This window comes from Acipenser ruthenus, chromosome 1 (assembly GCF_902713425.1).
Source record: "Acipenser ruthenus chromosome 1, fAciRut3.2 maternal haplotype, whole genome shotgun sequence".
NCBI lineage: Eukaryota > Metazoa > Chordata > Actinopteri > Acipenseriformes > Acipenseridae > Acipenser > Acipenser ruthenus.
Window position 1 is genome coordinate 43,156,827 of NC_081189.1, and position 252,372 is coordinate 43,409,198.

The 252,372-nt window shown below is 38.6% G+C and overlaps 3 protein-coding genes and 3 long non-coding RNA genes across 17 annotated transcripts; 3 read left to right on the forward strand and 3 right to left on the reverse strand.

The window, feature by feature from the left end:
* Window positions 1-776: 776 nt before the first annotated feature.
* On the forward strand, window positions 777-138,228 carry LOC117421070 (uncharacterized). 12 transcript variants are annotated; one of them, XM_034922324.2, is made up of 20 exons: window positions 777-909; window positions 28,814-28,918; window positions 30,871-31,073; window positions 32,163-32,329; window positions 43,470-43,628; window positions 46,367-46,461; window positions 87,173-87,331; window positions 89,168-94,947; window positions 96,419-96,523; window positions 117,325-117,404; window positions 117,856-118,080; window positions 124,997-125,173; window positions 125,618-125,720; window positions 129,380-129,511; window positions 129,970-130,056; window positions 130,410-130,508; window positions 132,038-132,079; window positions 132,865-132,903; window positions 133,666-133,707; window positions 136,901-138,228. In XM_034922324.2, exons 1-20 carry the CDS (start codon window positions 874-876, stop codon window positions 136,932-136,934), a joined length of 7,869 nt encoding a protein of 2,622 aa, XP_034778215.2. In that variant the 5' UTR covers window positions 777-873; the 3' UTR covers window positions 136,935-138,228. The 12 variants fall into 12 exon arrangements, 11 of the variants coding, with proteins under 11 accessions (XP_034778215.2, XP_058881446.1, XP_034778221.2 ...); XM_059025463.1 differs by having other exon boundaries at window positions 133,669-133,707; XM_034922330.2 differs by having other exon boundaries at window positions 117,859-118,080.
* Window positions 138,229-162,609: 24,381 nt separating this feature from the next.
* On the forward strand, window positions 162,610-168,676 carry LOC117420839 (beta-1,3-galactosyl-O-glycosyl-glycoprotein beta-1,6-N-acetylglucosaminyltransferase-like). The gene is made up of 2 exons (XM_034034522.3): window positions 162,610-162,844; window positions 165,079-168,676. The coding sequence occupies exons 1-2, from the start codon at window positions 162,824-162,826 to the stop codon at window positions 166,390-166,392; spliced, it is 1,335 nt and encodes a 444-aa protein (XP_033890413.3). The 5' UTR covers window positions 162,610-162,823; the 3' UTR covers window positions 166,393-168,676.
* LOC131737300 (uncharacterized) lies at window positions 168,677-171,803 on the reverse strand. Its single transcript, XR_009328911.1, has 3 exons — window positions 171,238-171,803; window positions 171,001-171,151; window positions 168,677-170,488 (listed from the first exon to the last, which is right to left on the reverse strand). It is a non-coding gene; the product is annotated as an uncharacterized LOC131737300 (long non-coding RNA).
* An 8,560-nt stretch (window positions 171,804-180,363) lies between these two features.
* On the reverse strand, window positions 180,364-181,708 carry LOC131696865 (uncharacterized). Its single transcript, XR_009306751.1, has 3 exons — window positions 181,566-181,708; window positions 181,329-181,479; window positions 180,364-180,821 (listed from the first exon to the last, which is right to left on the reverse strand). It is a non-coding gene; the product is annotated as an uncharacterized LOC131696865 (long non-coding RNA).
* Window positions 181,709-205,542: 23,834 nt separating this feature from the next.
* On the forward strand, window positions 205,543-206,805 carry LOC131696866 (uncharacterized). The gene is made up of 3 exons (XR_009306752.1): window positions 205,543-205,677; window positions 205,764-205,914; window positions 206,424-206,805. It is a non-coding gene; the product is annotated as an uncharacterized LOC131696866 (long non-coding RNA).
* A 1,434-nt stretch (window positions 206,806-208,239) lies between these two features.
* LOC117420920 (beta-1,3-galactosyl-O-glycosyl-glycoprotein beta-1,6-N-acetylglucosaminyltransferase-like) lies at window positions 208,240-211,905 on the reverse strand. Its single transcript, XM_059025503.1, has one exon. It carries the CDS (start codon window positions 211,837-211,839, stop codon window positions 210,559-210,561), a length of 1,281 nt encoding a protein of 426 aa, XP_058881486.1. The 5' UTR covers window positions 211,840-211,905; the 3' UTR covers window positions 208,240-210,558.
* Window positions 211,906-252,372: the final 40,467 nt, after the last annotated feature.

Sequence of the window (252,372 nt, forward strand, 5' to 3'; positions counted from 1 at the left end):
TAAATGCTTAATTTTCAGCTGAATAGTATATATCTTGAAAATAAGTTGTTTGGATTGATATGGAAAGCAATCATGGAATGGGCTTGATCTGAGACTTGGGACCAACCAATGTGACTGCATACAGCTGGGCTCATTACATTGAAGGTGGTCTAAAGCAAGGGTTTATTACAGCATTCCTTAGCTGGGTCATTAGGTATGCAAATTATTTACAGATTATTAATGCACAAAATAAATGCAACCTTACTGTTTATAATTTGCAGACACTGCAATAGAGTACTATGAATGCAGATGGAGGACAATCTCATTCATTATTTAACTGAATCCTTCAACCTCAACCTGGATTTATATGACAACGACACGTGTGAACTGGACAAAGGGGAGACAACATTCATTGAACCTAACCTAGAAGATCCAAGTCTATGGAATATTTCTGTTTGGATTCTTACATCGAATTCATCTGCGCCATATAAAATAACACGTTGTCTTACTGCGTTCATTGATCACTTCCATTGCGGCCCACTTTACTTTAACTGCAACCTCAGTTCAGTAACATGCAGGTTTCCAAGTCGGTGCTGCAGAGTTCTGCATCACTACAAGGCTCACTTTTGGGCGTTGTCCATGGTTGCAGTGGTTGTGGAGCCGGTGTCATCATCATCTACCTAGATACATTTTTCTGATTGGATGTGACTGCGGAACGGGAGCGTGCAGGAGTGAGCGCGTCACCGTTCAATTGCTTTCAGGCACACCCACTTCCATATTAGGAGGACAGTTAGTAACAGGCTACTGCAGAACTCACAGCAGGAGCAGGCAGAGAAAAATAAACATACAACTTGCCATGTAGAGAGTTGTATCTACTTTATAGTAAATGAGAATATGGATGAGTTTTTACAGCGCACCAAATCCAGGCTGGTAAGTGCAAACTAACTCAATGTGTTAATTAAGTTAATAACCCCTGGTTTTCTGGGTAAATACAGTGTCAGATGTAATTATATAGTAACGTTTTTTTTTTTTTTTAATTACAAGTTTGAATAATGAATACAAAAACATGCGTGCCAGGTAACATGGGGATACATGTTTTACTTTGGACTGGAGGACAGGTCAACAAGTTTTGTAAATGATACATGAAACCTAACGTACAGTATACAGTACAGTCTCTGTATATGAACCATGTCGTCGCAATGTATACTATGGGAAACCCTTCCACTATTACAATCATGTAGAGTTTTTACATGGTTCAGACAGAAATCTAGAGCAAGTAGAACGCTTTCAGTGCCGTGCAGCAGGACAATGGGATCTAAGGCCTCTCTTTAACACCTGTCAAAGTCTAAAATAAACGTGACAAAAGTGTAAACTAAGGAGGAAGTGCAGAACTGTTCTTTGAAAAAGTGGAATACTGGAACCAATAATAACTAAATAAACTCTAAGTGGGTATTCTAAAAACAGAATCTACTAACTCAGCAAGCAATCATCTTTAAAATAAGTTTACTTTAAACCCGAGACAGAGAAGCGAGGCGCGGCACCGCTGGGCATTTTCAGGGTGCGATACTAGTCTGCAGTAGACTCACAGGAGCGGTATGCGGTATGCGACTGACTGTTACAATATAGAAATTGAATGGTACACACAGCAGTTGTCAGTACCACACCGTAGGCTGTGTACTCGAATATAATTTACGTTATGGCCAAAAGTTTAGCATCACCTAGTAGAATATTAGGATGCAGACATAATAAAAACAAAACAAAACAAAAAAAAACTATATGAACATAATTTCGATATTTTATTTAACATCAAGCAATCTAAGAAACTACAAAATGGTATCTCAAAAGTCTACTGGAAACTACAATAGCAATACAGTATTTTGAAATGTCACTTTTTCAAATTTTGGAAAACTACAAAGCGATATGGTATTTCAATATGCCATCGTAACATTATTAAATCTATAGGGGGTGATGCAAAACTTTTTGGCCATAGCTGTAATGCCCCTCCCCCATAATCTATTAAATAAAAACACTGGTTTGTTTTTCAAAGTTGTTTTTCTGTCATCTGTGTTGTAGCGTGCACGGGGAAAGGCAGCAGCAGGGCTGATAGGTGACGTAATCACACACGAAGACATAAACCCGATATATGCTCCTTGCAATACGTTGCTGACAGCATTTTTTTTAACCAAAAGCCCAGTTTTTTTCATCAGAGCCTCTGTTATAAACTCCTATTAACCACATTGCTAGCAATGGCAGATGACTAAACTCATCCCTGGTTTTAATTGGATCAACTCCCCCCCCCCCCCCCCCCCCCCGTTATAACAGAAGAGCGTTATAAACAGGGGAGGGGGTGCCGCGGGACACATAGCAACACACATCTGACAAAAATACAAAATAAAATAACTCCCTCTCTATAATGCATATATAGTGAAGCAAAAATGTAACTTTCCCTGAATTAACCATGCATAAAGCACCATGTAATCACTATATTTTTTACAAAAAAAAAAAAGGTAACATTCGTGGATCATTTTAATTAGCAGTTTTTAAACTATAAATAGCCTGACTAAATGGCGGTCGGCAGTTCAGTTCGAAGCGACAGACGAGCAAACCAAGTGCGAGAATGAGAGCGGATTGGAAGAGGGGAAGAGGGAATGGGCTCGCCCCAGGTTTGGCTGCCGGAGCGGGGCTGAAGCGAAGTTGAAGCGTCTTGTCTCCCAGAGAAAGCCGCAGCTTCTCTCGCAGCAAAAAAGTAAATACATTAGGAAAGATAACCACGTAATAGGCCTAATATTTATTTAGTTATAAAACGAATGCTGAATAAAATGTCTGTGTTATAAAGTGCCAGCGCAGCTTTACTTCAGTTCAGACACTGTTTCAAAAGGGAGAGACAGAAACGGAAGTTAGTCTGAGAAGTTGTTTACAGTTTGATTAACACCGGTACTGTATTTACTGTAGAAATATTGCATGAATCACTAGTATAGGGAATTGGGGGACATGCTGTAGGAGTGTTATAGCCGAGGTGCGTTATAACCGAGAGCCTTATAGCGAGGGAGCACTGTACACATGTTTTCAAACATTAATTTAATTAACATTTAACATTTTAGTTGATGTACAGTGACTAGTAAATTCAAATAGTTCGCATTTGAAACTCCCCTGGGTCCTGACTCCTAGCGCCGCTGTTATTACGGTCCTAAAATCTGTTGTCTCAATGCAGTTATGTCGCCTATCTATCTATCTATCTATCTATCTATCTATCTATCTATCTATCTATCTATCTATCTATCTATCTATCTTTTTAGAATGTTCTGAATGAGAAACATTTTAAAAAGCTGTAAGGAGAGTCTCACCACAGCTAGTCTGTATTGACATTTATTCTATTTATTAATTTTCAGATGCTCAATTACTGGTACTGTAGTAAAACTTAAGGCACAGCTCCATTTAGAAATGGGTTTAACCCAATAATAGTGTGGCTATTGGATTTGGGAATAAGACATTTTGAACATCCTTAAATCAGACTAACAATTATGACAAAGCCAAACTAATCGGGTAAAAACAAAACAAACCATTTTGCCCCCTCCTCCCCTCCCCTTCAATTTGAAGGTTTATAATGTTGTAAAACACATTTTAGCTTAATAAATAGTTAACATATAAAATCTGTAAGAATATATATTTTTTTAGGTCTTTGTAAAATATCGTGCTGTATCGCAGTTATCGTGATAATACCCCATAGAATAATCGTCTGAGGAAATTGTCATATCTTGACATCCCTATCTGGGCCCATTCTGTCTTTCATATTTCCTTTAGCTCTGACAGATTGGATATATGATGCTTGGCTACAGCTTTTTTAGAGCAGTCCCAAGCATTTCTATTGGATTGAGATCTAGTGATTGCAAAGGCCATTCCAGAACCTTTATCTTTGTTTTCGTCAAGACATCCAGAGTTGACAGCTGTATGCTTTGGGTCGTTGTCGTGTTGGAAGATAAACTGTCAACCAGCCAATGAGCAGATGGTATCATTGTACTTTGTAGAATGTTTTGATATATGGCTGCATTCTTTGGATCATCAATCGCATGAATGTCTTCAGTCCCTGAACTTCTAAAACACCCCCATATCATGATCGAGCCACCTCCATGTTTAACTGTAGGTACAAGGTTTTCTTCATTGAAGACGTTCCCTTTTTTTCTCCAAACATATTGTGGTCTGTTTTGGGGGAAAAGTTATATTTTACTCTCATTGGACCAGAGAATTTTGCTGAAGAATGTTTTAGATTCCTGTTCATATTTCTTGGAAAATTTTAGGTGGTTTGCTTTATGAATTTTCTTTAAATGAGGTTTACAGCAAGGTCTACATGCATACTACTCTTCTGTGTTCAGGGGCCTTTGTACAGTTTTTTTGTGCAATATTACATGTATGCCTGATACGTCTACATCTTTCTTTAAATCATAGGCTGTTAATCTTTGATTTTTTTCAAGATGCTCAAATGATTCTCCTACCTGCTGTGCCTGTAATGTTCTCTGGGAGTCCCACTTCTTTCAAGCGTTTCAGTTGAATTTGTTCTGTGTTACTTCTTGATTTATTACTCTGATTGTTGATTTTGGTATTTCATATTTCTTTTGTACTGTTCTGTAGCCATTTCCTTTGTTGTACTTTGCTGCGGGTGCTTTTCTCAGATGTGAATCCAACTCCTTTGTCTTGACCGTAACCTGCTGTGTTGCCCAAACGTTCTTCTTCAACATATGTTGAAAATAATGACCTATTTTTCTGTCTATTGACTTTATCATAGTGCTGTGATGAACACAGGATTTTCATGTTCGGATATTCGCTCATAATTTAAATATTAGTTCATTTTCAAAAAGTAATAAAAGCCATTATATTGCTCAGAACGCAGGCTGAGACTGCATTGCAGCAGGGGCAGGGGGGTGTGGCCTTTGTGTGTGCCTGTGTTTTACAGCAAGATGTTACAGTAACAGGTCAAAGTAGGAAAATATCACAGGAGTAAAGACTACATCGTGTAGGCCTTGCTTTACCCCAGTGAATTAACTACAAAACAAAGGAGCCAAATAGCAGTTCAAGTTAAACGTTGTTTTGTTTATTCCCGAAATAAATAGTACATAAAGTTGACACCACATTTCAGAGGTCACATTTATAATTCTGTGTTATATACGCAGGACATTTTAATAAAATGCAAAAAAAAAAAAAATAACAGCAGTGCGTTTCTTAAAACACAGATGGAAAAGACAACAGATCCCCTTTTCATCCCTATCCAATAATTTAGTTTATATTACAAAGTAGTTTTATGCAGTGCAACATATGAAAATGGTTCCACTGCTCCCCTGCATCCTCTTTTAAAAAAAAAAAAAAAAAAACAGCAGAGATCTCAGTATCCAATGTAGCACTGCACACGTCCCTGGTATTAGAGCGACTCAGTAATCAGTATCAGAGCATCTTACCTGTTGACTCTCAGCCAAGAATTTGGACAAGTAAAACACATGCTCAAAAATCATGGTTTTAAGACCATGGATGAGGCCTGCAGGGTTTTTACTGAGAACTATTCAGACGTCTTTCCTGCTTTCGCAAAACTTGCAACAATTGCAAGTATGATACCTGTATCCAGTGTACCAGCAGAACAGAGTTTTAGCTGTCAGAACGGAGTGCAGACCAGCAAACACTCTTGTTTACATGAGGATCATCTAAAACATGACAATTTCAATGGAAGCTCCTGAGAATTATTAAGACTTTGATTTGGAAAGAGCATGAGTCAAAATTGAAAGAACTTTTAAACAGCAAAACTGTAAATAGTTATGATGTTGACAGCTACCCGCAGAGACATTGGTACATGTTCTACAACACTGAATTTTACATTGTGAATGGGGGGATTTTCAAAAGAAAACGTTTCATGGTAAGCTTGTCTTTATGTCTATTTCTACCATTATTTCTACCATGTACTGTTTTGCATGTTAACTTTGTTAATCTGAAATAGTTACATTGGAAAATAATATAACTATGTTGATGCAATATGCAGATGTTTTAGTTGAAAACACAGATTTTGAGATGGTATGCTTTTTACAAATGCCCATTTTTAAAGGCTAGCGCAAGCTCTGCCACATTTTATTTATTTTTTTAAACTTTTTTTCATTCCTTGCCATTGCCGTTTCTTCACAGTAAACAGTGGCCATAGACACGTTTTCATAAAGTAATAACATGAGGTGTACTTGTGCCTTATTGTAGCTGAACAAAACCAATCAAAAACTGAAATTTAACTTTAAACATTTCAAATAAAACAAACGTAGAAATGGCGTTGTAAAACGAAGGGGAAAAGACTCACCGTTTTGGTTCTCCTTTATTACATCCCACTTAACAAAGTCGCAACAAAAAATATATAATATATACAATCTGTTTAAGCAAGGCATTTCAGAATGACGTGATTGCCTTTTTTCTGTCATGAGATTCTCATTTGCGCTAAGGCAGCACAATGCTTTTTGACCCGGATAGCTTTCCATAGAGAGCACTATGCTTGCATGCACATAATCTGGCTTGTTTACTTTTTGCTGTCTAAAACTTTTAAATAGAAGCTCAAGAGCTACAATGTAGATCCTGTGTTTTTTTTAAAAATATGTATTAACGGGTGGCCAATTCGTATAGTCCGTCGGACAAGAAGTTTTTATTTATTTATTTTTCCTATGTTCGCTCTTTTGCTAGAAGGGCACTCCGGGTATATTTGTAGAGCCACGCAAGTTTCTGAGATCTGAATTGCGGAAGTCTAGCACACACACAAACCTTTTAAAAAGTGTTTACGTCCCACCCCTATTACTTCTGAATGGCTAGCTGTGGAAGAAGCTGATCTTCTGTTGGTTACAAAGAAACCCAGAAATGACTGAGAGTGTCTGAGAGTGAGAGCCTCTGTCAAGACACATGCTAATCTTTTAAATTTAAGGTATTATTTAAGTTTTTTGTAAATGAGCAATTAAGTTATACTGCTTTTTTTAATACATGAACCTGACATTTAAATGCAGCAACCTAGTTAAGTTACAAAATAATAATAATAAAGAAATACACCATAGTCACTAAGGTATTAGCGGATTTTAAAAATTTGTGTTGTGTAATTTATAACACTTCGTGGTCAAGCGTGTACTTGTTGGGAATATGTTTTAAAAAAGCTAAAGTTTACTGTTTAGAAGCATTTCAAGACAAACCTTCCCTGGCAAAAAATGTAATGATTTTTTTTCTTTCGATTTTAGTGTTGCTAACCTTGCTCTTTACCATATTTACATATTTTTTTTAATATTTAAGCTTATATATATTCTGTGCTTTCTTTTTATTAAAGCGTGTATAAAAGCTGCATAAATGGATTGCTTGTCTCTCAGTTCACTTTCTTGTTTTAGTTTAATGTGTCACTTATTTTGTTCTTTTATTGTCAGTGCGAACATGTACCTCAATGCATTTTATTTGCAGGGCTATGCATCCTCTGCCTCATCTGACCCACTTCTGCTATTTCTGCTGTTTGTATATTCGAAACATTCATTTTCTTTTGAATATACATACACCTGCTTTATGTTTTCTCCCCATTCCTCATCAACTAAAAATATTATATTTTTGTGCAAGTATTTCAATTTAGTTTTTGATCAAGCTAGTAGTTATATGCCCAATAATTTGGCCAACATAATCAGGTGATAATGTGTTTGTGAAGTGACAGAGAACCACGTTTGAATGTTATTTGATCCTCTGACGTCTAAACGTCTGCTGTGTACTAGGGTACAGTGTGGGTCTGTTATTACAATGTCAGAGTCAAAATAAAACAGCATTTTAATCAAAATATTGTATTTCCTAGAAAATAGTACCGGGAAAATATTGAATAATAGACAAAAATCGGGTATAAATCAGTAGAAACTGACGTCCAGTTTAAAAAAAATCCTGTAATTTTTCGGTAAAATTAGGAATAAAACGCAAATGCGGAACACTATTTATTGGACATGCACAATCCATCGATTTGTGAAACCTGCATATTCTATGTAACATTGTTGCTAGGTAATTCACTCCCACTGGCTCTAACAGCACAAGAGTTTAAGATGCTTTGTTGGGATGAAGATGATTAATTATTAAGTAATTAATTTAAAGTCAAATTATATATATATTTTTTCAGAAAGCCAGTCATTTAAGCATTTAACTGCCCAATTTATGTGGTATTAATTTCATTTCGATTTTATTTTTGTATCTGTGTGCATTAACAAATATTTGAAATTGCTTAAGTGCTTTTGTTTGTTAAACTACCAGAAATTGTGAGTGTTGGTCTTTGTCATATTCATAGTGGCTCATTTTCACTAAAGGCATGTATTTAACAAGTTTTCTTGAATTATCATATATTACCATAAAAATAGTTATATAGGTCGCACTGGCATAAATGTCGCTCCCCCCTTTTTGAGAAATTTTATTTGAGCTTATCAAGTACCCAGACACTTCAAGAACTATCTTTGTGTTACTGAACATTTCTTTCCAAAACCAGACTTAAGCTGGGACCAAATCAAAACTTAGAAAACCTGCTAATCGCACTTAACAAAACTGTATTTAATAGCGTTTTCTTTTTATGAGTAGAAGAAATAAGATTCTTACACAAAAAAAATAAAATGCTATTAAATACAGTTTTGTTAAGTGCGATTAGCGGGTTGTCAAAGTTTTGATTTGGTCCCAGCCTTAGACAATATAGTTCCAGCTGTATTGGCTTTGACAAATTCATTGTATTAATTAACATTTTAAAGAAAAGTATTAAACAGTGCTGCTTAATTAAAAAAAGCAAAAAACAAAACAATAAACTAAACAGTGCACCATCTAATAACCAGTAAACAAAACATCTTAGTATTGCATACGGTGCAGTACAACTGCATTAAACGTCTAGCTGTACAATGATACATTCATTTTGTTTTGTTAATCAGAACCATAACCATACACATATTCTGCAAGTGTACCACTGTGTTGCACTGACATGAAGAGGTGTTTTCTACATCGGGACAAAAACACTCTCCTCCTCTATCAGCTCATTTAAATTTATCTTTGTTTTGTCTCCAGTCACATACTTTTTTTCATTAATTCCAAACTCTCTTTAAGCAGTGCGATTGTCATGCTTTTTGGCAAAGTGAACAACGTCCAATTTCAAACTGGTTGTGTAGATTTTTTGTCTGACTGTCCTACTTTATCCAGTTCATTGATTACATATCTTTAAAGACACCTGCATTATAATATTTTATTGCAGTGCAGTTACAACGAACGCAAGACTTCATAAGTTTCCTCAGCTTTCTAACCAATAGCTGTTTACTATGGATCCCAGGGACGGGTTCAGTCTGAATGTTGACAAATCAATGTCTCAGGAGGGTGGGAATAAGGAAATTCCTAGGGATGGACAGCTATTGTGTTAACAGTGAAGTAGTATAGCTGTGACGTGTTCATATTCTGAAAATTGATTACTTTAACCACAATTTTATTTTCTCCACTATATTTTTTCTCCACTTACATGCGTCTGGGTCGAGAGGAAGTCAGTCAAGAGTCTTAAAGCTTGCGTTTAACATTCAAAATGACTAATGGTAGAGATAACTAATTAAAACTTTTAATTAGAACAGTGGTTTTGTGTTTCCACCTAGCAACAGACCTGAATGTCGTAGATCCTGAAAAAAATAATCGGGTTGTTGACAAGCTTGTGTGAGCCGTAACCGTGGCTGTAGTAATCCCATTGGTATATCATTGTTTGTGGCACTGGTGCAGTAGTTTAATAAACACACCAGCGCATACGTTGCACCACTGTATTTGTTGCTCCCCCCTTTTTAGGGTCTCTCAAACATGCCAAGAAAATAGACTTATACAACGTTTTTTACGGTAAATGTAGGGTGCCAATACTTTTGTCTGTGACTGTATAATTCAAAGAGCCAAAGATTGTGACTTTTTTCAGTATTGTTTAACCATAAACGTGTTTGCGTATACTACATAGTTTACAATACTAGAACTTAACAACTAAGTAATATAATCTGATGTCTATTAGGGTGTGTGACGGGGTACACCCCGTCCCTGTGTGTATTTTGTATTATTATTATTTAAAATATATGGTTTAGTGTGTAAAAACACAATGCTTTATTGTTCATTATTTTACAGCATGGATGGGGTTAAAATTCCCCATTCATGCTAAACTCGTGAGAATCTCCAGATTGATTAATTTATTACTAATCTGGAGACGGTCACATTTATAAAAACCTGCAGCTTTGGCTGAATGGGGTTAGTGTGTTAGAGGTGGAACGAGAGACGTGAGTAAAGAGAACTGAAAGAGAGAAAACAATTGCTACTCATGCTGGTTTTACACCAGCATGATACTTGTTTGTACCGTTTTGTCTGTTTATTTTGGCCACTTTGTTTGTGTTTAGTGTTTTGGTTCCTGTTTTGTTCAAACCTTTTATTTAATTAATAAACTCACGCACCAGTGCATGCAACTCCAGTACTGTGTCCGGCCTCTTTCTGGTCTGACGTCACCACAAACCTATCCGTGACAGGGTGTTAGAGCTTTTTGCTGCCGTTAATATAATCAGAAAAGCTGTCTGTGTTATAATCTTCTCAAAATTAGGAGTAAATTACAAACAGAAGTTTACCTCTCCATATTAGTAGAACAACCAGTTGTACTAAATGAAAACAATAATATTTAATGGCTTATACGTGAAAACTCTGTTAAAGCAAAAACCTTAAACGCGTATTTATGTCTGCATTTTGAATAACAACCATTACCATGTCAGCTTGAACCTCTTTTCAATACATTGTTTCTAATACCGCCACTGTGTCCGTGTGCATCAGACGTTGTCTGTTTCCAACTCCCTAATGTAAACCAATCTATACTTAACTAGACTTGCAGGAATCTCCGCTGGCTGCTGATAATATTTGTTGGTTCCTGTGGCAGTGTGGTGGTGATGTGATTATGAAATAGAATACAGACAACAAAGTTCACGATCCAAACGCGTTTTATTTTTATAATCCTGGTCTGGTGACCACAAAGAGTAATCCCATTGCACTGTTCCAAAACAATGGGTTGCAGTCCCGAAATAATAAGACACAGTTCGTAAATAATAAAAACAGTAAAACACACACAAAGACACACACATTCACAAGTCCAGAGTGAGTGCTATAGTGCTTGTGGTGAAATACAATTTATCCGTGTACAATGGTGCAATGTTGTCCGGGTTTAGTGCTGGCCTTAAGTGATAGCTCCGGATCGTGTTAGCCATCTAACAATACGAGTAGATTTTTAGACATGACAAAACAAACAAAACACTCAATGGTTCAGCTTAACCATAAACAAAAGGAACAGATCACCTTGCTACGTCCCCTTATATACCATCAGTCATATGGGGTTTGGGGGTGGAGGGGGTGGTGGGGGGTGTTGCAGCTTATTTTTCATGGCTTGGAGAAAAAAACCTGATAATCATATTCGGAAACTGGAAGTGAGTAAACCTCTAGGCTGTATTTCAAACAAACACTCACGTCTTTGATATTTAACAAATTTGATTTGCCCTACATTGACACTTCATCACACAAACCTTAATTCGTGCAAGCGAACTGAAAACTGATCATTGGAGGAAGTGTCAAAATAAGTGAAAATACTCTCCCATATGGATTATTAACAGCATTATACTTCATTGGTAATTTACACTATTCACATTGTATAATCGTTAGTTACACGAAGCATTTCCTTTAGAGTTACAAATCAGTCAACCTATTATTCATTTTTTAAAGGTTTTAAACATACCATGGTCAGTGTTGTACCTGGGGTCCTTTACCCATTTATCTGGTCCAATATATTTATATATTTTTTCATGATGGTTTTTATTTTCAGTATGTTTCTAACTGTGTATGGTAACCAAAGAGAGCCCCCGTCTCAAAAGAAAGTGACTAAACGAAGCCTTTCAATATCTGTTACTTCAGCCATTTAACATGCACAGATTTGTGTATTTGTCGGAAAATGAAAATACTGTATTCAAGATTTGAAAATGTATGTGTACAAATGATACTCTTTTTCACAAGCAAACATGCAACCGAGCCGATACCATATGGTCGCAGCAGCGATAAAACTGAATTATAATAATCCTAATTAGGGATGGGTCAGTGTAGTCGATTACACGAAAAAACAAACAAAAAAAAAACTATTCCAATAGCATATTACATATTCGAGCACACAGAAAAACCTTATACATTAGCTACTAGTAGAAGCAAACACGACTTTCTTTTATTTTTTTTAATGCTGACGCTTAACACCCGTTGTTATTTGCATATTAAATGTAAGGACCCTAATTAATTATGCAATGCTTGTAATAGCAACATTCTACATTCTACAGGAATCGTATTCTGTTTGAAAATGTTGCCAATTTTATTGCCTTGTTTTTAGCTAATGTTAACAGATCCCTGCATGAGTTCCGCTGTAATGACTGTACACAGCAGCTTGTGCAGCTGTTGCTAGCCAGTCGTGAAACAGCTTCTGGGAGCATGGCACCGGCGAACTTTGAATGTGTGAACTGAAATAAAATAATGTGTATAGCAAGTGCTAAAAGAAGTAATCCAAACTTGGGTAACATTGAAATTAGAAAGGTAATTTAACGTTATGATGAATATAAAGACATACTAAATGTTAAGCAGAACAACACAGTGACTAATAAGAAAAGGCAAGATACTTTGGAAAGAAAAGGAGTTATTTTTAACTCTGGACTGCAGTTCAATGTAAAACATCTACTGTTGACATTCTGTGAATGGATGGAGTAACGTCAGCATTTGCACTGACCATTAAAAGTACAACCAGGTATCCTTGTTTTGAATTATTTACAGGTTATTAAATAAACAAAGTAACTTGAATTAGATTCATCTGATGTCAGTACTTGATGGCTAGTTGTAATTAGTAATGTTAAACTATTGTAATGTTGGAATGTATTTTCTATTGTTTTCGCCAGGTTACAATATTTACACTATTAAGATTATTTTATAAATATTATTTGTTAGAATTAAACAGATGTAGAATATTTAGGTTGCTATATGATAGGTGTTATTCTGAATACACAACAGCAGAAAATTATTATTTGATGGTTTGCGCAATATTATGCTACTGTTGCTTTAATTGGAAGAGAGACGCGCTGTGACGTTGCTGCTCATTGAGTTCTGTATTTGAATTCAGTAAACAAAAGGAAAAACTTGTGCCTAAGGAAATAGGGTATTGAACGAAGAAATCTCGTCTTGGACATTGTTGTACACTTTGTGAACCCGGCTAAACTTTACCAGCTTACACTGTTGTTGTCTGCTTGTACACACGCATTTGCCTTTTATTCTTGGGAGCATAAGGGACCAGAGTTTGGGTAATCGAATACACAAAAATGTTGCACCCTGTGTATTCTAATAGAAAACTATTTGAAATTCCTATTCCTAATCCTAATAATAAACACTGTTAAAACAATATTCATAATACAAAATAATAACAATCCTTCTCAGAGCGTTGTCGCTTGTGTAGCCTCTCCCATGTCAGCGCTAATCTTGCTGAGTGATACCAATGAGTCCTGGAAAGATTGTGAATGACATTTTTGACCTGAACACATCGGATCCCAAATCAGTCGGATCCCATAGACAATTTGATCGCATATTTGGGTATCCATCGGGACACCTTACTGTGACACTGGATATGATGTAAACGAAATGTTGAATTCACAACAAATAAAGCTGCTGTTTTATCTGCAAGTCTGGGAAACTGACGCCAAACAAGGCAGAACGTTACTTTTTTTTCACTATCATAATGAAGCCAGATGAAGTGTCCACTCTAAATGTTCGTCTTCATTTTTTTCCCCATAATTAGTTTCTTTATGATTTATTGATTTCAGCGCTTTCCTTTTGGCTTATTGGTTGCTTAGTTGTAGAAAACCCGATTTGTAAAAGTACAACAAATATGACGTGCGGTGGGAAAGTTAGGATTAGTTCGTAGTTATGTTTTTAAAAAATGGTTTGTAAATTAATTTTCAGCTTTTTGGCACACTGGCCCATTTTCCTGGATTTGTGAAACAGAAGCCATGTTCACTATATATATATATATATATATTATACTAGTTAAATGTAACCAGCCCTGAATGCAAAGGGTATGAAAGCAAGACGAGCATTAATTACTTTCAGACCGTCGGACCTAATTCCGATTAAATGTCAGTATGTAATAATTTTCGATAAAATTGAATCATTTATCTCAGTGTATGTGATGTAGCTTCAACATTTCCCCAAATATTAGTAACTTAGTTAGCTAGCTACCTATCAGTGATGATGGTAATAACATGATCCAACCAACATTTTATACTAATTCGCTCACGATATTCATGTCCTCATTAAAGTTACACTGTAGATGATGCAAACGTTAAAATATTAATAAACAACAAATTATATTTTGTAATGTAATTACTTGATCTGGAATCAAACTAATTTAGGCTACTTGCTAGTTATGTATATATTGTTTTAAAATTTAACTATGTTGGTGAGAGAAAAAATCGTTATGAAACTTACCCGAGTGCCTGTAAATGATAATCCATCTCTTGCGTTGTGTATCTTTTCTCACCCAATCATATTTCGATGCGATATTTGGCCACTTCTTGCATTGGCCGTAATTTCACAGTCAATCATGTTTCAGTTCAACCACAGGGTGTAAACACCAAATGCATCACGTTACGTAGGGGGGTGTGGAGGCGAGGCAAGGCGAGGCAAGGCGAGGCAGCGCAGGAGTCTGTTCCGCTAAAACAAACCTGAAAACTAACTTCACATGCGCAATTATTAATTTTTTATTTCCAATTTTGTAGGCCCGTCTGCTGCCTTTTTTGACCCAGCGGACTGCCGGGCCTGTAGAATGGTAGGGGAACCACTGCCATAGCTCCACCCCCTTTTTAGATGGCCAACTTCCACCTAACCCTGGTAATGAATTGTCAGGCCATCCAGTCCAGGGCACTCTGTTCCCTTTACACAGCGCCCTCACAGGTCGGGATGGAGATTTATAACAAAGATTTATTCTTTCTCTGTCACAGTTACATAAAACCAACTATGACAAACATAATTGGAGGTTAATGATATATATTCCCTAAAGTGACCTGTGTTCTGTTGTCAGCAACCTTGAATTCCCATACATTCACGTCAACAGCTGGGTTATATTGAGAGTCTAAAGGTATTTGCACCTGTTTACTGGTTTTGAGGATTTTAACAATAAAACTATTCATTACCTTTGAATGAAGTCTAAATTGTATCTGTCAGCTTAAACAAAAACTGAGAACCGTGAAAGGAAGTTACATGCTTTACATGCTTGTAGGTTTCAGATGTTTATGCAGAATCTTTATGACTTGATATGGCTGTATATTTGTTGCATTTGTCCTTGTACTAATGAGGCAGTTCATGTAGTGCATTGTCAGTATTTGTATGCATCAAAATGGATGCATGATATTGATTCCCTTCTTCTGTATCTTTACATTAATAAGGTCAAACAACAATGCTAATAACCTGCTTTCTGTAATTGCACCTGTTTATTTTTGCATTTTAAATAACACTTATTTTCATATTGCATGTCAATTATATTGAGATATAAAACTTAACAAAGGAAAGTGAAATATAGGCTATGGTAACCATAAGCATTACAATGTTTTAGATGAAAAATATCACATTCATGACTTCAGTATGTTTTGGTGGGAAGCATTTTTATTTATATAGGGGCTTGAAAAACATTTTTGCAAAGTGAAAATAAAACATTAGTTAAACCATTAAAACCGCACAGATGAATACATCATACTTTAAAAGAATCCTGCATACAGCTTTGAGGGCATCCTGATATAGGTACAACCTTTTTACAAGTTCTTCAGAACTGGTTAAAAAATATAGGCAGTGTAGGACCACCTTTTCAACTTTCATGCAACTATGTAAAGGCATTTGCTATGATATGTTAGTCATGGTGACTTTTTCTTACACCTGTAATGTTTTATTTATATTAACGTGCTATTAAATATTTCTAAGTGTTATGGTTGTGGCACACATTTCCCCATAGTTCTTTTTAAGAATATAAACAAAATGGAAGTATTGTTTCTTGTATCAGTCAAATTGTTTGCATGCTGTATATGAAAGGTTTGAAAGACAAGCATTGTTTTGTTCTGAACTTCCCCTTTCCTTGGTCTTTCAGTGCATACTAGTTTAGTGAGACGTACTGATAGCTAAGTTCCACGTCAGGATTTGATCCTTCACTAAAAGGGTCACAATGAAATGCAATGAAATATAAGGTTGTAATACAGTAAACGTACAAAAAAGATTTGCATCTATGAGCAGCTCCATTAGATGTCAGCAGTGAAGAGCACATTAAACTGAATTTCACAAATCATACAATTGTAACATGATTGAGAACCCAAAGGAAGTCGTTATATAACTGATTTCTGCCGTTTTCAATCCAGAAATGCATTCACTTAAACTTAACTTAAAGAGTAGCGGGGTTCCGAAAAATAGAGTGCTACGCGTCCCCACTACAGCTGTTTAAAGAACGTACCTGTAATTTTTCTTCTCATTGTTAAAATCATTTTAAAATTGGCATAGAAAACTTACCAGTGTACGGGTGGCTGCAAGTAAAACACATAGCCTACCTGCTGCTTTTGTTTTCTGTTGGTATGAATCAAACTTTTCTTTGCATCAGTATTTCTGAAAGCTTCTAGCCCTTTGGATCATTGGATCATACAATTCAAAGTGACCCAGCGTCACACTAAATTGGCATATCAGAATGTACTGCATAACAGTGTCTGTATTGGCGAGGGACTACTATACTAAAAAAGTGCTGGATGTGAGTGAGAGGTTAAGAAAACCGACATTCACTATCCAGGAACTCACAGTATTAAAGAAGAAGTAACTGCCAACACAGATCAGCTGTTTGGAAATACAATGGGTTCTGTGGATGTTGGCAAGCGCTGGCAAGATGAATGGCAGATTGTAAAAAAAAGAAATCTGCAGGCTCTTCTCACTTCTAGGAGGATTATCTTCCAACAAGATATCCCCCTCCTCCTGAACAGTTCATACAAGCACACCAAACCCTGCCATTTCTCCACTTAGAGCAATGAATAGGCTACAAACCTGGTTTATGTTTTCCAACCAGTAAGTAGCCTGTCCTGTTCAGATGAGTTAACAATGCAATTTAATGTATGTGTTACAAATAACAAAATAATTAAATGACCTAGTTACTGAATAATTAAACATTTCAGTTTTTTTATTATTACTATTGGCTTAAATACTTGTTCCTAAACACATAAATTATGCTAGGAAATTAGACCGTTAAGAGACATCTTATTCTCCGCTTGGTCTGAGGCACGTGGTAATTATGATGCCTGCAAGGGTCAATTAAGGGCTTGTGAACGAGTGGTTTGCAGTGCGCAGGTGTAGATGATGCAGTGCTCCAGAACAAACACAGCTCCCTGTTCGTGTTAGCCGTCTAGCGAAACAAACAATGACAATTAGCTGACAAATAAACAAAACACAAAACACTCACGGTAGTTTTAATTCTCCTGTGCGTTACTGTCCTTATAGTTTAACCATCAAAACCAAGGAACAGATCGCTGGGGCCACACCCTAAATATCCAGCTTCCGACTGACCCCGGAATGAACTTCCAAACCATTCATTCCAGGCTACTCTGTTCCGGTTATATAGTGCCCTCACAGATTGGGAAGGAGATTGTTGACGAGGATTCATTTGCTGTCTGTCACAGGGAACCATACAGCTTATGAATCAGACGAATAATATGTTAATTAGAAAATTGGTCTCCAATGGCACGCTATTCTAGCGCCGCGATGACTGATGTTTTTTGACGGTAAATTACTATTATGAATCACCAATGAAATACTGTCATGTTAAACACTACTCCAGCCACGATAAAGGAGACGGAAAGTTGTATGTATATGGGCCACTGGCTACTGATGACCTGCCATTTGAAAATTTGAATTACAGGGGTCTTGTTTATGATAGTCTTTTGGAAGAGGGGACCATTATCTAGTCAGAGAATCTAAGATATTTAGTAAACTAGGGGATGGAAAGGGGCCAATAAACACAGTCATACAGTATTTCTAGAAAATAGATATCTGCATATTTCAAAAAGGACAAAATACTTGAAGTAATGCATGGGCTACTTCCGATCGGAATGCTAGTAGGGTCTTGTGATTTACTCCTAGCTGCTTGCAATGCTGTTGGTACAGAAGCCATCAACTGACTACACATGTCAACGATGTGAAATAAGATGCCTAAGTACAGTAGTACATTTTTGACCTGAACTTAATCCTGTACAGATCTATAAGCATGTCATGCAGATCAATACCTCCCACATGCTTATTGTATATCATCACAGTTGCTGGTCGTGGAGCCTGGACATGCTGACCTTTAGCAACAAACCAATGCTTCACATTCTCAACTGGTGTGCACCTGATGAACTGGTGTCACTATCACTCCTTTCCCTTTCATCTATTTCTATCTGAAGGCCATTATCGGGAAATTCAAATACACTTTCAGTCCCTGCTTTTCCCTTTTCCTAATTATTATTTGTTTATTTAGCAGACGCCTTTATCCAAGGCGACTTACAGAGACTAGGGTGTGTGAACTATGCGTCAGATGCAGAGTCACTTACAACTATGTCCCCCCCTGAAAGACAGAGCACAGGGAGGTTAAGTGAATTGCTCAGGATCACACAATGAGTCAGTGAGTGAGCTGTGATTTGAACCTGGGAACCTCCTGGTTACAAGCTCTTTTCTTTAACCTAATCCGTCTCAATGCTTGCATCTGACTGATCTACTGGTATGGCTGTATATATTTTGTCTGCTTTTTGTAGAACATACTTGTAGGTATTGCTGTCATCTAAACAATAAAACATTAGAAATGAGTATATGTTTTGACAATTTCTGCTTGCAGAATCTGTAAGTAAGGGTCTACCTAAATCGCGATTTCGCGGAAATCAGGAAATTGAGGGGTCACTGTGAAATTCACCTCTTTTAGGGGCCAATGCATACTGGACAAGTACAGAGAGAGAAAAAAAATAAACCTTGTTTAAATGACACAAACTATCTTCCTTCTGTAGATAGGCTTTTTTTTAATTCCTTCCCGGTCCTGTGTGCATTGCACTTAGGCAAAAAAAAAAAAAAAGAAAAAAAAAAAAGACATTTACAAAAAAATACTCCGAAGCGGAAAACATTCTTGTTTACTGTTCAGATGACAACAATGTTTTAATCAGCCTATCAGTGCGTCTGTACTGGCTTTTCTGTGACCTGTACTGTACAGTAGGGGATGGGACAAAGTCAGTGCTGCATTGTTTTGATTTAGGTTACTAAAGGCTAGTTTTCAGCATTGGAGGTAAAATACCAGAAATGGATGACAAAGCAAAAAAAGCAAAGTATATTTCGGCTGATGATCGTGTCAAGATATTTCTCAAAGAAACTGTATGTGTAGATTGAGGTAATTGTTTTGCAGATATTGTAATGTGTCTACTAATAAAATCAATAATTGGATGGGACAAATAACATGACAACGAACGTGCTGCATACATTGACTTTATTAAAGTATGCTAGATGCCCGCCCTTGTGTAACCGAGTTTTGGGGCTGTTTCTAATCGATTTCCACATCTGTATAACTTGGCAAAGCTTTGCCTTACACTTCCAACCAATTCAGTGGATGCAGACGTGCAGTCTCAATGTATGGGCAAGTCCACACCAGACAGAGAATGTCGGCAGCAACTGCTGGGGGATGTTGCATGCTTGCCTTTATTATTATTATTTGTTTATTTAGCAGATGCCTTTATCCAAGGCGACTTACAAAGTCTAGGGTGTGTGAACTATGCATCAGCTGCAGAGTCACTTACAATTATGTCTCACCCGAAAGACGGAGCACAAGGAGGTTAAGTGACTTGCTCAGGGTCACACAATGAGTCAGTGGCTGAGCTGGGATTTGAACTGGGGACCTCCTGGTTACAAGCCCTTTTCTTTAACCACTGGACCACACAGCCACCCTTGACAATTGGCAGCACTCTGTTTTAGTATGGAAGCATCACTATTTGTAGGCTTTTATAGTGCTCTGAAATATTGTCTACTTAGGTTTATTTAATGTTTAAACAGGTCCGTGAAATGTCTGCGAAATCCTAATTTTATTCCATAACCTACCTACTTACCTGGTAAGAATGTGAAATTAGGTAGAAGTAATTACTGCTCTTGAAAAATAAATACAGGAAAAAGTGTCAAAGTGTGTGAGCATTTTTACAGTAAGCTATTTCTTTCGGTATGAATTTATATTCAGTTATAGTTATATAACATTTCTTTTTTCACAATTGTGGGCTGTTTTAACATCATTAGTTTTGTTTCCATAATGCATTTTGATGTGAGTAGCAGTGGGATATTATTGGGCCAGCGAAGGAAAACAACATCTTATATCAGTGGCCTTAAGCAGCTGTAAATGTTTTTCCTCCTAGGGTAAATCAGGGAAATTGATTACTAATTACAAAATCATATGCAGTGAACAAGTCTCAGTTGTTTGTTCACTGTCACTAATACTGCAGACATTAAGAAGCTGATAAAATATGTAACAGTAAGCATCCCTTTAGTGCAGAAATATTCAGAAAGGATTTCTGGTTCAGCTCCCTTATCAACGTACTGAGCAAGCACTGCAGTGACAAGACGAGTTGCCTTTTTTCTTCAATATGGAATGGTTCCAAAATTCCCATACTTTTAATTGGTTCCCTCCAGAATAACATAGCAAACATATGGTAAAAAATATGCTGAGTTTACCGTTTTGTAGTTCAAGCAATTTAGCAATTTTAGTAAGTGTGTGGCACCATACAAGCTCTTAAATTTGTTTTCCATAGTGTCCTTCAAAGCTGGCACAGATGTAGAATCTGATGGTGTTAAGTAAGTTTGTAAATAATAATAATAATAATCTTTATTTTTAATATAGCACCTTTCACAATAAAAATTGCCACAGAGCGCTTCACATGAATAAAAACATTGACAGATATTAATAAAAGAATGCAAGAAAAGCAATAAAAACAAATGAAATACATATAACAGTAAAACAAGGCAGAGAATAAAAGGAACATCATTTTAGCTTAAAAATGCTTCATTATAAAGTGTGTTTTTAATCTTGTTTTAAAAGCAGTGACACTTGGTGCTTCCCTTACGAGAGCTAGGCAGATAATTCCAGAGTTTTGGGGCTCTAGAATGCTCTACCACCTGTTTTTTTTTTTGTTTTGTTTTTTTAATTTGTGGGACAGTAAGCAACCTGGCATTTTGTGATCTGAGTGAGCGTCTAGGAATATATGGTATTAAAAGATAATTTAAATACGAAGGTGACGAGTAATGTGATCTTGTCTGTTAGTCCCAGTTAAAATTCTAGCTGCAGCATTTTGTATAAGTTGCAGTCGAGATATAACATGACTATGAGTACCAGAGAATAGGGCATTACAAGAATCAATTCTATAAGATACAAAAGCATGCATCAATCTCTCAGTATCTGCGTGGGAAAGAATACTTCTCAATTTGCCGATATTTCTTAGATGATAAAAATACATTTTAGTAATATTACTGATGTTTGTCTCAAAAGAAAGATTTGGGTCGAAGATCACACCCAAATTTCTCATTTTGTCTGCAAGTTCATAAGAGAAGCCACCAAGGAGTAAATCAGATATATTACTTTGTTGCTTCTGAGATCCCAGAATCATCACTTCTGTTTTATCTGAGTTTAGCATAAAAACGTTTTTCAAGTATCCATTTTTTTATTTCAGCAGGACAGGTGCTCAAAATGTGTCACCCTGTTTCAGGGATAAGTAAAGCTGTGTATCATCAGTGTAACAATGAAAATTAACCCCATAGCTATGCACAATACTGCCCATAGGCAGCATATACAAAGAAAAGCGTGAGTGTTTATAACACATGCATTACATGAAGAATTATGCTATATTTTCGGAGCTTGGAACAGCAGAGTACTTTTTGAGACAGTGAATGAATACAACTTCATATCCTGTTCTATATAATACAGCAATGGTAAAACCACACAATGTTCTGAAACTATTTAAGTCAACTGAAGAGATTTATAAAGACTTTTATCAAAACAGATTTTACTTTAGTGAGGAGTTGGAAACCTATCCAATGTATAAAACACCAACACTAAACAGATTAACTCCCAGTAGACTCCACATTTAAGAACTGACCGGTCAACCAAACGCACAACTTGAAACCAGAAATGGGGCTCCTGGCTACTGTAACAGATAAGAAAATCAGACACTTGGAGTTTTACTAGTTAAACAGAAATCTTTTTATCATTATTCCACAGGTTAATGGATATCAATATAGTACCCATGCATTAAACCACTGAAAATAATTCCAGTTTCAGAGTTACAGATATTTCAGTCTTATGTACATCCTGCATTCCACAGCACAGATGTGTTTGTAACTTGAAGGTTCTAGTGCAGTAGGCAAGTGTGGCTTCCAATGACTTGCTTGGACAAAATAGTTTTGTTGTAAATAATATTTTCTTTTTTATAGAGCTTGAATTTCAATTTTTATATACTTGTACATACAAGTTGCTAGGGTGTAACTTCTTCAAGTTATTTGGTTTGTGGTTTGTAAAATTAACTGATGATTTTGTTCTTTAAAAAAGTTAATTAAAGACTAGAGTAAATGCTTTGAAAACATGCTCCTTGGTTTCTTAAAGTTAAAGTTAAACTTCGCCTATGGTTAATCTATGACAGATCACATCTTGGCGAAACGATCAAAGTACAAAGGATAAACCTTTAAATGATCCATGTGATGCCATCATGCAACCAGTATAAACATGAGAGACTAGCTTGTGCACAGCCTTAAAGAGCCAATATCACGTTCACGTGACAATACCTGTAAGATGTATTAGACCTTGCTGTGCTGTTTCCTATTTTCCCAGATAGTGTTATTCAATGACAAGGCTCAGAAACACTGATTTGTTTCCCCCACGGCTTATCTTTGCCGCGTGACATCTCGGAAGAGAGAACGCGCCATTGGTGTTTAAGCACCGAAATTAGAATGGCTCGGCGCCAAAGGGTTAAGTGTATTTCGGGGGGCTGGAGCCGGGACTCCTCCCCTATGTCATCCTGTGTAAAATATCTGTCAGTCAACCTTTAATTAGCTGTCAGTCACCCTATTTAAACCATAGCCTAATTCTCATATTGCTTTTCAGTTCAGGGTTAGCACGCAGACTTGCAGAATCAACCTTAAAACAAACCTTTGTTTTAATCAAGAAAAAATGACTACTCACCACAGATGAAGAATGTTTCTCTCTTTCTTCACTCAACAAATAATCCACTGAAAAAACTTTCAAACAAATCCGCCTGTCTCACTTCTCCTCCTGCTGACAATGCTGCTGCTTCAACCCCTGCTTATCCAGCAATCCTGCTGCCATTCCTCTTTGTTGCTCTAAACGGATCAGACCTCAGGACGATTCTCCAGTGCAACTTTTTTACAAGGATTGGCCCATCAACAAACTCCTAAAAGCTCTGTTTAAAAAAGGATTACCCATTGAAGCAGGAAGTGATTGGGCTGCTTTATTTATTTCATACTGCAATTCCATATCAACCAAGCCTGTTTTCCCCCCTCAAAAGGCACAGCAGAGATCCAAACTTGTCAGTTTGTGCTCTGCCTCTGCAGTACAGGCTCCACTCGCTTCTGATTCAGCTACCACAACCCCTCAGTTCTCAATTTCATCTGGTCCTTCCTCTGATTTACACTTTCAGATTTTTAACAATGTCAAGCAACTCATTCATCCTCTTTCTACCTCCATTGCTACCGTATCTGATGTCCTTGATGCGCTTGATAACAGAATCACTCGCTTGGAACCAGCAGCCATTTCATCCTCATCAGGGACACCAGCAGCAGCGCTCGCAGCTCCCAATGCTTCAGCCACACCCACACCTGCTCTCACGTTGCCAATTTTCACTCAAGCGACTGCCTCTGGTTTAGGAACCTCTGCTTCAGTTGGTCATCGCCACTTTCTGTCTCCTCAACTGAGACACAATATTATTGAAGGCAAAGACGTTAATTTGGTCTCTATTCTCATTGCAACCTCAGCATTTGTGGATCACAGTGTAGTTGACTGTGGAGATCTGTCTGTTACTCTAATATCTCGGGTTCCTCGACCTCGAAAAAAACTCACTCTTGGAGAATTTGTGCTTGCATTTTCTGTTTTTCGCGATGTCCTTTTTGAAGTTTATGCTCTGACTACAAGAACTGGACTCATATTTATTTAATATTGTTAATCTCTAGGTCAGATATGGCGGTACCATTTTTTATGAGTATCATAAAGCTTTTTCAGCCAAAGTAGCTTCTCGGTTAGCATTGAACAATACACTGATTGACTGGTCTCAACCCGATCATACTCTCTTTAATAGATTCTTCAGTGATCTCTGTGCTAACGCTTGCAGTGTTTGTGCTTCCACTGCCCATTCTACCTCTCTGAGCCCAAATGCAGCCTCCTCTTCAGTCTCATCAGCCTTAAATTATTCTTCCCCTACTCTCGACAACACTTATTTTTTTAGGAATCATGCGTCTGCTGTTCCTCCGATCCATTCTTCAGCCATCAAATATTCTGGTGGCAGTCAGCTGTGCAATAAATTTCAATTCCAGTTTTTTTTGTTTTTTTTACATATGTGCAGTGTCTGTGGCAATGCTCATTCATGTTCCATCTGCCCTCTTTCTTTTAAATGCCATTCATCATTACTAACCGCCTCTACCCCATCAACATCCTGGCTCTATCAGATGCTCTTCAATATCACCCCAATCGTTTTTTTCTTAATTATTTCATTTCTGGCTTTACTAATGGTTTTTCTATTGGTTTAAAATCCACCTCTTCTTCTTCTATTATTTGTAAAAACCTCTAATCTGCTATAAGAGAACCAGAAGTGGTTGATTCTCTCATCAATTCCGAGATCTCAAAGGGATTCACGGAGCGCCCTTTTTTAGCCCCTCCCTTTCCTCAATTTCGCATTAATCCTATTGGAGTAGCTCCAAGGAAAATATCAGGCAAGAAGCGCCTCATCATTGACCTCTGCCTCTCGCATCTCTTCTATCAGCAGCATTAATTATTTCATTCTCTCGGATCAGTTTACTCTTCATTACATCACTAGATCTGTTGCTTTCTATTCCATAAAAATATTAGGAGGGGGTTCCTGGTTAGCTAAAGCAGACATTTCCGACACCTTCAAAGTCATGCCTATACTCCCTTCTCTACGTCATCTTTTTGGTATCTAACTAACTAACTTTCGGATGCTGCAGCAGCCCTAAGATCTTTAATTCACTCTCCGAAGCCCTCTGCTGGATTCTACTCAATATTAATTGCATCCTCTTTTTGCTACACTTATTGGACGACTTTCTCCTTATATCTCCTCCATCAGCCCCGCCAGCTGAAGCACTCTTAGAACTCAGGTCTCTCTTCTCAGCAGTCGGCATCTCACTCTCAGAGGAGAAAACTATCAGTCCAGTTCACTCTCTTGAGTTCCTAGGAATAACTTTGGACACTATCCGATTTGAAGCTTGACTGCCTCCCGATAAACTGGAACGCATTCGCTCTCTCATTCAGTCCTTTGAGATCAACCATTCAATTTCTAAACGGAACCTTCTTTCACTCCTGGGACATTTCAATTTTGCAATTTGCATCATTTCTCAAGGTAGGACATTTATTTCTCATTTTCTCGCTCTTTCTACAACAGCTAAAAATCTCAACTCTCACATTAATATTACAGCTGAAGCCAGGAAATACATTAGGATGTGGTCCTTTCTCCTACAGCCCTGGAACGGCCTTTCTCTGTTTTACGATTATTTCATTTCTGCCCCCCACGACCTCTCACTCCATACGGATGCTTCTTCTATTGGTTTTGGCAGAATTAATCAATGGTTCTCAGATGTCTGGCCTCCAGAAATCAACAATCTTCCTCCTCAGCTTAAATCCACAGCCTTACTCGAAGTATTCCCTGTTGTCTTTGCAGCCTATCTTTGTGGCCCATTTTGGCAGAACAAAATCTATCTTAATCTTTTGTGATAATCAATCTACTGTTCATATTATTAATAATGGACGTTCCTCTTCCCCTCTAATTATGCAACTTCTCTACCAGCTAGTCTGGACACTGCTGATACTCTTTTTTGTTTACAGATCGCTCAATACAGACGTTTGGCTCCCTCAGCTCAACCTTTCCCTCTACCCATTTCTCTATTTAGTGAACTGGTTTTCAACTAAATCCATACATTTGCAATTTTTGTCTTCAGTTCATTTTAAGCTGTTCTTCCTTCACAATCGCATTTTCCCTTTAGTTCTGTAAAATCAACTAGTCCTTCCCCAGGAGTGAAATCTTACATTCGCTCTTCTCTCCTTGATATTATTCCCGCTCAGCAAAGTATTGCTAGCATGCCCGGAGTGGGGGCCATCTCTCCGCCAGGACCACCAGAAGTTCCCTTCCGAGCGGGGGGGAGGTTGGGTGGGTTCCTCTCCGCCAAGGTTACAGGTGGGGGGGGGGGGGGGGGGGGCTGGACCTCTTGGACACAGTGCCTGCCTGTGTGATTTGACTTTTCAGCTCTGTTTTTTTTTTTTTTTTGTTTTATTTTTAAAGGAGCAGTGCTCTGTAGGCTACTGTGGCAGGGCAGAAGCCCTGTGTGTGTAATATGTGTAAACATAAAATGTGTAATCATGAAAAAGTGTGTGTTAGATATGGCAGGGATTTCAGCCCTGGTTGTTTTGGGTGTGTTTGTGGTGGTGGTTGACAGGGATAGGTTTACATGTGCAGAATGTGGCCAGGTGTTGACTGAATTATTAGTTCTTAATCAACCCTGACCACATGGTATTTAAGGGAGCTGAAGAGCGCCATTTTGGGGAGAGCCTGGGAGAGAGATACATGCGCCTGAATGTTTGTTTGAAAACCTCAGCATGACAGCACTGCTTGGGTGAGAGTTCTTTTGTTTATTCACTTTTGTGGTACGTGATTGTTTTGTTACAACCTTTATTTTGCTCTGTGAGTTGTCTTTTGAAACCAGCGCTTGAAACCTGCAAGTACTGTTTCCGAGTCTCTATCCACCCAGCCATCCTGTCACAGCTATTCAGAAACAACCAATTTAAACATCTTGTTCTAATTATTGAAAAAAAAAATATATATATATTGATGGTTTATTACTATTACCAGAGGAGGCAAGGGAGACAGAGCCTCCTCAACTTTTCAAAGAATTGTGTGTGTGTGTGTGTGTGTGTGTGTATATATAATTAGGGATGGGACAAATACATTTTCCTTTAAGGTTTCACTGAACTGACACATTTCAATTGAAAGCCGGTTGAAGTTTTTAGTTAACAAAGTTACTGGTGAAATTATGGTTTTAATTGTAATCCAAAGTCACTTGACAACAGTAAATAATAATGATAGCTGGCAGTACACAACAATGTGTGGGAACCAGGCAAGCTACAAGGCTAGATCAGCCCCTGTTAATCACTGATTGATTAACTGTTAAATGAAACCAGAATCCTACAAGTTATTCTTATTTTTTGTGTGTGTTTTGTGTGATAGGGAGGGGGCAAATAGATTTTTAAGAAGGACAAGTAGATTTTTCTGGCATTTCCCTTGGACAGCAAGTTATTTAAAAAAAAAAACTGCACACCCCTGATCCATCTGTCCATATGTGTGGTTTTGTGGTATGTCAGTTTACATTTTTATGAGCATCCTTTCAAAGAAAGCTTATATCTACTTGTTAATCTGTGTCTCTACTCTTTCAACTGACAATAAATCATAAACCGTTTGTAATGCCAACTTCATATTTTCAGTGTTATGGATACTTCTCTGGTGATATGTAATGGTCCCTTCACTGTGACATGTGACCAAGAGTGGCTGTAATATTGTGTTCATGTAATTTATTTATTTATTTTTTCTGGATGGTAAACACCTAACATTTTGAGATACTAGTTGCATACCCAGTACCTGACTGTTGTTTAGTGAAAATTAACAAAGTGACTGACACATTCGGCCATATTATACAGCTCTTGTCACGTTTCATCAGAGATACCTGTAGTATGCCCCTCACGTTTTGCTGCTAGGTAAGCTTTGTTTTTGTTCACAAAAACACAGCTATTTTTATTGAATGTCAGTCATCACCTTGTGATTAAATACAATTCCATGGACATTTTTTACAAGACAAAAAGGAAGGCTGATGGTTCATGATACTGTTTCCCTGGTTTTAACCAATTAAGTACCAAATACATTTCTTTGAAAAAATCAGAACACCCACTGTATTAATGTAATATGATACATTTAAAAGTAACTTTTGCCATTAATAACATTAGAGTAAGTTATCATAACAATATAGTTAAAGAGGGATGAAAATAACATGTAGATGCCAGTTAAAAATGTATATGTTTTGTAAAAAATCTTACATCTTCTAGATGTGGGTTGACTAAATGCACAAATACCAGTTAAGCTTTTTTTGTTTGTTTTAAAAGCATAGTTTTTTTTTTAAGCATAGTAAAACCAAGAATGCAAGGTAAAACAAACAAACAAAAAAGGTTAACAATTTTAAAAGCACAGTACAGTCTGTGCCCACTTGCTATGGCAGACCAACCATTTGTGTTGTTGTTACAGGTTTCTGAATAATCTAGCATATTGTAACTGTACTCAGACATTGCAATTTGCAAGACTGAACTCCATGTTTCACAATAGCTAGGCAAGCATCTTACAGTATTTGTAAGACAATAGGGGATTGTTGTTTGCAGTGAGTTAACACAGAAACGTAAAGTACTGTATATACACGTTTTATTGGTTATCTGTTTCAGGTGCCTGGATCTAAGCTGCCCAAAGTTCATGCTGTTCTGGGAAGTAAAACTTGCGATCTTGACTGTGTAGCTTCAGTACTAAGCTATGCCTTCTTCCTCGATAAGGTATTGTTCTATTGATTTTTTCATGAGTAAAATGCTTTGTTCTATATTCCCTTTTGAGTTTTGTCAGTGATACTAGTACTAGTGCTATTCATTTGTTTGCAACAGATTTCTTAAATATAACACCATTACATCATGTAAGAATAAATCATGTATTTGAATAGAAATAACAAGTAGTTGTCATGCCGTTAAATCTATAAATACCTCCAATGTTTTGATTCAAGCACATGCTCCCTTGAGAAAGATATGTACAACATATTGAAATGTTGGGCAGCTGGCTCTTTGAGCTAAAATATAATATAATATAATTAGGCTTGCTACTTTTTGATTTTAATTGGTAAAGCTCGTTAAACGTCGAATTCCCCAAAAATATGAGTTCGACTGAAATAAATTTATATAGGATAGATGTCTGTAAAACCACTCGCTAGTTTTTATACTTGCTGTCTGTCCCATCTCCATTCCGCTCCGAATGGCTAGGGGTTGCTGTCAGTCAACTCAGTGGTCCCTTAAAAGGCTACTGTAGTTTCACCGTCAGTCATTTCATCCTGTTCTGACAGATTTCATTGGCTGTAGCAGTGCTAGAATGCTCTCATTCTTTTAAATGACTGTCAGTCATCAAGACCGACTGTGCACTTTCGTTTGCCAGCTACAGCACCTGTCATTCAAAGCACCTACTTTGAAATTAGCGGGTTAAGGTGTAGGTAAGCTTTTGCTATAGGTATATACGGTGACTGTTACTAGTTTGATTTGAAAATGGGGCGCAAGAGGAAAACACTTAATGAGTATTGTGCACAATACCCTGACCGACGGCTGAAGTCTCCGTGACAGGATGAAGCGGGCCCGTCTGCCTTGCTTCCAGTGATGCTGAGTCCAGCTGTGCGAGAGGGGTACTGCTGCAGAATGCAGACTCGCACAGCGTAGCTCTCACAGGCAGCTCACACAGGGTAGCGTTTTGTGCACAACTCATAATAGACATCATCATTATACAGCCCGATCACATGATAAAGGTGATGAATTTAGGTACTTACATTAAGTTTATTTCATAACAATAACCTAACCCTAAACCTAAGGTTCGTGGGGTATTGGCCGTATCTTTAAATACACACAATAATCTAAACCTAAACCTAAACCTAAGATCTGTGGGGTATTGGCACATTCATTCTCACAGGGTAATTACTATGTTCAGTGTTCTCCCCCTCCCATACCTTGTTTATGGTCACGTGGTAGGGGTGTTGAGGGTGAATGAAGCACGATGTAAATTACGCGTTGAGCACTCAGCACTACCCTGTGTGAGCCTTCGTTACACTCTTGAGCTGTGCTGAAGCAGGAGGGGTGGAGCTCAGAATAATAAGTGCAAGTTAGTTCTGTTCAACCATCTAATGTTTCGTTCTCTGCGTGTTATTTTTACTTGTAAATGTATGCTATAAAAGTTTATGTAATACCTGTATATGTTGCGTTTTCTGCGGTTTATTTGAGACAATGTTTTTATTTGTGTAGAAACTTTAGTTTTACGAGGTATAGCTTTGCTGTGACCAAACGTTATTTCAATTAGGATGTTGGTAACCATGGTTTTGTTGCATGTTGAATATGATAAAGAGACTCAATGGCATAAAAATATATATGTATTATAAAACTAAATGAAGGCAACAACAGTGGCCAAATGGTTTTATAGTTTAGTTTCAGGGTTTGTGGTATACATTGTAAAATTGTGGAGGATATAAAAAAAACATAAAGTAGATTTCGGAACAAAACCACAAAATAAAGAGCAAATTTTTCACAGCAGTGAATGCTTAGTGAGTGTGACCCAGTGTCTTATATTTTCCCCAATTGGCAAATTGCCCCCTCCATAGTAAATGTATTATATGGACAATTTGCCCATTGTGTAAAACTGGACCCAGTGTGCTTTACTGTAGAATAATTTGAATGCTAGAACATTTTGAATGCTATACTTGCAGAATAAGCCATTGGATGCTGTGTGTGTGCCAGTCCTTATCAGCCAAAGGTCCGAGCTGCACCTTGCAAATGAAACCAGGATCTTTCTGGAACAGATAAGCGTCTCGGAATCCTGTCTGATATGCTGGGATGAGATTGATCTGCATCAGCTGAATACCTCAGGAAAACTCTCCTTAACTCTTCTGAGCAATAATGTGCTTACAAGGTAAACTTCGCTCAGGATGTAAATTCATAAACGGTCCAACAACAATACATGTGCGCAATAAACATGTCACAGTTGGGGGCAGATTGTGTTTTGAAAGTGTTGCAGATTCAAATAGGACCTGCCACTTTTCATTACAGCATAATGAAATCCTCTCAAGCATACTTAACCATAGGTGTACTCTAGAAAATATGTTTACAGATCTTACCAGACATAGAATTAACCCTCCGTGTGCACCATGTACACTTAGTAAGCCAGTTTTTGTTGTACTGTAAAAAGACTCATATGCACTGTTAGAAATGCTGGTTTTCTTTGGGACACAGATGAGGCTGTTTTAATCATTTTAATGCTGGATGTATTAAAGTACTGCTATGGTTGAAACATAGTACATCATGATTTGAAAAGCAACAATAGAATAGGTCAGTCAATTGTAAAGTTAAATGCAGTAATACTGAATACCCACATGTTAAAAATAATAATAATAATAAAAAAATCACTTAAAAAAACTGGTTTGCCAGTTAAGTCATGGAGTACATTTACCAGGCCAGTTGAATGGATGGTCATTGTGGATAGTCCAGCCAGTCTGACTAAAAATGCTGCACTGCCTTCCATTTCATTTTTTGTTTTAAATTTAAAATTTAAAATGTAAATTATGATGATTTTATATCATATTTTTAAATTGGTTTATTGATAGATAGATAGTAGTATTTTCAAATATGGGAAAAAACATCTGCTTGGTCAGGATTAGTCAGGATATCTATCCATTTTGGTCAGGTGAGTCATTTTTCCAACTCTTCTTTTTAGTCTTCATGAAATACACAGGCATTGTGGCCTAGTAATGTTAGGAGACCCTTGGGGACGGGGGGAGGGGGGCAAGAAACTTGACCTCCTTGTGGGTCAGTCAACTCAGCTGGAAAACTAGGTCCGGTACAAACAGGCTCCCACTGGAAGCAAGATATGGCATCTCAGCTGGGCAGCTCTCGGTTAAATAAGTTACAAGAATAAATGTTTCTTGACAGCTTTGTTGCCATGGGCTATAATGCTGTCTTATATGTAGATAAGCAATTTGCAGCCTCATTTTTGCATTTCCAGTGAGGACTGTGCTTTGGAATCGGCCGTTGTCAGAGTAATCAATCCCTGTGAGCGATGGGAAAGCAGTGAGGAGTTGCAGGAGTCGTCATCCACCACCCTGGTAGCAAGAGAGATTCTCCAAGAGGCACCAGAGCTGCTCACACTGCAACTGGCTCTTCTACTCCGAGGTGAGGGACTCCTCTAATGCTAATCGCCCGAGGATTTAATGGAGTGTTACTGAAGCTCCTCATGCAGATCCATGTTTTTGTTAACAATCTCTTTTAAAGGCCTCGGGAGGCTTTAATAGAAGAAACGGGGAGTCAAGAGTGTGTTAAAGAGTAACAATTCATTGAATTTTAAAGAGTGCATTTGAAAGCAAAGTGTAAGAAAAATAAGTTTGCTGTGTCATCACTCATCAGGGATTAGTAAGGGAGCTTGCTTTCTTAACCGGAACCAGGAGAGAAAAAAAAAGACAGTAATGACTTTCTGTTAGGATGGTTTAAGGTAAATGAGCTGTAATAGCATTAACTTGTTTTGGTGCTGCTCAGCTGGTGGACCTAAGTAAGCAATGTGTTTTTCGAAGTAAGTGTTAATGACTTGATTATCATTTAAAATAGATAGTGATGTTCCATATGTATCAGTGAATAACTGATTCGTCAAACACATCTGTTTTCATGCAATCATTATTTATATCCAGTAACATTTTAATGAAGAATTTAAGCAACTGTAACTGTATGTTTGTATTTGTTTCAACATAGTGATCCATGGGCTTGTATCAGTCTCCCACAATAAGTAGCTAGGTAATTGAGTCTTGTTAATAAGAGTCCAGTCACTAATACCGTTTTCACACTGGCACTTTAGAGCGGTGTTGTGCACTGAAGTGACACTCGTAACCTGACTGATCACCTGGGGTAGCTTCAGGTTCACATTAATTACTACCAGAGTCATTTTACTCCACATTAGAGTTAAAAAGAATGCACCTTTTTTTGATTGAGTATGTGTCGTGCACGTAAAGATGTTTTTTACACATGCACAGATCAGAGAACTGCACGGCAGAGTTAACTCCAGCTTTACACTGCAGAAAAACAAGTGTGAACAGAATCGGGAGCAGAGCCGCATTAACTACCCCTGGATTTGACTACCAGATTCAACACCTGGATTGATTAAGTCTGTTTTGATGACTGAATGCAGCTTTTAATTAGAATCCAACAGATGTTAAAGAATGTCTTTCAATAACTCATGAGTTATGTTCCACTGAACTGTTGTTCAGATTGTTGTTGTTCAGATTGCAGTACTGTCATTCAATGACGTATAGAAAACTGAAATTTCAAAGGTCTGAAACCTTAACTTGGGGACAGCTGGGTAGATGGTAATATCTATACAGAGTTAACAGTGCAAAGCCCCATATAAATCTGAATCCATTTTAAAATCTCTTGTGCCTGTTTTAGTAACACAATTTCATAATTTCTCTAGAAATAGTTTTAAAGTCATAATTATGCGTTCCCTCTTTATGGTATTTCAGGCTGTATTATTGGTCTAATGCTGAATTTATTTATTTTTTTTAACTAGATTTGAAGAGCAAATCTTCTGGTTAAGTATTTAAAATGTGCAGGTTCCACTTTGTGGGGCAGTAAATAGCAGTTTGTAGTGCATAGGAGCTCATATAATGTCCCTGGGGTAAATGTTTTATGTATTTTTGTTTTTGCCACAACACTAAATAAAAAAAAAAAAACTATGTATGTTCCCTTTTGAACTGAAACCACAAAACAGCTGTTGCATCTTTGCATTCCAGTGAGGTTCACTTTTTGGTTCCTTTACCAGATATTGCAGTTTAAAAAAATCCTTTTAAAGAATCCAACACTAATTTATGAGGTAGCAGCAGTGTGTAGGCTAGACATTGTGTGCAAAAAAAAAATTATTCACTCTTTCTGAAATAGCCCTAGTGCTCCAAATAAACAATGTAATTCACAAGTTATGTTTGGAAATACTAAAAGTAAAAAATAAATTCAATGCAAATGTTTCGGCTGTAAGTCTTCAATGTTTGGGTATTCGCTGCTACAAATCAGGTCATGGTCTTTCTTAGCCCCATAGAGGATGGTCTTTTCATGGCATGGTTGAGGTATATTTAGGGTTTCTGATTTTTCGGTTTTAACAGATAAAAAAACGATACAACACCCCTCATACAAAAAAATTAAAAATCAGTGTATAGCCAATAAACACTGGGAAAATGTTAAAATAGTTACTCAATTCATGTTGACTTCACCTCTTTCCCATTAAAAAAAAAAACAACCTACAAGTAAAACAAAGACAAACTACCTTTCCTAGTCTCCCCTTCCTGACATGTATCTATCATTGATTCATTCTGAATACTTTAAAACCACCCCAACTACTGAGTGGCAGCAAATTACTACATTTCTATTGGCGACTCCGCTTGTGAGATTTAAAACAAGATTACAATTAGGAACGGACACTTTTACGCAGGATTTAAAACTACTCCTACTTCTAAGGGCCTACACTGACAGAAAGCTTATGCTGTCTACTTTTAATTTATTACACAAACATGAATCAAAGTCGACAAGAACTCATCAACCGTGAGTTTGAAAAAGTGTAAAAAAATAAAACTCTGTGCCGCGGACCCGCTGGAAACAGGTTTGGCCGTGATTTGAGATCACTACGAGAAAGTACTTCAAGCAAAAATAAATTACATTGCACATGTTATGTCTTCAATTACTATACTATACTTAAATGTGTAATTTTAGATTTTAATTTAATATTTTTATTCATTTTCTACCAGTTTGAATATACTTGAGACAGTGTTTTGTTTTTTTCAGAAATGGCAGTTTTTAAAGGGAAATAAAACAAAACCTGTCAAATTATGAGTATTGTGATTGTTATTTATATTTACCGGAGTATTTATACTTCTACAAAATTATACAATGAGTTGAAAACTGCAAAGTTCATGAGTACCAGAGAGCACTCTGAGCTGGGTTCTCCATGGAGGAAAAATTGCCAGATGCCTGCTTTACCCACTCTAGTTTTATGTTTAATTAAAAATATGAATGCGAAAGGATTTTTTCTATGTGTATGTGTAGAGTGGGTATAACCGGTTCATTTTGTGTGGTGACCGGTAAAATATTTTGTAACAGATCACCATGACAAGCTGCTTTTTTTCCTAGCGGAAACGCTGTATTATTATTATTATTATTATTATTATTATTATTCTTTTCTAAAACAAAATATAAAATAACGAAAGCAGAGAAATATTTTTGAAACTTTATTGTCCAAGCTCCTTTTGTGTTCATTGTATTTCTAATTGCTCGTAACAAATGTGTTAACTCTCTTTTAAATGTTGATTTTAGGTGTAGTTTTTGAAAATTTGCATTTATGTATATGATACTTTCCAGATAATATGAAGTTATTGCAAGTCCCCGCAGCTGATGTCCCCACCTACAACGTGACAACAGCAGCCCTCAACGTTCCACAGCAAGCTCTTGTTGTCAGAAATCACACTCTTGCTCCTCATCTCAGGTGTTAGAAGGCAAGGACATAAATCTAGTTTCAATTCTCATTGCTAATTCTGAATGTCTAGATCACCGTACTGCGTGGACCTCACTGTCACACTCAAGTCCAGCGACCTCCGGCTGCTCAAAAATCTTACCCTGGGGGAATTTGTGCTGGCTTTCTCTGTGTATCGGGACATATTATGCACTGCCTACCCTCATTGCCGCATAAAGCTTGATCACTATCTATTTTCTATTACAGATCTAGCAGTCAGATACGGAGGTACGATGTTTTACAAATACCACAAAGCTTTTGCAGCAAAAGCAGCTTCCATATTAGCGTCAGACAACATCATCAACTGGGCTGCCTCTGAGTCTTTGGGGGGTTAAGGGCAAACACATGCACAGTCTGCGCTTCTACAGCAAATTCTACTTCCTTGTGCCCTAAGACTGCCTTAGCATCAACCTCCCACAGAGCGGCCCCTTCCACTCTGCCCCGCTTCAGGGACAGGATAGCAGCTCCTTTTACAGCTCCACATGCAAGCCATGCATCAGCTTCGCCGCCTTCTTTCAGCAACACAGAAGAAATACGGTCATAACATCAGATTTGGTTCCAAGCAAATCGGTAATAATTTCAATTTCTCTGTTTGCTCATCCAAGTTTTGCAGGAATCTTCATATATGCAACTACTGTGATGACAGCCACTCTCAATCAATCAGTTTGCCCAGCCATCCCCAAGAAATGACATTCAAAACAGCTCACGGTTTCGAACCCAATAATCCAGCTCTGAACATCACCCAGACCAGTTTTCACAAACTACCTTATCAACAGTTTGTAGCATGGATTTTCTACTGGTCTGTCAAGAATCCCAGTATCATTGCATACTTAGTGGTGGAAATTTTCAAGGTCTGTTTCAAGGAGCCTGCAGAATCATACCTTACCAGACTGTTCTTATTAAAATATTAGCACTGTGTCGAGTTATTGAAGCACCTGCCAACCAAGCACCTGCTGTCACACTAGTGTCGCAGCAGGGAGATGCTCTCCAGAAAGAGCCTGCAGAGTTGTAGCTTCCCAGACTATTCTTCTTAAAACATCAGCGCTGTGCAGAGTTTAGGATATGGAAGCACCTGCCAACTGAACACCTGGTGTCACACTGCTGTCACAGCAGGGACATGCTTCATCCCTCAGGATCACCAGATTCCGCCAGCTGATCCCAGCACCAGCTCCAGTAACATTGCAGGCCCGCAATTCCAGCACCTGGTCTTCAATTAAACTTAACTATCCAAGCTCATTCAATCTGCTAGAAACTACATGGCTTCAGCTCTTGCTTCATCCACAAGGTCATCTTACACCACAGGCTGGAACTGCTATTCAGCCTTCTGTGCTCAAAATCGGAGTCTTCCTATTCTGTTCAGTCAAGACTGGATCCTTGCTTTATTCGCACATGCAAGGGATTCTCTCCATCTGGCCCCAGGCACAATTAAATCATGCATCAGTAGGATACAGTATCACTATCGCTCATTGGCATTTCCTTCCCCCAGTTTAACCACTGTCTTTGGATTCCTCAGGTGCGCAGAATTCACAGTTCTATCAATTGTCAGCTTTCCGTCCATCGGCATCTGTTCCTGCGACCTCTCACTGGTTCCCGGATCCCACTTTGTCCACCTACTACGCACTTCCAAGACAGATCAGCTCTGTCAAGGTCAGTTCTTTCAGCTGTCAAAGATCTCCTGTCTGCCATTACAGCTCCATGTCTAGATACCTCGTCTGCAGGAAACCCTTCCTCCCATCAAACCCGTTATCCGTGGATACTTCCGGCTCAGTCATACCGAGACATTGGTTATCTTCCCACTGGGGCTCCCTGATCTCTAAAGCAGGCCTCCTGCCCAGTTCTACACCCCTTACTCCTTCAGGATTGGGGCAGCAACATCGGCAGCCAAGGCGAGAATCAACCAGCATCTCATTAACCCTTTGCAGTCCATTTATTAAATGTGTGTCCGGTCCAATTTATTTTCACACGTGCAGTTAATTTTAGACGCGCTGTTTAAAAGTATTTTTTTTCCACAGTCAAACGGGTTTAAAAGGCCCTGCATATCAACAAAGCACTCACTAGGCATCTACAGCCCCGCCCCACCCTTTCGATTGCTATTGTTTTCACATATGCCAAGAAATAAATAATAATAATAATAATAGTCGTACATACCGATCGATTATCTCCTGATCACTCGTTTTATCACCAAACTCCTCAATAATGCGATCCAAGTCGTTATTTTATTACTATAACGTCTCAAAAAAGCTCTGCAAATGTCCGTGTTATTCTCTGTGCGCTGATTCAGTAACAGGCAGCTTGTTTCCTTATGGCCGCCCCTGTCTGATGCCAAGGGCAAGTATGACTATTCAAGAGATAAGCCCTTGGGTTTTTTTTTTTTTTTTTTTTTCCGGCTTGTCTCGGCTCCTGTCGCTCCCACTCGGCCATTGAATGGTTTTCTCGGCTTTTTCCGTAGAAAAAAATGTCGGACAGGGTTCGACATTGGACCCGATAGGAATAATTGCAATGACCGCAAAGGGTGAAAAGTCTGGGGCACTGGTCTTCAGCAGTTGATTTTTACATTCGCTCTTCCATTTCTGACATTTGCACAGCCCAACAAAGTATCGCTAGCTTGCCCGGATCTCTTTGTCGGGACCAGAGGTTTCCTCCCATGAGGGGGGTTTTCCTCTCCACTGAAAGAGATATAGGTAGTCATACATACACATAATCTATACATCATGGCATGTGGTCTTTTCTTGTTTGTCACACGGTTTTGGGGAACTTCTATGAGCCGGAGATTCTTCTTCTGGGGGGCAAGTGATCTCACTGCCCCAACCTTGGGTCAGGCTAAACCACCTCTGCCGTCAGATAAGGGGGGTTCTCACGAATCAGCAGGGACCCCCGGCCACACTTATCCTTTCACAGCTCATGCGCTATTACTTACCTGAAATCAGAGGCTCAGTTCTCTTTTCCTATTTCTGCTCAGGCCTTAGCCTGCTATGTGTTTGGTGCTTAATGTCCTAACTAACCTACTTTCCACCTGTTTTCAAATTCCGTGTAGGAGGCCGTCCGCTCTCACTGCGAGTGGCTCTCCAATAGCCAGGGAAACTACTTTTCTGTCCTTTCATTTTCAGGTTTGCATCGGTTGCCTATTCCATCCTCTAGGGATTCAGGTTTGCATCCACTACCTATTCTATCCTTGAAGGATGCTATGCAGTCTTGGCGGCCATGCCTCTCCTCATACAGCAAGACAACCTCTTTTATATGATTTCTCTAGAGGTCTCTCCTCTACCAACCCAATCTACGATCTAACAAACTATTCTAATAGCTCCCGCCCCGTGAACTCTAATATAAATCTCTTCCCTACATCCCTATACAAATATATCGGTCCAGAATACTTTAGCCATGTCACAGTAAAAAAATAAATGTTCTGTGGTTTCTGGATCCCTCTCAGAACTTTGGTTCGTAATAAAGGCTTTCTGCTTCACTGTCAGAATCTGTACCGCCCTGTTGATCTCGCAGAGTCAATTTCGTGGAGTCAGCCCTCTTTTCTTGTTTCCATAGTAACACCACCAGCCAGTCAAGTTAGGGTAGAACAGTGGAAATTATCATTCCAAATTCTGCTTTGTCTGCAGTTCGTAAGAGACGGCTACAATTATCCGTGTGCAGGAGTGCTGCAGCACTGCAGGTCATTGAGATTCCCTGACTTGCTCGGTTAATCAGCTTAGATGGCATGGGAAATAAAAATAATTCTCAAAATATCTCTTACTTACCCTAAATAAAATGTCAAATAAACTGAAGCAACAGTCAAATCTATCTGCATTTGTATTTGGAAAATCCACATCTGGCCAACTCCATGAAAATGAGTATAACTGAAGATGAGGAGGAAGAGTTAACAGAGTATTTTAGCCAGCTTGTCTATGACAGTAACTGAAAAATAAAGAAATGTGTTCACTTCCCTGGAATTTTTATATAGTTGTCTTCCCTGGTATTTGATTAATATAGTTGTATGTCCCTGCATGTAATGTATATACTTACTGCCATTTTATGCACACAGAAAATAGTTCCCTGGCATTTAATGTAAATAGTTCCCTTGCATTTAATGCACAGAAGACAGTTACCTGGAATTGTATGTAGTTAGTACAGTTGTAGTCAGAAGTTTACATATCCCACTGGAAAACTAGAATTTGAGTATCCCAATTTCAACTATTGTTTCTATTATCAAGCAGTACAAGACTCATGGTACTGTCACAACGCTCTCTCAATCTGGAAGAAAGAAGGTTCTTTCACCAAGAACAAGTAGTAGAATTGTGAGGAAGGTTAATAACTATCTGAGATTGACTGCCAAAAATATTCAAAGTGAATTGGCTGCAAGTGAGACTGGGGTTTCCATTTCAACCATAGCTCGAGTATTGCATGGTGAATGTCTCAATGGTCGCAGGCCAAGGAAAAAGCCAGTTTTAGGAAAACGTCACAAGAACAATCGCTTAAAGTTTGCAAAACAACATTTGGATGATGGATATAAGTTCTGGTCAAAGGTTTTGTGGAGTGATGAAACAAAAATCAAGCTATTTGGTCACACTTATAGTCGTTACGTTTGGAGAAAGTCTGGTGAGGCGTACAAAGAAAAGAACACCATACCTACTGTCAAGCATGGAGGTGGTAATATCTTTCTGTGGGCTGTTTTTCTTGTAATGGCACAGGAAATTTTGTTCCAATACATGGTAAAATGGATTCCATAGTATACCAAAAGATATTGGCCAAATCATCTGAAACCCTCCGCTACAAAACTTGGTTTAAAGCGCAACTGGATGTTCCAACACAACGACGACCCAAAGCACACATCAAAATCTACTTCAGAATAGTTGAAGAATAAAATAAAGGTTCTGGAATGGCCTAGTCAAAATCCCAATCTAAATCTGATTTAGAATCTATGGTTGAAGAAGGCTGTGCACAAGAGAAATCCTCAGAATTTGAATGAACTGGAACAATATTGCGTTGAAGAATGGTCAAAAATAACTAAAGAAACAGCAAACCAGCAAAAGGACATCCTTTTGGCATAGCGACTTTAAGGGTAGGGTCAATCGCTTTCTCACGATAAAAATAGCTGTAAAAACCCATGTAAACCAGAGCAGGAATCGCGCTTGTGGCTCTCGAGATTTCAGCAGTCAAGATCTCGCTCTGACTTAATCTCACATAATCTCCAGCAGAAAGGCCGTACAAAACACACACACACACACACACAAAATGTACATTTATGGACTACTTTAACACTAGAACCGCCATGGTTATACTCATACCTAAAACCGACGGTACATTTTAAACATCATCAATATTAAAATGAAATTCAAACTATCGGATACAACTCCAAAAGTTTTATTCAAGCACATCATAATCAAACATCTGCATAGCCAAAACGCTGTATTTAACTGAACAATTAAACATAAAAGGGGTTATTTCCTAATTTACCACATATAAAGCACTACTTTTTATCTTCATGGCAAAGCATGAAGCTCTCCTCATGATATTCAGAGTCATTCATTTCCACTTAGTAAGCAGACATGGACATTTAAATGTCCCCTAAATGACTATGAATTGAGTAATCTGCATTGGTATGGACGATTTTTTTTTTCCCTAAATCAGAACTGCATAGCAACGCATTTCCTGAAAAGTACAGCAAACACAACACGAGGAAAACTGTCATGACTTGTGCATGTAAACGCTGCCATTGACAAATATCCTAATCGTTTAAAAGAGGTTATTATTGCTAAAGGTGCCTCAACTAGCTATTAATTTCATTTTCCTTGTCAGGGTATGAATACTTTTGAATTAGAATTTTTGGAGTTTTGCAAATACATTGATGAAATAAATAATTGTAGACATCCATTTCTTGTAACTTTTTTTCCCTCATCCACAAAAGCAAAACTTTTGCTAATAAAGATTTTTCCTATAATTTTTTTTGGAGAAATTTCTTGAAATCCATTGGGGTATGTAAACTTTTGACTACAACTGTAGTTCCCCTCCCACAATTTAAAGATAATAAAACAACACCCATTACATGAAAACAAAGCATTCAAAAACAATGTGTGTGCAAAATCCTCATATTGTCCGCATTTGAAAATGTTGGCCACCATGGTTTTGAAAGCTAGTGGTCAAATCGCCATCAGCATACAATGATTTGTCCCACCCTACCTAGGTATATTGCTGTTTGAGTTTTTCCTCTCCTTTTAAATGCACTGCTGATCAACAATATTTGTTATTAAAACAAAGCAAGGTTTGGTAATAGGTCATTTTGCACTGAAAGATGTATTTCCTTATTCTCCATCTTTTTGTTTCTCACCCTCACCAAACATGTATTTATCTGTATCTTTCTTCCCATCTACAGATACCTAATGCATCTTTGTATGTACATTTTAGTATATATTGCTGTGTCATCAATCCAGCACCTTCCATAATTTAAAATGTGTAAAAAAATAATGTGATATCTTGTAACAATTCTAAGTCGCCCTGGATAAGGGCGTCTGCTTAGAAATAAATAATAATAATAATAAATAAATCACTGATACACAGAAGTCGCTTCAAGTGTAATTTAAATTTGTATTTATTTATTGTTTCCGTTCTGAGAGTCTGTTTTGTTACGTGTTGTCTCTAAATCTGCCTAGCTTTGAGCTTATGTGGTGAATCCTAAGTGATTTAGAGAAAAATGATAATAGTATTTGAGCCAAAGATGCCAAACCACTAAGGCCTTGTACACACACAGCCTAAATGCGGTTGGGAGTTCTCCTTTTGTTCTTAATATGATTTAAATACATACATAGTTTGGTTACAAAAGGCAGCGACAACCGCACTAGTTAATCCTGTTTGGAACAAGTAGCGAGTTCGGTTATTAATTCAGTATGGTTAGTTGATGCGTAGCAACTGTGTGTGCGTATTAAAACTGCAGTAAAACAACTGCAGTAAGTGCTTGGTGGATTTCTGCGCACGTAATGATGTCATTGTTTATCAGACATTTCCGTGTGAAAACAATATGGGACAATTCGTGTCCCCAAACGTCACAGTGCGACCGCAACTCGTTTTTCCACCGATACCGAACGTGTGTTTTGCAACTCCAGGAAAGGTAAATGACAAAGATGCATCTATGACTCCTTAGACATGCATATATTTTTTATCCACTCATATAGAGACCACTCAAGTCATTCCCATCAGCCTTCTGGTCAGAAGATCGCCTAAATGTTTCGATCTACCGTCATGGTACTGCAGATCATCACCACTGTATTTATCAGTGCAGAAAAAACAAAACGGCATCTCCGCTGGTTTTGCAGAAAAGAGCACAGCTGTGCTTGACGAGCTCTCGATCGATTACGTACAGTACTTTCTTCCAAAAAACACAGCTTCCATGCTGCCGCCACACAAACCTAAATAAGCTACCATTTGAAGCAACTTACTCTTAAAAATGGGATAACCTGCTGGAGAATAAAAAATGCTGGTGGGTGATATATTAAATTACATCTGTTTAAATCAACATTAAAGCAGGGAGTTGTTCAAGAAGTAAGAGTGAGTTAGTGGCACATTGAGCTTATTCACTAGCTTTGAATTCCTTTCCTCTTGTCCTGGCTTTAAATAAATCTCAGGTCACAAGTTAAATAAGTTTTGTGGTCTCCATATAGCCACAAATCTACATAATAAAACCACCCTGCAATTTGACACGATTGGCAGCATCTGCTTGAGGCCTACAACTGAATAGGACTGATCGAGGTACACTTGCAAAGATTTGAGTAACCAGTATTTGTTTTTTTTTAGGAGCCATACTTTTTGAATCTATTAGTGCACCTTCCAAAGATCGCAAGTTGACCAACGACCAAGAAGAATTGCTCTGTTTTATGGAGAAGAAGTTTGGGGAGCTTCCTCTGAGGGAGGATGTCATCACAGTTTTAAAGTCAGCCAGGCCAAAATTTCAAGGTAATAATCCACAGTCAATTATAAACCAACCAAAACACTATCCCAAGATTTTTACTCCAAATTGTCAATTTTTTTATGAAATAATAAATACACCTAATAAAGAGACAAACCAAATTAAACAACTCAGATTTCCGTGCTGTATTTAATGTATTAATGAATTAATTTATTTGTGTTTATCCACACAAATGAAGAAGACAACCAGACCAACACAGAAATTAGTTTTTTCAGGTAGTTTTGTCAGCAGACAAATACTGCCCCAACATTTTGCTGAGTCTCATGCTTGTCACTGGTTAATTAGTCTTTCACTTTGTTTCAGCAGAACAGTTAATCTCATATTTTATCTGACTTTCAATTACTTGGTTCAAGGGTTTCTGTTTTACCAATGTAAACATGAGTATACTAAGCTGTTCCATTACCAGTGAAAATTAACCTTTCACTGCTGCATTGCTTTAAACTCAGGACATATCAATGTTACAGACCACATTCTTTGACATAGTGTCATATTTCAGTTTTACTTCATATTTAGAAACCATTTTATTTAATATGACGTACCTCTTAGATTATATCCGGTGTGTATTGATACACTAAAGTCATAATACAATATATATATCACGATATGGAGGTTGCAATACAATATGTGATACATGGGATGGTCCTGGTAGTCCTGATGCATAATAAGATCAAATGATAATTGAATGACAGACTGTTTTAAAAGACAAAAATGAAATAGGGCAGGGAGAGTATGTATTCATACCAACTGTAATGGTGTTCTTCTGGTCTTGTATTACAATACAAATAATACACACCTCTATTACGATACATTATACAATGGCAAGAAAAATTCCTAAGCTCTGATTGGTCAGCCTTGCACTAGACCCTTGATGTTATCCCAGCATCGGATCTAGAACCGGCAACCTCCTCACTGAAAATCTAGACAGATTTATCAATCCACTACAACTGTCAATAACACAGAATAAATTACATAATTCCTGAAGTGAATTTTACCCTAAACAACATGACAATTGTGGCAGCCTTGTTTGGCAAAGAGCCTTCAAACACAGAGCAGCCAGGAGACCAGGCAGCAACTCTCAATGAGAGAAAAAACATAAAAAAGACACCTGGAGATCGACTGAGAGACTAGACAAGATAGAGTCTGACAGTATTGAAGCATCCACGAAACGACAAACCAACTGGGCAGTAGGTTTTTTTATGACTAGGTGAGTGAGAGTAGCACAAATATAGACTTGTAAACTGTCACAATAGAACACCTTAACACAGTTCTACAACAATTTTATGCCTCTGTCAGAAATAACTCCGGAGAGCCGTATGGCATTACAAGGGGTTCAGAGCGGGCTTAAACGAACCACCTTAACATTAATATACTGTCAAATGCAGAGTTCAACTCTGCTAACAAAGTGTTCACGGCATACATAAAAACTTGAAGTGCTAAAAACACACTTTTATAAAATGGCTTATCTTAGTGTGTTTTGATGTAACTTTTAAAGTGCTGCTTTTGTATTATTATTATGGGTATACTGTGATTTAAATCTGTTATTTAAATGGTCCGATTTGTGGCAGTTGTAACATCACTTCTCAGGTGTGATGTTATCCCAGCACAACACACGCCCTGTTGTGCATTATTCCTTTAATATATGATGTAAAGAAAGTATCACTATTCATCGATACACGTTTAAGCATTACAATCATAGTGGGGATGCTTTATTTTTGTTAAAAAAAAAATAATAAAAAAAAAAAATTAAGAAATTCCTATTTCTACGTAAAACCATTGATTTGTGGAGCCTATGAATTTAATGAATTATATGTAGCACTTCTTATTTTTGGTTTTAACTGATAAAACACTGACTGATACAAAAAAATAATAGTCAGTGCATATCCAATAAACACCGGAAAAACACTGGAAATGGTTACTTAATTCGTTGACTTGACCCCTTTCCCCTTGAAAAATAAAAAAATAAAATACAGTAACCTACAAAGAAAGTTGGGCATTGTCCCGCCTTCCTGACTTGTATCTTGCATTGATTTGTTCTGAATACTTTAAACCCACCCAACTGCTGTGGCAGCAGATTCCTACATATGTATTGGAGGATTGTAACATGAGTGCAAGATTTAAACCAATATTACAATTACTAGGTGCAGGATTGTTTGCTAGTAAGATTTAAAGCTATATTACAGTTCCATAGGGAGTATTTACACACTTAAAACAGAATTGTAATTTGTGGTGAAATGTAAAAAATTATTAAACACACAGAAACCCCAGAAGAATATGTCTGTGACAGTAAGGATTTAGTTGTGGAAGACAGCAAAGGAAAGAAGGTACAATTGAAGTGTGCAAGTACTGTCGTGTTAATACATATTGTGACGGAAGAAAAAAAACGCCCACGAATGTTGGAAAGTAACCGAAAACAATCATTTTCATACAGTATATAAATAGCAAAAGCCACAAAAAAAACAATTTACATAATACTGGAAAATAGCTAAAAATAAGCACAGAAAAATGTTTAAAAAATGAAAAACAGAAGCCCTAATTATATGCTATTGATTTGACAATGTGGACATTTGTTTTGGATGGCGGTTCTGTTTTACAAGTAAACCACAGCTGTGGAGACTCTCAAGTGCAGTACTTTAGTATTACAGGCACATTTGGTAAGATATACACTCTTAATGCTCCTTTGACCTCTAACAAATGTTCTGAAATATTTTATTTATTTTAAATACAGGAGCAAACATTGAAGAGTTGCTGCTAAAGGAAGTGAAAGAGCTGTCAGATGGAGATATTAAAGTTGCAATTAGCACTGTGCACATGAACCTTGAGGTAAGTGAATCACAACCACAGTTACTGATAGACGCAAAACATGGGGTGGTCCATTCAAGGTATGTGATTGGCACTGCCACCTCACTAATTCATTACAGATATTCTGGTTATAAGTAGACTTATTTGCATAATAATCCATACTTATATATATATTTTTTGTTGAGGAGTGATTCATCACAGTGTTTTAAAACATCACTTATGAAAAATTTGCAGCTGTCTTTCCTTAGCATTGTTATCCCTCAATAGGGATTTGCTTACTTGGAAGCCAGTCTTAATGGTGGCTTGGAACAATTTTTCAGTATAATGTTTTGTAGGAACATATATATATGTTTTGCTGTTTTAATATTTAGTTTTGAAAAGTAATGAAGCAATACTTTTTATTTTTAAGTCATTATGAGTAGTTATGTAAAGGTTGTCTAGTTTTTCTATTTCAATGCTGAAATATTCATCACAGACATATTCATATAGAGTAAACCTTGTGGACTGGTGATCTTCGTAGTCTTAATTTAATCACCTGTTGTTTTGAAAGATGTGCCATATATAGGTTGTATTTTTCTGCAGTCTGTACATTTTAATGCCACATGACCACAGACTCCTTTCATACAGAATGCCTTTCTTTTGCTTCAAGTGTATCACAGGATTCACTCACGTTCGTTGCTCCTATAAATATGGACCCAGGACAGAAATGGATTTTTCAAAGCTAAATAAACACCTAGCTCCCTTTTGAGCACTAACTAAACATAAACAGGAACCTAATTCACACAGGACAGCTAAGCTGTTTACCTGTTTAAAAAAAAAAAAAAAACTCACAGGTTTACACAAAACACAATTGACAAAAAGGCTTTACACAGTACAGGCTTCTTCACACACAGCAGCCCAAAACAGACTGGCTGCACGCTTTATAAACCCTGCACCTGGCACTAATTTACAATCATTACCAGGTGCAGGTGATAATTAACAATTAAACAATAATCAAAAACAATTATCAAATTAGGGCTTTTCAGCCGGTGTCTGGGAGGTGTAGTCCTGTTCTCTCTCTCCCCCAGGACTATACTTTCTCACAATATATATATATATATATATATATATATATATATATATATATATATATATATATATATATATAAATCATTTTGCTGCTGTCTTTCAGGATAATGTCCAGGTGGTGGGTAGTAGCTAATAATAATTCCAAGGAAAACAGTACTTAGAATGAAACATGCTGGGACGTGGCTTTATTTGAAAACAAAAGAAAAGCCTAAACTAAACAGTTAAATCGTCCCTCTAAACAGGGACTGGCTACTCCTGTTTACCCCAATTTACACTCGCAGGTAACTTATTTAGTTTTCCTTACTTTAGTTTATTTCTGCACAAGCAACTCCTCTTCACATTCCACCCCTTCCTTTTCAACCTTACCCCCCTTTTAACTCCCAGACAATTACACAATTAAACAATTAACCTATATTGGAGAGAATCCTGACATCAGTATCATCCTCAGGGTCTTAATGCCTCCATATACCATTTCCGATATAATAACATACCTTTTCCAACCCAACATAACATTGATTCTTTTTAAACCCAAGTTTGTGGTTGAACCTTTCTTAATCAACCTGTGATAACCATTTTACGTTCCTTTGTTAACTCTCTGATTTTACTTTACCTTTTACCTTATCGCCACACTTTGTTTACCATCGAGTTGGTTTATGTTGTCTTTTCACACTTTATTATTTTTGTTTGTTTTATCTTAAACACTTCCTCAAAGATTTATTCAAGCCTTTACCCAGATGGAGTGTGCATTCTTTACACCCACGGCCCCACAGCTGCCCAAGTTTGATCTGGAATGTACACTCCCTCACAATATATGTTCTAAACGTATTAGCCTTTTTTTTTTTTTCAAATAGTCTTGTCCACTTCAATAACACATTTTTCAATAAGACTAACAATATAAGACCCAGAATAACAACAACACATTTTTATGATGCAAATCATTTATGATCCAAAAGTACATTTAGAAATCATCAAAAGGCATATCCCATAGTTTTCTACAAGGCTAAATCTCCACTTAGACTGAAAGTAAATATGGTCACAAATTAAAATCAAGCACAGTAAATGTGCAACATTGACAATGGATAATTGCAAAGCATTAAAGCTTTTGACAAAGTCCCACATAAAAGACTCTCAAACTGAACACAGTAGGGATTCAAGAAAATGCATGCACATGGATTAGGGAGTGGTTAACATGTAGAAAACAGAAAGTATTGATTAGAGGAGAAACCTCAAAATGGAGCGAGGTAACCAGAGGTGTACCACAGGGATCAGAATTAGGTCCTCTGCTATTCCTAATCTACATTAATGATTTAGATTCTGGTATAGTAAGCAAACTTGCATACGACACAAAAATAGGAGGAGTGGCAAACACTGTTGCAGCAGCAAAGGTCATTCAAAATGATCTAGACAGCATTCAGAACTGGGCAGACACATGGCAAATGACATTTAATAGAGAAAAGTGTAAAGTTTTGCATGCAGGCAATAAATATGTGCATTATAAATATCATATGGGAGATAATGAAATTGAAGAAGGGAACTGTGAAAAAGACAAAGGAGTTTATGTTGACTCAGAAATGTCTTCATCTAGACAATGTGGGGAAGCTATAAAAAAAGGCCAACAAGATGCTCGGCTATATTGTGAAGAGTGTTGAATTTAAATCAAGGGAAGTAATGTTGAAACTTTACAATGCATTAGTAATACCTCACCTAGAATATTGTGTTCAGTTCTGGTCACCTCGTTACAAAAAGGATATTACTGCAAAGAAGAGCAACCAGAATTATCCCGGGTTTAAAAGGCATGTCATATGCAGACAGGCTAAAAGAACTTAATCTATTTAGTCTTGAACAAAGAAGACTATGCGGCGATCTGATTCAAACATCCAAAATCCTAAAAGGTATAGACAATGTCGACCCAGGGGACTTTTTTGACCTGAAAAAAGAAACAAGGACCAGGGGTCACAAATGGAGATTAGATAAAGGGGCATTCAGAACAGAAAATAGGAGGCACTTTTTTACACAGAGAATTGTGAGGGTCTGGAACCAACTCCCCAGTAATATATATATGTACAGTATATATAATCAAAACATCCTTTTTCCAGTGGCGACAACTAAACAAAATGTACTGAAATTCTTAAACAGTAGACTTGATTCTAGGCCATTTGACATGGAATTGCCCATGTTCATGTTAATACATAACTTAAATAAGAGCCAAACTTAACTGCAGTAAACTAAACTTGATTTGATTTTTTTTTTGTTGAATCAGCATTTTTAATAATTAATACAAAGTAGGTTCTTGTCAGCTTAAAGTTAATACCCAAGTGCATGGCTCAGAACACTTACTTTAATTAAACAACAGCATTGTAAGATTTTAGACTGACTCCTGGCACTTCAAAATTGCTTGCTATTGTTCTGAAACCAGTGAGGACAGTATAATCCTTAGTTTAATTTTGTAGTTTCAAAGTATTGAAAGAGGAACATGGAAAAGATGAGGAGCCATAATACCCCTTAATTTCCCCATTCCCCTTTGGCTTATTTTATACTCACAGCAAACTTTTTCACTGTGAATGATTTTTTTTTTAATTCATCCACATCCACTAGTTACATTATTTTGTTTTATGTAGGTTTTTAACAGTAACATTTTAATCTAGTACTCACATTTCAAAACAGGATAGTTTGTGTTTAAGACTAGTGGTTCCATCTAGTGGTTGAAAGAGATATTGATAAAGTATAGAAGAATGGTTTTGTATGCATTACAATTACAGCAAAGTAGTGTCCATCTATCATGTAACCCTTCCTAAATGACTATGCACAGTTGTATATATGTCCATTTAAGACAGTTATGTTGTTGTTTTTTTTTTTAATGTACATTTAATGTGCTTGATTTTAATTTGTGACCATATTTAGTTTCAGTCTAAGTGGAGATTTTGCGTTGTAGAAAACTATGGGATATGCCTTTTGATGATTTCTAAATGTACTTTTGGATCATAAATGATTTGCATCATAAAAATGTGTTGTTGTTATTCTGGGTCTTGTATTAGTCTTATTGAAAAATGTGTTATTGAAGTGAACAAGAATATTTGAAAAAAAAGGCTAATACGTTTAGAACATGGGGATCTAGTTTTTGAAAATGTGAATATAGTAATCCTTTGTTGGAGCACATGAGAAATGATGAAAATCAGTGTAATTGCAATAGGTATTATTAGAACATATTTGTATCATTTGTATCTGTATTATTGTAAGCATACGTGTTACGGAGTGATATGTTAAGTTCTTGATAATTGTTCAACATAAATAGAAAGACCCTCAAGAGTCAGTGGTTTAAAGCAGCTCCATGAAAAAGCTTATAGTAAATAAATTCATTTTGTGTGGTCCTGTGGCTGCATTTTTATACAAAAATAGTTTACAACTTATAATGTTTTTTTACAAAGATATTTTGCCTGATGCCTGTTGTGAGATATTAGGATATGTGTAAAATAAATGATGTATGTAGCTGTAGGGATGCGACTTCCCTAGACTACCTTATGTCCAAGGAACATTAAACATGGGGTTCTCGTTTAGTGAATGAATAACCATTCATTTCAATGGCTGCATAGTCTGGACTTTTGTGCATCTTTTACAAAGCTAAGGAGAGAGGCCATTAGAGATTTAATATAAAATGAATCGCCAAGGGGTCTTCCTGCAGTCCCAGCCTTACTACCACATGGTGTGTTACTAATGTGCTTAAATGGGCCTAAATGAATTTGTTATATGCATGTCATTTGCAGTATGTATATATTTATATATTATATTTTAATTGTGTTTGAAAATAACAAGTCATAAATGCATCATTTTATGTTTGCAGAAGATGTATTTTAAACTAAATAAATTAGTTTCAATTAACTTATAATGGGGTGGTGAGGACAAATGTATTGTTTTGTATTTAAATTTGAATACATCGCAAGCCTAAAGGAAGCCTTTATATATTTCAAAGCACATGTAGACTGATTTGCAGGCATTGTAGGCATTGCATTTTAGAGCTATATACTATTAAACTTTAAATAATGAGAAAGAACATATAACTGAATCCAAAAAGAAAAAGCCTGTAAGCTGTAATTCCCTGTCGACTTTTTAGTTTGTTGATTTCTCCATGTTAATTAAGCATCCCTTGAGTATGCAGAATTCTTCTGTTTGCTTGTCCTCTGCTGCAGCTCAATACATTGCTTCCATCTCAGGAACTATTTGTTTCACTAACTCAGATCTTTATAAGCATAAAATACAGTACACCCTTGGAGAGTTGGCTGGCTTTGACCATGGCCTCTGATACAAAATAGGTTCCTCGCAGGTTTTGTTGGTAATATTTGTAGCAGAACTGGATAAAAAAATGTCTGACTGTGGTCTATTTGCTTTTCTTTTTCCTCTACAGTACATTTATATTTAATCCTGCAAACTCAACTGTGAAGATTGATTGGATTTTGTTTAAATTATAGTATATCATTGCACTTCACAATGTGTATATTCTTGCTGACAGGGATATACTATCTGTCTGTGTGTTACTTCGAAATATCAAATCTGGAACGGGGCAGATAATATTATTATTGAGGGTATTATACATTTGGAAAATGTTACTTTTTTTACTATTATCTGATTGGCTAACCAATTTAAGGTTATATCTGCTTCTCTGAATTGAATTGAACAGAATTGGATATCTGTTACAAAAACAATTTTTTTCAAATATTCATGAAATGATTTATTAATAAAAACATAAAGAATTAGAAGCTTTAACTTAACATTTGTAAAATGCTTTATGTTTCTATTTGGGGACTTTTTAAAAAATACTAAAGCGTGTGCTTTGAAAAATAATGAACAAAGCATGTCATGCAGTGTATAAACTGTTTCATTTACCCAATGTCATATTACTGATTGGAGAGAACTCAAACCTAAAATGTGCAGATATGTAAATTACTGTGTAAAAATCATTTTACATTCAATCTAACCTAACCTACCTGACCTTTTGTTCTTTATATATTTGCCTTTTAAAAGTATATGATTCCTGATTTGTCATAGTAATGTTATAAATTGTGCAATTTTACAAAGTAACCATTTTCTTACTATAATATGTGAGTTGAAGTATAATTTTATTCAGAAGTCAGTATGATTTTATACTGAAATCAAGTTTATTAAACAAAGAGACATTTTTTCACTTAAGTCATTGAATCAGTTATTTGCCATATGGAAGACTCAGCCTTACACTCCCTCGCTGCATGCTTAATTAAGAGCATACAAGTTTTAAGCAAAAGTATTTCAACTCCGTTTGATTAATTAAACCAAACAGCACATTCTTTTAGTGACAGTACTGTACACATTGTGTGGGGATCCTGGGCTTCTAAATGTTCTAAAAAAAAAAAAAAATAGAACTGTCCACTTGTTTCTAAGCAAAAAGACTTCGCATCCTGAGATTCCAAAATTGTCCAAGCATACTTTGATTGAAAATCTAAAAGTGTTAATATTGGTGCAAGGGGCGCAACTGCACCCAGGCCCAGCCTTTGGGGTGGCCCAGCCCCGAGTCAATAATTAGTTTTTACCTTTCTAAGCATAATTTAATGACTAGACATAAAAAACAGAGGTGCCATCTAATCTACTGCGATTAGAAAAATAAACAGTCGCAAATCACAGCTGATAGATTGTTTATCTGGAGGCGGGATGCAGCAAACGCTCTGGCAATAGGTCAGATCTACTTTTGTACTGTTTGTGCCTGAAATACACACAAGAAAAATGTACAACTTTAACTACTGTGTGACAGACAATGTAGTCACAACCTATTATGGAATATTACAGTTTTACATATAATTAAATGATATAGCAGCATGGCAAATCGTTATACTTTTGTTAGATTTAGCTGTGATATGGACAGTATGTGATTGGAACAGGAAAGTGAAAGTCATTTTTGTATTTATTTACCTTCAGTAGGTTAGTTATATATATTTTAACTTATATTTAGGGCTTGAAGTTTTCAGTTTAAAGTGATAATAACCGTAAAAACACCCCCCGAAGACCTATTTAGAATTTTTTTTTTTTTTTTTTTAAACCGATAAACCTGGGTTTTGGCAATATATTTTTAATAAAGTCAATCATTCACTACTCTTTCTACATAAAGAAAACATCTTTCAGAAGACGGGCAGTGTGCAAAAACATTGCTATTGACCAATCAGCAATTTTTGTGGACCTATGTATAATAGAATACACTTGTTTGAGTGGGTGGGCTAAAAAAAACAACAACTCGTAGCTGATTGATTAACATAGTTTGACCTGTTGTCAGAGCAATAATAATTAGTTCTGGGACGAACACAGGATTTTCATGTTCGGATATTCGCTCATAATTAAAATATTAGTGTGAATATTCGTTCATTTTTCAAAAAATAATAAAAGCCATTATATTGCTCTGAACGCAGGCGGAGACAGCAGGGGCATCGGGCATGGTCGTGGCCCTGTGTGTGTGCCCACCTTTATTTTACAGCAAGACCTTACAATATAACACGTTAAAATAGAAAAATATCCCAGGAGTAGAGAATTAAGTTGTGTAGGACTTACTTTACCCCAGTGAATTAACTACAAAACAAAGAATGCCAAATAGCTGTTCAAGTTAAACGTTGTTTTGTTTATTCCCGAAATAAATAGTACATAAAGTTGACACCACATTTTATTTATTTCTTTTTTTTCATTACTTGCCATTGCCGTTTCTTCACAGTAAACAGTGGTCATAGACACACGTTTTCATAAGGTAATAACATGAGGTTTAGTTGTGCCTTTTGTAGCTGAACAAGCAAATGAAAACTGAAATTTAACTTTAAACACTTCAAATAAATACCACCGTGGAAATGGCGTTGTAAAGGAGAAAAAACTCACTGTTTTGGTTCTCCTTTATTACATTCCACATAACAGAAAGTCACAACGAAAAATATATAATTAATATATACAATCTCTATATAAAAAATCACTATACAACATTTTCAGGAAGTTGAGTACTGTTTAAGCGAAGCATTTCAGAATGATGTTCTGTCCCATGAGATTATGACTCGCTCTAAAGCAACACAATGCATTTTTGTCCCAGATGGCTTTCCATAGAGATCACTATGCGTGCATGCGCATAACCTGGTTTGTTTACTTTTTACTGTCTAAAACTTTTAAATAGAGACTCAGGAGTTGCTGTGTTGAAAAAATTAAGAGGGACGTTTCTTGTATTACTTTACATATCTGTATAAACCATTTGTTTGTAGTTTTATAATGAGCCACTAGGTGGCAAACGTCATTTCTGTTCCTTCTCATTTGTTGCACTCTTTTATAACCACATTGTCGTTGACTGCGTGGCTGTATGATGGAGGTTAAGCTTGGCGGATTCCACTAGCACAAGCAACAAAGTCGTCATGCCGGTTTTCTTAAAACACGGATTTGACACAGCTCTCATTGATAAATCTGTGAAAAATAAATGCCATTGGCAGTCGTGCGAAGAAAGAGATTCTTTAAATAGGCCGTATGGACAGTGGGTACATAAAATTGACGTTCCTGGGCAGTGTTTTTATATTGTTTGTAACCGCTGTCTGGATTCTGGCAGCAATGGCAAAAAGGCCCTTCGTAATTACCATACGAAAGATGAACGGCATTTCAAATTATTCTCAACACAGCTAAATAACCAAAACCTTACACGTCCCGAGCCGACTACAGGGAGGATAGGCACAACAGATCGAGTAGTAGACCTCAAGTTACTAACGTGTGCGTATGTTAGTGAACACTGTTTGCCATTTGCCATTATTTTGGATCTAATTGATTTCTGCAAGCGAGTTGCAGAGGACAAAGAAGCACTCGGTAAACTGCACATGTCAAGGAAGTATGGGACATACACAAACAAACATGGGCTGGCAAAGGAGTTAAAAACTGAATTGTGCAGCGCTTCACAGAAGACATATTTCTCAAATGTTTTACAATTTTTAACATTCATGAGAAGTCACAAGATGTATTGTACCCAGACTTAGCTATAAGCTAATTTACATTGGGAGTCCCTACGCTCATAAGAAACCAACAAAAATAATATACAGCCAACACATACAAACAGCACATTACAATAAATACAAGATTAATAGATTAGTTCATGTAAAAACCAAAATCCCATATACTGTATTATAATTATAACTATAGCAGCTACCAAATACCAATACTGTTGTCAGCCTAATAGAACTAAAATTCATTCCCTTAATAAATACCCACCCAACCCTTATGATATATTAAAATCGTTATCTTAGAGATATTAAAACGAATCATTTTCATTACAATGCATAATATATTACAAAGCTATAAACATTACCATTGTATTAAAAATAAGAAATACATATTTACAGTTCATGATCACAGACTTGTTTTTGTTTTAACCAAATCTTTAATTTAGTTGTAAAGCTGTTATAGTTATAAGAACCTTTTATATCCTCCGGCAGTAAATTCCAAAACATGGTGCCCTTAATTGAGAGGACGGTCTGAAAACAGTATGTCATCTTGGAATTATGCAATCACCTCTTAGAGTTGCTCAAGTAATTGTATCATTACCATCTGAGCAGAGTTTTATAAACTCCTTTAATGATGGGGGATCTAAATCCTGCAAAGACTTAAAAAACAAACATACATATGAGTAATTTATGTAATTGTCAAAACTTAACATGTTATATTTCTTGAGTATATAACAGTGATGATATGTGGTCGGCTTTTTATCTAGAATTTTTAGACTTTGTTTGTACAAATAATTCAGGTGCTTAATTGCGGTCGTCCCAGCTTGTGACCAGACAGACAAATGAGATAAAATCACAGAATGTAAATACAACTTCGCAGCAATAACAGATAAGTTGTGTCTAATAAACCTAAAGCAAAGTCCAAAATGCCAAGGATAACAACAGTTATGGACTGGATTAAGACTGGCAAATAACATAAGAAAGGTTACAAATGAAAGGAGGCCATTCGGCCCATCTTGCTCATTTGGCTGTTTCTTGAAAGATCACAAGTGACAGCTTCAATAACATGGCTGGGCAGTTTGTTCCAGATACCCAGGACACTCTGTGTAAAGAAGTGCCTTCTATTTCCGGTCCTAAATGTATGGCCTCTGACTTTTTAGTTTTGGTTTGAAGGTAGCAGGAGCAGAATGCTCTTGCGTATAGCATGTTTTCTGTTTAGAGAAATTTTAGCTTGCACTTTTTTTGTAAAATTAAGTTGTTTGCAGTTGTGCATAGTAGTGTGTGTTTGTTTCTGTAGGTTGTATATGCATATTTGTTTTGTATTTGTAGTGTATATGTGCAACTGTTAAAATATAAGCTGCTAAAAAAAAATCAGTCTCGCTACGCTCGGCTGGTTACATTTTCAGTTTGGGTTTTGCTGTACTCCCACCCCTGTATGTATATGTATATATATATATACAGTATATATATATATATATATATATATATATATATATATATATATATACACACACAGGGGTGGGAGTACATATATTTTCATCTCACATATCACACTGAGCTCTTTTTCATTTGCCATTTTTTTTTACTTTCGCACAAATTCTGGTGAGACGGTAAATAAGTGCAAGGTATTTTTGTCATTTGTAGCGAATGCAAGCATCTGGTTTTTGTATCTGAGTATTCAAAAAATATTCGCTACAATATTCGGATATTTGTCCCAGCACTAATAATAATACAAAATAAATCGAGCAAAACACCTGATTTTTGTCTCCAGTTAGAAGGGCCTGGGTATGCCCTGGCTGCTGTATTTTTTTTTAATGAGAAGCACTTTGGCTTTTATTATAAAAATAAAATAAGACATTTTTATTTTTAGGCCACCAGTAAGTGTTGGTGGCCGCACACTGATGCCACCAAAAAAATTGTTTGAGAACCGCTGCTCTAGAACAGGTATGAAAGATAACTATTTATTATTATTTGTTTATTCAGCAGACACCTTTATCCAAGGCAACTTACAGAGACTAGGGTGTGTGAACTATGCATCAGCTGAGTCACTTGCAACAACTTCTCAGCCAAAAGATGGAGCACAAGGAGGTTAAGTGACTTGCTCAGGGTCACATAGTGAGTCAGTGAGTGAGCTGGGATTTGAACTGGGGACCTCCTGGTTAGAAGCCCTTTTCTTTAACCACTGGGCCACACAGCCTCTGATTCTGTGGATATGGGATATGTTTTGTGAGGATACTTCAGTAAATATTGTTGCAAGTGTCCATACTACGTATAATTTACTGTAGTAAAGGTTACAGTAAACAATGAAGTAAAGAGTCAATTATAATTCATAAATAGTGGGTTTTTTTAAATATTTTTTTTATCAATTCCAGTAAGCTATAGTGTATAACCTTTGCTTGTTGCCCTCTAATATTTTTTTGCCATGAGTAATTTTGATTTGTTTGGCATATGTATTTTATATTATGTTTATTTATATAAGTTACTGTGTTCAGTACATTGTCATACATTATTAATAAACGTATAACCTATATTTTATACATTTATTCCAGGGTTGTCCAATAGATTGCTCTTCAGCAGTACAGTATATAGTTCTCTGGGTTGCAAAATATTTCTGTTTTGATTTTGGCAAGAAGTATCCCATTCAAGACTCCTAATGGCTTTGGAAGGGACAAGAGCAATAAGCAGTACAACTGACATGTCTAATGAGCACAAACATACTGAAACTGTGTTTTAGCATGGTTTGGTTGAACCTTAGATGTTTAGTTTTAGTAATCTGAACTTCAGAATTCCCTGGTCATCTGTATGGACATTTGAACAGCTCAAACAGATTTTTGCCTTGGAAGCCCAGGATATGCCATTCTCTCTTTTCATGAAAATCGTGAATTTGAACAAAAGTCTGTGAAATCTTGGAAATGGATGTAAAAACACATTTGGTTAGGCACTTAAATTCAGTATGTCATTAACTGAAAATACAAATCTACATGTAGCTATGTAGATCAGTGAATGAGATTTGTATTTTGTAGCTGAGCGAGCATGTAAATGAACACAGATCGATGTTACTGTAAACTCTCGGTTGAGATTTTCACATACATACAGCGCTTGTTCATTTATTTTTTTAAACTACAAAGTGGGCTTACATCTTCAAAAAAATATTAATTATTTCTTGAAACTTTATTTCATACAATGTAGTATACCCAAGTAGTCTGTAAAAAATAAACACTTTCTCTAAAACTAAACATTGCTAAACAAAATACTTCAGACTGCTGTTGGTTTATCTGTTTTTTAGTCTTTTTTTCTGACCTTTGTGATGCCCCGCTTCTTGGACACAGTGCTTGCCTGTGTAATTTGATTTTTCAACTGTGTTTTTTTGTTTGTTTTTATTTTTAAAGGGGCAGTGCTCTGTAGGCTACTCAGAAACAACCATCTAAATGTCTCATTCTTATTGTTGAAGAAAAAATATATACCGTTTTCATTTTGAACACGTTAATGAAAACAATTATTTGACATGCTGATTTTGTGTGTGTGTGTGTGTGTGTGTGTGTGTGTGTGTGTGTGTGTGTGTGTATATATATATATATATATAATTATATAATTAGGGCTGTGTCCGAAGGTTCGAAGGCTCGTTCGCTAGCCAGGGATTCAAAGATTGTTTTAAACCTTTGAAGGTTCATCAGACGCCATGCACACACTGTATGGTTTTTTTGTTTAAAATCGCAGTAATCTCTAGCAGCACATTTGAGTCAGAAAAATAAAAGAAGGCTATAAGAATTTATTTTTTTTTAAACAATAAAGTAAAATATCCCCGTTCTTATTGGAATCAGTCGATTTGAATGGGACGCTATCAAGGAAAACCATCCCATAGGAATGGGCCAGTAGGTACTACTAGCCTCCCAACAGGTAGAGTAGGTCCGGATCAAGCACTTTAATGCAGTAGCCGTCGGATGCAGTAGCCACTAGTGCAGGGGTGGGCAATCCTGGTCCTGGAGGGCCGGTGTCCCTCCTGGCTTTTGTTCCAACTGTGCTCTAAATTACTTAATTAGACCAATAATTGGTAATAATCAGTACAATTAAGTAATTTAGAGCACAGTTGGAACAAAAGCCAGGAGGGACACCGGCCCTCCAGGACCAGGATTGCCCACCCCTGCACTAGAGGGTGCTAAACAAGCAGTGTTGAAATAATAGTAACAGTTTAATAGTAACACAGTTAGGTTTAGGGGTAGAGATTGGGTTTAGGGGTAGAGATTACATTAGTGGTAGACATTAGGTTTAGGGGTAGAGGGTAGATTTAGGGGTTAGGAGGCTAGTAGGTATCTACTGGCCCATTCCTGTGGGGTGATTTTCCTTGATAGCGTCCCATTCAAATCGACTGATTCCAATAAGATCGGGTGATATATTACTTTTGTTTAAAAAAAAAAAAAAAAAAATCGACTGATTCTAATCAGATTGGCTGAAAATATGTACCAAATAAAGGGTTTTGCAATAGAAAATAAGTGTCCTTGTCAAAAACTGAAACAGTTAAAAAAAATTTTTTAACAGATGCTAACAAAAGCCAATTCCATAATCCTAATCTAAAGACATCATTACTGCTAAAGAGTCTCTGAATTTCACAAATGTATGCTTATCAAGCATTGATTGATCATGTACTGTTACATGTTTGGATCCTTGTGAATAAAACACTGACATGTTTTTACATAACCAGCAGATACCTTTCAGCAGTGCAAGTGTATATTACAATGCATATATTGTGAAAACTACTATATCACTAAATAATGTTTATTTTAGTATACCTGGTCCATGTGGTTGCAAGATGTATGTTATTATTCTAGACCATGGTAAGACAATCTAAATATAATAAAATACAGGGAAATCATGCATGCATAGACTACGGTAGGCTACAGTATGTGCCCATGCTAGTTTAAGATTCTGTACTGTGACAATGAACAATAATGGAAATACTGTCATTTATTTGTTACAGTTAAATATTTATAGGAATATTTTTTTTTATAGTTCATAAAATATACACTTTGTCAATTCACTGTGTATTTATAATAACTTTTGGAAGCATTGATATTTATGTTAGATTTAGAACTTCAGCTGCTGCATCTAGCCTCCTCGTTAGTATGTATTACATGTGCGCAAATATATCTGTACTGGCCCTGAAGTGAAGCATTGGGTATTATTTGGGCATAGATGAGAATTTAACAAGTCTCGCTCCTGCGTGATAAAGTTCATTTAAATCTAATTTGGGGCAGAAACACTTAATCTACATATGGTTACTGCCACTTTTTCATGTGCAACTGTTCATTTGAATATGGCGACGCACACTTTTTCTTTAAGAAATACCTGTTAGGAAATAAATAATTTGCCTGATTGTGAGGTGGAAACTTGCCTAATGATTTTACTCTGCCTTTTTAAAGTTTCCTGCAAAATGCATTGTACTGTACCTATTTTTTTAAAATTTCATTTTTGACTTGTATAGCCCTAAAACAGGTAGAGTATCAATTAATAATTCTAACCTCACAAAGTCTTTCAGGATCTTAGAAAAAGCCCCAAGTATGGTACATTACCCTCTGCAAATTATGTTTTCCTTTCAGTGCTACTTGTGTTGACTTGGTATGCAAGGAAAAGTCATGAATATGAGGTATGTTAACAAACAGCATGTATCTGGTAGGAGGAGTTAGATTTATGCATTTTATAGTTGCTGATTTCCAGCTGCTTTTGTGAGGCCAAACTTTTGTGTTAGCAGAACACATTACTTTTACATTTAGTATAATGGAATAGTCTGGTAATAAATCAAGGATAACATAGAGCGCAGCCATTAAACATGCATGGCCACTATCCTAGAATAGCCGGACCCTATAGTTTTCTATGACTGTATTTTACTGAGTAGGATTGGTAGCTACCACTGTAGTCATGATGGGGCTTGGATACACATCTTTTGGGGGGATATGTGGAAGCAGGGGACTGAACACTGGTATAGAAATGTACTATTTAGAGGGGATATAAAGGACATATTGAGGTGTCTGTCTGTCCAGCAATACTAACTGCACATATGTCCCGTTACATTTTTGTATACAGCTATGGCCAAAAGTTTTGCATCCCCCTATAGAATTAACTAATTTTGCTTCATAAAGTCAAATGAAACCTGCTGAATAATGTTACGTTAACATATTCAATTACAATCTGCTTTTGTAGTTTTCCATATACTAACGAAAAACTGAGAAAAATTGAAAAATGTGACATTTCGAAATCTAACATGAAATACTGTACTACTATTATGGCTTCCGGTAGACTTTTGCTATATCATTTTTTAGTTTATTTGATTACATGATGTTAGATAAAAGATCTAAATTATGTTCATATATATATTTTTCAGTACATTCCAGCCCCACTGTAGAGTAGATTCCACGGATACATTGACCCACCCACCTCAGTGCGTTGAGTCTTAAAATAAAAAAATATATATATATTTTTTTCTCTATACTGTCTGTAGGCTGTGTTCCACACCGCTGTACACTACGCGTTGCCCCGGTTGTGTGACTGCACGCGATCCAGACTATACACCCGGCCCAGTACCCTCCCTGAACCAGTAGCTTCAGAGCGGCGCTTGGTTTCAGGCATGCTGCTGCAGGTGTCAGGCTTCCAAGGGCAAGCCCTGGGCCGAAGCCTGGCATGCATCATCGTGGCACGCAGACAGCTTTGGCTGTCCCAGGCAAGGGTCCCAGATACATTCTGGCCAGCAGTGGAGGAGATCCTGCAGTGCTCCCACTGAGAACGGGAGGCATCCTGAGAGGTAGCCTCGATGCTCCCTTCCCATGCTCCAGTGCGGAAGAGGATGAGACGCTGGCGTCCGCCCGTGACACAAACTGTGACCCTGACGGTTCCGATCCCCACTGCGCCAGGTTGCGACCTGAAGCATCGCCTTCAGGCTTCCGCGGCAGCTAATAACCGGAGCCAACCGCAAGGATGGGGAAACGCCGGATGTAGGGCCCCAGTGCAGTAGCGCTCTGGGAGGCAGTTCCAACGCCCAAGTCACGGCTGCAAAAGACTCGGACTCGACCTGGTGTGACTCGGACTCAAACATTCGGGCTCCGTGACTCGGAGATATTAACGACGAGTCCTTTTTTATTTTCTATTACACAAATAGTATTACAGTTACTAGGAAACCTGTGCACAATAAATACCCACGCAACAAACCATTATCCAATTACTGGTTAGCCCTGTTGTCTTTGCAGCCAATCATAGTAAGAATAAGAAACTGGAAGTGAGTTAGGTTGCAGCGTAAACAGTGCAGTGTTGAGTAGTGGTTAGGGCTCTGGACTCTTGACCGGAGGGTCGTGGGTTCAATCCCAGCTGGGGGACACTGCTGCTGTACCCATGAGCAAGGTACTTTACCTAGATTGCTCCAGTAAAAACCCAACTGTATAAATGGGTAATTGTATGTAAAAATAATGTGTAAAAAATAATGTAATTGTATTTAAAAATAATGTGATACCTTGTAACAATTGTAGGTCGTCCTGGATAAGGGTGTCTGCTAAATTTTAGATTTTCCTGAACTCCCTGAATTATTATTATTATTATTATTTATTTATTCATTAGCAGACACCCTTATCCAGGGCGAGTTACAATTGTTACAAAATATCACATTATACATTATTTCACATTATACAGATATCACATTATTTTACATACAATTACCCATTTATACAGTTGGGTTTTTACTGGAGCAATCTAGGTAAAGTACCTTGCTCAAGGGTACAACAGCAGTGTCCCCCACTGGGGATTGAACCCACAACCCTCCGGTCAAGAGTCCGGAGCCCTAACCACTACTCCACACTGCTGCCCTTGCACTGAAAACAATAGAACGTTGGTCATCTTAATAATTTTGAGTTTACTAAAAACAAAAATGAATGAAAAAAGAATAATCATATAATTTATAATCATACTTTTAGAGCTTCTTAATTCATATCAGAAAGTCTCTGTGTAATTTAATATTCTGTGCTTTGCTTCTAATCTCCACGCGTTCCCAGCACACACCATCACTGTTTGCAAGCAACGTCAATTAATTCACCTGGCAAATTCAGTTCAGTGTATATATATATATATATATATATATATATATATATATATATATATATATATATATATACAGTGGCTCTCAAAAGTATTCACCCCTCTTGGACTTTTCCACATTTTATTGTGTTACAACATGGAATCAAAATGGATTTAATTAGGAGTTTTTGCCACTGATCAACACAAAAGTCCATAATGTCAAAGTGAAAACTAAAATCTACAAATTGTTCTAAATTAATTACAAATATAAAACAGAAAATAATTGATTGCATAAGTATTCACCCCCTTTGCTAGAACAGGCCATCCTCAAAAACTGAGTATCCAGGTGAGAAGGGCACTAGTTAAGGAGGCCACCAGGAGGCTTATGGCAACTAAAGGAGTTACAGTCTTCCACGGCTGAGCTGGGAGACACTGTGCATACGGTAACAATAGCCTGGGTGCTTCACAAAACTGGCCTTTATGGGAGAGTGGCAAAAAGAAAGCCATTGTTGAAAAAAACTCACATCAAATCTCGGCAAGAGTTTGCCAGGAGGCATGTGGGAGACTATGAGACCAAGTGGAAGAAGATTCTATGGTCTGATGAGACCAAATTTGAGCTTTTTGGCCTCAATGCTAAGCGCTATGTTTGGCGCAAGCCTAACACCACACATCCTGAGAACACCATCCCTACCATGAAGTATGGTGGTGGCAGCATCATGCTATGGGGATGCTTCTCTGCGTCAGGGCCTGGAAAACTCGTGAAGATAGAGGGCAAAATGGATGCAACAAAGTACAGAGAAATCCTGGAGGAAAACCTGCTGAAGTCTGTAAGAGACCTGGGACTTGGGAGAAGATTCATCTTCCAGCAGGACAATGACCCCAAACATACAGCCAAAGCCACACTGGAGTAGCTTAAAAAGAAAAAGGTCAATGTCCTGGAGTGGCCCAGTCAAAGCCCGGACCTCAATCCAATTGAGAATATGTGGAAAGAGTTGAAAATTTCTGTTCACCAAAGGTCCCCATCCAACTTGACGGAGGTTGAGCAATTTTGCAAAGAAGAATGGGCAAAAATTGCAGTGTCCAGATGTGCAAAGCTGGTAGAGACTTATCCAAATAGACTCATGGCTGTAATTGCTGCCAAAGGTGCCTCTACCAAATATTGACTCAAGGGGTTGAATACTTATGCAATCAATTATTTTCTGTTTTGTATTTGTAATTAATTTAGAACAATTTGTAGATTTTATTTTTCACTTTGACATTATGGACTTTTTTTGTGTTGATCCATTTTGATTCCATGTTGTAACACAATAAAATGTGGAAAAGTCCAAGGGGGGGTGAATACTTTTGAGAGCCACTGTATATGTATGTATGTAAGTATGTATGTTTGTGTGTGTGTAAGCAAAATGTTTACACAGTAAAACAAACGTTTTATATACATAACAGAAATATTCACTTTTTTATGTAAAATATGTACAAAATTATGCACGCAATATATAAAAAGAATACAAAATACTTTTTTTTTTTGTAAAATACAGTGAAATACTATGTATATACTGTACTTTAGATCACTGATTGTTTGCTGCCAGTGGTGTAGTGGTAAATAAAAAAGTGGGTAAACTCCCCTATTTGGTGTTTGAGGCCATGCAGGAATGGTAGGAACTTATTGACCATTGTTTCCGTTTTTTTTTAATTGGGTTTGGAGGACATAAGGGGCAAAAATTTTAAGTGTTAGAAAAAATTAATCTTAAAAAAATTAATAAAAAAAAATTAACGTGTTATTTGACAGCCTTAAACAGAACATTAACAGAACATAAACAACCAATCACAGAACACTCTCCTGCTTGCACCGCAGTTCTGATTGAGAGCTGTCAGCTGTCAGTCTAGCGCGCAGCAACACAACACAGAGACGCTCACCGTTAACATATCTTGTCTTTAACCCAGGATTTGCATATCACAGGAGAGTAAAAAAGATTAAACTCTGTATCCCTTATGAGAAGTGGGTAAACGCTATATTACCCAAATTAAGAGTGCCGATACCCTCGACTACATCACTGTTTGCTGCGGTATCTCCAACTCTTCTCAGTGTCTTCACAGATAGATAGGGATTTTTGCATGGAATGCATTTTCAAGTTCAATCTCTCCTCCCCGTCTTCAAAACACATATCACATTACTTTTCACAGCCTTAGGGAGAGAAGGGATCTGAGCTGCAAATCTCAGTACAAAGGGGACGCAGTCAGACCGCTGTGTTTTTGTTTTGTTTATTTGTGTAGCAGAGGACTAGCAAGGCAAGAGCTGCAGCCACTGAGCCAGCACAAATAGCACTACAGAGCACAGCACAACCCAGCACAACAGAGCAGCACTGTACCACAACCCAGCACAACAGAGCAGCACTGTACTACAACCCAGTACAACAGAACACCACTGTACTACAACCCAGCACAACAGAGCAGCACTGTACTACAACCCAGCACAACAGAGCAGCACTGTACTACAACCCAGCACAACAGAGCACCACTGTACTACAACCAGAGCACAACAGAGCACAACTGTACTACAACCCAGTACAACAGAGCACCACTGTACTACAACCCAGCACAACAGAGCACCACTGTACTACAACCCTGCACAACAGAGCACCACTGTACTACAACCAGAGCACAACACAGCACAACTGTACTACAACCCAGCACAACAGAGCACCACTGTACTACAACCCAGCACAACAGAGCACCACTGTACTACTACCTTTTAGTTTGTGACTGAAAACCTGCCATTTTACCCCATATAATAGCAATGTTATGGGGCTAAAACGGCAGGTTTTCAGTCCTAAACAAAAAGGTTTCACACTGTGGACATTCACTTTGTCACCCACACCACTCACCTCCTGACAGGCAAGTATACAAAGAAAAAAACATAGAATAGGCAGCATACCTTGACGTGCACAGGCACGGCATGGTACTGCAAGTGCTCTTTCATTTGACGTGCATGTGTACGTCCTGGAGCTGAAGTGGTTAAGAAAATAGTACACAAATATTTATCATATGCAATACATTGGGTATTGTACTTTTTTGTACTTGTGCAACTTTGCAGTGGACTTCTCATGAATTGTTTTTTCTTTTTAGAGAAATTACTTGCCGCTTGTGTGTTACTGTTTTCTGTAAGACAGATATCCAGTCAGTTAAGAAAAGGCTTAATGCAAAGCTTCACGTTGTCTTATGCTGGCCAGAAACCCACGCTTACAACCGCATTGTCATATTTTCTACATTTTCTTTACATTCTCAAATTAATAATCAATATCTGGGTAGTAAAAAGAGCCCCAGGGTCGGGTAATTTAATACCCAAGGGGTACTCGGGTTTCCGGGTACCCATGCCGACCTCTAGCAAATTTCAACTGTTTGACACATAGTGTTGCGTTAACATGTTACGGCTATATAGTACCTTAATAGCTGCAATTTCAAATCTGTATTTTTATGAAGTAAGACAATGAAAAGCCATTTGTTGTATGTCTTATTTTTTGGTGGGGCCTTAATGATGTTCAATATTAACTCAATACATTGTTTTAGCTGGAACACCACGCTTTGCGGCAGCAAATTTATGGGTAATTGTTGTCTGCGCAAAATCCTTGTAGACCTTCGTGAATAGCTCATGGATGTATGGCAGCAGTGTGGAGTAGTGGTTAGGGCTGTGGACTCTTGACCAGAGGGTCTTGGGTTCAATCCCAGGTGGGGGACACTGCTGCTGTACCCTTGAGCATGGTACTTTACCTAGATTGCTCCAGTATAAACCCAACTGTATAAATGGGCAATTGTATGTAAAAAATAATGTAATTGTATGTAAAATAATGTGATATCTTGTAACAATTGTAAGTCGCCCTGGATAAGGGCATCTGCTACGAAAAAAAAAATAATAATAATAATTATCTGTGTTTAACATGCTGCTTTGCATACGTAAACATCATTAATTCAATGCAAATGAGACGGCGACGCTATTATGGCTCTTTCATTTTGCATCCACTAAATCCTTGTTTTCCACATGGAAATGGGAATAGTAAATAGGACGGGGGCAGAACTGCACACGGTAATTATGTTTTGCGTACAGTAAACGCTTGGTAAATGAAGCCCTTAGTGTTTAAAATATATTCCATATTAAGCTTGATTTATGTGTAATATGTGCTTCACTTACAGCATTTCCTGAAATAACAGCACATTAAGGGGTAGATGTAAGTATAGGCACAAATTGCAGTGCGCCCTGGGTAAGCTTAACCCTTTGCAGTCCATTTATTCAGTGCCTGTTAGCCGTGTCAGGTCCAATTTATTATCACACATGCTGTTTATTTTACACACGCTGTTTAAAAGTCATTTTATTCATAGTAAAACGGGTTTAAAAGGCACTGCATATCAACAGGACACTCAGTACTGCATCTCCAGCCCTGCCCACTCCTTGTTCGCTATATTTTTCACATATCTCTTCATAGTAGTGAATACTGATAAATCATCTTGTGATCACTCGTTTTATCACCAAACTCCTCAATAATGCTATCCAAGTCATTATTTTATTACTATAACATCTCAAAAAGCTTGGCAAATGTCTGTGATATTCTTTGAGCACTGGATGCGGAAGCAGCTATCTTGTTTATTTATCTCCGTGTTATGTCTGTGGTGAAGGGACTATGTGTATTGCTCAGATCCGCCTCCTTTTTTTTTCAGCTTCTACTGGTCTCACTCGGCCATTGAAAGGTTTTCTCGACTTTTTCTAGAGAAAAAATGACTACAGACCTGTGCTTGACGTCTTTCTGATTACAATTTTTCCTTTCCGGTCCAGAAAATTGTAATGTCGGACCTGGTCCGACATAGGACCACAAAGTGTTAATTACTCAACACGCACAAATAATGATCCGCAATTATAATAATGAGGGTCTCAATGAGTCTAGAAATCGGCATATTTAGCGGCCGCACTTGCAGCCCAGAAGTGACGGAGTTAGGAGTACAGAGAGCAGTAGGCGCTGTATGACATTTGTGGAGCACGAAAATACAAACCAAAAAAAAAATATGTAGTAAGAAAAGAAAAGTGTTCTGAGAAGGAGCTGAGAGTCCTTACGGCTGAGGTCACTCAGCATAAAACAGAGTTGTTTGGAAAAGCCTCAGCCAACATCAGTTATCCTTAGGAAAGTATATGTATTGGCCTGCCCTTTTCAGCATGACATGACACAGCACTTTCACATGTGCAGGGATAGCGGCCCCTAAATTGACGCTGGGGTCTAGTTCATTCCTCAATTCAGCTGTTAGGTTTAGGATGACCTGCGGAGTGAGACGATAACGTTTTAGCGTCGCATCCTTCGGCATCCCAAACAAAGTGACCCTGGGATTGAATATGCAGGGTCTTCTTCGTCTTGCCCTTCTCCTCCGAACGTGTTCCTGCCTCTCCTCAACAACAGCCAAGTGTCGCCGCATCAGGAAGTGTACTACAGCAGCCACCCTGAAGCCAATGACAGGTCTCTGCAAGTGTGTACTTTTATACAGCTCTTAGTTACTTGCTTCTACAATAGTTTGCACCTTATAAGAAGAGGTGTAAAGTTTTTGGAGGGTCAGCAATTGCTAAGTGCAAGGCACAATTCTTACATCACATTATAATGGTTGTATACTTAGTATCCAGATCCTGCCCAATTCCATGCTCTTTTCTTCATTTGAATGCATTTCAATATAATTTTTATGGATTAATGATGGCAAAATGCAAATTTGATAGCGGTGTGGAGAACTCCAGGTGAACAACATTCTTTACATACGCCTCATTTTTAGCAGCCGCTAAAATCAGACTTTACAGCTGCTAAAATCGATTTACAGCCGCATTATGGGAGTTTTGCTCCCGCAAATCACTTTGCGTGTATCCTTACATATATCCCTAAATATACACTAATTACTTGAGAAACCAAGTCTGAGAATCGTTCTTTATTACAGTATGTTTATGATCAGCTTTAACGTCTGATATTGTATTCCATTATAAATATAATAAGTTAGCATCTCCATGACAAAAACAAATCCATTAATAATGGAGTATGTGTTGTTATGTTGTAACATATTCTCTCTCTGCACTGTTGATTAGATTTTATGTGCACATGAATAAATGCAAAACATTTCAGAATCTATATTTTAAATGTGACTTGACTAGTCACTCCACACATTGGTAGTTATATGACTGTGACAAAGTGGTTTGCAGGGTACAGGTGTAGGAGTGATGCAGTGCGCAATGAAAAGAGAGACAGTGATAATCCAATCAGAAAGTGATTTAAATTGTAATCCAGCCTGGTGACCAAACAATAAATACCAGGCAATACACAGCAATGTGCACTGTTGTAAATAAAGGGTTTGCAGTCCCAAATAATAAACATAGTCAAAGTACACACACAACATACAAACACGGTCACCAGTCCTGAGTGAGTGCTGTAGTGCTCGTGGTGTAAATACAGTTTATTGTGATACAGGTGCAGTGATGTCCGGGTTAGTGCTGGCCTCTGGTGACAGCTCCGGATCGTGTTAGCCATCTACTAATAATAACAAATAGCAACAATTAATGACAAACAAACAAAACACTCAATTCGATAAAAACAATATGGGTCCTTCTGGGTCGTTCCTTAACAATAAACAAAGGAACAGATCCCATCGCTCTGTCCCCTATTTGTACCGTCACTCATGACCCCTTGGTAAACGATTGCAGCCGCTCCTCCAATCCACGGCTGCCACATAGTTTCTCTTCTGGATCGATGAGTTAGTGCTCTGAAGCTCCGCCCCCTTTCTAGATGACCGACTTCCTTTAACCCTAGGAATGAATTGTCAGGCCAACCAGTCCAGGGCACTCTGTTCCCGTTACTTAGCTCCCTCACAGGTCGGGAGGGAGATTTACCACCAAGAATCATTCAATTTCTGTCACAATGACTTACTAATAATAAACATATATTGTTTGTTTCTATGATTTTTTTTTTATTTTATTTTTTTATGTCTCTTCAACTTCAATATTGTCCTTTTTTTGCCCCTTTACATACAAAAGCCTATTTTTGACAGGACATTTAGTTTACTGTACAATACAAATTAATGTCATAGGAGGTTGGAAGAGGATATATATTGTTTTATAATTATGATATTATTTGACTGTTGCCCCTTAATTTCATTACCAACAGAATATATTTGAGACTTGATTTCTCTTTGTTAAAATATGTCATATTTATTAAAGGTTAAGGGGGAAAAAAGTAGACAAGAAATTATTTCAATAGTTGTACGATATATTTCTATTTTAGACACATTCTTATCTTTTACTAACAGACCACACAAAAAAGTTGCATGTTTCTTTTCTTCAAATGTGAATGATTTATTGAAGTTAATTAGAAAAACTGCAGAGCTACAATCCAGTGAATATTCATCTTTTCAAAAATAAGCCGATCTCCATCAGGGAAGTAGTTAAGTGAGACCAAACAGTTAATGATATTTGCCATTTAATTTGAGCCTCCCAGTTTGTTTATGCTAGACCAATTTTAACCATACTCCACACAAATAATTATCTGTGATAATTGCCAGCCTGAAGATACATTTCTAAATGTTTTTCTGATGATAGTGCCTTGGTTAGCAGGTGTTAGAAGTGCCTCCTAGGGACAAAGATTGAAGAGGGTCTTGTTCCTACAAATCCTTAAGGCGAGGATGTTTGGCATTGTACTCTGCCATGCGAAAAAGGAGCCTTGTGTGGTGCCCTGCTAATGAAATGTAATCTACAAAGGTCAAGAATCTGTATGAGAAAGCTAAGGAGATGTTGAGTGATAAATGTGCTTCACAGATATTCAGCCAAGGGTGACCGGTGATAAAATCCATTGCTTAAACATTGACATAGTTCTCCAGGGAAGAGCTTGATTCCAGAACGACAGAATATACATGATAAGCCTTATAAAAATAAATAAATAAATAAATAAAAAAAATAAATGAATAAACTTTTATAAGAAAAGTACCATGGGGTAGATCATTTTGCCAATTTTTTCCCATCCAAAGCTATGTCAGTGAAATACAATTTGCACCAAAATATAAATATATCGTAGGCCTATATGCTTATACACTTTCACCCTTTAAAATAGCTGTAACATAAAGAGGCCTTTCCTTGGAAATAGCTGGTATTTTAATTACATCACAGAGCTGTCAGAAGGTGTCTTGGGCTGCTCTGTAATGTCGTACAGTACGCAGGTGGGTCAAAACTAAAATGAGGAAAAGCTGCACCACACATTACAGTACCTATAGCGGTAAGGTTTCATATATGTCGATCACACCACAATACTTACATACTGTATATCAAATGTATTCATACAGTACCCACATACTGTGGACACAGATAACATGTCCTACTTTTATTTTAAATATCAAAAGATAACAATAGAAAAAACATTTTAGCATTTCAATTAACAAAACAAAGATCTATTCTAAAAATGTATTTTAAAAAAGGCAAGCTTAGAAATCAATAATTTGCTTTATATATATATATATATATATATATATATATATATATATATATATATATATATAGAGAGAGAGAGAGAGAGAGAGAGAGAGAGAGTTCAAAAATGAAAAGGTTTTTTTGGATGTACACAAAAGGTTTAAATGATGTCATGATTAAATAGAAACCTTTTGTGTACATCAAAAAAAAGTTGATATACAGTATGTAAATATTGTGGTGTGTTCGACATATATGAAACCTTACAGCTATAGGTACTGTAATGTGTGGTGCAGCTTTTCCTCATTTTAGTTTTGACCCACCTGCGTACTGTACGACATTACAGAGCAGCCCAAGACACCTTCTGACAGCTCTGTGGTGTAATTAAAATACCAGCTATTAGGGTTGGACGATAATGACATTTTCAGCTATCAATTATCGTCTGTAAATTATTCCGATAATCATGATTTATCGGCCGAATAAATAAAACATTAAAAATGATTGTAATTTGTCAAATTTATACTTGAGCTGTATGCCAGTCTAAGTCACTGAGTTTAGAAGAAAAAAAAAAAAAACTAGACAGAGTTTTAAAATTTCTGGTGGGTGCCCAGAACAAACATGAGTATAAAAATACACCTATTGTAATTTGTATATTAATAAATTATGTAGTTTTCCTATATATATATTTTTTCTTAAACATTTATGTTAATTTGAGAACGCTTACTTTCATAAAAAAGTGCCACCAAATGTATTAATATACAAAACAAAATTGCTAATGTTACCTGGAAGCATTTGTTTTCTACTTGTGTGGTGAATCTGCCATTAAGAGAAACAAACTAGGTTTTAAAGAAAATCTATATGTGTGTGTGTCTCTGTATATATAGATGTATCAGAACATACTGAGTTTTGTATATCGCTGTTTGTATGCAGACCGTTTAATCAACTAAACTGCCTATCCTTCCATTAAAAGTTAACTCTCTTCTATTTATGCAACTACCCTTTTTTACAATAGCAACGTCATGGGAACACACACACACACACATATATATATATATATATATATATATAAGCTTATTTTATATAGCTTGCGGTGCATAGGCTACAGTAGAGTACTCATGTCTTTACTGTAGTTTAAAATAAAGAAGCAACAGAAGCAACACAGTTATTTAGGCTATAAACATATGCCATATGGTTGTGTGTTTTTTTGTTTGTTTGTTTTGTCATTTTCTTTTTGCAATTTCATTCAATTTACATAAAAAAAATGTTTAATAGTCAAAAGTTCCACTTTTCTACAATAATTTTACATTGAGCTAGCGTTTTTTTTCAATTTTACAAACAACATTTGTGTTTTTATGTTAGAAAACCAGTCATGCTTTGCCAACGTATTATTAAAATGAAACCATGACGTAAAGTTAAAAGCCTAAGCATATTGTTTAAAATCAATACTTAACTTCCCCATGTACGCAGTGCTCACACAGATCATGTTTTACGCCTCACTGCAGAGCCGCTTTCTGCTTCATTGGGTCACGAAAGATAGTTGTGGTTATGGATAATTTTTCAACGCACAAAATTTATTGCTGCAAAAAAATTATCATGATTATCGATATTATCGATTATTGTTCCAACCCTACCAACTATGCCCAAGGAAAGGCCTCTTTATATAGTACTGTACATGGATTTAGATTGGTTTATAGTTCTTTAAAACTTTCAAAACTGTTTTATTGTTCTAAAGTTGAAAGGAGTTCATTTAAAAAAAATAATGTTAAATCACTGCAGGTTTTAGCGAAGTTGCCAGTTCATTTGCTGTAGTTGTACTGCTGAGCTAGGAGACAGATCAATAAATCAAGCAGAGCTTGATGGATTCTTCAATTCATTGAAATGAATGCAAAGAAGATAAAGAAATCTCTTAGTATTCCCACTTTGACAAAGGGTATGCAAAGAGCCTAAATGGATGAATGGTTGATTAATTTTTGCCAGAAATGTTCTTGACAGCAAGAAATGTGTTTTTTCATTTACCATGTTTGCATGGGAGTTTTTGCAGGGCATGAGTTATTGCATGTAGGTTTGCACCCAAGGCTATGTTGCATAATGCAAGCAGGTTGTCTTTCTCATTGACGCTGTTGAAGATAGACTACATGTGGTGTTCCAGACAGTCTAGAAGATGCTCTAGACCGCAAGGTAGCCCCTTGGTGTTTATGCATGTTTCCCCTTGTTAAGCTGTCTAAGGAACAACCATAGTCAACCGTGCACATGTCAATATTGATTTTTGGACTATTAGCAAGCTTTAACAGACCAGCAGATACTTCTAATCAGGCATATTATAGAACAATTTGCTTGTCTAACTGGTGTTGCCTTTGTTATACTTGCATATTTATTGGCTGTAATTCTGCACTGCAATATGTATTTTATGTATTTATTATTACATTTTCTATGGATGAGATCTATAAATGATCTGGGAGATTATATTAGTGGTGGGACAAATATCTGAATATTCGAACAAATATTTTTTGACATGTATTTGGATACAATAATCTGATGTTCGTATTCGCTAGAAATGACTAAAAAACCTTGAACTTATTTACCGCCTCAGCAGAAATTGCACGACTGTTTAAAAAATGGCAAATGAAAAAGAGATCTGTGTGATATGTGAGATTAATATATATATATATATATATATATATATATATATATATATATATATATATATATATAATGAAAAAACACAGGATAAACACAGCAGCTCTTGAGCCTGTAAAAGTTTTAGACAGCAAGAAGTAAACAAACCAGATTGTACGCGTGCGCACATAGTGATCTCTATGGAAAGCCATCTGAGTTAAAAATGCATTGTGCTGCTTTAGAGCGAGTCAGAATCTCATGGGACAGAAAAAAGGCAAGCAAGTCATTCTGAAATGCCTCACTTAAACAGTGCCCAACTTGCTGGAAATGTTGTGTAGTAATTTTTATATAGATTGTATATATTATATATTTTTTGTTGCCATTTTTTGTTATGTGGAATGTAATAAAAACGAGAATCACAACTGAGTTTTTTCCCCTTCATTTTACAAGGCCATTTCCAAATTTGTTTTATTTGAAGTGTTTTAAAGTTAAATTTCACTTTTCGTTTGCTTGTTCAGTTACAAAAAGACACAAGTAAACCTCATGTTATTACTTTATAAAAAAACGTGTCTATGAACACTGAAACTGGGGAGGAAATTCACATTTCAGCAGGACAATGACCCAAAGCACAAAGCCACACTGGAGTGGTTGAACAAGAAGAGAATGAATGTTCTTGAGTGGCCCAGTCAAAGTCTTGACTTGAATCCAATCGAAAATTTATGGCAAGATTTGAAGATTGCAGTCCATCACCGATCCCCAACAAACTTATCAGAACTGGAGCAATATTCCCGTGAAGAATTAGCAAAAATGTCACCATCCTACTGTGCAAAGCTAGTAGAGACCTATATGTTATCATCATCATCATCATCATCATCGTCAGCCTTTTTCAATTCACTGCTGGAATACTGACTACATGTAATACGGTACTTGATCAAGTGCAATGACGTATAGCCAATAAAGCTGTTTTGGAATTTGATCACATCTTGCGTGATTAGGCACTAATCAAACGTGAATGCACCACTGCATTGTGCAGGTATGTTTTTTTGTGTTCTCTGTTAGTGAAATCTGTATATAGTATTTAAACTGCTGATGGCACGGTTTTCCTAATTGTAATGTGACAGAGTGGCCGAGGACAGTGTAAATGGTCACGCTGAAGTCTTGATTTACAGTTTTAAGTGAATACACATTCATTGAATACATACCGAGTACAGCAGTGTTATTGTGTGATATGCATATAGAGGGAGTGGGATTGCGGCGCGGCGTGGTGAGATTTGCATCGCAACAGAAAATAAGTAAGCCACAGATGCTCAAATGCAGTGGTAGTCCTGACAGTAAAATACTGTACTGTAATGTGATTTTAATTCAAAAGCCATTACACGTAACACCGCATGGCACTTAAACTAGGCACTCTCACGAGACGATCGCTTCTGAAGTATACTGTAGTAAAATAAAATTCTGCAGCCTTGAGTAAACATAATCGTGATCATATAACAAGCTGCTTACCCAAGAGGACTTGTTTTGATGTATTGTCCTCAGTGATTGAGCACCGTTGGCATCTGTATATAGTATTTAAACTGCTGATGGCACGGTTTTCCTAATTGTAATGTGACAGAGTGGCCGAGGACAGTGTAAATGATCACGCTGGAGTCTTGATTTACAGTTTTAAATCGGTGTTGGTTTTATTTTTCTTACACTGCGGTGGCGAAACAACCGCTAATAAAACAAACAAAATAAACCTAGCTCTCAGTTGGAGTATTAAGTAAACAATACTTTGCGTGGAATAAACACTAGATCTCTTACTCATGTTTTTTTTGTTTTCTTTCTTTCTTTTTCTTTCTTTCTCATCTGTACCCCCATCACAAAGCTGTTGGCTAAGGCCTTTTTATTGAGGTGCCATTAACTTTAACAAGCAGACAGTTAACCAATTGACCATTATCCTTAATTCGTTAAGGAAAAGCAGCTGTGGATTTTTCGACATTTCGTGTTTGAATTGAAAGTGATGGTCTCGAGGAGTCGAATGGGTCAAACTTCAAGTGTATTTTCCTCTAGAGGAATTTTGATGTCACTACTGTGGTATTATGCCTTTTTTTTTTAGAATGGCTCAGGATGTGAATATAGACTTCATCCATGTATTATATACACTGTACAACCATTAATAACAACATGATATATAGTAGATTTTGTTGTTTTGAAGTTAGATTATATTTCAAATTTGACATAACCTGGCACTTTAAATATTTTAAAAATAAAGCTACAAGAAATCACAAAATATTCTACTCTGTACATATATCACTGTACCAGCACAGCTTGGAACTTTTAGAACCATTCTGCCTGATTCACTTGACAATCAGTTAACTTTGGTAGGGGTAGGATAGTGTCGGGGGTAACGCTGTTATTAGTAAAATAAGACACTACAGGGTGTTCAAATATGGAACAAAATCCACAGGCCTAGGCTGTTTAATTGGATTCTATTGACTTTTATGAGAATCAGATATTTAGTACTCATATGGCTCTTGTCATGAAGGTCAGGTCAGTCATTTGGGTCCCCTGCAGTTCTTAGCTAGAATATGGGTACTGTAGCAAACCACCAGGCTTACCTTCTATCATAGACAGTAGCTCGTCTGCATCAGTCCCATAGATGGCAGGAATATGTGAATTTTCCACTGTCCAGTCAGTAGACGACAATTGAATAACCCTTACCCATGTATATCATTGATTCAGCTTTGGACAGTAAACTACATGTTGTTGTATGTGTTAAAGTTCACCAGATATCAGAGTATTGTGGAAACAAAAAACAATACAATTCAAATATGTTTATGGGCTTATTAATAGTTTTATTGATTAGTGTGTTTGTGTTCCCTTTAGTTCTTCTGTGCACGTGATATTAAATAATTAGTTGCATAGCACTTCAGCTAAACCATCCTTAAACTTTTCAAATTTCAGTAATTTGTCAAGCTTCAGTAGGGAAGAGCACTGTTAATTTGCTTGTATTTGCAACAAATGGCAAACAGACTGTTGGCTCCACATGCATTCTAAAAGATTTGTGTCTTTTCGACTATTATATTGTAATTTAAATATGTCATCAGCTGATAACCCAGAAGAAAAACAAATGGCCACATAATAAATATCTGTGAACATGGACCCATTAAAACACAGTTGTCCTTTTATAATATCCTCCTTGCCATTTAAATTATATATATATATATAATGACATAAACGTACAGGGTAATTATCAAAGTATGTTCAATCCCCTCTTTACCTTCTGATTGTTGGGGTATTTTTAGTAAATGAGTTGTCAGCAGAAAGGCTTCATTAGACCCATCAGGATACCGGGCCATGAAAAACGATTCTTTCACTGTAGTGACAGTTTCTTTGAGCCCGAATGATGGAGCATCTCTGACAAAAGCCATATTGCACTCTCCATGTGAACGGATAGAAGAACAAGAGACAGTTAGTTCTTAATTTTATCAGGTTAATATTGACACAGTTTGCTCTGAAGAATCAGGTGCATGTGTAATATACATTTACAGTGATCACTTGGGTAAACTGACTGCTGGATGCCATAAATCACAAAATAACACTAAAGTACTGAGCTAAGTTTTTCACATTAAGCCATGTGTACTGCATACATTTTATTCTGTGGTAACTTCAGGGGTTCTGTTTCCATCCATCAAAATGCGCATTCTGTTGAAGTTATTTTATAGAGGCCTTTTTACCATGTACCATATAAGCTACATATAGTGTGTATGTAGCCAGAAGATATAGAAGGAAAAAATACAGGAGTCAATTCCACTGAACGAAATATGTGTTACTAAGAGAAATTAACTCTCAATGATAAGAATATTACACCAACAAATTCTTACGTTTTTTTTTTTTTTTTTAATGAGCCCATATTTTTCATGAGGTGTCCGTTGATCTCAAATAATTTATAGCTTGAATTCTGATAGAGGCTATATGTACGAGTATGTAATCTTAAGGATAAATATAGAAAAATGCTTATCCAGTTCTAACAAGGCTTACAAATGGCATTCTTTAGTACAAGTTTATTGAGTGTATCAGAATCTGGCATACTTTATACTGAGACGTTCTGTCTGTCATATTTACTTTTTTAAATATATCTAGTGATTTAACTTTAAGCACAGGTTCTGGGGAGATAAGGATACACCCTTTTTCTCTGTCTTCTGTCTGTATGTCATATTTCCATTTTTCTATATATCTAGATAACTGTTTAGAAGTATCTTATTGTGATGGAACTTAATAACGTTATTGGGAATCTTAGGATCTGGGCATATCTGGAGGCATTTGTCCATCTGTATGTCATACTACATTTTGACATGTGCATACAGTCGATGTAGAGCTCTTTCCTCATTTACAACTGTATATACGGACATATTTATTAAAGATGCACACAATAAAGATGACACATTTTGTACCTATATATTCAAGAAAATGAATGTATTCTTGAGAGTGTCCTGAATGTGAATGTATACCGAGCATCAAAAGAAACTTATCACTATTATAACACATTTATTTAGGTATATAAATGGTAGATAAATGATGGACATTGACAAAATGTTTTTGGTTTCTTTTTAATCAGTCGATCATTCATCCTTGACCATGACACGATTGAGTGACTGTGACTGAAGCATATGCACGTAATCACCTAATTAGTGAGACAGTTGATTGGACACTTGATATGGAGTGATTTCAGCTGTTGAATTGCAAGCTTGAATAATAGCAATAAAGAAAATCACAGAAAAAAAAAAAAAAACAATATGCCACGTCTGTCTAGAGAGCAGCGCCTTCGTGCAATCGGCATGTTGGAGGCTGGACTAGGGTAGTGTACTGTGGCTCGCCGTCTTGCATGCTCACAGCCAGCAATTTCAAACCTGGCGAGACGGTATAACCAGACACACTCTGTCAATGACAGGCCACGAACTGGGAGACCAAGAGTCACAACACCTGCCGAAGATCGACAGATCATTTTGCAGCATCTTCGTGATGTCAATTGTTAATCAGCACAATAAAAAGTCACTGCACCTGCTCTAAAACAGTTTGTCATTTTTCCATCACATCTAGTGAATTTTATCCAAATATGATACGTTTTTTTTGATGCTCAAATATAAGTGATATGTTTCTTTTGATACTCAAATATAAGTGATAAGTTTCTTTTGATGGTCAGTATAGATATCTTCAATCTTAATACCGGTACATAAAAAAGGAAGTGGCATATTTCAGTTAATTTCAAATTCAAAACAATAATTAGGCTAATTTGAGTACATTGTCCATGGTTAATGTTTCAAATATGACACATTATGCTATAGCTAAGCTTAATAACAATATAGCTGGATGGGTAATTCAATAAGTAGATTGTTAGCTATTTAAACTCATACCACTTTTTAATTTAATTATATTTTCAGCAATAATTTGACATTTATGAAAAACTAATTATAATTCCAAACTGCTTTAACTAAATTAAAAATGTCATACATTGCTGTTTACTGCTTCTAATTTAAAGAAGATCTCTTAATAAACAAAACCTTTAATTAATGCATTTTTCTCTTCATAAATCATTTGGCTTGTCATAAAATTACCATAATTTATGAATGTTGGATGTCTGAATGCAATCATTTAATTTCTGAAACATAAATCAAATAGCTTCCATTTTCACCACCCAGCATAATATTACATATGTGTACCAATTTCAATAATAGCATTTTTTTTACAAAATAGGACAAATTAATCTTTTTTTAAACATTGTACAATAATAATACAGTATAAATTTACAAAATAATATTTCACTTATTCTTTAAAAACATGTACATTATTAATATATCTGTCTGTACCAGCTTTTCTTTATAAAAAGTACACCCTGTAATTTATTCTGCTAACCAAATCCAATCCAAAACCTAAATTTAACTTTTTTTAAAAAATAATAATATGCAGAAAATATATTATCTTGGTTCCCTGAATAGATAATGGTCCCCTCTTCAAATGTATATGCAAACACAATATATTTTTTTTGTAAAACATTTATATTATTAACTATATGGTTAAAAAAAAAAAACAATAACATACAATAGTTACTACAGAAGTAATTGAATAATAGTTAATAAAAAATAAGATTATAAAATAAGTCATTAATAAAAACAGGAAATATAATTTCAACACTATAGGTAGTAGTCCTTAATTAAAACACTATGTTCAGTTAATAAATAGCCTATAGTTTTTAGCAATATACCTTTCTAAATTAATAATGTCATACATAAACTTGTTCTGCTGTGCTCTAGAAGGGGTATCATATGCAATGATTTTAATGAGCAAGCTTTCTCATAAAATGTCATCCATTAACACGGGTACATTTTTTAATCAACGTACAACAAAAATATAGACACAAACTGCACAGGATATTTGCTATTCTCAGATGAATGCTACATTTATATTTAAAATTGCACTCTCTAAAGTGTTGTACATACTGTATTGGCTTGTAAAGTTATTTTTTTTATTGTCAAATAAAAATGTGTCCACTACTGCTGGGATAACAAATTGTATTTGTAAATGCACAGCAAAATAGTCATTTATCAAGTAGGTGGCAGACGGGAAGAATAAAAATGCCAACCTGTCTGTACAGTTGCATTGAGTTGATGATGAACTGCTGTTTATTCTAGGCAACATAACTTGGCAGCAGCAGAAGTGCCATCACAGCACATGACACTGAGCTTGGCTAGAAGACAAGCATAAATTATTTTAAATACAAACAACTCATATAGGAGTAGTGTATCTGTAATCTACAATCCAACTACAGGCTATTTGTAATAACAGTCCCAAAGGGGACAAGTAAGAGTTAGGAAGGAAATTCTTAATTGTTGTTAGTGTGTATGGAAATACTTTTTAGTCTGTTAGCAATCTACCAAAGATGAGGCCTTAGTGAATCAAGTGATATTGTAAGTGTGATATGTTTGATGGGTCAGTCTGATGGTCTGTGCAACATTCAAGGGTATGTTTATCTTTTCATCAGAGAAACAGCAGCCTAATGCATTGGTATTAATATCACCAAACACTAATTGCAGTCACTATTTTTGTATGGCAGGAAATCAGAATATTTGTAAAATAACTTTTTTTAAAACCCTGTAATTGTTCGGTAGCATGCTTAAACAGTAAGCTGTGACAGGGTCCTACTTATGAGTAATCTTTTCATTCTTAGCTTGTTTTGGTTTTTTACACTTAATGTAGAGTTTATATTTATGTAATCTTTTTTTTTTCTTTTACATGGCACTACGGTATAGGAAGTTATTCCTTATCAGGAAGCAGCATGTTAATGCTAACGAGAGCCAAAAACTGAATTCTTAAACCTTGCTTATTAACTCTAAGTAAGGTATCAAGGCAGAAAGGAATGCCAATTAGGCTGCATTTACTGTACCTTGGGAACCCCACAAACTATTGTAAACAGGATCCCAGTTTTGTAAGCTGGGCTGTGTAACTGCATGCGGGTGAAAAGGCTAATTATTTAATATATGTTAATTGGAAATAGAAACACGTTATTATCTCACCTGGGGAAACATGTGGTGTGTGACTCCTTGAATAGAGCACATTGCTAACCCTTTTATAGCTGATCCTGAGAGAACACCTGGGGCATCAGAGTGCGTTCATTAAGTTGGAATATGTTTAGGTTACATGCTTCTGAAGCAGATTAAAAAGGTAATGAGATGGTACTTCTTTAATTGGTGAGTTAATGTAATTAATGCATTGCCTGTGTTTTCCCAAAGGGAAACATGATTCACAGGGTTAGTGTAAATCACATGTATCATGGCTTTTCTTTAACGCTGTCAGTCATCAGTCATCTGCTTTGGTCATTTATCCATCCACCTGTATCCATTTAAATGGTTATTAGAATGGACATTAAAACAATACTGGTGCTGGTTCTGAGGTGGTTGATTGACTCCATTTAAATGCTTTCGATGTCCCAATTTCAAAACAAACAACATACAGTGCCTATAGAAAGTCTACACCCCCTTTCAAAATGTTCACCTTTTGTTCATTTATCTACACATCCTACCCCACAACTTCCAAGTGAAAAAAATATTCTAGAAAAATATTGTAGAAAATTCATTAAAAATAAAAACTGAAATAGCTTGGTTGGATAAGTGTCCTCCCCCAAGCCTAAATTAGCTCAGATGTAACCAATCGCCTTCAAAATCACACTCCAAGTTAAGTGGCCTCCACGTGTGTTAAATTGTAGTGATTCACATGATAGGATAAATTCAGCAGTTTCTGTAGGTTCCCTCTGCTGGGTAGTGCATTTCAAAGTAAAGACTCAACCATGAGCACCAAGGCGCTTTCAAAAGAACTCTGGGACAAAGTTGTTGAAAGGCACAGATCAGGGAATGGGTATAAAAAAATATCAGTCCTTGAATATCCCTTGGAGCATGGTCAAGACAATTATTAAGAAGTGGAAGGTGTATGGCACCACCAAGACCCTGCCTAGATCAGGCCGTCCCTCCAAACTGGATGACCAAGCAAGAAGGAGACTGATCAGAGAGGCTACCAAAGGGCCAATGGCAACTTTGAAAGAGCTACAGGCTTTTATGGCCAAGACTGATCAAAGTGTGCATGTGACAACAATATCCCAAGCAATCCACAAATCTGGCCTATATGGTAGGATGGCAAGAAGGAAGCCATTACTCAAGAAAGCCCACCTTGAATCCTGTTTTGAAGTATGCAAAAAAACACTTAGGAGATTCTTGTAGCCATGTGGCAAAAGGTTTTGTGGTCTGACGAAACTAAAATGGAACTTTTTAGCCTAAATGCAAAGCGTTATGTTTGGCGCAAACCCAACACATAGCGCATCACCCAAAGAACACCATCCCTACTGTGAAGCATGGTAGTGGCAGCATCGTGTTATGGGGATGTTTCTCATTGGCAGGGACTGGGGCACTTGTCAGGATAGAAAGGAAAATGAATGGAGCAAAGTACATAGAAGTCCTTGAGGAAAACCTGTTGCTCTCTGCAAGAAAGCTGAAACTGGGATGGGAGTTCACCTTTCAGCATGACAACAACCCAAAGTACACAACCAAAGCTACACTGGAGTGGCTAAGGAACAAAAAGGTAAATGTCCTTGAGTGGCCCAGTCAGAGCCCCGACCTAAATCCAATCGAAAATTTGTGGCATGACTTGAAGATTGCTGTCCATCAACGCTCCCCAAGGAAGTTGACAGAGCTTGAACAGTTTTGTAAAGAAGAATGGTCAAATATTGCCAAATCTAGGTGTGCAAAGTTGGTAGAGACCTATCCCAACAGACTCACAGCTGTAATTGCTGCCAAAGGTGCTTCCACCAAGTATTAACACTCTTTTCTTATACCAGCACCATACTAGTATCATTTTAATAGCAACGCTGTATTTATCTTGCATATTTAAATTGTGGGAAAACCTCAACGTTTCTAAAAATATATTAAGGGCAATTCTCATACGTCCCATTAACTTTGCATTATGCCACACTCGCTCTAGCGTTAAGATACAGAGTGCATTTTAACATGACAATTGGAAGGTCTCAAACCTCCGCTGGTAAAAGTATAGATATACTTTTAGAATGATTTTCAGATTTAAGTAAACAATTGGTAAAATCAGTGGTCGAGGCTGTGTGGTCCAGTGGTTAAAGAAAAGGGCTTGTAACCAGGAGGTCCCCGGTTCAAATCCCACTTTAGCCACTGACTCATTGTGTGACCCTGAGCAAGTCACTTAATCTCCTTGTGCTCCGTCTTTCAGGTGAGACGTAGTTGTAAGTGACTCTGCAGCTGATGCATAGTTCACACACCGTAGTCACTGTAAGTCGCCTTGGATAAAGGCATCTGCTAAATAAACAAATAAAAGGATAACGTGATCTGTCAACACATACTAGGTAGCGGTTAGTAAATACATTACATGTCTGGGATTTATTTGTGTATTGGGGGCAACTGAATGAAATAATTCCAGTATATATGTTTGCTGACCAAAAAAAATAAATAAATTAATTAATTAAAAAATTCAAACAAAGCTTCAGAAAATACGGACTCAATTATTTATTTAGAATTTTGACACATAGATGTTTGGCTTGTTTAGCAATCAACCAAACTGATGTTTTTTCTTTTTTTTTATGAAAATTAATATTACAATAGGCCTAATCTGCAACAGGCATGAAAACATAAAGCAGTAAACCTAATTTTGCCGATCACGAAACACACGCTCTCGTGTTACAGTTTACAAATCATTCCTTCATTTTAAAACATTAGATCAAGCTCTTATCCTGCTCTGAAGCAAGATCGAAACAGGATCAGATTTTGAGCCAAATCGGAGCTCAGGATTCACGCTGATCCGTTTAATACAACACAATACGTCACAGGGGCAGGATCGGAGCCTGGATCCAGGATCGGATCCCTTTAGTACAACCGGCCCCTGGGGGCAGAGCCAACGTTTGATGCATATGGGGCTCTTAAAGGAGTAGCTTTGATAAAAGTGCTCAGGTAATTTGGGCTATAAGATATATATATATATAGTGCCTTGCAAAAGTATTCAAACCCCTGACCAATTCTCTCATATTACTGAATTACAAATGGTACATTGAAATTTCGTTCTGTTTGATATTTTATTTTAAAACACTGAAACTCAAAATCAATTACTGTAAGGTCACATTGGTTTTATGTTGGGAAATAATTTTAAGAAAAATAAAAAACTGAAATATCTTGCTTGCATAAGTATTCAACCCCCACACATTAATATTTGGTAGAGCCACCTTTCGCTGCAATAACCGCTTTAAGTCTTTTGGGGTATGTACCAGCTTTGCACACAGTGTCGGAGTGATTTTGGCCCATGCTTCTTGGCAGATCTGCTCCAGGTTGTTCAGGTTGGTTGGACGACACTTGCGGACCGAAAGTTTCAATTAGTGCCACAGATTCTCAATGGGATTGAGATCAGGACTTTGACTGGGCCACTGTAGGACATTCACCTTTTTGTTCTTGAGCCACTCCAATGTTGCTTTGGCCTTGTGCTTGGGATCATTGTCCTGCTGAAAGGTGAATTTCCTCCCAAGCTTCAGTTTTTTAGCGGACTGAAGCATGTTCTCTTGCAGTATTTCCCTGTATTTTTCTCCATCCATTCTTCCTTCAATTTTAATAAGATGCCCAGTCCCTGCTGATGAGAAGCATCCCCACAGCATGATGCTGCCACCACCATACTTCACTGTAGGGATGGTGTGTCTTGAGGCATGGGCAGTGTTAGGTTTGCGCCACACATAGTGCTTTGAGTTTTGGCCAAAAAGCTCTATCTTAGTCTCATCTGACCACAAAACCTTTTCCCACATCGCAGCTGGGTCACTCTCATGCTTTCTGGCAAACTCCAGACGTGCTTTCAGATGGTACTTTTTGAGTAACGGCTTCTTTCTTGCCACCCTCCCATACAGGCCAGTGTTATGCAGAGCTCTTGATATGGTTGACTGGTGCACCATTACTCCACTCACAGCCACTGAACTCTGATTGTTGGCCTCTCTGTGGTTTCTCTCACAAGTCTGCTTCTTGTTTGAGCACTGAGTTTTGAGGGACAGCCTTTTCTTGGCAGTGCCTTGGTGGTGTGATGCAGCTTCCACTTCCTGATTATTGATCCAACTGTGCTCACTGGGATATCCAAACACTTGGATATTATTTTGTACCCTTTCCCTAATCTATGCATTTGTATTACTTTATCTCTAACTTCTGTAGAATGCTCTTTGGTCTTCATTTTCCTTCAGATTCACAGCCTGACCAATGATCCTTCAACAGTGGGGTTTTTATCCAGAAAATGTGACAGCAACTTTAATGGTTCACAGGTGGAGGCCAATGGTAAGGTAATTGTGTCCTCGTTAGGACAATTTCTTTCATCGGTGTAAACTGGGAGCTTCCACAGCACAGGGGTTGAATACTTATGCAAGCAAGATATTTCAGTTTTTTATTTTTCTTAAAAATATTTCCCAACATAAAACCAATGTCACCTTACAATAATTGATTTTGAGTTTCAGTGTTTTAAAATAAAATATCAAACAGAAAGAAATTTCAATGTACCATTTGTAACTCAGTAATATGAGAGAATTGTTCAGGGGTCTGAATACTTTTGCACGGCACTGTGTATCCCATTAGGTAATGGTTACATTTCTAATTTCAGGGAACCAGAGTTATGATAATAACCTACCGTTCTGTTTTCTCCTTATCAACATGGTTGGTGTCAGCTTGTTAGACACCACTCAGAATTCATCCACTTAACGGTATTCTCTTCATCAACCTTTTCCCTCTTTTCAAGGAAACTGACAATGGACTAAATAAAGGTTGGTAATGATTAGAAAACAAATATAGCTGGATTAATTGTTTTCTAATCATTGTTAGTAATAAAGCAGTGTATAGCAGAGTTATAGGATGGTGAATGTATGTGTATGGCTTATATCAACACACTAAAACAGACCTCAGCTTTCAGCCTGGGTTTGTTCACTTCTATTCCACCATACACAGACGTTCACCATCCTATAACCCTATAGTACATTATGTCATATTGATTGTTGTGTTACTTTTAGGACTACAGTAACTGCCCAAGCCTCATTGGGGATTTGAAGGTGTTTAATGATGATCATCATTATGAAGGGCTTGTCCTGGTGTCCACCTCATTCCAAGGAGATTATCAGCAGTGCCAGCAAGTTGCAGTCTACTCTGGGAATTTGGAGCTTCTCAACCAGGTAAGCATAAGACAAGTATATTCCTCTGTATAATATCCAGACACATGCTTCTTAACTACATATATTAATATTATTGATTACAATGGCTTAACACTTTAAGGACTGCGATCACGTATACACAATCATACTGAAGTTTCTTTTTGGGCCGGTGATCGGGTAAACACGATAAACACACTTCATTTTATTGACTGTGCCATCATTCTTTGGCGTACAGGTTGGAAACCCATATCATTGGATAGGGGAGGGATTGAATTTCAAGGGCAGAGAAAGTTTACAGCAGGCACACAGAAAGAAAACATCAGAGGAACTTGTTTAGAGATTAACTGAAAACACGTAAATCCGATGTATTTGACTTAATTATATTAGAACATTTATTCTGTCTCGTGTTTTTAATTATGGTAACTATATATATATAAGGGCTGTCAGTTAATCACAGTTAACTTCTGTGATATTTTTTCTTTTAACGCATGTTAATCACACTCCTGTTTTGTCCGTCTTAGCTTACCGTAATTCATTTCCTGCAGCACCATTTTAGTGCATGCCAGGATTGAATGAGTGCAGTTATCATTGAATATAAAATTAGTCACAGAACCTCATTATGTAGTGAATGTTTTGTGTTATTTTGACAATTACAAGTTATTAATAAAAGGGAATTTAAAAGTATTCTTATTTTTATTCTTATTATTCGTATTATCATTTAAACGGCAGTGAACATCAGTTTATGAGTAAAGGAAACTGTAAAGAAAACTGATAATTGTAAATGCAGTAAGGTGAGTAATAAACTGACTCCATTGTGATTTAGCAGTTGGTTCAAACAATTTAACAACAAATACAGGATTGTAAATAAATATAAAACTATAAAGAGAATCCAGAAATAGGAAAACAGGGTTTTTATGCTGGGTTGTGTTGTGGACAATAATAATAATCATAATAATAATAATAATAATAATAATAATAATAATAATAATAATAATAATAATAATAATAGTGTAGCTCGTTAAAGTTTGTGTTCTCGTCAGAGGAGCCAGCCGGGTTCGTGAAATGTATAAACAATGTCCAAACAAAATTTCTCTGTTCAATATTCTTTATTTCCTTGGCACAGGTTTGTTGCTTTTAGTTACAGCATTAGAATACAGAGCTCAATGAAACTTGTTCAAAGTACCCCGTGGTAACGATCTCTCCCCCTCGTCCCAAGACACCCCCAACTCCCCACAGTTCAACAGCCACGTCACAAGATATAGCATTATAGAGGGCAAGGGCAGTGTTTACTGTAAATAGGTAGTTCATTAACAGTTACCACGTTACCGTTACTGTTGCTAATGAGAAATTATGTTAACTAAATTATTGTTCTGTTCTAGGTCTGTTTGTCAAAATAATAATAAAAAAGGATAATGTTTAATGAAAAATATGTATAAAAAGGATAATGTTTAATGAAAAATATGTATATAGTTAGAACATGATGTATACTTTGTTTTTATTTATATACATCATTTTGAGTTATTTTATTGATGTGTATCTGTAATAAAACTAAATAAAACTATATTTTTAGTGGATAAAACGAAATTTATGAAAATTAAAACAAAATAATAATAAAAAAAATAACTGGGCTTTAGGTATAATGCTGTGTTTTTGTATCCCTCACAACTTTCTCTTTAACCATGTAAGTAACAATGGTTACTGTTAGATAAAACAGCAGGCCCAACTCTGGTCTCAATTTGAATTGTTTTGCAACCTCCAGTAAAATACACAGCATGCAAATCTTGCAAGTCACAGAGCTCGCAGAACATTGGCTATGATGTTGCAACTAATTGTATATTTGTATTCTAAATTTTACAGATTTGTTGTGAGCTGGAAGAAGCCCAGAATTCAAGCTTGGTGCTGGAGCCCATTGAATGTGTGCTGGATCAGATCCAAGTGTATAAGCAAGGAAACCCGTCTGTCGATGTAGAACAAATCATTACGCTTATGAAGGAATTTATTGATAGGAGACAACCTTCCATTGTTTCCAATAGCAGGACGTCCTCAACTGAGGCTGTAGCTGGCAGTGCAACACTTTCTCAAGGATCCTCCGGAATCACGGACATGTATAGCTCTGATGTTGAACCCCAGCCCATGTCTGTGCATTTTATGGAAAATTCCCAAGACTTGAATGAATCTGTGCAAGTTTATGGCGAAGTAAATGCAGATTTAGTAAGTCCAGACAGTGGCTTAGCCACTATTCGAAGCAATCGTTCTTCTAAAGAGAGTTCAGTCTTTCTTAGTGACGACAGCCCTGTTGCAGAAATAGTAAGTTCTTATCTCAACCCTATCCATGGTTTCCCCTCCTTTAATCCTGTATCTGAACGTGAAACTACGCAGGAGCAAAAGCCTCTATCAGGGAGCAAGAATGAGAATTATGATCTGTTCAGCTTTGATCCATTACATAGCAGCAATATCCCCTCTATGACAAGTGATGCTGATTTTTCTTTTGCAAATGATTTCTTAATCTTTCAGCCTTTAGACATACAGGCGCAAACACAACTTGATGACAGAGTAACACAAAGTCAATTGGAAAAGGACATGCCCACCCTTTCGGCAGATGGAGAAGCCAGACTAGTTGAATTCTATGATGGGTCAGTCAATCAGGTGGTAAATGAAGATAAACTTGCATTGGAAGATGAGTTTTCCACAGAATATGCCCATGCAGAACTTATAAGCAACCCTATAGGAGATAACATGGACAAAAAGGTTCCACGGACACCAATGAATAGCCTTGTAGAATGTTCACCTTTGGATGATGGATTGCCAACATTCTTTCCAGAAGATGTCATAGAGAAAATAAGTGAAATGGGTAACAAAGATTATGCTTTAGCAAGTTTTTGTCAACCTAACATGTCGAATGACTTTGAGGGAAATACCAAGCAAACAACTTCAGAAAATGCTGGCATATGGAGTGCACATGAACAAGAATATGTTCTTGAGCAAAGTCCTGATTTGATAATGGAATATAATCAGACCAGCCAAGTTAAAAGTATGTGCCCTGACCAGCCTGAAAACCTTATTAAGGAATGTAACCCCTTTCTGCAAGACAATACAGACATGAAACAAACAGTAATTCCCCCTAACTCAGAAGACGGGTGCCTGTGGCACAGTCCTTTTAGTCAGACTGTATTAAAGAGCACTGATACCACTGACCAACATGCTGTGGAATCATGCAATACGGTACAATATCACAATAAAACCAAACAAATGTTAGATGACCTATGTGAGGGCAAAATGTTGACACAGCAGGATGAAAATACATCTCCATTAGATATGTGGGACAATGCTGTACTCAATAAAAAAGAAAGGACCAAATTACAAGACAATTCTGATAATACAAGCTTAAATGTAAGTGCTAAAGGTCTTGAAAATAATGGCCCAGAGGAATTGGGAATAGAAATCTTGACAGCTATTGAATCTGATATCAGAAATACTTCCTTAAATGATATGCTTTGTACTACAAGCAATGCGGAATTGTTCCCATCTATGGAGAATGTCCAGTCAACTGCAGTTAGACCAGAAGGTGACAATTGGTTCAATAACCAAAATGTTCATTACTGTCAGGAAAAACAAGATGTGGGGTGTTCTAGCATGGATCATAGCACTTTAAAAACAGACCAGCCAACATCTGTAAATACCAAAGTTATTACTACATTATATCAAGGGGAGACTGAGTCAGATGTATCACGGTCTGATTTTATCCCCCTAACCCCAGACATGAAAAATGTGACAACTGTTGAGACACATTTGATTGTGACAGAGAAAGGTAGCAAAGGTGGGCCTGTCATCTCTGAGGAAGACGGAGAGATTTTGTCTAACAGTCCTATTTTGTGTAATGATGGTGTTTTGGTGTCTAAGTCGTTGTTCAGTGAAGACATTTTCCCTGCAGTTGAAAACACCCAGTCTGGATATTCAGAAGCATGGAATTCACCTGTTGAAAGTCCAACAACTATTTTTGAGGATACATTTTCAACAACTGATGTACTAGATATGCAGGTAAGGAAAAGGGATGACAATCCTGCATTTCCAGCTTCACAGTACACCAGCATTATTTTTGATGACAAACAAAAACATCCAATTGAAGAAAATCTTTATAGCTGTAACCCATTCCCTCAAGAAAGTCATCACGCAGAAACATATAACTGGAACTCCAGCCTCTTTTCTTCAGATCTTTGGATCCCAGGCATGCTTGGAGACATCCAGCTTACACCCCCCGAAGAAGAAAAAATGTTTAAACTGGAAACACCAGAGACATCCTACGATAAAGCAAATGTGGAACTAGTGAAAGAGGGTCAACTAACTCCAGAGATTTCAGAGGAAGGCCTTTTACCTACAAAGGAAGGATCTTGTGAAACAGATATGTGGAGCAGTTTGGTTGAAAAAGACCACCAGGAAACAAGCAACTCTGCTATTCCAGAAAACCTACAAATTTGGAATACAACTATAAGGGATGACACACTGTCTTGTGACACAAGTCCAGGGACCGGTGATTCCTCAGAGAGTTCTGAAATGTGGAATGCACTAGGTCAGAGAGGCTCTTTGGTGAGCCCTCTCCAGGTTGTGCAGGAGAGCATGGATATGTGGAATACAACCATACAAGAGGATTCACAGCCTTCTGAAACCAGTCCCGAAGAAAGAGGAAGCACTGGGAATCTGGAACCATGGGGCACATCAACGGAAAATCTATTTCAGAGTGATGTGGATTATTCTGAAAGTTCTGAAATTGGTCCAGCTGAAACCATCTGCTCAGCCAATGAAGATGGAGATTTCAATGAGGTTAATACTCAGACCCCCACAATATTACATGCAGGATACCCTCATTTGTGTGACGGCACAGAAATTAATTCAGCGACTCAAACATCAAATGTTTGGAGTAGAACAGAATCAAACAACAATAAAATAAAGTCTAGTGAGCATGATGAAGAAACCAGTTTGCCAGTTTATTCACAAGTCCCAAGGACAATGGCTGGGGAACTTTCTGTTTGTGACACACTAATTAGTGAAATAGCATCTGATCATTCAGATACACCAGCACATGGTCATAACACACCACCTTTTGCAGAAGAACCCGAGGGTTTACATGCGCTTAAGAGTTCTGACATGTATAATGTATCCCCAAAATGTGACGACCAACCTGATACCAATATTTGGAATGCAGTTAGACCAGATGAGGCCCTGGACCAGCAAAGCTGTGAACAAGAAGAAGTCATTGAAGGCCCTTACCAGCTAAGTTCTGAAAACCAGTATGAAAAATACAAAAATGAGGCTCCCCATGTAAATATAGAGGTTTTTGGAGAAACTACAAAACCATTATCTAATGCATCAGTTGTTGTTTCCAGCATCGAGAATGTAATTACTGAGGTTGTGGAGACAGCTGATATTATCACTAGCGAACAAGGAGGGTCCAGTCAATTGCTGTCATCTGAACAAGCCATTTGGAACAGTTCTGTGGAGACAGTTTCATCACCGGAAGATAATGAAGATCTCAATATTATTAGACAGTGCAGCCAAGAGGTTAACTTACAGATCTCGCAAAGGATTGACAATGTATTAGGATCTACAAAAGCGCAGGGAGAGCAAGCAAAACAAACTGCTATGGGTTCTATTGATAGTATACAAAATTATTTAGCATCTCAAGGAACACAAGCAGCTGAGTCAGAAATCAGTTCTGTAACAACATTTGAGCAGGAAGACAGTGATAAGAAAGTCAACTGCAGTGACATCGATTTGGTTACTCCTCCACCTAGAAAAGACTATTTTTCTCCTGAAGAGGAAGAAAATCATATAAATATCAGTGATGATTTGGAAGTAAAGCAAATATCTACCAATGAACCCCATCAGACCATGGAAGCATTAGAGGCTTTTTCAGATGCATCTTCATCTGATGCAGCTTCACCAGTAGATTTCACTGGTTTTGAAACAACAGAAGATGAAATTACAATCATTCAGGAGTCACCTTACATGGGGGAGAAGGGACCAGAGAAGTTTTCTTTTGATATCAAGGGTGTGAACACCACTCAGAAAATGGGCAGTAGCACAGAATCTTGTTTTAAAAAAGAAAACCCTTGCACCATGGAAGCTTCTAAGCAAGAAACAGAAAACAATAATCCCTTGATCCCAGCAGGTGGAGCAATGGCACCAGCTAAATACACATTTACAACACCAGATGGAGCATCGTTCAGTCAAGTAGAGCAGGAGGTTTTTATGGCTAAGAATGCAGAAAGTATGTGTACTTCAGTACAAAATGCAAGGTACCCATCTGATAGCAAAGTGGCATATTGTAGAATGTCGACTGAAGTCCAGCACATTGATGTTTGGGAGGATCTGTCTCCAGAAGAAAATGAACCAGCAACACAGTGTTCATTTGCACAAAACATAAATATCCATGACGAATATGAAGAACATGTAATTGACTCAAGTGAAAGTGGTAGTAACAGCTTTTTGGAAGTGTGCTACGACCGACAAGACCACCATTTGGTGGTAGATGTTGCATCAAATGCATCTTCAGTATCCTTTACAGAGGTAGGCCATGGCTTACTGGACATTGAGTCCATGGATGGATATAAGACCAGCCCTGAGCTACTTGAAATGGGGAGCGGTGAGGATGTTGGGGTGAATTCAGACGAAGAATCATTTGGATTGGAAATGGATTACATCATTGTTTCAGGCAGGGAAAGTGCATTGCTTAAAGAGGACATTGCCGAACACAGACAAGAAGATCAGGTTTCTGAAGAAGTCAGCACACAGATGATAACAACAGTCTCGCAAGAGTCTGTTTCTACAAGTTCACCAGAAACATTAAAGCAGAGTTTGGCCAACCCAGAGAAATATAGTTCCCTTGATTCTGACAGTGTTTCTTTTCACACAATTGGTGATGGTACTGCTGCTAGGGTCAAAGAATCTCTAGACGAGCCAAAGGAGAGCAAGGAACCTCCAGATGAAAGACAGACTTTGATGCTTGAAGAAAGAAGCAACACTCTGGATAGCTCACCTGAAGAATGCTCACGCATGACTGACACTGCTGGGTCAGGTTCAGAAATTTCAGTCAAGGAAGTTTGCTCACCATTTACCAGTAATTGTCTAGATAAAGCTGAGAGTTTCTTTTTACATTATAGTAATGCACCTTGTGATTCTGCAGGCAAGGAACAGGTTAAAGAAACTGAGATGGATGTTTTAGGCTCCTTGGAGATGAATACCTGTCCTGTACCAGCTTTTTTTCCAGAGAGTGGAAAGGAGTTAGAAGACAAAGCTGGGTCCATTTTTGGAAATACAGTCAAGGAAGCCTCCTTCCAAAGTACCACCACTGTTGTAGATGAAGCAGAGAGCTTCTTGTTACATGGTATTGGCACTCCTCATGAATCTACAGGCAAGGAGATGGACCTGCTTGAAGAACAGATTACAGAAACTGTGATAAAAGTGTTCGACTCCTCGGATATGAAAACCAGTCTTATACATGCTGATTTCACAGAGAACAGAACTCGGCTAGAAAACATGCTCCGACTATCTAGTACAATAGGTGGCAGTGTAGTCGAACACCCATTGACGAATATAGAGGTGGACTTTCCAGAAGAACATCTTTCAGCTAAGGATGTTTGGTAAGTAACTAAAAACAACTAAAACTATACATGTTTTTGATTTGTTGTCTTGGGTATTGACTTACTTTGGTGTGGTTAAGTCGTTCTACCTGGGGCTTAAATTAAAGGTACAAATGTGAAAAGGGCCAGTTTTACCGCTTAAATAACATAAGGCAAAGCATTTAACAGACACAGAAACTGAGCGGAATTCGGGACTGCTGAAAAGTATAACCGAACATGTTTATATTATTATAATTATATTAAGGATTCAAAACAGTAAAAATCTGACATGAGAAATGTCTATTCCTCTTGGACAGAAACAAGAAAACAGAGGATTTCTGTGTCTCTCTATGCTTATGCATAAACCTACATGCAGTTTTGGAATATTTCCTCTGGCATAGGGAAGATTTCACAATGAAACCCTGGGTATTAAATGGTAATGGTCCAGATGAAAGGGTAAATGTATTTTTGGCTCCCTTGCTAAGGGAGTCTGTTATTTGAACTCCAGGGGGAATGCACAAGCAGAAGTGTTTATAAAACTGCATATGCCTCATCAATTATGCATTAAATGCATCATTAGTGCACAGTATTTAAAGTATCTAATACAGTTTTTTCTTTAGCTTATTGTATTTTTTGATTTAGAAAACAATAATGCATTGTACTATGTAAACATTCAATTGAAATACATTTAGATTTCTGTCTAATAGTGTGACACTAGATTGGGGACAGGTTAACATTAAGTTTAGCATTGGGATTATCCTCTAGAGGTTTGTATTTGTGGTATAACCCAACAACAACAAATAGTTGCAGGCTGATTGGCACTGTGGTAAAAACAAATGTACCTCACAGGTACTGAATAATCACAGTGTATCTGTTGATCTCTTGGTTTACAACTGTTTAAGTAATATACTTCAATTTTTTTCTTGTCATTGTTAACATACTGACAACTTTTTACTCTTATAACTTTAAAGTATTTTTCAAAGCTCTTTTCAAAATGTCTGCTCTAGTGCACTGATAGTGTAAGGATTGCCCACATTGTCAAACAGGTAACACAGCAATAACGATCCATGATGTGTTATGGAAAAGAAAAGCCAGGGCACTTGTTATGTTATTTTTTTTTTAATTGCTCTTCCTGCAGTGATTTAGAGGACCTCAACCCCAGTGCACCAGAGCAGCTATTTTGAAAAGAGCTTTGAAACTGACTTCAAAGTTGTAAGTGTAAAAAGTTGTCAGGATGTTAACAATGAAAAGAAAAACTGTGGGTACGTTATTTAAACAGTTGTAGCAACACGTGGGGATGTATAATGCTAACTTTTTCAGAACCCTGCTAATCTTACTCTTACTGTTAGTTACCAATACCTTTAATGTCTTAGCCTACAAATACCTTTAATGTCTGTTTACAAACACACACTCCCATAACAAAACATTTGCTAGCTAATGCGTTACTTTAATGCCATGTTAAAACAATATTAAATAGTCTGTTTTCTGGTAGCTATTTAGATGTCACCCATGAACCTCTGTGCAAGGAGCCCAAGGCAAAGATTTGCTTATCAGCCCCAGAGGATGTAGTGAAGGACATCAAAGAAGACTTTTCAAGGTCAGTGATTCATTCAGTGACTGCTTGACTGCTTTAATTTTATTTAAAGATGTTTATTCAAGTAATATAAAGTGATTGATCTAACTGTTTAGATCATTAAAATGGGACCCTTTGAGGTTGTGAAAATCAAACGCATACAGTGGATTTCAGTCTCACTATGTGTTTCCTTATATGAAAATATTGTATGTAAAACACCAGGGAAGGTTCTATGCTTATGATTTAGGTAAGACATTAAAGACAAAGAAACACAGACAGCAGTGAAAACGTTTGTCGTTGAATTAAGAAGTTTCTTTTTAGTACATCTACCACTATTGAGTGTTTTATAGTTGTGGGTGATATTTTTGTGAGCGTATGAGATGAATGTTAAAAACGATTTCCCTTTTGAAAGGACTGTAGAAAAGTGGATACATAAATAACTTCTAACATTTAACCATACGTTATATTCTATTCTTACAGCATAACACTGAGTAGGCATTACTTTACTTTTTTGATTATTTTTAGTTTGACCTCAGATTGTGTAGAAAAGCCATTAGGCTATTGTCATCTGTATACCTTTGTCGGATATTAATGCAGAAAGATATATTTTATGTTGTCTTTGATGAAGACTCTCTAGACAGCTACAATATAGCTGGTAAAAGATTTCTAGAAACATCTAAAGACCACTTTAGTAAAATAGGAAATCTTCAGGAAGTTTTTTTTCTACAGTATTTCTTGTTATTAGAAATGTACTCTAAAGCACAAACTATTTCCTTCTGTTCTGCTATTATTAGGCAGGTCGTTTATATTATGAAGTTTAACCACTAGGTGGCAAAAGTGTATTTTACAAACAGAGATGTAAAATGTGTTTCCTGTGCACAGGAAGTAAAACTTGGATTTAAATGTACACTACCAAAATATTGGGTATTTTGCTGAATCTATTTGTCTTTCAGCATCAGGGTAAATGTTTTATTATTATAGATGTAAGATATTGACCCTAGATATGTCACTGCAACAGAGAATTATAGGGAAAGGACTTTAGACTTTAAACATGCGTCATAGTTTATATTCCCACTTTAACAAAGTGAGCATAGAGCAAATATGCCTTTTAAACTTCCGGGTATGTCAATTGGATACAGATACACAGAGTAAAGGTAAGTAACTCCGTAAATATCAAATCTACTAGTTGTGGGAAAAGCTCCTTCTTGATATAATACATATGCATGTGGTTCTTGTTGATGTATTCTCTAGAAGATGCTAAGAGATATTAGGATATGCACAACATATAATTTAAGTAGAGACCTCTATTAAGAAACTGAAAGTAAAATTAGGGCCTGTTGAGAGATTTGACAGCAAAGATATGCACAAAATAAATCCTGTGAGATATAGTCAGAAAATGTTTCTAACACTAGCTGAAACAGTGAGCTCAATCCTAAAAAAAAAAAAAAACTTCAAGAAAAACATATATATTTTTTTAATCTAACATTAAGTCAAGTTATTGTACTTGAACAAAATATACAGTTTTGGCCTACTTGTCAAATAACATATTGTACACAGTATTATAGCAGATTCTTTAACTACTTTACTGCAAAATGACAGATTGCATCCTCATGAAAAACTCCCCTCAGGCGCTATATTGACAGATGCTGTATGTTAGGAAGAATCACGCTTTTAAAAAACAAAAATGTAGTCCCTATGTGTGCACAAGATCAGCCTTGATGTGTTCAACTAATAAATAACATGCCTGCTCTGCTGTATTGATAGGGCATGACTTCATTAGTTTTAAGGTAAAACATGTATGCTATATTCATGCTTTAGTCACATTATTATCCAGTTACATTTATTACATTCAGAAACTGGAAAATATAACTCAAGTTAAAGATCTTTTTCAACACATTGCTTCTTATAGTTTAAATCACCTTGATAACTATACGATATCAAACATGCTTTTTTCTGTTGAGCCAATTAGGCTCAGCAATAAAATGGTTAATACTACTGTAGATCAATACGAGCATTATGTGTACACAGGTCTATTTAAAGCTAGTTCACAGTGCTTCTCTGCACAGTGTGTTTAATGACAATTCTGTATGTCATTTATTTGACTGTTAGTAAGAATGCCAACTGGAAAATCTATATCTACGAGGTAATGTTTGACCTGTTCTGAAAAAGATATCCCCGGTCCTCCTCCAGTGATAGGATGCCAGCAGTCTGAGCTATCAGGCTGTTAAGAGTAGATACAATTTATTACATTGAACTGGTTGAGTTATACTGTACAACCAATTATACAATCATTAATAAGTCTCAATTACTCAATTAATCAGTGCAGATGAAGATCAAGGTTACCATAAAGGGTTTAGCATAACCTTGTTGCTGGCACCATATCATTCTGCAACACGGTAATTCCGAAACAAACAGGGCATTTAGAATCATTTCCCACTTCTTGGATTGAGTTTTCTCAGAACTAGTCACATATATTGAAGCTAAGGAGCTTTCTGATGTTGGCTATTAACATGAATGTGTCTAAGGTTACATTTCCTCTTCAAAATCAATTTTATTTAAGCTTAAAGGGATTTATACCGTCTGTATTTTTTAAATGTTTAACTTCCCACAGTGATTTAGGGGACAGATCTCAAATCCCAGAGCACTAGAGCGGACATTTTGAAAAGAGCTTTGAAACAGGCTTTAAAGTTATGAGTGTAAAAAGTTGTCAGGATGTTGACAATGAAAAGAAAAATGACAGGTACGTTATTTAAACAGTTGTAGTAAGACGTGTGTATGTGTAACGCTAACGTTTTCGGAACCCTGCTACTCTAACTCTTACTCTTTTAATGTATAGTTACCATGCCATCAGAAGCCTACAAATGCCTTTAATGTCTGTTTACAAACACACACTCCCTTGAGAATGTGAACCGTAACAAAACATTTGCTAGCTAATGCATTATTTTAACACCATGTTAAAACAGCAATCTAATCTTTTGTGTTGCTGATGGTGAATAGGATCTGTTTGGATTTATTTTTCTGTTTTCTGGTAGCTATTTAGATGTCACCCATGAATGCTGAAGAGCTTTTTGGTGTTGGCTAGGAATGTGTCTAAGGTTACATTTCCTCTTCAAATACAATCTTTTTTTTAAGCTTATAGGGATTCTATTACCCCCCCCCCCCCCCCCCCCTCGCAAATGCACTCTCTATATAATCACAGTTCAGAATGGGTAGCAATTACAACTGCACATCCAGGTGGTCAATTTTTAACCCGCATCACTTTAGAAGTTCTGTTTTTTTGTGGTTGAAAAATGATGAATAACAAATGTAAATGGTATAAAGAATCCCTTTAAATACAGTAGAAGTGTCTGTTTTAGAGAAGGATTGTAATTGAAAATACTACCATCAAGGTAATCTATAAAATTGAATAATACATCTGCATAATCTTTAAAAAAAATAAACATTTTGCTAATTGGCAAACTTATTTTTGTGAATGAAATTAAATTTGGTGCACTGTTTGTGATACAGACAGGACCTCTAGTGGCCTTGAACAAAACAACACATTGATAATGCTAGGGAAGCATGTAGACAGATTGTATTTCTGTTAACATAGCTCTGTTGCATCACAATCACAAACACTACTGAGGCAATTCATATATCTGACTTGCTGTCTAGTTCACACTATTATGAAGCTTCATTTTATTTTATGTTTAACTTTATTTCAGATGTTGTGTCAAAATGTATGATTTTAATAGGACTACTGTACATTTAAGTATGTTTTGTCCATCTAGAGTGATTGTATTTTGGCCAGTCAAATTTAACAAAGCATCTGTAATGGGTTATTTATCACATACAGGGAAGACATTTAGATTTGTCTTGTGTATTTCCCAGCAGAAATTCCATGGTAGGAAGAACAGCTGGATATCTTGTTCAAGGTACACAGCACAGCAAAAATAATGAAAAGACAACGGCCATACTAGAAACAACCCAGAACAATTAAATGAATGTATTACTGCCTCTAATTCATTTGGAGCAAAGTCTGTTCTGAAGGGGACAGCGCTTTTGATTCAAAGTCATCAATGTGCTTTTGTGAAATAACAGTCATTTAGGCTGTTCTGGCATCACAATGACCTGCCAACAGAGTGCCTGCTATTAGTCCTCTTTCACATTCTGTTAGATCTGCAGCCTTGCCCATCGTCATTTAAACTTGCAACATGGAGATGCATCTATTATATATTACAGAATAAAGATCAGGGATGCTAATTGTGTAACACGTTGATAAGTTACTTTAGGAACAGATGTGTGTGCTACATATTGGAGGTATTTAAAATGTATCCTCAAACCTCAGTATGTTCTGTTCTAATGAAGTGCAGAAGCAATGCCCTTTTAATTAAGCAGCACAAGAGCTTCAGTATGTGATTAACAGAGAAGCATTCCCCTGATGTTTGGCGTATCCTGTGTGAACTTGATATGCAAGTACTTGAGCTGTGATTACACATTTCATTTAATTTGGGTAACAAATAGAGCACTTGTGCAGTTTGCTTATGAGTATACATATATCTAGAGAACAATCTACATATCTTCGTCATTCTGGAACAATCAGAAGATTTCCATACTTTATCGTTTGGGGATGGTGGAGACTACACCAAACCCTGGGACATGCCAACAATGTGAACCAAAACTTATTTCCACATTGCTCTAGTGGGCTTCTACCAGATGGATTCACCCGTGAATCAAACTTAAAATCAATCCGCACAAGTGCCGGTTTTTTCATTTTGACTTGCCATAATGAAAGCTCAGCTCATATCAAATCCTGAACAAAGACACAATTGGTCCAAATGTATTTTATTATCCACCAAAATCATTTTCTATTAGCGAGTGTCCTCTCGATGAAGGTGCTACTGTGTGGCAGACTGGCAGTTGACATTGCCTTTCACTAACGCCCCCGCCTTTGGCTCGGGATGCATAACTTCTGTCGTGGTCAACTGCCACACAGGCGTGTTTACCGATGGGCAGTAGTCGATGTGTGGGACAAAGGAAACATCCACATATTCTAGCCAAAACCTAAAACCAATAGCCGTAAATAAATAGTAAACTTCAGAGCATGTTTTTTCAAACTGCATAAAACAGTATCTGGCAATTTTCAAGTGAACATTTATTCCAAAAATGACTGATCTATAATTAAAGTTAAAGTTTTTATCAGATTTATTTATGTAATTTACTAAGTTTAAATATGTATGTCCATGAGTGAAATAGTAAATAATGTTAGTATAATTGATATACAGAAATGTTTTATTTAATACACACTTTAATCAATATTTATTATATTTATTAATAAACTGATGCTCATTTATTAAAGTAAAACACTTTTAAACAAATGTTTACTTTTCACTGGAACCATTTTCTTGTGCCTAGTGATATTTACTGTTATTGGAAAGATTTTTTTTTAATTTGCTGTGTTAATTTAAAAGTAAATGAATCATTGAGGTTAAGGGATTTGTTGACCAAATATCTTTTGTGAATTGATGCATTAGATTGGACTAGAAGCTCATATAGTAGCCAAGCATGTGTAAATATATTCATTTTACAAAATGTTGGCAATAACTTTGCTTAGTTACCACTATTTGATTGGATATTCTGTACATAAGGGACTTTCCAAGATTATGGTTTAAAGGCAAAGGGCCAGTTTACATAAGAGGTTGGTATCATTTACCCGTGAGAATCAAGGAAATGCTCGTAAAATCAACGGTCACTTACACATGAAAATGTTAATTAGCTCACCCAAGTGCCTTACCTAAAGCCACATGGGAATATGTAAGTTACCATGGTCCAAAGATGGCAGCAGGAATGTATTTATTTTATTTATTTTTTTGCAGTATTTCCCTTATCAGATTGATGTAGATAACCCTACTTTTTTTCCCCCTGTCTTCCCTAAAACTTTGCATAATGCAAATCATGCATGGATCTAAATGTGTTTGTAAAATAATCATACAGATTGTATTTACTAAGTTTCTGTTTAAAACTAAAAATGTTTGATAAACTGCATCGTGGGTTTGTGAATTCAGGTGGTTACAGCTACTGTACAGTACTTCTTCAGAATATACTAAGTACTATGTTTACATGTGTATAACTATACCCCCATGCAATTTCTCCTAGTTATTCCTGAGTGTAGCACCCTAAATTTAAATGTTACAGTTAATAGCAAAATAGTCACGTTATACGTTATATAAACAGGAAAGCTGTGGAACAAAGTTAATGGAATGACCCAGTTCTGAAAAACCAACTATCTTTTTCTTGTTTTGAGTCATGGTTTAATCCACCGCTGAGTTCAGGGGTCAAGAGCGAGTTATTAATTATACTCGTTCCGGCCTGTGTGTAACGTGTGTCTCCACGCTCTGTTACAGATAATTACTATATTTCATTTAATATTGAGAAGTTATAAAATTACTCAATACTGTTTGATATAGTTACTGTCTGTATAATCGCTGGATAATAATGTTATAAAAAGCATTAGTCATTGTTATAAAACAATGTTATATTTTCTAATAGTAGAATTATAGGTTTGTCACACGGCTGACTGAGTGGTGCCATCAGATCCAGGAAATGAATACACAGAGAGACAGTGGTGATGAGTGAAACTGAGTCTCGGCAGCGCTCAGTGTTTAATAAACAAATAAATAAACAGTTGAACAAAACACAGGACACGGCACATGAGGCCAAATAAGACAGACAAACAAAACGGACTAACACTTAACAAACGGTGGACTAAGACAAACAAACACGGTGAGTTTAAACAACTATCAATTTACTTTATTTTACTTTACTTTCTCCTCTCCACACCCGTTCTCCACTCACCGAACACACAACCCTGAGTGAATGAAACGTGCATCTATATATACTGTTGTGCCGGGATTCAATTACTAATTCATTATTCACTTGAATCCCAGCACGTGAATTAATTATGTGCAACCTCGTGCTCACATATTAAATACTTTAAATGCACGTGAAGTGAAGTGCAATCCCGTGCCTAAATACAATTATACATTTTAAATAACTCGTGCTGCACACACCCATTTATATCCCGTGCAGCCAACTACAATACACCAACATTAACACAGCACACGTAACATATAACACAGAAATGCACACAGGGGCGGGGCACATTGCCACAAGGTTCCATAGTAATTGGCAGATGCTAGAAATGCCTGGTCGTAGCGATCACTGATTAAACATGAGTTTTCTATTCTAGACACTGTTTAGTTTTGCATAATGTTGTACTTTCATGTATAATTTCAATTATATTGTACTCGAAATACTGGCTTGTGATTTCATACAATTGTAAAGTAATCCTACCTTATACTGTTGGAGCCCATGTGGAATGATTCTCTGTGAAGAATGTGCTATATATGTATAAGTAGAAGTGTGAGCTTGAGTTATTAATTATACTCGTTCCGGCCAGTGTGTAACTCGTGTCTCCACACTCTGTTACAGAATAAAAACGAGTCATGTTTTAAACATCAATGCACTCCAGTTTGTGAGTGTAACATTTGGCTATCCAGCAGCAAGGAGCAGGCTACCCGGGAACAGTAGAGCAGCGAGAAAGAGAGAGTGTGGCCCGGAATGTAGAGCCTCCTCCTGAGACGAAGCTAGACAACACGGGAGCAGTGCAGACAGCCATCTTAAGAGCTGGAACAGTGAGTCCCCTGCAGTAGTTCTGAATATATGTAAAGTTGATATTTCAGAAATACCACAGTGAAAGTTAAATAACAGAAAGCGTTCTGCTGGTTAAAAAGGCTAATGGGAAAGAAGTAATGAGACAGTTTCCTTAATTGCAAAGAATACCAGAGAAGCAAGTTGGACTGTTGTTTAATGAAGAGGAGATGTAGATAGAAGTGGGAGGCCTTCTGTACAAGCTACCTGAGAAACATGTTAAAGATGTGTGTGATTATTTGGGATTAACTGGCACAGCTGTTGCAACAGCAATTTAAAAAGCAAATGGAAGCATTAAAAACTAAACTGAAAACTGGTAAGCAAACCCCAACAAATGGATCAGACTCGTCTACAAAGAAAGACTTTAAAATATCTGGACAAACTGGGAACCAAAACCAGAAAGAGAGACTGAGTTTTACCAGTTTAGCCCATCAGATTGAGAGTGGTCTGCAGAAGGGCTACAGTGAGCAGGAAGATTTAGAAGCAGTGGTCAGAGCTGTTAACCCTTCACTAAGCTTGAGGAGTTATTTAGAAGGCAGAGGTGATGTGTCCTTAGCTAAGTTGCAAAGAATTCTAAGATCGTATTATCAGGACAAGGATGAAACTGAGCTTTACCATCAACTGTCCAGTGCATCCCAAGGTCTAAGAGAAACACCTCAGGATTTCTTAGTTAGGAGGTCAAGAGGTTAGGCAGAAGGTTTTGTTTGCTTCACAGGAAGCTGATTCCGGTATGAAGTATGATCCAGTCCTCATACAAAACATGTTTCTCCACTCTGTACTCACGGGACTGCAAAGTGGTAATATTTGTGTCGTGATGCAACCCTATTTGTCTGATACTCAGGTTTCAGGTGAAGTGTTGTTCGAGAGACTGAATACTGCTATGAGTAATGAACTGGAGAAGCAACAAATTTGCAACCAATATTCTAAGACAGTGAAGCTTGGCGAAATCCAACGAAGACGACACTGCAAAGAAGAGACGGAACCCCCCTCAAAAGAAAGAACAAAACAAGAGTAATACCTTACTCAGTGAAATTGCTGAATTGAAAGCTAGCATTGCCGAAGTAAACGAATTAAAGACTGAGTTGGCAACAATCAAAAGTGCCTAAAAATTGTTTTCAGCCCAAGCTTCAGCAAAGGCCAAGACAAGAAAGAAGACGGTGGGAACGGGGTTGTCCTAATTGCAGAACAGCAGGGATAGGTCAGACGTGTAGCCACTGTTGTAGATGTGGGAGTGCTGAGCATTTTCAATCAGGTTGCCGAGCAAGAGAAAACTAGAGGTTGTTCGATAGTTTCGGAAACAAGAGACAGTCACCCTGGGTGGACCAGGAGTGACCGAGCCAGACATAGTCCCACCAGCTACAACAGCAAAACGAGCAGATTGCCAAACAGCCTAAAGCTTTCAAGCAAGTTACATCTAATATACAAGTAAACCACGTACAGTCCAGAAGTAATTAATTTAAATACATATAGCTGCCATTTGTCCCTCAAACAGCTTACGAGAATGACCAGTTTAGTTGGACGCAAATGCACCATTCACTGCTTCATGAATGACGTTAAAACTAAAGTACTTTGGGATACAGGATCACAAGTGTGTATGGTTTCTGATTGTTGGTGGAGGGAAAACCTGCCACATTTACAGATTCATAGACTGGAAGAACTTCTGGAAGTTAGAGAGGGGCTTGACATCAGAGCTGCAAAACAACAATTCCATTCAAGGGTGGATCCCGATTGAGTTCCGTTTAGAAGAAGATGACAGTGCCTTGATTGTGCCTGTCTTGGTGAGTGTACATGAACTTGAAACACCCATTACTGGCTATAATGTTATTGAGGAGATAGTTAAAACTGAAAATAGCAACACACAAAGACCTGTGCACAATCAAAGTTGGAAAGAGAAGTGTGACTGTTCCAAATGGCAAAACAACCTGTGTAAAGTATTGGGCTAATACTGGCATTGGCTCAGAAGGGATGATAACAATCTTCGAACCTGATGAAACTGAGTGCATCCTGGAAGATCTTAATATCCAAGAAGCGATCATTAGACTACCCAAAGGACCAACCTGCTCAATAACTATCCCGGTTCACAACCCAACAAGGCATGATATAACTTTGAAGTCGAACACTGCTTGGGAAATTACAATTGATCAGGTCACAATTCCCCATTGATATGGAGACAATGAGGAATGCCTCTGGTAAGCACACTACTACAGAAAAGCAGTGTAAATTCTCTTCCTGGAACGCAGTCAAAATGAGAGGGCACAAGATTTATGAGCGACACAGAAAACTGGGAGCCGCCTGTCAACCTGGGTCACCTGAATGTGACAGAGAGAGAGACTGTCAAGTGTATGCTGAAGCAAGAGTCAAAAGCTTTCTCTCGAAACCAGGATGATATGGGCAAAATCGACACGTTAAAAATGCAAATAAAGTTAAAGGACTTGCAGCCGGTCCAGGAAGCCTATAATTCAATGCCTAAACCATTGTACAAGGAAGTAAAGGAATATTTGCAGGCCCTAATAGCACGTGGCTGGATAACAAAGTCCAACTCTCCATATTCGTCACCCATTGTCTGTGTCCGCAAAAAGGACGACTGTCTTGAGACTCTGTATTGATTACCGAGAGCGGAATAAGAACTATCCCGGACAGACAGCCGATACCACAGACCCAGGATATCTTGTATAGTCTTTGTGGGAAGTCATGGTTTTCCGTCCTAGATCAGGGTAAGGCTTACCATCAAGTTTTTTTTAAGAGGAAGAAAGCAGACACCTGACAACCTTCATAACACCATGGGGCCTTTATGAATGGACAAGGATACCGTTTGACTTGAGGAATGCTCCTGCAGCATTTCAAAAGGTGTATGCAGGGGTGTCTGGAAGGTTGGAGGGATGAGATTTGTGTACCCTATCTCGATGACGTCTTAGTCTATAGCGAGACATTTGAAGACCATGTTGAAAACGTAAGAAAAGTTCTTCAAAGACTACAGAATTATGGCATCAATGAGGGCTGAGAAATGTGAACTATTTAAAAGAGAAGATAGGTACCTGGGGATGATAATTTCAGAAGAGGGGTACAAGATAGACCCAAATGACACCAAAGCTGTGCATGCTGTCAGAGACAAGACACCTAGAACAGTGGGTGAACTTCGCAAGATTCTCGGATTTCTAAACTAAGACCGAAAGTATATCAGAAACTTTGCTAAAATGGCCAAACCGCTGTATGATATACTTTCTGTTGAACTGCATCATAAAGTCAGTCCTAAGGTTAAAGGAGCAAACCAAAAGCGCATGCATACAAGAGGGAGGGGAGCAGGCCAGGTTCTTTCACACCAGCCCATTGCCTGGTCAACAGTACACCAGACTGTCCTGGACCGATTGGTAGACTGTCTAGTGCAACCAGCAGTGATGGCTTACCCAGATTTTGCACGTCCATTCATATTGCATGTGGACATGTCAAACCATGGACTTGGTGCTGTGCTTTGTCAACGACAGAACAGTAAACTTAAAGTAATTGCTTATGGTTCCAGAACACATACTCTTGCTGAGAAAAATTATCACTTGCGTTCTGGTAAATTGGAGTTTTTTGGCAACAACAACACTTTGACATGCATTCTTTCTTCAGCGAAACTCAATGCTACTGGACACCGATGGGTAGCGGAACTTGCTGATTACAACTTTTCAATTAAGTATCGACCCGACAAACATAACATTGATGCTGATACTCTCTCAAGAATGCCAGTGGACATGGAAGAATATATGTTAGAGTGCACAGAAGAAAGATCCAGCAATGTTATCATTGCTGTTACACGGGCTGTGAGTATACACAACAGTGGAAAAACTGCCTGGATCACAGCTGTTACCTCCAATACTTCTGCACTTTCTCACAATACAACACCGATGTCACTCTCCAACCTCTAAGTTACCAGGAGTTGCAAATAGCTCAGCAAGACGATCTAGCAATCAGTAAGGTTCTTCAATTTAAAAGTCTGGGTCATAGACCAAATAAGAGAGAAAGAAAACAAGAATCTAAGGAGGCCATAGCTTTACTGCGGGAATGGAATCAGTTACATAGAGATGGGTACGGTGTCCTGCGGTGCAAAACTGGAACAAGATTTCAGCTTGTCTTGCCCCAGAAATTCAGGCAGAAGGTTTACCAGGAGCTGCATGAAGAAATGGGACATTTAGGAGCTAAGAGAGTAGTTTCACTTGCGAGAGAAGGGTTCTATTGGCCACATATGCAACAGGACATTGAGCATTACATTTCTAAAGTTTGCAGGTGTGTCAAACACAAAAAGCCTAATCAACCAGTCAAATCACCATTTACCAGTATCATCACAACTGAACCTTTTGAGTTGGTTTCAATTGACTTCTTCCACCTGGAGAAAAGCAGAGGAGGCTATAAGTATATTCTTGTAATCGTGGACCATTTCACCAGGTTTGTGCAAGCCTACCCGATGACTAATAAATCTTGGAAAACTGCTGCCAACAAAAATTAATGATTTTGTCTTGAGGTTTGGGTTCCCCAGAAGGCTTTATTATTAGTTCGAGAACTAACTTTTTCATCGGCTCCAACATTACTGCAAAGTTGCAAGGTCAAGGACAATAGCATACCACCCTGAGGGAAATGGGCAAGTTGAGAGAATGAACAGGACTCTGCTAGCTATGTTGAGGACATTACTGGAGGTCCAAAAATCAAATTGGAAGGAGTCACTTAACAAGGTAATCTATGTCTACAGTTGCACAGGATTTTCGCCTTTCCAGCTACTCTTTGGCAGATCTCCATGGTTACCAATTTTCAGACTTTCTCCTGATCCGGCATCAACTAGAGCAAATCATGCTGATTACGTGGAAAGATGGCAACAACAGATGCAGGAAGCCTATGACCGTGCCTCCCAGTTTGCTAAGAAGTCGGCTGACTGTAGTAAGCGCTACTACGATCGTAAAGTACACGGTACTGTTCTTATGCCAGGGGACAGAGAGTCTTGGTCAAAAACCTTAGTGAGCGTGGAGGGCCTGGAAAACTAAGATCACATTGGGAAGACAAAGTATACATAGTTGTCAATAGAAAAGGTGAAAGCCCCATTTACGAATTAAAACCAAAGGGTGAAAAAGAGTTTTGCACCGGACTCTCCTGCTGCCATGTGATTATTTGCCTGTAGAGATAACTGCGCGGAGGTCAGAGAAACCAAATACCAGAGAAGCCCATGTGAACCCCAGGAATTGTCCCAAACAAAAGGCTGACACTACTGATAGTGAAAGCGATTCTGTATACACGCATTGCTTTGTCCCATTACTATCTACCAGTGAGAATCAAGTAGAACTCAGTGAGATGCAAGGTTTATTCTATCCTAGTGCACATACTCCAGGAGGTGGAAATGGCTACAACATTTCAGAGCCACCCCCTGTGGAATGCAACAGCCAAAGTAGTCCAGAAGAGCAAGAGGGCTTCGGCCATAATGACATCACAGAACCTGCAGTACTTTCAGAAACATCGGATGAAGAGGCCCAAGCATCACAGGACCAAAAAAGAAGTTATCCCACCAGGAACAGGAGAGCAAGGCAACTCTTCACTTATGATCAGCTTGGAAGACCTAGTTACAGACATTGGGACCCAGCTATTCATGTATCAATAGACAGAGTTTCCTGTACCGTACCTCACTCCATATCCTTATCAAACAGTTCCCTACCAACACTTTCACTTAAAGCAGTTCATTAGTTATAGGAAGATTGAGTAGCATTACTAGGAGAGTTGTGCAAGGTTACATTTGCTTTATTCTATTAGTTAAAAGTTACTTACAGTATGGGATTAGTTTTAATAGGTTAGCGTAATAATTAAAAGAAATGTAGGAACATTTTCCTCAGCTCATCCTTACAGTGTATATAGACATTAAGGAGACAATACGGTACAGAGGTGGCCACTCTGTCAGTTCAGGAACCAGCGTTCTCCACACCTTTGTGAAAGGATTATTTCCATAGGATCTGAGAGGCAAATTCTACAGTGTGAAATGGACCAAGTACTGAACTTTTCTGGTGTCTTAAGGACTGTTGTTTAAGAAGACACCAAGTATGGATAGTCAATATTTTAAAAGACAGTGCATACTGTAAAATGTTTTAGGGAAAAGAGGATTTGTTGAGATTGTAAATGTTTGGGACAACATTTATTTTATGGGGGGGAAGAATGTAGAATGTATAGGGTGTATTTAAATATTTTTTACAGTTTAGGTTAACACATGCACAGAGGTGATTTTTATAGGTAATGTAATGCAATTTGCCAAACTATCAATTTCAGTGTAGTTCTGACAAGTTAACAAGGATACAAACTTGTAGGACTGTTCTGACAGTATAAGCCAAATCACTGTTTCTTTAGTAAAAAAAATTGCTCTTTTAATATGCCTTCATTAGGTAGTTTTGTTGGCTAAACTGCATATTCATTTGTTCCTCCTATGTGCATAGATAGATTATGTTTTAACCTGGACAATTGAGTATCTCCCTTACCATGGCCAGGGTGCATGGTTAAGTCTAATCAAGGATCTTTATTGGTTGAGTAACCGTGGTATCACATCATTATTTAATATATGTGCATTACATTACAGTATGAACCCAAATGTACATAGAAGGTTGAGGAAGACACTACCCTAAGTGTTTGTCTGATTGAGTATCTTATAAGTTTTACTTTACATAGAAGTTTACTGTAAGTTTTGGAACAGTGATTATAATTCTATCAGTAAAGCAGCTTGCATACTAGTTTTGGTAATTGGACATGTTTACCAAATTTCTGAAATACTGACATTACATTCTAAAACATATTTTTAGCACTAATACCTGTGGAGTATTACGGGACTAAAGTTTTTACTGCAGCACATTAATGCAAATGTTAATTTGTAAAGCAAAAACAAACTGCATGAGTACAATTAGTAGCAATGGGAGATTATTTTGTTTTCAATAGCTCATTAAGGTTTAAACTCTTAATGATCCCTTTATTTAGAAACAGAAGACTTTAAAGTACTCAGTTCTTATTGTTTATCTAGTCGGGAGTTGATTTGTGTATATGGTTTTGCATTGCTAATTTCTGCCTTTGTGTCTAGGCTACCAAACACAGTTCCCAGCCTTCTCTTGTCAGGCTGTTTTTAACAAAAGCTGAACTGAGTAATCTCTGTCCATCAGCAGCGAGTGAATGTTTATGAGGCTGTTTCAGGAGGACTAACTCAGGCCTCCAGGGCATTGTACAGCCAGCCATTCAGGAGCCTTTTCATCAACACAGGCTGAGCAAACAGCCATACAGCCTTCTAGTACAAGGGCTGTCTGGAGGCAGGTGATCGTCCTTATTTAGATGCAGCAGGAGTCACGTGCCAACAAGATGGTGGAGGAACTGAGTTTCTATTGAGCTGCTACATCAGGAGAGGCTGAAAGTACACAAAAGCATCACATGCACTAACAGGAAAAAGCCTTCTTTAGCCTTAAAAGTGGTAAGTCTGCCTGTTCAGCATTTGCATAACTTGGTTGTGCTTAATTAAGGTCTTTTTCATGGAAGAAAGTGCAGATGCATTTGTTAGATTTGAGCTGCTTTTTCCTGGCAGGATGCAAAGTCTGATTTCTCATTGTTAAAAATCAGACAGCTGTGTTAATTTCATGTTGGTGCCTATTGTATGCAGCTAGACTTGCTTTTGAATCATGGATTAATTTTGATCATGAAAATATGAAAATGACAGATTAGAATATTTTGATACAGAATGACTTTTGAAGATATTAAAAAAGACTGCTATATGTTGCTGCAAATCAAAATTGTTAAGGATTAAGGATTTCCCTAAAGTCACTAGAAAGGGAAAATTGTAGTGCTGACCTTGATTTCTCCTCCCTCTATCAGGGCTTGGATGGTTAATTTAACTCCAGCAATGTCTGAGATCAAATCCAAACATTATTCCGGAAGCAGGAGAAAACACCTGTATTTAAATGCAGAGCATTTGCATGTCTTTTGTGCTTTTACCTTAGTTGTTTGTTTTCAAAATAATAGTAATAGTCACATACAAAAGTAACAAATATTACTAGAATGCTACTATTGCTACTGCATCAGACATACTGCAATATGTTTCATGGAGCCTGTGTGGGGGTGGGGTTCAATTTGTTCTGAAATCAATTAATTGTGTAATTGTGCTTCAATGAAAAATTAAATAAATGACAATAGTTCCTAGTAATTATTATCTTTATTACTTTCTGAAAAGAGGTGCAGAAGCCATGCATTGTCCTGTTTTGATTACTGTATGTCTAAAGTATCCCGTCTTTTGCTGATTTGTTGTTTATTGGCTTTCATAATATTCCTTTTTGCCTGGAGAAACCCAAGAAAAACAAAGTTTTTTGAACAGGATGGCAATACAGTGGTATTCAAAGCCAGCTATGAAAATGTCAAAATATGACATGTTAATCTCAGCGGTAAAACTGTAGTCAATGCGTAATGGATTGTTAACCGCTAGAGGGCCTTATCTAACTAGAAACTGTTTTGTTTCAGATTACTACTGAAACACAGTGTTTTGCCAAAGGATGCCACACGCAAACGCTTGTAAAATAACCAAAAGTGCAAAGCTTACATTGAGTTAAAGTATTTGTTATATTGCACTGCACGATTTGGTAACATCTCAAATTTTGACATAAGTTGAACAACAATCTATTCAGCTAAACGTTCCCTAATAATAATAAAAAAAAGAAAAAGTGTATACACACAACAGTAAGCAGAGCAAATAAATAAATGTCCTGCTCTCATCTCATTTTTTGTCTATTTTCTAGGTATTTTGAGGGGGTCCTAAAAAGGGGGGAGCGACTAATATACCGGTGTGACCTTGTGGCAAAGTGGTTAACAGTGTGCAGGTGATCAATAATCAGACAAACAGTGATAATCCAGTTGCAATGAAGGTTTAATTTTATAATCCAATGCCTGATGGCTAACAGCAGTAAATAATAACAATGTTAATGAAGCAATACAGCGGCGTGTATTGCTTATTTATAATCTGCAGGTTTGCCCCGAAATAATAACAGTCCCGTTTCAGTTCACCCACACGTAACACAAACACAAACACCCGTCCACAGTGCATGCTGTAGTGCTCGTGGTGAATACAGTTCTTTAGTGACAACAAAAGTGCAGTGTTGTTGATCAGGGTTTAGTGCTGACCTTTGGCAATAGCTCCAGATTGTGTTAGCCGTCCAAATAATTACAAACAGTATTATTAATGACAAACAAAAACAAACAAAACTTACGTTTCACAGCACAGGTTCTCCTTCTGGTGATTTAACGTAACCATTCACAAAGGAACAGATCACATCACTACGTCCCCTTTTTATAACATCACCCATGACCCCTTGGTCAACAAGCACATCCGCTCCTCCAATCTGCGGATGCCACGCCATTTCCCCTTCCGGGTCATTGGTTTTGTGTACCGTAGCTCTGCCCCCTTTCTAGATGGCTGACTTCCACCTAACCCTGGGAATAAACTGTTGTGCCATTTAGTCCAGGGTATTCTGTTCCCTTTATGCATCTGCCTCGCAGGGAGTGAGGAAGATCTAAAACAAAGAATCATTAGATCTCAGACCTATAGGCTTTTTCCTGAAATTGTTGTCTCAAAAAGGGGGGGGGGGGCGGGGACGGATGACTTATACACCAGTTTTTACGGTATTTATGCACTCTACAGTAGTTGTAAATACATGTTCATCATTTATTTTCAAAAGTCGACAATGTACAGAAGAATTAAAACTGTACTGAGTGCAGTAATTCATTATATGTTATGTATTATTTTGTTTATCTAGTTTAACTATTGTATGATATTAGTTTTGATGGTTACACAGACATAGCATTGACCCCGCCTCCTTATTAAAGTATGAAATGTAGTGTTCCAAGAGTTATTTTTATAGTGCACTGAATCAGATAGCACATAAACGCAGGTTTCCTCATCTAAATTGTGTAGGAAATACAGAAAACATATCTTGCAAATATTTTGTATACAATATAACTTTTCATGACAAGCATGTGAAGGTATATATATACACACACTACTGGTCAAAATTTTTAGAACACCTCCATTTTTCCAGTTTTTATTGAAATTTACACAGTTTAATGTCTCAATGTACTCTGAAATTAAAGCATAGAACAAATAAACGATTGGAGATAAACCCCTGACCAACTAGGCGTATACCAGAGGGTATTGCATGGCGCTGCAAAATGCTGTGGTAGCAGTTTTGGTTCAGGGTGCAACTCAAGTCGCCAACTCTGGATCCAGCAAAAGAGCCCCAGACCATCACGCTTCCTCCTCCATGTTTGACAGTTGGTGTCACACACCGAGGAACCATCCTTTCGCCTACTCGACGGCGTACAAAAACCCTGCGTGATGAACCGAAGATTTCAAATTTTGATTCATCGGTCCATAAGACCTTCTTCCAGTCTTCAGTAGTCCACTGGCGGTGCTTCATGGCCCAGGCAAGCCTCTTTTTCTTATTTTGCCATCTTAGCAATGGCTTTCTTACTGCCACTCGACCTGTCAAACCTGCAGCTCGAAGTCTTCTCTTCACAGTTGAAACTGAGACTTGCTTACTTCGACCAGTGTTAAGCTGTGCTTGAAGCTGTTGTCCTGTGAGCCGCCTATCACGCAAACTGTTGACTCTCAGAAACTTGTCTTTTGATTCTGTTGTGGCTTTGGGTCTGCCAGACCTCTTCCTGTCAGAGTTTCCTCCAGTTTCCAAGTGCCTTTTGATGGTGTAGGAAACTGTACTCACTGACACCTTGGCTTTCTTTGCAATTTCTCTAAAGGAAAGACCTACACTTTTAAGGGTTATAATGGTCTGTCTGTCTTCCTTTGTTAATTGCCTTTTTCTCGCCATTATGAGAGCAATATACTACCTGCAGTACAATACTTTGGATAGCTATGGCATTCTGGGAAATGATTTAATTTAGTCCGAAAAAACAGGATTGCAAAGCTGTGACATTTTCACATTGTCGCACCGCAACAGTATCACAACATTTAAATAGCTGGCTCAGGGGCTCTGGCTACCACTGTATGTAATTGTGAGGTTTTTGTTTTTTGAATACTCCATTTGAAGTCTCATCTGATTTTATAGATTAAGTACAGTAAAGGGTTACCGTGTCACCTCCCAATGCATCAAACAATCAACTAACTTCAAAAGCACACATTTTTCCAACTTCCAAACTTCTAAATATGAATTGCCGTTTAATAGCCTACTGTCAAAACCACAAACACTGATTTTTTTAGAACCCTTTCAAAGAATGTAGTAGTTTGTTCTTACTGAGCAAACACTGAAGTTGACAACCTGTATAATATCTTTCAATAAAACAAATACATATCCTTTTATATATCTATGTGATGTGTTTTACATTTACTCCAATGTAATTTTCCCCAATGCCTACAGTAGTTTTGGTGATGCATATATATATGCATGCGTGTATGTATAATATGCATTGCTTATTTAGCGGTAGCCATTAGTAACATTGAAAAACCCGAACCAAATTTGAGTAAATTTTCACTAATTTTGTCCCTTTTTACCGACACACAGTCGATAGTGCCGTAGTTTTTAACATATACTAATAACATATGTTAATATTATAAATCAATGCAATTTCTGAGCCTAAGCCCGTTTGTGAGTTCTGCACTAAACACCAAATCCTCCTGTAAGTCACCATTGCAGCAGTAATGTACGTACACAAATAAAAACGGCACAGTCAGCTACATCTGTCGACTTGTCTATTTGAATGGCAAACAACTTGCTCGTTGTCACAAAATTCACAAGTTACTCTTTAATGTCTTTTGAAATGTCTGTTATCCTCCTGTGTACAGTATCATTTGATAGCGGGATAAATTTAAGTTTCCTGGCAGCAAATTCACCAAACATTTCGGTACACATATCCAAAGCAGCTGGTATTATCAACTCTTCGGCTGTCGTGTGGGCTTTCTTACATTTACATATATGCCTGCGAAACTAGAAAGGAAGCTTTCAAAGCACTCTGAGATACAGGAGAAGCGCAGCTAACCGTATTTTTTTGTGTTTGTATCTGCTTCAATTTCCTTTCAAAGGCTTACCCTCATCACCCAGATGTAGCGTTTATTGATGCTTCTTGAATTTTGATGGTTTCATGCTTTCATTGGCAGGCACTTCACAGCAAATGACACACTGCGGTTTGGGTTCAGTTTCGGAACCGATATAAGTGAAACCCAACTGAAGATACAATTTGTTGTATTTATGTTTAGGCCCACTGCTTTTTATTTTATTTTTCGTGATGCCTTCGGTTTCTGCTGGCTCTGTCACTGAATTAGATGGTGATGCAGCTTCTTGGTCAGTCCCAAACTATCCATTTATTTATTTTTTTTAATTCACTAATTAATTCTAAATTATTTGTATTTTCTTTTGTTTTAGATACACTTAATTTAACTTTATTTCTTAACTGTTCCTTACACCTTTAGCTTTTTACTGCTTTTAGTTTTCCAGATCTCAGCGCTCCTCGGGTCTTCACAGTTGCAAAAGCACTCACTTTCTTGCACTCAACGTACTTTCCGGCTGCCTTGTTCTCAGTGTAAATTAAAATTATTTTTGATTGGCGGTACTCATTATTTTGCAAGCACACTATGTTGGTTTACCGGAGTCAAATTACATAAGGTTAAAAAAAAAAAGTGTTAATGTTGATGTTGAGACGGGGAAAAATGCTCAAGTAGTAATATTAATTATTTTGGGAAACTGGGGTTTGCGACCCACTTAGAAGCAGTCTGCGATGCACAAGTGGTTGAGAAGCAAAGAACGAGAGTACACACACACTCTAATTCTTGAGAGGTGTTAGCAGTTTGGAGATTAATTGTCTCACTGATCACCCCGGTGAAATTGTTATAGGATTACTGACTCAAGTTAATGCACAATTAAACAGAGTACAAGAAGATTACCTGAAATGCAATTCCTGAAACAGCAATTCTTGTTTTATTTTCTTTGAACAGAAACCCTTTTTATTCAAATTGAAAATACTCACTTTCAGTTAAAATAATATTTTAAGCGGGAGTGGATAGCCTAGTTGTTACTCAAAAGCATAAACGATCAGGCTAACAGAGAATGAATTGATGGCCACTTTTGGCACAAATGACCTGGTGTCATATCCTTCCTTGACAGATCACTACCAGAGGATGTGGGAATGGACATTTCTTTTGACGAGGACATGCTAGGTCCCGATGGAGCTGACAATAGACCAGGTGGGAACATTACTAGGAAATTATTCTGTAAATAACCATGCTGTTTGCAAGAAGATTTAAATTATTAACTGATAAGAGTTTGCAACAGTTTTGAGACATTATTTTAGCATGAGCAATAAAAAAATAAACTACAATAAAAATGGTACCAAGCGTTGAAATATTAATTACAGAAAGTTCATATACTACACGACATAAGAATAGTTTCAATCCTTTTAGCTGATTTTTCCTAGTACATTGTCAACAATGTAAGAGATCCACATTTTATTTTGTAAATCTTAATATGCTAAATGTTTTTTTTTTTTTAATTTTTTTATAAAGAATAATACAAAAATTAAATCTATAGCAAGTCTGTAATCTGTCACCACTGTGTTTTGTAATTTATCGTGATTACACATCCAATCGTTTTTTCCATCTGTGTGGATTAACCAGTTGTATCTGTCTTGTTTAATAGCAGAACCCCCCAATTCCCTGGACCTAAATGGAGCCCATCCACAGAGGAAAAAACTTTCCGCTCCTGAAATCAACTTGTCTCTGGACCAGAGCGAGGGATCCATTTTATCTGATGATAACCTGGATACCCCAGATGACCTTGACATAAATGTAGATGACTTGGACACACCTGATGAGGCTGATTCTCTGGATTTCACAGGGCATGGCAATGAACTTGAATGGGAAGGTAAATGTGAACAGAATACTTTCTTTTCTTCACTGTTTCTATTGATCATCTGCTTTTATCAGTTTAAATGTTACAGATCATATTATTTACTGACACAGCAAGTATACTGCAAACATTTGATAAGTCAAGTTTACTAAAAAAAAAAAAAATAATTGAGTAGACTCATTGCTTAATATAATTAAGTTTAGCTACTCATTTAGTTTTTGTTGGGAAAATTTCTCTGGGGCTGACTAAACTCATAACATGTATATTCATGTAACTTAATCCGTTTGAGTTAGATGTACTTTTTAATAGGCAAGTTCGTTTGAACATTTTTATTTCATTTCTTATTATTATTATTTGTTTATTTAGCAGATGCCTTTATCCAAGGCGACTTACAGAGACTAGGGTGTGTGAACTATGCATCAGCTGCAGAGTCACTTACAACTACGTCTCACCCGAAAGACAGAGCACAAGGAGGTTAAGTGACTTGCTCAGGGTCACACAATGAGTCAGTGGCTGAGGTGGGATTTGAACCGGGGACCTCCTGGTTACAAGCCCTTTTCTTTAACCACTGGACCACACAGCTAAAAAGTTAGCTGCCTATTTTATTAGCTGCCAGTGCAGCATTTCTGCTAATGTGCTTATGGCAGCATTTACAAGTGCTGGAACCAGGCAGGTGCAGAGATGTAGACAGAGGGAGAAGGGAGGGAGGGAGGTCACATCTGCAGACTGACCACCGAACGGGGGTGGCACCACACAACACAAGGAGAACACATGTAAGGGAGCAGGCGGCGGGCACAAGAGACAAGCAAACACAACACCCTTGTGCAACCACACATACACAAAACAACAACACAATAAACAACAAACAATTCCAGAAATAAATTGTACAAGCCCCGCAAGGGCTGATGGGAATCTAGTGCCCTGATTCAACTTAAACAATTTACGTTTGAACAACTAAAGTACATTTGACTGTTCAGCTAACTTAAAATGGATGAGTGTTATGGAAAAAAAAAAAAAAATTAAGTTAATGTAACTTGATATAATTTATTTAGAATGACTTTGGAGTTTACAGTGTAGTTGACAGTGGTAAACGTTTAGTGTCTGGAGCCAAAGAACAGGTTTCTTAACAAAAGGTATATGATTGTGTGGCTTGTTGCCATTATAAGATTGCACAAACAGTATTTGGCCTATTTAGAAAAAGAAAACAACATACATATTACAAAGCTAGAAAAATGTAGGCGTATATAACGTACTGTTGTTGTTTATTGTTTATTGAACTGCATCAGCAGGTAGCTTTTCATATATGAAACTGAAACAGAAACAAAAACAAAAACTATTTGACAAGCTCTCTATTTATAAACATTTATTGAAGTAATATCTAAACATAATTCAATAATTTTTTTTCTGTGTGCCACTCATAAGCTTACATATGAATGGGTGCTGTTATAATAAAACATTTTTTAAATATACAGCCATCATCCTGACCTGGCACCATACGTAAGCATTCAAATCAGTTTTCAATCAATATTACAAAATGTTTTCCTTAGTATACAGTCAGTAATTTGAACTGCAGGTGCCCTTGGCTCAGACTTGATGTGCAGTAAGCAAGTACATTCTGATGACGTGTTGGGTTGTACTAGTAAAAGGATCAGCGCTGATCCTGAGCTCAGTTTTGGATCAAGACCTGGTCCTGTTCTGATCTTGCTCAAGTGCAGGGTCAGAGTTGGGTCAGAGTTGTATCAGAGCTTGAGCTAATGTTTTTCTTTTTTTTTTATTATTATTATATTGCTATAAAATGAGAGCATGTATTTTGTAATCAGCATTGCGTTGTAGTGTGCTGCAATCCTTTCTTTTGCTTCAAATAAATAAATAAATGCACTGGGTGATATAGACTATAGTAAACTGAAACAGGATAAAACAGAACAGCACAGTATGTTTGCATCACATCCTGTTGCAGATTAGGTCTGTTGTAATATTAATCTATATTTTTAAAAAGTAGTTTCAGCTGCCATCCACGTGGTGTTTCAAAAGATGCAGATGTAGCTTGAACCTCAAACCTCAGTGTAAATGTAAATAACAGCAAGCTACAAGTTCCAAGCGTTAAACGTATTCCTGTTCACAGGAAAGTTTCATTTTATTTTTTTGGCCAAATATTACGATAACGTTCATTATGGTAAGTGTTTATTTATTTGTTTTTGGAACAAACTTTCATGAATGAAATTCAAATAGAAATGTAAGAGTATCAATATATATAGTGTTTATTTAAGCAATATATCATAATTAATTTGGTATAACAATTGTGTAAAAATTGCATTTTATTGATATCTATTTATATGCACAAGATAACATTGTTTTGGTATAAACCTTTTGTATAAAAAACAAGCTAATTTTGCTGTACCGTTTTAAGTGTATTGTTTCAATTTAATATGAAAAGTGAAATTGTTAGGAACCTCTGTGTGATGACATTTGTTTGAAATAGCCCGCTGCAATGCACTGCCACTTCCTAACCTGGACATTAATCCACTGGCATGGTGGAAAGTTCACAGTGACTCGCTTAAAAGTAAAGTCACTTAGTCTGTTTCAAAGCTCTTTTCAAAATGCCTGCTCTAGTCCACTGATAGTGTAAGGATTATTGCCCACATTGTCAAACAGGTAACAGAGCAATAATGACCTGGAAGAAATATATGCATCAACAAGATTATCTTTAATGTGGATACATGGTTAGCTGCGACTGCAAATAAACTACACTTCATGAAAATGTAACAGTGATGACAGGACTTATGATTATTTATGGAACTCAAACCATTTATAGTATGGTTCCTTTTCAAGATTGGTTGTGAACTACCTAGCCCAAGATTCCCTTTCAGGTACGAAATGTAACCATTACCGAATTGGTATTTACCACCTAAAGACTCGAATCCTGAATATTGTGTACCAAAGCAGCCCTTTGAGCCTGTGACACAGTTGTGACCCCTCCCCAAGGGATCAAAAGGACTGCGCTCACAGATCTCAGTGCCATTTTTCCTTTCAAGACTGACCTGATGGAGAGCCTTGTTCAGTACAATTGTTGCTTATTTTGGTATATAGTTAAGTGCTCTGGCAGCAAAGGGTTAAAGTGGCTTTCTTGCTTGCTATCGTCTCCACAAAGTGGGGGTGTGAGATGCAGGCATTCTCTATTGCAAAAGCCTGCTTAATTGTTACAGAAGCCAGGACAAAGGTCACACTCTGCATCAGTCCTGACTTCTTGCCAAAGTCTATCTCAGTGCTCCATGTCAACCAGTCTGTGGAATTGGAGGCTTTCCATCCACCTCCTTTCCAGTCTGACAGAGAGCGACAGCTCCATACACTGTGTCCAGTTCCAGTACAAACTGTTTTTTGTATGCTATGGGGCTAGGTCCCATGGTCAAGCCCTGTCAAAGCAACGGCTGTCTAAGTGAATAGCAGACACGGTCAGGACTGCCTATGAACTGGCCAACTTGCCCCCTCCAGAAAAGCTCACTGCCCATTCCACCAGGGGCCTTCCAACTTTGTGGGAATTTACTCCCCATACCTTCACTAGGTTCTACAGACTGAATGTCGTGGATCCTCAGAAACCTGGTTTTAAGTGTAGGTTTCCCAGTCGACCCTTACAACACAGGCATTGAGGTAAATTATCTGTCAATTTTTTCACCCTAGCTACTTGATGCTGGGGTTCCGAATGTTGGCAGCCTTTTGGCTTAGCCTTGTAGCATTCCGGTCATTCTGCCCATACAAAGGCTTTGGTACACTCACCCATTCAGTAATGGTTACATTTTGTACTTGAAAGGGAATGTTTGCAGGGGTGTAGCATACATTGAGGCAGCCGAGGTGGCCGCCTCGGTAAAAATCAGCTAGGTACATTTAAAAAAAAAAAAAAAAAAGTATAAAAATATATCAAGATTTATTTTTTTTTAGATAATGTGCCCACTTACATTTTTAAGACTGGCATATAAATCGACATGTTTTCATATTATTATTATTATTTTTTATTTGCCATTTCTTCGTAACATTATTGTAATCTTAGGCTGTATATAAATTTGACAGACATGTTCGCTTCTTGTTCTCATTGGTCAGTTTCCCTAGTTACGCAGCATGTAGTTCCAGAATTGGATCCAACATCTGTTTATGATCCGACTCCATTGAACTCAGATCCAATCCTATTTTTTGTTCTCGTTAGTGAAACCAGCCCCTGGAGTAGCGGGTAGTCCCGTATATTATTTAGTGGATGGTTCGGTACTGTACATACTCAAAGATGAAACGAAGAAACCAATCTGTAAAGCATTTCTTTTGGAAGAAGCCAACTCTGGGTATGAATGTTTAGTGTGTGTATTTCTTATATTTGTATTGTTTTTCTGCTGACAGTCCTGTGCAATGTGATGTTTAGCTGCAATACGTTTTCATAAATGGGTGTTTTTCTTGCGCAATGGCAACGCCTTCCCTCTCCCCTGATATAACAATTCATAACTGTAGTACTGTTCATGTATTGTATTTGATGCCATGGGCTAGAAAAATTGGAGGCAATTCTATTTATAAATTCACGGTTTGGCAACAGTAGTTTAAAAAATGTATATATTTTCCTAATGTTTTCGTTAGGGAAAAAAATCCAAGGAAGTACTGTTTTAAGTTGTTTTTAGCATCTTTAAACAGCTTGTTCAGTGGTAACAACGCACTGGATACTGAAGTAAACTGCAGCTACGTTTCAACATGAATGTGACCATGCGCCTCGTTCAACCAGGACCTCTGTGCACCAGAAGCAGTTTAAAGTATATTTACGTAAATTTAAAGCAACATTGTCTGTGTTGATGATTATATATGATAAGTGTATTGGTTTGGTTATCAAACAAACAAAAAGAGGCCTTGTATGTTTTTTGACCCACCCCAAGTGTAAAGCTAAAGATTCTCCAACAGCATAGAAACAATCCGTGTTTTCCGCAGCAGACAGATTCCTCGGGTCCCTGTTCGTGACGAGAAAGAGGTTACCTGAGTTACCTTTCGCTATTTCTGATTGGTCTTGCAGCAGTATGGGTAAAAATAGACTGAATGGCCTTGCCCTGCTATATGTCCACAGAGACATGTCCCAGGAGGAAGTGTTACAGCGTTTCGATAAATCAGACCATAGGATGATTGGCAAACTCTATTTAAATAGTCTGATCAGTCTTAGCAGTAGTATCAGCAGTCTTACCAGTCCTAGCAGTGGCAGCACCAGTCATATCAGTTCCAGCAGTGGCAGCACCAGTCTTACCAGTCCAGCAGTGGCAGCACCAGTCTTACCAGTTCCAGCTGTAGCATCAGTGTCACCAGTCTCAGCATTAACTTCAGTAGCAGTGAACCAAACGCATGTCTCGGTGAAGGTATAAACCCATCTACGTATTCATATATAAGTTCTATTCTTCTTGTCCTTTTAATATCACATATTTCTAACAGTGTGAATAGGGTCATTTTAGGTTGGTGTTGTTTTTGCTGGGAGATTTGTTTAAAAAAATGTGTCAAAATTTCAAACATCATTCAAGGTGGGTCACTGGGTAAAAAGAGTTAGCGACTTATATTGTTGTTTGCAGTTTGCATTAATAGTCTCCAGGCTTCATGAGATGATAACTTTCGCCTTCGTAACATGAAGATATGCAAATTAGATTTTTGCCTCAGTAACAATCTATTCCTAGCTATGCCCCTGGTTAGGTTATTATCATAACCCTGATTCCCTGAAATAAAATAACCATTAACCTTCAAGGTCACGGCATCCATGATTGCAGCAGGCTTAAAGGCAAAATGACACTGAGATCTGTGAGCGCTGTCCTTTTGATCCCTCAGGGGCAGGGTCATAACTGCGTCACAGGCTCAAAGAGCAGCTTTGATACACAATATTAAGAATCCAGGTCTTTAGGAGGTAAGTACACATTCGGTAATGGTTATATTTCTATTTCAGGGATAATAACCTAACGTTATGTCACTTTACCACTGTTCCACATGATTTGTGAAAGTCCTAGGATAAATAATCACTGCTATAATTGGGAGCCATAGTGAAGAGATGCTATTTGCTACATGCGTCTGTGGCAAAGTGGTTAATAGTGTGCAGGTGCAGGTGATTAAAGAACAGACAGACAATTGTAATCCAGGTGCAAAGGTTTGTTTTATTTGTTTTTGTCCTGCGCCTGACGGCGAAACAAACAGTAAATAATAATGCTGGTAAGTAATACAGCGGCGTGTATTACTTACATTTATAATCCCCAAGCTGGTCCCGAAATAGTCCCGTTATTGTATCCCCACATTAAACACAAAACACATACACAAGTCCCTTTAGTGTGTGAATTAGTGATTGTGGTACAATACAAGTTACTGTGAGACAAGTGAAGTACTGTTCTGGGTTTGTACTGGCCTCTGGCGACAACAGGCACAGGTCCTTCCGGGTCACTTTACAATAACCAAAACGAAGAAACAGATAACATTGCTTCGACCCCTATTTATACCGTCACGCATGATCCCTTGGTAAACTATTGCAGCTGCTTTTTATGATCTGCAGCTGCCACATCATTTCCCCTCCGGGTCAATGAGTTAGTGTACCGAAGCTCCATCTCTTTTCTACATAACCGACTTTCTTTTAACCCTCGGAAGAAGTGTCAGGCCACGTAGTCTGTTCCCGTTACTTAGCGTCCTCACAGGTTGGGAGGGAGATTTACCACCAAGAATCATTGTCTTTCTGTCAGTGTTCTACATTAAAACAAAAATGAAAGAGACTGTGGAACGGCATTATGGGGAAAATGGGAGCTAGTAGCAGAACTTAAATGAAATATGTTATTGAATATTTTACTTTTTTTAAAGTTTGTACATATTTAAGAAGTTATTTTACAAACCCATGCTGAAGACACAGTAAAAAACACAATAAAAAGATGAACTCAAAATTAATACATTTTTTCAGAGGAGCAGGCTACAAAAGTGGATGAGCCTAAAGAAGAAGCAGAACCAATTCCAGAATACACTGCTGAAGAAGAACGACAAGATGCCAGATTGTGGAGGACAGTTGTAATTGGAGAACAAGAGCATAGAATTGACATGAAGTCAATTGAACCTTATCAGAAAGTAATTTCTCATGGAGGTAAGGCAGTTGCATGTGTGTCAGAGCCACACAGCAGAAACAAAAACAATTCAAATGATCTGCTTGCTGAAATTAATGTTAAGATTTCAGGGACTTTTTCAAATCCCCTGTCTGTGGTTCTGTTTCTCACTTGTATAATAATGTATTCAGGGCTATATTTTATCAACATTATCTGGAAAATCAGCAGTGGCATGTTATTAAAAAGTTAGAACCATTGTTTTTGTCCATCAGAAAACAGATTCAGTGACCGCAGCTTAATTAATACTAATACAAAAACCTGGTCCCCTCAGATAAAGTAAACATTCCATAAACCAACAGAACTGCACCTATTGGGCTCCAGTTGTGTCAAATAGCAACACTTTTTTTTCCTTTAAGAGTCTAAGTTGCCCTGTTATCACTGTGTACTGTGAAACAAATGCCCTTTTGTTTTTCTTTTTTTCTGAGGATACTATGGAGATGGTCTCAATGCCATCATTGTGTTTGCAGCTTGCTTCCTGCCAGACAGCAGTCGAGCTGATTATCACTATGTCATGGAGAATCTCTTTCTGTGAGTTTTACAACATTTAATAGTCTGACATTCTGTATACAAACCTCTACCATTGGTGCACACCTCAAAATTCCCACACACAGTATTACCTTGAGTTATTTCTGATAGAATCTCTAAACAATAACAGTCAGTTTAAGAATCTGGTTTATAGGCATACAGAAAAGGACCATTAAAAATATTAAATAGGTCCATTCACTAAAAACTGTAGGTCACTGGCTACAGAAATGTGGGACCTTATATTTGATTCAGCCCATTGCAGATAAAAATGTAATAGCTACCTTTAATATGCCGTAAGTTATATTTTTCCACTGTTTCCCACAGAAAGACTTTTTTTTTTTTTGGTGGTGGTGTTGTTGATTTGCTATTCATGGTTAATTGAATTCTGTCTCTTGTATATAACTATGATTTTCTCTTCATAATGCAAAATTATTGTATGTCAGGAAATACACAGTACATTATGTTCATATGCAAAAAATGAAATTTATTTATTGATTTGTTTGCTTTACAGTGGTGGCCACATTTATTGCATTAGCCCAATATAGTTAGGTTTGCTGCTTTGTCGCCAGTTATAGTTCATTTTTCTATAGACTTTTACATTTGTTTATTTACTATTCATGGTTATATTGAATTCTGTAACATTTGTATATAAATATGATTTATCATCATAATCCAAAATTATTGAATAATTTAATAAAAAATAACTGCATTTTTACTGTATTTATTCATATATTTTAAGGTCTTTACACATGATTTTGCAATTTACTTTGTGATATTTTGCTTACTGTGGACTACTTCCATAAAATAGTTGACAGTGCTGAAAATAGGGACGTTTTTATTATTTATTTATTTCTTAGCAGACGCCCTTATCCAGGGCGACTTACAATCGTAAGCAAATACATTTCAAGTGTTACAATACAAGTAATACAATAAGAGCAAGAAATACAATAACTTTTGTTCAAGCAAAGTACAAGTGTGACAAACCACAATTCAATAATACAGCAGATAATAGTGATAGTTACATCAGGATATGATTAAATAGTGATAGTTACATCAGGATATGATTAAATACAAAGTACTACAGGTTAAACACTTGGCAGATTACAGTATTCTGAAGTACAGGATTAAATGCAGTAAAATAGGGGGCAGATAAGAGCAAAATAAAGCACATTTAAATGAAGGGTGAGTGTCCCAGGATACAAACAGAGGAGTTCTACAGGTGCTGTTTGAAGAGGTGAGTCTTAAGGAGGCGCCGGAATGTGGTCAGGGACTGGGCAGTCCTGACATCTGTAGGAAGGTCATTCCACCACTGCGGAGCAAGGGTGGAGAAGGAGCGGGCTCTGGAGGCAGGGGAGCGTAGCAGAGGTAGAGCTAGTCTTCTAGTGCAGGCGGAGCGGAGAGGTCGAGTGGGGGTGTAGGGAGAGATGAGGGTCTGGAGGTAGCTGGGTGTAGTCTGGTCAAGGCATCTGTAGGCTAGTACAAGAGTCTTAAACTGGATGCGAGCGGTGATCGGGAGCCAGTGGAGCGAGCGGAGTAGTGGAGTAGCGTGGGCGAAGCGAGGCAGAGAGAACACCAGGCGGGCAGCAGAGTTCTGGATGAGCTGGAGCGGACGGGTGGCGGACGCAGGGAGGCCAGCCAGGAGGGAGTTGCAGTAGTCTAGGCAGGAGAGTACCAGGGCCTGGACCAGGAGCTGGGTAGCATAGTTGGTGAGGAAGGGTCGGATTCTTCGGATGTTGCTCAGGAAGAATCGGCAAGTGCGTGCCAGAGTGGAGATGTGCTGGGAATAGTTTTTAGGCAGTTTGTCATACAGACCACGGCTCGGACGCTCCTCAACGGTAGAGGAAATTTAAAATCAGATTTTTTATTTGAAATCTGCATAAAATTTCACAACTGTAACATTCCAATATCTTTTCTATATCTAACTTAAAAATAATATTTATTATTATAATTATTAATTTTTTTGGTGGGGTGGCTTATATAAAAAATGTAATACATTCCACAACAAAAGACATTGCATCATTGAAAACAGCTACGCAAGGCCTTTCTTAGTTTCTAATTTGAGGTTGCCAAACTACAAGCGTTAAAACACAAAGTGTTCATAGTCATGCCCGTATATGGTAATTCTATGTTGGCAGGAAAGGGTGAACTGTATATGTCATGTGTAGGGCCCTGTGAAATTCACAGGGGAATTAAAACATCAGGACTAACCTGCAATTGAGTCCTAAACCTCCAGATGGCCATGTAGCCACTCCAGCTAAAACTGATCTAAAGAATAACTAAGGAATCAACACATAACACTCTGGATAATTAGAAAATGCCCCCTAATTACAAGGGACAATTAAGTACTTGTACTAAAATCTCCTAATCCATATTGGTAAATTTCAGTTTTCACTTCTGAGCATCCTCATCCCCATGGCTAGTACCAGGCTGAGGTCTTTGTGTGCCATTCATTTTCTTTTGGAATGTGTAGCCTACACACGCAGGGTTGACCCAAACCCGCTATTTATTGTGAGAGGTGTGTAATTCTCCACCGCTAATTGTGGTGAGGGGTATTTAAATTGGTTGATTGCGGAATCGCCTGCTTCACCTAATTAGTCTTATAAAATAGGTCGTTATTTTGACGATGAGTGCGGCCGTACTGAACACGCACATTACGTGGATTTTTGCGGTCGGATTCTACAATGATCAATGCAGAATAAGCAGCTCACAAGGCAGTAAGGATTTTTTCATAGAGCAACGTCAATCCATGAAAGAAAAATATAATGCAAGAAAAATATAATAAGAACTGACTGGATTTTTTTTGTCTTTCATGCAAACATGAGTAACACTTACGAACATTTTTATATACATTATATTCAAAGAACAAAACAAAACCAATAAAAACAAAACAAATATGATTGAAGTGTTTAAAATCTTAAAAGGAACTGAAATAGTTAACCCAAACTACTTTAAGTTCTGTACAGAAACCAGGAGCAGTTTAAATTGAGTGGCGATAGATTTAGAACAGAAAGAAGGAAACACTTCTTCACACAGAAAGTGGTGAGGGAATGGAATGAGCTGCCGTGTCATGTTGTTGAGGCAGAATCACTTGGACCAACTTGACAAAGTTCTGGGATCAATCAGCTACTAGGAACTGGACAGGCTTGGATGGGCTGAACGGCCTCCTCTTGCTCATACATTTTCTTATGTTCTTATGTTCAATGTGCACCATTTTGGATGATTACCATACAAAAATATTTTGATTTTATAAATGTTAGCCTGTGCGGTTGACTCTGCATTTGTTTGGATATTTTATAATATACAACTTTTCATAAGCATTAAAATGCTTGATGAACATACATTATGCCCAAAATAAAATAAAAAATTAAAAAGTTACAATTTTAGTAAACAGTAAACATAAACGTTGTGTACAAAACGAAACAAAAATTTAGTGAAATGTTGAGGGTTTGTTTTCTCAGGGGTGACAAGTTATATTTTCAGAATCATAAGCTTTGCTTTCTCTGTCAGGGTTGAACACAGACAGCCTTTTTATGTGCTTAGGTCAAACACAAGCACTCATTTCTTTGCAGCGTGCATGCAATCAGTAGTTCTTCATAATTGGCAGTTGCAATTGAAAGGATGTTTGTAAAGCTGTGTAACATTAGCCTGTCCCTCTCCTTTAGGTTTGTGATTAGCACTCTGGAGCTCATGGTGGCTGAAGACTACATGATTGTCTACCTGAATGGAGCAACTCCTCGAAGAAAGATGCCAGGGCTGGGATGGATAAAGAAGTGCTATCAAATGATAGACAGACGGTAACAACTGACTTCAAAGCTTTTTAAATGAGCTCTTGAAAGATTAGTAGCAGCATAATAATAGTAATGCTGCAGTCAGGAGTGATAGTGTTGTGTTTTTATGCTTTATAATGAGAATACAAATGCAATGGGATATTGTATAGAACAGGAGCAGCAAACCACTTTCACGCTGTAAGGGGTCATTTTATAAAGAGGAGACACTGTAATAAGTTCAGTTGTATAGCTTTTAATATAACAAAGCACCTCAAAATGCTTTTTAACAAGTAGCAGTAATGCTAAACAGAATAAATACAGACAGTATAATGAAAGGAAGCTGTAAAGAGTTATACTGTATTACTCATGAAGGAGGGTACATAGGAAGTCATCAATGTCGATTTCTCACAAGACTGTGCAACAGCAGGTTCAATTACCATATATTCAAAGGTGAAAATTGTGTCATTTTTCCCCTTTGCATTCAGGCTGAGGAAGAACTTGAAATCATTTATAATTGTTCACCCCTCCTGGTTCATTAGGACAATCCTGGCTATCACCAGACCTTTTATCAGGTAAAAAGTAGTTTTCAATAATATCAAGTTGTACAATTGCACAGCTATTTTTTTTAAGATGAGGATACAATTAAAATAGTCAATGCAGCTGTGTTAGTGGTTGAGTGCAGTAATTATACAGCCAAATTAACATGTCATTAAATGAATCTGCAGGTATTCTTTTGAAAATGTTTTGTATCTAGTTTTAAGTACATGGACAGTAATACTTTTTTTATAATAATAAAAGGGGTTCCTAGTGGGCTTCAGATGACAGAAGTATTTTATAGATGATGAACTTGTGTGACAGGTGAAGTGTTCTGTATTCACTCATCATTGTATTCTCTAATGAGCCCCTTTTTTCAATTCTATTCTAGTTCTAAATTCAGCAGCAAGATTAAATATGTCAATAGCCTTGCAGAGCTTGGTGAGCTGATCCCCATGGAATATGTTCACATTCCAGAGAGTATAATAAAGTAAGTACTGTGTGAATTACAATTAGAAATCATGTGAACAGTATTATTTAAACCATGTTCTCATTAGCTTTAGCTTTTTTATGGAGTACAGTAGTGGTGTATATTTAACATATACTGTACAATACTGCATGTACTGTATGTATATGAAAAATACAGATAGATAGATAGATAGATTATCAAGAACAGGTAATTGAGAGATAATGAAAAAGAGCTGACAAACGCAATATAAATAAACTAGAGTAAAAGAGAAAAGGATTAAAGAGTACTATTAATAATTACATATTCTAAATTATTACCAAACATCTCAAAATAGTTTGGAAGCATTTACATATATTTCATAATTCTAAAAAAATGAAAATAATATTTCCAAATATACTGGTAGTTGCTTTTAGAAGGGATGCAAATTTAGCTGACATTTTGTTCCACAGTAAACATAAACGGATCGTAGACACATTATTAAAGGACATTAAAACCTGTAAGAGCACATGTAAATATGCAAATATATTTGTAAAGCTAAAAGTGAAATAGAGAAAATAGATATGCAGTCATAAGAAACCCGTCTTGCAAAACTAGCAACCTTGTTTATGGTATATTTTGCCAAAAAATGTAAGAAAATAAAATACGCAGGAGACACAGGTACAGCATTATGTAAAAGAATACAGAATCACCTATCAAACATAAAAAATAAAAAAGTAAATGAACTAATAGTTCAACACTTTACAAATAATTAACATAACATGAGTGACCTACAGTTTATAGTTTCAGTAGAAATAAAATTAGATAATGTACAATACAGAAGAATGAAGATAAATAAATGGATAAACAGACTCTATACCACAATGCCTGGAGGTTTAAATAGAAAGGAATAGTAGATTTTTACATCATTAACTATGTAGTAAATTACATCACAAACACATTAATAGATTTAAATAGAAATAACCAAGGCATCAACAACTTATAAGTACCTCCACATTTTTGGCAATGGTTAAATAGTTACAAATGTGAATCACTCTGTTAATGTTTAAACCATTAGCAACCCATACTTTTAGAATTTAACTTTGTGCTAATTACAAAAATAAGAGATAGGAGATAAATGCTGCCTATTAAAAAGTTACAGGTATATATTTCTTTGGTATTTGTTCTTCTGCTACCTTTTTTTTTTTTAAAGCCGTGGTAGTATTACAATGTAACAAAACAATGTAATACTGATGTAATCAGCCGATACCTAAAGAATCATAGAAAGCACCAGGTTGTTGTATTACACTACTTAATTCCAAGAAAAGAAAAAAAAAAAAAAAAAAAGTATTTTTTGTATGGGCAAAGCTTGTGGATTTGTATACTGTGTCCTTTATATTTTGTCATGTTATCTTAATTTGACATATAGCTGTGATTTTATTTTGGGTTACGATAACACTCTTTTTTCACCTCGATTTATTCCCCAAACTCTCAATTTAACAATAAGTAATATTTGTATTACTCTTGTTTTTACGTCACTACCTAACTGTACCTTACTACCTCTTTCCTGTAAGGTATGAAGACGAGAGCAGTATAAAAAGATATACATGTATGAGGTAAATAAAGGCCTGTTGTGGTGCAGTGAATGTTTGTAAACTGCTACTAATTCTTTCCCCTAGCCTGACCTCAGCAGTACGATATCAGCGGCTGCACCCTCTTTGCATCTTCCTCATAAAAGGTGTTCGATTGCCGAGATGTGTCTTTCTGCTATCATAATGAACAGGCTTTGTTAACCAAAACACAATGCTCCTGCCTAGACTGGGTCATAGGTTGTGAAAGGGCAACATGGCTGCAGTTTCCAGCTTTGTATCACACAAGCATGACTCAAATGGCTCAGGCTCAGTCAGGGTACATAACTGGAACAACTTTGTAAAACACACTGTGTTTCCAGTCCCAGATGGTCCCTTAAAAAAATCTCTACACTAGACTACTGCATCAACCCATTTTCATATCGCAGCCAAGCGTACTGCACTGCTGTCAAATACCATATCAACACACAAGCTCCAATGCCTTCTTGCAACATTGTAACTCATATTTATCCATATAATCAGTTTTTGAATCCCTTAAACTAATCAGTGTAACCCCATGCAGTCATCTGCAATTTCCATTTTGCCAAAAATGTATAAGTGAGTAAAATAATCTAAACAACAACGCAAAAGTACTGTTTCTTGTATAGTTTGTAGTATAAATCCATACAGGAAAATCCTTCAACAAATGGTTGGGAGCCCCTGTGTTAGTAATCACTGCGCAGCATGTAGCTTACCTGGCTTTGCTTTGCTGTTTGTCTCACTCTTTGCCTGCTTCTTGTTTCTTCCTTTTCAAACTAACCTTTGCCCCTCAGACTGGATGAAGAACTGAAGGAAGCAGCTGAATTCAATAAGTAAGAAATAGTCCTAGTCAGTCCTTCATGCTGGGTTAATGTTCTAACTTTCATTAGGATAAGGATTCCCAAAGATTAAAGAACAGTGCATCATTGATTCGGCCAGCTTAGAGCAAGAGGTGTACAAAAGAGTCTTAGATTGCACCTCCAAGTGTGGAATCCTATCTTAATTAGATATCAGCATCTTTATTAGAGGAATGCAAAGTATGGCGTCGATTTTATTTTGTAACGTAATGTAGTATCAGCTGCACTGAGACTGCATTGTTCCGTTAAGTCTCTTTAACACACTTGATCTCATTTGTCCCTGTGACGATTTTAGAGTTATTGCTGCTAAATCTTATTTATTTCCTTTGGAAATAGTTTGCTTCATGCACACCATGTCAGATATAAAGTCTAGTACAGATTTCTGGTAACTTTGTGTGATTTGGAACAGTGTTACACTAAAGAAGAGTTGTTAAAAGTCTAAAAACTTATAAAGTTATAGAAAGAATCAGTCTTCACTGATATGCCAACATACCTATACCATAAACTGTAATGCCTGTGTTTGTGCTAGTGTTGTATTCCATTTGTTGAAACTACATTCTGATTGGCTTGACAAAAAGGCTTTTACTGCCTACTATTATGTGACAGCACATTATATTGAAAGTATCACAATATAGAAACACTTTAATAAAGTATGATGGTTCTATGTACATAATTAATGTCTGTTGCTTTAATTTATATTCTTACCCCTACCATTTAATCTATCTTGTATCTATATAGCAGCTTTCTAAATGGATCTGAATCTACATCTGTGGAACAGGAGTAAGATATATATAGATTATATATATATATATAGATTATATATATATATATATATATATATATATATATATATATATATATATATATATATATATATATATATATATAGTATGTGTGTGTATATATATATATATATATATATATATATATATATATATATATATATATATATATATACACACACACACATACATACATACATATACATACAATATATATTGGCTGTTTCTTTGTTGCTTTTTTATTTGCTTAATTTAGGGTGGGATAAACACATTACATGCACAAAGCATGTTGTATAGAAACATATATCAGGGTTTCGACAATTATTCAGATTTATAGTGCTTTTGTATTCTTAAAGTCAACAGAAAGTAACTTGTTAGCAACATATCTACAATCTACGTATTGCATGGTATTATATAGTTCTGCTTGAAGAAAAAGTTTTGTTTGGATTGAAGGTGGCAATCTATGTGAAATAGTAGTCACAAAGCCTTTTTTTTTTTTTTTTTTTTAAATATATATATATGTTGTTCTGAATGAAATACATTGTGATATTCATATTCTAGACTGGTGTTGTATCCTTTAACACCAGTAGGGAGGCTTCATGAATTTATTAATAAAAAGTCCTAAAGCTTGGTGATTTTTTTTTTTTTTTACTTTTATAGTTCATGTTGTGCAAAGTATCAGACTATTTTTCATCAGTATTAATGGGCAAAATCAAGTACTTATTGATTTTTTTTTTTCAGTTATGGATTTCACGATTTCTGTGGCATGTACCCATTGCCATGTAATATGTACTTCCCTTGAACAAATAGTGTGAATATGCATTTTTTTAAATATAAACAGTAAATGTTTGCCTTATTGATGCAACCTGTTATACTGCATTTAGGAACCTGGCAGCTGGTTTGCTTCCAGGAAATGATTGAACACACTGCATAGCGCTCTACCATTTACTTAAAATGTATTCAGCAAACAAAGACACCAGCTATATCAAATATCTGAAATATTTATGCTAAAGAACACTCTGTCCAGTATAAGAAGGGGACAATTCACGTGTCTGTTGTTATTTTTACATTTATGGATGTTGTTTTATAATTCGATGAAGATGAAAAACGAATGTCTTTAAAAGGCAGAAACAGAATATTCTACAATTTAGCATTACTTTTTTTCAGGTAAGTGTTTAAATATTTAGGAACATTTGTTGTATAACTCTTGAGAAAAGGATCCATTTCGAATGTGACAACACTATTTTTTTCTGCTTTAACAAATATTATGTTTTATTGTGAAATATCTTGAATACCTATTTTTATACCGTGAAAAAAATACAGCCCTACGTATTGATAGCCCAGCCCTCTCATTGTGGTTTCCTCTCAATTTAACTCAATGCCATTCGAATCAAACCATTTAAAAAAAGATGTAGCAAATCCAAACGTATTCTGAAGAAATGCTGTTTTGTATTGACTGAAGTATAGTAAATGGTGAGTTTTGTCATTTAAACAGGTTATGTTATAATTTGTCCATCACCATATTTTCTTTCTATTGACATTTGTGGAGTGGTGTGACATTTAAACTTCCTGTTAGTTGTACAATTCAACTTGGTATCATACATTTAATATATTGCAAATGTATACAAAAATTTCAGTTGTATGAAGTTGTTGCAATATATTGCCAATATATTAATATAAGTACTAGCCAAAAATGGTGAGGGCACTTTAAGAAGGGGTGATCTGATAATTTGTAGAAAAGCTGCTACAGGAAATAACAGTAAAAGTTCACATTGCAAGAACAAGTTGACCTAGTTTTTAGACAGACCATGCCATTAGGTTCTATGGACAGCAACTATAAAAAAAACAGTAAAGTAAAATCAAAACAGGTTGTTAAATTTTCAAAAATACAATCTAAAATGTATTTACTTTTTGAAATGATTTAACTGCACAGTGAAAGTTTTTCAAAGGACACGTTGACTGGTAATACCTGTCAATACAATGGCATGTCTAATTGATCTAAGATCTAGTTGACTTGGATGTGCGTTAATGTTTCTGTATGAAGTCATGTAAAGGTCAACTTGTTATGGGTATTATGTATCCAAGTTAGCTTAACTCATTTCTTGTTTTTATTTAGATTAACTTTGAATCGTTTTTCTGGTTAGTTATCACATACTGTCACTTCCCTTAACACATCGTTAATGTGTTTCATACCCATGTTCTATACTGTGGTGTGTGTGAGAACAACATATGCACAACAAGAAAATGTTCAACATTGTTTTCAGAAATGTGAAACATTTATCACACACCTTTCCTGAGTGAAGTCCTGCTGCTGGGAGGCTAAGCATGTTTTGTATTTCTCTGTAAAACCCATTGCACTGCATAATTTTGAAGATGCTTATTGTTAAGCATTTCAGTGTGGTATGTACAAAAGCGAGTGTTTAATAATTCAAAACAGGAATAGACAAAACTTCGACTTGTATCGCTGTATTGCACAACAACAACAACAACAACAACAACAACAACAACAACAACATGAGTACCCCAATATTCAACCCTGACCGCTGTCTGGGTACAGAGTAAATACAGTTCAACTTTATTCTATTAATTATTACCAGTGGGGTTTTTTTTCCCCCCCAGACTAAATTATTTCTTGTGACTTTAACCAAAAATAATGTTGGTGGTTAAAAGCAAATTCAAAAAGCCAATCTGCTTTACAGTGGTTGTAGCTAACAACCACTTCTATTTACACACCAGTCTGAAATATGCAGTTTTGTAACATTCTGTGCAGGTTTTTTCCAAAACAGTTCCGCCTCCCTGGCTAATCTGAGACTGCTTTGGTTTCAATTTTCAATAGAATGCAGGTACAGCTAAACAGAGTTTTTTACTAAACCGAGGTGTGCACTTTAGTAGTAAAAACAGCACTGTACATTTTACTATTGAAAAAACATTCACTTTTGGTAAAAATACAAAACACATGGGACTCAATTCACGTGTGTCATCATTGTATTTGATGTAAAGTGTATTTATTTAATTTGAGACATATCATTGTCTTCATTAATTATATCCATGTTGTTGGTGTTTCTGATTGAGGATGTATTGTGCTTTCCTACATAAGCTACTTAATTACATAATTACTTAGATAATATTGTAAATGTCAGTACGCAACATGTTGCCCTTACTAATCATATCTCTTTTTTTCTCTTTTTTAGAGTTGATAAGAACGTCCCTCAAAGCAAATCCTAAACTTCCTGTATTCATTATTTTAGAAGATTCAGAAGCTCTGTAATCTGCAAGAATATGTGATGTTTACTTGTACAGATAAACCTGTCATGAGATGTTTTAACTTTATATTCCTGATTATTTCTAGTAGAATAAGAAATTATTGTAAAATGTAGTCCTGTCTTATACCAATAAGTCATTTTCCAGTATTCACAAATATTAGTACACACTTTAAATTACTGTAACTGTTTTGCTTTGTTTATTTTTTTATTATTGTTTTTGGGCTATATTGATAAAGCACTAGAGTACATGTACGTTTGTTGGGCTTCAATGCATTTACTGGAACACTATACTTTTATGAATATGGCCCAGAGTGACTCCGTTGATATGATTTCACACAGCTAGTACAACAGTTGTGTTATGTAATTTGTCCTGTATACAAAGATCCTACACAGTAGTGTCATAAATATTATGTTTCTATTTTTTTCTCATCAGTTTGCAAAACTGAAGATGAACACACTACATATAAGCGATGTTGACTTTAGAAAATCACTTTTTGCTTTCAGGCACCATTTTTCTGGTTTTGTTTCTTTTATTTTCTTTTATTATACAAAAAGTTATTTGATGACTCCTCTGGAAAGGTGTAACTGATTCAATATATAAAAATAGAAAAAATAAAATGCATTGTGTTAATGACAAAAGGTATTAAAGAAAACATCTGTCAAATTCTATATCACTTTACAGTCAGACACTGTCCTTCAGGAGACTAGTGTATTCTTGTCTGGTTTTGCACCTGATTGAGCTCAAGGAAACTCAGGATTGTATACATATTCAAGATCAAAAGCGTTTGAAATTGTGGAATCAACTTCACCTTTCAGGCTACGTAACTATGTGAACCAAGTGAATACACAGATGCACACTAACAAAACAAAATGCTTTTAAGGCTAGGGGGCAATTACATTTAAAACTAAAAGGCTGATGTGCCTTCTGAAAAGCTGCAAAAAAAGGAACAGCTTTTCAGTTTGCAGTTTCTCTTATGCAGCATCAAATCAAACAATTGATGAAATTTAAAGGTGTCACAAAATTGGAGGAGAGGTTAGTTTTTGGGGTGGGTGGGGCAAAAATGTGCCCAATGCAGGTTCTACAACACGTTAATGAATGTTTTCATATAAAATGACACCCCCCACCCACTTTGTGCAGTACACACAGTACACAGAATTTAGATTTAATTCACCCCTAGGTTCTCAAAGCTCAAAATAGTCATTAGTGTATTTTGTTATGAAATGAAAAACTCCCCCAGTAAAGTTGCCAAACCTGTTTTTTTTGTTTGTTTTTTTAATTTATATTTTTTTTACTGAAAAAAGTAGAGTAAAAAGCTTATCTATATCTATCTATTTATATATCTATCGATATATAGATAGATAGATATGATTTTTAATCTGCCACCCCAAGACACAATGAAATAGGTGTAGAATTGCAAATAGGTGGGTGTAAATTGCAAATAGAAAGGATGCAAACACATTAACAAATGTAAAAGACAGACAGGCAGTTAGACATAATTTCATGTCCTAGGGGCAGTTGTTTTGAAAGGCATCTACAAACAGTGTTTTATGACTAGTAATCACAGTATATCCACTGGCTACTACTCTGATTGTACGGAAAAATATATATGTTGGTATTGGCATACATAGTGCTGTAGATTACCAAATTAGCTGTGTTTATGATCCATTTAAAATGGATCATAAGGAGGTTAGGGTTAAAGTACATTGACAACCCAATATTGAATAACTTTACTACCTAGCTTGCAATCTCTTATCAGTCGAGCAGCTTTAACTGTATGCAGTAATACATCATAGTGTATATATAGTAAATACAGACTCTGGAGAGGAGGGCTATAGTGGAAAATGATTGACCCGAGGGAAGACTATTGTTACCGACGGGGCTATAATGCCTGAAGCCGCAGGCACCCTGGAGGTAACAATAGTCTTCCTGAGGGGCATTTAATTTTCCACAATGACTGAGTCTCCAGTACATATTTAATAGATGAATCAGTCAAGAAAGTAGTGAGGCAAGGTTGGATAGTAAATATGACTATATATATGTTGTTTGAATGTAGCTGATACAGCATACATAAATATTGACTAATATATTTTTGTTTAAATATAGCTGATACAGCATAAGTAAATCATTAAATAACTGAAAATGTTTTTGAAGTTCATACCACATAGTTATCAGCTCTCCTTGTGGCTTGCTGAGTAGTTGCGGTATGGGATATCACCATGTTAATCTTTAACCAATGAGAATGCAGCATTTGGTTTTGACATGTGCCCCGTGCCCTTTTTTAACCAATCAGGATCGACCAGAAGTCCTGCCTCCCTTCCGGTCGCAAATGTTTAGTTTTTAAGCAATTGTAGAAGTCCCACCCTCCCATCCTGTAATGTGTTTGTAGTTTTTTGTTAAAAACAAAAATGTACAAAGTGTTGAAAAATAAAATAAACTTGAAAACAAATCATTACAGTAAAGTGGTAAAAACAAGGTTACAGTGCATGTATTTAAATGAAAAACAGTTTAAAAGGGGAGAAATGTGAATTGTTAACACGTGCAGAGTGGACTGTACAGGTCTATACAGGCCTGCTACAGAAGGAAGCAATCCCCCAGTTCTCTTTAACCAGAGATGCCTGCATGTTAAAAAATAATGACAAAGTGTTAACATAAGCCCTGTCTGTTTAAGAAGTACTTCTTAACCCAACAAATAAATAAATAAATAAATACAATAAATAATAATGAGAACCTGTATACATTATTAAGTTAACATTTTAAAACCTTATTGCATTATTTACTTTACTCAGCTGAATGCACAATCGCGTGTAGGGGCCGCACGCACCACTTCTGAAATGTCCGTAGAAATTATCTTTAGTTTAAAACATTAAAACGTCGAAAACATTAAATGAAACAATCCTTGACTATCGGCGGCCATATTTTAGACTTCTTACAATCTATTTACTTATTAAAAAGAAAGAAAAAAACATTTAAAAATAAAATGCTACAAACCTTGTCCGTGTCTGAACAAACTGTGAGACAATTGTGCTTGAACAGGACCCTCGTGGGCTAAGGCCTTAGTAAGGGCGTCGTCGGTACGCTTGGTGGAAGATAAGAAATGGGACGTGTGACAGATCCAATGGGTTAGGTCCCTAAAAGAATGGGGGATGTAAACTTTGGAATAAACACATAAGAAAAAAAAAATACGTTTAGACAGGACTTTCTTGTTTTTGCATTAAAGGCGTGAAAAGCTATGTTTTATTTAGGGGTTTAGTCACCTGTGTCCTGGACTCACGATCCCTATTCAACATGGATGCTTTTGAAGACCCTGATCTGTTTGCTTTGATGGAGACGCCGACATCTGGGCACGGTATGTGTTTTTGCTTTACGTTTCTTATTATTTTTGTCTTATTACACTCACTGTAAAACAGGAACGGTTCAAAAGTTACTGCTTACAGGTCTGGACAACATAGTGACAAATGAACAGGCAGGTCCATGAGTGCATCTAATTTGTAAGACTAAAGCGATTTGCGATGTTCTGTACCTGTAAAAGACATTCTGTTGACTGTTTGAGTCGTATGTTTAACAGCTACATTTAACGTGTCAGGAGATACAGGGAACTGCAAAAAATGTGTTAAGAGGAGCACGGCTTTGAGAATCATGAGCGATTCTGAAGGTGAAATGTTGCAGTCAAATGGGAAACCGAGCGGGGCAGAGATACAGACAGACATGTCGGCCAAAAATGGAAAAAAAGGTCTGTCAAAATATAAAAAAAAAGGTATGTCAAAGTTTAAACGTAATGACAAAGTTTGCAATGTTTTTTCATAGTTTTGTTTTTTGTGCACACGATTAAATATTACAACCACCTTTTGAAGACGCATAGCTTGATGGTTGCAAGGGTCTGATGTCTGAACTGGACAACATAACGAAAGATAAACAGGCAGGCCCATTTGAAATCATGCTTTTATGCTGAAATGCAGATTATAAATGTCTGTGCAAAGTTTCTTTAAAGCTTAAAAACGTCAAAAAAAACCTTGACTGTCGGTGGTCATATTTTAGACATTGTCCAACTTTGTTACAATGTATTTACTTAAAGTGAATAACAGTTTTAAAATAAATTAACAAGCCTTGACTGTCGGCAGTCATATTTTAGACTTGTTACAAGGTATTTACTTAAAAACAAAAAACAGTTTTAAAATAAAAAAAAAATAAAGTTGTGCGAGCATGGCAAACTGAGATACAATTGTACAGGCGACTGGCCCCACTCATGGGCGAAGGGTTGGGGATTACACTGGTCTGTGTTGATAGGCTAGTATAGGCGGTAAGTGTCTCGTTGTGTTTTATTTTGAGACGCTATTCAAGAGCTTGCTGCAATTTATTTAGGTAGGATGAGAATAGTTTCAAAGCAGGGAATGGTGAACAGTTTATAAATTAATTAAAACAAGAATTGGCTGTGTTGGTGTGTGTGTTAAATAAATAAAACCCAGTACTTTATCGTATAAATAGCTCCTCTCAATAATAACATAAAGCCTTTTTCCATCCAACTTAAGCTCAGTAAAACTTATGCGAATAAGAAAATATATGTGACAAACGCTATGGAAAAAGGTTTAAGTCGACTTGTAAGAAGTTTTTACTCGCATGACAAGCTCGCTCGCTAGAGGTGTTTATTTTTTCCTCGCAGCGACATTTTATTCGACACTTGCATGTAAACCGTAACGAGTGTATTTCTGGTCCTAGCGCCCTTGTGCGCCATTACAGACGTCAAATTGTTTAATGCGCATGCTCTGATGATTAAAGCAAGTTGGCAAACGTGGAGCAAATAAGAAACAGTTATTTTTAGTTACTGAACGAATATGATGATGTCTCTGCACTTTTTTTGTTTAAAGTTTCTACCCATTCATTTAAAAAAAACACACAAAAAAAGGTTTATTATAAAAATGCTATTTTGTTTAATAAAATCCTTGCCAAAAAAACAAGCTTATATATATAATTTTTCAATGTAAAAGAAATTGACCTTATTTTATTTTATGTTCGACTACTGATAAATAAAGTGGTAGAAACTTAATTTCCTAGTGTGTGAGTTGTTTGAATGGGTATTATGTTATTAAACTGTACTTTTGAAATCTTGAATTTGTTTTTTTACTTCATGACTATTTAGGGAATCCTTCTGAATCATATTATATGTTAATTCAAATCATGTGATGAGTACTATCCATATATGGACTGTATCGGGGGTTTCCCCAAATATAAACCAATCAGAAGTATTAGTATTTTTTATTATTATTATTATCGTGTCACTGCCAAAAATGCCTGACAATCACACAAGCAAATCTTATTGAATGCGTCACCTTTTTCTAAAGATATTAATTTAAAATAAATTACTCAGTAAACACCCCCTCCCGATTGCAATTTGTAAATGAGAGAACTGTCAGCATTATTTTGTATAATTTCAGATGTGCGCAATAATAACACAAACTGAGAAATAATGTCGGAATTTGCTAATCTTTTTATTCTTTATTCAGTAATTATTTTCTCCCATTTTAAAAGGTGCTACACAGTGTACACTGCTACACAACATTGGAAGACTTCTAACAAAAGAACAGGAATAGAATAAGCAACCTTTAAACTAATGGGAAAATATGTGAAAACAATGCTGTAGGTTTTATACCTTTACCTTTGTAAGCAACCTTTATGCATGCAACACTTACATCATTTTTGACACTCACTGCTGATTCAGTTTTCACATATGGGATGTACATTTTTTAGTTGGTTTTGTGAACTGCATATGTGGTAACAGGGCCAAGGTTCATTGATTTTTTTTTATGGAAAATCATCTACTGAGTATATTTCTTGCGAATAACCTCAGAACGTAGTGACACATGCAAATTAGGCTATGATATCACGAAACATCACATGGATGTTTACTGAGTAACTTATTAACTCGCTCGATAAATGGATGGAAAGCACACTTAGAACATTTCTCGTTACACAGTATGTCACTCCCCGTTAAAACGTTTCTCATACATAGGGCTGCACGAATAGCGGGGTGTCTGTATAGCCTATAGAAAACAAGTGCAGGCCAGTATGCTTGCACAGGGTATAAACCAAACAGAGTGTATTTAAGAGAAAATGATGGTTGCAGGCATTGAGACGCAATGGCAAAATGAACTAGTAGAGATGTGCTGGTATTCAAAACTTCAACAGTGCTTTTAGGTTACATTTTAGCGTGTACAGCTGTGTTGCCTAAGTATGGGCCGTCCCTTTGACAAGGCAAGACAGCTAAAGAAGTGAACAGCACATTACGAAGCCTCCAACCTCGTCATCCTGCACTGATATCTCAGGGTTGTCCAGCAAGTTTCACAAGAGAACCGTTAATGCAATTGCGATAAACATTTGTTGGGGACTTCTTTACCACAAGATACATAGAATGTCATTATCTGACACACACAGATGCTGTCTATGACAGACCACATTTAGGCCTGACAGTTGTTTGGAATATGGATGCTGGTGCACACATGCATTTATAGCAACATCATTGAGAAGGAGCTAGGCTTATCGATTTAAACAAATAGGCTAACAATCTGTTTTGCAGGCAGTGTTTTCGGGGTGTTTACAAGACTGTGGATGTCGTGACTGTGAACTGTTAGAGGGGAATAAGAAAATACATGGAGATCTAGGCTTTTCTAAACTAAAAAATATATGTTTAGCAGATGTCAAAGCATTTGAGTGTTACCAGGAAAGTGCTTTATAATAGAGAGGGGTAACGGAAGTATTTTGCAACAGGTACTTTGCGTATAGTCACAAACTGATCATTGTTGTAAAACAATTGTGTGAAACTTGTTTGGATTTGAAGTGTGTAGCGGTTAAGGGTGAAATACAGAGCGGCCCTGTCTGTGAGATGTTTTGTAGATCTGCCGCTTGTCTTGAAAAGACACGCACAGAAAGCCGTAGCTGACAATATTAGTTGTGAGAAAAAAAAACATCTTTTGTGAAAAATACACAGTGTTTATGCATGTAGATCACATTAGATGTCTGCAACAGACAATACCAATACAATGTATACAGGAAGCAGGGACGCATATACCAAACAAAATTTCTGCATGACATATTGTGAACGAGTGGTTTGCAGTGCGCAGGTGTACAGGTGATGCTAGTGCTCCAAACAACGACGGACAAAAAGTTCATGGTTCAAAATGGTTCTTTCTTTCTTTTTGCAAACGGTTAAATAATAGTACTGGCTGTTGTGTATCGCCAGAATATAAACCACGGGGTTCAGTCCCGAACTAATATAACAAGAATAACACACAACACAGTCACTTCTCCTGATAGTACGTGCTCTTAGTGCAGGTGCGGTGCAAAGCAATTATAGTGACAGTGGTGCAGTGTAGTCCAGGTTAAGTGCTGGCTGGTAGCAACAGCTCCCAGGTTCGTGTTAGCCATCTAACAATGACAAACACAGACAGTTAGCAACAAACAAACAAAACACTTAACACTCACGATACCTTTCTCATGTCTCTGTTTCCATAACAAAGGAACAGCATATTGACATGACATAATTTATCATCATTAGTCAGGGACAGGTTGTAATTATCTGTAATGACAGAGATGAGAGACTACATATATTTGAAAATCACCATTGCTTATGAAACAAAATCTATAAATTCTGTAAGGGCTGTTACAGATAAAATGTGTGGGGGGTGGGAAGCAGAAAGCACTTATTTCTACCTACCCATTTCTACTCTCCCTGATGTGAAAAGTAAATTTTCTTTTCTGGCAGCTGAATGGAAATGATAACGACTGCAGCACAAATAAAAGCTCACTGCTAAACATTTTAGGCATAAGATGTAACAAGAATGTACTTAATAGTCATTCATATGTTGAACAATCACAGAACACTTTTACTGCAACAGAAACCATGATAATTTTGCTACAACCTAGGGTTTCCATTATAAGATGTACCACAGTACATTTTTGTAAGGGTTTGGAAATGCAAACACACCAACCAATACATATAGATATGTTTTTGCAAACTTAAGATTGTCTAAAAAGAACTGACTGTACACAACATCTTTCAGCATCAGGTCTTAAAGGGTTGTTGCCCATTTACACCCTTCCAGTCAATTTTCTGACAGATCATTGGCCACAAGCTTCCCCAGGATCCGCCAGACACTCTCCTGAGTGTCTGACCACCCAATCAAACCAAAGAAAGAAATCTGCAAATATAGTATGAATTCTGAGTAAATATAAGTAATAAGCTGTTGGCAAAACAGAGGTATAGTAATACAACTATGATCATTTTTCATGGTGCATATAGTATGAAGTGCTGGTAGCTTTTAACATGCAATAGTTCCTACTGGATAAGGAGCACAGAGATGCAGCATGATTGAAGCATGACAGTAAATTGATCACAGGCGCACTAGTGAACAATTGGCTATTTTCCTTTGGCTATAAAACTTAAAGAAAAGGTTATAAAACAAAGTAGTAAAAAAAAGTAATATCCGACAGCCTGAAGACGGACGTGCGGTCCATAGCCAAGAAGGGACCAGGCTGTACCTTTTAAATGGTTCATTTTTTAAGTACATGCATTGTAACCTTGTTTTTACCATTTTACTGGTAACGATTCATTTTCAAGCTTATTTTATTTTTCAACACTTACCTCTGTGTTAACATTTTACTGTTCATTTTTTTGAAATAGAATATAATATGTTTAACATTTTCAAGCTTATTTTATTTTTGTAAAAACCTTATTTCTTCTGAAATAACACATCTAACAAAACACTTTGTACCCCTGTTTTTCCCATTTTACGGCTAAAAATGTAATTAAATAAAACCACAAAAAAATATATCTTGTATTATTCACCATTTTATTGTAACAAACTACAAATATGGGCATGTTTCCATAATTGCTTTAAAACTACACACATGACATGAAGGGAGGGTGGGATTTCTGGAATTCCAAAAAAACTTCAAACATGTGACAGGATGGGAGGGTGGGATTTCCACAATTGCTTAAAAACTACAAATTTGGGACTTCTGGTTGATCCTGATTAGTTAAAAAAAAAGTGGCGGGGCACTGGTCAAAACCAAATGCTGCATTCTCATTGGTTAAAATTAGCATGGCGATATCCCATACCACTTATAACTACTTTGCTGACTGCTGCATAATCCCGTTTATATCCCGGACGTCATATTTGTTTACATCATCGAGTCATAAAACAGTGACAGTGATGTTTTAATCACCATTTTAGTGTTTGGAGCATCTTTCTTTTGTAGTACATTTTGGAATTAATTTTCTGTTAAGTCACAAAATCGGTGTTCAGCCATTTTCTCTTGTTGTGAGGTGTGAAGATGAAAGGCATTCCTTTGAAAAGGGGCGGAACTGACAGTGATGTGAACCAATCACAGACTATTGCCCGATGGTGTAGATGTTAGAGCAATAGTTCAATCTATTTTTCCTCCTATGATGAGGTTTTAACCAATCACAGGCTAGAATTTCCAACCACTGATTCATAAAACTGCCATTTGGACTATTATAGTATTTCAGCTGAGAGAAGTTAAAACTATATTCACATGTGCATGTTTGGTCGGGTATTAAGACATTCTGTCCGATTGCTTCCTCTTCCCTGTCAAGATGTTATAACTCTGGCCTTGTGCTTTTTTGCTCCTTGAATGCTACTGTAAGTTTGTCCAATTGTATCTATGTCTTATAATATTCATTGAAACAGATACTATAACCCTAAACAAAAAATAAATAGATAAAATATAGTACACAGTTGGAGGGTTTGATGAGTTAGGCTTTAATCAAATCAAATAAAATGCTGAAATATTAAAGTTCACTGCTAAAAATTGTTGTACAATGTATGATTTTTTGTTTGTTTAGTGGGACTATTAAATGTGTTGATTATTTTGTGTTTACATTTATATGGTACTGCATTTGTATGACTGCTACCTTTTTATTTTTTAATGGCTATTATAAATGTATTACCATGTTTACAGTAGTGGCTGCACATGTACTGGGTCTTCTCACATTTCAGTTCATTATGGGCTTCATGGTAACCTCTTTGATAAAAGAGAAATGCAAGCAATGGGAAACTGCACTGTATCTTCCAGTTTCTAATTACAGTATCTGATTTCTGGACTATTATCATATGATTTTATTAATGGAAATGTTAAAGACATTAGCTTTAATTAAGTATTGTAACATGCCCATTGGGGTTAAAGGGGAAACAGGATTAGGGACCCGCCTGTTCCCAGGGTGGTTCTACATTGACACACACCAGTTGTGTTGCTGACTGCCTACAGCATGTTATGGGGGTTTTGATTGACAATTTGGGGTCCCATGGGTGTTTTTCACAAGTTTAATGTGGGGGTTATGATAGGAGGTTGACTCTCGTGTGGACGGGATAAGGGAATGATTATATAGGGTTAGTCCGGGCAGAGCCGAGTTAATTGCAAGCTTTCCGGTACGCTATTAGAGTGGATCGGTACAGTGTAAATGTTTAAGGGCAATGAATACTTCTTTGTACCTGAGCAATGTGGTCCGGAGTGTCTCTTGGGGGGGGGTCAGCCGATGGGGAGCACTAAAGTATGAATGTGACTGCATTACAATTTTAAGATGAATTGTATCTAAATAAAATGGAGTTTCTCCGACAAATCTTAAGAAATTCAGAGTCCCCCTACACCCTGGGAAAATACAATGAAATACACATTCACAGTAAAATAAACCATTTTTGCATTCATGAAAATAGAATTCAGATGGCTATTCAATGTCACAACTCATTCAGGTGTCCAATGCAGACAAGCAGTGGTCTACCACATTTTCAACATTTTAAATTATAAGGAATTAAATTCGATGTTACAATTCAATTATGGATTGAAGTTTAGGTTTAAGTAGATCATTATTTCTCCAAGGGATAGAGAAGTGACTACAGCAATGGTATTATTCTATACTAATACAAAATACTGTACAATCTTAATAATGTTATCCCAATTATTACACGCTAATTGCAGTACCATAGTACCCTGTATCAGTACAGGCATAACTTTGAATGTTTTGATTCAAATCCATTGTGTTGCTGTTATAGTAATGCTACTGTCATAGCTAACAGTTATACTGGTCTCTTTAGCATAGTACTATTGTAATAGTATTCCAATGACATTTCTTCAACTTTTTATATCAAGACATGCCTGGCTGTTAAGTGAATCGGTTGAAATGACAAGTTAGAATAGACGTGAAGGGTCTTTTTAGGAGTGTTCATATAACCAGTACACAGGAACTTGCAGTTCTGTACACTACTTCATTGTTTATATGTCCAAGATATTTAACCAAAATTTTTAAAAAAATTAGACAGAAATTTAATTAAACCATTACTGATTTTAATTTGACCTAAAAAGCTGATCTTTAGCAAAAGTTGAGTAGTCTTTACTAGATAGGACGTTACTGCCCTACTGTACCTAAATTTTCTTCAAGACTGAAAGCCGGTAGAAAGAGGTAAAAGAATGCATCCTCAGTTTGTTAAGAGCTGTTTTTGGAACTGGTGGTCTATTGATAAAGGGGAGTACCTGCCCGATTTAGCACAAAGGTAAGCAAGGTATATCATTGGTTATGTTTACAACGACTTTTAGCAAGTTAAAACAATAAGTTATCTTCCCACAATGCACTATTTTGTCGAGCACCTAATTAATTTTAAAAAGTGGTAAGAACAAAGGGGGGTTCCTGGCCGTTTTCGCTTGATAAACAGCAAGCAATATGTTTTATTAAAAACATAATAGTACTCACTCACTACAGTGGCTCTCAAAAGTATTCACCCCCCTTGGACTTTTCCACATTTTATTATGTTACAACATGGAATCAAAATGGATTTAATTAGGAGTTTTTGCCACTGATCAACACAAAAAAGTCCATGTCGTCAAAGTTTTGCCAACTTTAAGTAACTGTCCTTGTGACGTTTTCCTAAGAGTGGCTTTTTCCTTGGACTGTGATCATAGAGACCTTCACCATGCAATACTCAACCTATGATTGAAATGGAAACCCCAGTCCCACTTGCAGCCAATTCACTTTGAATATCTTTTGCAGTCAATCTCTGATTGTTATTAACCTTCCTCACAATTCTTCTATTTGTTCTTGGTGAAAGAACCTTCTTTCTTCCAGACCGAGGGAGCGTTGTGACAGTACCATGGGTCTTGTACTTCCTGATAATAGAAACAATAGTTGATATTGGGATACTCAAAGGCTTGGAATTTCTCTTGTATCATTCTCCAGCTTTATGACAATAAATCATTTGCCTAAGGTCTTCAGATAGCTCTTTACTTTTTTCCCCTATATTGACTTATTGGTTATGACAGCAATCATCCTATCCCTAACCCTTTAATACTCTAAGAATGTTCACCTACAATCCAGCATTTTCTAGAATTAGGTTCTGCATTATCATATTGAGCCGCAACCCTCACCAGGAGAAGCAGATCAATAATGGATGGATGGATGGATTATCATATTAAAATTTCTAACACCTTAAAATAGTACTATCATAGCATCAAAGGGTATGAATACTTTTGAATAAGCATTTTGAGTTTCGCAAAAAAAATTGCTGAAATAAATAATTGTAGACCTCTATTGTAACTTTTTTTTCCTCATCCACAAAAACAAAACTTTTGATGCAAAAGATTTTACATAAAAAGAGAAATTTATAGAAATTATAAATTTCCATAGGGTATGTAAACTTTTGACTACAACTGTCTACAATGAGGGGAGACTAATTATCTGCAGATGGAAGACCCACTCTTCTCCTCCACAACTTATTATACTCTCCTGTTGAAGGGTTGATGAAGTGATCTGTATTTGCTTCTCTACCAAACATCACTGAATCATTTTCAACACTCTTGTGCAGTTCTTCGGATGCCAGACGAAGAAGCATTCATAGATGCAGCTATATCTTTCCATGTCTCTTTCACCTTATTTGCCCTGGGTGCTCAAAGCTTTGTGCCATATAATATATATGTTCTCCTTGCTTGTCCCCCTGCAATAATATCTAGTCCTGTGGCATGAAGTGTTACTTTCATTGTCTGCGAGTTGCTCGTGTGCTGCCAAATTCCCCTTCATGCTGCGATAGGGTCTCTTCCATGGTGGATACAGAGAACATTGAGCTAGCACTGCTTATTCTTTCTCAGTTCAAAATTGCTGAGCGTCCTGGCGCCAGCACAAACAGCTTCTTAAAGGGAATGTTGCTGACTCACGATTAGGCATCAGATTTCACCTCCCACTCTGCAGTGACTGGTGTAGCGCAAAGACATTGGTGTCGGATTACACTTGCGCCAGACAAATAATCTGATCACAACCAACTCTCTTGGGACAGACCACTCCCTGCAGTGCTACCGCAATGACTTTGTGCATTGTTCTTGCGCTTGCCCCCGTGTTATCAAAATTGGGCCCTGGATCTTTAATAGAAGTTTGATTGCTTCTGGTTTTATGCTAAGTGTTAAGAATAAAAGCAGTGTCTGAGCTAAGGCTTGGCTCAGAATAGAACAATTAAAAGGTTGGCTAAAACATTATTTAGGTTGAGGGTTTGGTGTTTATTCTCATATACCAACAACAACATTATTTAAATGTAGAATATCTCTAAGGAGTGAATTAGTGAGAAAGAAAAAGAGAGTTAAAGTAGTTTATAAGACCTAGAGTTTAATGTTTTAACATGTAGCCAAAATCACATTTAAAAGGTGCATAACATAATAAACAGAAAAGATTATGGCTCTAGGGAGAATGGGATAACTTGGGCCCACAATCAAAGAAGTGATCACATAGAAGTTATATTTTGTTTCAGACTGGATTTATATCCCACTTCCCTGGTTATGTTTTAGACAGGATCTTGGATTAATGTCCCAGTACAGAGCTTTCTAAAGGACAGTGCCAGTAAGGCAGATTGGATCTTTGTTGACCGAGGTACTATTGAAATGTACCTTGGGTAAATTTAGATACAAAGTGTACCCTGGTTTAGACAAAGCTCTCGTTTGGTACACGGGCATGTTACAAATGTACCCCGCTTTTCAGTTTTCGTGAGAAAAAGCAATTGACGAGAGCCGCTCACTTCTGCTCAGATATGATGTATGCATTATAGCTCCCAACAGAGCTGCCGCTGATCAAACTAGTGTGCCTCATGGTGAATTGTTTAATTCTCATGAGCATTCAGAGACAAAGATAAACCACAATACTCGACTCTGCTTATTATCTACGGGGACTTCTGTCACGCTGCGTGTGAAGAGTTATCAGATATAAAAGAGAGCTCAGGAGCAGAGATGGCACATGTGCAGAAACCAGAGATTAGAACTTCACACAGCAGGCAATTATGATACAATTATTGTTTCTTTCCATTTTTTTGAATTTCACTTCAGTCTACTACCGTAACTTCTCTGTAAATATATAAAAAACTAAATTAATTAAACAAACCCTTATTAATTGATTACTTATTTAGAATGTTTCAAGTGATCTCTGCGACTACATGTAATGAGACGGTGAAAATGAAAATATAAAAATAACTCATCTTCATAGTCGCAGAAATGTACATTTTAAAACCCTTTTCTAATTTGCTCGATGGGGCTTTGCTGCACAGTTTTAGGAGTCTGTGGATGTCATTAACTGTGATCCCTGGAAGGCAACGAGTATAAAACAAAGCCATTGTAAAAAATGTAACCGCTAACTCAAACAAGCGGTAATATAATCAAGCAAGCGGACAATAGCCGTAAGTCACTAATCTGGCATAAGGAAATGCGGAAATAGGAAGTGCAAAGAGGCCTCTGCCCTTGGCACATTTCCACAAAGACTCAAGCTGCAACACAGTATTCTAAGAATGTTTCCTTACATTTTCTGTAAAAAAAAAAAAAAAGTGTAACTAAAAACAGTGCAAACAAGGTTAATATACAAGTCACTTTTACAGTAACACCCCAGTGTGTATGAAATAAAATCACATCTGTACATATGAAAAATGCCAGCCTTGTGTTATTATATAAATATATCGATTGTCATTTAATTTTGTCTGTGAGCTTTGAACTTAATGTTGTATTAATTTTCTGTGACATTCTACAATGTAAAAATAAGTCTATAATACCTGAATCACATGTACACAATGACCATGATGTGTGTGTTGCTACTACAAAGGATAGACAGGGACAGCTAAACATTGAACTAAGATGCTTAATTATTTTCTCTCTCTCTCCCATTCTTCTCTCGAACACACAACCCCGAGTAAGTAAAACGTGTATATACTGTTGTGCCAGGATTCAATTACCAATTCACGGGGCGTGAGCTGGGGTGAAGGATAAGGCAGAAGAAGCAGCAAGGAGCAGTTATTAGGAAAGAAAAGATGGTCGCTGACTGAGGGCGGCAATGCCGACACATCCCAGGGGCAGAGGACCCAGCAACCGAAAACACATATGTGGGTTATGACTCTGAGAGCCACCCCTCGAGAGGAGACGAGAGAGAGAGGTACCCAGCATCTGAGACTTCTGTAAGGGGCGCTCGTAAAAACCCGATTGGCCGAGACGTCACGCTGCCTGGGACCTGAAATAAGGACAAAGCATAGAGGTTAGTATAGGACTCAGCATGAGTGACCACGTCCTGAAAAGAGAGAGGCAGAATAGAACAGAGCCTCGAGTGAGGTAAGATAAGCACAGGAGCTGCGACAGGACAGAGTTTGGCCGGGAGTCCGCTCTGACTCACATGGTGAGAAACCCCCTGAAGGTAAGGGAGGCGGATGCCTAGCCCTGAGGTCGGGGAAGTGAGACTCACTTGCCCCCCAAAGGATGGACCACCGGCACCTCACGAAATCTCCCACACCATGAGACAAACAAAAGACAGCACATGCCAACGCATAACATAAAACAAAAGACCAGAAGGACAAACGGGACAAACAGAGGGATGGTTAGCAATTTGTCAGTAGGATGCGACTGTGTATGCCTGCCGCTCAGTGGAGAGGAAAAAACCCCCTGAGGCTGATTAGGGGAAAACCTCTGGTGGCCCCGGAAAACAGGAAGCCCCCACTCCGGGCATACTAGCAATTTTAAAAATGAGCAGGAACTATACGAGGAGGATGAATGAATGTACGAATCCACCGCGGAAAAGGACCAGCTCCCCACATTCATAATCTGGCTGTGATTGATGTTGGCCTATACAGAATGATGGGGGAGGGGGGTAGAGTCGAGGAGGGAGGCCATGCTCCGGAGGCGAGGGTGGAGAGGTGGGTTGAGATCCAGTGATGAGTGATCCTAGGAGTGAGAGAAATCAATGAACAGAGGGGCCAGGGGGAGTAGAGTCGAGGAGGGAGGCTTGCTCTAGAGGGTAGAGAGGTGGGTTGAGAACCAGTGACGAGTGATAATAGGAGCGAGGAATCAATGAGGTCCGGGGGGATTCTTGCTGGGGAGATACCTTGACTTTGAAAAGAAGGGGCAGATAGAGGACTCTGCTTGACAGCTGAATGAACTGACCACGCTGAAATTGATCTGTCTTGGAGGTACACAACCGAATGATGAAGTAAATTAGCAGCAGAAGATACTATGGATTCTGAACTTCTGAGTAGACCGAACAAGGCTAAGATGCAGATGATCTCCATAGGTAGATCCTTGTATGGGGAGAAGTGGTGTTTCCGAAGAGTAGAATGAGTAAACGAAGAATGTTCATTGATATAGACAGTCAGGAAGGTGAGGCAAAATGGAAAGCTCTTAAGAATCCCACAGAGGGTCAGGTGAACTGCTGGTATGGAGAAAATAGGGGAAGAGAGAGAATCCCTAGCGTGGACGATGAAAGCCAGGATCTGGTTTGATTGAAGGAATAGGATAAATCCGATTCTGGCACAGAACGTTGAAAACACTGACCAAGCTGTAGAATATGAAGCTCTCGAAGAAGGGCGAGGGCTGCAGATAGGACCAGCTGACGGAACTTGCAGGATTCAGGATTCAGTCAAATAGCAGCTGGTGAAGCTGGGGAGTCTGGAGGGGGGGGGGGGGGGCAGCAGATGGGACCAGCTGACGGAACTTGGATACTGAAAGTAGAGGCAGAAGGGGAGCTGGAACTGACAGTTGGGGTAGCAGCTGGAACTGAACGAACATGTGTAAATCGACTGCTGGGGAAGCTCAGCACCCTTTGTGCTCCATTTTCTGGAAACGAGGGAAGAGATGAGATGTCGACCATCCTATGTGTTAGTTAATACGGGATCGATCAGTGGTTTGCTACTATCATGTCTGCTTGAAATGGAAAAGGTGAATTCACATTCAGAGACTGGGTTTCACTACTCCAGTCATTCTCCTAGTAGTGGAACTCCTTAACTCATAGTCAAGACAGATTTCCAGTCTCATACCGCGTCCCTCACCATGTATTAATGCTGTAATATTTGAGAGGATGCGTGGACATATGAATAGATTACGGAGAAAGTCAAGCACCTCGTATTTTGATTAGATGGGGATTAGCATTAGCCTTGAATGCGGAATGCTGCCACGATCTGTATATTGGGGGAAAGCGGGAGCGTTGGAAGTTACAGATTTAGACTAAACTAAAGCAACTTTTGCATGCTATAATAGTGAGTAGATCTGAAGAGGGAGCAGAGATCTGTTGTAGTGAGGAGCAATTAACAGAAGAGGACAGGATCTGCTGAACAGTGCAGAGATCTGAGGAAATAACAATGAAGTGCTGTCAATAATGAGCAGTGACCTGCTGTAGAAAGCAGAGATCTGCAATATTGAATGGTGGACTGCCATTGGAGTGTGGTGGTCTGCTGCAGAGAGCAGAGATCTGCTGAAAGCGGTGGATATTGGACTTTGAGTGTTAAGGTGATTAAGATGAAGCCAGAGATGAGGCAGAGATGAAAATGCATAGATCTGAGGCCGCTGTAGAACCTGAGAGGATGAAGAATGCGTTGCTCTGAGGCTGCTGCAAAATCTATTGATTTGGTCGGGAGCAATCTGAGTGTATTGTCTATTGCAGAATATGAGGACACTTGACTGAAATGTTGATAGTTGTAGGACATGGTTTCCGTATCTGACTAGCAGCTCACGTTAATGAAATGATAACTTTGAAGGTTGAATAAAGTGCCTTGGTGAAATTTGTTGGTTTGGAGGAGAGGAGCCAGATGAGGAAGCACGAATCCGGGAACAGGAAGATGTCGCTGGAATGGAAGCCTGATGCAGGGAAGCTGGAAGTTAATGTGACGGTAGATTCTGAGCATCTCAGAAAGCCGATAAGTGCGTGGCTTCATGACCATGTCCTCAAAGGGGCGGGCGGGGGAGGCAGGTAGAGTTGAAATTGAAGAATGTCAGTTGATATAGGTAGACAAAAAGGTCGAGGCAGGAGGGGAACTCCCAAGAATCCAGAGTGAGAACAATTGCAAGAATGGATAGAAAAGCTGTAGTGCCTGAGCTTGGCAGCGATAGCAAACCGGCTTAACCCTTAGCGGTCCATTTATTTAGCACGTCTCAGGCGCGTCAGGTCCAATTTATTTTCACATGTGCAGTTTATTTTAGATGCGCTGTTTAAAAGTATTTTTTTCACAGTAAAACAGGTTTAAAAGGCACTGCATATCAACAGGACACTCAGTACTGCATCTCCAGCACCGCCCCACCCCTCGTTCACTATTTTTCAAATAACTCTTAATAGTACATACTGATAAATCATCTCTTGATCACTCGTTTGATCACCAAACTCCTCAATAATGCGATCCAAGTCGTTATTTTATTACTAGAACATCTAAAAAAAGCTCTGCAAATGTCTGCGATATTCTCCGAGCGCTGGATGTGGAAGCAGCTGTCTTGTTTGTTTATGTCCGTGTTATCTATGTGATGCCAGGTCTATCAGCATTCATGAGATACGCCCCTTTTTTCAGCTTCTCTCGGTCTCACTCGGCCATTGAATCGTTTTCTCTGCTTTTTCTTGAGAGAAAAATGACTAGAGACCTGTTTTTTGCGTCTTTTTGATGATGTTTGACAGGGTCCGACATTGGACTGGAAAGGGAAAATTGTGATGTCGGACCAGGTCCGACATAGGACCGCAAAGGGTTAAAATAGAGACAGAAATTGTGGCATTATACTGCCATCCAGAGGTTACGATTGGAATTAACCTTTGACTTGAGTGAAGCAGGGTAGAATATATGAGGTTATTACGATTAAAATCCTTGTCTATGTAGAACAACATTTGCTTATTCCCTTAAATTTAAATAAATATTCTAGACATGTTAGGACAGTTGGTCATGTATATAAATAAGTTAACGCAGTATTTAGATGTCATGATTCGGCGCATTGAATTAGTCTCCACCAGTTGTGAAAGCGCATTAACAGGAAGCCAGAAGATTGCAGTACTGAGGCACAGTACACACAGAGCCTAATGAAGCTGCCTGGTCACCATGGCAACTTACCACTCCCCGCAGTCATTCAATGAGGGCGTTGCCGTGGTAACCGTGGTCTGTAAGGCACCGGTGGAAAAGTTGCAGTACAGCACTGTCGGAGCATGTTGTGACCAGTCAAATCACGAGCCGCCACTGGTTGAAATTGAGTTTGTAATGGGCTGGATACGTCTTTAAAAAGGTTGAACGTAGCTGATGGAGGTCCAGGGCAGGATCTTCTGATGGAATGGAATTGTGCTGGCTCTGTGGGATCGGGGGAGGGGCTTCTGATTGCAGGCGAGGAGTAAAGAGAGATTCCACAGACAAAGCTTTGTGGTGGATTTAAATGGAGCTAAAGTAAGGCAATCACTGACAACGGGAATGTCGATGTCTTGTCAAAGGAGCTTGAAAGTTTAGCGGAGAACCAGTCTTTCTGATAAAGTTGCAGACAAGTTGAGTAATGAAGCTGCGCTTTGGACAGCGCTGTTGCTGAGGTGGAGACTGGATGGAACAGGAAAGAGTAACGTTGGCGCTCTTGAAGCCAAAAAGAGAAGCTGAAAGAAAAGAAGGATCACCTGAGCAGGTAGGAAAATGATTGATAATATCTTGACAGCGCTGTGCAGAGAAATGACCTGCAGTGAGCGAGACAATGAAGTTTAGATATTAGCGGTGGAGCACGAAACAACGGCGTCTGAGCGTTTGCTACTAAAACGAAACACTAGAAAAGAAAAGGTGATCAGGGCTTAAATAGAAAATAGATATTAACAGGAAATTAGAAAATTAGAAGATTAGAAGCCCCCCCCAGCTCCACGCCCCCTGAACCACGCAGCTAACATTTAATTATTCACTTGAATCCCAGCACGTGAACCAATTTGTGCAATCCCATGCTCACATACTATTACATACTTTATCTGCACGTGAAGTGAATATGCAATCCCTGTGCCTTAATACAACTATATATTTTAAATCACAGTCGGTGAGTGACTGTTCAACATTCGCTCCTGTCTGTAAATGAATGTGCACATCTGTGTATACGAAATTGGATGAGGCTCTGCTCAAGTGGTTTATCACGAGATGCATCAATACCGTTGAGCAGTCCACTAATGATGGAAAAGGCTGTAACAAACCCAATCCTTAAGCAACGTCCAATAACTAGTATTTTGTGATGGAAATACAAATAAGCTACCCTGAACAATATAAACTCTCCAAAGCAGTAGGATTGCGCGACAGAACCAAGAAAAATTGCTGGGTAAGACAGGATTGTTTACAACACATAGAAAAATAGAAAAAAAAATTAAACCAGAAGGCAACACCAGAATTCAAATAGCAGATGTTATTGAATATGCGTAGAATATTATACTTGTAGACAGATGTATCAAACATTTGATGTACATGGGTTTTCAGACAGCATTTGGACCAGTCAAAATGTTTACCAGAACACACATTAAATACCAGTCATATAGGACAGATCAAGCTTTCAGTAATGTACAGCCTAACATGTCCATGTTGATTAAAGTGTTTACCAAAGAGTTCATCAGGCAGTCCTTATAGAAAAAAAATGTCCATGAAACAACCACAACCAATACTTTAAAAGTCCCAATCTGTTATATCAGGTCCATATTGAGAATGCAGTTGAGCCAGAACAGTTTAAACACAAAACAAAAAAAACAAAATGAGACTTCTGAGCAGGGTGCTCGTTAAACCCTGATAAATAAACAAAATGAGACTTCTGAGGAGGGTGCTCGTTAAACCCTGATAAATAAACAAAATAAGACTTCTGTGTGAGGTGCTTGTTAAACCCCGATAAATAAAACAAAAATGAGACTTCTGTGAGAGGTGCTCGTTAAACCCCGATAAATAAACAAAAATGATAATAATCCCAAACAGTCAGAACAGAACAGATAATCCAGCAGCAAAAAAATAAGATTCCTCCCCATCAGGGGATCTCACCCAGTTCTTCCTTGGTTCTGTAGAGCTTTGAGTTTCCAACCAGGTAAGGAGACAAAAAGTGATGATTTGTATAATAAATTGATTAGTCACCGTTGTTGCTCTTAGGATAAAAATAAACAAATTTGAATGATGTGGATAGTTTCAATTTGGCAGGAGAGTAGATAACTGGTTACTTTCAAACTGGAAAATGGCAGATTAGAAAAAATACACTGTTTCTAAAAACCAACAGATCATTGCTTCCCAATCTCTCTTTTACAGACAGCAACCTTCCTCTTCAAAAAAACCCTGCTCTTTCCTCCAAACACTCTGCATCCACAAAAACCACACCCTCTCCTCCCCCCCCCCCCCCCCCCATGATAAATCAAGCTAATAAGCCCTTTGCCAAGGCAATTAGCAAAACATCTGACTCTCATTAGAACTTCCATGTGGAAATTAAGGAAAAGATCATTCAGTTAAAATAAGAGAGACCAGTGCAGAGATAAACCCCTTACCAAAAACTGACAGTAAATTGATATAGCTTCACCTAAGTTTTACCTTATGAATCTGAAAGGCCCATTTTAGAAACAAGGACAAAATCACTTATTTAGCAATTGAATAGAGAATTAACTTAACCTGGCCAGGTATTCTGATACTCAATTAAGAGCAGCAGGCAGCAAATTACTTATGCTGCATTCATGTAGCTAGTGCTACAAGGCAAACAAACTAACAAGGCTTTTGAACATTCCCGACTTCAGTGCATGAAACGGCTTTCTTGATCACTTCAAATCCCGCCATGGGTTTGCTTTCAAAAGAATTTGCAGGGAGGAAAAATCAGTTGATGATGCAACATGCACTGAGTGGACAGACACAACACTGCCAAACATATTGTTGGCATACTATCCTCGGGATATATTTCACGCAGATGAAAGAGGACTTTTTTTTCAAGATGCTGCCATCACAAACTCTGTGCTTCAAAAGTGAGCACTGTTCAGGGGGAAAAAAAGCAAAAGACAGACGTACTGTTCTTGTGTGCAGTAGTATGGCTGGTGAAAAATTACCCCTGTTGATCATAGGAAAGTCTAAGAACCCCAGATGCTTAAAAAACGTAGGGTCCTTACCCTGCGAATACAAAGCTAACAACAGAGCATGGATGACGGGAGACAAGTTCAAGTACTGGTGCCAGAAATTAAACGCCAGAATGGTCAAAGTTATGTTAATATTGGATAATTGCCCTGCCCATCCAGCCAACATGAATCTATTTAACATTAAAGTTGTGTTTTTGCCACCCAACACAACCAGAAAACTGCAATCCATGGGCCAGAGTGTTATACAGAGTTTTAAATACCACTATCGCAAGATGATTCTCAAACACCTCTTGGAGGTGCAAGCCAGAAAGGAGGAAATGAAACAAAGATGACTTCTTCGCTTCTTGCATGCAGGATTCAAACTCCCCGGTGAGGTGCAGTCTGCAGTGGCTGCTGCAGTCACCACAGAAACAACAGTAAACATGGAAGAGGAAACTGGAGACATTAGCTTCTCTGACTTTGCTAACATGAAGTGTTGTCACTAGTGGGGTTCTGTCTGACCAGCAGATAGTAAAGGATGTTCTAGACATGAGAGCACAGGCGTGAGAGCGCTGTGGATATAGAAGCAGCGGAGTGTGACGATGAGAGCAATGAGTCAATGATGGTGAGTGATGGTAGTCCCTTCTCTCAGCCAATACAAACAGGCCTTTGATATTATTCAATCTTTTGTGATGAGCAAACCAAATGGAGATGAGGGCATGGACTCAGTAGTAAATCTTGAAGAGCTAAAATCAACCTAATCTGAATGAAAGGGCAGGCTTTACATGGTGCGCATAAGTGATGTCATTTTGTTTCGTAGTCCCCCACTCAAACTATCAAAAATAGTGCAATATTGTGCATTTCTTAATATAGCTAAAGTTAGAGATGGAACTCATTGTATATTCACCGTTGCAACTCGCAAGTTCAAGTTATGTAACTACTGTAGAGTGATAAACTGTGGTTCTGTTGGGTGTATGGGGAAACGGGGACGGCAGGGGGTGTGGTAGTCTTGATGGGGAGGGGGTAGATAACAGCGAACCCTCACTTCTAAATATAGCACTACACCCCTGAAAGCAGGGTATGCCACGAGTGGTGAAAGATAGCTCTATTTCAAAAATCTCTGAATAGTTTAAGATATACTGTATATTTTGCATCAATGATTCGTGCAACAGGAGCAGAGGACATTTTTATCTTACTTTGGAGACTTCATACTCTTGCTGTATGACATGTTGTGGAAAGCCCTTTAAATGACACACGGAAAAAGAGGGGTGCGGAAAAAAACAGGTTTTTATTATGTACACGTCACAAAGTGCAACAAAAAGTTAATAAATAAATAAAAACAAATAGTGCACAATGACTTTAAATGCAGTGAACTGTTTACAACATGCAGTTTGGATTCACAGGGATTCCAGGGTGGAAGCGCTTCAGATCGCCAGGAGAACAAACTTCGCTGACAACTTGGCGTGAGGAACTACCGTTCCTCTCATTATTATTATTATTATTATTATTATTATTATTATTAGTTTATTTAGCAGACGCCTTTATCCAAGGCGACTTACAGAGACTAGGGTGTGTGAACTATGCATCAGCTGCAGAGTCACTTACAACTACGTCTCACCCGAAAGACGGAGCACAAGGAGCTTAAGTGGTTTGCTCAGGGTCATACAATGAGTCCATGGCTGAGGTGGGATTTGAACCGGGGACCTCCTGGTTACAAGCCCCTTTCTTTAACCACTTATTTATTTTTGTTTTAAAATGGAACATTTGCCTGCAAAAAAATCTTGTTTTTTATATAATAGAAATATAAAAAAGGACTATCTTGTGGGATTTTAAACTATAACCTTCAGTTTGCAAGCGTGTTGTGTTACTGTCAGTGCTACACGATTAGTTGAGAAAACAAGCAGTATTTTGAAAGATGAAGTCAGCGAGCTGAGAATTATTTTTTACATTTTGGAGATTTTTTTCCGAGTCCTCTCATGATTCTGAGATTCTGATCTTGATCACTGAAAAATGTTGGTTTCCTGTCAGTGTAATGCTCATTGTGGTCCCTATTGGCGCAAGGAAGTACCATTTCCTCTCAATACTGTTGATGAGAGTAACGCTATTTGTGGTCCCCACTGGACAAAAAGGTTAATTTCTGAGAATTAGCTATGCTGAAGGATAGCCTATATATTTGGTAAAAGTAAAACACAAATAAATAAATACAATAATAAATATTGAAATAAATGAATACATAAATCAATACATAGACAATGATTTCTAACTTGACTTGTGTTTTTCAGGCACAATAAAAGCGTTGAACTTGCAGTCAAAAATACAAGCCAAGTTAGTAGAAACAATTGGGGCAACCTTGACCCCCACCGCTTCTACAGTTTCTATTTGCTTTGTGCTGGGCAAGGTTGCCCCAGTGGTTTCTTGAAACTTGGCTTGTGTTTTTGATATCTCCACTTTAAATGGCTGGGCACTTTTGATAACACAGCGTTTTTTCACATTTCCAATGCGGTTTTGTTTCAGATTCAAGTCATGCGTGTCTGATTCAGTTTTTTGTCAAGAGCTCAAACATTTTCCAACTTTTTGCAACGAGAAACACCACCGTGTTTCACGTTTGTTTACATGCCATTTTGCAGCGATGAGGTGCACTCGTGGAAATCAGAATACAAAACGAGGCAATGATAGCGGTTCTGGAAAAATTGAATAAACCAATCAGTGTGCCTCAAGACACACTTGCGATGACAAGTCACGTTTGAAAAGATTGAATAAACCATTTGAATTTAAGTTTGATAATGAGTTATCAGATTACAAAACAGTACTGTATCAGTTGTGAACGAATCACTATCAATGCCAAAAAGTTCTTTTTAGTGAAGTTCCTGTTCCTTTAGGTTGTTCTCTTAGCCAAAGTGTTCTCTTAGGCAAACAGTGTAAAAACCATATCTTATGCGTCAGCGTGGGTCTAGAATAAAAGTTGTTAACCACAACATATAGGGCCTAAATGTTAACTTAGATATCTTCCATTTCCCTGAAGAGGCCCAGTTAAACATAAAAAAAAAAAAAAAGCTAAGAGCGACTACCTGACCATACAGTGACAATAGGAAATTAGATGGAAGACAGCAAAAGGCTATATAAACTAACAAAAATAATAGTTGCTGCTCTTGTCATATCAAGCTTGTATGCTGTTTCGCTTCGATTATCGTGCTTTGACTTTCAGCTTCTGAGCAAAGGAAACTTATGTAACAGTACTGACTCAACCACAAACCTCTAAGCTGCACCGACAGCTATATAGAGACACGGATGACAGGCTGCACAGAGCGGCAACAGGACAAAGTTTGGCAGAGACCGACTGGTTAAACATGTCATAAATCAACCGATCTTGTTCAGCTGAACAAGTTAGAATCAATCGGAGCACAATTGATTCCTAGATCCCATTGGGATTGAAGATTCTATGGACCAAGCACATAGACTTTGTTACTGGATTCCTTTGGGAATTTAAGATTTCATCGTGGAAGAACAGAACGATAGAAAACTTAAAATGACAGTTCTCAACAAGCAGGTTGTTTGCCCAGACATTAAGGATTGTTAAGTATAGCCTTTAATCTGCACTTTTAAACATGAAACCTAATTGCTTTCAACTTACATTAAAACTAATTGAATAACTAATTAAGTTACATTTAAGCTTTGCATAGACATTGATAAAAGAACTAGAAATTAGATTAATTCATGTATTTACATAAAGAGCTTTATGTAATCTTGCTATTTGTATAGATAAGTATATTTAGACTATGATGTTTAAGGTTCATAATCAATAGATTTGTATTCAGTAAACTGCTGCTATTCATTCAACCCTCTTGTTGATTGATTGTATTGTTCATTATAATTCCTCGATCTAAACAAACTTCTTCAATTGGAACTAATCAATGCAAATTTGAATAAAAGTATAATTAAATTAATGTTCCTATAATAATAATAATAATAATAATAATAATAATAATAATAATAATAATAATAACTAGAAGTTGCAGTCAACTTTAAGGCTTCCAGGAGTTTACAGCAGAACAAGATATGGTTTGAGACTTGTGAAAAAGACTTGTGAAATCATACCAACAATTGGATAGCATCATTTTATCGTGTGTGTTTTTTGTAGGATAACGGTTAGTATTTTATAAATGTTGATTTAGTATTCATTTTGATAACTACTTGTGATTCGTTCCACTATTTGCATTACCTATAGTGCTCATATAAACACACCAGTTTTTGTAAAACAACAAAAGTCACATCTAATAAATTACAAACATACAAAACTTTATATTCAATCCACAACAAATCAAAACCAATTTATATCAGCACACATCTTACATTAAATAATAAAACATAAACACTATATAAATAGTGAAGATTTCAAAACTACTATGTGTAAAAATCATACATGCACAGCACACTGAGCTACTTCAGTATAACGTTTACCATGGACAGTATTTAATACAGGGTTTAAGAAAGAGCTGAAGTTAATATTCCAATATAAAAGTAGTATTACTGAACTGCTTTTATGTAACGTTTACCAGGGACAGTATATAATACCAAATTAGTCCTGGGTTTTGAGAAATTATTACAGTTAAATGCTTTAGCTAAAACGTATTCACAAGTCAGTCACATACATATAAAACAAAGAGGAGGGAGAGAGAAATGCGAGATTTGAGAGACAGACTTAATAAACTCTGTAGGTATTGCGCAATCACTTCCAGAATTTGTTTCCAAAGCATGTCTGGGTTTGGTCTGTGGAAAAGGTGGCAACCCTACTTACAGTGTGCATGTCCGTATGTGTAGCCTACAGTTCGGTATATGCCTGCATGCCCACGAGGTTATTTGAAGTAAACAAACAACATTATGGCAGAAAGGCTCTGGAGCCCCATGGACATCAATGCGTCCTGGCCCTGCCTGGCCATGAACATGCGCGCCAGTTTAGGTGTCAATTGATGTTGCGGTTTAAGACAAGAAGATTGTTGAATATTTGGCTGTCCAGCCATAGGCATCTACTTACGTATGGGTTTTCATAACTCTGCGATATTGTTTGTGCGGAATAATAATAATAATAATAATAATAATAATAATAATAATAATAGGCTTCCCCAGCCTTTGGCTTGGAAGCCTAATAATCTCTTGAAGAACAATAGGCTTCCATAATGATAATAATAATAAGATGGGTTACACAGATTTTATTATTTTGTAAAGTTCTTGGCAGGCTAGCTGATGAGTTATGGTTAGAATTCTGAACAGTATACTCAATATTACAAAAACATATAAACATATTTTTGAGCCGAGCATTTAAACACAATAACATTTATTTCGGAGAAATGTGCAGTGACAAACAAATGTAAAACGAATTAAGATACAAGTCAGAAAGTTAGAATTCTGCAATAAATAAACACCATTCCCAAGAATGCTACGTTTTCTTAAATTGAGATAATGAATGCAAAGAATTCCCCATAAACAAGAGAAAGTTTCAAGCACAGCACAGAGACTAGGACTAGAGGAAACAGTATTTGAAGACAGATGTTGACACTTATTTCACAGGGTGGCGAGTGTTGTTGCTGTTGAGTCATTGGGATTCTTTTAAACTGAAAAGGCACACTTTAACTCAATCAGCTACTAGAAACCAGATGAGCCTCCTCTCGTTCTTAACCTTATGTTTTATGTATGTACTGAATGTATGTGTGTATATATACATTTAGCATGATTGTGTGCAGCTCTAAGATATGAAAATATAAAACATGTTTTTCTTCTTTTCAGATTGTCGTTGCTTTAAAAACATATATTCGTTGCAACATGTTGATGAGAAGGTTAACCATGCAAAGGACAATTGGGATAATGGTTTTGGCTGCTATCGTTATTTTAGTCATCTACTTGATTAATAGTCACATAAAAGAGACTATTGAACAGTACAACAGGCTGGAGCTCATGCAGGAGGATGACAATAAAATCAACTGCACAAGAATTATTGAAGGCAATGCTGATGAGATTGAGCAGGCTAAGCTTCAGGTGATCACAGTTAATTATAAAAACAAACATAGACCAAAAATGGATCAATACTATATTGATCTTACCAGAAACTGTGGGAACTTCACAAAGGTCCGCAAGTACTTAACATTTCCTCTCAGTGAAGAAGAAAAAGAATTTCCCATTGCATATTCATTAGTTGTTCATCACAAAATTGATACATTTGAAAGGCTTTTACGGTCCATATACACACCTCAGAATTTTTACTGTGTCCATGTTGACAAAAAATCCCCAGAATCCTTCTTGGCTGCTGTGAGAGGAATTGCAGGTTGCTTTGAGAATGTTTTTGTGGCCAGTCAGCAGGAAAGTGTTGTTTATGCAAGCTGGAGCCGGGTACAGGCAGATATCAACTGCATGAAAGACCTTCAGAGAAGGAGCTTGACATGGAAGTACTTTATCAACCTCTGTGGCCAGGATTTCCCTCTAAAAACCAACCTGGAAATAGTTAAAATACTGAAGCGGCTGAATGGGAGAAACAGCCTGGAAACTGAAACAATGCCATCTCATAAAGAGACAAGATGGAAGAAACATTATGAAGTTGCTGATGGCACAATAAAAAAAACAAGCATTGACAAGGCTCCTCCGCCAATTGAAACTCCAGTGTTTGCAGGTGGAGCCTACGTAGTGGTTAGCAGGAGCTTTATTGAACACATATTGGAAGACCAGAAAATACTTAAATTCATGGACTGGGCTAATGACACCTATAGTCCTGATGAGTTCTTATGGGCAACGCTGCAAAGAACTCCCGGTGTCCCTGGCTTTATTCCAGTCAATTCAAGGTATGATGTCACCGACATGAACTCTGTGTCAAGGTTTATTAAATGGAGCTATCATGAAGGAAGCATGTCCAAAGGAGCCATGTACCCACCATGCACTGGTGTGCATGTAAGATCAGTATGTGTGTATGGAGCAGGGGATTTGAACCATATGCTGCAACAGCATCATTTATTTGCAAATAAATTTGATACAGACGTGGACCCAATTGCCATTCAGTGCTTGGAAGAACATTTAAGACATACAGAAATTGTTGAAGCTACTAAACATTAGAAACTCATCTCATTGGAGTTGATTTTCAAAGCTTTTTTCCAAAAGGTAAAAAAAAAAAAAAAAAAAAAACTTTCAAGTTACAAAATAAGAAATAAACTTAATTAAACTGCTTTGAATGAAATACCTGCTGCATTTATTTCTAATTGAGTAATTTTCTCTTAATTTATGCTTTGAAAATCAGCCACTTTGTGTTTTAAGAGTTATTACCCTTATTTAAAATATTGACTATCATGTTTTAATAACCTTTGCTGATCATGCAAATGCATAAACCAAGAATAACATGCATGTCATGGCCCCAAGGATATTGATAAAAGGCATTATTAAGCCATCTGTCGACCCAAAACCAGAATACGTTTGACAAATGGATTGTAAAATTATAATTTCATTTTAGCCTGGGCATTGGCAATAATTAGCTCTTAACAGAGAAAAGAGATCAGATCATGTTTTTCAATTTTAGGAGTCAGTTTTAAAGAACACCTTGATATGGATAAACCTAACTTGTGTACAGGTATTCTTGTTGTTTTGATTCACTTTCTATCATTGTCTATTTTAGTCAGAATGTCCTCTGTGACCATTTCTATTTTAGTCAGCACCCCCTGTGGCCTCAATGCAGTCCACAGAATCATGTCTAAGCTCCAAATACAGCTGGTACCCCAGAGTTTAACCATGTATCTGCCCCCTAGTAGATGTAAGAAATACCAATATTTTTCCTACTTCACATCCATTTTTTAATGTGAGCCCCATCTTTAAATAACTTTGGAAAAATTACCCTAAAAAATTGCTAAATTGCACGAGAGGGCTTACATAGGAATCAATATGCATGGATATAAATAAGAAAGTGGCAGTATACATTTTATTTCTGAAAATATAACCAATGAGAGTTCCATTAAAAGTGTATCAGTATCTATAGTTCTTATTTCATGTTTGCTCCTCAATTTTAGGCAAAATTCCCAGACTTATTCTGTAAGCAAGATTCTAAGAGGAAGAAAAGACATAGGTCTGAAATGTACAGTTATAAAGAAACACGTGTATAGAAAACATTATTTGCATTTTAAAACATGGTATCCGTGCTACCATGCCTACCAGGAAGTCTATTACTGCTTGACTTCTTGGTCAAATAATGCTACTGGCTGACAGCATATCAGTTGGGGAAGCAAATGATTGGTTATTGAAAGGAAAGACGCCAGTGAAGGGGGAAGGACAATTTCACCGTCCAGGTGAAATGACCCTAAAAGATAGTCTAAAAGCATGGCTTGCAAATGGAGATTTCTTTAACCTATTTAAAAATATATGTTTGCTAAAACATGTTTCTTTCAAAATTGCACATTTGAGATCTAGAAAAATGAATGGAAATGTTTTGTTTGTTGCAATAACTTTAAAGACTTTTCTGTTGATGTCTATTTAAGTAACATGTTCACAAAAAAACAACATTCTATAAGAAAGTGCTGTGCACTATCCATTTATTATTTGCTAAACATTTTTTGACTGCATATATATGTATATTTATTATAAACCTGCATATACATACGTACACATATAATATATACAAGTTTTCATACAAAACCATAGCTTCAGGAATTCTGATTCTTCTGGCATTCTACGAACTGAGCTAAAATCCATCACTTTAGGTTAATGATATAAAAATTATCCAATCAAAATGTTTAGTACAGTACATTTTCAAAATATTAGTAGTAAATCTATGATAGGCTACCCCCTACTCGCCCACATCTCTCACTACATAATGTAGGCTCAAAGCAATCAGCTATCCGATCCAAGCGCTCTGTTATTTATTTTGTATGTATTTTGTATTTGTTGCAAAGTTCAGCATTTTTTTATAACCTTGCTTATAAAACAACTAAACTATAAAGCACTATCATTTCATGAGTCTGTGACTGTGAGTCTGTGTTATTTTGTAAGGTATTTGTTGTATTATTATGATTTAAAATGTATTGTTTAGTGTGTAAAAACGCAGTGTTTATTTTATTGTTTTACAGCATGGATGGGGTTAAAATTCCCCATCCAGCTAAACCCGTGCAGAATGTGATCGTCTCCAGATTGATTAATTTATTACTAATCTGGAGACGATCACACGTATAAAAACCTGCAGCTTCGGCTGAATGGGTTTAGTGTGTTAGAGGCGTAACGAGAGACGTGAGTCGTGAGGTAAAGAGAATTAAAATCAAGTATAACAATTGCTACCCGTGCAGGTTTTACACCAGCATGCTCCTTGTTTAAATTTGTGTTTGTTTTGGCCATCGTACCGTTGTTTTATTATTTTATTTAATAAAGATGGAGTGCAATAGCGTCTCATTCCCTGCAGTACCTTGTTTTGTTATTCCATTCATTTCCTGGTCTGAGGTCACCCACAAGCCATCCTAACCAGAGTCAAACAGCAGTAATTTGAAACACTGAATAAACGGTCACATAAAAAATATACTGAATGAAGAGGCCTTTAGTTATAGTAGAAAGTCACAAATGGAAGCTTCATTGCTGAAGTCTTGTGAAAGTAAAGTACGACTTTCAGACATGCCCATGCAAAAAAAAAAAGAGTTTTTTGTTAATTTGTGTGACTTTTTAGCGTGTGAAGGTGATTTACACACACTTTTAAGTCATACTATGTTTTGGCCACACACTTCCTATAGCATGAGGATTGTATGTGGTATGTGCTGCTACGTCACATTCTGTCGACAATAGAGAGATAATTTGGAGTTTCTAAACTGCATGGAAACCCCACCACTCTGGAAGTTGAAAGAAAGGGATAGATTTAGTGTTTGCAAAGTTTGTGCCACCTTTTTTTCTATAAGGAATACAAATCTATGGAACTATTTACAAAAGAAAAATAATATTGTACCTTTGTAATTCAATAACATTTTTAACTGACCCTGTATTTTTAGGCAGGTTTACAACAAACCAGCTTGTCATGAGCTGGGTACCATTGTATTTCTTATTTATTTATGTGGGACTATGCTTAGAATGCTGAAGTCAGGCATTGCACTTAAAGTGGCAAAGTTAATACATGTTAAAATTAAAAAAAAAAAAAAACATTTGGGAGATGTGACATAACAAAATACAAAGAAAACATACTGTGGCAGGGCAGGGCTCTGCGTGTAAATAGTGTTGGTTTGTGCATTGGTGGTGGTAGTTGGCAGGGATGGGGTTAATTCCTATCCCTGCCAAATACATGTGTGAATGTGGCTGGAGCCTTAATTGAATGATTAATAGTTAATCAGGCTCCAGCCACATGGTATTTAAGGAGGGGAAAAGCCTTTGTTTGGGAGGTTGTGTTTGGGTGAGTGTAACCTGTGGGTTAAAATTGTGTATTAAGGGGAACGACTGCCGGCTCTGAGGAGAAAGAAGGGAAGGAGCGGCCATCCCCAGAAGCAGCCAGTACCAGCTGCAGCAGAAAAAAGGGAGAGCAGCTGGGATGCCTTCATTAGCGTGGTAGAGGTCAACTGTTGGTGCCCCATCTCCCCGGAGTGCCCATCTTCACTGTCTCCATCGCCAAAGAGGGGGGAGCCCAAGCGTCCAGCGCCCAGAAGGGGGGAGCTTGTAATGTGATTTTATAATTCAATACTTTGTACTGTGATATTTTGTAACAATTGTAAATTGCCCTGGATAAGGGTGTCTGCTAATAAATAAATAAATAAATAAATAAATAAATAACAATCCAACCCCCATGCGGTGGCTCCTTCTTCTTGGGCTCCGAAACAGAAAATCTTGCAGCGAAACTGATGCTGGTGCAGGTGGTCTCCTGACCTCCCCTCCTCGCTCCTTCTCTGTAGGCAGCAGCTCCCTCCTCTTGGGCAAAATTGTAAAAGTGGTGGGGGTCAAGGTTGCCTCAACTGTTTAGGTCGGCCAGGGTGTCCTCAGCTCACTGCGCAGCAGCAACCCCTGTAGACTGGCCGGGCGTCTGCGGGCTTGCCTGTAAGCTGCCCAGAGCTGCATTGTCCTCTGACGCTGTAGCTCTGGGTTGGCTGCATGGCGGGCCTGCAGAGTGAAAAGAAGCGGTCAGCTGACAGCACATGCTTCGGAGGACAGTGTGTGTTCGTCTTTGCCGCTCCTGATCCAGCGTGAGGGTGGTAGCGATGAGCTGAGCCTAAAATACAATTGGATATTTCAAATTGGGAGAAAAACAAAAAAGGACATTTGAAAATAAAACTATTTGGAGAAACTTAAAGGGATCGACCCCAACCCCATACAGTAATTCGAGCCCTGAACTTTGCCTTTTTTGCTGAAGGAAAAACATGTTTTTTTTTTTGTTTTGTTTTTTATCAATGTGTTGTTTTTCATCTATTAAACTAATAGCAGTGATAATGTATAATACTTATAATGTAAACTATCTTATATAGCTATCACACTTATGCAACAGATAGCATTAATCTTAAATATGAGTACTTCTTTGTCTCTTTTTTCTTAAACTTACGCAGGATAAAATATGCTAATTCTATAACATATTTAACACAGAAATACAATAAGGGGCCACAAAATTAAATAGTGATGTATCCTCTAAGGCAGTTTAAGATATTTTTAAAGAAAGGTAAAAGTAAATGAGGATGTGATTTTTTGTTTGATTGTTTTAAGCTATTAGTATCATATACAATACTCAACTGTTAATGTCTGGTTTTTGTGCTGCACATAGCACCGAGACAGCCCTTGTCAGAGTGTGAAGGATCTGCTGATAAGCTCGGACTTGGGCTTTCCTTCAGTTTTAATTCTTCTTGATCTAAGTGCTGCCTTTCATACTGTAGACCATTCCATCCTAAAAAAAAGTTGCAATTGCAAATAATGTGGTTGCTATTTGTTAAAATGGGGAACAAAGGAGGCGATTGTGATGTCACAACTTACGCTCCTGATTGGGCAGGTTTTCAGGAAGAAGTGGACGGGTTTTTGTAAAAACAGTTGGCAACCCTGCTGCTAAGATGTTGCCCACCGCACCCCCGTCCCCAGCACACACAAAATAAAAGCTGTTTGCCTGTGGTGTATACTCTTCAGCCTATGAAATACAATAGAAATCAGAAAAACACCAGTAAATTACCTTCAAAGCAACTACACAAATAGTTAGAATTAGTTTATTTAAAACATCTAAACAGTGTGTTTTACAACAGTTAATACTGGTACATAAATAGTGATGTATTCCGGTGACCACCACATAGGTCAACCACAACATTTCCTTCTTCACATGCTTGAATCAAGTCGACATTCTCACGTTGCAGGAACAAATGAAGAGACTTTGCGAGTTGCAGGATTGACTCTGCACATACCAGACTGACAAAGAAGTTACACTTAGAAATGGAATACAGAAATTTTTCTGCATCATAGTCATACTCAGCAATTTTCTCCAAAGTACGGATAATCACAATATATTTTTCACAACAAAGTCACACTTGAAAAAAAAATTGAAACTACTAGAAATGAAGCTTAACCTAACAACCTTTAAATTAGTTAACAGAAGTCAGGCAGCATACAGTTTACTAGCACTTACCGTATCGGAAAAGAGCGCATAACCATAGACATCTGTACTATTGATTGACCCACCAAATAAGTATCAATTGGTAAGAAATAATTTAAAAAAGACCAAAAAGTTATTTTAGACAGTTTATTTTAGTTTGAAATTTCTCAGTCTACTCCATAGTTTTTGCAAACTGGACGAGCCCAGGTAACTCCAGATTTATCTTCCATGCTGTTGACATTCTTCTCTCTGTCTCTATGTTGTCACATGTTCCTCTCACTCATAAAGAGGCAGGGCTTGTACACATCAGAAGATGGGCTGCAGTTATTGAAAATGAAACTGATTGTGTAATTTATTTGACCATAAAGACTCTGACTCTGACAGTCAAGTGGAGACTTTTGGGCCAGGACTCAAGTCAAGTCTTTTGAGTAGAGACTCGAGTCAAGTCTTTTCTTGCAGGGATTTATTTGATGACAATGAGTTGAGTCACCGAAAATTGCGACTCGAGTCATTACAACTCTGAATGCTAAGTCTGAATATTTAACTTATATTTCAAATTAGAAAACAATTCAGTACTGTCAGCCAATCAGCTTCCAGTTCTAGCAGGCTCTAATTGAGCAATAGAGCCCATCGATGCGGGCTCCACCTTGTGGTAGATGACCGCAACTGGCCTTATGAGTCCACGAGCCGTAGGCTCTATCGCTATTAGAAAATGATTTATTTCTTTATTTTCTCTTTTTAAAAAAACTTTAAAAACTATATTTACCTTGAACTTCAGATATTTTGCTGGGTAACCTTCCTCTGAGAAAAAAAGTCCCTAACATAATTAGAATATAAAAACGACATACACGTAGAGAAAATGTTATTATTATTATTAAAATTATTATTTGGCTAACATATTTATTTATTCGGGTCTTACTCTTTCTTCTAATAATTTATCTGGACATGTACAATTGTTGAATAGTCTGTGTAGTACTGAGTCAGACTCGAAACTTGTTGTTGGAAGTGGGGCATCATTCAAGCTGGCTGGGAGTGGACTGGCTGGTATGGAAAGAACTGAAACAGGGTTGGCAGTGTGACTGGCTGGTTTTAAGGAAAGGTGATGTTTGGATCCAGCTGATGACAGAATTGTGGACCAATCGTGTCTTTCCTGATTTGCTGTCCAGTAGCTGAAAATTGAGCCTTCATTACGGTGTCCTGTCACAGACATGGTTTCCCTTGTCTCTAGACCAGCGTCAGAAAGTATGTTTAAGTAGCTTTTTATGTTTTTATGTTCCGATTAGTTGTAGATTAAAATGTTAAGGGAAAAAGCCAACATTCCAGCGGCCAGCTATGCAAAATAGAAGCCCGCTAGATCTGGAAGCTGATTGGCTGTTCGCACTCAATCGTTTTCTAATAGACAGTAGATGCCCGCTGGAACGTCTCAGCACCAACTGTGAATCAAATCTGAAATCAATCCATGCAAGTGCTGGCTTTTTCTTTTAGACTTGATGTATTTATAAGCGTAGTTCACATCTATTGGAAATTAAATACTAAATGAAGACACAATTGTCCAAAGAATTTTATTATCCACCAAAATGGTGCTCTGTTGTAATCCCACCACTTAGTTTCTTCCAAGGTAATTCTGCACTTTCCATGGCTTCTTGAAGTTAAAAAAGTCCTTTCCTTTCATTGAGACTCCATAGTTTCTTTAATTTCGAGTAAACTCAAAATACGTTGTATTGTATAATCTTTCATAACTGCAACCGTTGCACTGCAAATCAGACATGTTGCCTTGTCGTCAATTATTCAGTGAAAAAATAATCTGGCTAACGATTTTGGAATCTTCTGCTTTCCGCCTCCACCTTTCGCTTCCGTGACATCTCCGACTACTTTTTTGCTACTGATTTAAAATTTGACACAAAGTAAAATGAATTGTTTAAATAAGCCTTCACTTCGCTACCCTATCAAAATTATGTGTGCTGTGTGTGTCAGGAAACTGATCCTGTGTGCTATTTGATTGGCTATTTTACTACCTCTGTGAGCTGTGATTGGCTTAATGGGAATGTCACTCATACAATGCAGACTGCACATGTTGAATAGGAGTGTTACATTAAAGAGGCGGGTTGTTTTGACGAAGAATTCCAAAACGATACAGTACAATACAATTTTAGAAACTAATGGGCGGGCCTTATGCATTAAAGGAGAAAGGAAAACGTTTTTTTTTTAAACATCAGACATGGTAAAAGTAAAAGGTAAGCAGTGCACTTTCACTTAAGTTGCCTCTGCCCGTCCTGTGCTGAGTGCTGTGTCTGTTGATCGCTCATTTTAGGTCAGTGTAAGCCACCTCCACCTTCACAATAAGCTACTGACCAAAAGATATGCCACGGCTGCTGGGGCTTTTGATATCACGGTGGTCACGGGTAAGTCTCTGACATTATCGCGCACATTCAATTACACTCACAATACATGAGAGTGTATGGTATAGTTTGTAAATTAGCCAAATACTGTGCATGTAAATGAATGCGCTCTGTTAGTAAATGGGGCAGTAAATTTAGATTTATCTTGCACGTTAGGCACACTTTGTGCGCGCTAACTCCAAATTTAGTGCCCTTTTGTAAGTGAGGCCCTTTGACTTCTTTACCTGTAGTTACATACAATAGACATAAACTAGTTATCCATGGGTATATATTTTCATGGCTACTTTTTTTAAAATTACTTTTTTATTGGAATATGATTGCATTAAAAATAACTAAGTTTACAAATTATTTTTTAACTGTTGTAATATATTAAAGTATTTAATTATGTATGCCAACTTTGTTACACCTTGGATATGTAATGTTTAACTAGAAATGAAACGTGAGGTTTCTTTTTAAAATAGGCTATGTGCATTACTGTACTGTTCTTGCCAAACACGGCGGGTTTCAGTCTCAAACAAAAACAAATTAAACAAACAAGACACTCCTTTATCCACAATTCCTCTATGCACAAAACTGCGCTGTTGCCTGTGCGAGTGTCTGTGAATTGGCAGATGGTTTGCTGTGCTGTGCAGTGCTGTGTAGTGGAATGGTGATGCAGGAATGGTGATGCTGGACACCCAGGCACAGCACACACAGTGTGCCCATCATTGTGGGGCATGTTCACCCTGCAGGACGTGCAAGCGTGGAACCACGGTATGCTCGTCATTGTAATACCAGCTGGTATTTTGGCCTTAGGCAGCGCACAACGGTGAATCACCGCGTGCACCGAGGTACCGGAGCACCGAGGGCAGCGCGTGCACCAGGCTATGCGTGCACCGAGGCAATAAGTACCGCGTGTACCAACCAACACCGTGCACCAGGAGTACGGGGCGCCATGCGCATCGTGTGCACCAAGCACTGTGGGCGCTATGCGCCCTGAGTTTACAGAGTGCACTGAGTGCCGCGTGCACCTAGCACTATGTGCACCGAGTGTACCAAGCACCACGGGTGCTATACGCATCGAGATACCAGGCACCGCGTGCACCGAACACCAGTGTATTGAGTACCATGCACACCGAGTACAGAGTGAACCAAGTACCGTGTGTATCGATCACTGTGTGCACCAAGCGCTGTGTGCACCAAGTGCTGAGTGCACCAAGCACCGCTGGCGCTATTGCTCCGCGTGCACCGAAGCACCGAAGTACCAAGGGCTGCATGTGCACCGAGATACCGAAGCACCGGAGGCAGCTAATGCAGTGGTGCCTACCGAACCGCATGCAGTCACACACTTGGTCAGTGCGCAGCATGTACCAGGGAGACACACAGGCTAAAGCCCGTCGGGCAATTGAAAAGCAACAGGGGGGAGAACACTGGGGTGGGTGGGACGAAGCAGCAGGCAAAGTCTACTCTACAGCGGGGCAGGTTAGAACACAGCCGCGGTGGAGGAAAACACGGCTGACTTCTTGTTTTTTTTTTTTTTGTTTTTTTTTTAAACTGCAGTGCAGCTAATTCACAGCACAACACAGGCAAAGCAGTGTTGCGTCACAGGGTTGACACACAGGTGGACACACAACAACAGTACACAATAATATACAGTGCTGTGAAAAAGTATTTGCCCCCTGTCTGATTTTCTGCATTTTTGCATATTTTTGACACTGAATTTCACCGGACTTTCAACCAAAACCTAATATTAGATAAAAGGGACCCTGAGTGAACAAATAACACAAAAATGTGATACATACTTCATTTATTTATTAAAGAAAGTTATGCAACACCCAATGCCCCCGTGTGAAAAAGTAATCGCACCCTTAGACTCAATAACTGGTTATGCCACCTTTAGCAGCAATAACTGCAACCAAACATTTCCTGTAGTTATTGATTAGTCTCTCACAGCGCCGTGAAGGAATTTTGGCCCACTCCTCCATGCAGAACTGCTGACATTTGTGGGTTTTCGAGCATGAACTGCTCGTTTCAGGTCCTGTCACGACATCTCAATGGGGTTTATGTCTGGACTTTTACTAGGCCATTCCAAAACTTTGAATTTCTTGTTCCTCAACCATTCTGATGTAGACTTGCTTGTGTGTTTAGGATCATTGTCTAGCTGCATGACCCAGCTGCGCTTCAGCTTCAGCTCACGGACGGATGGCCTGGAATTCTCCTGTAGAATTCTCTGATACAGAGCAGAATTCACGGTTCCTTCAACGATGGCAAGGCGTCCAGGTCCTGATACAGCAAAGCATCCCTAAACCATGACACTACAACCACCATGCTTGACCATTGGTATGAGGTTCTTACTGTGGAATGCAATATTTGGTTTTCGCCAGACATAATGGGGCCCACGTTGGCTAAAAAGTTCCACTTTTGACTCATCTGTCCATAGAACATTGTTCCAGAACTCTTGAGGATCATCCAGGTGCTTTTTGGCAAACTTGAGACTAGCATTCATGTTCTTCTTAGTGGGCAATGGTTTCCGCGTTGCTACTCTGCCATGAACCCCATTTTTGCCCAGTGTCTTTCTGATGGTGGAGTCATGAACACTGACCTTAGCCGAGGCGAGAGAGGTCTGCAGATCCCTGGATGTTGTTCTAGGGTTCTTTGTGACTTCCTGGACAATTTTACGCCTTGCTCTTGGAGAGATTTTAGCAGGACGGCCACTCCTGGGAAGATTCACTACTGTCCCAAACTTTCTCCATTTGGACACTATGGCGCTGACTGTGGTTCGGTGGAGCCCCAGAGCCTTAGATATGGCTTTGTAACCCTTTCCAGACTGATAGGCATCAACACCTTTTTTCCGGAGGTCTTCAGGAATTTCTTTTGTTCGTGGCACGATGTGCTTCTAGAACCTGTGTCCTGACAACTTCACTCTAATGGTAAGGGCCAAAGTTAGTCAGATTTATATTGGGCAGGGCTTGCCCAAATCAGGCCTGGTTGTTAACCAAAGTACTCAAACAGCTGACCCTAATTATCCCTTTAATTGGGTTGAGTTAACTAGGGGGGGGCAATAACTTTTTCACAGCTGAAGATTGCATGTTTGCTTACCTTGCACACCAAACAAATGAAAGAAGCGCCAAACTTTGGTGTCATTTTTTCTCTTAGACTCCCTCTATATATGCTACAACCCACCAAAAAATCTGACCAAATAAAATGTGAAAAATGTGCAAAAATGAATAAAATCAGAGAGGGCAAATACTTTTTCACAGTAAAGCATAGCCTTTCCCCCTACTCTGATCTCTCTATCTCCATTCTTCTGAAATCTACCATGCTCTCTCCCTTCTTCTCAACCAAGAATCTCAGAGTAACCCTGGACCCCTGCCTCTCCGACTCCCAGCACATCTCCACTCTAGCACGTACCTGTCGTTTCTTCCTGAGCAACATACGAAGAATCCGACCCTTCCTCACCAACTACTCCACGCAACTCCTCGTCCAGGCCCTGGTACTCTCCCACCTTGACTACTGCAACTCCCTCCTGACTGGCCTCCCTGCGTCCGCCACCCGTCCGCTCCAGTTCATCCAGGACTCCGCTGCTCGCCTGGTGTTCTCTCTGCCCCACTTCTCCCACGCTTCTCCACTGCTCCGCTCACTCCACTGGCTCCCGATCACCGCTCGCATCCAGTTCAAGACTCTTGTACTCACCTACTGATGCATTGACCAGACTGCACCCAGCTACCTCCAGACCCTCATCTCTCGCTACACCCCCACTGGACCTCTCCGCACCGCCTGCACTAGAAGACTGGCTCTACCTCCTCTACGCTCCCCTGCCTCCAGAGCCTGCTCCTTCTCCACCCTCACCCCGCAGTGGTGGAACAACCTTCCTATGGATGTCAAGACTGCCCTTCTGGCGCCTCTTAAAGACACACCTCTTCAGACAACACCTGTAAAACTCAACTCTTCCCTTCTGGACAACATAGCACGCTGCCGTTAATGCACTTTAACTTGCAGTAATCTGCTCCCTATTTTACTGTATTTAATTCTGCACTTGTATCTAACCCTGATGTAACTATCAACACTGTTATCTACTCTTGGACTGCCCCAATATCAAATTGTGCTGTGTTTTGTATTTCCTCTTATTAGGACTGAAGTCATTGTATTTTGTATCATGCTCTTAATTGTACTATAATTCAGTACCGTAATTGTAAGAGCGACTGCTAAGAAATAAATAACAACAACAACAACAACAACAATAATAATAATAATAGCCCCGGTGGAGGAACTGTGTTCTCCCCAAGAGTGTAGGCTAGAAAAGACACACACGCACTCCTTTAAATCAATACTGCACAGGCAATCGCTCACATACGACAGACAGTAAGAAAAGGCAGCCTGCAACGCAAGCGAGCAGGCTGCTGTGGAAAGGAGAAAAAAAGACTGAATTGGAGCCGCTGCTTTCAGTACGAATGCAGGGGAACTGCAGTCGACTCGGAAAAGCTCATTCAAAACACACTCAGTTAAACACAGAAGTCTTACCTTACCATAGGTGAGAAGCAAAAGAGATCATGGCTTAAAACAGTTGACTGTTTAATCCCTCGGTGGGTGGGACAGAGGGCGTCACTCCAGGAAGGGGCCTATCGACAGCTCTGATATAAAGAGCTCAGTGAATACCTACCAATAGCCAGGCATATCCCAGAAGTATGTTGTGGTGGTTGTCTTCAAATTGAAAGGGAACTAAGAAAAAAAAAGCTGGACGAAGAGGTCGTTGATGCCATTGTTTGTGAGTTTTATCTTGTCTGTGCATTTATCATATATGATATTAAACACTCTAACAAAGAACAGTCCTTAATGAATTAGTATTTTTGCTATTGTGAAAAATAGATACATTGCACATTATGTGAAAAAAGGTTTTAAAATCCCCCTTCCCCGAAGTTGTGCCTCCCCTGACTCAGAGGTCACCAGCCACCACTGCTTTGCATTCTCATTTCCATCATCAGTGGCAAAACTTCAAAGAACTTAAGCTGGTTCTATCAAAGAGCCATGCATCTTTACTGTATACACCTTGCACTCAAAAAGATGCTTGCACCTTGTACAAGGGAGGGTTTTTAGGGTCATACATGACAATATAATTGTTTATAAAAAGTAAATGAGTGCAATGTTAATTGTATCTTAAAATTAATACATATGTAAATGTATCACTAAAACCTTTATTGATGTATATAAAGCATTCCATTACACATGAACATTCTGATACTAAACTGTGACAAATTTTACTTACAATACTGTCTCCAATTACAAAGTTTTTTTTTTTTTTTTTAAATAAAAATAATTTATTTCTTGCAGCCCCATGTCTTGTCCCACTGGTTTTGCTCTTACACCATTATAGAATTGCAGGAGAATAGTAATTGCTTTGCACATTATAAATTAAAGAAATATGTATAGGTTTTCAGACAGTGTTAACCACAGACACATAGTAGGGGTGTGCTAACTGCAGACACACGTGGTGAGCACAGGGAAGCATCAGTGGAAAGGAAATGAGACTGAGTGTGGTATATGCTGCCAGATGGTTCCTTAGAAGGAAAGGTTATTCTCATACAACATAAAAACATAAGGGTTAGAACAAAGCCAGTTTAAATTGGTAGATGTCACGCAAAACAAAAATAGTTACAATCTCATTGCTTAAGAAATGACGTGTGGGAGGAGATAGCATATATGTCTGCAATATCACTGCTTAAGAAATTACGCATCTGAGGAGTTAACAGGTGTGGAGAAGGATAATTGGGTCTCAAGGAGAATAGCACCATACAATAATATGTATAAGTACGGCAATTTTGGCATATATTCTTTGTATTGTGTATGTTTCCTGATACCCGGAGTTGCTGTGCAGAAACTGAGAATAAACTGTTTTCATTGATCTTTGTCTGTCTTTGACACGCTTAATAAAATAGCATTTTTAAGCAAGTTCCTGTGCATTGGATACTTCCATTCCTTATACAGAATCAATTTCTTACACGATAGCTCATATCTGGCTCTATTAACACGATATTCACTTCAAGCAAAACTCAATACTACTAAGCGCTATAATATGAATAAGATGTTCTTAACATTTTACTACAATATGGAAAAAAAAAAAAAAAAAAACTTGTGCTAACTCTTATACGTGACGGCAAAGAGATGAAACTCTAAGATTATGGACTTCCTTACAACTAAACACACATCTCAGTGTTAGTATCATGAGCGAGCACAATCTAACCGATTAATAACGCGCTGTCATTAACCCGTTCCGGAACACTGGGTTCCGAAGGTGCAGCTCCCTCCTCTTGGGCAAAATTGTAAAAGTGGTGGGGGTCAAGGTTGCCTCAATTGTTTAGGTCAGCCAGGGTGTCCTCAGCTTACTGCGCAGCAGCAACCCCTGTAGACTGGCCGGGCCCCTGCGGGATTGCCTGTAAGCTGCCCAGAGCTGCATTGTCCTCTGACGCTGTAGCTCTGGGTTCGCTGCATGGCGGGCCTGCAGAGTGAAAAGAAGCGGTCGGCTGACAGCACATGCTTCGGAGGACAGTGTGTGTTCGTCTTTGCCGCTCCTGATTCAGCGTGAGGGTGGTAGCGATGAGCTGAGCCTAAAATACAATTGGATATTTCAAATTGGGAGAAAAACAAAAAAGGACATTTGAAAATGAAACTATTTGGAGAAACTTAAAGGGATCGACCCCAACCCCATACAGTAATTCGAGCCCTGAACTTTGCCTTTTTTGCTGAAGGAAAAACATGTTTTTTTTGTTTTTTTAATCAATGTGTTGTTTTTCATCAATTAAACTAATAGCAGTGATAATGTATAATACTTATAATGTAAACTATCTTATATAGCTATCACACTTATGCAACAGATAGCATTAATCTTAAATATGAGTACTTCTTTGTCTCTTTTTTCTTAAACTTACGCAGGATAAAATATGCTAATTCTATAACATATTTAACACAGAAATACAATAAGGGGACCGCAAAATTAAATAGTGATGTATCCTCTAAGGCAGTTTAAGATATTTTTAAAGAAAGGTAAAAGTAAATGAGGATGTGATTTTTTGTTTGATTGTTTTAAGCTATTAGAATCATATACAATACTCAACTGTTAATGTCTGGTTTTTGTGCTGCACATAGCACCGAGACAGCCCTTGTCAGAGTGTGAAGGATCTGCTGATAAGCTCGGACTTGGGCTTTCCTTCAGTTTTAATTCTTCTTGATCTAAGTGCTGCCTTTCATACTGTAGACCATTCCATCCTAAAAAAAAGTTGCAATTGCAAATAATGTGGTTGCTATTTGTTAAAATGGGGAACAAAGGAGGCGATTGTGATGTCACAACTTACGCTCCTGATTGGGCAGGTTTTCAGGAAGAAGTGGACGGGTTTTTGTAAAAACAGTTGGCAACCCTGCTGCTAAGATGTTGCCCACCGCACCCCCGTCCCCAGCACACACAAAATAAAAGCTGTTTGCCTGTGGTGTATACTCTTCAGCCTATGAAATACAATAGAAATCAGAAAAACACCAGTAAATTACCTTCAAAGCAACTACACAAATAGTTAGAATTAGTTTATTTAAAACATCTAAACAGCGTGTTTTACGACAGTTAATACTGGTACATAAATAGTGATGTAGACTCTTCAGCCTATGAAATACAATAGAAATCAGAAAAACACCAGTAAATTACCTTCAAAGCAACTACACAAATAGTTAGAATTAGTTTATTTAAAACATCTAAACAGTGTGTTTTACAACAGTTAATACTGGTACATAAATAGTGATGTATTCCGGTGACCACCACATAGGTCAACCACAACATTTCCTTCTTCACATGCTTGAATCAAGTCGACATTCTCACGTTGCAGGAACAAATGAAGAGACTTTGCGAGTTGCAGGATTGACTCTGCACATACCAGACTGACAAAGAAGTTACACTTAGAAATGGAATACAGAAATTTTTCTGCATCATAGTCATACTCAGCAATTTTCTCCAAAGTACGGATAATCACAATATATTTTGCACAACAAAGTCACACGTGAAAAAATAAATTGAAACTACTAGAAATGAAGCTTAACCTAACAACCTTTAAATTAGTTAACAGAAGTCAGGCAGCATACAGTTTACTAGCACTTACCGTATCGGAAAAGAGCGCAAAACCATAGACATCTGTACTATTGATTGACCCACCAAATAAGTATCAATTGGTAAGAAATAATTTAAAAAAGACCAAAAAGGTATTTTAGACAGTTTATTTTAGTTTGAAATTTCTCAGTCTACTCCATAGTTTTTGCAAACTGGACGAGCCCAGGTAACTCCAGATTTATCTTCCATGCTGTTGACATTCTTCTCTCTGTCTCTATGTTGTCACATGTTCCTCTCACTCATAAAGAGGCAGGGCTTGTACACATCAGAAGATGGGCTGCAGTTATTGAAAATGAAACTGATTGTGTAATTTATTTGACCATAAAGACTCTGACTCTGACAGTCAAGTGGAGACTTTTGGGCCAGGACTCGAGTCAAGTCTTTTGAGTAGAGACTCGAGTCAAGTCTTTTCTTGCAGGGATTCATTTGATGACAATGAGTTGAGTCACCGAAAATTGCGACTCGAGTCATTACAACTCTGAATGCTAAGTCTGAATATTTAACTTATATTTCAAATTAGAAAACAATTCAGTACTGTCAGCCAATCAGCTTCCAGTTCTAGCAGGCTATAATTGAGCAATAGAGCCCATCGATGCGGGCTCCACCTTGTGGTAGATGACCGCAACTGGCCTTATGAGTCCACGAGCCGTAGGCTCTATCGCTATTAGAAAACAATTTATTTCTTTATTTTCTCTTTTTAAAAAAACTTTAAAAACTATATTTACCTTGAACTTCAGATATTTTGCTGGGTAACCTTCCTCTGAGAAAAAAAGTCCCTAACATAATTAGAATATAAAAACGACATACACGTAGAGAAAATGTTATTATTATTATTAAAATTATTATTTGGCTAACATATTTATTTATTCGGGTCTTACTCTTTCTTCTAATAATTTATCTGGACATGTACAATTGTTGAATAGTCTGTGTAGTACTGAGTCAGACTCAAAACTTGTTGTTGGAAGTGGGGCATCATTCAAGCTGGCTGGGAGTGGACTGGCTGGTATGGAAAGAACTGAAACAGGGTTGGCAGTGTGACTGGCTGGTTTTAAGGGAAGGTGATGTTTGGATCCAGCTGATGACAGAATTGTGGACCAATCGTGTCTTTCCTGATTTGCTGTCCAGTAGCTGAAAATTGAGCCTTCATTACGGTGTCCTGTCACAGACATGGTTTCCCTTGTCTCTAGACCAGCGTCAGAAAGTATGTTTAAGTAGCTTTTTATGTTTTTATGTTCCGATTAGTTGTAGATTAAAATGTTAAGGGAAAAAGCCAACATTCCAGCGGCCAGCTGTGCAAAATAGAAGCCCGCTAGATCTGGAAGCTGATTGGCTGTTCGCACTCAAATCGTTTTCTAATAGACGGTATATGCCAGCTGGAACGTCTCAGCACCAACTATGAATCAAATTTGAAATCAATCCACGCAAGTGCTGGATTTTTCTTTTAGACTTGATGTATTTATAAGCGTAGTTCACATTTATTGGAAATTAAATACTAAATGAAGACACAATTGTCCAAAGAATTTTATTATCCACCAAAATGGTGCTCTGTTGTAATCCCACCACTTAGTTTCTTCCAAGGTAATTCTGCACTTTCCATGGCTTCTTGAAGTTAAAAAAGTCCTTTCCTTTCATTGAGACTCCATAGTTTCTTTAATTTCGAGTAAACTCAAAATACGTTGTATTGTATAATCTTCCATAACTGCAACCGTTGCACTGCAAATCAGACATGTTGCCTTGTCGTCAATTATTCAGTGAAAAAATAATCTGGCTAACGATTTTGGAATCTTCTGCTTTCCACCTCCACCTTTCGCTTCCGTGACATCTCCGACTACTTTTTTGCTACTGATTTAAAATTTGACACAAAGTAAAATTAATTGTTTAAAGTAAGCCTTCACTTCGCTACCCTATCAAAATTATGTGTGCTGTGTGCGTCAGGAAACTGATCCTGTGTGCTATTTGATTGGCTATTTTACTACCTCTGTGAGCTGTGATTGGCTTAATGGGAATGTCACTCATACAATGCAGACTGCACACGCTGAATAGGAGTGTTATATTAAAGAGGCGGGTTGTTTTGACGAAGAATTCCAAAACGATACAGTACAATACAATTTTAGAAACTAATGGGAGGGATTTATGCATTAAAGGAGAAAGGAAAACGTTTTTTTTTTAAACATCAGACATGGTAAAAGTAAAAGGTAAGCAGTGCACTTTCACTTTAAGTTGCCTCTGCCCGTCCTGTGCTGAGTGCTGTGTCTGTTGATCGCTCATTTTAGGTCAGTGTAAGCCACCTCCACCTTCACAATAAGCTACTGACCAAAAGATATGCCACGGCTGCTGGGGCTTTTGATATCACGGTGGTCACGGGTAAGTCTCTGACATTATCGCGCACATTCAATTACACTCACAATACATGAGAGTGTATGGTATAGTTTGTAAATTAGCCAAATACTGTGCATGTAAATGAATGTGTTCCGTTAGTAAATGGGGCAGTAAATTTAGATTTATCTTGCACGTTAGGCTCACTTTGTGTGCGCTAACTCCAAATTTAGTGCCCTTTTGTAAGTGAGGCCCTTTGACTTCTTTACCTGTAGGTACATACAATATACATAAACTAGTTACCATGGGTATATATTTTCATGGCTACTTTTTTTAAAATTATTTTTTTATTGGAATATGATTGCATTAAAAATAACTAAGTTTACAAATTATTTTTTAACTGTTGTAATATATTAAAGTATTTAATTATGTATGTCAACTTTGTTACACCTTGGATATGTAATGTTTAACTAGAAATGAAACGTGAGGTTTCTTTTTAAAATAGGCTATGTGCATTACTGTACTGTTCTTGCCATGCTATAGGTATAAGGGAAGCAAAAACACGGCGGGTTTCAGTCTCAAACAAAAACAAATTAAACATACAAGACACTCCTTTATCCACAATTCCTCCATGCACAAAACTGCGCTGTTGCCTGTGCGAGTGTCTGTGAATTGGCAGATGGTTTGCTGTGCTGTGCAGTGCTGTGTAGTGGAATGGTGATGCAGGAATGGTGATGCTGGACACCCAGGCACCGCACACACAGTATGCCCATCATTGTGGGGCATGGTCGCCCTGCAGGACGTGCAAGCGTGGAACCACGGTATGCTCGTCATTGTAATACCAGCTGGTATTTTGGCCTTATGCAGCGCACAACGGTGAACCACCGCGTGCACCAGGCTATGCGTGCACCGAGGCAATAAGTACCGCGTGTACCAACCAACACCGTGCACCAGGAGTACGGGGCGCCATGCGCATCGTGTGCACCAAGCACTGTGGGCGCAATGCGCCCTGAGTTTACAGAGTGCACTATGTGCACCGAGTGTACCAAGCACCACGGGTGCTATACGCATCGAGATACCAGGCACCGCGTGCACCGAACACCAGTGTATTGAGTACCATGCACACCGAGTACAGAGTGAACCAAGTACCGTGTGTATCGATCACTGTGTGCACCAAGCGTTGCGTGCACCAAGCACCGCTGGCGCTATTGCTCCGCGTGCACTGAGCACCGTGTGCACCGAGGCACCGAAGTACCAAGGGCTGCATGTGCACCGAGATACCAAGCACCGGAGGCAGCTGATGCAGTGGTGCCTACCGAACCGCGTGCAGTCACACACTTGGTCAGTGCGCAGCATGTACCAGGGAGACACACAGGCTAAAGCCCGTCGGGCAATTGAAAAACAACAGGGGGGAGAACACTAGGATGGGTGGGCCGAAGCAGCCGGCAAAGTCTACTCTACAGCGGGGCAGGTTAGAACACAGCCGCGGTGGAGGAAAACACGGCTGACGACTTTTTTTTTTAACTGCAGTGCAGCTAATTCACAGCACAACACAGGCAAAGCAGTGTTGCGTCACAGGGTTGACACACAGGTGGACACGCAACAACAGTACACAATAATATACAGTGCTGTGAAAAAGAATTTGCCCCCTGTCTGATTTTCTGCATTTTTGCATATTTTTGACACTGAATTTTATCAGACTTTCAACCAAAACCTAATATTAGATAAAAGGGACCCTGAGTGAACAAATAACACCAAAATGTGATACATACTTCATTTATTTATTAAAGAAAGTTATGCAACACCCAATGCCCCCGTGTGAAAAAGTAATCGCACCTTTAGACTCAATAACTGGTTATGCCACCTTTAGCAGCAATAACTGCAACCAAACATTTCCTGTAGTTATTGATTAGTCTCTCACAACACCGTGAAGGAATTTTGGCCCACTCCTCCATGCAGAACTGCTTCAACTCAGTGACATTTGTGGGTTTTCGAGCATGAACTGCTCGTTTCAGGTCCTGCCACGACATCTCAATGGGGTTTAGGTCTGGAATTTTACTAGGCCATTCCAAAACTTTGAATTTCTTGTTCTTCAACCATTCTGATGTAGACTTGCTTGTGTGTTTCGGATCATTGTCTAGCTGCATGACCCAGCTGCGCTTCAGCTTCAGCTCACGGACGGATGGCCTGGAATTCTCCTGTAGAATTCTCTGATACAGAACAGAATTCACGGTTCCTTCAACGATGGCAAGGCGTCCAGGTCCTGATACAGCAAAGCATCCCCAAACCATGACACTACAACCACCATGCTTGACCATTGGTATGAGGTTCTTACTGTGGAAAGCAATATTTGGTTTTCGCCAGACATAATGGGGCCCATGTTGGCTAAAAAGTTCCACTTTTGACTCATCTGTCCATAGAACATTGTTCCAGAACTCTTGAGGATCATCCAGGTGCTTTTTGGCAAACTTGGGACTAGCATTCATGTTCTTCTTAGTGGGCAATGGTTTCCGCGTTGCTACTCTGCCATGAACCCCATTTTTGCCCAGTGTCTTTCTGATGGTGGAGTCATGAACACTGACCTTAGCCGAGGCGAGAGAGGTCTGCAGATCCCTGGATGTTGTTCTAGGGTTCTTTGTGACTTCCAGGACAATTTTACGCCTTGCTCTTGGAGAGATTTTAGCAGGACGGCCACTCCTGGGAAGATTCACTACTGTCCCAAACTTTCTCCATTTGGACACTATGGCGCTGACTGTGGTTCGGTGGAGCCCCAGAGCCTTAGATATGGCTTTGTAACCCTTTCCAGACTGATAGGCATCAACACCTTTTTTCCGGAGGTCTTCAGGAATTTCTTTTGTTCGTGGCATGATGTGCCTCTAGAACCTGTGTCCTGACAACTTCACTCTAATGGTAAGGGCCAAAGTTAGTCAGATTTATATTGGGCAGGGCTTGCCCAAATCAGGTCTGGTTGTTAACCAAAGTACTCAAACAGCTGACCCTAATTATCCCTTTAATTGGGTTGAGTTAACTAGGGGGGGCAATAACTTTTTCACAGCTGAAGATTGCATGTTTGATTACCTTGCACACCAAACAAATGAAAGAAGCGCCAAACTTTGGTGTCATTTTTTCTCTTAGACTCCCTCTACATACTGCTACAACCCACTAAAAAATCTGACCAAATATAATGTGAAAAATGTGGAAAAATGAATAGAATAAGACAGAGGGCAAATACTTTTTCACAGTAAAGCATAGCCTTTCCCCGTACTCTGATCTCTCTATCTCCATTCTTCTGAAATCTACCATGCTCTCTCCCTTCTTCTCAACCAAGAATCTCAGAGTAACCCTGGACCCCTGCCTCTCCGACTCCCAGCACATCTCCACTCTAGCACGTACCTGTCGTTTCTTCCTGAGCAACATACGAAGAATCCGACCCTTCCTCACCAACTACTCCACGCAACTCCTCGTCCAGGCCCTGGTACTCTCCCACCTTGACTACTGCAACTCCCTCCTGGCTGGCCTCCCTGCGTCCGCCACCCGTCCGCTCCAGTTCATCCAGGACTCCGCTGCTCGCCTGGTGTTCTCTCTGCCTCACTTCTCCCACACTTCTCCACTGCTCCGCTCACTCCACTGGCTCCCGATCACCGCTCGCATCCAGTTCAAGATACCTACTGATGCACTGACCAGACTGCACCCAGCTACCTCCAGACCCTCATCTCTCGCTACACCCCTACTGGACCTCTCCGCACCGCCTGCACTAGAAGACTGGCTGTACCTCCTCTACGCTCCCCTGCCTCCACAGCCTGCTCCTTCTCCACCCTCGCCCCGCAGTGGTGGAACAACCTTCCTATGGATGTCAAGACTGCCCTTCTGGCGCCTCTTAAAGACACACCTCTTCAGACAACACCTGTAAAACTCAACTCTTCCCTTCTGGACAACATAGCACGCTGCCATTAATGCACTTTAACTTGCAGTAATCTGCTCCCTATTTTACTGTATTTAATTCTGCACTTGTATCTAACCCTGATGTAACTATCAACACTGTTATCTACTCTTGGACTGCCCCAATATCAAATTGTGCTGTGTTTTGTATTTCCTCTTATTAGGACTGAAGTCATTGTATTTTGTATCATGCTCTTAATTGTACTATAATTCAGTACCGTAATTGTAAGAGCGACTGCTAAGAAATAAATAACAACAACAACAACAACAACAACAATAATAATAATAGCCCCGGTGGAGGAACTGTGTTCTCCCCAAGAGTGTAGGCTAGAAAAGACACACACGCACTCCTTTAAATCAATACTGCACAGGCAATCGCTCACATACGACAGACAGTAAGAAAAGGCAGCCTGCAACGCAAGCGAGCAGGCTGCTGTGGAAAGGAGAAAAAAAGACTGAATTGGAGCCGCTGCTTTCAGTACGAATGCAGGGGAACTGCAGTCGACTCGGAAAAGCTCATTCAAAACACACTCAGTTAAACACAGAAGTCTTACCTTACCATAGGTGAGAGGCAAAAGAGATCATGGCTTAAAACAGTTGACTGTTTAATCCCTCGGTGGGTGGGACAGAGGGCGTCACTCCAGGAAGGGGCCTATCGACAGCTCTGATATAAAGAGCTCAGTGAATACCTACCAATAGCCAGGCATATCCCAGAAGTATGTTGTGGTGGTTGTCTTCAAATTGAAAGGGAACTAAGAAAAAAAAAGCTGGACGAAGAGGTCGTTGATGCCATTGTTTGTGAGTTTTATCTTGTCTGTGCATTTATCATATATGATATTAAACACTCTAACAAAGAACAGTCCTTAATGAATTAGTATTTTTGCTATTGTGAAAAATAGATACATTGCACATTATGTGAAAAAAGGTTTTAAAATCCCCCTTCCCCGAAGTTGTGCCTCCCCTGACTCAGAGGTCACCAGCCACCACTGCTTTGCATTCTCATTTCCATCATCAGTGGCAAAACTTCAAAGAACTTAAGCTGGTTCTATCAAAGAGCCATGCATCTTTACTGTATACACCTTGCACTCAAAAAGATGCTTGCACCTTGTACAAGGGAGGGTTTTTAGGGTCATACATGACAATATAATTGTTTATAAAAAGTAAATGAGTGCAATGTTAATTGTATCTTAAAATTAATACATATGTAAATGTATCACTAAAACCTTTATTGATGTATATAAAGCATTCCATTACACATGAACATTCTGATACTAAACTGTGACAAATTTTACTTACAATACTGTCTCCAATTACAAAGTTGTTTTTTTTTTTTTTTTTTTTTAAATAAAAATAATTTATTTCTTGCAGCCCCATGTCTTGTCCCACTGGTTTTGCTCTTACATCATTATAGAATTGCAGGAGAATAGTAATTGCTTTGCACATTATAAATTAAAGAAATGTGTATAGGTTTTCAGACAGTGTTAACCACAGACACATAGTAGGGGTGTGCTAACTGCAGACACACGTGGTGAGCACAGAGAAGCATCAGTGGAAAGGAAATGAGAGTGTGGTATATGCTGCCAGATGGTCCCTTAGAAGGAAAGGTTATTCTCATACAACATAAAAACATAAGGGTTAGAACAAAACCAGTTTAAATTGGTAGATGTCACGCAAAACAAAAATAGTTACAATCTCATTGCTTAAGGAATGACGTGTGGGAGGAGATAGCATATATGTCTGCAATATCACTGCTTAAGAAATTACGCATCTGAGGAGTTAACAGGTGTGGAGAAGGATAATTGGGTCTCAAGGAGAATAGCCCCATACAATAATATGTATAAGTACGGCAATTTTGGCATATATTCTTTGTATTGTGTATGTTTCCTGATACCCGGAGTTGCTGTGCAGAAACTGAGAATAAACTGTTTTCATTGATCTTTGTCTGTTTTTGACACGCTTAATAAAATAGTATTTTTAAGCAAGTTCCTGTGCATTGGATACTTCCATTCCTTATACAGAATCAATTTCTTACACGATAGCTCATATCTGGCTCTATTAACACGATATTCACTTCAAGCAAAACTCAATACTACTAAGCGCTATAATATGAATAAGATGTTCTAAAACATTTTACTACAGTATGGGGGAAAAAAAAAAAAAAAAAAAAAAAAAAACAACTAGTGCTAACTCTTATACGTGACGGCATAGAGATGAAACTCTAAGATTGTGGACTTCCTTACAACTAAACACACATCTCAGTGTTAGTATCATGAGCGACCACAATCTAACCGATTAATAACGCGCTGTCATTAACCCGTTCCGGAACACTGGGTTCCGAAGGTGCAAAGACGACGAAAATTATACACCCAATACAACTAAGTGGGAACAACATAACACTATAGAAAAAACACACCGCACCGACCTTTAGCTGCCCATTCCGTGCAATATAAACAGCTGTATAGACAAAATCGCCCGGAACACGGGTTTCCGAAGCTGCACAGAGTATGAAAATGATACACACAATACAACTAAGTCAGAACAACATAACACTATTGAAAAAAAAACAACCAAACCCACCTTTAATTGCCCATTCCACATTATAAAGCGTTTAATTATTAATAAAACCACCCCGAACACTGTGTTCCGAAGCTGCACAGAATATGAAAATAATACACACAATACAACTAAGTGGCGGTATGACACAGGCCCGGTTTTTGGGATGGAACCGCATAACAGTCTCGCGTTTTGATTGGTCCATGTCTGTCACATGAATATATCGTCACACGAGTGGAAAAGCTTGCAGGCATTTTTAACATTGTAATTATAGAAAGAGAGTGATCTCCTTTCCACAACCTTATCATTAAAATATAACGTGGTATTACGCTGTACTGATATAAGAAACTATGGGTATTTACTTTATATGAATTATCATGTTATGCACGAATGTAAGAATTGGCTTTCTGTGGTGGTGTACTTTTTTCTTTCAAGTAGCATATATCTATAATCGTTGTTGCGATATATTTTCATATAAAATGTATACACTATTGTAGTTTTGTTACAGGATACATTAGTTTATCTCTAATGTAATCACAGTTTTACATATAGACTGCCCCTGTTTTCATTTACGTCCCAAATTCTGGGCCGCTTTGCTTTTCAGATAATGTCCCAAATTCTGGGTCGCTTTGGTTTTTAGATAACGTCCCAAATTCTGGGCCGCCTTGGTTTTTAGATAACATCCCAAATTCTGGGCCGCTTTGCATTTTCGAATTCTGCCCAGTTTTGGGGACTCAGCTGACAGCGAGTTTCTAAGTCATCCATGCACAGTTTACCATAAACTGGATCGTGAATTCATTTGAGAGTAACCCTTAGTACATGAATCAAAGTTAATGTATTTGTTACTCTCCCAGAAAACATTTAGGAACATGGTATACCAAAAAAAAAAAAAAAAAAAAAGTACATCTCATTTGCTTATGTAATGTCCATCAATATATAGTGAGGCGTAAGGGTTTATCAAAACTTCTGGGTTTAAGAGACCAGTGCCCTTCAACAACTTCAAATAAATCATATTGTATTGTATTAGTCAACATTTCCCTTATCTATTCCTGATAGTTTATACTGTAGGTCAGAGGTTTTCAACCTTTTTTTGAAACTGTACCCCTTCTATCTGGAGGTTTCAGCTTGAGTACCCCTTTACAGTTTTCACTCAACTGAACGGTACCTCAGTTACAATAAAATTGAGAATTTAGGAGGCTGTGTGGTCCAGTGGTTAAAGAAAAGGGCTTGTAACCAGGAGGTCCGCGGTTCAAATCCCACCTCAGCCACTGACTCATTGTGTGACCCTGAGCAAGTCACTTAACCTCCTTGTACTCCGTCTTTTGGGTGAGATGTAATTGTAAGTGACTCTGCAGCTGTTGCACTGTTCACACACCCTAGTCTCTTCTCCTGTTAGAAAATATATCCTTTTAATACTAATGAATAATCTGATGAACCCCCCCCCCCCCCCCTTGTTTATTTAATACGTTTGGGTGACAAACTGCTGGTTTAGGACAGAACAACAAACAGTAGGCTTAATTCTTAAAACTTTTAACTACAAGTATTTGGATACACAGAATTAAAAAGACAAATATTGGGTTAGGAGCACACCTATTTTTGTGTAACTTTGACGGCCTTTTTAAAATTTTGAGAGCCTTTTGTAAAAGTGAAGGCCTTTTGATACCCAGCATACACTGCAATACCCAGCAAAGTTATACACTGATATTGTGATATCACAGCAATTCAAATGAAGTTTGTAATTGGTTGTGTTCCTCAAATACACAATAAAAAGTGATATATATAGGGTATACAGTTATACAGCGATACAGTGGTTTCGGACATCTAAGAACAGGTACTGCGAGCATCTGGATTCATACCCAGAGGTACTCTATAGCCTCCTAGGACATTCACAGCTTGTTTGACACCCTCTTGTAGTTGCCTGTTTCTGCATATAAAGCAAAATGCTGTTTGTCAATCTCTCTTTTTTTCTTATAAATCAGTCTTTGCAGGAATCATTCCAAAAACACTTGAATCAGTTAGGGACTACCAGTCTGACACTACAGGCCTTTAAATTACAGTACCAATTTGCAAGTTACTAAGTGGTTGCGTTCCTCAAATTTGCACTGCAAAGTGATATTTTAAAGAATAGGGTATATAGTGCTTTTTTTCGCCTCTGCTCGCTTTTGGTGCAAAACTATGCTCTAATACACTCAAGCTGATACTGTGATCACAAAACACTTGGAATGGACTTAAATTGGTGCTTCTGTTGCATAAATACACTACAAAATGTGCACATTTCAGGTCTTATATATAATGGACATTTTTTGTATGTATTTTGCTATAGGAAATCGCGGTCGAGGGGGGGGGGGGGGGGGGGGGCGGGTCCTCCTGTCGTACCCCATGAGTCCACAAATCCTGGGCCAACAAACTCGCTAGTACTCTCCTTAGATGCACAACAGTCTTAGCTAAAGAAAATTGGCTTCTTCGAGTTCGTACGACCCACGACCGCCATTGGCCCAGCCTTACCCCGATGGTGTTTTTATAATGGGCTTTGCCATAGGGAACGGGGTGGTCTCTTATCGTACCCGTATCTCCACGACCCCTGGGCCAATGAACTCAGAAGGGCACTCTTTGCGTGCACAAGAGTCTTAGCTAAAGAAAGACATCGTCCACGGGTTCATACGCCACCCCACCGCCAGATGGTGGGCGTTGCCCCAAAGGGGTTTTATAATGGGATTTCCCATAGACATTTTTCAGGGTGCTATATCTCGGGTTCCGGGGGGCCCCGAGACTTGAAAATCGGTACGGAGGTCCACCTCGGGGCCCCTGTCGATCTCTCCAAGCGACGTGTCCCCAGCTAGAAAGGACACCAGTTTAGACTTTTTTTGCCAACCTGGAGCTCAAAAGCTATTGGAAATGCAACCTTTACATGTCATCATGCTGAAAATGTGTAAATTTGTTGAAAATGTAGCATTTGAAAACAGGTGGCTCCCTGTGAAAGAGGGCCCCCAAACATGACCCTAGGAAGTTCAACCCGGTTTCTAGGCCCCGGGGTCATGGAGATATGACCCTGAAAAGGGTAGTTTTTGGACATTTTTGACAGGGCGTATCTCGGGTTCTGTGGGGGTTAGGGACTTGATTTTTTTTTTTGCGACGGGGCCCCATGGGGCCCCGCACAAGGAGTCACCATTTTCATGGTTCAGATGCCAAGATGGCTTGGCAAAGTGATTTTTTTCGTCATGACATGAGTTTTTGGGTGAACCACCACACCGTTTTAGGGGGTGGTTTGGGGTGCTCCCCTGAGTCTATATCACTTTGAATTGTGGTTCTACATGCTCGGGTTCGAGAGATATGCCTGAAATGTGTTTTTCAACCCTGCCAAAGACATGAATGGGGCTGAATACCCGAAAATATATTTTGCAATGAATAGCTACGGCTGGGTGTATGCGTGCAGGGGTTGCATGGTGGTGTGTGCATGTAGGGGTTGCATGGTGGTGTGTGCGTGTAGGGGTTGCATGGTGGTGTGTGCATGCAGGGGTTGCATGGTGGTGTGTGCATGTAGGGGTTGCATGGTGGTGTGTGCGTGCAGCGGTTGCATGGTGGTGTGTGCATGTAGGGGTTGCATGGTGGTGTGTGCGTGTAGGGGTTGCATGATGGTGTGTGCGTGCAGGGGTTGCATGGTGGTGTGTGCGTGCAGGGGTTGCATGGTGGTGTGTGCGTGCAGGGGTTGCATGGTGGTGTGTGGTGCAGGGGTCTTATGGTGGTGTGTGCGTGCATGGGTTGCATGGTGGTATCTCCTTTCCCTCACTTTATGATTTTATTTTGTGATTATTTAATTATTGTCAAAATAAACAACCTTCATCTACTCACAATTGCAGTCTCATTTCTGTCCAAAAAGAACCTGAAACACTACAATATATTGATGGACGTTACATAAGAAAATGAGATGTCCTTTTTTTCGGAATACCATGTTCCTTCCCAAAAATGTGTTTTAATATTAGCCTTTAATAAAGGAAAACGACTGCTTTAATTCATTTTCATGTATCTATTTCAGTGCAATGTAGTTTCTTCCCGTAATAAGAAATACGTTTTTTTTAACATTTACATTTTATTTCTGCTTTTTCATAAAAAAAGAAAAGATTTCTGGGGAGAGTAACAAATACATTAACTTTGATTCATGTACTAAGGGTTACTCTCAAATGAATTCACGATCCAGTTTATGGTAAACTGTGCATGGATGACTTAGAAACTCGCTGTCAGCTGAGTCCCCAAAACTGGGCTGAATTCGAAAATGCAAAGCGGCCCAGAATTTGGGATGTTATCTAAAAACCAAGGCGGCCCAGAATTTGGGACGTTATCTAAAAACCAAAGCGACCCAGAATTTGGGACGTTATCTGAAAAGCAAAGCGGCCCAGAATTTGGGAAGTTATCTGAAAAGCAAAGCGGCCCAGAATTTGGGACGTAAATGAAAACAGGGGCAGTCTATATGTAAAACTGTGATTACATTAGAGATAAACTAATGTATCCTGTAACAAAACTACAATAGTGTATACATTTTATATGAAAATATATCGCAACAACGATTATAGATATATGCTACTTGAAAGAAAAAAGTACACCACCACAGAAAGCCAATTCTTACATTCGTGTATAACATGATAATTCATATAAAGTAAATACCCATAGTTTCTTATATCAGTACAGCGTAATACCACGTTATATTTTAATGATAAGGTTGTGGAAAGGAGATCACTCTCTTTCTATAATTACAATGTTAAAAATGCCTGCAAGCTTTTCCACTCGTGTGACGATATATTCATGTGACAGACATGGACCAATCAAAACGCGAGACTGTTATGCGGTTCCATCCCAAAAACCGGGCCTGTGTCATACCGCCACTTAGTTGTATTGTGTGTATTATTTTCATATTCTGTGCAGCTTCGGAACACAGTGTTCGGGGTGGTTTTATTAATAATTAAACGCTTTATAATGTGGAATGGGCAATTAAAGGTGGGTTTGGTTGTTTTTTTTTCAATAGTGTTATGTTGTTCTGACTTAGTTGTATTGTGTGTATCATTTTCATACTCTGTGCAGCTTCGGAAACCCGTGTTCCGGGCGATTTTGTCTATACAGCTGTTTATATTGCACGGAATGGGCAGCTAAAGGTCGGTGCGGTGTGTTTTTTCTATAGTGTTATGTTGTTCCCACTTAGTTGTATTGGGTGTATAATTTTCGTCGTCTTTGCACCTTCGGAACCCAGTGTTCCGGAACGGGTTAATGACAGCGCGTTATTAATCGGTTAGATTGTGGTCGCTCATGATACTAACACTGAGATGTGTGTTTAGTTGTAAGGAAGTCCACAATCTTAGAGTTTCATCTCTATGCCGTCACGTATAAGAGTTAGCACTAGTTGTTTTTTTTTTTTTTTTTTTTTTTTTTTCCCCCATACTGTAGTAAAATGTTTTAGAACATCTTATTCATATTATAGCGCTTAGTAGTATTGAGTTTTGCTTGAAGTGAATATCGTGTTAATAGAGCCAGATATGAGCTATCGTGTAAGAAATTGATTCTGTATAAGGAATGGAAGTATCCAATGCACAGGAACTTGCTTAAAAATACTATTTTATTAAGCGTGTCAAAAACAGACAAAGATCAATGAAAACAGTTTATTCTCAGTTTCTGCACAGCAACTCCGGGTATCAGGAAACATACACAATACAAAGAATATATGCCAAAATTGCCGTACTTATACATATTATTGTATGGGGCTATTCTCCTTGAGACCCAATTATCCTTCTCCACACCTGTTAACTCCTCAGATGCGTAATTTCTTAAGCAGTGATATTGCAGACATATATGCTATCTCCTCCCACACGTCATTCCTTAAGCAATGAGATTGTAACTATTTTTGTTTTGCGTGACATCTACCAATTTAAACTGGTTTTGTTCTAACCCTTATGTTTTTATGTTGTATGAGAATAACCTTTCCTTCTAAGGGACCATCTGGCAGCATATACCACACTCTCATTTCCTTTCCACTGATGCTTCTCTGTGCTCACCACGTGTGTCTGCAGTTAGCACACCCCTACTATGTGTCTGTGGTTAACACTGTCTGAAAACCTATACACATTTCTTTAATTTATAATGTGCAAAGCAATTACTATTCTCCTGCAATTCTATAATGATGTAAGAGCAAAACCAGTGGGACAAGACATGGGGCTGCAAGAAATAAATTATTTTTATTTAAAAAAAAAAAAAAAAAAAAACAACTTTGTAATTGGAGACAGTATTGTAAGTAAAATTTGTCACAGTTTAGTATCAGAATGTTCATGTGTAATGGAATGCTTTATATACATCAATAAAGGTTTTAGTGATACATTTACATATGTATTAATTTTAAGATACAATTAACATTGCACTCATTTACTTTTTATAAACAATTATATTGTCATGTATGACCCTAAAAACCCTCCCTTGTACAAGGTGCAAGCATCTTTTTGAGTGCAAGGTGTATACAGTAAAGATGCATGGCTCTTTGATAGAACCAGCTTAAGTTCTTTGAAGTTTTGCCACTGATGATGGAAATGAGAATGCAAAGCAGTGGTGGCTGGTGACCTCTGAGTCAGGGGAGGCACAACTTCGGGGAAGGGGGATTTTAAAACCTTTTTTCACATAATGTGCAATGTATCTATTTTTCACAATAGCAAAAATACTAATTCATTAAGGACTGTTCTTTGTTAGAGTGTTTAATATCATATATGATAAATGCACAGACAAGATAAAACTCACAAACAATGGCATCAACGACCTCTTCGTCCAGCTTTTTTTTTCTTAGTTCCCTTTCAATTTGAAGACAACCACCACAACATACTTCTGGGATATGCCTGGCTATTGGTAGGTATTCACTGAGCTCTTTATATCAGAGCTGTCGATAGGCCCCTTCCTGGAGTGACGCCCTCTGTCCCACCCACCGAGGGATTAAACAGTCAACTGTTTTAAGCCATGATCTCTTTTGCCTCTCACCTATGGTAAGGTAAGACTTCTGTGTTTAACTGAGTGTGTTTTGAATGAGCTTTTCCGAGTCGACTGCAGTTCCCCTGCATTCGTACTGAAAGCAGCGGCTCCAATTCAGTCTTTTTTTCTCCTTTCCACAGCAGCCTGCTCGCTTGCGTTGCAGGCTGCCTTTTCTTACTGTCTGTCGTATGTGAGCGATTGCCTGTGCAGTATTGATTTAAAGGAGTGCGTGTGTGTCTTTTCTAGCCTACACTCTTGGGGAGAACACAGTTCCTCCACCGGGGCTATTATTATTATTGTTGTTGTTGTTGTTGTTGTTGTTATTTATTTCTTAGCAGTCGCTCTTACAATTACGGTACTGAATTATAGTACAATTAAGAGCATGATACAAAATACAATGACTTCAGTCCTAATAAGAGGAAATACAAAACACAGCACAATTTGATATTGGGGCAGTCCAAGAGTAGATAACAGTGTTGATAGTTACATCAGGGTTAGATACAAGTGCAGAATTAAATACAGTAAAATAGGGAGCAGATTACTGCAAGTTAAAGTGCATTAATGGCAGCGTGCTATGTTGTCCAGAAGGGAAGAGTTGAGTTTTACAGGTGTTGTCTGAAGAGGTGTGTCTTTAAGAGGCGCCAGAAGGGCAGTCTTGACATCCATAGGAAGGTTGTTCCACCACTGCGGGGCGAGGGTGGAGAAGGAGCAGGCTGTGGAGGCAGGGGAGCGTAGAGGAGGTACAGCCAGTCTTCTAGTGCAGGCGGTGCGGAGAGGTCCAGTAGGGGTGTAGCGAGAGATGAGGGTCTGGAGGTAGCTGGGTGCAGTCTGGTCAGTGCATCAGTAGGTATCTTGAACTGGATGCGAGCGGTGATCGGGAGCCAGTGGAGTGAGCGGAGCAGTGGAGAAGTGTGGGAGAAGTGAGGCAGAGAGAACACCAGGCGAGCAGCGGAGTCCTGGATGAACTGGAGCGGACGGGTGGCGGACGCAGGGAGGCCAGCCAGGAGGGAGTTGCAGTAGTCAAGGTGGGAGAGTACCAGGGCCTGGACGAGGAGTTGCGTGGAGTAGTTGGTGAGGAAGGGTCGGATTCTTCGTATGTTGCTCAGGAAGAAACGACAGGTACGTGCTAGAGTGGAGATGTGCTGGGAGTCGGAGAGGCAGGGGTCCAGGGTTACTCTGAGATTCTTGGTTGAGAAGAAGGGAGAGAGCATGGTAGATTTCAGAAGAATGGAGATAGAGAGATCAGAGTACGGGGAAAGGCTATGCTTTACTGTGAAAAAGTATTTGCCCTCTGTCTTATTCTATTCATTTTTCCACATTTTTCACATTATATTTGGTCAGATTTTTTAGTGGGTTGTAGCAGTATGTAGAGGGAGTCTAAGAGAAAAAATGACACCAAAGTTTGGCGCTTCTTTCATTTGTTTGGTGTGCAAGGTAATCAAACATGCAATCTTCAGCTGTGAAAAAGTTATTGCCCCCCCTAGTTAACTCAACCCAATTAAAGGGATAATTAGGGTCAGCTGTTTGAGTACTTTGGTTAACAACCAGACCTGATTTGGGCAAGCCCTGCCCAATATAAATCTGACTAACTTTGGCCCTTACCATTAGAGTGAAGTTGTCAGGACACAGGTTCTAGAGGCACATCATGCCACGAACAAAAGAAATTCCTGAAGACCTCCGGAAAAAAGGTGTTGATGCCTATCAGTCTGGAAAGGGTTACAAAGCCATATCTAAGGCTCTGGGGCTCCACCGAACCACAGTCAGCGCCATAGTGTCCAAATGGAGAAAGTTTGGGACAGTAGTGAATCTTCCCAGGAGTGGCCGTCCTGCTAAAATCTCTCCAAGAGCAAGGCGTAAAATTGTCCTGGAAGTCACAAAGAACCCTAGAACAACATCCAGGGATCTGCAGACCTCTCTCGCCTCGGCTAAGGTCAGTGTTCATGACTCCACCATCAGAAAGACACTGGGCAAAAATGGGGTTCATGGCAGAGTAGCAACACGGAAACCATTGCCCACTAAGAAGAACATGAATGCTAGTCCCAAGTTTGCCAAAAAGCACCTGGATGATCCTCAAGAGTTCTGGAACAATGTTCTATGGACAGATGAGTCAAAAGTGGAACTTTTTAGCCAACATGGGCCCCATTATGTCTGGCGAAAACCAAATATTGCTTTCCACAGTAAGAACCTCATACCAATGGTCAAGCATGGTGGTTGTAGTGTCATGGTTTGGGGATGCTTTGCTGTATCAGGACCTGGACGCCTTGCCATCGTTGAAGGAACCGTGAATTCTGTTCTGTATCAGAGAATTCTACAGGAGAATTCCAGGCCATCCGTCCGTGAGCTGAAGCTGAAGCGCAGCTGGGTCATGCAGCTAGACAATGATCCGAAACACACAAGCAAGTCTACATCAGAATGGTTGAAGAACAAGAAATTCAAAGTTTTGGAATGGCCTAGTAAAATTCCAGACCTAAACCCCATTGAGATGTCGTGGCAGGACCTGAAACGAGCAGTTCATGCTCGAAAACCCACAAATGTCACTGAGTTGAAGCAGTTCTGCATGGAGGAGTGGGCCAAAATTCCTTCACGGTGTTGTGAGAGACTAATCAATAACTACAGGAAATGTTTGGTTGCAGTTATTGCTGCTAAAGGTGGCATAACCAGTTATTGAGTCTAAAGGTGCGATTACTTTTTCACACGGGGGCATTGGGTGTTGCATAACTTTCTTTAATAAATAAATGAAGTATGTATCACATTTTGGTGTTATTTGTTCACTCAGGGTCCCTTTTATCTAATATTAGGTTTTGGTTGAAAGTCTGATAAAATTCAGTGTCAAAAATATGCAAAAATGCAGAAAATCAGACAGGGGGCAAATTCTTTTTCACAGCACTGTATATTATTGTGTACTGTTGTTGCGTGTCCACCTGTGTGTCAACCCTGTGACGCAACACTGCTTTGCCTGTGTTGTGCTGTGAATTAGCTGCACTGCAGTTAAAAAAAAAAGTCGTCAGCCGTGTTTTCCTCCACCGCGGCTGTGTTCTAACCTGCCCCGCTGTAGAGTAGACTTTGCCGGCTGCTTCGGCCCACCCATCCTAGTGTTCTCCCCCCTGTTGTTTTTCAATTGCCCGACGGGCTTTAGCCTGTGTGTCTCCCTGGTACATGCTGCGCACTGACCAAGTGTGTGACTGCACGCGGTTCGGTAGGCACCACTGCATCAGCTGCCTCCGGTGCTTGGTATCTCGGTGCACATGCAGCCCTTGGTACTTCGGTGCCTCGGTGCACACGGTGCTCAGTGCACGCGGAGCAATAGCGCCAGCGGTGCTTGGTGCACTCAGCACTTGGTGCACTCAGCACTTGGTGCACGCAACGCTTGGTGCACACAGTGATCGATACACACGGTACTTGGTTCACTCTGTACTCGGTGTGCATGGTACTCAATACACTGGTGTTCGGTGCACGCGGTGCCTGGTATCTCGATGCGTATAGCACCCGTGGTGCTTGGTACACTCGGTGCACATAGTGCACTCTGTAAACTCAGGGCGCATAGCGCCCACAGTGCTTGGTGCACACGATGCGCATGGCGCCCCGTACTCCTGGTGCACGGTGTTGGTTGGTACACGCGGTACTTATTGCCTCGGTGCACGCATAGCCTGGTGCACGCGGTGCCCTCGGTGCTCCGGTACCTCGGTGCACGCGGTGATCCACCGTTGTGCGCTGCCTAAGGCCAAAATACCAGCTGGTATTACAATGACGAGCATACCGTGGTTCCACGCTTGCACGTCCTGCAGGGCGAACATGCCCCACAATGATGGGCATACTGTGTGTGCGGTGCCTGGGTGTCCAGCATCACCATTCCTGCATCACCATTCCACTACACAGCACTGCACAGCACAGCAAACCATCTGCCAATTCACAGACACTCGCACAGGCAACTGTGCAGTTTTGTGCATGGAGGAATTGTGGATAAAGGAGTGTCTTGTTTGTTTAATTTGTTTTTGTTTGAGACTGAAACCCGCCGTGTTTGGCAACAACAGTACAGTAATGCACATAGCCTATTTTAAAAAGAAACCTCACGTTTCATTTCTAGTTAAACATTACATATCCAAGGTGTAACAAAGTTGGCATACATAATTAAATACTTTAATATATTACAACAGATAAAAAATAATTTGTAAACTTAGTTATTTTTAATGCAATCATATTCCAATAAAAAAATAATTTTAAAAAAAGTAGCCATGAAAATATATACCCATGGATAACTAGTTTATGTATATTGTATGTAACTACAGGTAAAGAAGTCAAAGGGCCTCACTTACAAAAGGGCACTAAATTTGGAGTTAGCGCGCACAAAGTGAGCCTAACGTGCAAGATAAATCTAAATTTACTGCCCCATTTACTAACAGAACGCATTCATTTACATGCACAGTATTTGGCTAATTTACAAACTATACCATACACTCTCATGTATTGTGAGTGTAATTGAATGTGCGCGATAATGTCAGAGACTTACCCGTGACCACCGTGATATCAAAAGCCCCAGCAGCCGTGGCATATCTTTTGGTCAGTAGCTTATTGTGAAGGTGGAGGTGGCTTACACTGACCTAAAATGAGCGATCAACAGACACAGCACTCAGCACAGGACAGGCAGAGGCAACTTAAAGTGAAAGTGCACTGCTTACCTTTTACTTTTACCATGTCTGATGTTTAAAAAAAAAACGTTTTCCTTTCTCCTTTAATGCATAAGGCCCGCCCATTAGTTTCTAAAATTGTATTGTACTGTATCGTTTTGGAATTCTTCTTCAAAACAACCCGCCTCTTTAATATAACACTCCTATTCAACATGTGCAGTCTGCATTGTATGAGTGACATTCCCATTAAGCCAATCACAGCTCACAGAGGTAGTAAAATAGCCAATCAAATAGCACACAGGATCAGTTTCCTGACGCACACAGCACACATAATTTTGATAGGGTAGCGAAGTGAAGGCTTATTTAAACAATTCATTTTACTTTGTGTCAAATTTTAAATCAGTAGCAAAAAAAGTAGTCTGAGATATCACGGAAGCGAAAGGTGGAGGCGGAAAGCAGAAGATTCCAAAATCGTTAGCCAGATTATTTTTTCACTGAATAATTGACGACAGGGCAACATGTCTGATTTGCAGTGCAACGGTTGCAGTTATGAAAGATTATACAATACAACGTATTTTGAGTTTACTCGAAATTAAAGAAACTATGGAGTCTCAATGAAAGGAAAGGACTTTTTTAACTTCAAGAAGCCATGGAAAGTGCAGAATTACCTTGGAAGAAACTAAGTGGTGGGATTACAACAGAACACCATTTTGGTGGATAATAAAATTCTTTGGACAATTGTGTCTTCATTTAGTATTTAATTTCCAATAGATGTGAACTACGCTTATAAATACATCAAGTCTAAAAGAAAAAGCCAGCACTTGCGTGGATTGATTTCAGATTTGATTCACAGTTGGTGCTGAGACGTTCCAGCTGGCATCTACCGTCTATTAGAAAACGATTTGAGTGCGAACAGCCAATCAGCTTCCAGATCTAGCGGGCTTCTATTTTGCATAGCTGGCCGCTGGAATGTTGGCTTTTTCCCTTAACATTTTAATCTACAACTAATCGGAACATAAAAACATAAAAAGCTACTTAAACATACTTTCTGACGCTGGTCTAGAGACAAGCGAAATCCTGTCTGTGACAGGACACCGTAATGAAGGCTCAATTTGCAGCTACTGGACAGCAAATCAGGAAAGACATGATTGGTCCACAATTCTGTCATCAGCTGGATCCAAACATCACCTTCCCTTAAAACCAGCCAGTCACACTGCCAACCCTGTTTCAGTTCTTTCCATACCAGCCAGTCCACTCCCAGCCAGCTTGAATGATGCCCCACTTCCAACAACAAGTTTCGAGTCTGACTCAGTACTACACAGACTATTCAACAATTGTACATGTCCAGATAAATTATTAGAAGAAAGAGTAATACCCGAATAAATACATATGTTAGCCAAATAATAATTTTAATAATAATAATAACGTTTTCTCTACACGTGTATGTCGTTTTTATATTCTAATTATGTTAGGGACTTTTTTTTCTCAGAGGAAGGTTACCCAGCAAAATATCTGAAGTTCAAGGTAAATATAGTTTTTAAAAATTTTTTAAAAAGAGAAAATAAAGAAATAAATTGTTTTCTAATAGCGATAGAACCTACGGCTCGTGGACTCATAACTCCAGTCGCGGTCATCTACCACAAGGTGGAGCCCGCATCGATGGGCTCTATTGCTCAATTAGAGCCTGCTAGAACTGGAAGCTGATTGGCTGACAGTACTGAATTGTTTTCTAATTTGAAATATAAGTTAAATATTCAGACTTAGCATTCAGAGTTGTAATGACTCGAGTCGCAATTTTCGGTGACTCGTCTGATTGTCATCAAATGAGTCCCTGCAAGAAAAGACTTGACTCGAGTCTCTACTCAAAAGACTTGACTCGAGTCCTGGCCCAAAAGTCTCCACTTGACTGTCAGAGTCTTTATGGTCAAATAAATTACACAATCAGTTTCATTTTCAATAACTGCAGCCCATCTTCTGATGTGTACAAGCCCTGCCTCTTTATGAGTGAGAGGAACATGTGACAACATAGAGACAGAGAGAAGAATGTCAACAGCATGGAAGATAAATCTGGAGTTACCTGGGCTCGTCCAGTTTGCAAAAACTATGGAGTAGACTGAGAAATTTCAAACTAAAATAAACTGTCTAAAATACCTTTTTGGTCTTTTTTAAATTATTTCTTACCAATTGATACTTATTTGGTGGGTCAATCAATAGTACAGATGTCTATGGTTTTGCGCTCTTTTCCGATACGGTAAGTGCTAGTAAACTGTATGCTGCCTGACTTCTGTTAACTAATTTAAAGGTTGTTAGGTTAAGCTTCATTTCTAGTAGTTTCAATTTATTTTTTCACGTGTGACTTTGTTGTGCAAAATATATTGTGATTATCCGTACTTTGGAGAAAATTGCTGAGTATGACTATGATGCAGAAAAATTTCTGTATTCCATTTCTAAGTGTAACTTCTTTGTCAGTCTGGTATGTGCAGAGTCAATCCTGCAACTCGCAAAGTCTCTTCATTTGTTCCTGCAACGTGAGAATGTCGACTTGATTCAAGCATGTGAAGAAGGAAATGTTGTGGTTGACCTATGTGGTGGTCACCGGAATACATCACTATTTATGTACCAGTATTAACTGTTGTAAAACACGCTGTTTAGATGTTTTAAATAAACTAATTCTAACTATTTGTGTAGTTGCTTTGAAGGTAATTTACTGGTGTTTTTCTGATTTCTATTGTATTTCATAGGCTGAAGAGTATACACCACAGGCAAACAGCTTTTATTTTGTGTGTGCTGGGGACGGGGGTGCGGTGGGCAACATCTTAGCAGCAGGGTTGCCAACTATTTTTACAAAAACCCGTCCACTTCTTCCTGAAAACCTGCCCAATCAGGAGCGTAAGTTGTGACATCACAATCACCTCCTTTGTTCCCCATTTTAACAAATAGCAAGCATATTATTTGCAATTGCAACTTTTTTTTAGGATGGAATGGTCTACAGTATGAAAGGCAGCACTTAGATCAAGAAGAATTAAAACTGAAGGAAAGCCCAAGTCCGAGCTTATCAGCAGATCCTTCACACTCTGACAAGGGCTGTCTCGGTGCTATGTGCAGCACAAAAACCAGACATTAACAGTTGAGTATTGTATATGATACTAATAGCTTAAAACAATCAAACAAAAAATCACATCCTCATTTACTTTTACCTTTCTTTAAAAATATCTTAAACTGCCTTAGAGGATACATCACTATTTAATTTTGCGGTCCCCTTATTGTATTTCTGTGTTAAATATGTTATAGAATTAGCATATTTTATCCTGCGTAAGTTTAAGAAAAAAGAGACAAAGAAGTACTCATATTTAAGATTAATGCTATCAGTTGCATAAGTGTGATAGCTATATAAGATAGTTTACATTATAAGTATTATACATTATCACTGCTATTAGTTTAATAGATGAAAAACAACACATTGATAAAAAAAAAACAAAAAAAACATGTTTTTCCTTCAGCAAAAAAGGCAAAGTTCAGGGCTCGAATTACTGTATGGGGTTGGGGTCGATCCCTTTAAGTTTCTCCAAATAGTTTTATTTTCAAATGTCCTTTTTTGTTTTTCTCCCAATTTGAAATATCCAATTGTATTTTAGGCTCAGCTCATCGCTACCACCCTCACGCTGAATCAGGAGCGGCAAAGACGAACACACACTGTCCTCCGAAGCATGTGCTGTCAGCCGACCGCTTCTTTTCACTCTGCAGGCCCGCCATGCAGCCAACCCAGAGCTACAGCGTCAGAGGACAATGCAGCTCTGGGCAGCTTACAGGCAAGCCCGCAGACGCCCGGCCAGTCTACAGGGGTTGCTGCTGCGCAGTGAGCTGAGGACACCCTGGCCGACCTAAACAATTGAGGCAACCTTGACCATCACTTTTACAATTTTCCCCAAGAGGAGGGAGCTGCTGCCTACAGAGAAGGAGCGAGGAGGGGAGGTCAGGAGACCACCTCCACCAGCATTAGTTTCGCTGCAAGATTTTCTGTTTCGGAGCCCAAGAAGAAGGAGCCACCGCATGGGGGTTGGATTGTTGTTTGTTTATTTATTTATTTATTTATTTATTTATTTATTTATTTATTTATTTATTTATTTATTAGCAGACACCCTTATCCAGGGCAATTTACAATTGTTACAAAATATCACAGTACAAAGTATTGCATTATAAAATCACATTACAAGCTCCCCCCTTCTGGACGCTTGGGCTCCCCCCTCTTTGGCTATGGAGACAGTGAAGCTGGGCACTCCGGGGAGATGGGGCACCAACAGGTGACCTCTACCACGCTAATGAAGGCGTCCCAGCTGCTCTCCCTTTTTTCTGCTGCAGCTGGTACTGGCTGCTTCTGGGGATGGCCGCTCCTTCCCTTCTTTCTCCTCAGAGCCGGCAGTCGTTCCCCTTAATACACAATTTTAACCCACAGGTTACACTCACCCAAACACAACCTCCCAAACAAAGGCTTTTCCCCTCCTTAAATACCATGTGGCTGGAGCCTGATTAACTATTAATCATTCAATTAAGGCTTCAGCCACATTCACACATGTATTTGGCAGGGATAGGAATTAACCCCATCCCTGCCAATTACCACCACCAATGCACAAACCAACACTATTTACAAGCAGAGCCCTGCCCTGCCACAGTATGTTTTCTTTGTATTTTGTTATGTCACATCTCCCAAATGTTTTTTTTTTTTAATTTTAGCATGTATTAACTTTGCCACTTTAAGTGCAATGCCTGACTTCAGCATTCTAAGCATAGTCCCACATAAATAAATAAGAAATACAATGGTACCCAGCTCATGACAAGCTGGTTTGTTGTAAACCTGCCTAAAAATACAGGGTCAGTTGAAAATGTTATTGAATTACAAAGGTACAATATTATTTTTCTTTTGTAAATAGTTCCATAGATTTTTATTCCTTATAGAAAAAAAGGTGGCACAAACTTTGCAAACACTAAATCTATCCCTTTCTTTCAACTTCCAGAGTGGTGGGGTTTCCATGCAGTTTAGAAACTCCAAATTATCTCTCTATTGTCGACAGAATGTGACGTAGAAGCACATACCACATACAATCCTCATGCTATAGGAAGTGTGTGGCCAAAACATAGTATGACTTAAAAGTGTGTGTAAATCACCTTCACACGCTAAAAAGGCACACAATTTAACAAAAAACTCTTTTTTTTTTTGCATGGGCATGTCTGAAAGTCGTACCTTACTTTCACAAGACTTCAGCAATGAAGCTTCCATTTGTGACTTTCTACTATAACTAAAGGCCTCTTCATTCAGTATATTTTTTATGTGACCGTTTATTCAGTGTTTCAAATTACTGCTGTTTGACTCTGGTTAGGATGGCTTGTGGGTGACCTCAGACCAGGAAATGAATGGAATAACAAAACAAGGTACTGCAGGGAATGAGACGCTATTGCACTCCATCTTTATTAAATAAAATAATAAAACAACGGTACGATGGCCAAAACAAACACAAATTTAAACAAGGAGCATGCTGGTGTAAAACCTGCACGGGTAGCAATTGTTATACTTGATTTTAATTCTCTTTACCTCACGACTCACGTCTCTCGTTACGCCTCTAACACACTAAACCCATTCAGCCGAAGCTGCAGGTTTTTATACGTGTGATCGTCTCCAGATTAGTAATAAATTAATCAATCTGGAGACGATCACATTCTGCACGGGTTTAGCTGGATGGGGAATTTTAACCCCATCCATGCTGTAAAACAATAAAATAAACACTGCGTTTTTACACACTAAACAATACATTTTAAATCATAATAATACAACAAATACCTTACAAAATAACACAGACTCACAGTCACAGACTCATGAAATGATAGTGCTTTATAGTTTAGTTGTTTTATAAGCAAGGTTATAAAAAAATGCTGAACTTTGCAACAAATACAAAATACATACAAAATAAATAACAGAGCGCTTGGATCGGATAGCTGATTGCTTTAAGCCTACATTAAATAGTGAGAAATGTGGGCGAGTAGGGGGTAGCCTATCATAGATTTACTACTAATATTTTGAAAATGTACTGTACTAAACATTTTGATTGGATAATTTTTATATCATTAACCTAAAGTGATGGATTTTAGCTCAGTTCGTAGAATGCCAGAAGAATCAGAATTCCTGAAGCTATGGTTCTGTAGAAAACTTGTATATATTATATGTGTACGTATGTATATGCAGGTTTATAATAAATATACATATATATGCAGTCAAAAAATGTTTAGCAAATAATAAATGGATAGTGCACAGCACTTTCTTATAGAATGTTGTTTTTTGTGTTACTTAAATAGACATTAACAGAAAAGTCTTTAAAGTTATTGCAACAAACAAAACATTTCCATTCATTTTTCTAGATCTCAAATGTGCAATTTTGAAAGAAACATGTTTTAGCAAACATATATTTATATTTTAAAATAGGTTAAAGAAATCTCCATTTGCAAGCCATGCTTTCAGACTGTCTTTTAGGGTCATTTCACCTGGACGGTGAAATTGTCCTTCCCCCTTCACTGGCGTCTTTCCTTTCAATAACCAATCATTTGCTTCCCCAACTGATATGCTGTCAGCCAGTAGCATTATTTGACCAGGGAGACATTACTAGGATGAAATGACCAAGGAGTCAAGCAGTAATAGACTTCCTGGTAGGCATGGTAGCACGGATACCATGTTTTAAAATGCAAATAATGTTTTCTATACACGTGTTTCTTTATAACTGTACATTTCAGTCCAATGTCTTTTCTTCCTCTTAGAATCTTGCTTACAGAATAAGTCTGGGAATTTTGCCTAAAATTGAGGAGCAAACATGAAATAAGAACTATAGATACTGTTTCACTTTTAATGGAACTCTCTTTGGTTATATTTTCAGAAATAAAATGTATACTGCCACTTTCTTATTTATATCCATGCATATTGATTCCTATGTAAGCCCTCTCGTGCAATTTAGCAATTTTTTAGGGTAATTTTTCCAAAGTTATTTAAAGATGGGGCTCACATTAAAAAATGGATGTGAAGTAGGAAAAATATTGGTATTTCTTACATCTACTAGGGGGCAGATACATGGTTAAACTCTGGGGTACCAGCTGTATTTGGAGCTTAGACATGATTCTGTGGACTGCATTGAGGCCACAGGGGGTGCTGACTAAAATAGAAATGGTCACAGAGGACATTCTGACTAAAATAGACAATGATAGAAAGTGAATCAAAACAACAAGAATACTTGTACACAAGTTAGGTTTATCCATATCAAGGTGTTCTTTAAAACTGACTCCTAAAATTGAAAAACATGATCTGATCTCTTTTCTCTGTTAAGAGCTAATTATTGCCAATGCCCAGGCTAAAATTAAATTATAATTTTACAATCCATTTGTCAAGCGTATTCTGGTTTTGGGTCGACAGATGGCTTAATAATGCCTTTTATCAATATCCTTGGGGCCATGACATGCATGTTATTCTTGGTTTATGCATTTGCATGATCAGCAAAGGTTATTAAAACATGATAGTCAATATTTTAAATAAGGGTAATAACTCTTAAAACACAAAGTGGCTGATTTTCAAAGCATAAATTAAGAGAAAATTACTCAATTAGAAATAAATGCAGCAGGTATTTCATTCAAAGCAGTTTAATTAAGTTTATTTTTTATTTTGTAACTTGAAAGTTTTTTGTTTTTTTTTACCTTTTGGAAAAAAGCTTTGAAAATCAACTCCAATGAGATGAGTTTCTAATGTTTAGTAGCTTCAACAATTGCTGTATGTCTTAAATGTTCTTCCAAGCACTGAGTGGCAATTGGGTCCACGTCTGTATCAAATTTATTGGCAAATAAATGATGCTGTTGCAGCATATGGTTCAAATCCCCTGCTCCATACACACATACTGATCTTACATGCACACCAGTGCATGGTGGGTACATGGCTCCTTTGGACATGCTTCCTTCATGATAGCTCCATTTAATGAACCTTGACACAGAGTTCATGTCGGTGACATCATACTTTGAATTGACTGGAATAAAGCCAGGGACACCGGGAGTTCTTTGCAGCGTTGCCCATAAGAACTCATCAGGACTATAGGTGTCATTAGCCCAGTCCATGAATTTAAGTATTTTCTGGTCTTCCAATATGTGTTCAATAAAGCTCCTGCTAACCACTACGTAGGCTCCACCTGCAAACACTGGAGTTTCAATTGGCGGAGGAGCCTTGTCAATGCTTGTTTTTTTTATTGTGCCATCAGCAACTTCATAATGTTTCTTCCATCTTGTCTCTTTATGAGATGGCATTGTTTCAGTTTCCAGGCTGTTTCTCCCATTCAGCCGCTTCAGTATTTTAACTATTTCCAGGTTGGTTTTTAGAGGGAAATCCTGGCCACAGAGGTTGATAAAGTACTTCCATGTCAAGCTCCTTCTCTGAAGGTCTTTCATGCAGTTGATATCTGCCTGTACCCGGCTCCAGCTTGCATAAACAACACTTTCCTGCTGACTGGCCACAAAAACATTCTCAAAGCAACCTGCAATTCCTCTCACAGCAGCCAAGAAGGATTCTGGGGATTTTTTGTCAACGTGGACACAGTAAAAATTCTGAGGTGTGTATATGGACCGTAAAAGCCTTTCAAATGTATCAATTTTGTGATGAACAACTAATGAATATGCAATGGGAAATTCTTTTTCTTCTTCACTGAGAGGAAATGTTAAGTACTTGCGGACCTTTGTGAAGTTCCCACAGTTTCTGGTAAGATCAATATAGTATTGATCCATTTTTGGTCTATGTTTGTTTTTATAATTAACTGTGATCACCTGAAGCTTAGCCTGCTCAATCTCATCAGCATTGCCTTCAATAATTCTTGTGCAGTTGATTTTATTGTCATCCTCCTGCATGAGCTCCAGCCTGTTGTACTGTTCAATAGTCTCTTTTATGTGACTATTAATCAAGTAGATGGTGGTTAAAATGAAGATCCCAATCAAAACCATTTTCCCACTTTTCCTTCGCATGGTTAACCACCTCATCAACATCTTGCAACGAATATATGTTAGCACTTTAGATAATTTTCTTCAGTAATGGCACTATTGCTACCGATTCAAATCTAAAAAAAGGAAGAAATGTGTCACAAAAATAATAATTCAAATATTTTCCCATTTTTATTAAAATATAAATCATGGCATGGTATTATCCCGATTTTTTTGTTATTTTTAAGTGCAGTAAAATAACCCTTAAACTATAATTTATGATTTAGTGAAGCTCAAAAATAAGATGTCAAAATCTAAAAATTATAATAATAATAATAATAATAATAATAATAATAATAATAATAAAATAAACTATAATAAAAATGAACTTCTAGATAATACCCATAATACATATGACGTGTCCTTATATGGCTTTTTACTAAAATCTGCAACATGGGACTTTATTATCCTGAAGATGTATTTAAGAGAGTACGCTAATAATCACCCTCAAATGTTATGTGCATTGGCAGCATTGAATCCCTAAATGCAAATACCTGTCCCATTAAGACTTTGACCTGAATTTGATCAAATAAAAATAAAAGCATGTTATTAATGCTATATAGACCAGTACTGTATATGTTTCTATTCTGATGGATTCTTATTGAAAGAGGCTTTATATTATCAGTAATACATGTAAGTAGAGGGTCTTGTCAGCTAATAAAAAAATAAATTAGTATGTAATGTCTGTCACCATTAAGGCCAAAGCAAATCTGCTATGGGCTAGCAGGACAGCCTCATCTGGTTCTATTGTATCATCTTGGGTGGAGCTAGCTAGATTATATTTCATATATCTAGTTTTTGTTGCTTTGGGGCCTGATTTTCAAAGTGGGGAAACTTTTATTAAGTAAATCTAAAAAACAAATTAAGTAGTGAAAACGAAATTTGTATTTTTTTTCATGAACCACATACTCAAAGCAAAGCATATGTATACTTTTGAAACTGATAAGTAGGTACATTTACTAAAAACCCACTCTCCAAGTTTTGAAAATGAAGGACCCTAATCTTATACGTGTTACTACCTTGCCTGGTCATCTAGTCCATGCATTTATAACTCTACTTAAAAACGTGTTTCCTACCGACCTCATTTTATAAACCAGATTTTTCACAGACTTTCGCTGTATTTTTATTACACTCAATAATATTAACGGGTAAGTGGGTAAATAAATCACCCTTGAGAGAAACCCCAAGTTTTCATTGTTATAATAAACCAATTTTATATAACAAGTTGGATGTTTGAACCTACATTATAGAGCTTTCCACACTGAATAAGAATTGTATTCTAGATCTTTTACACTTTTGTATAAATAAGCTGTGGCAGGGAAGGGCAGTAGTGTGGAGTAGTGGTTAGGGTTCTGTACTCTTGACCGGAGGGTCGTGGGTTCAATCCCAGCTGGGGGACACTACTGTTGTACCCTTGAGCAAGGTACTTTACCTAGATTGCTCCAGTAAAAACCCAACTGTATAAATGGGTAATTGTATGTAAAAAATAATGTGATATCTTGTAACAATTGTAAGTCGCCCTGGATAAGGACGTCGGCTAAGAAATAAATAATAATAAAAACATAACAGAAAACAAGGGTAAAAGCCATAAAAGTGACCTGATCCATTTAAAAGCTTTTTTCAAATGAAATCTCTTTTTTCTATCAAAATCAACTGCTGTCGCTTTTCTTAAAACTACAGCAGCTGAAATCTGGGAAGAAATCTGAAAGCTCAACTCCCTTTTACCTTTAGTTTCATCCATAAATTTGTTGAACAGCTCTAGCGGGTACAACTTTTTATTTCTGGGCTGGCTGGCTAGGATGTCGGAAAGTAGCGAGATGTCAGAGAGCTCTCCTTCCTCCTCCTACGAAAAAGATCTAGGAGTTTATGTTGACTCAGAAATGTCTTCATCTAGACAATGTGGGGAAGCTATAAAAAAGGCCAACAAAATGCTCGGACATATAGTAAAAAGTGTTTAAATCAAGAGAAGTAATGTTAAAACTTTACAATGCATTAGTAAGACCTCATCTAGAATATTGTGTTCAGTTCTGGTCACTTCGCTACAAAAAGGATATTGCTGCTCCAGAAAAAGTGCAAAGAAGAGCAACTTTATTATTCAGAATTATTCCGGGTTTATCATGTTAGATTGATGAGTGTTGTATTACGCAGTTGCAATGTCAACACGGTATTATCAACACAGTGAAAAGGAAGCTTCCACACAACAATCCTATGTCATTGGCAACTTTGGCAACTTTATCATGTAAACTATACATTGCAACAATGGATCAATAAAAACTTAGATTCACTGAAACCTATCTTGTAATACAGGATACAAACAAAAAAAAGAGATAAGTGCTTATTACAAGCAGCTTGGGTAAAAGGTAAACTTCTAGTTACCTTGTTTTTACACTATCATGCTTAACCATTTAAAAAAAAGCAAACCAGACCAGAATTATCCCGGGTTTAAAAGGCATGCCATATGCAGACAGGCTATAAGACTTGAATCTATTCAGTCTTGATCTCGTGATCTGATTCAAGCATTGAAAATTCTAAAAGGTATTGACAATGTCTTAGTTGGCAGGTGTTTCCTTTTTAGTTCGGGGCACTCTACCAACAATGGTATTGTGCCCCGTCTTCATACAACATACGCAGATGTGTAATCCAAAGTAACAATAAGTGAAAAGGTGAAAGAAAAAGGAAAACAAAATACTTTAAGGAAAAAAATATAAAATAAAGTGTGCAGATTTTTCCCACGGCTTGTTGCTCCCTCTAGTGGTGGGAGCCCAGAGGAACAGGCACTGTTCTGGACCCTCTCATACACTGTGGGACGACTCAGTCCCGCTAAACTCGCTAACTAAAAACAGTGTTACAGTAAATAACCTGTGTTGCTTGCTTGCACCCTGGGTCTGTAAGCCTCGCTCAGAATTGCCACTCTGTCTCTCCGAGTCGCTGCTCCAGAGCCTCTGACTTTTCAGGATTCGGCTGTGAAGTCACGCTCCACTATGTTCCCTGTATGAGCCAGAGAGGATACAAAACAGCACCTTTTTATTAATTCATTCACCCTGTGTAGTCCCACCCTCCAGCCTATGACAGAACGTCCCACCAGGAGGTAGTACCGGAGTGACTCGACTGTCCATTTTACTGTGAGACACTTCTCCTTGATGGTACTATAGTTTTTCTCACGGGGAAGGAGCTTACTGCTGATATACAGGACCGGGTGCTCGCTTCCCCGCACCTCCTGAGACAACACTGCCCCAAGACCTGTCTCAGATGCATCCGTCTGAGACAGCACTGGCTTGCTACACAGTCTCCTCTTCTCCTCAAGGCGAGAAAGGGCCTCTAACACGGCTCCGTCCACTGCACCATATTTGGGGCAGCCTTCCGGGTTAGGTCTGTCAAGGGAGCGGCGAGAGTAGCAAAGTTTGGGATGAACTTATGATAATATCCCTCCAGTCCCAAGAAAGAGTGCACCTGGGTTTTTGTGGTAGGATTCCACCAGTCAGCCAAGGCTTTCACCTTTGCAACAAGCAGTCTGATCTGGTCACCTCCTACCCGATACCCCAAATGCTCTGACTCACTCTTCCCAATTGCACACTTCTTTGGGTCAGCTGTGAGCCCGGCCTCCCGCAAGGATTGCAGCACTGCCGCTACCTTACACAGATGACTCGGCCAGACCTCACTGTGGATAACCACGTCATCTATGTAAGCAGTGGCGTACTGCTGATGGGGCCGCAAAATGCGATCCATCATCCGCTGGAAAGTGGCCGGCACTCCATGCAACCCAAAGGGCATGGTAGTAAACTGGTAAAACCCGAAATGAGTAAAAAATGCTGTTCTCTCCCATGATTCTGGGGTTAGGGGTATCTGCCAGTGCCCCTTCGTTAAATCCAGTGTCGTCATAAAGTGAGCCGTGCCTAGACGCTCCAGCAATTCATCTACCCGGGGCATGGGATAAGCATCAAACTTTGATTTTTCATTGACTCTCCTAAAATCAATGCAAAATCATGTCGACCCATCTGGCTTATCTACTAAAACGATTGGACTATTCCAGTCACTTTGGGACTCTTCTCTTACCCCTAGTTTGAGCATTTCCTCAATCTCCGCTTTCACTACCTGCCTTTTCCTTTCAGGTATGCAGTATGGCCTTTGACAAACTTGTATCCCCGGCTCAATTTCAATATAATGATGGGCTACTCAAGTCTGCCCCAGGACTGGAGAGAACACGTCAGGAAAAGATTGTGAACCCCACGTTTCTGTCTTGGTGTCAGGTTACTTCCAACCTGAACCGACCCCATCCTCGCCAAGAAAGAAAGATCAAATCCCAAATCAGTGACGTCATCTGTGGGTGTTGCTAACAACGTCTCCCGTTGCACCCAAGACTTCAGGAGGTTCACATGATAAATGTGCTTTTCCCTCCTTCGCCCCGGCTGGTAGACCTCGTAATCCGCCGTATCAACCCGGCATGCAACCTCAAAGGGTCCTTGCCACTGAGTTTAGACTCAGAGTTGGGTAATAATAGAAGCACTTTATCCCCCAGCTGAAATATACGCAAACGGGCCCCTCTATTATAATTGGTCTCCTGTCTGTGTTTTGCCTGCTGCAGATTGTCACGAGCCCATTGCCCTACAGACTCAAGACGCCTGCGCAGATCCAACACATACCGGACCGTATTGGTCGAATAGCCCTGCTGTTCCTCCCACATCTCTCTGACGAGATCGAGCACGCCCCGGGGTCTCCTCCCATACAGCAGCTCGAACAGGGATATAGAAGCACTTTATCCCCCGGCTGAAATGTGCGCAAACGGGCCCCTCTATTATAATTGGTCTCCTGTCTGTGTTTTGCCTGCTGCAGATTGTCACGAGCCCATTGCCCTACAGACTCAAGACGCCTGTGCAGATCCAACACATACCGGACCGTATTGGTCGAATTGTCCTGGTGTTCCTCCCACATCTCTCTGACGAGATCGAGCATGCCCCGAGGTCTCCACCCATACAGCAACTCGAACGGGGAGAACCCCGTGGAAGCCTGCGGTACCTCTCTAATCACAAAAAGGAGGGGAGGAATCAGCTTATCCCAGTTGCGCACATCACTTTCAATGAACCTACACATCCTACTTTTTAGAGTTTTATTAAAATGCTCTACCAAACCATCAGATTGAGGGTGATAAACTGATGTCCTAATAGTCTTAATCCCCAAAAGTTTGCATGATTCACAGACCAGCCGTAACATAAAATTGATTCCTTGGTTGGTAAGCATTTCTCAGGGAATCCCCACCCGGGAGAAAACTTTAACAAGCTCGTCGGCGACAGATTTAGCGGAGGTGGAGCGAAGTGGTATGGCCTCTGGATAACGTGTAGCGTAATCCAAGATAACCAACAGGTGTGTGTATCCCGACGCACTTCCCTCCAGCAGTTCGACTATATCTACCCCAATACACTCGAACGGAGCTTCCACATGTGGCAATGGCACAAGGGGGCTTGTGACACGGCTCTGGGGCTGACACGTTGGCACTCTAGGCACTGCTCACAAAACCACCTCATGTCGCCATCCAGCCCCAGCCAATTGAACCGTGCCTCAAGTCTTGCTTTAGTTTTGTCCCTATCCAAATGACCAGACGGGAACAGGGTGAGCCAAATGCAATAAATCTTCCATAAAAGGCTTAGGGACAAGCAACTGGCGACACACCACCCCGGTCTGGTGCAATTTATGAACACGATATAGTAGGTCATGGTCAATTTCAAAGTGCGGGATATGCGGCGACACGACAAGACTTAACCACCCGACCATTAACCGCCACCGCTTGATTAAATAGCCGACCTAGCATGTTGTCACGTCCTTGCTCGAGTCGAAAGTCACGGGAGCTAGCTAAAAAATCAGCTCCCATGGCTTCCAACTCAGGGTCGGGTCGATCCCGAGCGGAGGCGGAAGGACCAGGCTCCTGTGCTGGGTCCTGCACCTCCCCCTCAGAATCTTCACCAACCGCCCCCACCCGAACCTGACCGGACTTCCTCCATTGCCAGCCCTCATTCTTAGTGGCCCGGCATTCCCTTTATTTTTTACGGGGTTTCAATCTGTATCAAAACCAAGCCTGGTCGCGGAAGGGAAATATATCTCCAATTACTTCCTCCTTCTCTACCAATGGGGAAGGCGGGGCAACCGCAGCCACTACCCAATCATTGAACTGCTGGCAGTCCTGCCCCAAAATGACGGGTTGTGGCAACTGAGGAACCAAGCCTACCTGTATGCGTGTCGTTACAGTGCCAATTTATAGTCTTATCCAGACCTTAGGGTAGGTGCGAATATCCCCATGTATGCATTTAATGTTAACCCGTCCCAACAATCGCTTATGCCCCGGTGAGATCAACCCTTCTTGTATTAGGAACTGACCACACCCTGAATCCAAGAGAGCCCGAGTTTGTGTTCCTTCCACTGTCACAGGAAGAACAAAACTCATTTGCTGGAGTGACTGAGATAATTGAACATGCTTACCTGACCCAGCAAGGTCACACTCCATGACGGGGCAGTCGCGAGCCAGGTGACCCAGGTCGTGGCACGTCCAACACCTTGGTTGGCTGCTTTCTCTCCCTGAAGCCTCTGCCCGAGTCCCTTCACCCTCTCAGGTGCAATGTGGGGCGTTGGTGCTGAGGCAGCAGACTTGTAGGGTGCAGTTCTAGGAGCGGGCTCAGCTGCCTGATACCACTCTGCCATGGTGACTGCCTCATTCAGGGTTCCGGGGCCCTGTCTTCGTACCCACAGTCCCAGGACTGGCCCCAAAGCCTCCAGGAACTGCTCAATTCCACGACCCGATCCTTTTAGTGCCGGGATCCAGCCATACCATGGCATAATCACGGAGACGGTGGGCCAGTGTACAGGGATCTCTCCTAACTTCCCCTCCCGGAATCTTCGTCGGTACCCTTCAGGGGTGGCTCCAACTCTATTGAGGATAGTTGCTTTAAGGGTGTGTGGCGGAGTGTCCCGCCCCTATTATTTGTATTTTTGTTTGCAGCGCGGATAAAAGCGCCACGTCTTTTGTTATTGCTTTTTATTATTTATATTTAAAAACCCTGTGAGGATGCATAACTGATCAGCTACTGAGTAGCTGACAGTCATGCATCCTTACCAAACGCGTGCAGACTCTGGCCGAGGGGTAATAAGATAATTAACAACTAGTTAACCCCTCAGCCAGAGTATAAGAAGCTGCAGCTGTCCGTTCTGCAGGGGTTGAGTGTACAGAGGAGAGTACGGAGAGCGGAGAGAGAAGAGAGCAAGGAGACAATACAACTGCTAAAACGTGCTGGATTAGCCAGCACGACACTTACTTGTTTGTCTGTTTATTTGTTTGGCCCTCGTGCCCTTTGGTTTCTGTTTTCTGTTTTGTTTAAATCTTTTGTTTGTTTATTTATTAAATACGCTGAATGCAGTTGCATTCAGCTTCACCCGCCCATCCATTGTTTTGGTTTCAGTTACTTCCTGGTCCGTGACGTCTCCAGGAGCCGGGCCAGGAACAGCAAAGCACGTTTTTTTTGTGTGTTCTTTTTCTTTCCAAAAATAGTGTTTCTTTTGTTTGGAAAAAAAAAATAATAAAAAAATTTAAAAAATGGGAAGAAAAAGGGGAAGAGAGAGGAATGGCCAGCCCCCACAACAGAGGGACAGTGGAAGCCAGAGGATGGATCCTGAGCTCCGGCCATGGGATCTCGCATGGTGGGTACAAAGGGAGGACTCCATGGAGGAGTGGTGCACGTACTTCCATCGATTTGGGCATGAGGAGGAAAGCTGCCCAGAGGTCGACCGGGACACAGATGAGGAAAGGGATGAGCCCGAAGTCCCATTGTGTCCAGCGCCCAGAAGGGGGGAGCACGAGCATCCAGCGCCCAGAAGGGGGGAGCGCGAGCATCCAGCGCCCGGAAGGGGGGAGCGCGAGCATCCAGCGCCCGGAAGGGGGGAGCCCGTGCATCCAGCGCCCGGAAGGGGGGAGCCCGTGCATCCAGCGCCCGGAAGGGGGGAGCCCGTGCATCCAGCGCCCGGAAAGGGGGGAGCCCATGCATCCAGCCAGAGTATAAGAAGCTGCAGCTGTCCGTTCTGCAGGGGTTGAGTGTACAGAGGAGAGTACGGAGAGCGGAGAGAGAAGAGAGCAAGGAGACAATACAATTGCTAAAACGTGCTGGATTAGCCAGCACGACACTTACTTGTTTGTCTGTTTATTTGTTTGGCCCTCGTGCCCTTTGGTTTCTGTTTTCTGTTTTGTTTAAATCTTTTGTTTGTTTATTTATTAAATACGCTGAATGCAGCTGCATTCACCCGCCCATCCATTGTTTTGGTTTCAGTTACTTCCTGGTCCGTGACGTCACCACACCTCACCACTGCGAGCCATCCTGTCACAGGGTGGCATAGTTCCTCATCTCCTCCGTGGACAGAGTTTGGGCAGCAGCTTGCGCCTCCCCGGTTAACTGTGGCAGAAGGTAGCTCGCCCACCGGTCCTGGGCCATTGATTGGCCTCCGCCAGAGCTTCAGACAGGCGAAGGTATGCCTCTGGGTGATCCTCTGCCATCATCTTAGTAGGCTGCTGCCATCTGGAAGCAGCCTCAGTCCCTCCCTGCACTGCTCCTGTCAGTGTCTGGCGCAGAAGGGCCATCATTTCATTAAACTGTATTGCATCCATTCTGATGATTTTTTTTTTCAAATGGGCACACCTGTGTCTTAGCAATGCCAGTTATCCCACGTTAACACCATGCGTGGTAGGGTGTGGGAAGACACGAGACAGTTACCAAGTTCAACTATGAAACGCCGGCACAGGCGCTGCATGCACCTGACGGTCAGTCCAAATCTCTCCCCTCTCACACAGCCAAATGAGCAAGACAGGCCGAATGGCTTCCTGTTGTTTTTAACCTTATGTTCTTATGTCCGTGTCTTCTCCTGCAGACATCTCCTACTCCTCTACCAAGTCCTCCTCTCCAGCTCCTACTACATTCTCCTCAGGCTGGGAGGACACCGCTGAGGGCAGGGCTATGGTGTCACTGGATGTTTGTCCAATGCCACCACTAATCCCCTTCCCTAAGTGGGGAAGTACTGCAGCCACTGCTTGAGAACCGCCGCTGCTGCAACCCACCCCCAGTCCTGACTCCCCATCAGCGTTAGTGCTGAGCTGAAACCCCACGCCACAATTGTCCGGCAAGACAAGGCTCGGCTCCCCTGGAACGTTGGGTTGAGACCCCCCGCTGCCATTGAGGGGAGCCGTCTCAACCACTGATTCTCCTTTTTTTCTAATTTTTCTTTTTTTAATCACTGCAGTGAAACTCCCCTCCAGATCAGCAGGTTGGTTCCTGTAGAGTTCCAGTCTCTGTGGGTGGCCACTGGTCTCTTCTACCTGCTCTCCCCGAACACCCTCAGCCTGACCAGCCCACTGTCCTTCATCGGCGCTGCCGTCCTCAGCAGCCTCCGTCCTGAGTTTATGGCAGGCGTGTTTCATGTGACGCTCTTCACCACAGTGAAAACATTTCATTGTGTCTGAAGTGGCAAAAATAATACACTCCTTGCCCTCCACAAAAATTCTCCAGGCTACACTTAAATCCAAGCAGCCACAAAAAAGGTGTGATTACCACTCTGCGCAGCAAAATGGTTGAAACTTATAGGGACATTCTCCAGTCTTACATGGAAAGAAATTATGTCCTAATGACACCACTCAGCTGACTGGATCCTGCAGATGCATCCAAATTCGTACCACTTACCAATATGTACATGGGTGTCAAGGTGATGCAGCATCTGAAGCTCCGTACACAAGAAAATTCAAGCCGCTACCAGAACATCTTAATTGATTTTCGAGTTCGCTGTTAGCGTCTCCTTGTGACTGTTTGCCTTGAAATAAAGAAACGCTTCAACTTTGATGACCCAGTTCTCACTCACATTGAATGTCTCACCCCATCTGTGGCCACAGATTAGGACTCATGATTGTGGTACCCCTCCTTGTTGACGCTACTACAAGAAGTACCATGAATCCTGGATCCTGAAAACACTGATTTACTCCAGCTTATCGATGACCAGTGGAGGCAAATGCCCTTCATGAAACTGCCAGAGAACTTTAAAGAAACGGATGTGGACAAGTTTTGGTACAATGCACCGGTTTTTGAGGATCTAGGAGGAAGGAGAATGCTGAAGGAGTCCTTGACATTCTCGTTTTTCCCTCACTTAAATGCTTCTTGCGAATGGGTGTTTTCACAAGTTAATCTAATTAAAACAAAGCCATGCAACAGACCCCTCACTGACACCATCAATGGTCTGCTGCTCACTTCTCAGTGTGTTAACCTGTCTAGTGGATGCATTTAATTCTAGCTTACTGATAATATGCTGCGCTCCATTACTTCCTCAAATTTATACAGACAAAAAAAGATCCCATGCAGTCAACATCTGCAGGACCTCACAAGCAGTAGAGGACAGCGATTCAGAAGTGGAATTCGACAGAGATTAAAGTTGGTGAGTACAATTATATTATTATTATTATTATTATTATTATTATTATTATTATTATTATGCCATCTTTTACTAAAGCGACTTATAGTTAGCATTGTAATGTAATTACAAATGAAGCAAAAAATACAGTTTGGTCAACCAAAGCATATAAGGGGCAGAATTACAATACATATAATTGAACAGCGAAACGAAACAAAAGTAGAAAAGGCATAATAATGAATCTCAGTGCTTGCAGTAGAACAAAGAGTTAAACAAAAGGTGTTTGTGATCAGTGGGCGGTGTCGAGTAGTTCAGCGCAGTGCTTGTGATCAGTGGGCGGTGTCGAGTAGTTCAGCGCAGTGCTCGTGATCAGTGGGCGGTGTCGAGTAGTTCAGCGCAGTGCTTGTGATCAGTGGGCGGTGTCGAGTAGTTCAGCGCAGTGCTCGTGATCAGTGGGCGGTGTCGAGTAGTTCAGCGCAGTGCTCGTGATCAGTGGGCGGTGTCGAGTAGTTCAGCGCAGTGCTCGTGATCAGTGGGCGGTGTCGAGTAGTTCAGCGCAGTGCTCGTGATCAGTGGGCGGTGTCGAGTGGTTCAGCGCAGTGCTCGTGATCAGTGGGCGGTGTCGAGTGGTTCAGCGCAGTGCTCGTGATCAGTGGCCGGTGTCGAGTGGTTCAGCGCAGTGCTCGTGATCAGTGGGCGGTGTCGAGTAGTTCAGCGCAGTGCTCGTGATCAGTGGGCGGTGTCGAGTAGTTCAGCGCAGTGCTCGTGATCAGTGGGCGGTGTCGAGTAGTTCAGCGCAGTGCTCGTGATCAGTGGGCGGTGTCGAGTAGTTCAGCGCAGTGCTCGTGATCAGTGGGCGGTGTCGAGTAGTTCAGCGCAGTGCTCGTGATCAGTGGGCGGTGTCGAGTAGTTCAGCGCAGTGCTCGTGATCAGTGGGCGGTGTCGAGTAGTTCAGCGCAGTGCTCGTGATCAGTGGGCGGTGTCGAGTAGTTCAGCGCAGTGCTCGTGATCAGTGGGCGGTGTCGAGTAGTTCAGCGCAGTGCTCGTGATCAGTGGGCGGTGTCGAGTAGTTCAGCGCAGTGCTCGTGATCAGTGGGCGGTGTCGAGTAGTTCAGCGCAGTGCTCGTGATCAGTGGGCGGTGTCGAGTAGTTCAGCGCAGTGCTCGTGATCAGTGGGCGGTGTCGAGTAGTTCAGCGCAGTGCTCGTGATCAGTGGGCGGTGTCGAGTAGTTCAGCGCAGTGCTCGTGATCAGTGGGCGGTGTCGAGTAGTTCAGCGCAGTGCTTGTGATCAGTGGGCGGTGTCGAGTAGTTCAGCGCAGTGCTCGTGATCAGTGGTCGAGTAGTTCAGCGCAGTGCTCGTGATCAGTGGGCGGTGTCGAGTAGTTCAGCGCAGTGCTCGTGATCAGTGGGCGGTGTCGAGTAGATCAGCGCAGTGCTCGTGATCAGTGGGCGGTGTCGAGTAGTTCAGCGCAGTGCTTGTGATCAGTGGGCGGTGTCGAGTAGTTCAGCGCAGTGCTCGTGATCAGTGGTCGAGTAGTTCAGCGCAGTGCTCGTGATCAGTGGGCGGTGTCGAGTAGTTCAGCGCAGTGCTCGTGATCAGTGGGCGGTGTCGAGTAGTTCAGCGCAGTGCTCGTGATCAGTGGGCGGTGTCGAGTAGTTCAGCGCAGTGCTCGTGATCAGTGGGCGGTGTCGAGTAGTTCAGCGCAGTGCTCGTGATCAGTGGGCGGTGTCGAGTAGTTCAGCGCAGTGCTCGTGATCAGTGGGCGGTGTCGAGTAGTTCAGCGCAGTGCTCGTGATCAGTGGGCGGTGTCGAGTAGTTCAGCGCAGTGCTCGTGATCAGTGGGCGGTGTCGAGCAGTTCAGCGCAGTGCTCGTGATCAGTGGGCGGTGTCGAGCAGTTCAGCGCAGTGCTCGTGATCAGTGGGCGGTGTCGAGCAGTTCAGCGCAGTGCTCGTGATCAGTGGGCGGTGTCGAGCAGTTCAGCGCAGTGCTCGTGATCAGTGGGCGGTGTCGAGCAGTTCAGCGCAGTGCTCGTGATCAGTGGGCGGTGTCGAGCAGTTCAGCGCAGTGCTCGTGATCAGTGGGCGGTGTCGAGCAGTTCAGCGCAGTGCTCGTGATCAGTGGGCGGTGTCGAGTAGTTCAGCACAGTGCTCGTGATCAGTGGGCAGTGTCGAGCAGTTCAGCGCAGTGCTCGTGATCAGTGGGAGGTGTCGAGTAGTTCAGCACAGTGCTCGTGATCAGTGGGAGGTGTCGAGTAGTTCAGCACAGTGCTCGTGATCAGTGGGCGGTGTCGAGTAGTTCAGCGCAGTGCTCGTGATCAGTGGGCGGTGTCGAGTAGTTCAGCGCAGTGCTCGTGATCAGTGGGCGGTGTCGAGTAGTTCAGCGCAGTGCTCGTGATCAGTGGTCGAGTAGTTCAGCGCAGTGCTCGTGATCAGTGGGCGGTGTCGAGTAGTTCAGCGCAGTGCTCGTGATCAGTGGGCGGTGTCGAGTAGTTCAGCGCAGTGCTCGTGATCAGTGGGCGGTGTCGAGTAGTTCAGCGCAGTGCTCGTGATCAGTGGGCGGTGTCGAGTAGTTCAGCGCAGTGCTCGTGATCAGTGGGCGGTGTCGAGTAGTTCAGCGCAGTGCTCGTGATCAGTGGGCGGTGTCGAGTAGTTCAGCGCAGTGCTCGTGATCAGTGGGCGGTGTCGAGTAGTTCAGCGCAGTGCTCGTGATCAGTGGGAGGTGTCGAGTAGTTCAGCGCAGTGCTCGTGATCAGTGGGCGGTGTCGAGTAGTTCAGCGCAGTGCTCGTGATCAGTGGGCGGTGTCGAGTAGTTCAGCGCAGTGCTCGTGATCAGTGGGCGGTGTCGAGTAGTTCAGCGCAGTGCTCGTGATCAGTGGGCGGTGTCGAGTAGTTCAGCGCAGTGCTCGTGATCAGTGGGCAGTTTAGTTCCGAATGCGCGCACATACCATCTAAATTATATATATATATATATATATATATATATATATATATATATATATATATACATAATTGTATGATGTATAAGTCCTTTATTTTTAGTTAAAATAGGCTAAGCAGCCATAGGAATACCGGATAAAAAAACATTTACTGTATACAATTGCAGTTAATTTTTTTTTCAAATTAGTCTTGTTACAAATACGACTACTGCAAATTAATAATAATAATAATAATAATAATAATAATAATAATAATAATAATAATAATAATAATAATAATAATAATTTGTTATATAAGTACACTATCTAAATTGTTTGTAATTATTCAAAACATTTCGTTCCTTTTTTAAAAAACGAAATGACAGGGACCACAAATTATTAAAACAATCTTTACTTAAAACTTAGAACATAACATGTAAAACGCTGTTGTATAACAGATCAGCTATAATCAAAAAGATCAAAAAGTGCAGAGAGGGGGTTGCACAGATCTTTCACCAGACCTATTTCTCGGTATATGCATTTCTTTTGTGTTTCCGCTTAGAGTGCACTCTGGATTTGAGTTTCGCCCCACAGCGCTATGACAGCTCTGCTTTCTTTTTCTCCCCAGTTCACGCTGCAGTTGTCAGAAACAAACAAACAAACAAACAAAAAAACATTTGTAAAAAAAAAAAAAAGTATATATATATATATATATATATATATATATATATTCATGGTAAACATAATTATACTTACAGTATAAATTGCAGTAATACACAATTATAAATTATACTTAAAAAATAAGCACAATATTGTAACACGTTAGCAGTGTGAAGATTAATTTTAGTAATAAGAGCATTATGCATTAATTTACTCAATGCCTTTTTTAGTACTACGTACTAGTTTATCTACATTATTATTATTATTATTATTATTATTATTTATTTCTTAGCAGACGCCCTTATCCAGGGCGACTTACAATTGTTACAAGATATCACATTATACATTATTTCACATTATACAGATATCACATTATTTTACATACAATTACCCATTTTTACAGTTGGGTTTTTACTGGAGCAATCTAGGTAAAGTACCTTGCTCAAGGGTACAACAGCAGTGTCCCCCACTGGGGATTGAACCCACAACCCTCCGGTCAAGAGTCCAGAGCTCTAACCACTACTCCACACTGCTGACATTAACATTAGGTTGTCCAAGATTAGTGATAATCACGGTCAGTGAAACTATACGAAATCACCCAGGTTCCTAGTTTAACAGGTACATACCCAAATAAAAAAAAATACGGTAAAACACTCAGCCCAACACATCATTAACGAGGGGGACAGCGCTAACCTACTATCGCTAGGAGGTATGACACAGGCCCGGTTTTTGGGATGGAACTGCATAACAGTCTCGCATTTTGATTGGTCCATGTCTGTCACATGAATATGTCGTCACACGAGTGGAAAAGCTTGCAGCCATTTTTAACATTGTAATCAGAGAGAGAGTGATCTGCTTTCCACAACCTTACCATTAAAATATAATGTGGTATTACGCTGTACTGATATAACAAACTATGGGTGATTACTTTATATGAATTATCATGTTATGCACGAATGTAAGAATTGGCTTTCTGTGGAGGTGTACTTTTTTCTTTCAAGTAGCATATATCTATAATCGTTTTTGCGATATATTTTAATATAAAATGTATACACTATTGCAGTTTTGTTACAGGATACATTAGTTTATCTCTAATGTAATCACAGTTTTACATATAGACTGCCCCTGTTTTCATTTATGTCGCAAATTCTGGGCCGCTATGCTTTTCAGATAATGTCCCAAATTCTGGGCCGCTTTGGTTTTTAGATAACGTCCCAAATTCTGGGCCGCTTTGCATTTTCGAATTCAGCCCAGTTTTGGGGACTCAGCTGACAGCAAGTTTCTAAGTCATCGATGCACAGTTTACCATAAACTGGATCGTGAATTCATTTGAGAGTAACCCTTAGTACATGAATCAAAGTTAATGTATTTTATACTCTCCCCAGAAATCTTTTTTTTTTTAATGAAAAAAACAGAAATAAAATGTAAATGTTAAAAAAACGTATTTCTTATTACGTGAAGGAACTACATTGCACTGAAATAGATACATGAAAATGAATTAAAGCAGTCGTTTTCCTTTATTAAAGGCTAATATTAAAACACATTTTTGGGAAGGAACATGGTATTCCGAAAAAAGGACATCTCATTTTCTTATGTAATGTCCATCAATATATTGTAGTGTTTCAGGTTCTTTTTGGACAGAAATGAGACTGCAACTGTGAGTAGATGAAGGCCGTTTATTTTGACAATAATTAAATAATCACAAAATAAAATCATAAAGTGAGGGAAAGGAGACTGGGAGTCGAAAGTGAAAATAAATGATTGTAGTAATTTTCCTTTTTACCTTACCCTTCCCAGTCTTTTCCCCGCCCCTCTTTTGCGCAAAACCTGCACTCCAATTCCCCTCCACACACGTGAACCACCATGCAACCCTGGCACGCACACACCACCATGCAACCCCTGCACGCATACACCCACCATGCAACCCCTGCACGCACACACCACCATAAGACCCCTGCACACACGCACCACCATGCAACCCCTACATGTATACATCCACCATGAGAGCCCTGCACGCACACACCACCATGCAACCCCTACATGCACACACCACCATGCTACCCCTACATGCACACACCACCATGCAACTCCTACATCCACAAACCAATATTCAACCCCTACATGTACACCACCGTGCAACCCCTGCATGCACACACCACCATGCAACCCCTACATGCACACACTACCATGCAACCCCTACACGCACACACTACCATGCAACCCCTGCACGCACACACTACCATGCAACCCCTACATGCACACACCACCATGCTACCCCTACATGCACACACCACCATGCAACTCCTACATCCACACACCAATATTCAACCCCTACATGTACACCACCATGCAACCCCTGCATGCACACACCACCATGCAACCCCTACATTCACACACTACCATGCAACCCCTACATGCACACACCACCATGCAACCCCTGCACGCACACACCACCATGCAACCCCTGCACGCACAAACCACCATGCACCCCTGCACGCACACACCACCATGCAACCCCTGCACGCACACACCACCATGCAACCCCTGCACGCACACACCACCATGCAACCCCTACATGAACACACCACCATGCAATCCCTGCACGCAGACACCACCATGCAATCCCTGCACGCATACACCCACCATAACAATTCTTTGCAAAATATATTTTCGGTTATTCAGCCCCATTCATGTCTATGGCAGTGTTAAAAAACACATTTTCAGTCATAGCTCTCCTATGCACCTACAACCACCGTTTGAAGGGTTCTAGACCAGCCTGAATGTAACATGCCCAGTTTCGTAGCAATTCTTTGCAAAAAATATTTTCAGGGCGTTCAGGGTGTTCAGCCTTACTCATGTCTTTGGCAGGGTTGAAAAACACATTTCAGGCATATCTCTCGAACCCAAGCACGTAGAACCACCATTCAAAGTGATATAGACTCAGGGGAGCACCCCAAACCATCCCCTAAAACGGTGTAGTGGTTCACCCAAAAACTCATGTCATGATGAAAAAATTCACTTTGCCAAGCCGTCCTGGCATCTGAACCATGAAAATGGTGAAAAAAAAATCAAGTTCCTAACCCCCACAGATAAGCCCTGTCAAAAATGTCCCAAAATTACCCTTTTCGGGGTCATATCTCCATGACCCCCGGGGCCTAGAAACCGGGTTGAACTTCCTAGGGTCATGTCTGGGGGCCCTCTTTCACAGGGAGCCATCCATTTTCAAATGCTACATTTTCAACAAATTTACACAATTTCATCATGATGTCATGTCAAGGTTGCATTTCCAGTAGCTTTTGAGCTCCAGGCTGGCAAAAAATGTCTAAACTGGTGTCCTTTCTAGCTGGGGACACGTCGCTTGGAGGGATCGACAGGGGACCCGAGGTGGACCTCCGTACCGATTTTCAAATCTCGGGGACCCCCGGAACCCGAGATATAGCACCCTGAAAAATGTCTATTGGAAATCCCATTACAAAACCCCTTTGGGGCAACGCCCACCATCTGGCGGTGGGGTGGCGTATGAACCCGTGGCTGATGTCTTTCTTTAGCTAAGACTCTTGTGCACGCAAAGAGTGCCCTTCTGAGTTCATTGGCCCAGGGGTCGTGGAGATACGGGTACGATAAGAGACCACCCCGTTCCCTATGGCAAAGCCCATTATAAAAACACCATAGGGGTAAAGCTCGGCAATTGCAGTCGTGGGTCGTACGACCGCCATATATTGCATAAACGATTATAGATATATGTTAAAAAGTACGCCATTAAGCCAATTCTTACATTCGTGCATAACATGATAATTCATATAAAGTAATCACCCATAGTTTGTTATATCAGTACAGCGTAATACCACATTATATTTTAATGGTAAGGTTGTGGAAAGCAGATCACTCTCTCTCTCTCTGATTACAATGTTAAAAATGCCTGCAAGCTTTTCCACTCGTGTGACGACATATTCATGTGACAGCCATGGACCAATCAAAACGTGAGACTGTTATGCGGTTGCATCCCAAAAACCGGGCCAGTGTCATACCTCATCGCTAGCCAACCCTCACAGGGTGTGGTGCTGAAGCTGGACACACTAGGGATATCAGGCAGTCAGAAACACAGACAGGGCACCCAATAAATGGCATTACAAATTAAAAACTGAACAACAAATTAACACTAACAAATCCCGGTGGGACACTGCAGCTGTACCCTAGCTATTATTATTATTATTATTATTATTATTATTATTATTATTATTAGTCGTAGTAGTAGTGTTATGACCCAGAAATCGGCCGTGCTTTTGGTGCCTGATTATAGTTATAATGTTAATGGTATGATCTACATTGCAATAACATTTAATATTGTAAAAGCTGGATATGCATTGCTTTGGTTAGTTGATGGAGATAGATCTGTATGTAACTGTGACAGGGTAGCGTCGCGGGCCCAGATGGTATTCGGCAGGCAAAGAGACTCAGAGACAAGGAAACTGCAGTTAAAGCGCTGCTGCGCGGTTTAATAACAAAAGGAAATCAAAACACTGCTCACAGAGCAAAAATAAAACAGTTAAACAAACACAAAACTGTTCAGGCTGGGCAGAGCCTTCACTGAACTTGAACCTTTAACAAAAATACAGCAACACAACACCAAACTATTCACTCAGCAACTCCCACCACCAAACAAAGGATTTTCTTTTTTTATAGCATGTGGCTGGAGCCTAATTATCAATTATTCAATTAGCTCCAGCCACATTTTCACATATATTTTGGCAGGGATAGGAAAACACCACCAAATCACCACACAACAATATTATTTACAGGCAGGGCCATGCCCTGCTACATTTCCCCCCCCCCTTGTGCGCAGCACACATGGCCCCACGGCCACCTCCCCCCCCCCCTTTGAAAGCCATCCACCCTCCCTCAAGTCCCCTATTGTCCTTCCTCTCCCATCCTTGAGGGAGGGTTAGTCCATAGTCCGGCGCATTCCTGGCGGGACCGAGACCCGGCGACAGGGGACCCAGGCGTAGTGGATGGGGCGTCAGGAGCGCAGGCAGGCGAGCAGTCGGCTGCAGCCCCAGGCAGAGGTGCAAGCCCAGGCGACTGTGGAGCGACGTCTGGGCAACCAGGGGGAGCGGAGCAGGAGACCAGGCGACCTCCTGTGCCTGGTGGTGCTGCGACCTGGGAGTCAGGCCCAGTGACCAGAGGTCCAGACATGCAGCCTGGGTGTCTGGGAGCCCAGGTTGAGGGAACCAACCCCCAGTCGCCGGGCTATGGCACAGGGGTGGTGGTCGGGGCTGTGGTGGAGGTGGTCTCCTCACCTACCCCCCCTTCTTCGTAGCCGGTAGCTCCCCTTTATGCGGCTCCAGCCACAGTATTCCCTGCTGCCATGAAGGGCTGGCAGCGACCCCAAGCAAAGCTAAGCCTGTAGTGACCACAGGCAACGGCGGCAGCGGACCCTCGGGAGGCGACGACGGCAGCGGACCCTCGGGAGGCGGCGACGGCGGCAGCAGCGGACCCTCGGGAGGCGACGGCGGCAGCAGCGGACCCTCGGGAGGCGACGGCGGGAGGTGAGCCCCTGGCCATGAAGGCGGCCGCAGGAGCTCCACTTCTCCCTCGTACCCTGTATCCTGTGGGGAACAAAAGGCAGCCCCAGGCGATGCAGAACAGCCATCCCCAGGCAAGGGCGACGGTGGGAGGGGAGCCCCTGGCCATGAAGGCGACAGCAGGAGCTCCACTTCTCCCAATGGTGGTGGTGGAGGTAGAGGTAGCTCCTGCTCCTCTCCTCTTGATGGCAAAGGCGGGAGGGGCTCCTCCCCTTCTGGCTGCGAATGCAGCAGGGGCTCCTCCCCTTCTGGCTGCGAAGGCGGCAGGGGCTCCTCCCCTTCTGGCTGCGAAGGCGGCAGGGGCTCCTCCCCTTCTGGCTGCAGCGGAGGGACCAGCAGGCATGCTCCCTCTGCTGGCGGAAAGGGAACCAGCAGGCTCTCTCCCTCTGCTGGTGGCAGTGGTGGATGCAGAGGCAGCAGGCATTCTTCTGGTGGGAGGGGGCAGTTGAGTGGGGAATGCCCCCTCTCTCCGCAGATGGGGCACCAGCAGGACGCCTCTACAGTGCGGAGGATGGCCTCCCAGCTGATCTCCTCTGGTGATGGTGGTGGGATCAGCAGGCACTCTTCCTTTGCTGGTGCAGGCTTGAGCGGTGGGCATTCGGGCTCCTCACTCCTGGGCATTGAGGACACCTGGGTATGGTCAACTGCCCAGAACCATTCGGCGGCGTCCCCAACCAGGCCCTGGTTCCAGGCCTCCTCGTACTGGGGATCACCGTAGGGGCAGTCCTCCCGGTCATGCCCAAACTGCTAATAAATAAATAATAATAATAATAATAATGCCCAAACTCGCCACAGGCCTCGCACATGGGGGCCCCTTCAGCCCTCCATTGATCCTGCTCAGCTGCCCAGTTTGGGGGTCCAAACTGAGTGGGCGCCCGGGACCACCATCTCTTTCTCTGCTGCGGTTGTGGTTGCTGCCGCTTCTGCTGTTTTTTGCAGCTTTTATTTTTTTTTTACAGTCCCGCTCCGAGTCTCTAGGGGGCGCTATCCCACTTCTGACACCATATGTGACAGGGTAGCGTCGTGGGCCCAGATGGTATTCGGCAGGCAAAGAGACTCAGAGACAAGGAAACTGCAGTTAAAGCGCTGCTGCGCTGTTTAATAAACAAAAGGAAATCAAAACACTGCTCACAGAGCAAAAATAAAACAGTTAAACAAACACAAAACTGTTCAGGCTGGGCAGAGCCTTCACTGAACTTGAACCTTTAACAAAAATACAGCAACACAACACAACACCACACCAAACTATTCACTCAGCAACTCCCACCACCAAACAAAGGATTTTCTTTTTTTATAGCATGTGGCTGGAGCCTAATTATCAATTATTCAATTAGCTCCAGCCACATTCTCACATGTATTTTGGCAGGGATAGGAAATTAACCCCATCCCTGCCAACCACCACCAAATCACCACACAACAATATTATTTACAGGCAGGGCCAAGCCCTGCTACAGTAACATATTTGTTAGGATTTCAATTGACTGTCTATTAAAATGTTATCGACTTCTCAATTCATTCTTAGGGTAGAATTGCTTAAGGCAGCTTTACTTTCAAGTGACAAACTTGAGTGTTTTCATTTTAGGTACACACAACACATTGCAAAGTATTCCACTATTTATAATATTCCGTTCCAATTACCACCTCAGTTATTATACTGAATATAACGTGTTCAATATTCGACCAACGTAATACGGCGGTGTAGGGAAATAAGGGTTACATTTTATTATTCTGCAGAAATACTGGAGGCAGGTAATAGGTTACTGATTCCTGACTACACATACAATTGTGGTGAGTCTATGCAAAACAAAGGTTAACAAACGCTTAGCTCTCTGACAACCAGCAAAGGGAAATTAAAATGTAACCTTTTAGCACAAAGTAACTTTACAGAAAGGATAATAAATGAAATAAATACAATTGAGCCCAGATATACATATTAGAATATTTGATTACTTTACTGGCCTAATGGAGTTATCTTCACTACCAAAGCAGTGTGCCTTTTCAGTGGGGTATGTTTTCTGGACCTGCCCTTATAAAGTTTTACCACAGTATTTTTGAATGCTATTTTTGCAGTTTTACTATGCTTTCCCCATGAATATACTAGGTATTTATCACAGTTGACCCTGGTTTGCTATGCTTATTAATATGCTTTACCATACCTCCCTATTGTTTACTTTTTATAAGACACTATACAGGTGTTGAAAAAGAGCAAATAACAAAAATGAACACTGCAATTCACATAATCAACATACCAAGATTGATTTATTTAAACTAATGAGCAAATCCTAATACGTCAGCCCTAAAACTTGTAAACCAGCTCTATGCAGGTCTAGTTTCACTATTTTTACTGCATTCAGTGATATTAATAAATCCCGCCTGAGAGAAAACACATGCATGATAAATATACAATTAAACAGGATTGTATTTAGACCTGCAACTGCCTACATAGTTCAAATAGACCCCAATGTGCTGCACACATACTTCCTGAATTAGAGTACAAGAACTCACCTAACAATCACAGGATCTCCTCTGCCAAAATTATAGTTACCTTTCTCTTGTCTACCTATTTAAATTAAAAGCATAGCCCAACCCACTATATTTCCATAGCTACAGATACAGACTCACCACACAGGTAAGCAGGCCATAAAGTTACTAAGAAATATGTGCAGTACAAACATTTACCAATATGAATGTGTCAAATGTAACTTTTACAGATTTAGATTTTTTTTTTGGGGGGGGGGGGGGGGGGGGAATGGGAAATGTAACATCAGTATAACAATTGTAAGTCATTAAGCCAATTCTTACATTCGTGTATAACATGATAATTCATATAAAGTAATCACCCATAGTTTGTTATATCAGTACAGCGTAATACCACATTATATATTAATGGTAAGGTTGTGGAAAGCAGATCACTCTCTCTCTCTCTGATTACAATGTTAAAAATGCCTGCAAGCTTTTCTACTCGTGTGACGACATATTCATGTGACAGCCATGGACCAATCAAAACGTGAGACTGTTATGCGGTTCCATCCCAAAAACCAGGCCTGTGTCATACGTCATCGCTAGCCAACCCTCACAGGGTGTGGTGCTGAAGCTGGACACACTAGGGGTATCAGGCAGTCAGAAACACAGACAGGGCACCCAATAAATTGCATTACAAATTAAAAACTGAACATCAAATTAACACTAACAAATCCCGGTGGGACACTGCAGCTGTACCCTAGCTATTATTATTATTATTATTATTATTATTATTATTATTATTATTATTATTATTATTAGTCGTAGTAGTAGTGTTATGACCCAGAAATCGGCCGTGCTTTTGGTGCCTGATTATAGTTATAATGTTAATGGTATGATCTACATTGCAATAACATTTAATATTGTAAAAGCTGGATATGCATTGCTTTGGTTAGTTGATGGAGATAGATCTGTATGTAACATATTTGTTAGGATTTCAATTGACTGTCTATTAAAACGTTATCGACTTCTCAATTCATTCTTAGGGTAGAATTGCTTAAGGCAATTCTCATCTTGGATGATCATCAAATAAATCATATACTATCACCTGTTGAGCCATGGCAGAAACAAAATAGTTACAGTGGCAGATATGGACTTAAGCCTCCTTCAGGGTAGTCTAAAAGTTAAGACCTTAAGACCAAAATTCCGTTAAGACTCGTTCGTGAATAAGACTTAAATCCAAATTGACGAATTATGACCAGTCTTAGACTTAAGTCAGCTTTACTTTCAAGTGACAAACTTGAGTGTTTTCATTTTAGGTACACACAACACATTGCAAAGTATTCCACTATTTATAATATTCCGTTCCAATTACCACCTCAGTTATTATACTGAATATAACGTGTTCAATATTCGACCAACGTAATACGGCGGTGTAGGGAAATAAGGGTTACATTTTATTATTCTGCAGAAATACTGGAGGCAGGTAATAGGTTACTGATTCCTGACTACACATACAATTGTGGTGAGTCTATGCAAAACAAAGGTTAACAAACGCTTAGCTCTCTGACAACCAGCAAAGGGAAATTAAAATGTAACCTTTTAGCACAAAGTAACTTTACAGAAAGGATAATAAATGAAATAAATACAATTGAGCCCAGATATACATATTAGAATATTTGATTACTTTACTGGCCTAATGGAGTTATCTTCACTACCAAAGCAGTGTGCCTTTTCAGTGGGGTATGTTTTCTGGACCTGCCCTTATAAAGTTTTACCACAGTATTTTTGAATGCTATTTTTGCAGTTTTACTATGCTTTCCCCATGAATATACTAGGTATTTATCACAGTTGACCCTGGTTTGCTATGCTTATTAATATGCTTTACCATACCTCCCTATTGTTTACTTTTTATAAGACACTATACAGGTGTTGAAAAAGAGCAAATAACAAAAATGAACACTGCAATTCACATAATCAACATACCAAGATTGATTTATTTAAACTAATGAGCAAATCCTAATACGTCAGCCCTAAAACTTGTAAACCAGCTCTATGCAGGTCTAGTTTCACTATTTTTACTGCATTCAGTGATATTAATAAATCCCGCCTGAGAGAAAACACATGCATGATTAATATACAATTAAACAGGATTGTATTTAGACCTGCAACTGCCTACATAGTTCAAATAGACCCCAATGTGCTGCACACATACTTCCTGAATTAGAGTACAGGAACTCACCTAACAATCACAGGATCTCCTCTGCCAAAATTATAGTTACCTTTCTCTTGTCTACCTATTTAAATTAAAAGCATAGCCCAACCCACTATATTTCCATAGCTACAGATACAGACTCACCACACAGGTAAGCAGGCCATAAAGTTACTAAGAAATATGTGCAGTACAAACATTTACCAATATGAATGTGTCAAACTTTTTCCCATTTAGATTTTTTTTTTGGGGGGGGGGGGGGAATGGGAAATGGGAAATGTAACATCAGTATAACAATTGTAAGTCATTAAGCCAATTCTTACATCCGTGCATAACATGATAATTCATATAAAGTAATCACCCATAGTTTGTTATATCAGTACAGCGTAATACCACATTATATATTAATGGTAAGGTTGTGGAAAGCAGATCACTCTCTCTCTCTCTGATTACAATGTTAAAAATGCCTGCAAGCTTTTCCACTCGTGTGACGACATATTCATGTGACAGCCATGGACCAATCAAAACGTGAGACTGTTATGCGGTTCCATCCCAAAAACCAGGCCTGTGTCATACGTCATCGCTAGCCAACCCTCACAGGGTGTGGTGCTGAAGCTGGACACACTAGGGATATCAGGCAGTCAGAAACACAGACAGGGCACCCAATAAATTGCATTACAAATTAAAAACTGAACAACAAATTAACACTAACAAATCCCGGTGGGACACTGCAGCTGTACCCTAGCTATTATTATTATTATTATTATTATTATTATTATTATTATTATTATTATTATTATTATTATTATTATTATTATTATTATTTTTAGTCGTAGTAGTAGTGTTATGATTCAGAAATCGGCCGTGCTTTTGGTGCCTGATTATAGTTATAATGTTAATGGTATGATCTACATTGCAATAACATTTAATATTGTAAAAGCTGGATATGCATTGCATTGGTTAGTTGATGGAGATAGATCTGTATGTAACATATTTGTTAGGATTTCAATTGACTGTCTATTAAAACGTTATCGACTTCTCAATTCATTCTTAGGGTAGAATTGCTTAAGGCAATTCTCATCTTGGATGATCATCAAATAAATCATATACTATCACCTGTTGAGCCATGGCAGAAACAAAATAGTTACAGTGGCAGATATGGACTTAAGCCTCCTTCAGGGTAGTCTAAAAGTTAAGACCTTAAGACCAAAATTCCGTTAAGACTCGTTCGTGAATAAGACTTAAATCCAAATTGACGAATTATGACCAGTCTTAGACTTAAGTCAGCTTTACTTTCAAGTGACAAACTTGAGTGTTTTCATTTTAGGTACACACAACACATTGCAAAGTATTCCACTATTTATAATATTCCGTTCCAATTACCACCTCAGTTATTATACTGAATATAACGTGTTCAATATTCGACCAACGTAATACGGCGGTGTAAGGGAAATAAGGGGTTACATTTTATTATTCTGCAGAAATACTGGAGGCAGGTAATAGGTTACTGATTCCTGACTACACATACAATTGTGGTGAGTCTATGCAAAACAAAGGTTAACAAACGCTTAGCTCTCTGACAACCAGCAAAGGGAAATTAAAATGTAACCTTTTAGCACAAAGTAACTTTACAGAAAGGATAATAAATGAAATAAATACAATTGAGCCCAGATATACATATTAGAATATTTGATTACTTTACTGGCCTAATGGAGTTATCTTCACTACCAAAGCAGTGTGCCTTTTCAGTGGGGTATGTTTTCTGGACCTGCCCTTATAAAGTTTTTACCACAGTATTTTTGAATGCTATTTTTTGCAGTTTTACTATGCTTTCCCCATGAATATACTAGGTATTTATCACAGTTGACCCTGGTTTGCTATGCTTATTAATATGCTTTACCATACCTCCCTATTGTTTACTTTTTATAAGACACTATACAGGTGTTGAAAAAGAGCAAATAACAAAAATGAACACTGCAATTCACATAATCAACATACCAAGATTGATTTATTTAAACTAATGAGCAAATCCTAATACGTCAGCCCTAAAACTTGTAAACCAGCTCTATGCAGGTCTAGTTTCACTATTTTTACTGCATTCAGTGATATTAATAAATCCCGCCTGAGAGAAAACACATGCATGATTAATATACAATTAAACAGGATTGTATTTAGACCTGCAACTGCCTACATAGTTCAAATAGACCCCAATGTGCTGCACACATACTTCCTGAATTAGAGTACAGGAACTCACCTAACAATCACAGGATCTCCTCTGCCAAAATTATAGTTACCTTTCTCTTGTCTACCTATTTAAATTAAAAGCATAGCCCAACCCACTATATTTCCATAGCTACAGATACAGACTCACCACACAGGTAAGCAGGCCATAAAGTTACTAAGAAATATGTGCAGTACAAACATTTACCAATATGAATGTGTCAAACTTTTTCCCATTTAGATTTTTTTTTTGGGGGGGGGGGGGAATGGGAAATGGGAAATGTAACATCAGTATAACAATTGTAAGTCATTAAGCCAATTCTTACATCCGTGCATAACATGATAATTCATATAAAGTAATCACCCATAGTTTGTTATATCAGTACAGCGTAATACCACATTATATATTAATGGTAAGGTTGTGGAAAGCAGATCACTCTCTCTCTCTCTGATTACAATGTTAAAAATGCCTGCAAGCTTTTCCACTCGTGTGACGACATATTCATGTGACAGCCATGGACCAATCAAAACGTGAGACTGTTATGCGGTTCCATCCCAAAAACCAGGCCTGTGTCATACGTCATCGCTAGCCAACCCTCACAGGGTGTGGTGCTGAAGCTGGACACACTAGGGATATCAGGCAGTCAGAAACACAGACAGGGCACCCAATAAATTGCATTACAAATTAAAAACTGAACAACAAATTAACACTAACAAATCCCGGTGGGACACTGCAGCTGTACCCTAGCTATTATTATTATTATTATTATTATTATTATTATTATTATTATTATTATTATTATTATTATTATTATTTTTAGTCGTAGTAGTAGTGTTATGATTCAGAAATCGGCCGTGCTTTTGGTGCCTGATTATAGTTATAATGTTAATGGTATGATCTACATTGCAATAACATTTAATATTGTAAAAGCTGGATATGCATTGCATTGGTTAGTTGATGGAGATAGATCTGTATGTAACATATTTGTTAGGATTTCAATTGACTGTCTATTAAAACGTTATCGACTTCTCAATTCATTCTTAGGGTAGAATTGCTTAAGGCAATTCTCATCTTGGATGATCATCAAATAAATCATATACTATCACCTGTTGAGCCATGGCAGAAACAAAATAGTTACAGTGGCAGATATGGACTTAAGCCTCCTTCAGGGTAGTCTAAAAGTTAAGACCTTAAGACCAAAATTCCGTTAAGACTCGTTCGTGAATAAGACTTAAATCCAAATTGACGAATTATGACCAGTCTTAGACTTAAGTCAGCTTTACTTTCAAGTGACAAACTTGAGTGTTTTCATTTTAGGTACACACAACACATTGCAAAGTATTCCACTATTTATAATATTCAGTTCCAATTACCACCTCAGTTATTATACTGAATATAACGTGTTCAATATTCGACCAACGTAATACGGCGATGTAGGGAAATAAGGGTTACATTTTATTATTCTGCAGAAATACTGGAGGCAGGTAATAGGTTACTGATTCCTGACTACACATACAATTGTGGTGAATCTATGCAAAACAAAGGTTAACAAACGCTTAGCTCTCTGACAACCAGCAAAGGGAAATTAAAATGTAACCTTTTAGCACAAAGTAACTTTACAGAAAGGATAATAAATGAAATAAATACAATTGAGCCCAGATATACATATTAGAATATTTGATTACTTTACTGGCCTAATGGAGTTATCTTCACTACCAAAGCAGTGTGCCTTTTCAGTGGGGTATGTTTTCTGGACCTGCCCTTATAAAGTTTTACCACAGTATTTTTGAATGCTATTTTTGCAGTTTTACTATGCTTTCCCCATGAATATACTAGGTATTTATCACAGTTGACCCTGGTTTGCTATGCTTATTAATATGCTTTACCATACCTCCCTATTGTTTACTTTTTATAAGACACTATACAGGTGTTGAAAAAGAGCAAATAACAAAAATGAACACTGCAATTCACATAATCAACATACCAAGATTGATTTATTTAAACTAATGAGCAAATCCTAATACGTCAGCCCTAAAACTTGTAAACCAGCTCTATGCAGGTCTAGTTTCACTATTTTTACTGCATTCAGTGATATTAATAAATCCCGCCTGAGAGAAAACACATGCATGATTAATATACAATTAAACAGGATTGTATTTAGACCTGCAACTGCCTACATAGTTCAAATAGACCCCAATGTGCTGCACACATACTTCCTGAATTAGAGTACAAGAACTCACCTAACAATCACAGGATCTCCTCTGCGAAATGAATAGTTACCTTTCTCTTGTCTGCCTATTTAAATTAAAAGCATAGCCCAACCCATTATATTTCCATAGCTACAGATACAGACTCACCACATAGGTAAGCAGGCCATAAAGTTACTAAGAAATATGTGCAGTACAAACATTTACCAATATGAATGTGTCAAACGTAACTTTTTCCCATTTAGATTTTTTTTTTTGTGGGGGGGGGGGGGGTGGGGGGGGAATGGGAAATGTAACATCAGTATAACAATTGTAAGTCATTAAGCCAATTCTTACATCCGTGCATAACATGATAATTCATATAAAGTAATCACCCATAGTTTGTTATATCAGTACAGCGTAATACCACATTATATATTAATGGTAAGGTTGTGGAAAGCAGATCACTCTCTCTCTCTCTGATTACAATGTTAAAAATGCCTGCAAGCTTTTCCACTCGTGTGACGACATATTCATGTGACAGCCATGGACCAATCAAAACGTGAGACTGTTATGCGGTTCCATCCCAAAAACCAGGCCTGTGTCATACGTCATCGCTAGCCAACCCTCACAGGGTGTGGTGCTGAAGCTGGACACACTAGGGGTATCAGGCAGTCAGAAACACAGACAGGGCACCCAATAAATTGCATTACAAATTAAAAACTGAACAACAAATTAACACTAACAAATCCCGGTGGGACACTGCAGCTGTACCCTAGCTATTATTATTATTATTATTATTATTATTATTATTATTATTATTATTATTATTATTATTATTATTATTATTTTTAGTCGTAGTAGTAGTGTTATGATTCAGAAATCGGCCGTGCTTTTGGTGCCTGATTATAGTTATAATGTTAATGGTATGATCTACATTGCAATAACATTTAATATTGTAAAAGCTGGATATGCATTGCATTGGTTAGTTGATGGAGATAGATCTGTATGTAACATATTTGTTAGGATTTCAATTGACTGTCTATTAAAACGTTATCGACTTCTCAATTCATTCTTAGGGTAGAATTGCTTAAGGCAATTCTCATCTTGGATGATCATCAAATAAATCATATACTATCACCTGTTGAGCCATGGCAGAAACAAAATAGTTACAGTGGCAGATATGGACTTAAGCCTCCTTCAGGGTAGTCTAAAAGTTAAGACCTTAAGACCAAAATTCCGTTAAGACTCGTTCGTGAATAAGACTTAAATCCAAATTGACGAATTATGACCAGTCTTAGACTTAAGTCAGCTTTACTTTCAAGTGACAAACTTGAGTGTTTTCATTTTAGGTACACACAACACATTGCAAAGTATTCCACTATTTATAATATTCAGTTCCAATTACCACCTCAGTTATTATACTGAATATAACGTGTTCAATATTCGACCAACGTAATACGGCGATGTAGGGAAATAAGGGTTACATTTTATTATTCTGCAGAAATACTGGAGGCAGGTAATAGGTTACTGATTCCTGACTACACATACAATTGTGGTGAATCTATGCAAAACAAAGGTTAACAAACGCTTAGCTCTCTGACAACCAGCAAAGGGAAATTAAAATGTAACCTTTTAGCACAAAGTAACTTTACAGAAAGGATAATAAATGAAATAAATACAATTGAGCCCAGATATACATATTAGAATATTTGATTACTTTACTGGCCTAATGGAGTTATCTTCACTACCAAAGCAGTGTGCCTTTTCAGTGGGGTATGTTTTCTGGACCTGCCCTTATAAAGTTTTACCACAGTATTTTTGAATGCTATTTTTGCAGTTTTACTATGCTTTCCCCATGAATATACTAGGTATTTATCACAGTTGACCCTGGTTTGCTATGCTTATTAATATGCTTTACCATACCTCCCTATTGTTTACTTTTTATAAGACACTATACAGGTGTTGAAAAAGAGCAAATAACAAAAATGAACACTGCAATTCACATAATCAACATACCAAGATTGATTTATTTAAACTAATGAGCAAATCCTAATACGTCAGCCCTAAAACTTGTAAACCAGCTCTATGCAGGTCTAGTTTCACTATTTTTACTGCATTCAGTGATATTAATAAATCCCGCCTGAGAGAAAACACATGCATGATTAATATACAATTAAACAGGATTGTATTTAGACCTGCAACTGCCTACATAGTTCAAATAGACCCCAATGTGCTGCACACATACTTCCTGAATTAGAGTACAAGAACTCACCTAACAATCACAGGATCTCCTCTGCGAAATGAATAGTTACCTTTCTCTTGTCTGCCTATTTAAATTAAAAGCATAGCCCAACCCATTATATTTCCATAGCTACAGATACAGACTCACCACATAGGTAAGCAGGCCATAAAGTTACTAAGAAATATGTGCAGTACAAACATTTACCAATATGAATGTGTCAAACGTAACTTTTTCCCATTTAGATTTTTTTTTTTGTGGGGGGGGGGGGGGGGGGGGGGGAATGGGAAATGTAACATCAGTATAACAATTGTAAGTCATTAAGCCAATTCTTACATCCGTGCATAACATGATAATTCATATAAAGTAATCACCCATAGTTTGTTATATCAGTACAGCGTAATACCACATTATATATTAATGGTAAGGTTGTGGAAAGCAGATCACTCTCTCTCTCTCTGATTACAATGTTAAAAATGCCTGCAAGCTTTTCCACTCGTGTGACGACATATTCATGTGACAGCCATGGACCAATCAAAACGTGAGACTGTTATGCGGTTCCATCCCAAAAACCAGGCCTGTGTCATACGTCATCGCTAGCCAACCCTCACAGGGTGTGGTGCTGAAGCTGGACACACTAGGGGTATCAGGCAGTCAGAAACACAGACAGGGCACCCAATAAATTGCATTACAAATTAAAAACTGAACAACAAATTAACACTAACAAATCCCAGTGGGACACTGCAGCTGTACCCTAGCTATTATTATTATTATTATTATTATTATTATTATTATTATTATTAGTCGTAGTAGTAGTGTTATGACCCAGAAATCGGCCGTGCTTTTGGTGCCTGATTATAGTTATAATGTTAATGGTATGATCTACATTGCAATAACATTTAATATTGTAAAAGCTGGATATGCATTGCTTTGGTTAGTTGATGGAGATAGATCTGTATGTAACATATTTGTTAGGATTTCAATTGACTGTCTATTAAAACGTTATCGACTTCTCAATTCATTCTTAGGGTAGAATTGCTTAAGGCAATTCTCATCTTGGATGATCATCAAATAAATCATATACTATCACCTGTTTGAGCCATGGCAGAAACAAAATAGTTACAGTGGCAGATATGGACTTAAGCCTCCTTCAGGGTAGTCTAAAAGTTAAGACCTTAAGACCAAAATTCCGTTAAGACTCGTTCGTGAATAAGACTTAAATCCAAATTGACGAATTATGACCAGTCTTAGACTTAAGTCAGCTTTACTTTCAAGTGACAAACTTGAGTGTTTTCATTTTAGGTACACACAACACATTGCAAAGTATTCCACTATTTATAATATTCCGTTCCAATTACCACCTCAGTTATTATACTGAATATAACGTGTTCAATATTCGACCAACGTAATACGGCGGTGTAGGGAAATAAGGGTTACATTTTATTATTCTGCAGAAATACTGGAGGCAAGTATTATTATTATTATTTATTTCTTAGCAGACGCCCTTATCCAGGGCGACTTACAATTGTTACAATATATCACATTATACACATTATTTTTACATACAATTACCCATTTATACAGTTGGGTTTTTACTGGAGCAATCTAGGTAAAGTACCTTGCTCAAGGGTACAACAGCAGTGTCCCCCACTGGGGATTGAACCCACAACCCTCCGGTCAAGAGTCCAGAGCCCTAACCACTACTCCACACTGTTTCTCCAGTAATAGGTTACTGATTCCTGACTACACATACAATTGTGGTGAATCTATGCAAAACAAAGGTTAACAAACGCTTAGCTCTCTGACAACCAGCAAAGGGAAATTAAAATGTAACCTTTTAGCACAAAGTAACTTTACAGAAAGGATAATAAATGAAATAAATACAATTGAGCCCAGATATACATATTAGAATATTTGATTACTTTACTGGCCTAATGGAGTTATCTTCACTACCAAAGCAGTGTGCCTTTTCAGTGGGGTATGTTTTCTGGACCTGCCCTTATAAAGTTTTACCACAGTATTTTTGAATGCTATTTTTGCAGTTTTACTATGCTTTCCCCATGAATATACTAGGTATTTATCACAGTTGACCCTGGTTTGCTATGCTTATTAATATGCTTTACCATACCTCCCTATTGTTTACTTTTTATAAGACACTATACAGGTGTTGAAAAAGAGCAAATAACAAAAATGAACACTGCAATTCACATAATCAACATACCAAGATTGATTTATTTAAACTAATGAGCAAATCCTAATACGTCAGCCCTAAAACTTGTAAACCAGCTCTATGCAGGTCTAGTTTCACTATTTTTACTGCATTCAGTGATATTAATAAATCCCGCCTGAGAGAAAACACATGCATGATTAATATACAATTAAACAGGATTGTATTTAGACCTGCAACTGCCTACATAGTTCAAATAGACCCCAATGTGCTGCACACATACTTCCTGAATTAGAGTACAAGAACTCACCTAACAATCACAGGATCTCCTCTGCGAAATGAATAGTTACCTTTCTCTTGTCTGCCTATTTAAATTAAAAGCATAGCCCAACCCATTATATTTCCATAGCTACAGATACAGACTCACCACATAGGTAAGCAGGCCATAAAGTTACTAAGAAATATGTGCAGTACAAACATTTACCAATATGAATGTGTCAAACGTAACTTTTTCCCATTTAGATTTTTTTTTTTGTGGGGGGGGGGGGGGGGGGGGGGGGGGGGGGGGGAATGGGAAATGTAACATCAGTATAACAATTGTAAGTCATTAAGCCAATTCTTACATCCGTGCATAACATGATAATTCATATAAAGTAATCACCCATAGTTTGTTATATCAGTACAGCGTAATACCACATTATATATTAATGGTAAGGTTGTGGAAAGCAGATCACTCTCTCTCTCTCTGATTACAATGTTAAAAATGCCTGCAAGCTTTTCCACTCGTGTGACGACATATTCATGTGACAGCCATGGACCAATCAAAACGTGAGACTGTTATGCGGTTCCATCCCAAAAACCAGGCCTGTGTCATACGTCATCGCTAGCCAACCCTCACAGGGTGTGGTGCTGAAGCTGGACACACTAGGGGTATCAGGCAGTCAGAAACACAGACAGGGCACCCAATAAATTGCATTACAAATTAAAAACTGAACAACAAATTAACACTAACAAATCCCGGTGGGACACTGCAGCTGTACCCTAGCTATTATTATTATTATTATTATTATTATTATTATTATTATTATTAGTCGTAGTAGTAGTGTTATGACCCAGAAATCGGCCGTGCTTTTGGTGCCTGATTATAGTTATAATGTTAATGGTATGATCTACATTGCAATAACATTTAATATTGTAAAAGCTGGATATGCATTGCTTTGGTTAGTTGATGGAGATAGATCTGTATGTAACATATTTGTTAGGATTTCAATTGACTGTCTATTAAAACGTTATCGACTTCTCAATTCATTCTTAGGGTAGAATTGCTTAAGGCAATTCTCATCTTGGATGATCATCAAATAAATCATATACTATCACCTGTTTGAGCCATGGCAGAAACAAAATAGTTACAGTGGCAGATATGGACTTAAGCCTCCTTCAGGGTAGTCTAAAAGTTAAGACCTTAAGACCAAAATTCCGTTAAGACTCGTTCGTGAATAAGACTTAAATCCAAATTGACGAATTATGACCAGTCTTAGACTTAAGTCAGCTTTACTTTCAAGTGACAAACTTGAGTGTTTTCATTTTAGGTACACACAACACATTGCAAAGTATTCCACTATTTATAATATTCAGTTCCAATTACCACCTCAGTTATTATACTGAATATAACGTGTTCAATATTCGACCAACGTAATACGGCGATGTAGGGAAATAAGGGTTACATTTTATTATTCTGCAGAAATACTGGAGGCAAGTATTATTATTATTATTTATTTCTTAGCAGACGCCCTTATCCAGGGCGACTTACAATTGTTACAATATATCACATTATACACATTATTTTTACATACAATTACCCATTTATACAGTTGGGTTTTTACTGGAGCAATCTAGGTAAAGTACCTTGCTCAAGGGTACAACAGCAGTGTCCCCCACTGGGGATTGAACCCACAACCCTCCGGTCAAGAGTCCAGAGCCCTAACCACTACTCCACACTGTTTCTCCAGTAATAGGTTACTGATTCCTGACTACACAAACAATTGTGGTGAATCTATGCAAAACAAAGGTTAACAAACGCTTAGCTCTCTGACAACCAGCAAAGGGAAATTAAAATGTAACCTTTTAGCACAAAGTAACTTTACAGAAAGGATAATAAATGAAATAAATACAATTGAGCCCAGATATACATATTAGAATATTTGATTACTTTACTGGCCTAATGGAGTTATCTTCACTACCAAAGCAGTGTGCCTTTTCAGTGGGGTATGTTTTCTGGACCTGCCCTTATAAAGTTTTACCACAGTATTTTTGAATGCTATTTTTGCAGTTTTACTATGCTTTCCCCATGAATATACTAGGTATTTATCACAGTTGACCCTGGTTTGCTATGCTTATTAATATGCTTTACCATACCTCCCTATTGTTTACTTTTTATAAGACACTATACAGGTGTTGAAAAAGAGCAAATAACAAAAATGAACACTGCAATTCACATAATCAACATACCAAGATTGATTTATTTAAACTAATGAGCAAATCCTAATACGTCAGCCCTAAAACTTGTAAACCAGCTCTATGCAGGTCTAGTTTCACTATTTTTACTGCATTCAGTGATATTAATAAATCCCGCCTGAGAGAAAACACATGCATGATTAATATACAATTAAACAGGATTGTATTTAGACCTGCAACTGCCTACATAGTTCAAATAGACCCCAATGTGCTGCACACATACTTCCTGAATTAGAGTACAGGAACTCACCTAACAATCACAGGATCTCCTCTGCCAAAATTATAGTTACCTTTCTCTTGTCTACCTATTTAAATTAAAAGCATAGCCCAACCCACTATATTTCCATAGCTACAGATACAGACTCACCACATAGGTAAGCAGGCCATAAAGTTACTAAGAAATATGTGCAGTACAAACATTTACCAATATGAATGTGTCAAACGTAACTTTTTCCCATTTAGATTTTTTTTTGGGGGGGGGGGGGGGGGGGGGGAATGGGAAATGTAACATCAGTATAACAATTGTAAGTCATTAAGCCAATTCTTACATCCGTGCATAACATGATAATTCATATAAAGTAATCACCCATAGTTTGTTATATCAGTACAGCGTAATACCACATTATATATTAATGGTAAGGTTGTGGAAAGCAGATCACTCTCTCTCTCTCTGATTACAATGTTAAAAATGCCTGCAAGCTTTTCCACTCGTGTGACGACATATTCATGTGACAGCCATGGACCAATCAAAACGTGAGACTGTTATGCGGTTCCATCCCAAAAACCAGGCCTGTGTCATACGTCAGCGCTAGCCAACCCTCACAGGGTGTGGTGCTGAAGCTGGACACACTAGGGATATCAGGCAGTCAGAAACACAGACAGGGCACCCAATAAATTGCATTACAAATTAAAAACTGAACAACAAATTAACACTAACAAATCCCGGTGGGACACTGCAGCTGTACCCTAGCTATTATTATTATTATTATTATTATTATTATTATTATTATTATTATTATTATTATTATTATTATTATTTTTAGTCGTAGTAGTAGTGTTATGATTCAGAAATCGGCCGTGCTTTTGGTGCCTGATTATAGTTATAATGTTAATGGTATGATCTACATTGCAATAACATTTAATATTGTAAAAGCTGGATATGCATTGCATTGGTTAGTTGATGGAGATAGATCTGTATGTAACATATTTGTTAGGATTTCAATTGACTGTCTATTAAAACGTTATCGACTTCTCAATTCATTCTTAGGGTAGAATTGCTTAAGGCAATTCTCATCTTGGATGATCATCAAATAAATCATATACTATCACCTGTTGAGCCATGGCAGAAACAAAATAGTTACAGTGGCAGATATGGACTTAAGCCTCCTTCAGGGTAGTCTAAAAGTTAAGACCTTAAGACCAAAATTCCGTTAAGACTCGTTCGTGAATAAGACTTAAATCCAAATTGACGAATTATGACCAGTCTTAGACTTAAGTCAGCTTTACTTTCAAGTGACAAACTTGAGTGTTTTCATTTTAGGTACACACAACACATTGCAAAGTATTCCACTATTTATAATATTCCGTTCCAATTACCACCTCAGTTATTATACTGAATATAACGTGTTCAATATTCGACCAACGTAATACGGCGGTGTAGGGAAATAAGGGTTACATTTTATTATTCTGCAGAAATACTGGAGGCAGGTAATAGGTTACTGATTCCTGACTACACATACAATTGTGGTGAGTCTATGCAAAACAAAGGTTAACAAACGCTTAGCTCTCTGACAACCAGCAAAGGGAAATTAAAATGTAACCTTTTAGCACAAAGTAACTTTACAGAAAGGATAATAAATGAAATAAATACAATTGAGCCCAGATATACATATTAGAATATTTGATTACTTTACTGGCCTAATGGAGTTATCTTCACTACCAAAGCAGTGTGCCTTTTCAGTGGGGTATGTTTTCTGGACCTGCCCTTATAAAGTGCCACAGCACTGCAACCTGTCCCAGCACTCGGAGCGCCTGCCTTGCACACCCCCACAACATGTGTGTGCACTTCGGACTGTGTTTATTGTTTTTCGGACCTGTAATCCCATAGAGGGGATAATCCTTGAAATAAAGACAGGACCAATTGTAAATATACCACTCACATCCTGACAGATACACTGTCACACATTTTTATAAACCCTTAAACAATGTGGTTAATAAATGCTGTTCAAAGATGTTGGAAGTGCTTATAATAAAGTAAGTTGTATATCTCTAAATATATGTTTATAAATAGGATGACAAATACATGTTGTTGCCATGCTCCCATGTGATTCCAGACCATTTTTTTTATTTAATTAATAGAAACTGAAACTTCAGTGCCGTTCCAAAAAGTTACATATCCCAGCATTATATCTGTCCTCTTATTTTACAGCACCCTTATTTTCAGGAATTTTTAGATTCAACGCTACATAAGAGAATCATCAAACTGTAAAGCTGCATATCTGCCCCTAGTGAATCATAGATGCCTACCCAGTATGAAGACAATAGTAAAGCGTTAAGTCATTACTTATCTATTATTATTATTATTATTATTATTATTATTATTTATTTCTTAGCAGACGCCCTTATCCAAGGCGACTTACAATTGTTACAAGATACCACATTATAAATTATTTCACATTATACAGATATCACATTATTTTTACATACAATTACCCATTAATACAGTTGGGTTTTTACTGGAGCAATCTAGGTAAAGTACCTTGCTCAAGGGTACAACAGCAGTGTCCCACACTGGGGATTGAACCCACAACCCTCTGGTCAAGAGTCCAGAGCCCTAACCACTACTCCACACAATTATAAATTGTTTTGTTATAAGTTGTCAGTGGGTGAGGTTCAGTTGATTCTGTGTGGTGCAAGGATATTACCCTGGGAAATGTAACATCAGTATAACAATTGTAAGTCGCCCTGGATAGGAGCGTCTGCTAAGAAATAAATAATAATAATAAAGTATAGGGGCTCGTTTTGAGAGTATTGAGAAGAGTTTGCTAGTTGCCTGTTGGGGTGCTGTCCTTAGTCATCTTGCTCCTGGATATCATCTTGAATTCTTTCTTACTTATCTGTAATTTCTGCCTGCTCTAATAAACAAGAATTGACTTGACTGTCTCCGAAGCCTTTCCTACAAAATGAATGAATTGAAGGTGAGCTAATGAGCGATCCCTGGTATGTATACATGTGAATTAATTAATTTTGATATAGTTCATTAGGTAACACTCAAGTAGACTAGGAATCAGATAACTGATAAATGTGAGTGATATTAACTGGAGTGTGACAATAACAAAAGAGATACCATCAGCGTGCCCCCACTGGCTCTCATAATATTCTCACTGCGCCATTTCAATGTTGTGAATGCAGTGAATGCAGTGACATTCATCTCTCGCCATGACTGCAAATAGAATATATGTTTAATTATGGTAGATCCTTTTTATACAGACTACATCTGCACACTTTTATCATGTTGAACAAGAAGTGATCCACTTCTAATAGTATAGTCAAACACACCAAAATCCCCCAATGCTTGCCGCTTGTTTAATCATACAAATTCTAAGGAATACACATTTATATTAAAGCACAAGAACTCACCTGTATGCTGGACAATCTTTTCTCTGTGAAATACTGTTCTCACTCTCTCTGAAACTTCTCTATAATGAGAGGAAAGCCCCGCCCCCTACTTTTAATAACTCAGATTATCATAGGTGATTGGTCTCTCAAAAATGAAAGGAAAAAGCTGTGGTTCCCTGTGATGTCAGCCGTGCAAGGGAGGCTTACTACTGTATTGAATTTGAATCCAACGACTGGAGCCAACAAACAGGAACACAGGGAGGCAGTAGGGCATTGTGGGGCAAGTCCATGGAGGACAGGAGTGATTGAATTCTGGATCAATTGTAGTCTGTTGATGGAGGGCTCCAGGTCACCAGTTATGCCAAGGTTACAAATCCCCAGGCTGCAACTGTTATACATCAAATGACAGGGAGAGACTGAACACATTTTCTGTAAGGTCATGACTTGTGGTTTGATTGAATTAGTGCTTGTGGCAGCACAGAGGAAAAGCCCTGCACATATGAGAGGGGGCGGGGCAAAGCCATGCTTGTAAATAAAAATGTATTGTTTTATGTGTATTTTAGAACAGGGTATTTTTGTATTTTTAAATACCTTGTGGGAATGCATGACTGTCGGCTAGTAATTATTGAATTAGCCGGCAGTCACGCATATTTAGTAAACTCAGATAAGATATTGTAGTGGATTTATTCTCCTCTATCCAAAGAGACTCAGGATTTAGGTTGATTATCAGCTCCAGATATTTTAATCGATGTATACAAAGGAAGAGTCGGTAAAGACTGTTGACATACACAATGGTTACAGTAGATTTTATACAGTGTTTTACAGGGTAGGGTGTGTCTCTGGGTAGGATGTGACAGAAGTTTGTGATAAGGCCTTTTGTTCAGCGTTGCTGGAGCCTACCAGAACCAATTGTCCTGGGCAGTTCTTTCCTGGGGACAGGGTGTAAATCCTTTCATCTGATGGGATGTCGACTGTGGTGTAACTTCTCTTCTGTCTCAGGCAATCTTTCGTTATCACAGCACAAGATAGAATCAGAACAGAGACAGTCTCAGAGTTATCAAAGTTGGTGTCCTGGGGATGGGGGAACACTCTTGTTCACAAGCCCGAAGGGCCAGCTGCAGCTGATGCAATCAAAGGCACCTCACGTTCAATTAAATATATATAGAAATACAAGATACACACATAACACATAAGATATAAAGTTTGTTAGAATTCAATAATTTTCCTCTTCAGTTCCTCCTTTTAGAACACCAATGATTCCTGATCCGGGGATCCAAACCAGAGTTTACTAGCACATTGTTAGTCTTTTAGCCCCCCTAGGCCAAACCAAATTCCCCA

Coding starts and splice junctions, on each gene's coding strand:
- LOC117421070 (XM_034922324.2), top strand. CDS start 874: ATGGATGAGTTTTTACAGCGCACCAAATCCAGGCTG. Junction 87,332..89,167: donor ATTTGGAGCTTCTCAACCAG/GTAAGCATAAGA, acceptor TAAATTTTACAG/ATTTGTTGTGAGCTGGAAGA. Junction 125,721..129,379: donor GTCATGGAGAATCTCTTTCT/GTGAGTTTTACA, acceptor CCTCTCCTTTAG/GTTTGTGATTAGCACTCTGG.
- LOC117420839 (XM_034034522.3), top strand. CDS start 162,824: ATGACAGTTCTCAACAAGCAG. Junction 162,845..165,078: donor TGACAGTTCTCAACAAGCAG/GTTGTTTGCCCA, acceptor TCTTCTTTTCAG/ATTGTCGTTGCTTTAAAAAC.
- LOC117420920 (XM_059025503.1), bottom strand. CDS start 211,839: ATGTTGATGAGGTGGTTAACCATGCGAAGGAAAAGTGGGAAAATGGTT.